Source organism: Armigeres subalbatus, chromosome 2 (assembly GCF_024139115.2).
Source record: "Armigeres subalbatus isolate Guangzhou_Male chromosome 2, GZ_Asu_2, whole genome shotgun sequence".
NCBI lineage: Eukaryota > Metazoa > Arthropoda > Insecta > Diptera > Culicidae > Armigeres > Armigeres subalbatus.
In genome coordinates this window covers 111456533-111739183 of record NC_085140.1, presented here as the reverse complement: position 1 = coordinate 111739183, position 282651 = coordinate 111456533, and the positions used below count along the sequence as shown (strand labels likewise).

General features: G+C 40.2%; 13 protein-coding genes and 2 long non-coding RNA genes across 32 annotated transcripts; 8 read left to right on the top strand and 7 right to left on the bottom strand.

Moving 5' to 3' along the window:
• The first annotated feature begins 11795 nt into the window (after window positions 1–11795).
• Window positions 11796–13212, top strand: LOC134214951 (uncharacterized). The gene is made up of 2 exons (XM_062694225.1): window positions 11796–11951; window positions 12008–13212. The coding sequence occupies exon 2, from the start codon at window positions 12067–12069 to the stop codon at window positions 12964–12966; it is 900 nt and encodes a 299-aa protein (XP_062550209.1). The 5' UTR covers window positions 11796–11951; window positions 12008–12066; the 3' UTR covers window positions 12967–13212.
• Window positions 13213–20787: 7575 nt separating this feature from the next.
• On the bottom strand, window positions 20788–28072 carry LOC134214950 (tax1-binding protein 3 homolog). Its single transcript, XM_062694224.1, has 3 exons — window positions 27815–28072; window positions 21612–21740; window positions 20788–21547 (listed from the first exon to the last, which is right to left on the bottom strand). Exons 1-3 carry the CDS (start codon window positions 27866–27868, stop codon window positions 21359–21361), a joined length of 372 nt encoding a protein of 123 aa, XP_062550208.1. The 5' UTR covers window positions 27869–28072; the 3' UTR covers window positions 20788–21358.
• A 4628-nt stretch (window positions 28073–32700) lies between these two features.
• LOC134210678 (NADH dehydrogenase [ubiquinone] 1 alpha subcomplex subunit 5) lies at window positions 32701–39630 on the top strand. Of its 2 annotated transcripts, none has more exons than XM_062686870.1 (4): window positions 32701–32786; window positions 32848–32889; window positions 32984–33145; window positions 39366–39630. In XM_062686870.1, exons 2-4 carry the CDS (start codon window positions 32869–32871, stop codon window positions 39552–39554), a joined length of 372 nt encoding a protein of 123 aa, XP_062542854.1. In that variant the 5' UTR covers window positions 32701–32786; window positions 32848–32868; the 3' UTR covers window positions 39555–39630. The 2 variants fall into 2 exon arrangements, with proteins under 2 accessions (XP_062542854.1, XP_062542855.1); XM_062686871.1 differs by having other exon boundaries at window positions 32731–32790.
• On the bottom strand, window positions 39469–41380 carry LOC134210679 (uncharacterized). The gene is made up of 3 exons (XM_062686873.1): window positions 41038–41380; window positions 40779–40974; window positions 39469–39709 (listed from the first exon to the last, which is right to left on the bottom strand). Exons 1-3 carry the CDS (start codon window positions 41113–41115, stop codon window positions 39669–39671), a joined length of 315 nt encoding a protein of 104 aa, XP_062542857.1. The 5' UTR covers window positions 41116–41380; the 3' UTR covers window positions 39469–39668.
• Window positions 41381–49543: 8163 nt separating this feature from the next.
• On the bottom strand, window positions 49544–66465 carry LOC134210677 (transcriptional repressor p66-alpha). 6 transcript variants are annotated; one of them, XM_062686866.1, is made up of 10 exons: window positions 66229–66465; window positions 59747–60413; window positions 59461–59665; window positions 59131–59283; window positions 58925–59023; window positions 58289–58523; window positions 57848–58179; window positions 57073–57517; window positions 51456–51563; window positions 49544–50649 (listed from the first exon to the last, which is right to left on the bottom strand). In XM_062686866.1, the coding sequence occupies exons 2-10, from the start codon at window positions 60397–60399 to the stop codon at window positions 50465–50467; spliced, it is 2415 nt and encodes an 804-aa protein (XP_062542850.1). In that variant the 5' UTR covers window positions 60400–60413; window positions 66229–66465; the 3' UTR covers window positions 49544–50464. The 6 variants fall into 6 exon arrangements, with proteins under 6 accessions (XP_062542850.1, XP_062542849.1, XP_062542848.1 ...); XM_062686865.1 differs by lacking the exon at window positions 66229–66465 and adding an exon at window positions 65857–66195 and having other exon boundaries at window positions 58325–58523; XM_062686864.1 differs by lacking the exon at window positions 66229–66465 and adding an exon at window positions 65857–66190.
• A 1109-nt stretch (window positions 66466–67574) lies between these two features.
• LOC134210676 (uncharacterized) lies at window positions 67575–97075 on the top strand. 3 transcript variants are annotated; one of them, XM_062686860.1, is made up of 6 exons: window positions 67577–67775; window positions 75281–75844; window positions 76231–76543; window positions 91398–91921; window positions 95047–95656; window positions 96194–96349. In XM_062686860.1, exons 1-6 carry the CDS (start codon window positions 67725–67727, stop codon window positions 96214–96216), a joined length of 2085 nt encoding a protein of 694 aa, XP_062542844.1. In that variant the 5' UTR covers window positions 67577–67724; the 3' UTR covers window positions 96217–96349. The 3 variants fall into 3 exon arrangements, with proteins under 3 accessions (XP_062542846.1, XP_062542844.1, XP_062542845.1); XM_062686862.1 differs by lacking the exon at window positions 75281–75844 and having other exon boundaries at window positions 67575–67775; XM_062686861.1 differs by lacking the exon at window positions 95047–95656 and having other exon boundaries at window positions 67578–67775; window positions 96194–97075.
• LOC134214949 (uncharacterized) lies at window positions 78502–79427 on the bottom strand. Its single transcript, XR_009979982.1, has 2 exons — window positions 78978–79427; window positions 78502–78911 (listed from the first exon to the last, which is right to left on the bottom strand). It is a non-coding gene; the product is annotated as an uncharacterized LOC134214949 (long non-coding RNA).
• A 4797-nt stretch (window positions 97076–101872) lies between the features above and the next one.
• Window positions 101873–102924, bottom strand: LOC134214948 (acireductone dioxygenase). The gene is made up of 5 exons (XM_062694223.1): window positions 102787–102924; window positions 102592–102715; window positions 102327–102532; window positions 102163–102259; window positions 101873–102096 (listed from the first exon to the last, which is right to left on the bottom strand). Exons 2-5 carry the CDS (start codon window positions 102712–102714, stop codon window positions 101971–101973), a joined length of 552 nt encoding a protein of 183 aa, XP_062550207.1. The 5' UTR covers window position 102715; window positions 102787–102924; the 3' UTR covers window positions 101873–101970.
• A 1630-nt stretch (window positions 102925–104554) lies between these two features.
• Window positions 104555–116821, top strand: LOC134210673 (glycerol kinase). Its single transcript, XM_062686857.1, has 4 exons — window positions 104555–104770; window positions 104868–105429; window positions 115515–116396; window positions 116468–116821. Exons 2-4 carry the CDS (start codon window positions 104938–104940, stop codon window positions 116645–116647), a joined length of 1554 nt encoding a protein of 517 aa, XP_062542841.1. The 5' UTR covers window positions 104555–104770; window positions 104868–104937; the 3' UTR covers window positions 116648–116821.
• On the bottom strand, window positions 116710–146462 carry LOC134210674 (BTB/POZ domain-containing protein 10). 2 transcript variants are annotated; one of them, XM_062686858.1, is made up of 5 exons: window positions 146275–146462; window positions 145851–146219; window positions 131409–131944; window positions 130964–131341; window positions 116710–117395 (listed from the first exon to the last, which is right to left on the bottom strand). In XM_062686858.1, exons 2-5 carry the CDS (start codon window positions 146054–146056, stop codon window positions 117238–117240), a joined length of 1278 nt encoding a protein of 425 aa, XP_062542842.1. In that variant the 5' UTR covers window positions 146057–146219; window positions 146275–146462; the 3' UTR covers window positions 116710–117237. The 2 variants fall into 2 exon arrangements, with proteins under 2 accessions (XP_062542842.1, XP_062542843.1); XM_062686859.1 differs by having other exon boundaries at window positions 145851–146208.
• Window positions 146463–150567: 4105 nt separating this feature from the next.
• Window positions 150568–210331, top strand: LOC134210672 (PHD finger protein rhinoceros). 5 transcript variants are annotated; one of them, XM_062686855.1, is made up of 8 exons: window positions 150568–150769; window positions 150869–151540; window positions 178600–178754; window positions 193192–193732; window positions 193800–193994; window positions 194077–194293; window positions 194364–194553; window positions 194791–210331. In XM_062686855.1, exons 4-8 carry the CDS (start codon window positions 193494–193496, stop codon window positions 204936–204938), a joined length of 10989 nt encoding a protein of 3662 aa, XP_062542839.1. In that variant the 5' UTR covers window positions 150568–150769; window positions 150869–151540; window positions 178600–178754; window positions 193192–193493; the 3' UTR covers window positions 204939–210331. The 5 variants fall into 5 exon arrangements, with proteins under 5 accessions (XP_062542839.1, XP_062542838.1, XP_062542837.1 ...); XM_062686854.1 differs by lacking the exons at window positions 150568–150769; window positions 150869–151540 and adding exons at window positions 159055–159239; window positions 159404–159510; XM_062686853.1 differs by lacking the exons at window positions 150568–150769; window positions 150869–151540 and adding exons at window positions 159055–159327; window positions 159404–159510.
• Window positions 161792–163358, top strand: LOC134214945 (uncharacterized). Of its 3 annotated transcripts, XM_062694221.1 has the most exons (3): window positions 161792–162027; window positions 162092–162590; window positions 162717–163358. In XM_062694221.1, exons 2-3 carry the CDS (start codon window positions 162093–162095, stop codon window positions 163251–163253), a joined length of 1035 nt encoding a protein of 344 aa, XP_062550205.1. In that variant the 5' UTR covers window positions 161792–162027; window position 162092; the 3' UTR covers window positions 163254–163358. The 3 variants fall into 3 exon arrangements, with proteins under 3 accessions (XP_062550205.1, XP_062550203.1, XP_062550204.1); XM_062694219.1 differs by having other exon boundaries at window positions 162092–163358; XM_062694220.1 differs by having other exon boundaries at window positions 162081–163358.
• A 4161-nt stretch (window positions 210332–214492) lies between the features above and the next one.
• Window positions 214493–215077, bottom strand: LOC134209157 (uncharacterized). Its single transcript, XM_062685140.1, has one exon. The coding sequence runs from the start codon at window positions 215075–215077 to the stop codon at window positions 214493–214495; it is 585 nt and encodes a 194-aa protein (XP_062541124.1).
• A 15506-nt stretch (window positions 215078–230583) lies between these two features.
• Window positions 230584–280834, top strand: LOC134210670 (protein nervous wreck). Of its 3 annotated transcripts, none has more exons than XM_062686849.1 (9): window positions 230584–230800; window positions 256618–256847; window positions 266208–267291; window positions 267354–267489; window positions 267559–268103; window positions 273666–273906; window positions 273992–274114; window positions 274197–274216; window positions 276015–280834. In XM_062686849.1, exons 1-9 carry the CDS (start codon window positions 230738–230740, stop codon window positions 276672–276674), a joined length of 3102 nt encoding a protein of 1033 aa, XP_062542833.1. In that variant the 5' UTR covers window positions 230584–230737; the 3' UTR covers window positions 276675–280834. The 3 variants fall into 3 exon arrangements, with proteins under 3 accessions (XP_062542833.1, XP_062542832.1, XP_062542835.1); XM_062686848.1 differs by having other exon boundaries at window positions 274194–274216; XM_062686851.1 differs by lacking the exon at window positions 230584–230800 and adding an exon at window positions 255365–255790 and having other exon boundaries at window positions 274194–274216.
• LOC134210671 (uncharacterized) lies at window positions 248297–248681 on the top strand. The gene is made up of 3 exons (XR_009978847.1): window positions 248297–248378; window positions 248434–248553; window positions 248621–248681. It is a non-coding gene; the product is annotated as an uncharacterized LOC134210671 (long non-coding RNA).
• Window positions 280835–282651: the final 1817 nt, after the last annotated feature.

Sequence of the window (282651 nt, the reverse complement as noted above, 5' to 3'; positions counted from 1 at the left end):
TGCATTATACCGTCTTACCCTATGTCTTCGCTATTGGATGATGTAGTTTTGAAACAAAAATACTTCCCCAATCCAGCTGGAGACTGCTTTTTCTCCTCGGTGGGTGGTTTTATTATTGGGGGGTGGGACGAGCACGTGGCTGTCTTTCTCGTCAATGACTGGATGATGGAAATTTGAGCCTTAAATGTCGGTAATTCATTCATGCCTTGATCTTTCACAAGAACTGTTCTTCTCGTTATTATATAGTATCAAGGTCCGAAATGTACAAAACAAAGGTCAATTTTGGTATGTAGTTTTTGGCGCCGGGGAACATGCCCCCCCTGGAATTTCCTAAAAATCTGGTCCTGTATATAGGATCCAGGGATAATAAGGGTTAACTAACGAACAGTTAGGGTCTGTTCACAAATTACGTAACGCAAACATCCGAGTTTTCGACCCCCTCTCTCCCCCTCGTAACAAAAAGTAGCATTTTTGGAACCCCCACCCTCCGCCATATAACGCGTTACTGAGAAAATTTTAATGTCGTTTTTTTCTTTCTGTGAAGCATGTGAGTTTTGATATTTATTGAACACTGTTATAAGGAACGGCTCATGATTAAAACCAAGGATATCAAGAAAGCAGCTAGTAAAAAAGAAAATAGAATTTGCGACCATGGCCATTCACATTTAAGTTTAGCGGGACTGATCTGTCGAGAAATACAATATTCGCTTGGTGTTTACGCATAACTGTCCCATTGCAATTGACTAAAACGGTAATGACTAAAACGATAACGAAAGACAAATTATTTTCAAATTGAACTGTTTAATGTGGTTGAAGGGGTTGAGCTCTCTGGGTTGCCTTTATTAGCTTTAGCTTGGTTTGGGAGATCTAAACATGAAATACAATACCAATAAAAGCGTCATTCCCCAGGTCGTTCCATTAAATAATAAAGAAATCGTGAATATTTATCATGAGACAAAAATGCCTCGAAGTTTAGCAATTTTCGAACAAAACTCAACTCTGAGATAAAAAGTAAAAAAACTACAACTACTAGCGTGGGACAATTATGGTTGATACATATTCATCGTATTGATCAAGACATATTAGCAATTTAAGTCAATCAGTGATTAAAAAACCATTAAAATTTATTTTTATTCGCGTTATGCGTAACATTTGGTAGTACCCACCACCTCCCCACCTTTTAGTGTAACAAAATATAACGCAAGTTGGACCTCCCCCTCCCCCCAAAAGCGTTACGTAATTTGTGAACAGACCCTTAATCAATCCACGATATTAGGAATTAATTAGGCTAATGAATAGAGTAAGTCGCTTGACTTGAATGTGACCGAAAGTCACTTTTGAATTGAATGTCTCAACACCTCGTTCAACTCACTCGAACGCAAAGAGAGTTGAACATGTTCTCAATTTTGGGCAAGTAAATTGACTGGATTGATCATTTCACTAGTACTTTCAAAACGTAAGCATTATGGTTGAAAGTCGAATTCCATACTCGCGTAAACCGATTTTACTCGCGGTTACAAAATTGTATTGCTCCCACGAAAATTTTACTCAATTTCCGTCAAAAGCAGGATTACTCATAGTTTTGAGTAGAGGCCTGAATAAGAGAAACGCGAATAGGTATGTGCCGCCAATCGAACCGTCAAAAAACTGCAGCCAATCGAGCAGGAGACCTGTCAAGCAGCCAAAATGTTGGCTCAAATACTGAAAACGGCCAAATTCAATTTTATGCCATTTTTAAATAAACAAAATTGAATGTATTTTTCATTAGTTTGCAATAATATATGCAAGTCATTTATAGATTATGAAATGAAATTCCATTGTTTATTGGATTCTATTGTTATGTGATGTGGACACATAAAATCGTGGGTTGTGAGATTTTATCCACATAAACCATTTCTTCCTTTTCATGTGTTGTTCTTTGATGAAGAAAATTGAATGCAGTGTTGGCAGAGTCATATTTTCTATCCGCGTTTCTCTTATTCAGGCCTCTAGTTTTGAGTTAGAGTTAGAGCGTAACTCATTTTGCATCATTACGCAACTATAGTATATATATATATATATATATATAGTGAACTTGACGATGGGAACCAGAATGATGAAACCAATGAAACCAAGGGAAGAAAAAACAGTTTTCGCATGTTTAAAAAAATCTATTCCGAAATAGTAAACTAGAGTTGGACATCTTTTCACTTCTAAATATTTCTGTGATTCAAATTTTTCTAAATGTGGATCATGGATGGAAAAAAATACCCTATTATTTTTTATTTTATTTTTCTGATGTATTTTTTTATACAAATCTGTTATTTATATAGCCGAAAGTTATTATTCTTCATACTGATTCGTACTTGTTGCAAAAAGATATTTTACAAATTTTTTCAATCCCTTTTTTTTAAACTTGTTTGATATTCCGCCTGTTAGAAAGCATTGGCCTAGCATCAAAATATATATTTAGTCTGCATTGTCGCGCTTGAAATAATAAAAATGTTGGTATTCGATGTTTCCAAATTATAAAAATATGAAGAGCCAAAAACAAAACCATCAAATTTTTTATCGTTTGAGGCATAAGTAAGGCGTTGTAATAAGAAAAATACATATGTAAGACAGCAATTGTAGATCACAATTTATAAAGTGAACTTATAATCATTACTGCAGTCACAGTGAAAAATGCCAAACTCCAGACTGGAAACATTTCGCTATCTATCACGAATGGTTAAATATTACGGTTCGTTTTTTATCAGGACGAAAAAATCAATAAAAGGACTATCGCTAAACTCAAACTAATAATTAGAAATAAACCCCAACATATTACCAATACAATAACATTCGCGGAATGGAAGATTTCAGCACTTTGGAGGGGAAGCTTTTAAGCATTGAAAAGGAGAGAAACAAGAAAAAGACCATAAATACCTAGATGTAACAATTGTCATAATAAAAGTAATGATATAGAAAAGTAAAGTTGGCTCTATGTATAAATATATTTTGAACGTTTTATTTGTCGCTGAAACTTATTGTCTACTACCTACCTAGGGGTCCTGTGCTCCCCGAGCGGTGCAAGGGAACGACTTGAAAGATCTCCATCAAAAGATATTTTAGTTACAAGATAAAAGTGCTGTCCAATGAGAGCTTGAAGTAGCTCGATGTTTCTCCCTGTCCTGCTCATGCCCATTTGTTGACAAAAAAGAACGAGCAGGACAGGAACAACTTCGAGCTGCTCATTGTCGCCTTGGTTCCCATTGTTCTGCTGTCCGAAACATGTGTGGTACCCACGGTATACAGAAAACAAGGTAGGCTCGTTAGAAAAATGACACCTCGAATGTGACGCATGTTTTATCGTTATGTTGGAGTACAAAAGTAAGCATGCTGCGACCGTATTAGAGCATCGTCTCGGTCCAGCTTGTGCGAAGATAGCAGTGACGTCACATGTTTACATTCAAACTGAATGTTTACAGACGTGATGAGCCTGCCTTATCTTTTGTATGCCGTGTGTGGTACCGAACTGTCAAATCGTATGTATTTTTCCTACATTGGCATTTAGCACTCTAATATCCTCGACAGCAAAAGATGTTCCAGACAGCGACAACAGCGACAATCTTGTAACTAAAATATCTTCTTCTCCATCCTAAGTTATTGCAATTTATTAGATTTTTTAAAGTTTTATATGGAAGTGAATATGCAATATGTAACTTCAAAGACAGGATGATCTACGATGAATTACATCCCCGCAACATCGGCGTCGTGGCGCTGCAGGAGATTTGCTGGACAGGACAGAAAGTGTGGAAAAGCGGGCATCGAGCGGCTACCTTCTACCAAAGCTGTGGCACCACCAACGAGCTGGGAACCGGCTTCATAGTGCTGGGTAAGATGCGCCAACGTGTGATTGGGTGGCAGCCAATCAACGCAAGGATGTGCAAGCTGAAGATTAAAGGCCGTTTCTTCAACTATAGCATCATCAACGTGCACTGCCCACACGAAGGGAGACCCGACGACGAGAAAGAAGCGTTCTATGCACAGCTGGAGCAGACATACGATGGATGCCCACTGCGGGACGTCAAAATCGTCATCGGTGACATGAACGCACAGGTAGGAAGGGAAGATATGTATAGACCGGTCATCGGACCGGATAGTCTGCACACCGTATCGAATGACAACGGCCAACGATGCATAAACTTCGCAGCCTCCCGCGGAATGGTAGTCCGAAGCACCTTCTTTCCCCGCAAAAATATCCACAAGGCCACATGGAGATCACCTAACCAAGAAACGGAAAACCAAATCGACCACGTTCTAATCGACGGTAAATTCTTCTCCGACATCACAAACCTCCGCACTTACCGCAGTGCGAATATTGAATCCGACCACTGCCTCGTTGCAGTATGCCTGCGCTCAAAACTCTCGACGGTGAACAACACGCGTCGAAGTCGGACGCCGCGGCTTAACATTGGGCGGCTACAAGACGGTGGACTAGCCCAAGAATACGCGCAGCAGCTGGAAGTGGCACTCCCAACGGAAGAGCAGCTAGGTGCAGCGTCTCTTGAAGATGGCTGGAGAGATATTCGATCCGCCATTGGTAGCACCGCAACCGCTGCACTTGGCACGGTGCCCCGGATCAGAGAAACGACTGGTATGACGGCGAATGTGAGCAGTTAGTGGAAGAGAAGAATGCAGCATGGGCGAGATTGCTGCAACATCGCACGAGGGCGAACGAGGCACGATATAAACAGGCGTGGAACAGACAAAACTCGATTTTCCGGAGGAAAAAGCGCCAGCAGGAAGATCGAGACCGTGAAGAGACGGAGCAACTGTACCGCGCTAATAACACACGAAAGTTCTATGAGAAGTTAAACCGTTCACGTAAGGGCCACGTGCCACAGCTTGATATGTGCAAGGACATAAACGGGAACCTTCTTACGAACGAGCGTGAGGTGATCCAAAGGTGGCGGCAGCACTACGAAGAACACCTGAATGGCGATGTGGCAGACGAAGATGGCGGTATGGTGATGGACCTGGGAGAACGCGCGCAGGACATAATTTTACCGGCTTCGGATCTCCAGGAAATCCAGGAGGAGATTGGCCGGCTGAAGAACAACAAAGCCCCTGGGGTTGACCAACTACCAGGAGAGCTATTTGAACACGGTGGTGAGGCACTGGCTAGAGCGCTGCACTGGGTCATTACCAAGATTTGGGAGGAGGAAGTTTTGCCGCAGGAGTGGATGGAAGGTGTCGTGTGTCCAATCTACAAAAGGCGATAAGCTAGATTGTACCAACTACCGCGCAATCACATTGCTGAACGCCGCCTACAAGGTACTCTCCCAAATTTTATGCCGTCGACTAGCACCAACTGCAAGGGAGTTCGTGGGGCAGTACCAGGCGGGTTTTATGGGCGAACGCTCCACCACGGACCAGGTGTTCGCCATTCGCCAAGTACTGCAGAAATGCCGCGAATACAACGTGCCCACACATCATCTATTCATCGACTTCAAAGCCGCATATGATACAATCGATCGGGACCAGCTATGGCAACTAATGCACGAACACGGTTTTCCGGATAAACTGACACGGTTGATCAAAGCGACGATGGATCGGGTGATGTGCGTAGTTCGAGTTTCAGGGGCATTCTCGAGTCCCTTCGAAACCCGCAGAGGGTTACGGCAAGGTGATGGTCTTTCGTGTTTGCTATTCAACATCGCTTTGGAAGGGGTAATACGAAGAGCAGGGATTAACACGAGTGGTACAATTTTCAATAAGTCCGTCCAGCTATTTGGCTTCGCCGACGACATAGATATTATGGCACGTAACTTTGAAAAGATGGAGGAAGCCTGCATCAGGCTGAAGAGGGAAGCTAAGCGGATCGGACTAGTCATCAACACGTCGAAGACAAAGTACGTGATAGGAAGAGGTTCAAGAGACGACAATGTGAGCCACCCACCGCGAGTTTGCATCGGTGGTGACGAAATCGAGGTGGTAGAAGAATTTGTGTACTTGGGCTCACTGGTGACTGCCGAAAATGACACCAGCAGAGAAATTCGGAGACGCATAGTAGCTGGAAATCGTACGTACTTTGGACTCCGCAAGACGCTCCGATCGAATAGAGTTCGCCGCCGTACCAAACTGACAATCTACAAAACGCTCATTAGACCGGTAGTCCTCTACGGACACGAGACCTGGACGATGCTCGTGGAGGACCAACACGCACTTGGAGTTTTCGAAAGGAAAGTGCTGCGTACCATCTATGGTGGGGTGCAGATGGCGGACGGTACGTGGAGGAGGCGAATGAACCACGAGTTGCATCAGCTGCTGGGAGAACCATCCATCGTTCACACCGCGAAAATCGGACGACTGCGGTGGGCCGGGCACGTAGCCAGAATGTCGGACAGTAACCCGGTGAAAATGGTTCTCGACAACGATCCGACGGGCATAAGAAGGCGAGGTGCGCAGCGGGCAAGGTGGATCGATCAGGTGGAAGATGACTTGCGGACCCTCCGTAGACTGCGTGGTTGGCGACGTGTAGCCATGGACCGAGCCGAATGGAGAAGACTCTTATATACCGCACAGGCCACTTCGGCCTTAGTCTGAATAAATAATAATAATAACTTCAAAGACATAAGGTACCCCGGGGCAAGTGAAAATACGGGGTAAGTGGGTACTATGACTGCAGATGAATCGATGAACGTTTTTAATGGCAACAATGTTCTAGGAAGATAAACGAATTCGCCCGACACAAAAATATTTGGAATCAAAGCCATTTAATGACCCAACCCGAGTAACACACCTGTCATAGACGAGTCTCTGTGACTTACGTATGACTAAACTAAGTCATATAGAAGTCACTGCAACGATATCGGTTGGAAGTGTGTTACTAGGGAAGTATCCCAAAATAAACTATTTTTTCATGCGGTGTGAAAATGGGATTTTGGGGGAACAAACCAATACTTCCAATACGAAACTGGGACCAGTCTGGGTGCTGGTATAGCGAATCCGCACCTGCGAAAGCGCAAAATGTTGGCTTTGAGGGGAGTTGATAGTAACCAACAGTGCATCATTGAGACCCATGAGGGCGGCAGCAGTGCGAATCCGCACCTGCGGGAGCGCAAAATGTTGGCTTTGGGGGGGTTGATAGTAACCAACAGTGCATCATTGAGACCCATGAGGGCGGCAAAAGTGCGAATCCGCACCTGCGGGAGCGCAAAATGTTGGCTTTGGGGGGGTTGATAGTAACCAACAGTGCATCATTGAGACCCATGTGGGCGGCAGCAGTGCGAATCCGCACCTGTGGGAGCATTTTAAAGAGACTGTAAAGGTGTTCGGCCGTACGGCACACTATTTTTTGTACACACATACACGGTCACATGCACACATATAGCCTAAAGAGACTAATAGAAATTTTTGGATTTGGGCAAAGCTTCTTAGTTGTCGACCAAGTGTGACTAAGAAGGACGGCAGGGCTGGACCCAATTGGGTTATTAAGTATCTTAAGTATCCCAAAATAAACTATTTTTTCATGCGGTGTGAAAATGGGATTTTGGGGGAACAAACCAATACTTCCAATACGAAACTGGGACCAGTCTGGGTGCTGGTATAGCGAATCCGCACCTGCGAAAGCGCAAAATGTTGGCTTTGAGGGGAGTTGATAGCAACCAACAGTGCATCATTGAGACCCATGAGGGCGGCAGCAGTGCGAATCCGCACCTGCGGGAGCGCAAAATGTTGGCTTTGGGGGGGTTGATAGTGCTGGTATAGCGAATCCGCACCTGCGAAAGCGCAAAATGTTGGCTTTGAGGGGAGTTGATAGCAACCAACAGTGCATCATTGAGACCCATGAGGGCGGCAGCAGTGCGAATCCGCACCTGCGGGAGCGCAAAATGTTGGCTTTGGGGGGGTTGATAGTAACCAACAGTGCATCATTGAGACCCATGTGGGCGGCAGCAGTGCGAATCCGCACCTGCGGGAGCGCAAAATGTTGGCTTTGGGGGGGTCGATAGTAACCAACAGTGCATCATTGAGACCCATGAGGGCGGCAAAAGTGCGAATCCGCACCTGCGGGAGCGCAAAATGTTGGCTTTGGGGGGGTTGATAGTAACCAACAGTGCATCATTGAGACCCATGAGGGCGGCAGCAGTGCGAATCCGCACCTGTGGGAGCATTTTAAAGAGACTGTAAAGGTGTTCGGCCGTACGGCACACTATTTTTTGTACACACATACACGGTCACATGCACACATATAGCCTAAAGAGACTAATAGAAATTTTTGGATTTGGGCAAAGCTTCTTAGTTGTCGACCAAGTGTGACTAAGAAGGACGGCAGGGCTGCATTTGAGGCACCATACTAATGCCACAGTGGGACCCTCCTTAGCCGTGCGGTAAGACGCACGGCTACAAAGCAAGACCATGCTGAGGGTGGCTGGGTTCGATTCCCGGTGCCGGTCTAGGCAATTTTCGGATTTGAAATTGTCTCGACTTCTCTGGGCTTAAAAGTATCATCGTGTTAGCCTCATGATATACGAATGCAAAAATGGTAACTTGGCTTAGAAACCTCGCAGTTAATAACTGTGGAAGTGCTTAACGAACACTAAGCTGCGAGGCGGCTCTGTCCCAGTGTGGGGATGTAATGCCAATAAGAAGAAGAAGACTAATGCCACCTAATGCTATTGCTTGATCATGACTTTAAACTATGTACCGGGAAAATCTATTACTTTTATTTAAATTCAATGGATTTCCAACTAAATAGTCGTTTCTAAATTTATCATTCATGTGGAAAGTGAATATTTTGAGCAACTAAATAATTGTGTGACATCGAGAACGATTTAAAATTTTAAATTAAAGCCAAAATCTGCCATTTTCATTTGCCCTTGAATTTTAACATACATGGGGAAAGTGGGACATATTTGAACAACATTTTCGATAAAGCTATTTTAATTGTTTTTAGATGGCTGTCTAGTGTAAAATAGAGGCCTGAATAAGAGAAACGCGAATAGGTATGTGCCGCCAATCGAACCGTCAAAAAACTGCAGCCAATCGAGCAGGAGACCTGTCAAGCAGCCAAAATGTTGGCTCAAATACTGAAAACGGCCAAATTCAATTTTATGCCATTTTTAAATAAACAAAATTGAATGTATTTTTCATTAGTTTGCAATAATATATGCAAGTCATTTATAGATTATGAAATGAAATTCCATTGTTTATTGGATTCTATTGTTATGTGATGTGGACACATAAAATCGTGGGTTGTGAGATTTTATCCACATAAACCATTTCTTCCTTTTCATGTGTTGTTCTTTGATGAAGAAAATTGAATGCAGTGTTGGCAGAGTCATATTTTCTATCCGCGTTTCTCTTATTCAGGCCTCTATTGTAAAATAATTTCGTCATTTGTATGTCATATGGATCTGAATCAGATGCAGTTTGTTCTCGGTTTTAAAAAAGTATTGTACAGTAGGGTGGTTCAAAAAATTGATTTTGCTCCACAGTGCTCATCTGATTCTTTACCATGTTCTGAGTCTCCTCTGAAAATTTGATCTCATTTGGATTAAAACTGATTTAGCACAAGCCGTTTCAAATTTGCATGCAAATTAGTATGGGGAAATTTATTTTTTCATTGAACTGGTAATGACGCTTCGCCATCAAGCGCAGGTTAAAAGAAAATCTACATAGCTGAAAGGAATACTCAACAGCTTTCGCTCAGTGAAAACCGCATCTCAATTAATCGTTCCAATAAATAGTAATCGAATTTAATCTATACCGTGGTTTTCGGAAGCTAATTGCATAACTCATCAACAGGCAACATTGCTGCTCGTAGCCCGAAAGATAGCACACAAAAATTCAGGCTACTATGTTGCACTGCACATATCAGTGATGCCCTCAAAGAAGTTTAACGATCATGACTAAAGATTCGCAACCTGTCTTAAAATCGATTACTAATTCTTGGGGCGATTAATCAACATGCGGTTTTCGTTGGGTGAAAGCTGTTGAGTATTCCTTTTAGTTATATAGGTTTTCTTTTGACCTGCGCTTGATGGGGAAGCGTCACTACCAGTACAATGAAAAAATAAATTTCCCCATAGTAATTTGCATGCAAACTTCAAATGGCTTGTGCTAAATCAGTTTGAATCCAAATGAGCTCAAATTTTCAGAGGACACTCAGAACTTGGTAAAGAATCAGATGAGCATTGTGGAGCAAAATCGATTTTTTGAACCACTCTATAGACGAATCCAAGTAAAAATAAGAAGAAGACACACGACGGTGTTAACTTTGACAGATCCTACAGCACAGCATAGGAAGATCATTTTAAAATGCTTATAATAAATTGTAATGTAATTAAAATCTGATTGAAGTATGATACGGAAAAAGTTCCGAACTGTATGAAAGATACATTTTTGGAAAATATTCAAAAAATTGAGATAAGCTTCCGAATATGTAATTCAGAACTTTTTCCGTACCCTACATTAATCAGATTTTAATTACAATTTCTCTAGAATTTATTATAAGCATTTTAAAATGATCTTCCTATGCTGTGCTGTAGGATCTGTCAAAGTTAACACCGTCGTGTGTCTTCTTCTTATTTTTACTTGGATTCGTCTATTGTACAGTTATTTATCAAATGTGTATTTTACATTCTGAAAATTATCTCCCGCATGAAGAAGAGCAATGGCTATAGCTCCACTGGCCTATAAAACTATGTGATATTCTTCTGTTCACAGTGCAAATAAACTATTTATTCTATACGATAGGTCAACAGAATTTGTCTTGCGTTTTGTTATTTTCAAACTTCGCATCAGAATTTCTGATAAATAATTTGATTTGACATTTCTGGAGGTCAACTGCACCCACCGTTCGAGCATTTTTGATCAATGATATATGAAGGCTTGAATTCACCTAATCAGTACCTTATACGCCACATAGACTAACGCAAAATGAACTCACCCAAGAAATTATGACGTTTTAGCGGGTCGCATAATGAACGCAAAATGAACTTTTGTTCGAGAAAACGACCCGCTCAAATGTCAAAATCCGTCGGGTGAGTGAATTTGATGAACTCCTGCATAAGTCTATGGTCCAATGCACCGAATGAACACAATGACGTTTGAGACGGGCGCTGTTTACTAAAAATGAACACTTGCATGAACTCGATGAATGAAAAGTATTCATTCTTAGTAAACAGCGCACCGCTCAAACGTCAATGATGAACTCGGTGCATTGGACCATTGGTCAGAATGCTCGGAGCGGTGGGTGCAGTTGAGTGTTGACCTCCAGAAACGTCAAATCAGAGACTAACCCGCAGGCTAGCTGGCGGCCATGGTCCAATGCACCGAGTTCATCATTGACGTTTTAGCGGTGCGCTGTTTACATAGAATGAATACTTTTTCATTCATCGAGTTCATGCAAGTGTTCATTTTTAGTAAACAGCGCCCGTCTCAAACGTCATTGTGTTCATTCGGTGCATGGACCATTACCGCTCGCGGAAAACTGGATAGTGCCAGAAAAGAATAGAGGTAATAAACTATAGAGGACGATTGTCGCTGCGGTTGCGGTTCCCTTTGTTATCGTCCCCTAACATGTTGGGTACCTATCTGTCAAAACGTACTGATTTTTCCTTTGATGACATTTAGTGCTCTATCCTCGCCAGCAAATGATGTTTCGCCAGTGACGACAGCGACAAGCTTCCTCTATACAGTTTATTACCTCAATTCAGAAAAGTCATTTTACTCAAATTTGGGTTATTGACCCAAACCACGGTTTTGAGTGCAAACAACCCACTTTTGGGTAGTTTTGGTTTTCAGTGTATATTTTTTTTTATTTGTTGTGTTCCCGGTCTCTGAGTTGTCAGATTTCCTCCTTCCAACTTCCAACGATTTTCCCGTAATCGTAAACAAAACCGAGATCGGTCAGTGAAAGTTTTCCAAATATCCAAACTTAAGTGCATTCAGAGCTCGAAATTCCGGATATTTCAAAATTTAAGGTACTTTCAAAGTTTAATAAAAACTATAAAAGTGATTTATTGATTATCCGCTTCAGATTATTTCCTGTATCGCAATGATTGACCGATTTGTTTATTGAGGTTACAAATCCGTAAAATGGAGTCCAGTAACGGAAGTGAGAAAGCCGAAATAAATCACCTTGTAAAGAACATCGTAAAAATTCTTCTGTCCACGTCCAAGTATTTTCATTGTCCGTTCTGTGCCGACGAGTATTTGTTCGAGTTTACCCTGAGGCATCATTTGCTTAAAAACCATGAAGAAGACCTGTCTAAGATCGTCCAATCGCCGGACTCTAGCATCAAGTTCTGTGATAGCAACATTTGTCCATATTGTGGGGCCTTATTCTACTACATCTCAGCGCTTCCGAAGCATATCATGAACAGTCACAGTCGCGACTGTCTTATCAAGTGGCAAGCTATCGAACGGGACAATAGTCTGCAGAAACGATTTGCCACCGAGCCGAGCATCCGTTGTGTTCCTTGTTCTCCAGGTTTAAGTGACTTGTTCGAGGAACTGAACACTGATTCCAGCCGGAAGAAAAAAAACCGAAGTCACCGCCGGAAGGCATCTCCACTGTACAAGTCGGCACTCAAGAACGCCAACAGAATCTCCGCCTCGAAGCGTATTTCCGGTGAGTCGTGGGTAAGTTGTGATTTCGAATTTACCACCGGAGATGCCGCCTCGCGTCGTTCCCCGAGCAGTACCGTCCGTAGAGAGCTACAATTCGATGCGGTTGCACCAGAACCGACCTCCCCGCAGGAGATCGACAGCGTTTCTTCCGTGAAGAAACCGAAACGCTCGCGTAAACGTTTCAACCTGAAGTCGCTCAAACCGAGGATCGGTTTACGAAAGTTTGTGCTGTCTAAGTTCACCAAAAAGTATCGCTGCAAAATTGTGACCAGCACACCGAATAATTTTCTGGACGACAGTGATATCGATCTGAACGATACTCGGTTGCACAATCAGGAGCGCTGGAATAAGCTGCATTTAGACTAAGACGAGGTGAGTACATAGATCTTGTTGACAACCTACAGTTTGGTATTTTGTATTTGAGATACATATATAAATTCTCATTTTACGATATTTAGGTATTAAAAAGTATTATGACAGTATGCTTAAGTGTATCTCTTTACCTAATAATCATACGTATTTAAAGGTATTATTTATAACTCGCATTTTGGATGGGATTTTAAGTTAGATATTATGATACATACTGAAGTAATATATGTGGATTATGATGTATCTAAACGACTTGAAATTTAAGTATGTATTGTGAAAGCCACCAGTCAGTCTTAAGAGCAAAGGTGAGGGATTACCAATCTGGATATGTCGGGTTCGATTCTTATTCCGGTCTAGGATGTTTTCGGTTAAGAAAACGTTATCGATTTCCTGGGCAGTGTATCCATTGTGCTTGCCCCACAAGATACGTATTCATTAACTGTATTATTAATCCAATGGCATGCACAGAAAAGCTTTCTATTAATAACTGTGAAAATGGTGAAAATGCTAATAAAACACTAAGTAGAAAAGCAAGTCAAGTTCCAGTTTGGAAGTCTCGCCAATGCCTGCATCATGCACGAACAGCAAAATGAAGCTAACTTCCCCAAACTGGTATGACGAAAGACATATAACGCGGATTTTCTCAAATAAGTAGAAATTTCTCTCGATAAACTATTTAGTACCTACCAGTTATTCCAGTAGCCAATTGGATTTAAATCGTTGGTTTCAAGGATAATATTAACACTACTCTTAAATCCCGATCTCTCGTTGGACTATGATGACTACAAAGATAATTAAAGTGGTCCACACTTATCGAATCAATCCAATCTCATACTTGCGTAGTCCATACTTGAAGGCATCCTGGAAATAACGGTTTCTGCATCCCGTCATTTTTTTTGTCATATAGGCAGGCCAACTACGTAGCATACGTAGTATGTACTTGGAGAGAACAACACTATGAAAATTTGAAGAAAAGAACAAGGTAACCATTTACTTCGGTGGGGTAACGAAACCAGTACGGTAGACAGATGCTTTCCCTACTAAGCTACGAAGGAGCTCCGACGTCCTCCGCAGCTTAGTTAAATCCAGCAAGTAATTCTTCACATAGGCAAGCCGCTTCAACAACTGCAGCAACAGGCATTTCCGCAGGTTCAACCTTGAAAGCAGAATCTGTCCTCAAACTTACCTGGTTTGCTTTCGATAAAGAAAACGGAGTGACGGTCGGACGTTGGTTTGACGGTTATTAAGAACTTTTCGAGAATGATGTCCGCCGGCTGGAAGATGCCGCAAAAGTTCGTCTGCTCCTTTGGAAGCTGATTTTTTTTTGTAATTTTTATAGGGACTTGCAGGACTGGAGACTGGATACTCTTTCGCATTAATTACATCCTGCCGAAGCTTTCAAAAGACGTGATGTGTGAAGATTCTGAAGAAAATCTTTGGAAAACAAGTCTCTATGTTCCGGAAGCTTTTCCAATGTCTCCAGTTGATGAAAAGCAATTCTGAAGATAGTATCAGCTACGGTGGACACGTCAACCGAGTCAGTAAAGATGTTAAATTACTAAACCATACCCTGAGCCGATTCCAAATTCCTCAGTGAACTCAAAGTTTTGAAATACGCCGATATTCGAGCAACACTTCTTTCGATTCTGGATCACGAGAAACCTAAAGCACCAGCCACTCTACAGTCATTAATTAGCTTCAAAGCTTCATCAGCCTGAAGCAAGACCCAAGCATCATCGAGTAGCAATCCATTTCAAAGTCAGCAGTTCACGCCATCAGGGATGTCATCAGTGCAGCGTCTCAGAACAGTTTCAAGAAATCAGAATGCCGAAAACACCTTGTTGGTAATGTGGCCAAATGCGCTTTCAATAACCACCTTCGCAGAGGCTGCAACCGTGTCGGCGTGAAGCAAAAGGCGTCGAACGCATCAGGTGATCCTCTTTCCAAAGTCGGCAATTTCTAATGTGAAGGAGATACGAAGCGAGGCAGCTGTTTCGTTCCATCTGTGCGTAATTGGAATTTAATTGAATGAATAGACTCTAGAGTGATAGATTGAATTGAATGGATAGAGTAATTCAACTTATGACCTATTCTGTTTGAATCCATTTGCAATCAGATCTACCATTTATTCGTAGGCACGGTAAGCATAAATTAAAGTAAGGGTCAGCAATGTTGAGGAGAAAATTCGACCCATGCATTGTTACCTGGGTACATGCTATGCTAGCTAATCGGAAAATCTCCTCTGAGCTTAGCGGTTCATACATCACTGTTAAAGCAACAAAGGGGTGTCCGCAAGGCGGAGTGCTTTCTCCTTTGTTGTGGTCACTGGTGGTGGATGAGCTTCTAGACAGCTTAGAGAGAAGAGGCTTCGAAGTGGTTGGATATGCTGATGACGTTGTCATTATTGTACGAGGCAAATTCGAAAGTGTTATAGTGGAAAGAATGCAATCTGCCTAAATCATACTTTTTCCTGGTGTCAAAAGTATCAACTAGGCATAAATCCTACAAAACTTCCATTATCCCTTTCACCAAACGGAGAAAGGTACAACTGAAACCCCTTTTCTTGAATCAAACACAATTAGTTTATTCAAGTGAAGTAAAATATCTAGGTGTCATACTCGACGCAAAGCTTAATTGGAACTCTCATATCCAATCAGTTGTGCAGAAAGGTCTCAATACACTTTGGGTTTGTTCAAAAACCCTTGGTAAAAGATGGGGCCTAAAACCAAGTATGATCATGTGGATATATAAAACCATTGTCCGTCCCAGGACAACTTACGCTTCCCTTGTCTGGTGGCCTAAAACTAATGAGGCTGCTGCAAGGGCTAAGCTCAACAAAATCCAACGCACCGCTTGCATAGCCATCACTGGTGCAGTTCGTAGTACACCCACTTTGGCCCTAGACGCAATGCTTCACCTGCCCCGGTTAGATCAATTCATAAAGCTGGAAGCGGAAAAAAAGTGCTCTAAGGTTAAAGAGAACAAAAACACTGCTGTCGGGAGACCTTACAGGTCACCTCAGCATATTAAATGAATTTGCCATAAATCCCGCAATAGGAATTTGTAGTGACTGGATGGAAACGGTAGTCAATTATGACTTACCTTACGATGTGTTCATTCCTTCCCGCCAGGAGTGGGAAGGAGATGGACCAACGTTCCAACAGGCTCTATAAATTTCTTCACAGATGGTTCGAAAATGAATAATCTGACAGGATCCGGAATCTATGGCCCTACAACAAAAATTTCTGTCCACTTAGGACAGTGGCCCACTGATATTTCAGGCGGAAATATATGCAATATTAGAATGCGTGTTATTATGCCTGAGGAGAAAGTATAGATTTGCAAAAATATGTATTTTCTCTGACAGCCAAGCAACACTTAAGTCGCTTAATAACTACACTTGTAACTCAAAGCTAGTGTGGGAATGCATTCTGGCTTTGAAAAACTTATCCATACGCAATCGAGTCTACCTATATTGGATCCCAGGACATACTTGTCTACGAGATTGCTGATGAGCTAGCCAGGAATGGATCTAATGAAAGGTTCATTGGCCCTGAGCCCTTCTGCGGGATCTCAGACTGCTCTGTAAAAATGGAACTGAACAAATATATGGTCAGTCAAATCACATCAAACTGGAATGCACTTCCCCATACGAGCCAATCCAAAAGGCTCGTAACGATTAACCCCAAGAAAACCCAACAACTATTAGGTCTCAACAAAAGGGATCTCAACATCTACACCGGTCTAATAACTGGACACTGCCCCTGCAGATACCATCTACAAAAGATCGGAGCAATCCAAACCTCAAATTGCCGCTTCTGTGACGAGGAGAGAGAAACATCAGAACACATCCTCTGCTATTGCAGTGCACTCACCCAACATAGGTTCAAAGTTCTCAGCAAGCCCTTTTTAGGGCCTGCTGACATATGGATCTTATCCCCCAAGGACGTGGTTGGCTTCATAAAGCTAGTCTCGCCAGAATGGGGGAGTCACATACTGTAACTCAGGATCTCTATTCATCAATAATAGATGGTCTTGAGTTCAGTCGATACCAAGGTATCTCAGTGACAAACATGTTACTGAGATAACTTGCGTATTTCACAGCAAAAGGGTATATCACAATAGTCCTAAAATCTGGACGCAGTGATCTTCACCCGACAAACGAGGAGGTAAGCATAAAGCCGCGTCATACCGAGCATTAGGGATCACCTGTAGGATTACCACTGGAACAGACAATCCGTATAGCGTTATTCTGTTCGTGAATAGGAGTTAACATTGGCTTTACGTCCGCTCTCCATGAGGTCGAACGGATCTGCTACTGAAAGTCGAATCACAAAAGGCCGAAGGGCGCAAAAGGTCCACTTTGTTGCTCTGCTGAGCTAGTTCGGCTTATTTTATTTAAAATACAGAATATAAGTTAGATTATTCGGTTTGTTTTGGCTTGGCTTTGACTACCTTCTGGATACTGGGTTCGCCGTAGAACTGGGCGAGCTCGTAGTTTATCCTTCCCGCCACGCACCGTCTTCTTGCACACCGCCAAAGATGGTCCTATGCATCCGTCTCTCGAATACTCCAAGTACTAGCAAGTCCTCCTCGATCATAGTCCAAGTTTCATGTCCGTGGAGAACTACCGGTCTTATGAGCGTTTTGTACATGACACATTTGGTGTGAGTGTGAATCTTTTTTGACCGCAGTTTCTTCTGGAGCCCGTAGTAGGCCCGACTTCTACAGATGGTGCGTCTTCATATTTCACGACTAACATTATTATCAGCCGTTAGCACGGATCTACCTCGAAGCAGTTGGTTCGCTCGTAGGAGTATTCAAGAGAAGGTGTAAAACCTTCTGCTTTATTCACACGCATGTGTAAACGCTCTCGAGTGTGAATCAATACACTTTTCTTTACTTAAAATCTCTGCACATTTCAAGACGAAGTGTGAGAAATTACCAACTCTGCCTCGAAGATATCACCGTTTATCGTAACACTGCTTCCCAGACGCCCACAAGCATGTACTTTGTCTTCGATGCATTCACCACCAGCCCATCTTTTGTTGCTTCACGTTTCAGACGGGTGTGCAGTTCTGCCTTCTTTGCAAATGTTCGGCTGACAAAGTTCATGTCATCCGTGAGACAAATAAATTGACTGAACATGTTGAAAATCGTACCCCGGCTATTACATACGGCTCTCCACATGACACTTCCTAGCGCAACGTTGAACAACAGGCACAAAAGTCCATCACCTTGTCTTAGTTCCCGGTGCGATTCGGATGAACTGGAGTGTTCGCCAGAAATTTTCACACAGTTTTGCACACCATCCACCGTTGCTTTTATCAGTCTGGTAAGCTTCCCAGGGAAGCTTTTCCCGTCCATAATTTTCCATAGCTCTACGCGGTCAATACTGTCGTATGCCGCCTTGAAATCAATTAACAGATGGTGCTTTGAGATCTGGCATTTTTGGAGGATTGCCGTACAGTAAAGATCTGATCTGGCCCGTGGTCGAGTGGCCGTCAACAAAGCCGGCTTGATAACTTCCCACAAGCTCATTCACTGATGGTGACAGACGACGGACTACTGAACGATGCCTTTTTGGCACTACCCGGCTTGTGAAGAAGCCACGTTCAAAACTCCGCACTTTCATTGTACAAAACGAATGCTTTGTATTAGCCTCTTCCCCTGTTCGTGCAGCAAGCAGCACGACATCGAGCAAACATCAAACGGTGCACCGAAATTAAAACTTTACTGTGGGCTAAAAAGGGAGCCTTCGTTCGTTTTTGAACGAATTTTCTAAGGCCTGGTCGGTACCGAATATTGTTGTTGACGGATAGTTTTGGGCGCAATTTAACCATCACTAGATAGTGGTTAGGCTCAGGACCCTCCTTGACCGTGCGGTAAGATGCGCGGCTACAAAGCAAGCCCATGCTGAGGGTGACTGGGTTCGATTTCCGGTGCCGGTCTAGGCAAGTATCATCGTGTTAGGCTCATGATATATACGAATGCAAAAATGGTAACTTGACTTAGAAACCTCGAAGTTAATAACGCTGCGAGGCGGCAAAGTTCCAGTGGGGGATGTAATGCCAATGAAGAAGAAGAAGATAGTGGTCAGAGTCGATGCTAGCGCCACGATATGTCTTGATGCCGGTAATGTCGAAGAAGTGCCGTCTATCAATCAGAACGTGATCGATTTCTGATTCTATCTACTGTTGTGATGTCTAACTGTACCGGTACGGAATGCTGTATTGGAAGTAGGTGCTGCGAATGGCCATATTCTTGGAGGCGGTGAAACCAATTAGTTGTAGGCCGGTGGGCGCTCAACTTTTCAATAGTCGATCTAAACTAAACGTTGATTATGAAGTTGAAGAATCGGCCTTTGGTTCTCAACCTGCAAATTCTCGCATTGATCGGCCACCACGCGCCTTTGCATATCACTATGAAAACTATTCCCAGCTCGTGCGTGTTGCCGCAGCTCTGATAGATGGTATGATTATCTCTCAAAAATCGCATCATTGATCCTTTGCAACAAATCTCCTGCAGAGCTACGATGCCGATTCCGCGGTCCTGAAGCACATCAGTGAGCATGCGTGTGCTCCCGATGAAATCCCTTTTAGTCACAATGGTCTTTGCCGATTGGTCCGGTTCGTATTCTCTCGCTAATTATTCGTTGCATGTTTTTTTTTCAAAGCTGATATTCAGGGCCTGACACCAATCCCCTTCAATTTCTGGAGGACTATCCCACCTAAATTTCCGGTGGATCATGGTGCACAATTTTACTTAGAGTCGTTCGCTGGCACTCGGACGATGATCATCCGCCCCTGACATGGGGAACAGACGCTCGATCAGATTTGCACCACCGGAGAGGAGCCCCTTCCCTGCATACGACCATAGCTCCCACTGGGGTTGGTTACTCGATCTTCCCTAAGATTGCTAGTATCCCGGCCAGCACCACGATAAGGTAGGTATAGGAGTTGCTGGGTAAGAGGCTAAAGACCGCGAGATGGGGTTTATTTTATTTGTATTCCTGGTACGCTTTACCCAGCATTTGCCGTGCAAAGCGTTACACGAGAAACAGCTTTTTTTTCTTTTTTTTTTGAGTATTCTCTGCTTTCTTAGTTGGAAGATTGAATCCTTTGGAATTATTTGGCCTTCTGTAATATTAGATGTTTTGTACAGTATTCGGCCTTTCGTGGTTTGGCCTTTTGCTAGCCCTTTTAGGAATGAATCATCCGCTTTCAGATTGCCTACAGCGACGCAAGGCTAAAGGCATCTATAGTTTAATTTCTCGAAAACACCTTCTTACATAACTGGTGCACAATTATTTTCTAATTGCTACTAATTAATTGCTACTTTGCTACTTTCGTGAAAATCCGCATTAGACATGTTTCGCCATACAAATTTTGTGACGGTTAACTCATGTACGAGTGAAAAACTAACCAATGTTGTGATTCATATAGGTATAAAGACAAAGAACTTCTCTCATTTTCTAATTACTTAAGGCAACTCTATTTACTTTGGCATGCATTTATTCCCATTTGAGGCTATATAATAAAATTAGATAAAGATCTACATCTTACCTTCTACAAATGTTTTGCTTAGGTGAATGATAAACAATTGGACGTTTGATTCTCCATACTTGGTGATTCCAGAACAAGACATCACAGGGTCAATGAATAGAGCACAAAACAACGTGTTTCAGATGTAATTTGGAGTTTTGAAGTACACTGATTCTGTTTTTAAAGGATTTACATTTTCTCAGTTTCGCACTCATCCTGAATGTTTTGATTATCATGTGATTTTTCTTTGATTTATTTAGGATTTTGTGAAACATGTTGCAAAGATTTTGGTGGTTAGTTGAAGTCACACGATCAAACATACGAGCGAAAAAAAATCGTGTAAAAACAGAATCCTGTGTACTTTCTATATTAAATTAAAATACAATTAAGCAAAACATTCGGCGGTACAAACATAAAATAAATTCGAACTGCTGTTTATGATTAAAACTACAATGTAGACGTAGAGATATACAAACCCTGTGTACGTAAATAATGTGTAAATATCCGATAGAAATTTTACTCTGTGCTGTTAAGTAAAATGGAAAGTCAGCGAAGCATCGTCCAAAGGCTTTCTGCCCTCCTATCGGGTTAATGGTCATATATACTCTGCGCTTAAATATAAGAGTCCATTGTTTCACTGAATGCAATGAATAATACAAACGTTATCAAAAAGCTGGTGAAAACCACGTTGCAGCTATCTTAAATTAGACTTCTAACACGGACGAGACCTAATCGGCTATAATGCCTATAACTTTTTTAAGCTAATATACGATCTAATAGTAGAAATTAATACCTAATGTAACAAAATGTCCACGCCTTCGGCACAGCTTAAAAGTGATGTTATTTTATGTTGAGGTAACTCCCTTTCGCGCCACGAGGAGATTTAGCACCGGGTTTTTTCTAATGTAACTGACCGCTTTCTTGTGGGTAACCATGGTGAAGTCATAACCGTTGCATTGCAGAATTTTATCGTGCATTCGAAGACCGGATTTCGCCGCAGGACTGCCTTCATGGACTTCCGTTACATAAATGCCCTAAGAAAAAAGAAAAACGCTCAAATTTTTTTACAAACTGTTAGTTGAATATCTGCAAACTAACATAATCGGTATATCCTTGGGGGCTTTTTTTGAAATCCTGATCTATGCCACCTCCGATTTTAAAACCACATTTGAGCACCTCACGTCCTTCTTCGTCCACATCCTTTTCCTTGTGCAGGGTAATGGGAATCTTCAAAGAAACAAATAAAATAGTCAGATAAAGAACTTTCTTGGAATGGCAAAATGTTGGTAGGTGTGTAAAACTAAATAATCTAAATAAACAGAGTATTATACTGCCAGAGTTGAGCAGCTTAATGAAAATCTTTTAAAGAATCAACAGTGGGCAATGAAATCGTTATTACCATTATTTGTCAAGATAATTATGATGCAGCAGTCTACGGCAATGCTGCTATGATGTGGGTTATGTCACTCCTCGCATTGTTAACTAACCTAAAAATAGTTTAACTTCTCCTAAGGATTTTATCAAGACATTTGGCAACAAAGTGCCAAACAGTGCCTTTCTCTGCTTTGTTCTCTCCGAGGCAGCCAAGATATTAATTAATCCAGAACTAAGTAAATCAGTCATTGAACTGAACGAAACTCAATAGCGTTCAATAATAACATATATTTCGCCTTATGGATGCCTAATTTGGTAAAACTAAACTTGTTCAATACCTTAAAAATGAGCGAGATTTTTATGGTAGTAAATTTCAGAATTTGCACACATACATGCATGCAAGTGATCTATTAGTGTCTCAAAACATGCTCACATTTGCTATCTAGCTTCCACTGAAGAAATTTTTGAAATCCCTTTCAATTTTTACGTTTTTGCTTTTCTGAGAAGATTTTTTTGTACATGCTTCTATATGTTCCTCAATTAAAATCATTTGTTTCTTTGAAACAAATCAGAAAAATAGGCATAATTCCATATCATATCATTTGTTATAATTCTGTTTTCAATGCCAAAAATAATTTGTTTCAAATACCATACATTTTATTTAATAATTCACGAGATTTCTTGATAGATTAATACATAACACACCTGCGTAACGCATATAAAGTGAAATTATAGACACTTCCGAAGGAAGGGCCAAAAACATTCTTCATGCCTGCCGTATCCTAACGGAACTATCAATTCTATACTTTCGCCTCTAATTCTATCATGAACATGTACGTCCAAGTTTGGAAGATGATATTAGCATTTCCATATCATTATAAATTTGTTCGTTTAATTAAGAGGAACTCCTTGTAGTCCGAATAATATATAGAGTTTCATTGGCATCTGCATCGAAAGATTTCGAAGCTCCTAAATATTTCCTTTGTTAAAATTTTTCTTCACCCTTTTGCTTCGAATGGCACTTCGGCAATCGACCAAACCACATCAGAGTTGCATTTTGTGCTCCAATTATATTCTCAATCCAGTTGAAACCCGAAATTGGGGGCTAGCGAAGTTGGATTTTTCTCACAATCCGTACGTTAAACCTAACTTCGGAAGTGGTGCGCTGTTTTCATATCGCAAAGCGCTATTCAGCGCACCACTTCCGAAGTTAGGTTTAACGTACGGATTGTGAGAAAAATCCAACTTCGCTAGCCTCCAATTTCGGGTTTCAACTGGATTGAGTATATGCATGCCTTCAAACTAGCACTGGAAGGACTGACTGGAAGGAATCCTACGGTAATTTCATCCAACAACCAACAAATCCTCTTGATCCGACAGAGTCTAACAGCAATTCCGATTCCAGAATTGGTTTCAATTGACCCAACTAAGTCAGTTGGTTCCATGAAACCACTGACTAAGCCACGCCAGATTTTGATTTATTCATCCGACTAGGTCCGATTGTGGTTCCGATCCTACTTCAGATCTGGATTTCATCGACTCAACTAGATCGCGTGGTATCTCCAAGCCATCCGAACACTTACTCGTGAGTTGAATTTCCGAATAGGTCCTATGGCGATTCCAGCTTTCAACCAACACACTACCAACCAGGTTTTATTTTAATGATTAGACTAAGCCCGATAGCGATTCTGGCAATCGACCTACTACGAGTGGGATTTTATTAATCCAACTAGGTCCAGCAGTGGTTTCAAATCATCGTCAGACCTATTCTGTAGAGGTAAATTTTTCTTAATCCGAATATGTTCGATAGCGATAGCCCTGTTTTTTGGGTTTGTTTAAATTTTGTTCTGGTAAAACTTCCAATTTTTGAAGTTTCTCAAACCCTCCCTTCTTCGTGATCTATTTTAGAGACGGCCATGAAGAACTTTCAGTAATTTTTATGAACTTCGAACCCGGATCTAAAAAGTTCATTACATTATAAGCGCCAAAACCCACCAGGGAAAATAATTTTAAAGAAATCGGGAGTTCTGCAATCTACCTTGCAATCTACACACTTGTATGTATCAGGTTACTGTACACCCCTAGATATTGCAAGTTATTTAAACATTTGTAAAACACTAAGCCTTATTATTTTACTTCTTTTTGATAAGTATCAAATTGTTCTTCAAATATAAATTTTGCGCATTTTATTTCCCTTTACGCCTAATAAAAGTTTCGCTAATGGCGGTGGGAGCTCACGCTACGGCTATATATACAACAAACTTCTCAGCACATTCCAATACAATATATGCCATGATGACCTGGTGTACAAACTACAACGCTACAATCTTCCCAGCTACCTGGTGAAAATAATCAACAATTACCTGTCGGCAAGGACATTCCGGGTCTCAATCAGCGGAGCGAGTTCCAATGCGCACAGCATCGTCGCAGGCGCCCCCAGGGCAATATCCTCGGGCCCCTGCTTTTCAATCTGGAGACCTCACTCCAGATCAGAGTACCTCACCAGCTGGAAGATCTGTATCAACGCGGCGAAGACCCAGGTCATCATTTTCCCCCACTCTAAATTGTTCCGCCTGGAGACTGTAAAAAATCATCATCAATGGCACGACTGTGGAATGGACAAATGAGGCTGACTACCTTAGCTTGACCCTCGACAACAAGCTTATTTTCCGCAAACAGGTTGACAAGACGGTGACCAAGTGTAACGTTTTGTTGAAACTATTGTACCCTTTGATCAACAGTCGGTCGTCATTGTCCCTCAAAAATAAGCTTGCTGTCTACAAGCAAATCATCCTCCCCGCGATCGAATATGGCATGCCGGTCTGGGAGAGCTGCGCAAAAACTCATCATCTGAAATTCCAACGAGTTCAAAACAAGTTCCAGAGGATGATCATGAACACCCCTTCCAGGACACGAACTTCTGAGGTCCACCGTCTGGTCGGGATAAAAACCTTACATGAGCGGTTTGGTGAGTGTGAGGAAAGGTTTAAGGTCCGTTGCTTACAATCGGACCAGGCAACCATTAGAGCGCTAGTTCCAATTTAAGTTATCAAATTATTATTGTAAATATTAGTGTACATAGTAGTTAGGTTATTAAATTTTCTAAATTAATCAATGCCTCCTTAAGGCTATTCTGATACATTAAAAAAAAACTTTATAAATTACATTTAAATCCTAACCATTGCTATTGAACCGAATCAAAGATGAAGGGCCAAGTTGTCAAACACTTGCAATGTTAAAAATAATGTAACAAACGAAAATAAAAAAATTACGAATTCAAGTAAAAATATAAAATAAAAAAGTAAATAAAATAAAAAATATAAAATAAAAAATTACATTCCAATACTGCTTTTGATTTTCTTGAAACCATTGCAATTGTTGTTAGGAAGCCATTGCAATTTTTGAGCGCTCGGAATTTAGCTTCATTTTTTCTTATTAACTTGAATAAAAAAAAACCAGCGATCTAATTCCTTATTGCCTATATATAGAGATTACGCCATTTATTTATTTATTTGTTAATTCAACGGACATCAAATGGTCTAATTGAATAATTAATCTAGGTTTTACATATAACATACACAGAAAATAAACACTATTAACAATTTAAGTTACAATAACACATTTTCTGGCAACACGTAGCAAAAAACAAACAAAAATATAAGACTGTATATTGTAGATCATCATTTTATCCTAGTGGCTCCCAAACAGTATCACGAAATTCTCTGTAGCAGAGTCCAGCTGGCCAAGTAGACGAACGTAGTGCAATCTCTTTAAGACGAACATTTATTCCAATCTTGAACGATACATATGGCATTGATGACACATCCTTCCAAACAGGTACAAGTAGTTTAACTGAAGCATCATCGGTACCCAGAGCATCCGCGACTAGTTTCAATATTTGTCGTTTAGTTACGTTATTTTTCACTCTCGTAAAAAACAACCAAAAACGATCGTTTGGAGATCTCTCTTCTACAATGCTGCTTGCGGTCTTTGTGCCTTGTCGAATTTCTGTTGGAGACAATAGTGATGACTCTGCAAGGGGACGGCTTTCATTGAGATCCAATGTTCCACTTGTTCCGACGTGAGTATTAGTGACATGCACGAGAGATTGGTTAATAGTAGCGATCTGTAGCTTTATTTCAGCTAATGCTTTATCAATACGAGTGATTTCGTTCGCACTCGGTTTTGCGATTGATCTTCCAATACCGCAGGGAATTACAACGATCATTTCGGGACTCGGGAATCGTATTAATGCATGCTGTACATAACCACCAGAAATTTGATTTTTGGCGATATTGGATCAAGTCATCGTGGCTCAAATTTACACACGCAGCGTGAAAAACATCCCTGCAGAATCCTTCACAACCAATACAATCTGAACCACATGCAATATCCTCTGCGCACAGTTTACATGTGGATTGCCGTTTTATAGTTGAATCTGAGCCCATGTTGAACGAATACACAGCAACGGTTTAACTTCAGAACGGAATGCTTTGTCGATTATAGAACCGCTGCAGTACTTTTGGCGGATTTATTATGCTTTTTTCGATGCAAGATCTCAAAGACATAAACTACGACGCGCGAAATATTTTTTTTCGATGATATACACGACGATACTGATAAAATTCACGGCATTAGAATGACTATCAACTTCAAGATTCACAACACAAGTTATGATTATAATACACGATAATTTAAGATAAATGGCGTAATCTGAATAGGGGGAAAGACGGCATTGGCAGATTTTGTTCTATTATTGTCAGGAGGTTTTTGTCGACCAAATTTTATGAAATTTGGCCACAGTGTTCTTCGATATGCAAAGAATGGCTAGGCCAAATTTGAGCATAGTCAGTCATAAAAAAAAACCCTGCCAATAACAGAACAAAACGTGCCAAAGCCGTCATTCCCCCTAGGCTATTAGACTCATGCTGCAAGCGTTTTAATGAAGCTGGTGAATAATGGTGATGAATAGCAAGTCGAGTCAAGTACGAGACACTCAAGACGACCACACAGTTGTGGTCGAAATACGTATCTGCAAAGATATCGAAAATATTTGGTGGAATTAAATGGAGAGTACTTAACTCGTCTTAGACAGTTGAATACATTCCACTAAAAGAGCTTTATATATTTTTCTGATTAGTAAACTATAGTATAAGTGAAACACGTCTTCTTGGCTTGGTGGCGTAATCGATAATGGTTAGATTTGTATAGATTGCTCAGATCCTACATAAACTGCCTGTGTTTCCTATTCATATGGGACAGATATGTGATACAGGCAGTAAAGTAGTTTATGGGAATAGGTTTAAATCAATCTATTTGGCTACCTGGTTAAAAGCTGAAGATATAAATAAATAAAATAAGATGTAAATAAATAAATAAATAGAATTGTGACTTTGAACTGTAATGGTGCTATTATCTCCGAATAATCAGAATAAAGATTATTTCTCGTCATTACAAAAAAATAGCAACCATCCATATTCTTGTTTTCGTTCGAACACTCTTTGATGCCTATTTTTGTTAACGCCAACAAAATCAAATTGGAAAATGATTCGAATGAATCGGATTCGTTGGCAAGCATCTTTCAGACTATGAGTGAATGTACCTCGTTGAAATATTCGTTTTTTAACTCTCGTAGTATTTATCTAATTTGCAAACTAAGTGTGTTAATCACTGTTATTGTTTAATATTCAACATTTAGTTTCATCGAAACATCTGTTTGATTCCTATCGTCTTTTATAAACAAACTATGTATTGCATTATTTTGTACAATAGGTATTTATATGAATGAAAAATATTTCATTCAGATCTTCGTATAGTTTGATTAGCTGTACCAACCTGTTAATTTTCTTCTCCATCAATTTGGCAACATTGGCCCCACTTGGGGGAAGTTAATATCAGTAATATGATGCATCATTCATTGTACTTACGCTGAGGCACTCCATCGCGGTCCCCGCCTGGTGTTGAAACGCCATTTTTGCCATTATGACTTATTTATCAGCACTCGGCTCACTTTCCAGTTGTTTAATCAAACGTTGATAAGCACCAATGTGGTCAACAGATCCCAGATTATAAAACTATTATTATTAATTTTGGATGACAAAAATAAGCAAGATCTAATGCTGACGAATCACACCACACCAATCTTTGCACTCATCTACCAATGCATGCGTATATGTACCGACTGACGATGGGAAAGATGTATTTATTTAAATATAACGCAAACTGGCTCGACATTCATGCTCACATGCAATTCATGCAATAGGCGAACAGAACGCAAAGAGTTTTGAAATAAAATTGTTTAACACAGAGTTATTTAAAACATAAAATTACAACTTGTCCTGGTTGATAACATATAAATATTTTTTTAAAGATGTATTATGGGTAAATATATTACTTTTCTAGTGTAAAAGAAACGAAATTTACTCAGACTTCACCTCAGAGAAATGCAAAAAACTACATAAAGTTCTTCATCGTAAAATTTAATGGTGTCATCTAGTTTTAAATAACTGAATTTTGATTTACTCCATACATTTTCTCATATAAACTTCCAATGAATTAAGCATCGCTCAAAAATTGACCGATTTGGCTAAAACTAGATCAGATGGTTGAAAGTTAATTCATATCTTTTCATGCGTACATTTGTTAAAGGATATCCTCAGTTATAAAGCCAAGCCAAGGGATATCCGATACGATTTGTGATTAATTGAATCTGTTACATGAAAACTTGGGCAAAAAATGCTTAATTTTACGTGGCGCTCGGTGCGATTTGGCAGAACCCTGGACAGATAATTATGGCATCTACTAAAAAGGAACGGAGCCATATAATCCACAAGCAGGTACCACCAAAGCAACCATACGTCGATCAGTGAATAAGCCCAAGTCCTGGTATTGAGTGTGACTCTGACAAGACGGACCTCCGCCCGAAGAGACATGAGGCCAATAATAGGTCGCCAGCTAGCCTTGTGAACAAAGGCGTAGGATTGCCAATCCAGACACCTGGGGCAGACATACGATGGATGCAAACTGCAGGACGTCAAAAACGTCTTCGGTGACTTGAACGCTCAGGTAGGAAGGGCGGAATGTCTGCATAACGTATCAAATGACAAAAGTCAACGATGCATAAACTTTGCATCCTCCCGCGGAATGCTAGTCCGAAGCACTTTGCTCCCCCGCAAGGTCACAATAGGCCACATGGAGACCACCTAACCAAGAAACGGAAAACCAAATCGGCCACGTTCTAACCGATGGTAAATTCTTCTCCGACATTGCGAACGTCCGCACCTTCTGCAGCGTGAATATTGAATCCAACCACTAGCTGCGTTCAAAACTCTCGATGGTGTACAAAACGCGTCGAAGGCGAACGCCGCGGCTTAACATTGAGCGGCTGCATGACGGTAGACTAGTCCAAGACTACGCACAGCAGCTGAAAGTGGCACTACCAACGGAAGAACAGCTTGACGCAGCTTCTCTTGAAGATGGCTGGAAATATTCGATTCGTTATTGGTAGCATCGCAACTTGTGCACTTGACACAGTGACCTAGAATCAGAGTAACGACTTGCATGACGACAAATGTGAGCAGTTGGTGAAGGAGAAGAATGCAGCATAGGCGAGATTGCTGCGACACCGCACGAGGGCAAACGAGGCTCGATTCAAACGGGCGCGGAATAGATAAAACTTCTAAAGAAAAAGCGCCAACCTGAAGATCGAGACCGTGAAGAGACGGAGCAGCTGTACCGCACTAATAATGCACGAAAGTTCTATAAAAATTAAACCGTTCATATAAGGGTCACGTGGCACAGTCTGACATGTGTAAGGACATAAACGGAAAACTTCTTATGAACAAGTGTCCTTCGTCGGCGAATACCAGGCAGGTTGTCTTGAGAGCCGACCAACGACGGATCAGATATTTAGCCTGCAGATCCTTGATAAATTCCGGGAGTACAACTTGCAGAGTCACCATTTGCTCATTGATTTCAAAGCAGCGTACGATCCAGTGAAAGGAAATGAGCTGTGGCAGATAATGTCCAAACATGGTTGTCCGGCGAAACTGGTTAGACTGATACGTGCAGCGTTGATGGCTCGGAATCAAATATTCGGATTGCAGACATGTCAACCTCGTTTGTGACCTTGAATTGAAGCAGGGTGATGTACTTTCGAATTTATTGTTCAATTTTGCACTCGAGGGCGCGATTAGTAGATTTAGCGTGCAGAGGCACACGGTCGCATATGCTCCTGGGCTTTGCGGACGATATCGATCACAGAGCAGTAGCGGATGCTTTTGTCCCACTGAAGAGGGAGACGGCAAGGATAGGCATAACTATTTGCTCTATGTACTATCTAGCGCATGGTTGTGGGTAGTGATAAAAGAAGACCTAATGGTGTTAATGCTGAGGTGATGCTTGATGGGGATGTGATTGAAGTTGTTGAAAAATGACGTTACCCGTGAAGTGAAAATACGAATAGGGCCTTGTACGGATTACGTAACCAGCTTAGGTCGCGCAACACGCTTTTTTTACAAGGGAGAATGCATTTACACACTAACCCAGCACACGTGCATTGTAGTTGCCAAACTACCACATGGAAGTGTACTGGAGTGTCGGACTCGACCGTACCGGTAATACCGACTAAACTCCCTTGGGCTCCGCCATCGTATCCCCCAGGAACTACCTCCCAGTACTACTTCTGGGGGATGGCAGTACTTAACGCGCAACATGCTGACGGAAACAAAATGTGCTCTATATATAATGTGACCAGACGTCCCGCGTTTCGCGGGACGCTGCTTTTTGCCTTTCTCGTACAACTAAGTTGTACCGAAAGGCTATCATTTCACTCCGAAAACGAACTTTTGATAGAAGCCTCTGAGACCCATAGTATTCTATACCAATCGACTCAGCTCGACGAGCTGAGCACATGTCTGTCTGTCCGTGTGTATGTGTGTGTATGTGTGTGCGTATGTGTGTGCACAAAAGCTATAAAAAACATTAGACAACTTTTCGTATAGTAATCCTTAACCGATTTTCTCGCAACAAGTTTCATTCGACAGGGGACAAAGCCTTGTTGATCACTATTGAATTTTATAACGATCGGTCATTGCGTTTGAAAGTTATGGAGAAAATGGTACATCGGACCATATATACTCCATATAAGGTTGGTGTCTCAACTAAATGCGAGAAAGGCACCACCAACGCTAGGTGGATTAATCTGGGTTTTTCAACTTCGTTTTACAGATTTATTACAATTCATACAGCCTTACAAATATTTTTCCAATTTTTTTTGGGCCAAAATCTATGCGAAATGCGTTTTTGGAGGATCCATTCTCAAGCCAGTGACGCAATCCAGATAGGCGTCCCGCGTTTCGCAGGACGCTTGCTGGTCACATTATCTATATAAAACTCTGATTCTACCAGTGGATTTGGATTTTTTGGATTTTTGAGTGAAAGGTACTGCGTACAATACTCGGTAGAAAACTAGAAAATTGTGCGTGTGGCGTAGACGCATGAATCACGAGCTGTATCAAGTATACAGAGATGATAGTATTGTGAAACGTTTAAAATACGTCAGACTTCAGTGGGTTGGTCACTTAGTGTGAATGTCGAAAAAAAGAAAAGCGAAATATTCAATAAAAACTCGGATAGAGACCGGCGACTTCATGGAAGACCACGAACACGCTGGTTCCACGCGGTGGAAGCAGACCTGGGGACCCTAAACGTTCAGGGAAACTGAAGGAACACCGCCCAAGACTAACAATTATGGAGCTTTGCAAAACGCCAGGCATAGGTGTATCGACGCTGTAGCCAACCATGTATCCAAGTAGGTATCTCTAGAAAATCCAGGAAGAAATTGGCCGGCTGAAAAACAATCAGGAGGGTCACTTAAACAAGGTGGTGAAGCTCTGCACTGGTTAATTAAGGGGAGGTTGGGGTATCCAGTTAGCTTTTCTAGCAAAGGCGTAGGATTGCTAATCCGCAGATGATGAGTTCGTTCCCAGTCCGGCCTAGGGTGTTTTCGAGTGGGAAACATTTTCGGCTCCCTGGGCGTAGTGTATCCACACAAAATACATACTCATGCATTTGATGGGCATAGCAAAGCGTTTAATTAATAACTCTGGAAATGCTAATAGAACACTTTCCAGCCCCAGTCCCATTGAAGAAGAAGAGGAAGAAGGGAGGTTGCGGGTTTTGTCGCAGCCCGAGCAGGAGCGAGGACCTTGATAACAGCAGTTGGTACGAACTTGCTGTGGATAAGAAAAAAAATACCAAAAAATAAAATAATAAATCAATGTGCATAACATGCTCAGGTATTTTATATCTGAAGTATTTTGCATATTATTTTTTGGTATTTTACCTCGTATGCACACCGAGTTCACAACAGAATCAATAACATATCTAGGTAGTATTGGTGGTTGGGAGGCAATGTCATATTAGAAATTTAGAGACAGTACTCGTCGATAGAAATGGGGTCTCCAGTAACCTTGCGAGCAAACAAATAAGACGAAATATGGCCCGAATGAAGTCTTGCTTCAAATTAATTGTTTTCAACTATTGATGCTTTCGTTATTTCTTTGGATTCTGAAACAGCTTCGATAGCTAAACATTAGTCTGCAATCAAGCATTGTAATATAATGAATTTCCAAATTATTTCTAATAAAGCTGGGTGCACATGTAACAGATGTCGCTACCGTTTACTGCATCTACGTATTTTCATTTCGCTGCTCGCTTATCAGAAAAGAGTGAGAATGAGAAAAAGTGCTCACTGTTTATATTGTTGTAGCTTATTTTGCCCCATATTCCTTTTATACGATATGTCGACTTTATCGAATATTTTCATTTGTCAAAATAATCTGTCACAAACCTTGATTCAGTTGTGGAGTGTTGATTGGTTTTCAATTTTGTATTTAGGCAAGTAAAAATAATGATTTCCCAAGATTTTGTGCTTTATATAGATTAATTATTTCCGCAGGACTATCTTCAGAGTGAAAGGATGTCGGGGGCTATCAAAAAGGTAAGTTTCATTGGAATTGTGTCGAATCCATGAGTCCTGAATATCCATACTGATGTACTGATTATGTCATAACTGATTTGCTTCCCCGTCACAGGCAACCGGATTGACCGGGCTTAATGTGGCCAAGAACCCGCACCACACATTGACGGCTTTGTATAACAAAATTCTTCGGGCTGTAGCAAAAATGCCACAGGATGCGGCCTACCGGCGCTACACCGAGCAGATTGTTTCGGAACGAGCCAAGATTGTAGCATCGGTAAGTTATTGACACATGTACCTAATATTGTAATTCTGTAATATTTGTATTATTTCTTAATTATATATTTGTGTAAAAAAATATTTGATATTAGAGCTTTGATCGATGTCCATGCTAATTAGGATCAATGTAAAAATTTACATATATTTGAGATTTGTTTAATCTATTTGGAAATTTAAAATGTTGGAAAGGCCTCCAGCTGTTATATTAGAAAGTGTTTGTTACTTAAAACCGTTTCCTTAGATTTAAACCTCTTATTGGTGTATGTCAATTTAATTATCTGGTCGTGACCAACCCTGAAGTAACGGTTCTGTCTGTCTAGCTTATACTAATGACACACTGGTGGAATTCGTATCATAGTACAAACATCTTGAAAAGACTTCCATACCGATTATTGTTTTTACCAAATTATTCTTGCAATAATTTTCTTGTCCTTTTGTACCATGGTACAAGTACCACAGGTGTGTCTGTAGTATTAGGAAGGAAAAAACAAAACAAAAACTACGAACCTTCTATTATGACAATATTGAACCCATTTACAATAAGCCATTTTATGAGACAGATTCCATTCGGAAGTGACGCGTCAACGCGAGTGGACGGATTTTTTTCAAGAAGCGTAAACGTGGAGTTAAATTGGTGATCAAAAACTAGTTTGTGCGGAGTATTTGAAGCGAAATTGCTTAATTCAAGTTACGCAGAAGCATTAAATAAACGATTTTTCGATTGCGAGTTGAGAAGATAAAATATAACTGGAGTAAGGGAGAAAAGAAAAGTGAGGTTAGGGTGACGATGAACGCGGAAGAAGATCCACCAGACGGGGGCGGAAGTACGTCCAGTAGAATTGATTGGGCGCAGGAAATGGAAAAAATGGATGCGGTACGAACAGGAAATAGCATCGGACAAACAAGTAACAATCTGCAAAAACGGGAGGATGTGGTATACACCCACAAGGACGCTGCGCCGTACAGAGTGTACTTCGAGCTGAGGAACGATGAAGACGGAACGAAAAAAATCAACAAATTCGGACTTGGATCAACACTGCGCAGTAACGACACCTACAAACGTCACATCGTCGATATGAAGTACGCTGGTAGGCAGAAAATACTAGTATTTCTGAACAGCTATGTCAAGGCAAACCAGTTGGTGAAACATATCAACGAATCGAGCAAGATCTACAGAGCGTATGTTCCGCAACACCTAGTGTGTATCACAGGCGTCCTTGCAGGAATTCCATCGGAGATTCCGATCGAGCAAATCGCAGAGGACTTGGAATGCGAAGTGCCAATCGTTGCCGTTCGGCGGCTTACAAGATTCAACGACGGAATTAAGATACCAACCAATCGTGTCAGTGTTACATTTCGAACAAGTAGCCTACCAGACAAAGTAAGACTATTCTGCTGTATGAGTCGCGTACAACCCTTCATACAGAAGGTAGTGGTCTGCCTAAACTGTTTACGTACGAATCACCGCACTACAAATTGCAGAAGTGCAAAACGGTGCCAACGGTGCGCGGAGAGACACGAGGACAAACTTGAGTATGCCAACTGCGGCAACAGTAAGAAATGTGCCAATTGCAGAAGCACGGAGCATACCACAACAGACCCTAATTGTCCAGAAATCAAACGGCAGGATAAAATCAAAAAGCTCATGGCAAAAAGAAACCTGACATACGCCGAAGCGAAAGAGCAAGTTCCAACTGAAAATCAAAACTTGTATGAGGCACTCTACGACGCTGAAGAATTTCCAACTCTGTCAGACAGTTTTGCGGATATGGCCAAAGGAAATTTCCGTTGGAAGGATCCGCTACGAGAACAGTGGTTGTTGGCTAACAATGAGAGGAAGAAAATACAAGCCGCAGTCTACTTGGGAAAGCCCGACAAGCAGAACAAGAAGAGGAAAACTACAACTAACGCGGAAATCACCACCGAAAAGCGGAACAACATCGTCAGATCCGACGGATCAGAGAGCGCGAGCGGAGCAGCACTGAACAACAGCCACCGAGTTGATGAAAAGGAACGATGGGAAACGGTATCGAAGCAGGTCATAGCTCGGGTACAAAATGAGCAACAGAATCAGTTGATGACGTTCTACACGGATTTCATCGCCCAGCTAGATAACGACGAAGAAACGAAAGAAATGTTCAAGACATGCACGAGAAGGCATTTCAATTTCGCGAAATCCGTAATCCATCAGACAGACACGAAATAGCCAGGTAAGCACTTCTTCAATACAATAGCTGTAAACCAGAATACGAGATAAATAGAACAGATTAGCTTTTACCATTTCTATTAATCAAAATTCGGGAAGTTAAACAAATCAATAAAATTGATACAGTGTAACGTGCAGAGTTTAGATAAAAACAAGGCAGAGATCCACAGAGTACTGATGGGTGAGAGCTTCGATGTCGCCCTTTTATCAGAGACATGGACTAATCCAGCACTAGAAAGCACAAAAAAATATCACATCGCAGGAACTCATTTAATTCCATGTTCTAGGGATGATGGCTATGGAGGAACTGCAATCCTTTTACGCAACGAACATAGCTTTAGCAAAATAGCACTTCCCGTTCTGTCTAACAAAACGCAAGTGGCTGCAATATCGGTTAAGTCGATGAACTTGGTAATTTTCTCTGTGTACGTGAGCCCATCAATCAGTATAGCAGACTTCAAGGAGGATCTTCAAATTCTGTTCGACAAGTTCCGGCAGTACGACAACGCCATCGTCGGAGGAGATTTTAACGCGCATCACGGAGACTGGGGAGATGAAACAGTGGACAGAAAGGGAGAAATACTAGCGGACCTGATAAACGGTTCGAACTGTATTCTTCTGAATGACGGTTCTATGACGTTTGTCCCATTGAGAGTCGGATGTAGATCTTCAGCTATAGACTTGAGCATGTGTTCAACGAGAATTCTCTCGAATATTCGGTGGCGGACATTAACATATGGCATTGGCAGTCATCATATAGCGATTGAAATGACCATCTGCAATGGGAAAGGCGATCGGACAAAGTACTGCTACGACAACAAGCGAATCAGGGCCACAATAGCATCGTTGGAACCGTCAGAAATATGCAACGTAAACAATCTGACATCTGCAGTGAAGAACATACAGAAGTGCAACAGACGAAAAGATACCAAAACACCCAAGTTTTGGTGGACTGATACCGTGGACCAGGCATGGCGAGAAAAAAGCGAAGCGAGACGGGTTTTCAACAGGGAATCCAGTATACAGAATCTGATAGAGTTTAAGCGTAAGGCGGCTATCTTCCAGAACATGAAACGGACCGAAATGCGGAAGAAGTTTGAGGAGTTCACAGAAGAAATCGGACCACGAAGCAGCTCTAAGGAACTGTGGAACAAAATAGGTAGACTAACCGGGAAGAAAGTGAGAGTTGTTGAAAACAACACCATGCTTGACGATCCAGATGCAGCCAACCTATTTCTAGATAAACACTTTGGACCAAACGATCCAGAACCTTGGATCGATCCAGTGCCAGTTGCAACAAACAAACTACTAGATTTGACCACGTGGAATTCTATAATCGGCAAACGGAAGAAAACATCTGCGCCTGGGGAGGATGCTGTATCATACGAAATGCTACGATTACTAAAGCCAGGAGTATCTGAAAACTTGATAGACGATCTTAATCAAATGTGGTATCGCGGCACCTTAACTGATGAGCTCAAGACAATTAAAGTGGTGGCTATACCTAAGCCAGGCAAAGATCAATCGACACCTGAAGGAAAAAGGCCAATCTCTTTAGTTCCCACCATGACTAAAATTATGAATTCTGCTGTATTGGATATCATAAAAGATCATCTCCGCATCAACAAGATTCTCCCCGAGACATCTTTCGGTTTCAGAGAAGGAACTTCAACAACGACGGCGATTACCTTTGTTATAAATGAAATAAAAAAGAATAAAAGAGAAAACAGACTAACTGCGTTGATATGTGTCGATTTAACGAACGCTTTTAATGCTGTTCGCACTGACATGTTAGTCGATGCGCTTGCAAACATAAGAACACCTGAAAAAGTAATAACATGGATATCATCATTTCTTAGGAATCGGAAAATAGTTCTACACCTACACAACGGACATACGACGAGAAGAGTTTCGAATGGATTACCGCAAGGAGATGTACTTTCGCCGATGTTGTTCAACATATACACCGCTATACTGCACAGAATTCACATAGACGGAGTCACTTTAGTACAATATGCTGATGATTTTGAGATAGTGGTGACGGCTAGCGACTGGGAAACCTTGAATATAAGAGCGCAGGAATACATGGCTAAATTTGTTGAACACTGTGACAACCTAAATTTAGCAATAAATGTCGAAAAATCCAGCGTGATGACAATGAGTGTAGGCAAAAGAGTTCTTGATGTTAAGATCAAAGGTACCACCATGGAATCAGTAATAAAACAAAGGTATCTAGGGGTATGGATAGATAGATCAATGACCTTCGGAGCGCATATACGAATAATACGAGAAAAAATTCAAGATAGACTGTGTATGTTGAAAGTCCTTAATGGTGCCAAAACAGGAGCACATCCAGACACGATGCTCAAGGTTTACCAGTCCCTTATTCGTAGTGTTATGGAATATGGGTGTTCTGTACATAACAACGCTAGCAAAACAACCCGAAGAATCCTAGAAGTGGTAAACAATCAAAGTCTAAGAGCTGTCACTGGAAACACAAAATCAACACCTTTAAATTCCCTATCTGCCATTACTGGACAACCCCCAATACTATTCCGACAAGAAATGGTAATCTGCCGCGAAATAGCACGCTGTCTTACAAAAGAAAATGTTGTTGCTAAACAATTAAAACAGATAACAACATTAAATGACCACGATCAGGAAAAATTTTCATATATGGAGCAGCTATACTGGAAGAACAAGTCTAAATTCGATATACTGATGAAAACTGAACAGATTACAGGCGTTGAAGGAGTTGAAATTAATGAGTATTTAAATGAAGAATCAATAAAAAAGCAAGAAGTTAGTCTATTTAGGTTGAAGCAGTTGACCCTCGGAATGTTACACGGTAAATATAAAGGAAGAGGCAGAATATGGACCGATGCATCGAAGGATGAAGATAATTGCGGAATTGGAATATACTTCGAAGGAAGTCGAAAACGTGTACACTATCGTCTACGGCATGACACCAGTATAACGTCAGCAGAACTCACAGCTATTTGGGTGGCGTTAAAAATAGTTGAGGAAGAGCAGCTTACGTACCACGTTCTGTACACAGACTCAAGATCGTCCTGTCAAATACTTAGAAACGCAATTGACCAAGGAGAAGGAGAAACTATGGTTGCAGAAATACTGCAGATAGCAAACCGCTGGGGAGTTACAATTCAGTGGGTCCCAAGCCATATTCACATCACGGGCAATGATGTTGCGGACATGTTGGCGAGAGCGGGAACAAAAAACACAGCACCGACTATGGAAAACAAAATATTCATAAAAGACATTTTCCTGAAGTTTACCAAAGACCTCGAAACAAGAACCAAAGCATGGTACGAAGAGGAGTCCACCGAAAAAGGAAGAAAATACTATGCAATACAAGCGGAATGGAGCACAAAACCGTGGTTTGCAAAATCACAGCTAAAAGGAAAAGATATACGTCTTCTGAATCGACTTTTGTCAGGACACGATTATTCGAAGTTTTGGTTAGCAAAATGGAAACTGAAAGATAGCCCATACTGCGATATATGTGATGAAAATGAAACTGCCGAGCACGTTATATTACACTGTCCCCGATTTGGTGTGCAACGATACAATTATACATTCGATTGCCATTATGCTAATTTAGAAGAACTGTTCAAAACTGGTAATCAAAAGCTATTTGAAGAAGTCGCAAAATTTGTTCGCGAAATGAAACTGGATCTGTAAATCAGTGACACGGTCATCAAAACAACTGGGCATATAGTCTAGCTACTGGCCCATCCCTGAGCTGTCATACTCGATTGATGGCTACCAAGAAAGAAGAAGAAGAAGATGAGACAGATTCGAACAGCTGATCGAAATTTTGAGTGGACGGCTCGGTCTTTGTTTTGGTAAATTTGCATGTAAACCATCATCATTTCGTCATCATCATCATCATTTCATTTCATTTTCGCAAATGTTCCTTGTAAAATGTAAATATTAGTATTTGGTCTCCTGTCATTTGAGCTTTCTATAAAATGGCTTATATGGTTTGCAGACACCTGTGATTCGTGAAGTCGAGGAGAAGATCAACTGCGGACAAGTGGAAGAACTGGTCATCCAAGCCGAGAATGAACTGATTCTGGCTCGTAAGATGCTGGGCTGGAAGCCTTGGGAACCCCTGGTGAAACAAGCTCCGGCTACCCAGTGGTCTTGGCCACCAGCAAAAATACACGAACTCAAGTAAGGTAGACAACTAAATCGTATTTTATTGCTTGTTAGCTCTGATGACCTGTAAATACAGCTCTGAATAATTTAATTAATGGAAGAGAGTGAAAATTCTCCTGAGAAATCCTTGGAACTAAGTAAACACTACCTTCAGCTTGAGACGATAGTCATGACCTGGGGAACAAACCAAAAACATAGAACAACGTAAGTATTTGTCATTATTGTCAATAACTAGAATACAAATGAGGAAGAGTGGACAAAATGATTGTCGAATACAAGTACATAGGTATGGAGTGCCAATCGCCAGATTTGGAAACAACTCTTCGTATAAGACATTATGTTGCACTTAAGACTTTGATACATCCATAAATTTAGTAACGGATAGTAAAGAGGGGGTAACAGGTAACAGGTTTGTGTTGTCCTATCTTGATATTTCCAACGGTCACATTCCATATTTTAATACTCTCTTACACAAAAAGAAGACTTAATTGTGATCCTTTTAATAGTTCCATAGCAATGGATACAGATAAAGAAATTATTTTCACATTTTTAGAAGGATTGCAGATTTTATCAATTTATTGTATTTTTTTTTATTTCTTAATGTAAAACAAGTTTGGGAAATTCGCCGCAAATTACTCAGGTTGGAGAAAACTGAACAATTTACAATTTATGCAAGGATTTAGGGGAGCAAGAAGTGTCTTGTATTTTATAACGAGCCATTAAACAAAATTGTCGAAAAATTTCTTACGTAATTAATGTACAGCCTAAAGTGGGCACCCACTGCCAATACAAGTATACTGCCTGTAATCGCATAACTGTCCCATATAGTATAGGGTCCTATCAAATATTTTCCGAATCCAGTCAAAAGTCACTTGAACTCAAAGTTGTGTTAAACTGAGTTTATGTGATCGATGGGGCTCATGAGTATACAGGATGGAGAAAGATAATATTGTTGGCTCAGTAGCAAGCTCTGGTTATCGTAAATTGTTTCCTTTGGCTTTCAAGTCCATGACGAGAATATGATTGAACAATATCTGCCATCATGCTATCTAAACTAATTTTTATCGATGCTTTCCTGCTATGGAGTACCTACATCAGTGATCAACGTGTAAAGGAAATTGAGTTCATCAAGGACAAACTCATCTCTATGAATAGTTAGACAACACACTCAACTATAATTCTCAAAATCACATCATCTAATAATTATGTGTAAGTGTCAGCATTCCACTGATCTTAGCTTTACCATCACCATTATATCCGCCAAAGTGTTGATTGTAGCTGGCCGTGCCTTGCACTTCTGTGTTCCCACTTCTGCTGCGCCACAAACGAGCGATCGCTTCAGCGGTGACGTCCGTGCCCTCGTCCTGTTGATGGGTGGCCCCAAAGTTCATGGAAAACTGTCGTTTCACCCGACTAGAATGACTCACTGCTGGTGTCTGCTGAGAAAAATTGAGAACTTGATCGCTCGGTGCTATATTTCGGAAGCTCAAAGTCTCGTATACCGCTGTAGGACCGCATATGGCGGAAGAGAAATGAAACACGATCAGCAGAATCAGAAAATATATTCTGAATCTGATCATTTCGGAATCTTCTAATCGCACCTGTATGTACAATCACAATTAGTGCTGTTATGCAGCGTGATAGCAAGTCACTAAATCGCTAGACTGGTAGAGAATAAAAGCAGACTAGTGATGATAATGTTAGTAGCGTAGTACATTTTATTCATCAAGCGAACTGATAACGGTGAACGGAATAAGAATGGAGCTTTGGGTGTAATATGCTGTGTATTAATTTTTATATGTACCAAACACGTGTTTTATAATCGCATTATGGTGTGAAATAAAGACGAACGCAAGATTAACAAACACATTAGTGTCAAATGATTATTATAGTCATATGTAAGATCAATAATAGTTATTTATTACTGAATCGAAGTAACTGATTCTACTATTGTACCTATAGGGATATGTCGGATCAGAAGTGCTTTATACGGTACATTTACATAACTGCTGTAAACGACACGAAAATCGTGTTTTTACGCATTTTAAGTGGGTTTTGTCAGCTTGGGGCAGCATCGTCATTTCCTCAAAATTGATTGGGCACTGTTGTCCTTCTAACATCAGTTAGAGTGAGAGGATGTGACTGACCTATATGGGACCTGTCTAGGATGTGGTGGGGTTTGATAGTAACCTCTACTGAATTGCTATAAAAAGCAACATGAATCCGTAAGCAGGCTTTATCAAAACGAGCATTTGCCGTTCAAAACGCACTATTGTAGTCCCAGTGTGGAGAGGTACTCTAAACGTATATGGGTACATGATATGACGCCCCCGACAGAACAGGAGATTTGCGAGCGTCTATTCACCGAGGACGTCCGGCTCAAACAGCATCTATACTATCATTCAGTGGCTGAATATTTAGTATTTTTCCAGGAGGCTATAACAAAAATGCCAGGTTCGTAAGGGCGGGTAGAAAGCAACAGAAAAAGTACGCGAACTAATTTAACAGCAAAGACTTTTCACATGAAACTGCGGACACAAATTGGAAAATGGAATCCTTAGCAAGGTACTCATGATGACCATACTAAAAATCAAATCGACCACACCTGCGTAAGCTGAAAATGAAAACGAAGTCTTCTTGATAACCGAAATATATTACATATTTGCCTTTGCAGTACCGTCAAACGGGGTGACTTGCAACACTTGCGTTTTCCACAAGTTTATGTTTTTTTTACAACAAAAATAAACCCAAATATCGTCTTTTATCAACACGCGTCACTATAGTTAACATTTATGTTTTGTCTGGTTGGTAAAATAAAAATATAACTCACTGATGTTTCATTCAATTATTTAGTGCCACTTTGAAAAGAAAAATTTGACTCACGTAGCGGTAGAAGTTAAAAAGATCAAATTTTCATCCGGAAAATTGCTCGGTGGTACGATTTGTGTCCATCAACAATTTCACGTTATCTGAATACAAAAAACAGTAAAACTAAGTCTGAAACTCGATTTGTGCAATTGCACAACATGTGAAAGATTGGTTCGAAAAATGCATTGCAGGGTAGCCACTTCCTTCGGTGGGGTTTGAAACCAGTACGCTAGACAGGTGCTTCCCCTACTAAGCTACGAAGGACCTCCATTGTCCTCCGCAGCTCAGAAGGCTACTGATGAGATCAAATTTCCAACACCAAGCACATAACTTTGATTGTACTGAACTCGGAGTGGCGATCTCTTTCCTCGCTTATGTGGTCGGGATGGGATCTGACGACCAAACTGGTACGATCACACGATCCTACTTCATTGAGCGCATTAGCTGATGAAGCTGTGTGTGGATGCCAGACATAACCAAATACTCATCCTTCTCGGTTGCCATTGCACAAAACAATGCGTTGAAAGAGTTGGTTTTAAAAATAGATTGCGAGAGTTAGGTCATGTGTCTGGTGTTGGAAATTTGATCTCATCGCCTTCTGAGCTGCGGAAGACGATAGAGGTCCTTCGTGGCTTAGTAGGGAAAGCACCTGTCTAGCGTACTGGAGTCTTCAGTAGCATTGCGAGCAAAGGCGTAGGATTGCCAATCCGAAGATGGCGAGTTTAATTCTCGTTCTGGTCTAGGATGTTTTCGGGTTGGAAACATTCTGGACTCCCTGGGCATAGTGTATCCATTATACTTGCCACACAAAAAACATACTCATGCAATGGCGGGCATAAAAAAGCTTTCAATTAATAACTGAGGAAATGCTAAAGAATACTAAGTTGAAAAGCCGGCCAAGTTCCATTTGGAATGTAAAGCTATAGAAGAAGAAGAAGGGTTACCTGGGTGGTTTCGTGGGATCGAACTCCACCGAAGGAACTAGTTACCCTTCAAAACATTTTTCAAACTAGATCTTTCACATGTTGTTCAAATGCACAAATCGAGTTTCTGTAATAGTAATTAATTTCCACTCCGGGTGACTGATACTGAAATATATTTGCGTTTGGTTTCATGCCACTTTTGATTCTGCTTATTTCTCCTTTATTCCGGCCATTTTTGATGATGGTGTCCGCCAAAAAGGTCTTAAAGAAGGTTGATCCGACAATCCGATATGAACTTTCTTCAAATTGTAAAACTCAATCGTAACTAGCAAATTTGATAGCGTGTCGGAGGGAGATGATGCAGTAAATTTGAATGGATGGGATCACTAACAGCAACCAAGCTACCACGCCAAACCTGTTGCCACCGAAACAATTCATTTTCGCAATTAACTCTTTCTTTCATAAAATGTTGGTCCTGAGAAGAACCATTTTTCATTTCCCAATGCGACTTTCCAATAACTAATTGCATCCAAACGCTTGCCGGCACCTGAAACTGTCCGACCGCCACTTGATGATTTTTCGCTAAACCTACAAAATTTGGAATAAATTTTCCGCATTGCTACTGCCACCCACGCCTTCGTGCTGCTGTGTCCGCTCCGCTGCATCGAATGTCGAACTCGAACCGCTCTTCGTGGAATCCCGATAAAAATGGCTCGCGCGCGCCGGAAAGCTGCTTTCTTGTATGTAATAAATTAAGCTCGTTAGCCCCGCCCCTTTGTGATCTGATATGGGTGTAAATATAATGTGCACTCATAACGATTAATGAAGGGGCGGGGCTAATGGAATTACTTCATTAGATATAAGAAAGCTGGTTTTCGGCGCGCGAGCCATTTTGATGGGGATTCCGCAGACAATGTCGGAGAATGTTATTTGCCACTGCCTTGCAAGCGGAAAAATGCAACAAAAATAAATAAAAGATTTTAAAAATTAGGTTTTACCTAAAACAAATCAAAATAAGGCACGTTACATTTTCTAGCGAAGAGTTCTTGTTGGAAAACGCATCATAAGTGAAAAAAAAGTTCATTTTGAACTTTTTTCCCAAGCAATTTCGTCAAACATCCAAAAACCAAATATACAAAAAACACAAAGCATTTTCCATGCTAATCACGCCAGAATCTAATACATGAGATTCAAAATATTTATTACCAATGGGAAAAAGTATATCTTTGTCGTCATTTTTCAACAAATTATAACTGAAAATCCATCTTCTAATCGAAACTTACGATCTGTTCGTAAAAAAACGTTCTCAAATTGACATTTTAATTTTTATGGCTCAAATTCATCTGGGGGATTACTAGGTTGGAAATAATAAGTAGAGCTCTTGTTAATAAACAGAAAAACATATAATTTGTTGGTGGCAATATAGTTGCCACTGCCTTATAAATGGTTAAACCGCTCTTTGCGGAATCCCGATCAAAATAGGTCGCGCGTCGGAAAGCAGCTTTCTTGTATTCAATAGATTAAGCCCGTAAATTTGAATGGATGTAGTCACTACACTCAGGAAAATCGACACATACTTTATGGCAAAAATCCATGTATTTTGAAATATGCATATCATGCGTCGGCACATACTTATTTGCATACAAATTCACACATGGATACTATGAACCACATGGAAAGTATGTGTGAACATACATGCAATGCATGTGTACGCATGGAATATATGTGTTGAAAATATGGAATCCATTTCGCTACCCCCATTGCAAAAATCCATGTGTAAACTCATGAATATAATGCGGAGTTTTTTGTGAGTGTAACAGAAATCAAGCTTCTACGCCAAACGCCGATGCCACCGAAACAGTCCATTTTCGCAATTAAACCTCTCTGTTCAAAAAATGCTAGTCCTGAGAAGAACCAATTTTCTTTCCCCAACGCGCTTTCCCAACAATGTAATAAAAGCATCGCCACTGGCGGCACGGGATCGCAACAGTGCTATTTTTTAATAATCAACCCTTTCTTCATATAAAATGCTGGTTCGTTGAGGTTGAATGATCTACATCAACACACCGAGGACCACCACCAATGCAATAGGTTTCCGTTGAAAATGTTACCAGCGCCTCCTTGATGCTGTGTCCGCTCTGCTGCGATCGCTTTGATGCGTCCGCTCTGCGTGAAATCTTGTTCAAACTGAGGATTAGATCCAAACCCGCAAGTGATTGATTTTTGATGTCTGTGCTAGTGATGCATGTACGTGATTGATTGGTTTACCTATTTCTAAACTATTTATCAATAATAAATAGGCAAATATCAGTATTTTCATATAAATACAAAGAAGCGTTGACTCATCCTTGATCGAATGGTCAAAAAAAAATAAAAATCCATCGAAAACCCAATCGTAAAGTGTACCCCAATATAGAAAAGACAGACGTAGTCCTACGTCCAAAGAACGGTAATTCCGATTCCGTGACTTAACTAAAACTCTTTTTTTGACTTGTTCAAATATACTACGGGGCAAGATAAGCATCCCTACGGGGAAAGAAGGGCACCCTTTTAAAAATCATTTTCTTCATTATCTAACTAAAATGCATTACCTACCTGGATACCTAATTGGCTACAGCGTGGATACAAACCAAACTGCATTAGAGCACCAATAATTATAAAAAATAATAGCTTTTAATACGCATTGGCCATAAAGTACAGTGGGGTAAGTGGGTAAATGGGGTAAGTGAAAAAACCCCAAGTATTTCACTGATGAAGCACAGACTTATTCAATTTCACTTCACAATCATACAAGGCCATTAAAATCAATGCATTGAATAAGTGGAACATGAAATAATGGACCATTTCAACATGAGAGAGTAAAAGTTTGTTAACCTTTCAAGTTTAACTTTTGCACGAGTTGTTTTGCGTGTCAATAAATACAATTTTTTTTTTATGTTGGTTTCCATAACACATTCAATTAGTGCATTGATAAGTTGGTTCTCTTTGTAGTTCTGAATTCCAGCCACAAAAATATTGATATGAACATCAAAAATTTTGAAAAAAATATTTTATTGCTTTGCCTGTTTTTTACCATGGGTGGGGCAAGTGAAAATTTTCCGACACTGAATGCATTTCTCTATTTTCCCAAACACAAATAAGTTCTATTAAGCGTATATAAACAAATGATACCAATTCGAACTCATTCGAAGGCTTTTGGTTATTACAGTGATACGTGGTAATACTAAATCAGGAACCCAAAGTGCCAAGCGTGTCAGTGTTTTAAATAATCCATGTTTGATAAATAATTCGTGAAAAAATGTAATTTATATAGCTTAAATACAATAATCACTACTATTGCAAATATATCAACAATTATGATTTATTTAGTTGAAATTTATTTATTTGTTAATGTAGACTCTTCTACTAAAATCATATGTGGAGTGTTATTGAAACACAATATGATTCCAGGTTTGATGAATATTTCAAAGATAATTTCTCTGCATTATCGCCAAGGTTCATTATCTTACTATAAACCTGAAATAGAAAGTAGTGTTACACACAAAAGGAGATGAGATATTAGATCTCAAAAAAAATCAAGTAAAGAAAACATAACATAAGAATCATTAAATGGAGGCACTCTAGTGCCCTTTGACTTTCATGAAGTGTCAAAAAGCATCACAACAGATCAAAGTTATGCTCTATTCAGTATAATTATCATTTGCATGAAGTATATGAACAGAAAATGTGTTCTTTTATTGAAAAATCTTCTTTTTAAATTGTTTTTTCACTTACCCCACATGAGGGGCAAGTGAAAAATTGAAACCGATTTTTTTGTTTTCCAAATATTTTGTATCCTAAAAGTATTTTTCAAATATCTTATTCGCAGGCATATAAAGATTGGATAGATGATTCGTTATTTCATAAATATGATCAATTTCAATATTATTTTCAACTTTCATGACTTGATGAACATGAAATATATGATTTCTTTTACCCACTTGCCCCACTGTACCTTATACAAATAATGAAACTGTTTTTGGGATCGATAAGTTATTATTTTTCATTGATACCGTCAAATTACCTACTTTGAAAAGCAAAAATCAGTTTAAAATTTCGGTAAATTTGTTAATGTACGTTACTCACGTTAATTGTAGGTTGTGCAAAAGACTTGTAGTATTTTGTGTAGTGGTTCATTGTTTAAAAATGGGATGCTTATCTTGCCCCATTTGAGATAAATTATTCTAATCTAATTAAGCATGGTAAAATATTTCACTGTGAATATTTTAAATTGCCCTAAAACATTCTTTGATGATATATAAGATGTGCAATTGGTCAAGATTTTCATTAAAACAAGTTTTTGTTTTAAAAAACTTTATTTTTTTATGCTGATTCCTTATAAGAAATACCAAGTTTGCACCAACTTTTGATAATTAATCTGTATTTCATCAGATTCGTTTTATTTTTAAAATATGTTTTCAGTGTCAAAGTCTCTTGTTGGACTATAGTTTAACAGTGTGTGGGGTTATTTAAAAAGAAAGAGTCATAATAGCATTAAAATTAGGGGGTGCTCTTCTTGCCCCGTCCTCCCCTATATATTTCTGAGAGAGTGCCAAAACCGCGTAAGTTTATTCATTCTTAGCTGTGATACATCGAAAAGGGGATCAAGTCTCCCCTATCTATTCAAATACAGTTGGTTACCTTAATACGTGAAATGTGATATTTATTAATGTTAGACTTTTTTCATTCGTGTACCTTGCCCAAGGACTTTTATTTCAGCAATGGTGTTGTCATGTGTAATTAATTATCAATAGAAGAAATTATTTCAGGCAATGTAGGTTCCACAAAATTGAGACCTACACATTAAAAACTGCTGCTTTACCACTATTTTAGAAATTAAAAAATCCAAAAAATTTACAGTTTTATCCAAAGGTTTTTTTTAACCTAATGTTGGTAATCCGTGCACAAAATTAGTACTACAATAATTCAATTTCACTCTTTTTCGTCACTCTTTGAAATATATACGTTTAAATGAGACTTCGAATAGTCGATTTTTACGTGTTTCATTTCTCATTGCTGCGTCCTATATGTATATTAATTATCGCTAATTTTTTGAAGTACCATCTAATTTTGTCTTAGTTTTTAGTTAGAATTTTGTTACTTTGCCTCGAAGTCGGTTGTTTTTGTGTTTTGCTTTTATTCCGCATTCCAAATATGATTTTTTGTTGTTCGAAATTTGTTTTTCCTAAACTTTTAAATGTTCGGTTTTGTTTTCATTAAATTGTGTAAGCAATTTGCAATATGATTTATGTTATGTATGTTTACATAAAATATGTTTTAGTTAAAAGATAAAGTTTGTCGCTGTCGTCGCTGTCCGGAACATCTTTTGCCGGCGATGATAGGGGAGCTAAACGTCAAAGAAGGAAAATCCATACGATTTGGCAGCTTGGTACCCAACATGTTCCGGACAGCAGAACAAAGGGAACCGAAGCGATAATCTTTATCTAGTAACTAAAATATCTTTTGTTTACATGTGTTGAATAATCAGTTTACAAATCTAGACCAACATTTGAAAAGGGCGCAACAGCCAAAAGTTATTCCTTCATATTCTTCGTCTACATATAAATAGCTATATATGTGAACGATGAATCATAAGGAATAAATTTCGGCTCTTACGCCCTTTTCAAATGTTGATCTAGAAATATTTTCAAGGACATCACATAACTTTGAGCAATACTCTTTATATGGTAATCAACAAAAAAGTCAACCAGTAGTTGAAAAACCTAATATTCGACTTATTGAACAAGTTGGCAGTACTGACTGCCTACAGCTGAGCGCTGTCAAGTACAGGATTTTAGTTGCAAGTATGTATGTTACTTTCATGAAATTGGCATAAAACACTAAGCTGCACAGCCATACTCCCATCTAAAAACAGGACGATAAGCTGGAATAAAACGTGCACACACATCATCATCTTCAAAGCCGCATATGACATAATTGATCGAGATCAGCTCTAGCAACTAATACGGATTTCCGGATAAACTAATACGGTTGGTCAAGGCGACGATGGATTGGATGATGCAGGTACGTAGTTCGAGTTTTCGGGGCATTCCCGAGTCCCTTTGAAACGCGCAAAGGGGTTACGGAAAGGTGATGGTCTCTCGTACCTGCTGTTCAACCTCGCTTTGGAGGGAGTTAGGTGAGAAAAAAAATTTAATGTATGGGGATTGACATCAAGTTTTTCTTTATCATGATATTTATTATAAATGACGTATTTTCTTAATTTCTGTTAATTTTGAAATTACTGAATGATGTGATCTGAGTAAGCTATTAGACTGAATAAATAAATTATAATAATAAATTTTTCCCAATTTTTTTATATCAAATTACAGAATATTCAAGGATGTTTTTTTTTAAGCTGACAATAATGGAAAGCAAAACCTATTAAAGTCCTCATGTCCCCTTTGTTAGAGTCGAATATTTCCATTAGGTATAATCGATTTGAATTACACGTATGTTACAAAAATGAAATACAAAATAATGATTACCATTTCATAAACCATATCATAAACAACAGAACATTCTCAAAATTGGGCCGAAACAAATATTAGAGTTGTCAAAACTGTGTGGGCTTTGAATTTCCCTTTCTGCATTTCTGATCTTATGATGTTCCGCGTTTTCGAATTCATGTTCAAGGATCTTTCATTGACGTAATTTTTCTTATGATTAGCTTTGAAATTAGGAAAATATTTTTTTTGGTTTGCGTTATGTGAACATAAAGTAATTCCTCAAGCAAAAACACAAAAATCATTCAACCTTTGATAAATTGAATCCATTTTTTTCTAAGAAATTTAATTTGAGCACCTCCAATTTCCGGAGTTTAAGAGTACACATAAGAAAGACAGACTTGTCTGATGTTTAAACCAGATCGAATAACTACGAATTTTAGTGTTTGTTATAAAAAAAATCAAGTCTAAACTATTTGCGCTACTTAATATGAACAAACGTTTTTTAAAAACAAAGAAAAAACAACGGCAAACGCCTGTCTCGCTATATCTACTTTTTTATCAGTAGATGTCACGCAAGGTACAGGCTATTCGCTTTTGATGATAGCGTTATCAAAGACAAAGTAACAATCCTGACTGAGAAAATCGCCTGTTTAGGATTTCCAGTTCTGTTGACGGCTGTTGCTCGGACCGCTCTGGGGCAACATTTCCAGATACTGGCGCTGCAATTCCATCGCCCGTTGCATCTCCGCTATCGAGGCGGCAGTTGCCACTCCAGCAGCATTGTTGCTGTTGCCTCCGCCACCACTGCCGCCTTTGCCGCCTGCTGACAGGGAAGCTGATGGAAGAAAATTACGCATATTTGATTAGAATTTGAACTAATGTGAAGAACAATCTGAAGCTCATAGTACACTGTTTGCCTGAGAACGTGAGAAAAATTTGAAGCTGCAAAATAAAAGTTGGCCAATTTGATTCTTCTCTGTCAAAGTGTGAGGAGACTGGTGATTAGCGGGTAAATAAAGAGCAACCCGGGATACAGATCTACACGAGTTGTACAAACATCACATGCATTTCCGTTACTTATTGGCTGAATGCTGAAATGCATGCCGGTCTTCCGACATCTTTCTATCTTGACGCTCAGATCTTCTTCTTGTTCTTATTGGTATTACATCCCCACTAAGACATTGCCGCCTCGCTGCTTCATTCAGCACTTCCACAGTTATTAACCACGAGGTTTCTAAGCCAAGTTACCATTTTTGCATTCGTATAGCATGAGGCTAGCACGATGATATTTTTATGCCCAGAGAAGCCGAGACAATTTCCAAATCCAAAATTGCCTAGACCGGCACCGGGAATCGAACCTAGCCACCCTAAGCATGGTCTTGCTTTATAGCCGCGCATCTTACGTCCAGATCAACAGTGTACTGAAAATCTATATTCTATGTTATATATCAAGACAAAATTTTCAAAACGACTTATCTGCTTTTGTAAACAAAGATTCAAACGACGATTTGACGAATCTGATGGCTCTCGCACGCAAACTAACACCATCAAATCGTTGTTTGAATCTTTGTTTACAAAATCAGATAAGTCGTTTTGAAAATTTTGTCTTGATATAACAATGATGGTACATTTTATACTTACCAGCGGCTTGTGCCATGGCTAGTTGATAGGAATAGATTAACGGAGAGAATTGCATCATATGTGCCTGTAGATTATTCAAATTTCCGGTGGACAATCCTTGCTGAAGACCTGTGAAACAAATAAAAAAATTATTATTTTATTTTATTATTTTTTTATTTTTATTTTAAAATTCATAGTTCGATCTTTTCATTCAGTTTATGGTGTTGGGATCTCTTTCAATAGAAAAGATAAATATAAGAAAAGGAGGTTATCCCATGATTAACCTTAAGTATGTTCAGTACATTCAAAGTTAATTGCCTATATGCCGGGTATTAAGCCACCCGGAGTGGAAATTAATTACTATGTCTGAAACTCGATTATGCATATGTACAACATGTGATAGATATAATTCGGAAAAGGTATTGGAGGGTAACCGCCCCTTCGGTGGGCTTTGATCCCACGACCCCAGTACGCTAGACAGGTGCTTTCCCTACTAAGCTACGAAGGACCTCCGTCGTCCACCGCAGCTTAGCTTTTCCGAACTAAATCTATCACATGTTGTACATATGCATAATCAAGTTTCAGACATAGTAATTAAGTATGTTGTAAAAGGGTACGGTTGGAAGCGACGTGAGCTACGGATTTTTTTTCTTGAGTAGTAGTTTGTTTAATGTTAAAGATCAGAATAGGATAGGATAACGAGATACAAGACTCGAGCTGGCTAGAAGACCGGCACATAACGCGATGGGGAGGGTCGATCAGAGAGTTGGTTCCGATCCAGACTAAAAAGCAGTTAAGAGTAACAACTCGTTAAGGAAAAGGCCTTTGAAAAGCGGATGAAGCATGGAAGATGCTACTGAGGCAAGAACGGAAGATGCGTGAGCTGGAGCTTGATGTACAACACGATATAGAAAAGCAGCAGTTGCCAGAAAATCAGGAAATGTTGGACGCTTAACTGGCTGATGCGATTCGGAAGAGTGAATGCGTGCAAGGAAGAAGATGTTGCTGTCGGTGGTAGGTCGAAGAGTGAACCGGGCCGAACGGTGGAAGGGTGACTGCAACAGGCAAGGAAGAAACACAGCAGTCGGCCTCGGATACCAGGAGAACTTTGCCGAAAGGTGGGGAGTGGTCAAGGAGCCAAACAAAACGAAGCCGATGAAACCGGTGAAGAAGTGGCTGAAAAGTGAAACCGTTAACAACAAGCATGAGTTCAGCGAACATGACGAAAGTAGATCGCATTATTCAGCGAAAGCAACCGTCACAGTCAAAGCCGGCATAGTAGCGTGCGGAGCTATCAAGATCCTGACGACCTGCCACGCGCGAAATCGGTCGTATCTCAAAACAGCAGCTAGCCGCTCGTCTCAGCACCTTCCATAAATTTCGTCGAGAGATGGGAGCTTCGAGCATACGACAGCGGAGAACTCGATATACGGAAGTCCAGAGAAGTTGCTGAAGACGCTGCTGACAAAAGTGAGGAATGCTGACCACTTTAAAGTTCGAGTGTTCCAAAGTCCTCCGTGGAGAAGAACGTCCCACCAAGCGATGGGTACTCAGCATAGTTATGGCCCAGTCTGATCTGGCCGGATTCCCCGCTCCAGTTACCATGCTGGTGCAAGATTTGTGAACAGGGTGCCAGTGAGATGATGTGGTGGATGACCTGTCAAAAATGTATGCGGTGGACGAGCTTATTGGCGAATGTTCAGGTGTTAAGTTACCGCGCAGCTATTTCGGCACTGTGAGTTTCGATGAAATCCATGACGTGCAGCTGCATGTTTTCGCAGATGCGGTATAGCCGGCAGACGGGGTACGGATGTATGGCATATGTTCGAGCGTAAATCCCATGCTTTCATCCATTGGTTCCCAGTGCAATTGCGATTGTTCTGGTCGATCACGGAGTAGCAACTACGAAATGCACGGTCATCATGCTCATGCTCAATAGACTGCAAATGTCTTGTCGTGTCGAGGCCGATAATTCGTCCAATACCATAGATGATGGCAATCCCAAATTCTTTCTCCTTTCGTTGTTCATTTACGTGACTCCAATCGGATTTTGGATGTGATCGGAGTCTAGATTGAATCCCTGTTCGTATCGTTGATAAGAGCTCTTACTTAAGCGTTTGTATTCTAGTTGAGCCTGACATAGTGTTGTTTGAGCGGGAGTATACGATATTTGGTGAATCTTTTGAGGGCGGCGTTCTTCGTTCTTTTCAGCGTACGTAATTCATTTGTCATCCAAGGAACATGGGAGCCATTGCGAGTGATCTTCTTCGGGACATGCCTATCTATAACATAAGCCAAGGCGTGCGAGAAAGTCTGTGCAGCGAGATTGACGTCGTCTGGATCCAGAATATGCAACCAATCCAAATTAGGCAACACAGCTTCTATACTACGATGATCTGCCTGATCTGCCGAAAATCGTAGGACACTGCCGTTGAAGCTATGGAGGCTTCAAGAGAGCCATAATCCTTGACCGCGATAGCTAGTGGGGGATGATGTGGAACGAACTTTACTAATGGTGCGGGTGTAGTTGAAATGAAAGGAGCAGCATCAAAGCCATTCACAAAGCAAAGATCCAAAAAACGATTTCATTTCATAAGTCACGTTGTTGATCTGGAACATAACTGCAGAACTGTAGCTGTCAAAAGACATGATGGCTCCTGGATGAAAAGTAGAGAGCGCATAATCTGGACAGAGGAAACCACTGTAAATTGGATTCCAAGCCACGCCCGCAAGGTTGGCTTTCGCGCTGTTGTCTGAGTTAAACATAACAGTTTCATAACATTCCACCAAAACTTTTTTTTTTCCACGAAAGAAACAACCAATCACATTTGACGACTATTATAAGAGTACACTGTTTGAAAGAGCTCGGTGTTCTATTGGATTGCAAACTGACATACTCGGATCACCTTGTGATCATATGTTGTTGATAAACCATTCACATCACTTAGATTTGTGATGAAAATAACGAAGAGTTTCAAGAACATCTACTGTTTGAAGGCACTCTATTGCTCACTCGTGCGATTCACGTTGAGATACTGATCCGCAGTCCGAACTATACCAACGGTGTGAATTTTTTCGATACGTACTCCGCGATCTTCCCTGGAGGAACCCGCTACGAGAGACGTTGCCAGAATCTATGAATTTATTTATTTATATATTTTTATTTATTTTGATTTAATTCCAACTGACTTATATAGTCTTATTGAAATACATATTTAAAATATAACGAAACAATACAGGTAACAATATACATTCAAATAAGCGACATCTTATATCAACACACTATAAACACATCAAAGCATTATCCGCCTATTAGCTTACAACAAGAGAAAACAAAACATTCCATTCACCTTCTAAATGCATTATACTATATGGCTATATGAGCTCTATTCGGTGGTATCCAAACTGTAGTTCGATTCTCAAATTTTCGATATTTAAGCCCGACTGGCCAAGTTGTTGATAACATAGCTAACGGTTCTAGCCCCGAATTCAGCACAACTTTAAATGAAAGATAATCTAACTCATCTCTCGTTCGACCCTTTGGTATCAGCTTTCTTATTCGAACCGATTCTCGATCATCAATATCAAGACATTCACAAACAAGCTGATTTACGTCTCTTTCTGTGGCGTGACAGTCAACATTGGTGAGAAACAGACAAAACGTATCTTCACAGTAAGCGCAGTGTGTATTCACGATGGCATTCGTATCCCCGTTACTGTTGATTTTCGTACCATTCAACAAATCAGTGCATAAGTGGGATGATATAGGGGTTGAGTGCAGGTTCTCGCCGGGATTAATTTGAGGTGGAATGATAGTAGCAAGTACATCGACGATCTCTTCAATTTTTAATTTCAAGTCGACAATGTCCGATTCGACTGTATTAATTGTTGTAGCCTTATCTTCATCGTCACCGGTCGTTGCTTCGGCTTCGGCATCACGGTTCAAACAATAATCAGCTAAGCATGCATCACACATCCACAGGATGTTTTTCGTGAACAGCGCGCACACAGTTGCTTCAGACAATCCAACACATGAAGCATGATATCGTTTAGCGCACCTCCCTTCACAAATTGTATAACGCTCACTTTTGCGATCGATGCATTTTAGACATTTATTGCACTCCATTTTGCGCACTAATATCTGCTGATGTCCGTTCAAGTAATTGAAACACTGAATTTTCGGTTATATTGCGGGTATTTACGTTTCAATCCAGTTATTTTTTAACGTGGCGCGAGATCAAAATTTACAATTCGTATTGCGAATGTATTTTTGGCAGTGTCAATTTAGAGAAATACGGCAATTAAACAAGTGCGTTCAAGAAGCACGTCGTTCCACTTGAAAGATCGTTCACTAATGTATTGATCAAGTAAAAATTGGGTGTGCTATTTGCCAGTCGGCCGTCAAGCTCAGGTCCGACCGCATTGCGTAGGCAAAAGCACGCAACTCAAATTCAGTTCAATTAAACTTAATTGCCTATTTTCCACCCGACTTGGACATTAATTTACAATGTTTCGAAAACTCAGATGTGAGCTTGACGACCGATTGGCAAATAGCACACACTACCTCTACTTGATCAGTCCAGTTGTTGATGAAGAATGTGTGTAGTTCAAATGTTTGTGTTCAAATACTCACGCTCACTTGTGTTCAAATACTCACTCACGCTAAAGTGAATGTGTACATTAGACCTCTTCATGTTTTCAAAAAGTATCAAAAATTCAACCGGTCAGCCCAGAATCACAATTCTTATGCTAAAATAAGCCTTCTGTTAAATTTTAAGCTAATTCGGATAAAATTTCGAGGTAGCTCAAGTCGATTTAGTGGTTTTAATCTATTTTTAATTTTGAAAAAAAAAAACTAACAAGAGATATAAACCCCGAAAACTATCGCAACAACCTCTATACGGAAAGCTTCTGGTGTACTCTACAAGTCTTTTGAATATTGCGATTCGTTCCGTTCACATTTTGACCATGTTAAAGTGATTTTCGGGCTTTTAGGTGCATTTAAACACTGTTTCCCCTAAAAGTCGTTGTTCCACAAAATTCTTGTATTTATGACAGAACATTGCTAAATTATTATATTATTGTTCCTCTTTTTTTCCTGGACATTTGAGTAATTTAATGGCCAATGTGCGATTTACCGTTAAATTCTTAAAAATCAGAAGCTGAACATGTGTCATAAATTTGCACGTTAGAATTTTTTCAAACAAGTTGTACACTGTAACACTATAACACTGTACATGTGGAAGTGTTGGCTTGGGAAATTGATTGTAAGTGTTTCGACTATACGTCCGATTTGGGAATCTCGGACTTATTCAGTAGCGCCAAGTTGCGAAAGCCGACGAAGGTCCTTCGTAGTTTATTTTATTAAAAGCACCAGTTTAGCGTACTGAGGGTTGTGGGTTCGAGTTCCATCGAAGGTAAGTGGTTACCTCCAATACATTTTTCAAATCAAAATCTCCCACATAATGAACATATTCACATCTGAGTTTTCAGAACATTGTAAAGAAAATAGGGATTTTTTGATTCCAGTTCCACCAAGACTATTTAAAAAAAAACTTGCTGTGAATATGCGCAGTTTAGTAAATAGACAATGTTTAACTAACTCATTTTAATACAATGCTGGGATAATTGTACGTACCTCTGAACAGCTGCTGTTGGAAGGCCTGCATGGCAGCTGCCGCCGCCGTGGGGTTCAAATTACCCAGGCTGCCCAGATTTCCCAAAGCACCTAACTGACCAAGGCCGCCTAATCCGGCCAGGGCAGTCAACTGAGCTGCAGCAGCTTCGGCTGCTGCATTGGAGGTCGCACTGTGACGGTTGGATCGCGAACTGGATGCTGGTGGTGGAGTTTGCTGTGTCGGTGGGGTCGGTGTCGGTCGCGGTGTTGGCGTTGGAGTTTTCGATTTCGATGGTTGTGAATGAAGATGAGCATGTTGCTGCTGCAGTTGGTGGACACGTTGTTGTTGTTCCTGCTGTTGTTGCAATTGTTGGAGTTGCTGTTGTTGCAGCTGCTGTTGAAGCTGTTGTTGTTGCAACTGCTGAAGTTGCTGCTGGCGTAGTTGCTGTTCTTGTTCTTTCTGGCGCTGTTGAACAAATACAGGAAGGTTTAATTCAGTCTATAATAGTTCTAGGAACTTTTTAAAATGGGCGTAATTGATTCTGACCTTGATTTTTGGAACGTCGATTGTGCTCTTAATTCAAACTATTTTGGTCAACTAATGTACTCAACAGAAAGAATTGATTGGGGACAATCTAGTAGTATCGTCGTCAGTTGATCGAAATTTGCTGAATAGACAGAGTATGAGTCGTTTCAAATTTCAAGGTCAAATACAGTTAGGCCTATTTGAAAAAAGTTCCTAGAGTTCAGCTTAGTCTGTGGTTCAACTTCTACTATTATAAGGCGCCGAACTTACCTGCGCAGCTGCTTGGCGTTCCTGCTGTTGTTGTTGTTGTCGCTCCTGCTGCTGTTGGCGTTCTTGAGCTTGCTGGCGTTCAAGTTGCTGCTGTTGCTCCAATTGTTGTTGCAACTCGCGTTGCTCCCGCATGTTTGGAGTAGATGATGGCGTGGGACGTGTATCCACCGGCGATGGACTACTTTGGCTAGCTAAACGGGCCTCTATCTCTTGTTCCTGCTGCAGTGCTTTCACGAAAGCGGTTTTTAGACGATTAGTATGCTCAGCCTTAAGTGCCTTCTTAACGTTGCTAGTAACGCATTGTTCGCAAATGACCTTCGGATCTTTTCCAACTGTAAGGCAAAAGGAGAAGTGTGAGACCAAAAGATTCCGCCTTCCACCAGTGCACTCAAAGATAATCAATATTGAGTAACAAAGGAATGAACTGAAACAACACAAAACCTGGACTGTTTTGAAAAGTTGGATTTCCTCGTTTACCCTGTTTTTCCCACTTCCAAACTGGGGTGAAGTCGATTTTGCACTGGGCGCAGCGGTACGGTTGCTGCGGTAGACTCGGCTTTTTGTCCTTGGTAAGATAGTCGACAACGTGTTCCAGCCCCAGGAGATACACGAACTCGGTATTGCTGGGATTAGGAATAAAGTGCATCTCCGGTGGTGGAGGTTTGGGCGGCGGGATCTACAATTTAATTTAGAGTGAATTATCTGTTAAAATGTATTTCGCATCCTAGAATTAGATTTTTTTATTTCCCAGAATTTCATACCCGAAACTATTTGAGGGCGGAATTCTAAACTTTATTGGTAAATGATTATCATATTGAAGTTTTGTTCGAAGAAAACAACTTACTCCAATCATTTCCATAATCCGTTATTTTCCAACCAACAATGACCAACCAACAATGAGTAAAATTCATATTTGTTCCAGACTAAGGAATTATTGGAAAATCAGTAAATATAAGTTAACCAGAATGACTACAAATGACTCTTGAATCAGTGAATGCCCCAGGAAGTGTCTCATTCCATGTTAGCTATGGACTGAAAATCACTCGTGAATAACCAAAAGTACTTGGGAACATTTACCTGTAGTAACGTTTTCTCCAGTTGTTTTCTAAGTGCCAGCTTGGCCGCGGCTTGACGTTGAGCTTGGGTTTGCGTATCATCCCTGGTGTCCCGATCGCGCTATATGTTAATGTAAGAAAAATATGTTAGAACCCTCAAGCATTCATACCTAATAGAGTCAAAGAACAACTAGTTCTAACAACAACATTAAAAGATTGGTTGCTTACTTTAAGTGAAACCGGTTCCACCGTTGTGCAACTGATTTGTGCTGGCATAGGAGGTGCTGGAGTGATAGACACCGAGTTGCTAATCTGGCCGGACTGTACCTTCAAATTAGTATCCATTAGATTGTTGATACCGATCATGCTACTAGTCGGTAGCTGTTGTTCGGCGGTTGTTAGTGAAGCGATAAATGAACATTAGTGATGAAATCCGCGATAGTGAGAGAATGGAAATAGAATTCGTGAGTTAGTGGTAAGCGGTGGAATTTCGTGGCGGCCATGATGCTAGAGTTAGGTTATTTAGAAAAAGAAATATTACAGCTTGGTGTGACTCACATTGCGCTGCTTGATGTTGCTGGAGGGAGCATTCGTCGGGGTAATCGTAACCGACGGTGTAATAGTGAGATTGGAACCCGTGCGGGTTAGTCCGATTGGAAGCCGTTGGCCAGGGTTGCTGGGCGTCAAAGTAGCTCCTCCTGGCAGCGAGGGTTGTCTAGCGGGTGGTTTAGTAACCGGGGTGATATTTATAGGAGATCCACGACTACAAAAACAAAAAATTAAACATCAGAATAAAAAAAATAGTTTGAAAAGGCAAGCATGTTATAAAGAGACGTATACTCACTTGACGGGAGGGGCTGTAACGGATTTGGAGGATTTCGAATGAGCCGGCAACGGTAGAGCATTCGTTGGCGTAACACTGAGCGAACCTTTCGTCAAGGCCGTTGGAATCGCGGCCAACGGATTATTCATGTTGGTGTTGGTCGGCGTTACGACGATATTTTCCTTCATCATTACCTGCTGGGACTGCTTCAGCTTTTTCAGTAGCACCAGTTTGGTTTCCTCGCTGCGAAGCTCTTCGCGTAGCTTTCGTAAGCCACGTTCACGTTCCCAAATTTCTGCCGCGGTGAGCTCTTTGATCGGAAACACCGGTGGCATTTCGTCGTCTTCCGATTCGGACAGAGCAGCCGTAGCCGTAGCACCGTTATAGGAACGTCCATTGACTTTCGCCGGTAATAGCACTATGTCTGGGACTTCAGCGTACGATTTTGGTTCCGTACGAGGTCGAAGAACACGCCTCCCAGGAACGGGAGAAGTACTTCCGGATGCGGACGGAGAAGAAGCTGCTGGAGGGGGTGGTGCCGGTGTTATGGTGAGACCAGAATTCTGCGTTAGTGCCCGCAAATCACGCGCTGTGGCCGCAGTAATTGAGAGCGAGTCTCGCCCGGATGCAACGCTTAGGTCCACAACATTGTCGTCCACCTCCATTCGTTCCATTTTAATCAATAATGCTGGAATTACGCAAGTTAAGAAAGACAATGTAACATACATTGAAATCATTCGCCACTGGGATTTAAGAGGTCCAATTTAATTGAATCGGTGCCAGCGAAAGTGGTACATGTCGCATTGAGTAAATTTTACAGGAGACACATTTTCACAAAAACGTCGAATAATAAATTCAAATTTGCAATTTTCTACTACTCAACGGTACCATCAGAAAAATTATGTAAGCTTTTTTAGTGGAATGTCTTCAACTGTCCAAGACGAGTTCAATACTTTCCATTAAATTCCTCCACGTTTTGTTATCTTTGCAGATACTTATTTCGAGCTCAACTGTGAGGCCGTCTTCAGTGTCTCGTACGTGGTGCGCGTGGGGTGCGCGTGGGGTAAGAGTATGTTTTCGATTTTTTCAAGGGATAAATAAAGATAAACTAACAGCACTGCATCAGTTTGACAGGTATTCCGACCAACTATTTAGTTTTCCGCGAGCGAGTTGGTGTTAGAAAGTACTTAGGCCACGCGAAACCTGGTATATCTTTGCCTCTGTAGTTTTTTGTATATGAAAAACAATGGTTTTTCGTATGAAAGTTCACATTTCTAGGACCCCCTCCCCTTTTCAGAGTTACGTAATCTTTGAACATTCCCTAATGTACTTTCAATAAACATTTTAAATTAAATGTTTATAATTCTTATTTGTGTTAATATATAATTAAAGCACATGATTGAAAAAATGGGCTCTCTTACCCCACCCGATGCGCTCTCTTACCCCACCGGTGGGGTAAGAGTGCGTTTTTCATGTGTCTTGCAATAAGGGTTCTACTAAAACAAATTTCAATATTTTTCCGCAGAAGCTTGCTTCATAAGGTCCACATGATCGATTGAAAACTAAATGCGTACTCTTGCCCCACTCTACTCTAATGTTTTGTTACGTATAATAAGTCCACGCGCTTCCCGCAAATGTTTGTCGTTTTAGTTAGTGTTTTAATAAAGTTCAATAATTTATGTGCAACAATGCACTTTAGCAAAAAGTATTGAAAACGTTTTCGCGCGAATGCAGTATTTTCACCGCGAAAAAGGCGAAGAATATCGGAAGACAGCATGTTTTCGCCACCCGGGGATAACCCGTCGGGATCAGTGCCGCCGCTAAATGGACTGCAGCAGACACAGCAAAGCCAATCCAATCATTCGACTAGCGTCATTCCAACCCAATGTTTCCCAAGCCAGTACATACATACCACTGAATTAACAGCAGCAAGTGCAATCAAATGTTTTGTGCATCGATCCGGTGATGCTGCACTTTATATGAATAAGCTGAAAAGCTTGTTCGGCATGTCCGAGTCCGTGATCAGAAGGCGGCATCGCAATTCACAAAGCAAGCTGAGGAGGACTACAAAACGTTCGCATGCCGGGGCAACAAATTATGTGTAGAGTTTGAGTCGGTAAAGCTAACGGAGGATATTTCAAGTGTCTCGTGTTCGTCTGTTGACTGAAGGCGGAAAGTGATGCGGAAATCAGGACGAGGTTGCTCAGCCGCATTGAAGAGCGGAACAATATACCAATGAAGCACATTTCGGACGAATGTCAGCTACTTCTGAACATCTAGCACGATATACAGCGATGATAGAGACAGCGTTTTTGGCTGCAGGAGTGTTGCAAGTGAAGTGAAGAAACAAGGGAATGTCAGGTCGGAAGAGCTTCGCCGGAGTCAAGATGCGGCAGAAGTCAGAAGAGTACCAGAAACATGCAGAAATGGTCACCTAGCTTAGAAACCTCGCAGTTAATAACTGTGGAAGTGCTTAATGATCACTATAAGCTGCGAGGCGGCTCTGTCCCAGTGTGGGAATGTAATGCCAATAAGAAGAAGAAGAAGATTTCGTTCCTGACACCTTAACCGGTGAATTTTGGGTTGATAAAGTTAGAAAAATGGCAAAACCCGGATTTTTTTAATTTGTTAGTAGGCTATAGAGTACTGCATGATGACGTAGTTTGTCAATTCACTGAACTTGTTTACAGGGACTCTGGAGCAACTGCCAGAAAAACTGTTTTGCGTTTTATTAAGAACTAGTCGACCCGGCAGACGTTGTCCTGCATAGTAGGCAAAAATGCGCGTTATTTTTTGCGTTTAATTTTCACATAAGGAAATATCATATAGACCCGTCGGAAGCGATAACGAACATATCCGCAGAAGAAAAGAAGAAATCCATTCAGCCGTTTTCGAATTATGCCGATACGAACACCAACCATTTAATGTTCATTATATTGAAGAAGAAGATATTGATGCCTTCTGTGATTGATTTATGGTAGAGACACAATTATTTAATATAAATATAACAAAACAATATTATAATTCTAAATTGAAATATGGTTCTAGTTTCTAACATCAAACGTTTCAATAACTCATGCTATTGTTGTGGTCAATTAAATCATAATGGTATCAGCCGTCAATGTCAATGTGAGAAATGCTACAAGATAGGTCATTATACGAAATGCTACAAGAATGCCCAGAAAACCGTAAGCATTTAAATAGACTATACGTGCGACTATAACGCTATTACAGAGTTACCAAGCGGTGGTGTGATGATTCAAGTTTTAGTTGACTTAGTTTTAGTTGACTTTTATTCATTGACTCAGGCAGTGCGAAAAATATTATCGATAACACATCTTGGCAGTATATGAATCATCACGGAGTTAAGAGTACTGTTCCATATTATATTCCAAAATCGATTGTAAAAGGATATGACCCTGATGCAAAACTGCTTTAAATAATGCATGTATTCCAGGCACCCATAGCGGTTGAATCAATGAACGACAAACAGGAGGACACGATTAAGTGACTAAAGATGGACAGCAATCTTTAATTGGAAAAGAAACGGCAAAGAATCTGGGAGTACTGAAGATTGGACTAACAGCTTAATAAAACAATTCTGTTAACGCTCTAACAAGTACAGAAAAATGCCTATTTCTAACAATAAAGAATATCCAGGTGAAAATTCCGGTCAATTGCAATGTTACCACAATCGCTCAACGAATCCGTCGACCGCCTATCGCATTGCTCAACAAAATCGAAGAAAAATTTAATCAACTATTGGCCATGTACGTAATCGAACCAGTTTTAGAATCAGCCGAATGGATATCCCCATTAGTGACTATCGGAAAGGATAACGGGGACCTGCGTCTATGTGTGAATATGAGTCGTGCAAATCAGACAATCCAGAGTGGTCGCAATTTGATGATGATTATATTCCTGTAATGGAGTATAAATATGTTTTGATTTACATGCCTTGTGTCTTATTTCCTATGTTTGTTATTTAATCAATTTAGTTTTTGTCCATTTCGACTTACGTCTAGTCCCGTTGTGCAAGAATATTGCGAGTCATCTGATTCACAAAGGTTGTAAGAGGTCTCTCTCAACTTTCGTGCTATTTAGTGTTCTACCTCACTGTTCTAGTCTTCTAACCGTACTGAAACAATCTAGACTTAAGGCTCAAAATACCGTCATCCAGTCATTGACGAGAAAGGCAGCCACGTGCTCGTTCCCACCGCCCCACCCCCCAACCCACCGAGGAGAAAAAGCAGTCTCCAGCTAGATGGGGGAAGTATTTTTGTTTCAAAACTACATCATCCAATAGCGAAGACACGAAGATTTCGGGCGAACACTTCAGTTCGTTCAAATCCCGCCGTCCAGGGACTTTCGTGTCTGCTGTTCAATATTGCGCTAGAAGGTGTCATGACTCATGCGGGGAGCCGGGTGTAACAGCCGGGGTAAGATTTTCAACAGATCCGGTCAATGTATTTGTTTCGCGGATCATATGGACATTGTCGGCCAAACATTTGAAAAGGTGACCGATTTGTACATGTGCCTGAAACGCAATAAAAGTTGAACTGGTGGCGAAGGCTTCAAAAAAGACAAAATACATGCTAGTGGGCGGAACCGAGCGCGACAGGGCCCTTTGAGGAATTCGTCTACCTTTAATCCGTGCTGACGCTGATAATAATGTTAGTTGTGAAGTACGAAGGTGCATCGGGCGCATCATCTGTGGAAGTCGGGCTCGGGCTTACTACGGGCTTTAGAAGAAACTGCGGTCAACAAAAAATTCACACCTGTACCAAATGTATCATGTACATATCGCTAACAAGACCGGTGGTCTTCTACGGACATGGAACATGGACCATGCTCAAGGAGGACTTGCAAGCACTCGGGATATTCGAGATGCGTGCCTTATACGGAGAAGGATGAACCATGAGCTCACCCAGCTCTACGGCGAACGCAGTATGCAGAAGGTAGCTAAAGCCGGAAAGGTATGATGGGCAGGGTATGTTGCAAGAATGCCGGACAGCAACATTGCAAAAATGGAGTTCGTTTACGACCTGACTGGTACACGAAGGCGTGGAGCGTAGCGGTTGAGGTGGGCTGAACAGGTGCATAACGACCTGGCGAGCGTGGGGTGCTACCGAGAATGGAGAGATGTGGCCTCGAGCCGTGTATTGTGACGTCAAAGAATTGATTCAGTGTTATCTATTAGCTAAATAAATTCAATGCAGTACCCTATTGTATGCGTCACAACAAAACGGATATATTTTATTTAAGATACCTACACACTTATTTTTTTTATCGTGATCTCAGCAATTTGTTAAACTTACCGAGATTCCCAGCAAAATTTTTTTTGAAATCAGTAAATTACCGAAAATCATATAACAAACGTCATTTTTGCCAGGATAACAGTTTTTTTTATTTTTCAGGCACACGACTGTACGGATTTTTGTGTGCCGAATTAATACCTCTCTACAAAACCAAAACGGAACAGAAAAAAAATTTAACTACAGTACCAATGCATGGTCAAAAGGTCAAAATCAGTATTTAGTCTATTATATATGCTATGTTTAGACAGTTCAAGTGAGTTGAGCAAATCGCTTGAATTGAACGCAAATTGAACGTATAAACACCTTTATTCAACTCAATTTAATGCAAAAAAAGCTGAACATGTTCAACTTTTGGCAAGTCAAGTGAATTCAACTGAGTTATTCAACTCACTTGCCCTGTTAAAACGCAGCATTTTACGTTGAGAGGTGGTATAACCCATTTAGGGTATAAATAGCGGTACCTCAACCTGAAGAGACCTTATATTAGGTTTAAGATATATCTGAATAAAAAACAATTACTTCACTTCTTCTCAATTGCTTCTATTGAGAAGAAGTGAAGTAATTGTTTTTTATGCATTTATTTTATTGTTATGAAAGACATGCACTATAAAAATGACACGGGTGTAACTACAAAAGTTCAATGAAATGGACGCAGTTGTTCATCTCAAAAAAAATATTGTCAAAGCAGAGATGAAAAAGTTGACCCTTAATATCTTAATAAAAGAAAATATTTAAAAAAATAAAACGCTGCCTAAATCCTCGCATAACATAACAATTTACGTTTTCTCAATGGACATTGCTAGTATTATTTACCTTTTCTGAAATTTCCGAGAAGTCCAAATAACATTACATGACATAATGTCTAACTAATAATTAGTAGGTACCTAATTTCTCCCGAAAAAAAAAATGCACTGCATATTAATTTCCCATCAGCTCATCTTATCAGCCCAGGGCACTGCTGCTGATGTTCTTCTTGTTCCGCGAAACGCACCAACGCAATCGCGAAAAGGGTCGATCTACGCCTCCCATGCTACTTCTCTATCTACTTTCACATACCAGCAGAAACCACCATATCAGACTCTTTTGTAAAACATTCCCAACAGTACAAACGAGAGTGCTCAGCCACCGCCGCGACGAGCCGAAAAAAAATCATTAGGGAGAGAAGATATCCCCATTCATTATTACCTTATAGGAAGTCAATCAGATTCACTTTTTCAAACACACATTTTCGAAGTTTTCCACTCACAAATCTCAGTAAAAACTATGCCAAACTACACAGCACACTTTTCACTTCGCGTTTATGACAAAGTCAGTTTGAATTTGCAACTTTTATTAGCAAAATATTCACAAAAAACACTCGACTTTATATCCGCTTGTTTTCTTTTTTCGCGACGTCGACGACAGATAGACGGCGGTGACCAGACAGGACAGACGACGACGAGCATATACAAAAACTTGACATCAAAGGTATGTAAACGTCTGATGACCAGAACGTCTGAATGCCGACACGATTAAATCAATCTAACCAAAGTTAAATAAGTTCAAACAACTATTTTTTTTTCCTTTTTTCAGAACATCATCAAACTCTTTATTGGGTATAATTTCACTCATTTCAAGGAATAAGTGGATCTATACTCATTTAAAAAGTAAACCTGCTTTTATTCAGAGTCTATCATATTTAGAGTTACGCAAAGAGTGAAGCCAAGTCTACCTATTGAACTCAAGACAAAATTTTCAAAACGACTTATCTGCTTTTGTAAAAAAAGAATCGTCGTTTGGATCTTTGTTTACAAAAGCAGATAAGTCGTTTTGAAAATTTTGTCTTGAACTGTCAAACCGTCTACCTATCGAGCAAAGTAAACAAATGCTTGTTGGTGAGGTGGAAGTATTGTTATCGCCTAATAATTATTACGCATAAATTAAAATTTATTAGTTATAATTTTGTTCTAGAAACAGCTTCAAAAGACTTCAATACATCCCCCAAAAAAGTAGCAACAAGAAACTCACGTGTTTGCACTCTGGGGGTGACTTGGTTATCGAATTAAAATGCTTTAGGCTTTGGTTCGATTCGTGAATCAAAATCGAATTAAACTTAAAAGTGACAGTTCAAAAATTTCCAAATAACCCTGCTCGCTGAGCAAGATTACTTTTGACAGATATTGAATCATTTTTGATAGATGTTTTGTTGTTCTTGCTGGGTAGCACCAGCCATTCTTATGAGCGGGGGATTTCATAATAATTATTTCCGGACTGTCACTTTTAAGTTTAATTCGATTTTAATTCACGAATCGGACCAAAGCCTTAGAAGTGAACTTGCCCGTGAAGTCACTTGAACACGTGGAATATTCACTTTTTTTTTAGAAATGAAATGAAACTCAAAAATGGGTAATAAACTCCCATTTTTAGGAATAACTACTGGGTTGTTTCAGATTAGCGTGTGTCGGATTGTCTGCACTGAAAAACAGATGCCTTGTATGTTTTTTGATTGAGATTTCAGACGTTTCAAGGCGCACCTTTATGTGATTTCTTGATTGAATTATTTATTTTGTTGAAAAATGAAAAAAACGGTTTTCTGGCATTGGTGGCACTGGCAGCTGGGTGGTGCTCGGTGGAAATGCTGTGTTGCGTGGAAAAAGTAAAAAAGAAATAGTTCTTGAAATAAAATAATAGTTAAGTGAAAAATGGCGAGAAAAGAGGACATAAGCAGTTGCATCGATACCGCTCCAAACCAGGTAAAGTAGCATTGAGGTTCACGACAGTACTGAATTTGCGGTCCGCGAGCGCTATTTCCGTCAAAAAATTGATTCTTTAATCTAGGGTAAAATACGGCATTAGCAGTGTGCGACTATTACTAACAATATAATATTTGCATAATTAAACAGAAATACACCACCTTGCAGATAATTTAAATCAGAACACACATTTTTAAGTTTAGGATTGCATTTCCTTGCCCTGAAAATAAGGTCTGTGTGCGCCGGTCATATAATCGGCGGCGGCGGCGTGGTGGTCACTTTTGCCCCGGCGGCGGCGGCGTCACGGCGGCGCGCCGTTGACTTTTATCGGCGGCGGCGGCGGCGGCGTGAACCGGCGTGGATGAAAAAATCAATGGCTGAAATAATCAATTTTACCGTGGATTTTTGGATTAACGCGGCTTGATTCACACAGTAGGAATCGCCCGTATAAAAACCGACTTCAGTGGATTTAAATTGCAATATTCTGCGTTTGCCGATCATCAAACAACACATTCAAAATAGTCAATTGCCGGCGATACTAATTAATACTTGATTTCAAAATGTTATTTGAATTACCACTATATTGATTGATCAAATTTTAACAATAAATCCTGCTTCACTTTTTCGTGACCCCTAAGGCTCTGTCTCATTTGGAGAATTAAACTTAAAAGTGACAGTTCGAAAATTAGCAAATAACCCAGTCATAAGAATGGCTGGTGCTACCGAACAATTTCATTAAGGCATCGATGCAAAATGATTCGATATCTGTCAAAAGTATTCTTGCTCTGCGAACAGGGTTATTCGATAATTATTGAAATGTCACTTTCAAGTTTAATTTCAGTTTAATTCTCCAAATGAGACAGACCCTAAGTGAGACGTCTGTTTCTCTGTGAATTAGATTTCGGTGTCATAGAACAAATAGGTAATAACTTTTTTCAAAAGTTATTTCCAATTTAGGATTTAGATACACTTCAGTCGTTTTGATCTCAAAATAACTAAGTTTTTAAAGGGATTTCGACTGGATTAGTTGCAAATTTTCAGGATTTTCGGCTTTCAGTCACATGAAAATGTTGATAATTTCAAATCATTGCCAACGTTTCGATCCGGGGGTTTGGATCTTCATCAGGGCTCGAGGTTGATTAATCTCGAGCCCTGATGAAGATCCAAACCCCCGGATCGAAACGTTGGCAATGATTTGAAATTATCAACATTTTCATGTGACTGAAAGCCGAAAATCCTGAAAATAAGTTTTTTTAATTCATACATGCATTTCTCAGTAAATTTCATTAGGAATTCCTTCGTAAAATCCTATGACAATGTCTGCAGAATTTTTCTATTTTAGAAAGAATAATCCATTCAGTTTCTCTTTGGGAAATTCCTTTAGTAAAACATAAAATATACCTGCAGGAATTCATTCGGAAATTTATTAAAGAATGAACTATTTTCTGATTTAATTTTTAAGAGAATTTTCTAAAGGACTTTCCGATAAAATTCCTGAAGTAGTGTAGGAAGTGTAGTAGGAAACTTTTAAGAAAATTTTGAGCAAATCCCCACAGACATTTCGAAGGAATTCCTAACAGTATTTTCAAAATGCATCAGCGGCTGCTTCCATCAGAGCCAACGTCCTGTTCCAGGTTCTCTGCAAGTTCTTTTGCTGGTCTCTCTTCCTGCATACGCACTACATGTCCAACCCACTGTAATCTGCCTTATTTTATCAACCTGCCTATGTCTGCATTTTTGTATACTTGATTTAACTCGTGGTTCATTCATTCGTCTGCTCCATTTACCATTTCCACCGAGCTGCCAAGTATTGAGCACAGTATTTTCAACTCAAACACTTTGAGAGTTTGATAATCTGCATCTTTTAACGTCCATGATTCATGGCCGTACAGGACGACTGGACGAATCAACGATGTGTACAGAGCTAGTTTTGTCAGTGTCTGTAGGTAGCTTCATGAAGTTACAAACGAATTTTCTGGAGGAATTTTCAAAGGATTACCCTGAGAAATTCTCTATTAAATTGCTTAAAGTAGTTTTGGAAGAATTCCTATGGGAATTCCAGGAACAATTATTGTCAAGGAACTTGCTAAGGAACTCCTAGAGGAATTACTAAAAAAAATTCCGAAGGAATATCAAATTGATTTTCAAAGAAATTCCAAAGCAAAATTCCGAAGCTGACAGAAATTTCCGAAGTAATCCATTAATAAATCTAGAGATTTTTTTTTTGAATTTTGAAACAATTTCCTAAGGAACTCCTAAGACATTCTCTGTAGATATTTCAAAAAGAAGGATTTTCAGAAGGTATATCCGAATTTCTGAACGAAGTTTTGACGGAATGTCCAAAGGAATTTCCGGAGATATTCAAGACTGTCAGAAGTTTCTTCAGGAGTTATTTTAAAAAAAAAAACATGCAGGGACTTCTACGGATATTTCTTCAGGAACTTGTTCAGGAATTCTTAAGGAAAGTTCGTCCTAGAACTTTTCAAGGAATTCCAAAAGAGTTCTTAGAAGAATTTCTTGAGGAATTTTCGGGAAAACACCTTAACGATTTTCCCAAGGTTTTCTTAAACAAACTTCTGAAGGATTTTTTCCGAACTAATTTCTGAGAGAAATTTCAGAATGGGGCCATCCACAAAGTACGTCACGCTCCTAGGGGGGAGGGGGGTTTCGAGCAGCGTGACGACTCATAAAAAAATTTTAGAGGTTTATTACAAAAAGTGTGACGAAGGGGGGAGGGGGGTTTGAAAATCGCCAAATTTTGCGTGACGTACTTTATGGATCTTCCCAATATAGCTGAGAGAATTTTTGAAAGACTTTCTGGAATTCTTTTCCGGTTGAGTTTTTGAAGAACTTCTCGAGGGAATTCCTGGACGAATCTCCATAAGATTTTTTGGAGAATTGCCAAAGAAATCCTGGAGAAATCTAGGAATCACTTCAGAAACACCAGTAGACATTTCCTCTGAAATTCTATTAGAAATTTCTTCATAAATTCCTTTGAGAATTCCTCCGGAAATTCAGAAATTCAGAAATTCCTTTAGGGGTTGTCCATAAACCACGTAGACTCTTGAGGGGGACGGGGTTCTAAAAAGTCTACGTCAGTCTACGAAGGGGGCGGGGGTAGGGGTAGGGGGGTTGGGAAATGCCCTAGCTAAGCAAACACTACTTTATTGTCTTATTTGTAACGCTATTCATGGGTATTTTTACATTATGCATCAGTTGAACAAATAGCTAAGCTAGTTGATGACATTAAAAAATTTTCAAAAATCTCAACCATATTGATAATATTCACATTTCAAAAAAGTGGTGGTATTCTGTTGCCGGAAAACTCATGAGGCAAAACGCCTTTTAGCTGGCAGCTCCTAGGGAACAAAGCACCACGCGTCGGCGAATCAGCATTCTGGTATGGATAGCGCGTGGAGACGCAAGTACATTGTAGGCTAGTGCCACTAGGGCGTTTTGCCTCGCCAAAATGTTAGATGTTTTTTCAAAATGTGGAAATTTTCGGTTTTTCCGACCTTCCCATACACTATTTTGAAACTTTTTTCGCCTACCCTACATAATTTTAGATCTAGTTTTGTTACGGACATCTTACTGACAGTAAATATGAGTGAAACCACAAAAGGCGTTTTGGGGCCTCCTCCCCTAAACGAAAAGTCTACGTAGACTTTTTTTTTATTTTTTTTTTCGGAAAACATTTCATACAGCAGCTTTGTGCGAAGTTCACTTGTTTGATATTTTTTTTCGATTTTTCCGTTTTTTTGCAAGACTTTACCAAAATAATCTCTCGAATCTCTTATGAATTTCACTGAAGTAATAGACTGAACTACGGCTTAGAAATATCATGATTTCAACAGCAAATTCTTCTGTGTTGAGCAGGAAAATTCTCCAAAGTATTCCATAAAAAAAATCGAAAAAAATTCAAAATTTCCACTTGGATTAAATTGATTACATTGTAGATTCTACTAAAATATTTTTAGATTTTCGGCAGGAACTTCTTTAGAAACTACAAGTGATTCTTTAGAATTTCCACGGGGAATTATGTCGCTCTTCGACGAAAAATTATTTAGAATTTACAAAGAAAGCATTTTGGAATATCCAAGAAGAAGTCTTTGGAAACTTCAAAAGATATTCTTTGGAACTTGGATTCTCAAAAATTTGAAGATTTTCCGGGAAGTCCCCGGGAGATTTTTCTTATTTTCTGAAATTCTTGGAATTTTCGCGAGGAATTCTTTGGACATACATATAAGCGAATTTCTTCGAAATTTAACGGCAATTTCTTCGGCAGTTCTTCGATGGAAAAAGAAATTGTTGAAAACTTTCACGAGAAATTATTTGAATTTCCCACCAAAAACTCTGAATTTTCACAACAAAAAAATTCAATTCTTGTAAGAAAGCATTTGTAATTTTCATGAAAATTTATTCTATTTTTTTAAGATAAATTCACCACAAATTCAACTGAAATCCTCCATAATTTCCACCGAGAATCATCTGGAAAACTCTTTGGAATGTCCGTAGGATTTTTTTTAAATTTCTTCAGGAAATCGCTCCTACTTTGCAAGAGAAATGTCAAAATATCGTAGAAAACCTTTAGCATGGTTTCAATGGGAAATAATTCAAAATTTTCACGGAAAATTACTCGACATTTTAACGGGAAAACTTTTGGAATTTAGAAAAAAATCTTGAGATTTCAAAGGAATGGAAAAAAATCAAGTAAAATATCGGAATTATCACGCAGAGTTCTTTGGCGTATTACCTGGAAACTTTGAAGGTTATCAATCGGGAAATTCTACGGAATTTCTACGACAAACTTTTTGGAATGTAGACTTGACTTGAAAATGTGAAAATTCGGCCTACGTGGTTTGTGGGAAGTTGTTTAGAAATACTTTCAAAATCTCTTAAAGGAGTTCAAACGGGATTTATTTTCGAAAATCCATTCAGGCTCTCTTTTTAAAATGCCTTCGGAAATACATTTAGAAATTTCTGCACAAAACCCTCCAGGAATTTCTTCAAAAACTTCTCCAAAAATTCATTGAAGAGCTCCTCAAAAAATTTCCTTGAATAATCTAAAAAAAACTCCACCAAGAATTCATTTGGATATATCACCAGGGATTTCTTTAAAGGTTTCTTCGAAAAGCCTCCGGGATTCCTTTATAGATGTATTCCAGGAAATCAATTGAAAATTAATTAGATAATTAAATAGTTTTCGGTGGAGTTGCTAATTGAATTTTTGGAAAAATAAAACAAATAAATTAAACAACTAACTCTGAAAAAATCCGAAGGTATTACTGAAAGAATTTCGTAAAGAACCAATGAAATCATTTTCGATGGAATTCCTGCAGGAAGTTCTGGAAGAATTCTCGGAGAATGTTTTAAAAGAATTGCTGGAAGAAGTTCTGAAGGAATTCTTTAGGAAAATTTGGAAGAAATCCCTTATGCAATCTCTGGAAGAATTTATTTGAAGAATTCATAGAATAATTGTCGAAGAAATTCATGAGGAGGTATTCCTTTAAAAATTGAAGAGTTGCTAAACAGTTTTTGAAGAAACTCCAAATGGAATTTCTTGAGAAATTTATTAAGAAATATCCGGAGGAATCGCTAAAGAAACTTCCGAAGAAATTCCTTAACGATTCTCCTAAGGAATTCCTAACAACATTTTCGTAGAAATAGCTGAAACAATTTTTTTGTTTGCATTCCATAAGGAATTTTCTGAAGAAAATCGTAAAGGATTTTCTGAACAAATCCTTAAAAAAAATACTGAAGAAATTTTCGGAGAAATTTCGTAAGATTATGATAAAGTAATTTTCTAAGGTTTTTTATTGAAACTTTTCAGAGGAATATCTGGAGGAATCTACTAGGAAATATACCAAGTGGTTTTGGCGTGGTTTCAAGCCTTCACAAAAGCTTATGTGCCACAACAAACATAATTTGCGAGTCACCTACAGGTAGTGTTGTCTTACACTTTGTGCAAGAAATTCTGCTCTATGATTTTACTCCATCTAAACGATGGACATTTAGAAAATTCAAATAGCCTTCTATTAGTTGCACTTACTTAGTTAAGATTGTAAAATCGTTGGATGGAGTAAAATCAAAGAGCAGAATTTTTTGCACAGAGTGTAGGACAACACTGCCTACAGATTTAGGTGCCCGACTGAATTAGGCTTTGGCTTAGACGAATTCCAAAGACCAGATAAACATTTTTTGTATTATTCTTTTTAGTAGATTAAATCTACTAGATACAGCCTAATTCAAATTCACAACTATTCAACCAACCAATTAATTATCCAATGTTTGTCACCACACTGTCTTGAGGTAAATTTGAAATTGAATTCTGACGAGTTTCACCTCAACAACATTCTAACAACTAACTAACAACAACAATCATAACACGAGTTTAGTACTATTCCAATCAATTCCACCATGCACGTTGTATTGTCTTACAAATACGTATTTCGTCTCTGTAAGGCCATCTCCAGTGTCTTTTATTTTACTCGACTCGACTCAAGTTAATTGATTTTTTTTATTGCGATTAGTCATCGGCGTGGCAAAATTATGATCGGCGGCGCGCCGACCCAAAATCGCCGGCGGCGGCGGCGTGAGTAAAACCACCGGCGGCGGCGGCGCGGCGCGGCGGCGCACAGGTCTAGTCTGTACCTACAGGATCCCGTAATACGCGTAAAACTGAATGAACAAATACAGTGTCGACTCGATTTTGTCACGTTTTCGACCCGATTTTATCACGTCCCGGTTTTGTTTTTGTAAATTATACCGCAGACAACATTGATTTTCATGAAAAAAAAACTTTTACCACCTTTTATCGCCTGTGATCTATTATAAATCATTTCTGAGTACCTGTCAAAGATTTTTAAGCCTTTTCGACAAGAAATAACGGGTGCCAATCACGCATTTTACCTTTCCAAGGCATAAACTGATTCATATTTGCGAAATTGAAAAAATTGAAATTTTTTTCCTATTTTATCACCCCAAAATTCACTAGGGGGATGATAAAATCGAGATATTATTGTACAATTTATTTAATTTGCTCCTAGCAGACCCGACGAACTTCGTTTCGCCTAAAATTGATTTATTCTCTCTTTTCGAGTTTGTTGTTTAACGTCGATTGTTTAACGAATAAAGACGTAGTAGCCAGTGCTTCGTGTTGATGTTCCTTTATTTCGCGTGGTATTCCCTTTTTACAATTACCAATTCCGTGTTGTGTACCTCTGCCTTGTGTTCGGTCAACAATCACATCTATGTAGGGGGAAAGACGGCTTTGGCAGGTTTTGTTCTATTATTGGCAGGGGGGTTTTTGTCGACCAAATTTTATGAAATTTGGCCACAATATTCTTTGATATGCAAAGAATGTTTTGACCAAATTTGAGCCTAGTCAGTCATAAAAAAACCCCTTGCCAATAATAGAACAAAACCTGCCAAAGCCGTCATTCCCCCTATTTGCAAAAATTAGCTTAAAAAATATCCCTTTTTGTAACAAATAATTTATTTTTCAGATTGAACATTGCGATGATTCTTCGAATGACAATGAACCGTCATCGTTCAGGTGGATTGTCAACGGATCGCCTAGGCCCATAACGTCCCCGCAGCCTACGCCCAGTCTCACGCTCACTTCTTCTACAATTTATTTTGACAGTCCAGAGAAATTAAGGCGCTATCAATTGTTATGGGCAACCAAAAGACAGCTTATCGACAGGTTCCTTGAATCCTTTGATGCTGACTGGGAAATACCCACTGCTGTCGGTTTAGAAGAGTGTGTTGACGAGTTAGAGATGCCACGGACCCCCCCAAGCATCGTTCGATACGAACAAAATAATTCAGGTTCACTTGAATTATTTGATGAAACTTTGGTAACCAAATCTTCAAACAAGAATAACCGTGTGACGACGGATATACAGGAATCGTCAGAACAGAAAACTGGAAAAGCAGTGATCTCTGTTACTTCGGATATCTCTGCTGCAGTTTCAGACGAGTCTCAGGTCATAATAAGAGAAACTGTAGGCTGCATCATTCGAACGCTTGACAGCACACAAGAGCTATCACCTGTCTTAAAATCAAAAGTAAGGGAAAGTTCACACGTTCTAAATGCAATGCATGCTAAATGTTCACTATTATTCAGCATAGTAGGCGGAAATGTGCGTTATGAACTGCCCATACGTAATTTCAATATGAATCTCAATTTTAGTTTTTCACGATTTATTGAACTTTACTTTATTTTCGCGTGAGGAAATATATAAACCCATTGGGAATTATAACGAACATATCTGCTGAAGCAATGGTATTCCAGCCATTCCCGAGTTATGCGGATACAAACACAGAGTCACAGACCATTTCATTTTTACATATTTATATATATATATATATATATATATATATATATATATATATATATATATATATTTTTTTTTTTTTTTTCTTACAAATATTATTTTATCATTTTTTATAGACATCGGTGTTCTCGTTCAATGATTCGCTGGAAAACGAACCTCTAACGTGGCACGACTCCAGCACACCTGATACGGTCTTAACACCTACGACTACGACCAAGACCACCAGCGTTACAGTTAATTCAACGGTGGAGAACGGCATTGCGTCAGCTGACGAAGGCCAAAAAAATCCCTTCAAACTACAACCTATAACGAGTTGTATGAGTTTCAACCGCCGTGTTATGCACACATCGACACCTGCTCAAAAATGTCTATCAGCGAAGAAGACAGTTCATTTCGATTCAACGGTTGCGAAGCATCAGAGTAGCACAGGTATGTGTCCTCCTCTGTTTAGGGTGGTTTAGGGCTACTGAATATTATATTTATTTTGATTGTCAATTTACAATACACACGTAAAAAAATAACCTTATATGTTATGGCAAAAAACCATTCGAAAATTCTTATACTCTTCATAATGCCACCTAATGAATGATCCCGTATCAAAAAGCTAATAACATTCATAAGTTAATGAAAAGTATAAGTTTCCGAATGTATGTGACTAATAAGTTTTTTCTTATACATGTCATTAAGCGCCTGCTTTGGCAAAAAAGTATTAGAAATATTAATAATAAACAACATTAAATTTTTTTACGTGCACCCTTCCTTCCATTTCTTCGGTAAGGTACAGTGGGCAAGTGGGTAAATAAATGGGTTAAGTGAAAAAAACGCAAATATGTCGAAGATAAAGCATAGGATAAATCAATTTCACCTCACAATCCTACATGGCCATTCAAATTAATGCGTTTAATAAGTAAAACATGATATACAGTCGCCTCTTCACGTCTCGATATTGAAGGGACCATCGAGATAGGGAGAGATCCGAGCAATGGAAGGAAAATTGAAATGGGTACTAGATTCAAAAAGGCTCGTTGCTATGAAAAACGACAACAAAGCAAATGTCGTTTCCTGTTGTTGATGTGTTTGTTGTTGTCCAAAGATGGTCTAGTAGCCTCAAAATTTGAACACATCGACATAAGGAGAGGGAATCCTGAACATAATATGACCGGACCCATCGAGATAGAGAGATATCGAGATAGAGAGATATCGAGATAGGGAGGATATCGAGCTATAGAAAGCCCAAATGTATGCAGATTAGGGAGAGATATCGAGATATAGAACATCGACTGTAATTACCTATTTCAACAAAAGAGAGAAAAAATGTTTTCACCAGTTTAACTTTTGTACAAGATTTTTTTAAAGTTGTTTTTCGAAAAATGTTCAATTGATAAGTTTGTTTTCTCTATGCTTTTGTATTCCAGCAATAAAAAATATTTATATGAAAAAAAAATTTAAAAAAAAATCATGACTTTGTCTGATTTTTACTACTACAGCAGGTGAACATTTTCTGACACTGAATGAATTTCTTCTATTTTTCAAAGAGAAATAATTTTCATTGGACATAGATAAACAAATAAGTTCAAATTTAAACTCTTTTTTTTTATTAGCTTTATTAAGGAGACTTGCAGCCCCAGGCTGGCTCGCCTCCGAACAATTTAAACTCATTCGAAGGCATTTTATTGTTTGAGTAATAAAGAATCAAGAACCGAATGTGCAAAGCATATCAAAGTATTGGGCAATTCGTAAAAAAAAACAGTTATTTAGGGCCGATGTCCACGTAGCGGTTTTTCAAGCTGCGTTGACGCAGCGTTACTCGGCGTTGAATCAGGCTATGAATGCACACGACAAGTGGTAATTTGCCGCAAAACTTCTAACGTCAAACCAATCTGTCACGCCAAATGTCATCCGCCTGCCAGCTGTTGTCAGTTTGTCATTTTCCATTCTGTTCCAATATGAATCGAGTTATCGATTCACATAAAGACATCAAACGTGAAATATTTAAAGAATTACAAATTTAAAAGTTTGATTTTGATTTGAATGAAGCTCATTGCTCTGAACAAGAATCAATGGGTAATGCTATTAAAAACATGTCATTAGCTTTTACATACCTATCTGATGCAAGACTAGAACAAGTAACTCAGTATTATCCCAAAATAAAAAGTTCCATTGATACTATCTAGTAGAGAGTATAGAAAAATCAATTAACTGTCGATTTAAAAGTCACCCATTATCTACTTCTAAAATGAAAAGTTCGAACTTCCGAAATTAATTGTTGAGCTGTGAAATTGAAATCATGCCAACAATCCGAAAACACGTTTTCAATACAGAGAGGCAAAAATTTGACATTGCTTTGCTTTATCCCAATATATTTTCTACAATTATAATAAATATTATTGTTATAATTTCATAATGTTCTTTATTCTTTATTTCCAACTTAAATTTATTACTTCATAGGGGTAGATTAATCTTGAATAATTGTGGATCCACACATTCAATTATGCTTATCTTGAATCCATCATATGTTGTCTTTGGGGTACGATTCTTTATTAATTTAATTTATCAGCTAAATAGGGACGAATCATTTTGTTCTGGAATAAAAGTTTATTAAACATTTTGGTCAGATACTGCAGCCGATTTTCACTCCACTGCAATACGGTCCGTCGCAATAGCGTTGCCCACAATACTAGAAGAGTCGCACTGATCCCGGAGTCTTACTGTGGCTCGCCACCATCTCATAATGTGGTCCCGCTTCTTTTTGCAATTGCAATCCACATTGTTTGACGACATCCTTACGTCAACATTCCTAAAAACATGTTTATCTATCAGCAATAGAAAAGCTAACATATAGGAATCTCGGTATCGAACTTACATTTATTATTCTTCCCATGGAACTGGTATCGCCTGCCTTGGTTTATACAGGGTCCCGCGGAATACACTTTGTTGGTTGTATTTTGCCTGCTCCGTCATTCAGTCCAAAACTGTCACATCGCCGTCTGTTCGGAAATCAATTTATTCTGATAAAGTTGGTACAATCAACGTCACTATCGCGCACATATTTCAGTTGACTTTAACACTATTCGCCAGCCTGGGATGTTTGCTTGTCACTTCTTTCCCAAGGTGTGTTGATCACGGCTGGTATTAACATAGGAGCGATAGAAACACTTGCTGCTCCGAACTATTACTAGCACTATTATTTAAAGAAGTTAGATTTGAAACGTTTTGTTATTTGCAAACTAATTTGCGAAACCAAAATGAACTGATTTGCGAAGTATTTTTGTTTGTTTTGATTTCGCTCTGACAGATTCTTTCTGCAGATTTTCCCACTAGAAATCTTGTTGGAAAGAAAAGAATAGATAAATGTCAAAAATACTCGCGTGCACGCTGCGTTCCTGTGGGGAAAAGCGGTGACTTTGCGGTAGCTTTCGCCGCAAATGAGACGCGAGTCGATGCCGCGTTAACGCAAGTGCGTGTGCATGATTCTATGTGATGTTGGGTACTTCCTACCGCAAATGCGTGGACGCCGCGTGCACGCAAGTTCAAAACCGCTACGTGGACATCGGCCCTTACCGGCTCACTACATAGAAAACTAAGGCTTTGCACTGTTTGGAAGCCATAGGTTTATGATTGATAATTTAAAAAAAGTATCCCATTTATTTCGCACAATACTCAATATTTTTCAACCATTTATTTCACTCCTAATTGATCCAATTATAGAAAATAAAAATGTAGATTCCGAACATTCGCTCTTCGTTGCTACACCACTGAACCGAAGATTTTCCACTTTTACAAAACGGTATCATCATATAAACACCTACCTACCTGAAAATCATCACAGTTCTCGATACAATCATTGCTTGAAGCTGTTAATCACCACACAATAATTCTAGAATCACGCACTTTCACAATTCTTTCTATTTGTTCGTATATCTAGTACTTATATAAACGTATTAGAATACATTTAAAAATATGCTGGGTCATTAGACCGAAGGCTATTAGGCCGAATGGTCATTAGGACGAACGGTCATTAGGCTGAATAGCCATTAGGCCGAATGAGAACTGGAGAGTGAGAAGTGAGTAGTGCGAAGTGAGGAAAACGTAGAACGAAAGAAAAAGGAGGAATAAGTAAGAATGAAGACGGAAGAAGGAAGAAAGAAGAGGAAGGAGGGAGAAGAAAGAAGGAAGGAGGAAGAAAGAAGAAGAAAGAAGGAAGACGAGAGACAGAAGGAAGGAAACAGAAGAAAGAAGAAATATGGAAGAAGGAAGAGGGAAGAAGAATGATGGAAAAAGTAAGAAGGAAGATAGAAAAGGAAGAATGAAGAAGTAAGAGGAAGAAGGAAGAACGAAGGAAGAATGAGGAAGAAGGAAGAAAACAGAAGGAACCAGGAAGAGAGAAGAAGGAAAAATAAAGAAACAAGAATAAAGAGGAAAGACGGGAGAAAGAACGAAAAAACAGGAAGAAAGAAGAAGGTAGAAGAAAGAAGGAATTATGAAGAAGGAAAAAAAGGGAAGGGAGAAAAAAGAAGGAAAAAGGAAGAAGAAGGTATAGGGAAGAAGAAAGACGGAGAAAGAAGAAGGAAGAAGAAAGAAGGAAAAGGGAGGAAGATAGAAGGAAAAGGAAGAAGTAAGAAAGAAGAAGGTAGAAGGAACAGGGAAGAAGGGAAAAGGAAGAAGAAAGTAAGGAAAAGAAAGAATATAGTAGGAAAAAGAAGAAGGAAGTATAAAGAAGAAAGAAGGAAGATAGAAGAAGGGAAAATGAAGAAGGAAGAAGGAAGACGGAAGAATGAAGAAGGAAGAAGAAAGAAGGAAAAGGAAAAAGGAAGAAGGAAGGAGAGAGAAGGAAGAAGGAGGAAGAAAAGTTGGAAGAAGAATGAAGGAAGAAGGAAGAAAGCAGACAAGAAGGAAGAAGGTAGAGGAAAAGGGAAGAAGAAAGAAGGAAGAAGGAAAAAGAGGGAAGGAAGAAGAAAGAAAACACAGGTCTTGGTCCCCCGATCCCCAACTAGACCTGTGGCAACAAAATGGTTCTATGTCAAGGAGAACCACTCATTAGAATATTGAGCCATCCCAACCCAAGAAGCAAATTTCAGCCTTACGAAACATTAAAATGGAGTGAATTAAAAGTGTACTTACATTTATTCTACCCTACTTAGCCTATTATTCTGTGGGTGTGATGACCGTGTGGATGTGTATCCCTCGGCGTCTGCAGAACGACACATACTGTCCGGACAGATGGGGTTAAAGTCTACCAGCGCCATGCTGGCCACCCCGCTGCTTAGCACGCCCTTGACGTCTAGACCACACCACTGCACCACCAGCCAGACAAACGTATGCACCATTTCAAATCATGCTGGTTTAAAGAAAGGCCTAGAGCCGATATCGAAATAAACCATTAATTGTCATCACCGGACTTTTTCATCATATTGTGTATGGTCTTTCGTTTGAGCCATCTTACCGATCTCAAAATCTCAAAAACAGTTTACACTTGCTGCACCACAAGAGCTTAAAATTTCCTATCAAAACTTCCATCACCGCGCACACTATGTGGAGTAGAAACAGCTGATTAGTGGTTCTTTCTTCTCACTAGAGCAATTATTTGTCTACCCTCAAGCAGGGCACCGTTCACTGTGAGTGAAATTTTTCTTAGGCCAGGAACTGGTTTGAAGTGTGCGGAAAATACAATCGCTATACTGCCGTGAATCGCATAGCTGTCCCATATTTGCTGGGTGTCCTATTCATATGGGACAAACATGTGATTCACGGCAGTATATCTGAAATGAGTGCTGAGTTTATTTAAATCAAATAAAAGCTTTTTCAAACAATGTTAAGCAAAAGAATAGCTATTTTTTAAGCAGAAATGAACCCCATTGCAGTATTGCATGGCCCATAAAATTTAGGAAAAGTTGCTCTCTGTCATAAATATCAATTATATAATACAGTCGTATGCATGTTAGGCCGGGAATGGGGTGAGAAACCCTATCAACAACTATAATTTATTTAGATAAAGTTGATAAGACTGATCAGTCTCGGTAACAGTGACTTTCATTTACTGCCCGGGTCATCCCCACAAAGGATGTACGCCAAAGACGGACGCTTCGATAATTTAATTATTCACAAATTGCCCTCGCATACTTCAACACCTTTCAAACCATTTCACACTTGTCGCAGCCTAACGATAACTTTTGGATTCCGTTCTTCCCCATCTGCTTTCGCACACACGCTGCTCCCTTTCTTTATACGAGTAGCATCGAGACCGATATGCCAATAAAATTGAGTTTCAAAGATACTATCTTTCAATGCACTTGTTTTTAAATGTATTGTAAATGTCAACAATTAGAATATGAAACATCATTTTATCATATATTATCCCCAACGTGGCTCGTAGGTTAAAAAATTACGAAATCCGTCTAAGGTCACAAACGAGGTTGATACTTCGTCTGCAATCCGAATGCATCTACAGGGTGGTCACCGAACCGGGAAAAACGGGAAAAGCGGGAAAAAGACGGGAAATTGAAGTCACCGGGAAAAAAACCGGGAATTCAGGACATGAACCGGGAAAAAATAAATGTTTGGCAACTTACATTCAAAATTCTTCAAAGTTTTTAATGAAGTTGATATAAATGGAAAGATTAACTCTTTAATTTTTATTGTTCAATCGCATTCTAACTGAGTTATTTGATTTTAGTACATAATGCAAGACCATGCTGAAGGTGGCTGGGTTCGATTCCCGGTGCCGGTCTAGGCAATTTTCGGATTGGAAATTGTCTCGACTTCCCTGGGCATAAAAGTATCATCGTGTTAGCCTCATGATATACGAATGCAAAAATGGTAACTTGGCTTAGAAACCTCGCAGGTCATAACTGTGGAAGTGCTTAATGAACACTAAGCTGTGAGGCGGCTCTGTCCCAGTGTGGGGATGTAATGCCAAAAAGAAGAAGACATAATGTGTGAGGCATAAAAAAATAAGTAGTTTTTTTCCAGATCCATTTGATTCCCATTTCGAGTAATCGTATTTTTGACTGACTTGCGATATTTTTGTTGTAGGATATCTTCAGTTATGGGGTTGAGGGATATCTTTTAGTATAGGATCTAAACGATTTGTGATTAATTAAATCTGTTAAACAAAAACTTGGGCAAAAATATGAGTAATTTACCATATTTCATAAATATTATAAGACATTGTGGTGCGCACTACCAACATGAAAGCATTGAATCGAATATCGAAATATTATTTTTTTCAAATGAATGTTTTCATCTTCAAGTTATTCTTTTAATGTCCAAGTTTGCCTTTGTATGTACTTCTCTTATTTGTATGTAATTTCCAATTGCACAGAATTAAAAAAAAAATGAATATTGTAAATAGTATATAAGTTAACACATGTTCAAGAGTTGTTTGGAATTATATTTGAAAATTCCACAAATCATTGAAAATGGTAATTTTTTAATACCTCGTGAATATGTCTGTAATATTCTAAAGATTAAAATATCTTTAGTTTAGTATTTTTTCACAACTAGCATTAGCATTGAGCAATTCGCACAAATTCATAGGTGATACAATCCAAGACTATTGTATGAGAGTAGCATTACTTTCATCCGTTAACACAGATATTGATTTGGGACTAATCACCATCTCTTAGATGAAAGCAATGCACTCTCCAATAGAAGAGATCTGTCCTAGCCACGTCATTGTGAATGATGAAGAGGGGGAAGGATGGCTAGTTGGACACCTACTAAAGAAAGATGCAGAGAACTCTATGACCTCTCATAGGTGCCACGGGAGGTTTTGGAATTGTTAGTGTGGAAGGATTTAACAGTAGGAATCGTTTTGGTAGAACGTAAAACACAGAAAGAACTAAGATAGAAATACAAAATAGGAAAGGGACGAGTCTGGAATTGAACCTACGACCTCCTGCTTATAAGGCGAAGCAGTAGTCACTAGACCACTGAACTCATCATAGTTAGTATATTTTCCCACAACTATCCTAATATAATAAAAGGTTATGATGGTGAAAAAGATACTCTAAGATAGTTTTCTAATTCATTACACGGGAAATAATGAATAGGTTCCATAGCTTAGAACATTTCAATATACTAATATTGAATGGAAACGTTCAAAGTTTTCAATGAAAAAAAATCCAAGATTTACTTTCTAGACATTAATTCTAGAAATTAAAAAAGTAAAATTGAATAAATTACGAATCGATTGTTTTGATTGCCTAAAATATGTATAAATCTTTTTTAGAAAACTGAATCATTATTTGGTCGGAAACGAAGATTGTCTTCGGGTTAAATCTTTGTTCAAATTAGTTAATTAATAATTTAAGTATAAAAGTTATAAAAACTCTTACCTTGATTTCATAAAGAATTTATTACGAACAATTATTACGAGAGAGCTTTCGTTCTAACTGGGATGCAGGGAGAAATTCAACAAAACAAAACTGACAAGCGTCACGCTCTCTTTGCCAGAGAGATGGTGTGGTGTGGTGGCTGGAGTGCTTTGGCTTTGACTTTCATGGAGTATCGAAAAGCATCACAACTGATCACAACTAGGTTCCATCCAATATAGTTATCGTTTGCATTGGATGAACAGAACATGTGTTTCACACGTGGGGCAAGTGAAAACTCAAACAGATTTTTTAGTTTTCCAACTATGTTTTATCCTTAGAAAGTAGGTATTTTTCAAAAATGTTGAAAGAGACGGTTTGCTGTCTCTGTTTCCGTCTATAGCGTTCCACGTTCTTCCGGGTCTCTTGCTGCAGCGCAACGGCCCGCGCTGCGTCCTTATTCTCCAGAATCTGTCTGCACTCTTCGTCGAACCAACCGTTCCGTCGACTTCGTCCCACATACCCACCGTTGCTCTCCGTTGCGTCGAATGACTGATTTAACTGTACTCCAGCGGCCCTCAAGAGGAGCTCCATCGAGCTCATCCTTTTCCGGCAGCGCTGCCTCGAGATGCTGCGCGCGTATGCAGAGACAACATCAGGCTGCTTCAGTCGTAGGTTGTACCGAGGCAGCCGTCGGTACCAAACATTGTTGGAGACGGCTAGTTTTGTGCGCAGTTTAACGGTTTAACCATCACCAGCTAAAAATCAGAGTCGATGTTAGCACCACGATATATCCTGACGTCGATAATATCGAAGAAGTGCCGTCCATCAATCAGAACGTGTTCAAATTGTGATTCTGTTTGCAGTAGTGATCTTCATATGTACCGTTCCCGTCGGATCGTTGTCGAGAACCATTCTTACCGAATTACTGTCCGACATTCTGGCTACATGCCCGGCCCACCGTTTTCCGATTTTTGCGGTTTGAACGATGGATGGTTCTCCCAACAGCTGATGCAACTCGTGTTTCATTCGTCTCCTCCACGTACCGTCCGCCATCTGCAGCCCACCATAGATGGTACGCAGCACTTTCCTTTCGAAAACTCCCAGTGCGCGTTGGTAATCCACGAGCATCGTCCAGGTCTCGTGTCCGTAGAGAACTACCAGTCTAATAATCGTTTTGTTGATAGTAAGTTTGGTACGGCGGTGAACTCTATTCAATCGGAGCGTTTTTCGGAGTCCATAGTACGCACGACTTCCTGCCATGATGCGTCCATTTCGTCACCACCAATACAAGCTCGTGGTGGATGGCTTACGTTGTCCTCTCTTGAGCATCTTCCTATCATTTGTCTTCGACGTGTTGATGACTAGTCCAATCCGTTTAGTTTCGCTTTTCAGTCTGGTGTAGGTTTCCTCCATCCTCTCAAAAATACGTGCCATAATATCTATGTCGTCTATTGTTCTTTAAAAGCACGCATTAGCCCGGAATAAAGCAAAAGAGCAAATTTTCCGTAATATGAAAGTGACATATACACAATTTCCAAAAAAAAATATGCTAACGGGTAGTACTCATTGAGTTCTTTAACAGAAAAATGAAAAACTTGTTTGTTGTAATCTGGCGCATACGCCATTTTATCAGATTAGGGCATATGTGGTTCGCCTTCTTAAGCATAGTTGTTCTCCTTATTGGAATTACATCCCACACTTGGACATTGCCGCCTCGTAGCTTAGAGTTCGTTCAGCACTTCCACAGTTATTAACTGCGAGGTTTCTTAGGGCCAATTTCTTCACCTCTGCTTAACTCTTAAGCGGTGCTTACCCAATACCCATACACTTAAACATGGTTTTAGGCCTAAGCGGGGGTGAAGAAATTGACCCATAGCCATGTTATCATTTTTGAATTCGTATATCATGATGCCAACACGATGATACTTCTATGCCCAGGGAATTCGAGAAAATTTCCAACAAAAAAAATCTAGACCGGAACAGGAATCGAACCCAGAAACCTTCAGCATGGTATTGCTTTGTAGCAGCGCATCTTACTTGCACTTGCCTGGAATAAAACAAAACGACATATGCTGCCTTCTTTTCATGCACGCATTTTTTCGGAATAAAGCAAAAGAACATTTCTTGTTGGTAGATGATCTTAAGTATCTTGAGTTTCTAGCACTCATTATTATATAATGGCTTACGTGAAATAGAATTTGAAACAAATGAGTGTTCAGAACACAGGTATCCACTATAGATAGTGGAATATATAGATGAGCGACGATAGATGCTCTGACTCCAAATTAACTGTCAAACGTGTCTTCAAACGGGCATGCCGTCATGATTTCAATAAAAATATTAAGAGGTGTGATGTCATATGCGCCAGGCACACGGTAAAAAAAACGCATCACGCATCAATTTCTTAGGAGGTTTATTTTAGTGCATATTACATTACGCAAGAGAGGGTTTAAACTCTGCGTTACATGTTGCATGAATTTCCCGATTTGGTACGTTACTACTACACAGTAAAACCAGTTTCGAGGTAGTTAGGATCGTGTTTGGATAACTAAAGTAAACATGATTTATTAAAGCATTTGCACGTAAATTTTAAAGACTAATCTTCTAGTGTACTTTTAAAATACTTTACGAACAACTGAAATGTTCCATTCACATGACAGCTGATTCTTTCAGAAACAAATGTGGTGCTTCAAGTATGTTTCAACTCTTCCAAATTTATAAAATTACGTCAAACCATTTGGATATTACATAAGTGTTTAATATAGACAGGCTTTATTGATGTTTAGGCAAACAATCTGGTTGGGGCACGGCCATTAGCGTAAATAATGGGGGCTAGGGGGCGCTTAGCCATCCCTAGAAAAAATTAGCCCCCCCCCTAGGATTTGATAAAGTTAGTTAGCAGTGATATCAGTTTTCAACATATAGCATAATGAATTACCCAAAAAGTTTGAAGACTAAAGAGTTATCTCTCATATTCACTCTATTATACTTAATGAAATGAGTGGAAGAAAAATTAGCTTGTTTCTGAATTCTGAGAAAGATTCCCATCATCATCCGAGAAGGATTCTCATCAGAATCCGAGAAGAATTCTCACTTCAATCTCTAAAGAAATCTTTTCGGATTCATCGAAGTATTACAATCGTAATCCAGAAGAATTCCTACTGGATTCTTTCCAGTATTGTTACGCAATAGCCTTGAGAATCTGTGAAAAATACCCTTTAAAATCCATGGAGGATTTGCTTTAGAATCTCTCGTTGATTTGCTCCGGAATATCTCCAGATTCGTTTTAAGATTGGTTTAGGAATTGCTTGACAAATCAGAATCCTTCGGCGATTTACTTCGTAATCCTTTGAAGATTGAATTCGGAGTCTCTCGATGTTTTGCAAATGATCTGCGTTGGGATCTTCGGACGATAAGGAATCCAGCTGACGATAAGCTTCGGAATCCCGCGAAGAATTGCTTCAGAATCATTCGACGTTTCGTTTCGGAATACATCGACGGTTTGCTTCAGAATTTCTCATAGATTTGGTTCGGAGTCCCTAAACGAATTTTTTTTGGAACCATTCGACGATTTGCTTCGAAATCCTTTGATGATTTGCATCGGAATCCCTCAACGATTTGCTTCAACATCCTTGGAGGATTCCCTGCGGGATCACTGGAGGATTATTTTCGAAATAACTGAAGGATTAATTCGGAGTCGCTCGACGATTTGCTTCGAAGTCCTTCGACGGATTGCTTCGGAATTCTTCGACGATATGCGTCTTAATCCCTGGAACATTGCTAATGAAATACCTGGAACCATTATATTGGAATTCCTGTAGGGTTTTCGACGAAGTCCTTGGAATATTCCCCTTCAAATTCCTGAAATATTCCCGTCGAAATTCTTGGAGGGTGAAGGATCCCTGGTACGTTCTCGTCGGAATCCTTGAAATTTTTCCGTTGGAATTCCTGAAACATTCCCTCCGAAATCTCTGGTGGATTCCCTTCATGATCCCTGGAGGCTCCCATCGGTATTCTCCTCGAAATATCTAGAGATTCCCGTTGGAGTCCCTGGAACATTCCAGTCAGGATCACTAAAGGATTCTCATCAGAATTCTTGGAAGATTCTCGGCGGAATCCATGGAAAGTTGCTCTATTTTTTTTTTCATTTGAAATAGATAGAATATTTATGAAGTATGCAAATATATCCACTTCCTGACGCTAGTCGAGCGCAATTAAACATAGACTGTGAGTTGTTGCTCACACGTGCACACGTGCTTGAGAAAAGAGAATAATATGACTGAGTGTGATGGATTCGCAATTGCCTTAGGTGGTTGGGCTGCATTTGTCACATTACCGCTGATAACTTGATGAGATGTTAAAATGTTCGAGAATTTTCAAAAAGAGGGTTAATTTCGAGAAAAAATATAAAGGGGCTACAGCCCCCCTAAGCAGGTAGTTGCGCCAATGGGCACGGCATGTATATCCGTCCATCGTCGTAGGGGCTAAAATCAATGAAAGCAACGTCCATTTGCTAAAACTCCACTATGGCAGAACGTTTCCCCTGAACTTACGATTTGGTACGGCGGATGAGTTTGGGAAAACGTGTCTCTTATATTGGTTTTCAAGACTAAAACGACTATAACGAAAAGAAAAAATTCCCCGCCTTAACCCTATACAATAAGACTGTCAAAAAAACTAATAACGATAATAGGCAGGACAAAAGTTTCTACTAGTAATGGGGTCAGTTATGTGACGAGTAATAAGCGATGCGTGGAATTGGAAGTTTTCGAAAAACTGATTTGATTGTATTTTGTTCTAAACGTAATTGTGCCTATTGTGCGTCTCTTACAGGGATTGATTCCTAAAGAGAAAGAGCAAGTCTCTCACTTATCATCTCTGTCTACATATACGATATGTAGCATAGCGCGAGAAACTTTTTTCGCAAGTTGTCATGATAGAGAACTGATTCGGAATGTTATACCCCATGATAAATTTCTTTTAGAAAGCTCCAAATGTGGGGAGCACTGGCTCTGACGATGCTTTTCAACTTGTTCTACACAGCTGTGCAGTAACTAACACGAAAGCAGCAAAAACAAAGCGAAAATCACCATTTTTCTGTGGGGGCTGCCTATCCGATTCTGTTTTTTCGCACTTGTATACAAGTTTGATGAATTTGTTATCATGGCTTGTTATGATTCGGAACAGTTCTTACCTATCGTTGTTCGTTATCTATTGAAAGCGATTTCTGCAAACCCTGGTGTCGTATGAGGTGAGGCGTATCGAATGAAGTGAGAATTATTGTCGATACCTCCGATTTGAATTACACGGTCGTCTCACGTGAGATGTGTCGAAATCGACAATTCTCGAGTCCTACGAGACGCAGAATAAGCACAAATGTATCTCTGGAGCAGTTGTCCAGTGTTTGGAATGTTTTGTTGAGTGGCTTTAATATCAAGAAGATAAGAACGTTATTCGGTCAATTACCAATATTCCGGGGTCATATGGTGGAGGCCCCTTCCTTATTTTTGTTACAGACGACCGGCATTTGAAGAAAATATACATCCATATTAACAAAAAGATGATACTGCCAGCCAACATAGACGGAATTACAGATACCGGTTAACAGAAAGGTGTGGAATCGAACATCTAGGGAGGGCTAGGCCTAGACTAGCTAGGGCTAGCAGCCCTTCGCGGTGCACAATTACCATACTACACCCAGGTTTTTTTTACACGGTTTGGTTTTAGTCGTTTAAGACCTTCAGCGTCAATGAAACAATGAGTTAACCCCATGAAAAAAATCACAAAAAATCAAAGAAAAATCAGGTGGTATTTAAAAAACTCTAAAAGTTCGAGTTGACCGAAAAATTAATGAACACCAACCGCGTAAAAAAAAACCTGGGTGTAATCATAATTCATTTGTCTCGTTTCAGCAAACGCAACTATTCTCCACTAATCTTTCCCTTTCCTGTCAACTTTCTTTTCTTTAATGTAACCGACACAAGTTTTGTCACTTGTCATAAGACGAGTTAATACAATCCCATTGAATTCCACCACTTAATTGTATCTTGACAGATACGTATTTCGACCTCAACAGTAAGGCCGTCTTCAGTGTCTCGTACTTGACTCGACTCGACGATTTGATTTTTAGTATGTTCATCGTTAGCTACCTTGCCAAGCATTCCATATTCTAATTTGTGTCCGTAGTCGAGTCAAGTACGAGACACTGAAGACGGCCTTACTGTTGAGGTCGAAATACGTATCTGTCAAGATACAATTAAGTGGTGGAATTCAATGGGATTGTATTAACTCGTCTTATGACAAGTGAAGACATTCCACTAAAAAGCTCAAAATAATTTTCTTAACAAGTTTTGTGTAATTGGTTGAGCCCAGCGCTTGCTTGTGGTTGGAAACTGGTGTACTATACGGTCTAGCGCATGTTAACGGTGAAGACTTGGTAGGTCTTCACCTAACTTAAGTGTAGATGGGCGCACGGTGTCAAATAAAGCAAAAGAGCATTTCTTAAATACGCATTTGTTCAGAATAAGGCAAAATAGTCCCATTTTATTTGTTTTTTAAGGCTCGCATATACCCAGAACAACACGATGGAGCATATAATTCTTTTGTTCATGTTTAGTATTGATAAAAACTTTTTTTTTTGAATTTAGTCTAATCTAGGGATTGGTGTATTCTGGGACATGGTGTTCTGGGGACTAGGATATTCTGGGAAATGTCTTTTTGGGGATTGTGGCATTCTGGGGAATAGTTATTCTGGGGGTGTAGTCTGCAGTTCTACGCATAACTGTCCCATGTATATAGCAGATCCCAGCAAACATGGGACAAATATGTGTATGACGGCAGTAGTGCTTTCTGGGGAAATAGGTTTCAAGGGTATGACATACAATCGTCTTTACATATAATGTTCTATATAAGAACCTCCGAAAAAATCGAAATAACTTATGTAAGTTATTACAAAATCTATTTCCCAGATCTGCTAATAAAGATGGCGGTGGACTACGCCAGGAAAGAGTTCCAAGCGATGGAAAAGACGAAAAAGAAACAAAAGAAACGCTCTAAACGACCGCCGACTTCGAACGCAGCAGTACAAGCAACGCCAGAAATGGTCGACTTCTGCGAAAATACCCCCAAAAAATGGCCATCGCTTAAGAAACGTGTTAAACAGAAGTCTGTCGCACAGACACAAAAAAATTCTGTTTCCAGAAATACTCGGTCACGATTCAAAGCTAACGATCGATACGCACCTATAGTGAATTTGGAGCCGACCCAGCCGCCCCCCAAAGAAACATTGAAATCCAACGCTATCAGAGCGGTTGAGCAATCCGTCCCACGGATTGATCTGTTATCACAAGAAACTACCAAAACACTGCAAACGGTAAAACAGGGGGACAGGCTGAAGCAGACAACGTTGTCGCCATTTTTCAATGGTGGAATTCGAGCTAAAAAACAAGTCAGCGAGCTGCGGAAAGGACTGACGAGCTCATCGCAAAGAGAGGTAAGTAGCACCTAAGCTTCTTCTTTTTCTTCTTATTATTCTATGGCACTACATTCCAACTGGAACTTGACCTGCTTTTCAACTTATTCTATTAGAATTTCAGTTATGAATTGAAAACTTTTCTATGTCCGCCATTGCATGAGTGTGTATCTTGTGTGGCAAGTACAATGGATACACTATGCCCAGGGAGTCGGGAAAGTTTCCCACCCGAAAACATCCTAGACCGGACCGAGAATCGAACTCGCCATCTCCGGATTGGCAATCCTACGCCTTTTGTCGTAAGGCTAAGTGGAAACTTAATAACCGGGATCGGAAATATAACCCAACCATCTTCAGTAGAGGGGGCACTCCTCAGCCGTGCGGTAAGATGCGCGGCTACAAAGCAAGACCATGCTGAGGGTGGCTGGGTTCGATTCCCGGTGCCGGTCTAGATAATTTTCGGCTTGGAAATTGTCTCGACTTCCCTGGGCATAAAAGTATCATCTTGCTAGCCTCATGATATACTAATGCAGAAATGGTATCTTGGCTTAGAAACCTCGCGGTTAATAACTGTGGAAGTGCTTAATGAACACTAAGCTGCGAGGCGGCAATGTCCCAGTGGGGAATGTAATGCCAACGAAGAGAAGAAAGATCTTCAGTAGAGTGGCTCAAAACACACTTTTTCAAAATTTTCGATTCTGTTTTTAGTAATTCTGCAAGAACTGAATTGGACGCATAAATGTCACATGTTACATTTTAACATTTTTGAGGTTTTGATGTCTAACGTCATAATTTGATACGTATTTTTGAAATATTTTGTCAAAACAGAGGTTTTATTCTAGAAAACTCGAAAAAAATCTGAAGTCAATTTGTCACATTCGAACAAATGGACGCATACTTGTCACACCGGGATAAATGGACGCATATTTGTCACACTAAAAAAATAGATAAAACAATCACACAAAACGACACATAGCACTGCGTGATGTGTCCTGAGGACCGTCAATAAAATATACCATGCTTTTAGGATCATCTACATTTCACGTGGATAGTTTAGAATGGTGGCTGGTAATTATGCAAGGTCTTTCCCTACTTTTAGAATTTATATGGACGGTTGTCCATGAAAGAAGAGGGGAGGTATTATATTGTCTAGAACCTCTCCAAGTATAACGTGAACGGCCTCTTGGGAAAAGGCGATATGAAACTGTGACATAATTAAAATATTCAAGGCCCGTAAAAAAGTGATAAAGAGGAACCCTTTAGCAAATCCTTTTTTTTTGTAAAACTCATAATTATTGTGACATGTTATGACGATAAAATTTATTCAAAGTATGAAACAAGTACAAAGATTAATCAGAAGCTTCTTGCTTCGTCGGAAGATCAATGAAAAACGATTTTTCCTCTTCGGTAACAACAGGTTGAACCATTTTCATTAAAGAAGTTTTCTTTTCTTCTTCAATTCCTTGAGGAGCATTTTGCCAACGTACATTTGTATCAAAAGAGGATGAATCCTTTAAAACCAACTTAAATTGCTTCTTGGAAAACAACTTGCAGTATTTAAGGTCTTTACTGTTGATATTGTTTGCGTATCTAAGTTCATGACGGGCTTTTTCAAACACCACTTTTCGCATGGAATCCACGTACGGGCGTGGCTTGCAGTGGTTTATCCTATACTCCAAAACGGTGAGCTTTGAAGAAGTCATTTGCTTGCATATCAAGTACGTCAACATTGTTCTTTGCATTGCCAACAGCATTGCGTGGAAGCCGTATGACCTAGAAAATAAGTTCATAACTTATAAATAATTGAGAACTTTTTGCAAATCCATAGAAAAAACTGCTTCACCTGGTAGCACTTTGTAACCATCATCTCGATAAGACAGTCGTGATTCCTTTGGACGTTGAAGATGTAGTGCATGTTTTTTTCCCGGGCAAGAAAACTACGCCACTGCCGCTAAGAACCGGTTGGTCAACCTCTGGGACCGGTAATGGAACGTTTGCCGGATCCGCTCATTTTTTAAATCTAACCCGTTCCACTTCTACCGACAGCGAAAAATCACACCAAAGAAATACAATCGTCGCTCGCGAAATGTAAACACAAATTAACAACAACTATCTCTCAGTTCACGGTGTGACAAATATGCGTACATTTTTCGCCTGGCCAGTGAATTTCGCGGCATAAGTGTCACATTCGGGTTTTGATTGAAAAAAAAAACGTGGAAAAAATAGTTGTTTTTGGCAATGTTTGAGTCCGGCCCAACGAATATGAATATTCTTCCATAGTTTATTGCGTTAGAGTCAATAAAAAAGCGAAATTTAGCGATAATAGCATGGATGCATTTTGAAACTTCAAATGCGTTTTTCTCATTTTTCTCGTTTGTAACATGTGACATTTATGCGTCCGACGGCAGCACATAGCATAAAACTTGCAGAACAACTGAACAAAAATAAATGAAATGCTGCTTTGTAAAATGAATTACCTTGGTATTTTATACCGTGAAAAGTTCCTTTGCACTGTCATTATATAATAAAAAAATAAGGCGTTTATTTGATTGAGTTTTAACATAGCTTCAAAGTGCGTCAAATTAGGAACAACTTTGCGTCAAATAAGGAACATGGTAAAATTAGTGCGTCAAGTTGGGCTCCACAAGTACCACATAAAAACAGATTTAAAAACTAAGAAATAAACTTATATTTCGAAGTTTCATTATTTGTACACATTCTATAATAGTAGAAAGCTCGTTATGCAAAATATGAAGCGAATCCATTTTGCAATTATTTTTAAAATAATGATTCTTTTCAAAATTTTCTTAACTGCGTCAAATATGGTGCCTCCACGGTACATTTTTTCCATATAAACTAAAAAACTTTCAATGAGTTTAGCACCGCCAAGATGTAAACCGATTTGAAATATTTCCCGAGCATCAGGGCATCAAATAGAACGGAATAAAAGGGCGGCCCTTATAAAAAATTGAAGTATTTTTTCCACATTAATGCAAACCAGCCTAACCTTCAGCATGGTCTTGCTTTGTAGCTGCGTATCTTACCGCACAGCTAAGGAATGACTCTGCAGACATACCATTGATTTTATTTCGTTTATGCTCTGGAATACAAAAACATGCTATAGTTTTTTTATTGTCACGTTTCAGCATCAGATGACTTGCTATCGTAATAACAAATCCATTACGATTGCATCAAGTGATAACCAGCCAACTTTGTCATCATCATCCATCGAAACGTCCGGAAGTGTTATCATCTTCGAAGATGATCATATTTGCCCCAGAATAGACCAGCTCCTTTTATCCATGGTAAACATTCAGAGCTCAGGCAGTGATGTAGTTCCGTCTAGCCAGTATGTTGACCCAGATAAACGCAGATATCGCAGATACAGCATTTTGGTTTGTGAGCCTTCCTCGCAAAACGTGCATACAGTCACTGATGATCTGGAAGAGCACATACAGCTCATAGAGCGGAGACTAACTTTACATATTCAACAAACCACCATACCGACAATCGAGAGCCTGTATTATGGTCCCACCAAAATTTACACAGATGACATTCAGGATCTCCTAATGGGAGTGCAGTCGGACGAAGAGCTAACCCTACGTTGTGCCAACAATGGATCTGGCTCGGATTCTGGTATGGACGTCACAATAATACCGGCAATATACAATATAGAAAAATGTCGCTGCAGCACCATCAGAGGATCCCAAGAACCAGATGGGTTTTCCCAGGAGTTTTCTCCAATTCGCTTTTCAGGTACGCAGTTTGAATGATAATTATTACACACTGACATATCAAATCCGCTCTCATTGAGTGTTCCCCGTGGTACAGGTACGAAAGGTGGAGAGTTAGGTAACTTAAAGTTATATTTTTATTCCATTATATGAATCATTGATTATATATCTGTAAAAGATATATTTTTTACTTCGCGAAATTGTTATAAGTCTCCTTGTTCTGATTCTTCATTATTATTGTTATTTGTAAAAGTGATGCTGCTGCTGCTTTGTAAAAGTGGACTCTGCTCGGGTTAGCACCGCCAAGATGTAAACCGATTTGAAATATTTCCCGAGCATCAGGGCATCAAATAGAACGGAATAAAAGGGCGACCCATATAAAAAATTGAAGTATTTTTTCCACATTAATGCAAACCAGCCTAACCTTCAGCATGGCCTGGCTTTGTAGCTGCGTATCTTACCGCACAGCTAAGGAATGCCTCTGCAGACATACCATTGATTTTTTTTATGCCCTGGAAAACAAAAACATGCTATAGTTTTTTTTATTGTCACATTTCAGCATCAGATGACTTGCTATCGTAATAACAAATCCATCACGATTGCGTCAAGTGATAACCAGCCAACTTTGTCATCATCATCCATCGAAACGTCCGGAAGTGTTATCATCTTCGAAGATGATCATATTTGCCCCAGAATAGACCAGCTCCTTTTATCCATGGTAAACATTCAGAGCTCAGGCAGTGATGTAGTTCCGTCTAGCCAGTATGTTGACCCAGATAACCGCAGATATCGCAGATACAGCATTTTGGTTTGTGAGCCTTCCTCGCAAAACGTGCATACAGTCACTGGTGATCTGGAAGAGCACCTACAGCTCATAGAGCGGAGGCTCACTTTACATATTCAACAAACCACCATACCGACCATCGAGAGCCTGTATTATGGTCCCACCAAAATTTACACAGATGACATTCAGGATCTTTTAATGGGAGTGCAGTCGGACGAAGAACTAACCCTACGTTGTGCCAACAATGGATCTGGCTCGGATTCTGGTATGGACGTCACAATAATACCGGCAACATACAATATAGAAAAATGTCGCTGCAGCACTATCAGAGGATCCCAAGAACCGGATGGGTTTTCCCAGGAGTTTTCTCCAATTCGCTTTTCAGATACGCAGTTTGAATGATAATTATCACACACTGACATATCCAATCCACTCTCATTGAGTGTTCCCCGTGGTACTGGTACGAAAGGTGGAGAGTTAGGTAACTTAAAGTTATATTTTTATGAATCATTGATTATATATCTGTAAAAGATATATTTTTTACTTCGCGAAATTGTTATAAGTCTCCTTGTTCTGATTCTTCATTATTATTGTTATTTGTAAAAGTGATAAATGATAAATATCCATTTCAATAAAACTGAATGTTAAGTTTGAACACTTCATGTATACTCTATTTGTTATCTTTTTTTATTCGTTTTAAGTTAATGAGTTATTCTAAAAAATATCCAAAAATCTTCAATCAATATTTTATTTTAAGTTGAGTTATGACGTAATCTAAAAAATCTAAACTAAATGGCTTCCATATCTAATTTATACCAACGACCCCTGAACTCCTCATCCTTCCTACATGTTTGCAAACCCGATGTTCATATGCAAAGCCGTGTCCAAGGTCATGGGGGTTGATGGCACTGCTGCAGTATACTAGAAAAATAATATTCCTCTGTGTATCATATTCACATTTTGAGCACTTCAAATCAACGCACTTCCACATGTTTTGCTCATCAAGGCTTAATGGGTCTCTTCGAATCAGTTTCCAAAATGAAAGGGTAGTAATGAAGGTGTATTTTTCCATATGTATATTTTTCTGAAAACCCTTAGAAATTTCAAATCTGATACTCCAGCTTATGCAACAACCGATTAAGCTGAAATTCCTATACACTTACCGCAACATGGTAGTACACGCAAAATAGTATACCGCGAATTGACATCGTACATCGCAAATTGTCACACAATCTCATTGAATCACAATCCTATGTTAGATGTACGTACGAGGCAATGAGGTTGAGTGTATCCTATCGGAACATCCGATTCGCATTAACAGCATGTCTTCTCGCTATTATCCATTAAAGTGGTCCCCAGCATGCTTACTATTGAAAGCCGCATTGCAATTTTTAACTGTTGAAGCGAGCCGCAGTATGTTTGCAATATTCGTTTTTTATTTCAAATTCCCTCCCCTCGGATATGTGATCTTGCCGCGATGGGTGCGCTTACGCCATTAGCACTGATATGGCAACCAAAGACATATCCTGTCGTGGTGGTGTCACATGTTGACTATTTTTGTTTGGTGCCGCGTCACATTTCTGGTATTGGCGCACTGATTTAACGCATGTGCATGGGATCCAACGGACATCGTTTCCTGGAGCCGTGAATGGTAGTGCAGTCAGGCAGAGGCCTTTTTCATCAGTGATAATGATGTGAGTTCTCTTCTTTTCGCAATACTTTTCTGCTGCTTTCCATGTGACGCTGAATCGTAGCCAAGCTTACATTTAGCTAGCTAGGCATTTACTGAAAAACAAAGTATTCAAGACATTCGTAGGGAATCGACTTCTGGATTCACTGAGTAGAAGTTTTTTTCGAAACTAGGAACGTGGCGCCAGTTTTATTTTGTTATGCCTCACTTCGAAGAGCAATAATAAAAAATACCACACATTATAATGATGGTTAGGGGTGATGGAAACACCGACGAACCGACGTGTCACTGGCGCTCTCTGATTGTCTCACGCTTTTTAACGGTCATTCGCTTTTGCGGGCGATCGCTCCTGTCAAATGAGATAAGACACAACTCCGCTGCAATGTTAATACACGTAGGTTGGTAGCTGAGCTATGAAAACTTCGCGAGCCATTATGGGGGTGGCGGTAGTGTTCGATGATTTTTCATCATGGCGTCGTGGGCAGTAAATTTGAATTATTTTCCATTAAGTGACACGTCGGTTCGTCGGTGATGGAAATTCGGAAGCCGCGAAATCCGCAAAATTTCATGTTGGTCGCGAAATTTAAACATTTTTGCGAAAAACCGCGAAATAAACCTTTACCGTCAATAATTTTATTCCATTCTTTTGCCTCAGTCGATTTCTTGACCTAGTCAATACCAACTCGACAAACAACGCATTTTTTGACGTCCCGAAATTTTTTGTGCAAAAATTTAATTGAAGAACAATTTTGTTTTTCTTTCAAATTTTAAAAATAGTTAGAGACGTAAAAAATATGGATTCTTCAGGGAAGTTTATCCTAAATAAGAAAATTAATCGATTGCACCAATAAAATTGTTTGACAGGAAAAGTAAATTTGGCCTTAAAGAATATACATTTATTCGGAATGTGCGCGCCAAACTGCCAACCGAACGCTGTTTGGGCTGTTGGTCGAAGCACACAAAACCAACAACCCGAATGAATAGAAGCTACACACGATGCTCTGCCTAAACCGCTTTCCTCAGCTCTTCAAAATAGCGGTGAAATATCTGTCTATTCCTGGAAACTCGGTAGATGTTGAACGTAGTGTCAGCCAGTACAATTTAATCAACACTTTCCAGCGCCAAAAGTTGACAGAAAAAAAATTGGCCACTTGGCCACTTGGCTTTAGACCAGTAATGTAAAGAAATAATAAAAAACCTAGCGGTGTTAGTGCCTTTCCCGTGCAAAAAAAATACTGAAAAAAAAGAGTGAGCGTTTTTTAGCGTGTTTTGCGCATAGAAAATAGTATTTTGGCCATAACTTCTGATTCCATTGTTCAATCTGGCCAATTTTCAATAGCAAACAATGGGACAGGATTCTCAGTCGAATGGAACTTGTTGTGAGTAATTCGCCCAATGCTAAGTTTCAAAAAGTGTGTCTACAAAATTTTGTACACATACACACATACACACAAACAGACATCACCTCAATTCGTCGAGCTGAGTCGATTGGTATATAACACTATGGGTCTCCGAGCTTTCTATCAAAAGTTTGGTTTTGGAGTGATCATATAGCCTTCACGTATATTTAGTATACGAGAAAGGCAAACATAATATGAAATTAATAAACGCAACAATTTAAAGAAATATAGAATCTTGATTGTCTTTTTTATGTTTTGTACCGAAATATTAATTACCGCGAAATTGCCGCGAATTTTCAGATTTTCTGCCGCGAAATTTTGAAAATTTTGCCGCGAATTTGCACCACCCCTAATGATGGTATATGAACAATTTTATGACGGCTTCATTCTCGATAATTTTTACTAATAAATAGGGAATATGCGCGATGAAGCTTTACTTTTCCACCGAAAAGTGAATCCTATAGCTGACCTTCATTAGAACTTTATAGATAATCACCGTAAATAAACAACGATATAGCTACTTGTTAGAACAGTTTAAAGTTATAGGTAACTTTGACAATAAAATGATAACAGAACAGATTAAACTTAATTCTTTAACAGTTTCCACTTAGACATGATATATATTACATTGAGTTTAAGGTGTCGACACAGCTTAAGAACATTGACGGAACCATGACTTAGGTAAACAAAGTGATTTGACGAACGTATCCCCTACACCCAGAACAAACAAAATTAATTATTTGTCATTCTGTATAAATAAAAGTTATAAAATAGAACACTAATACGCAATATTTTTTTTTATATTTTCAATGTGGTCACACAAATCTAACACACTAAATTACTTATACTTAGAATATATGACTTTTCAAACCACATCAAAATAGCTGCTTCCAAGGCAATTGCGTTGTTATTAGAATTTTTGAAATTATCATTTTAACCTTTGATCATTGATTAGTTGGTATTCAATTATATTTTGCATTAGTGGCAAGTCGATTCCAAATCCGAACCTCACTTCACCCCATCCTTATCCTACCCCATGGCGTTCAAGTGGTCTGCAAGGACTCTTCTGCCATTACCCTCTCTATTATCGGCTTTGGATTGACTTGCGCTCTCATTGCCCCACCAAACGCTGCAAAATGAAAATGAAAATATTTGTTTTTTATTTCAAATTAAATTTTGGATCAACACGATTTTTTATAACTCAAATAAAATTTTAACAAAATATTTTATTCCTGTTAATCTTTTCCTAATCACATACTTGTAAGCACACTTAATTCTGCAGGTCTTATTGCCGTAGTTGACTATAAGTCGATACTACTGTTTCTACTCTTTCATCTTTCCGGTTCAGTTAGCAGAAAATATTCTGAGCTACTTTTTTTGATCATATATATGACCTTATGCATTTATATTTAAGAAATATTGTTCACTATAAGTTGACGCGCAAATAACGACAGCATGTGCCAACAGTGTTTTTGAAACCAGGTGATCATGCCAGCAGTGTTGAATAAAAATCGAAACAATCTGCATTCCGAGCCTTGCTTTCATGCTTTCCTATGAATTGAATTTTCTGTGTAACCTTTTCTTCAACAATATCGAAGTTTGGGAAAAATCTTCATTTCGTTCCGAAGCTTAAAGGACGTTGACATGACAGGTGATAGTCAACGTGTTTTCCGGAGTTTCCAGTAATTTGATTTTTTTTTAATTTCCTGAGTTTCTCCGAACATTAGGCTCGTTAAAATCTGCGAAGAAAATACATACATTAACTATTTTAAAAGCCCAAAGTAATAACATCGATATATGTTTGCTGTTGGGCTTGGCCTACATTATACTTATGAAGTGATGAATTTCATTAATCATCATGATAACAAGATTCATGCTTTATATATCAACAACATAATGGTAATTAATTGCATATTATTCGGCAACTCGGCCGTACGAAAACCATTTTTTTGTTAAATATCTTGGCTGTGCATATGCACAGCCAAGATATTTAACAAAAAAACATAATGGTGTAAACTAGACAGAATCCTCGAATGCAATTTAAAAAATGGCACAATGAAAAGGTTCTCTTGTTATATAACGCCTAACAATGGGCCACATAGTGTATGCTCTGAAATCCTTCGCGGGCCGCACTTTGGGGATCATTGCGATTAAACATATGTTGTCGTACAATAACCCGGTGATAATGGGTCTCGACAACGATCCGACAGGCACAAGAAGACGAGGTGCGCCGCGAGCAAGGTGGATCGATCAAGTAGAAGATGATTTGCGGACCCTCCGCAGACTGTGAGGCTGAATTGCGGACCCTCCGCAGACTGCGAGGCTGAGGCTGAGAAAAATGTTAAATAATAAACATCTTCAATGTTGAAAACAGGTAAAAAATGTGTTTATTTGGAAAGGCACTTCAAAAATATACCAGACGATATTTGCTTGATTCCAACATAACTGTAGCTTGTAGCTATTTATGCAGTGAACCCAATTTCCAGTTTCTGCAGATAATCTTTGCGGCATTGCATATCATCACATGGACGATTGTAGGGCAACCAGACTGGCTCTCCAATAAAGTATCGCTTGGCACGAATATAATTCTAAAAAAAATAATCGTTTTTAGAAATGAGAACTAGAAATGTTTGCCAAATACTCAAAACTATTACCTTGACATCCAAAGTGAATCGATGGTAGATTCCAGCTGGAATGACAATCATGTCACCATACGTAACCTCGATACGAATCCACCGGTCGTCTTTACCACTGGAATAGAATAAAAATGACAAATAAAGTAAAGGGTAACTGGAATGAATTATCGAAGTCAATCTACTTGCGAACATCGAAGTAACCGGAACCATCCAAAACGAAACGAATCTCCTCATCGGTATGAAGATGCTCGGTGAAGAAGCTTTTTAGCTTGTTTTCGTAGTCCGGAAGACACTTCTCCGAGCAGGTTATCTCGTCCTCATAGGTATAACCGCGTTTCTTGCGAATTTCATCCAACACTCCATCCGAGTCGAACGTCGGCACGTTAATCTGTATATATAGGTTTCTATATGTTTGATTAAAATGATGAATTATTTTAATCGCGTGACCTTGAAATGTTCTACTCCAGTGCTGCTGAAGAGCTCCTCCAGAGTCAAAAACTCCGGCGGGGTGAGGTGATGTTCCAATCTTTGATCGGTGGACTCGTTATCCATAAACCAAGCTCGAACCATTCTGGAAGACGTAGAATAATAGTTTTCTTATCAACAAACTGTTCGATGTTGGTATATGTATATAGTTCGTACTTCGCGATATTGGACTAGACGGAACGTAGACGAAAGCGACGAATTGAATGTTTCTGAAACAAGAATTATCAACTAATTGAGATGCTCACCTACAAATGTGTAAGTGTCTCATACATATCTCTATACTTCATACACCAAGGAAGCATTCTACACGGTTAGATTTCATATACAATACTCCCACAATTATGGAACACTTTTGCCGAACAAATTCACTATTTCCAATGGTGAATGAATTTCTATCAGCACAATTAGATAGGTATCTACCTATCAACCCATCAAAATTTTGACTATCTCTAAAACACCCACCACCGAAAGTATATCTAGATTTTCCTCTTTCTCGTAAGTGCATTTTTCAAATGTGCTATCAGGCGTCATTTTCCATACATTTTTGTTAAATCGACTATTATTTGAGATTTCTATGGAGTTTGCATCACAAATAACTCACAAATGATTTGAAAGAGAAGAGCATATACTTTCGCGTGGTGGGTGTTTCAGAGGATTCTATGGCACTGTCCCGAATGTTACTACTCCGAATATCATTACCCCGAACTCCAGTACCCCGAAAGGCCATTGCGAATAACTCATTGCCCCAAATGGTCATTTGCCAAAAAAATTAAAAAAAAAAGCATGTGCTCACTAACTTCTAATATAAAAGAAGAATGAAATTATTTTGATGGGATCAAAAGCTCGGAATTAATTCACATTATCCGGTTTCATATAAGCGGATTCCCTGGATCACGCCGCACCAATCGGCAGGTACGCAAAGTACTAATTGGACGTTATTGCTCAGTAATAGTTAGGTTTTACTTCAGAGAAACCCTGATTTATCCACATACTGGATGTTAAGTACCTTTCTTGTACATTGATATACTAAAAAACTTGAGTGAGAATTTCTTAACATTTTTTTTATAAAATCATATTTAAGCCATAACTTCTGATCAGGGATTGAATCCTAAAGAGAATGAGCAAGTCTCTCACTTATCATCTCTGTATACATATAAGATATGTAGCATCCTGCGAGAGACTTTTTTCGCAAGTTGTCATGATAGAGAACTGATTCGGGAGGCTATACCCCATGATAAATTTCTTTTAGAAAGCTCCAGATGCGGGAAGCACTGGCTCTGATGATACATTTTAACTTGTTCTTCACAGCTATGCAATAACCAACACGAAATGAGCGAAAATAAAGCGAGAATCACAATTTTTTCTTCGATTCTGTTTTTTCGGTTTTTTCGCACTTGTATAAAAGTTTGATAAATTATTTGTTATCATGGCTTGTGAAGATTCGGAACAGTTTTTGCCTCTCTTTTATCTTTGACCGTTTTCTATTGAAAGCGATTTCTGCAAACCCTGCTTCTGATCATATAGTCCAATTTGGCCCATTTTCAATAGGAAACAATGTCGAAAGAAAATCAGCTAAGTGCCAAAAAAAATTAATGAGTTTTTGTGCGCACATACATACACACACAGACACAGACATCATCTCATTTCGTCGAGATGAGTCGATTGGTACATATTATGAGTCTCCAGACCTCCATAAAAAGTTCGATTTTGAAGTGATTATATAGCCTTTACGTACACTTTTGTATAAGAAAGGCATAAAACGTAATTTTGTCTGCATTAAAATGAAACCCCATCTATAATGATTTGGAATAATAATTTGAAATCCAAAATCAAAACCAAGAGAAAATTTCGAATAATGCGTACAATGTAGCACCGCATTACGGTGCTGTTTAGCCAAACGTCGTTATCAACCATCTTTATCATCACAATTCTTTGCTTGTGTCGTTTATGTTCTCCAGTCAGTTTGTATTTGGTGCAATAAGCAAGCAGTCAACAGAGTATACTTCCCTATGTTATATGGCTTGGGGTCTGTGAATTCCAAAACCACGAGTGCCGCGGGTTATTCTAGTAGATTAGATAACCAGGACTTTGATCTAATTGTTTAATACCGCGTCTTGTGCAATTAAAATTATTCATACAGGTAAGTCAAGTTCGTGCAACAAATTGAAAACAATACAACAAAAAAGAGTTTCTATCGCATCTGTGGAAGTAAATATTATCCTTTAATTGTGCCATAGCTGTCTACGTTCTATATATTGTACCTCATCCGCCTTCAACCAACCTCGGCTTTGGTGGACTATCCTTGAGATGGCGCAAATGAAAAAGTTTGGTGATTTGATTGGCTCCATCGACGAGGGAACCAGCTCGGCGCGATTCATACTGTTCCGAGCGGAAACCAGCGACATCGTATGCTTCCACCAGAAGGAACTGAGCCAGATATACCCTCAGGAAGGTTGGGTCGAACAAGATCCGAAGGAAATTCTGTCCGTAGTTGAGGAGTGCATAGAAAAGACAATCGAAAAACTACAGGACCTTGGCGGAAACCCTAAGGACATTGTAGCGATAGGAGTGACCAATCAACGGGAAACGACTATCGTATGGGACAAAACCACTGGGGAACCACTTTATAATGCAATTGTTTGGTTGGATATGCGAACGTCTTCAACCGTCGATCAGCTGCTGGAAACCGTCCCCAATAAAACCAGGAACAAGAATTATCTGAAGCCACTGTGTGGATTGCCGCTGTCGCCATATTTCTCAGCCGTCAAGTTGCGCTGGTTGATCGATAATGTTCCAAAGGTGAGTTTTGATTATGATTTTAATCTTCCTACGTAATTTGTTGTTAAAAATAGAGAGTTATCTTATCGTACATTCCATATCGCTAATGGTTGTTACAATCCCATCCACACCCCCGCCCCACCTCTAAATTAAGTAGGTAACAAATTGCTTTGTCGTACCGTATGTAAATGCTGATGTAAATGAATTTTGTTGCAAATCCAGGCACCAAATATTAGCTCTACCAAATTTATTAGGATTATTCAGATAATTGGACGAGAGTGAGCGCTGTAATGTTTCCTTATTGCAATCAGCAACAAGCAGTGCGTGGACCTGCTATATTTCTATGTTTTGTATGGATCGCTCTTAGAGGCGTGGCATATTTTATGAACTATGGATTTTTTTTAAATTGTGCCTCCCATGTATCTATAATTGAGCAATTATACTAATAGCACCTAATAGTAACAAATCTCATTAGAAATCAATGGATAGCAACACTATGAGAATATAAGTTAATTTCTATCACAAGCAGTTTTTTGGCAGTTCATAGTTGCTGATGTTAAATAGCAACAATCCCATATATGTTAGGTAATTTTGGCGGGAACAAATTTTATTTCTTCTGTGTTACGATTGGTTTTATTTTGTCCGAATATTTGTAAATACTCGATCGAGTCTTTATCGTTTGTGCTATATTGTGTCTGTTTTATTTGTTGATTCTGTGTCTGGACTCAAGCGGAAAGCCTGAAAGTAGGCAATAAAATGTTTAGTTCTGATCCAAGTTCGTTCCAGACACAGACATCGAACCGTTGATGCCAAACGGCATTAATTTATTCGGGGTGCCCAAATAGGATAAGAATCCTAAACAAAAGGTCAGCTATGAATGAAACCTCATCATATCCCGTAATGGGCATCACCTAGCCGTCTCTCAGGGCGCCAAGAGGGAACGTGCATTATTTTAATTTGTTATTTGTTACATGTTGATTGTTTAGCTTTATGTTTGTATAAATTTCTTACATCTGTCTCCGCCCCCTTCGAAATTTTGTTGCCAAATTTAATTATTTGAGGAGGGATTTTAAAATTCATAATCAAATTTAAAACATTCATAGAAAATTCTTTGAGAAAACTGATGAGTTTATCGATTTTATCAATTTATCCATTTATTTTTTCATTTCTCACCCCCTTTATAATTTAAAGACTAACGAGACAAAACAAGTAATTAATTATTTTAATAAGGCCGGAGTTATAAATTTATCTGTTGCCTAAAGTATTAAAGCTGTAAATTTCGCTTAATCGTCGATTTTGAAAAATATTTTCTTTTGTGGATTTACTAATACCTCTAATTGAAAGTAACTGAACACCAAACACCAAAACAGCTAAAAAAAGGTTCTGATTTTGAGTTAATTGATTATGTCCCGCAAGGGGACATAAACCAAATATTCAACATTGTACGTCCTGTCTTTAGCAATTTCGTTCGCTACCTGATATAAAGGTGTGGTGATGCGTAGTTTGTTCCTGTTGATCTGATTAAAATCAAGCTTTGGAAAACGACGCGTTTAATGCCGAGAAAATCTAGGCTTTTTAATATCTGCCGAAAATAAACAACCCAAGGCCCGGGCGAAGCCGCATGGTACAATCGAGTGCACCCTCCATCTTTAGCAGGCTCATTGCCTTCCCCAGTCTCCGCCTCCATTCTCACTCCGCAAGGTGGAAGGATAATTTTGCTTATACTAAACTTGAAACTAATAGCAAATTAGAAAATTAAAAAATTTTTGGAACTTAAAAAAAATTAATTTGATCAGGGAATCAATTTTTCTTGGATGCGCTTGCGAAACAAGCGACAAAAGAGAACTAACGACAAAGCTTTGTTTTTGTCGGAGATAATAATGACAAAGATACGGAATTTTTTGTCAGCAACAAAAAAGAAGACAATTTTGTTGCTAACTTTTCATCCCGTTATTTTGCATTATCTCTACAGCAAATCTCGGTTCTAAGCTATCATATGTCGTTTTCGTTTTTGTGGTGTAGCTACACCGGAAAGTGCATAATTTTGCACCACATAAACAAACATTTTCAGTGCAGTCCCAATAAAATTGCGAAAGTATGTGTGACATCGGTCATCTTCCATGCTTCTGTCATATTTGTTTTTGTTCTTGCTGCCTGCTATGAAATATGTATGTTATTCCAATCTTTCTTGTTGGGAATAAATTGAAATTGTATGAATAGTGTCATTCTTATAGACATTTTACTTTTACTTTCTGTTTAATTGCATCGATTATCTAAAGCTGAACACAGTACTCACTGTCTGACAGATCATGAAAACGATGCATGATATTTCAAAACGAATCAAATATTGCAAAATTTCACGGCCAATGATTCATTAAGAGCTTCTTTGTTCCTGATGGAAGTATTAAAATATCCAAAAGCATATTCCAATTAATCACAATACAAAACTACAAGTAGATTGATTTTTGGGTTTTCATTGGGAATTCTTGGGCCATTTCAGGTTTTTGAGAAGAATGTTGGATTCTTAGGAAAACGTTTGTTTGTATTAATCTTTAATTTGCTATTATATAACAATGTGGCGAACTTCGGTTCGTAAGAGACATATATTTTTCTTAGCACTCACAAATTAAGTGGAAAGTAGAATGTGTTATAAATGAAATCGGTTTCCAAAGTTTTCCAGTTTTATAAAATATTGCTTTGCAAAGATATTTATTAAACGAATTAAAAAAACTCGAATCAGTTTATACATTCTAAGCTCGATTCTAAACTAATCTTGTTATACATGTACATTTTTTTAAAATCTTTATTAAGGTGTTTTTTAATCTACAGACTAAGTTCAACACCGATTATACATGTACATTCGTGATATGCTGATTGAGCTAATAGCCGTTTAAAATTACGCCATTTATTATAATAAATATGATATGATCCGGGGCAGCAGGGACTATGTCCAAGGGCTTGACGATCCCTCCCCAGGCCATCTGCGAGTTGTGGCGCCTGCCTAGGATGTGGTGGGGTTTGACAGTGGGCCCTGTTAAACCTCTATAAAAAGCTGCATGAATCCGCAAGTAGGCTCCGCCAAAGCGACCGTGTGCCGCTCAAAGCGCACAAGCCCAAGTCCTGGTGTTAGGTGGGACGCTAAACAGCCCTGACACGACGGCCCTCCGACGAGACAGGAGGTTTGCGCAGGCCCAATAAGCCGCCTTTAAAAACAACCATTACGAACAACATAGAAGATAATACGACTCGATACAATCGGCAACGACCTGGGCGACGAATAAAGGATCACGATTGGAAGCTTGGAACATGGAACTGCAAGTCGCTTGGCTTCGCAGGTTGCGACAGGATAATCTACGATGAATTACATCCCCGCAACTTCGATGTCGTAGCGCTGCAGGAAATCTGCTGGACAGGACAGAAAGTGTGGAAAAGCGGGCATCGAGCGGCTACCTTCTACCAAAGCTGTGGCACCACCAACGAGCTGGGAACCGGCTTCATAGTGCTGGGAAAGATGCGCCAACGCGTGATTGGGTGGCAGCCAATCAACGCAAGGATGTGCAAGCTGAGGATAAAAGGCCGTTTCTTCAACTATAGCATCATCAACGTGCACTGCCCACACGAAGGGAGATCCGACGACGAGAAAGAAGCGTTCTATGCGCAGCTGGAGCAGACATACGATGGATGCCCACTGCGGGACGTCAAAATCGTTATCGGTGACATGAACGCTCAGGTAGGAAGGGAGGAAATGTATAGACCGGTCATCGGACCGGATAGTCTGCATACCGAATCGAACGACAACGGCCAACGATGCATAAACTTTGCAGCCTCCCGCGGAATGGTAGTCCGAAGCACTTTCTTCCCCCGTAAGAATATCCACAAGGCCACATGGAAATCACCTAATCAAGTAACGGAAAACCAAATCGACCACGTTCTAATCGACGGTAAATTCTTCTCCGACATCACGAACGTACGCACTTACCGCAGTGCGAATATTGAATCCGACCACTACCTCGTCGCAGTATGTCTGCGCTCAAAACTCTCGACGGTGATCAACACGCGTCGGAGTCGTCCGCCGCAGCTAAACATTGGGCGGCTACAAGACGGTAGACTAGCCCAAGACTACGCGCAGCAGCTGGAAGTGGCACTCCCAATGGAAGACCAGCTAGGTACAGCATCTCTTGAAGATGGCGAGATATTCGATCCGCCATTGGAAGCACTGCAACCGCTGCATTAGGCACGGTGGCTCCGGATCAGAGAAACGACTGGTATGATGGCGAATGTGAGCAGTTAGTTGAGGAGAAGAATGCAGCATGGGCGAGATTGCTGCAACACCGCACGAGGGCGAACGAGGCACGATACAAACGGGCGCGGAACAGACAAAACTCGATTTTCCGGAGGAAAAAGCGCCAGCAGGAAGATCGAGACCGTGAAGAGACGGAGGAACTGTACCGCGCTAATAACGCACGAAAGTTTATGAGAAGTTGAACCGTTCACGTAAGGGCCACGTGCCACAGCCCGATATGTAAGGACATAAACGGAACCTTCTTACGAACGAGCGTGAGGTGATCCAAAGGTGGCGGCAGCACTACGAAGAGCACCTGAATGGCGATATGGCAGACAACGGTGGCGGTATGGTAATGAACCTAGGAACACGCGCGCAGGACATGCGACTTCCGGCTCCGAATCTCCAGGAAATCCAGGAGGAGATCGGCCGGCTGAAAAACAACAAAGCCCCTGGAGTTGACCAACTACCAGGAGAGCTGTTTAAACACGGTGGTGAAGCACTGGCTAGAGCGCTGCACTGGGTAATTACCAAGGTTTGGGAGGATGAGGTTCTGCCGCAGGAGTGGATGGAAGGTGTCGTGTGTCCCATCTACAAAAAGGGCGATAAGCTGGATTGTAGCAACTACCGCGCAATCACATTGCTGAACGCCGCCTACAAGGTACTCTCCCAAATTTTATGCCGTCGACTAACACCAATTGCAAGAGAGTTCGTGGGGCAGTACCAGGCGGGATTTATGGGTGAACGCTCTACCACAGACCAGGTGTTCGCCATACGTCAGGTATAGCAGAAATGCCGCGAATACAACGTGCCCACACATCATCTATTTATCGACTTCAAAGCCGCATATGATACAATCGATCGGGACCAGCTATGGCAGCTAATGCACGAAAACGGATTTCCGGATAAACTGATACGGTTGATCAAGGCGACGATGGATCGGGTGATGTGCGTAGTTCGAATTTCAGGGGCATTCTCGAGTCCCTTCGAAACCTGTAGAGGGTTACGGCAAGGTGATGGTCTTTCGTGTCTGCTATTCAACATCGCTTTGGAGGGAGTAATACGAAGGGCAGGGATTGACACGAGTGGTACGATTTTCACGAAGTCCGTCCAGTTATTTGGCTTCGCCGACGACATTGATATCATGGCACGTAACTTTGGGAGGATGGAGGAAGCCTACATCAGACTGAAAAGCGAAGCTAAACGGATTGGACTAGTCATCAACACGTCGAAGACGAAGTACATGATAGGAAGAGGCTCAAGAGAGGTCAATGTGAGCCACCCACCATGAGTTTCTATCGGTGGTGACGAAATCGAGGTGGTTGAAGAATTCGTGTACTTGGGCTCACTGGTGACCGCCGATAACGATACCAGCAGAGAAATTCGGAGACGCATAGTGGCTGGAAATCGTACGTACTTTGGACTCCGCAAGACGCTCCGATCGAATAGAGTACGCCGCCGTACCAAACTGACTATCTACAAAACGCTTATAAGACCGGTAGTTCTCTACGGACACGAGACCTGGACGATGCTCGTGGAGGACCAACGCGCACTGGGAGTTTTCGAAAGGAAAGTGTTGCGTACCATCTATGGTGGGGTGCAGATGGCGGACGGTACGTGGAGGAGGCGAATGAACCACGAGTTGCATCAGCTGTTGGGAGAACCATCCATCGTTCACACCGCAAAAATCGGAAGACTGCGGTGGGCCGGGCACGTAGCCAGAATGTCGGACAGTAATCCGGTGAAAATGGTTCTCGACAACGATCCGACGGGAACAAGAAGGCGAGGTGCACAGCGGGCAAGGTGGATCGATCAGGTGGAGGACGACTTGCGGACCCTCCGCAGACTGCGTGGTTGGCGAAGTGCAGCCTTGAACCGAGCTGAATGGAGAAGTCTTTTATGTGCAGCACAGGCCACTCCGGCCTTAGTCTGATGATAAATAATGATAAAGAGTAACTTGATGCCCATCCACATACATTCAATTTTCAATTCCACTTGTACACGATATTTATTAAGATTAATGGCGTAATCTGAATAGGCTATAACACATCGCCTCATCTATTAAATTTTATTTCTAAGAGGTGACCTGTCAGCCATTTGAACATATGTACTGCGACTCAAACATTACAATTCACAAATTATGTTCAATTATGCTAAATATGCTCAACTACGTTTCCAATTCCATGGATTAACCAGCAAAGGCTCAACTAAAAGGTGGCCCATGTAATAAAATGTGAGCTAGCAAAGCTATACTGCAATTATTGCTATTGAGTCATTAGATTCTATAAGATAATAAAAATTAACAAAATCTCAATAGATCAAAGCTGAATATTCAAAATCTGAAAAAAGTTGTAAAAATCCTTTTGCAAATACCAAAACTTGGAATTCAAAAGAGTTTATGGAATGATTCTTCAACTCAAGCTCGTTGATTTTTCCAAAGATACTTCGAAGAACAAGTTCTGATGTTGGTTCAAAATTTTGGAACTATTTTCAAGTTCCACAAAAAAAAACTTGTTTATTAGAATAATTTCATGACTAATAATATATTCAAACCGATGGTCAAGGTAACGAAAGATAAAATTTAATAGCAGGAACATGAATTAGTATACAATACAACTGGTTGAATGTAAGCAATTTCTTTTACCTTGATTCATCGCCTAACTTTTATAAACTAATCGATTAGTAAATGTCCTTCACTGTTTTTAATTATCCTTCTCTTATGACATACATTTTTATTTATTTTGTATTAGATAAATAGAATTAAAACGCGCAATTACCATTCCCACTTTATTAAAAAAATCTAACTCCAACGCGCACCCGGTACATCAAAACCGAAGCCAAAACAAAACAGAATTTGACAGCAACAAGCACGTGGCATGCGGCTGTATTGGTAACACCACCATTCGAACAAGCTACACTCTCGATTTTATGCGTGCTACACTTTCCGTACGGTGCACGAAAAAGTGGGGTTTGAGTGTAGAGCGAAAACCAAAAACGAACAATTTCAGTGCAGAAAGTGTACACCCGGTGCAGCTACACCGCAAAAACGAAAACGACAATAGTTTCTGCTTTTATGGAAATATTCGAGAATCTAATGTCGTTTTCGTTTTTGAGGTGTAGCGACACCGTTTAGTGCAGCATTTTGCACGGCAAAAACGAACGTTTTGAGTGCAGTTCGGTTTGTTTGTTATGGATACCTGTTGGATACCATAAAAAGAAAACAATAACAACGTGAGAAACTTGACAACAAACTACACTACACGGCACACTCTGATTTTTTCTGGTGCTACACTGCTTGTTTCAGTGCAAGAAAAATGCCACACTGGTGTAGCACGAAAATCAAAAACGAACATTTTCGGTGCAAAAGTGTAGCACGAGTGTAGCTACACCGCAAAAACGAAAACGACATAAGGGAGTGTCCACAAATTACGTAACGCTTAGAGGGGGGAGGGGGGGTTGAGTGAAGTGTGACGGGCAATACAAAATTTTCAGATGTTTCATACAAAAAGTGTGACAAAGGGGGGAGGGGGGGTTGAAAATGCCCAATTTTTGCGTTACGTAATTAATGGATCTTCCCTAACTATGATTACAAAATTAGCATCGTATTCTCGGGAAAATCAAAGCATGCAAGCCAAGTGTTTCTTGTCATATTGTGTTTGGGTTCTGACAAAGGTGAGGTGCGTTTGTCAGTAACAAACTCTGTTGACGACAAAGGGTATATTCAATGAGACTAAATAGAAGGTGAGGAAGAAGACCAAATGCAAGTGTATTAGTGGATGATGGAAAATGTAAACAGTAAATGGTGACGTACATATTTGCACGGCTTCTTATGGGAGCTCGTTCGAATGTAGTAGTGAAGGATTTTTCGCCATACACAAAAGGCACGCACACAATATATGGATTTCCATACCTTAGTATTTATTTACATTGGGGTATATTGTTAGGCGTTGCTCGAATATTGATTCCCTGAATTTGATTAATTCTAGGCAGTCCCACTCTGTATTAAACAGAAGGGAGAAGCGTCGCCAGAAGCAGCTACTTCACTCGCCGACAGCGATCGTCTTGGAACCGTAGGTAGGAGCGCACCACACAATAGCCTTTTCACTACCGAACATAATCCGCTAATCCGCGATGAGACACGGCACACACGTCTGGCTCGTTCGAACTATCGGCACGGAATGCGAGATCACTTGCATTTGGAATAGATCGGATATGGATAAAATTCTATTTGGATTAGATTAGATTTAGATTGGATTGGATTTGAATAGGTTTGGGATAAGATTAGATTGGATTTAGATAAAAATAGTTTGGGATTAGCCGGATTTGGATTAGATTAGATTCAGATTGGATCGGATTTGATTGGAATAAGATTATATTGGATTTGTATTGAATTTGGTTTCAATTTGGATTAGATTGGTTTTGGTTAAAATGGATTGCGATTACAATGAAATTGGATATGATTAGATTTGGATTAGATTGGACTTAGATTAGCTTGGATTTGGATTAGATTGGAGTTAAATTGTATTTTGATTGGATTGGATTTGGATTAGATTCGATTTTGAATAAATTTTATTTGGATTAGGAAAGCGGTTACCTCGAATACATTTTTCAAATCAACATAGGGAAATTGTTCCGTTTTTATCTCACTGAACATATATTCATCTCATCGCGAAACAAAGAAATACAGCACCAATCTTGTCGCTTCTTTTTGCCAACATGCGTGCTAACTGCTGAAAAAATCACAAAAATAAATAGCAAATCAAATACCTTTTCATTGCTTGATTTTTTGTGGGATGGAAATGGGAGCTATGAGATGATGGGCCGAACCGTTCCCCAAGCCAATGTAGTGCACATTGGAGTCGATTTTCACGTGGTTCAAATAAGCAGATTTTGGGATTGTAATAAGTTTTGAATTAGGCGATTTGTAAGTTACGCTTGGATATGGATACTCTGAAGAAGTGCGTAACGGTGTAAATCCGGTCATATCGCCAGGCTCGGTGCAACACTGAAGCTGACAATATGACGTTCCTAACCCCGAATCCCAAGGCGAGCCGTGCCGAGGGGATGAATGGCCTGGTGGGTGAAACAATTCGCCAGGCAATTAACGAAGCCTATCATGCTGGGTAGACACCTTTTCGTGGTGTGGTGCATTACGGAGTAAGATCTACCACACTGTGCTCTAGTTCTTACTATTCTTGTAAATTCTTATGAGTAATGATCGGAAGAGTATGGAACGACTGTAATTTGCTTTTATAATTTGACCCACCTTTGGATGAAGTCAATGGAGTAAATTATAAAAACGTGACTCAATCTTAGGCTGGTTTCGAAGCCGAAGACATGACTCTCCAAGCTCCAGAGCCCTGATTAATTAGGAAAGAAGCTAATACGAAATTGGAGGATCTGCTGAACCCTCCGACTGATTAGAGCTTTGTGTAAAGGTGAGACTCCGAAATGCCAAACGCAATGTAATCAGATCTCTGTACAAAAACGAATTCGGAACTCATAAGAAGAAGCAAAAATATGTTATTTGAATTTCAGTACCGATGCATGGTCAAAATTAGTGTTATCCCACTTTTTGTTGAAGCAGAAACTGATTGAGGGGCGCGCCTTTGAGAGTTGGTAAAAGCCGTTTCTCGAAGGGTATAAATAGCGGTACCTCAATCTAAAGAGGCCTCACATTAAGTTTGAGAAATATCTGAAAAAACGACTACTTCATTTCTCTAGAAATGGAGCAGGAAGACCTCGTTTGATTTCATCGCTGGACAAAACCTTTTTTTTCTGCAGCGCAGATTAATAATGTTATATACTTATATGTCATTTCCAGGTCAAAACGGCCATCAAAAACAATAACTGCCTTTTCGGTACGGTAGACACGTGGCTAATCTGGAATCTCACCGGAGGTGTCGACGGTGGTGCTCACGTCACAGATGTCACCAATGCTTCGCGGACCATGCTGATGAATATTGAAACGCTACATTACGATAAAACGTTGGGTAAGTTCTTCGACGTTCCATTCGAGATTCTCCCGGAAATTCGATCCAGTTCGGAGGTCTACGGTACCATTAGTTTGAAAGCCCTGCAAGGTGTGCCACTGAGTGGATGCCTCGGTGACCAGCAAGCCGCTCTGGTTGGACAGGAATGCCTCACTCGGGGTAAGGCTAAGGCCACTTATGGAACGGGATGTTTTCTGCTTTACAACACTGGGAATGCCTTAATTGACTCCTCGCACGGTTTGATCACCACCGTTGCGTACCAAATGGGACCAGAAGAGCTGCCGACGTACGCATTGGAAGGATCTGTCGCCATAGCGGGGGCAGCACTGGGCTGGTTACGCGACAATATCAACATTCTGAATAGTGCCAAAGAGTCGGAGGAACTTGCTCTGTCGGTGGAGAACAATGGAGATGTTTACTTCGTGCCTGCTTTTAGTGGCCTGTATGCTCCGTATTGGAATCAGGAAGCACGTGGTGTAATCTGCGGGATCACGGAGGACACGCAACGTGGCCACATTGTACGGGCTAGTTTGGAGGCTGTATGTTTCCAAGTGCGAGATATTCTGGATGCCATGAACAAAGATTGTGGATTTCCGCTGGTTAAATTGAAGGTAGATGGTGGAATGACGGCCAACTCGTTACTGACGCAGTGGCAGGCAGATTTGATTGGATTGGAAGTGCAGCGTCCGGCCGTGGTGGAAACGACGGCTCTGGTAAGTGGTATTTTGGTATTTTTATATTCAATGTGCCTACATAAAGAAAAAAAAATCATTCTTCGAAATAGGGTGCAGCAATGGCTGCAGGACGCGCCGTTGGCTATTGGGACGTGGAAAATGTCAGCGTGGAAAGCAATTGTACTTCATTCAAGCCGAAGATCTCCGACGACGAGCGAGATATGAGATATAGCAAATGGAAGATGGCTGTTGAACGATCATTCGGCTGGGAAGGTAATTCTATGGTGTAAACCTATTTATCGGACAATTGGAAATAGGGCTTTGGGTGTAAACAATTTAAGGCGATTGTGCATACTAGCAACATAAATATGTAATTTATTCCAGTTTAATTTGTTTTATTGATAATAGATAAGTATTAAATAATTGTAAGATGGAGGACAATCGAAGAGGATGTAAATTTTATTGTTTTAACTGTTGTCTGTCCATTATATGGTTATTTGTTTAATAAAAAATAATTAAATCCACAAGCAACGGACGAATTTTTAATAATATTACGATCCTAACAATTTTTTTTCGCAATGTTTAAATTTATGATTATTATTTAATGTCTTGAGAAAAATAATGTATAAAAACAGAATTGATTAAACGATATTCAATTATCGAGAAACGATTAAAATAGTATAAGCAAAGATTATTCCACTGCATTCATGACTTCTGCCCTTCGAAACTAAAAATTGATTCTTCTTATTTTTCGAACAGCTATTTCAGCGTGTTTTAGTCCTGTGAACAGCAATTTACCATCGATCAAACTATGTCATTCAAATTATTTGGTTAATTATTCGTCTATAATAATGTGCTGATGCTTCTGCTTGTTTTTCGCCTACGGCTCGTCCGATCCGGCCACGTCCTCCAGATTCACCATCCCGCCAATGGCTCCTTCTTCGCCATCGATGGCGATGGCCGCCGCGATGGGCCGAATCGCATCTACGTCCGGCTCGTTTGAGATGTCGAAATGACGTTGTGATAAAGGATTCCCGGCTGTAAGCAGAAGAAAAACTTATTTATGTGGACAAAGTTTAACAGCATTGCAGAACTCATCCAAATGTGGCTTGATTCTTTGAATATTTAAAGCTTTTTGTGAGAGCTTTTTTTAATGTATACTGAACTACCTCCTCAAGGGTAATAGATTTCGATTAATAATGATTTTTCGAGAAAAAATTAGGGTAACCGTACCTTTAGTGGAGGTAGCACCAATAGTGGAGGTAGTGGGGTTTTAATGAGATTTATCATAATTATACACTTTACGATGATTTCAGTTGATGCGTCGTGCTTTAAATATCCTGTTAAATGTAACTTATCCTAAGATTTCACTTGAAAAACTATTGAAAACAATGAATGTCCCTAATAAAATTGACTCACTTGCACCTAGTGGTACAACTGTAGCAATAGTAGCGAGTCTCATAAGAAATCAATGGATAGCACCACCATAGGAGGAAATAATTCTTGATTCCCTGGGCATAGTGTATCCATTGTTCTAAACAGCTATTATGAACTTCTCTCACATAGGGGAGGTCTATCAAATCGACGTTATTGTTTGTTCAAAATTATGAGTACACCATGTTTTACTACATTAAAATAATGAAAACTATTCTGTTTATTAATGATTTTATGTAAACTATGGCTAAAATGCTTTGGCGATATAACTTTTAAAGTGTAGTATTTAAGCTTTTAAAACAGAAATCGGAAAAACTAGTCCGCATGATCCTCAAGAATCTCACGCTCCTCTAATGTGAACGTGTACTATACACATGTGGAAGGGTTGGCTTGACAAATGGATTGTGAGTGATTTGACTATGTGTCAAATTTGGGAATCTTCGGCTCATTCAGCAGCCGTTGCGAAAAGGCCGACGGAGGTCCTTCGTTGATTAATTGGTTCAAGCGCACTGAGGGTTGTGGGTTCGAGTCCCATCGAAAGGAAAGTGGTTACCTCCAATACATTTTCCAAATCAATATCTTCCACATAACGTACATATTCACATCTGAGTTTTCAGAACATTGTAAATTAATGTCCAAGTCAGGTGATTTAATACCCGGAACATAGGCAATTAACTTTAATTGAACTGAACTTAAAATTGATAAAATAAATGGAGTAGGTGTAGTTCCCCTTAGCATTTGAGACTAGTTACGCCACTTCTTCACAAACACGACCTTTTTTTATATTTTCCATGGGACCATCGTTTTACTTAAACCGAAGGTCAACAAAAATTGTATTCAGACGAACATATTTTAAATATTGCAGTAATTTGAATGTTTTCCTGGGCTTACTGTAAGCGCGGCATGAATTTAGCTTGTAGGGATTGAATTCTTGATTATTTGGAAGATTGGAAGCAGTCCGTGGCTATTTTCAGATGTCCATAAACTCCACAGAGAGTGAATAAGAATCATTACAGCATCCATTCGCTAACTGGGCTAAAACATCAGTCCAGTTAACGAGCGCCGCTTTTTAACTGGGCTGACGAGGGGATTTACGCATCGTAAATTGTTATGATCAATGTTTTACATGGAACAACCACAATATACCATTTAGACTCCCCTCGCAGCCTAGTGTTTGTTTTTGTTTTTTGGCGGATAACTGCTTTTTAACTGGGCTTTGGCCCAGTTAGCGAACGCCCAGTTAAAAAGCGCCCAGTTAGCGAACTGTTGCTGTACTCCGTAAGTATACTTGAGAGCCAATGGAGGTTTCTCGATGTGCACGAAAATACCGAAAATAAAAGGATTTCTAGAAGCTCCCACGATTGTTTGGAGTTGGAGAGTTCGCAAGCCACGTCAAAAGATACAAGATTTTGCACAAATTTCTAGGAAGATAATGAAGGTCTATTGCGACTCCAGGAAGTCCGTGGGAATTCTGAATGGTGGATAAGGCACCAGAAAGTTTATAACATTATTCGGAGCCAATTTTGGAAAGATATGAATTATGATATCTTTTCAAGCGCATTTACTTGATTCTTTGTGAACAACCAGAACTATTTACGATGTTCTTCAAATCCTTAATGTTCTGGTTTTAGAAGTGATTATGCTTCCAGTAAGTAACTCATATGGATTATCCACCACCAGCCACGACTCCACCGGCTCCCCCAACGCTAAGCGAAAGGCTAAGGCCAATAGCTCCGCGGAGTCGATGGATCTCACCGTTTAGATTCAAAAACCAATCGCTGCTCAGTCGCCCTAAAAATCTAAGTGGTTCAAGCAAGTGAACCCATTTTACTCTTCTCTTCACCCCTCCAGAGAAGTTCACCAAGCCAATGGTACAGGAAATGACTGAGCAAGCCACATCTATACCCAGCTCTGCCTTGTTCGGATCCCGACATAAATCCCCCTACCCCGAGCTCCGAAGGGACTACCCACAACATTCCCAGACCGCACCTGAGGAGGAATCCATACCGAAACTGTCGCAATCTTTTGACACCGGCGCCCTCAGCGCCTCCCTTTGCCCCTCTTTCACACGAAGAGACAACGGATGCGAACGTCTACGATGTCCTACACAAAACTCGGTACGGACCAACAGCAGTGATCAAGCCTGGCAAGTCCTAGAGATCCAGTAACCCCAGTACCCCTGGCCGCTGTACCTTCCAAACCCACACTACAACTCAACATTTTTCCCGCAGCTCCTTCACCTCTGCCAGTAGTGGGACCTCCACCAGAGCCTGTGGAGCTCTGTCGGGGTCTGCAACGGTGCGACGTCTCGTACCCAATCAACTTTTGCAATCCAGTGGAACATGAACAGCTTCTTCCACAATATCACGGATCTAGAAATTCTGGTACAGAAATATCAGCCAGCGGTACTCGCCCTTCAAGAGACGCATAGGGCCACACCATCCGCCATGAATAACACCATGGGTCGCAAATTCCGATGGCACAGCATCACCGGAACGAACATTTTCCAGTCCGCTGCCATTGAAATTGCCGCGGAGCTTCCAGCTCAGCCAATCAGCATTAAATCGGACATTCCGGTCATCGCCGTCCGAATCTCATGGCCATTTCCGCTCTCGGTAGTATCATGGTACTTACCCAATGGAAAGTCGGACAACTTCCGAAACCGGATTGAAACAGTGCTGGATCAAATCCCGCAGCCAATGCTAGTCCTTGGTGACGTAAACGGACACCACAAATCTTGGGGCAGCCGACGCTCCAACGCTAGAGGTACCACCATCACCAGCATTGCCAGCGAGAGGGACCTGACGATTATGAACGACGGTTCATCCACTTTCTCTCGTGGCCAAGTCGACACCGCTATTGACGTCTCGCTTTGCGCGATTACCTCCCTATTCGATTAGAACTGGTCAATACCATCACTTCAAAAACTACCAGGCGCCCCCGCTGGCGCTTCGCCAAAGCCAACTGGCCGGAATTCCAGATAGTACTTGAGGAGGAACTTGACCGCCAGCCATCCATCTCGATCGAGGACCTCTCCATGAGGATACAAAACGCTGCGTCGGATACAATCCCGAAGACATCTCCCAATGCGGGTCGTCGAGCCCTGTACTGGTGGAGTGAAAAAACTAGGCAAGTGGTAAAAGCTCGTAGGAAAGCGCTGAGAGCCAACAAAAGGGCCAAAAGAAAAATGCCAGAAGATCCGGGTAAGACACAAATTCTAGAATCCTACCGAGCAGCTCGCAACGCATGCCGCAAAACCATCCAGGATGCTAAGGCCAGTGACTGGACGGAATTTCTGGAAGAGCTGAATCCCAACCTCTCGTCTTCAGAGCTCTGGAGGAGAATAAACTGCATCCAGGGCAAAAGGCGCATGAATGGTATGGCCCTAAAAATAAACGGCGTTACCTGTAGGGACCAAGCCATCATTGCCAACGCGCTAGCTGACCATTTTCAAGATCTCTCATCCTTCAGGCGCTATCCCGCTCGTTTCTTGAGCCGGCACCCTGCACCAGAACAGGCAATCAAGAATTTCGTAGTGCCTCACGACCCAACGAAGGTTTTCAACCGTCCCTTCTCCATGGAAGAGCTGGAATTCGCCCTACAGAACGCGAAAGGGAAATCAACAGGACCAGATGAGGTGGGTTACCCAATGCTTAAAAGGCTCCCCCCAGCGGGAAAACAGCACTCCTGCAAGGGATGAACAAAGAGTGGCTGCAGGCAACACTTCCTGAAGGCTGGAAACACAGTTTCGTGATCCCCATCCCTAAAGGCACCGGTTCCGTCAATGAAGTCGGCAACTACCGTCCAATCGCTTTGACCAGTTGTATGGCAAAGGTGATGGAGAGGATGGTGAACCGCAGACTAATGGACCACCTTGTACAACACAAACGACTGGACTTCAGACAGCATGCTTTCCGACCTGGCCTTGGCACTGGAACGTACCTGGCTTCCCTTGGCCAGATCTTGGACGACTGCTTGAAGAATGGCGAGCATGTTGAGCTTGCATCCCTTGATCTGGCGAAAGCCTACAATCGGGCGTGGACTACGGAGATCCTGGAGAAACTCAAGAAATGGGGCATCCTAGATGGACGAACGAACCAGGTACTGGTGGGAAATCACAAGTCCAAAGTTGTACAGGAAGAAACCGGAGTCTCGCAAGGATCGGTGATCGCAGTTACATTTTTCCTCGTGGCGATGAGCGGCGTCTTCTTGGTGCTTCTAGTATATGCTGATGATATTCTCCTGATCGTCACCGGTAAGCACCCCAGGAGCATTAGGAGGAAACTACAAGCAGCAGTGACAGCAGTCGCCAGTTGGGCCCAAGATGTAGGTTTCGACATTGCAGCAGGTAAATGTGCCAGGCTTCACATCTGTGACTTAAGGCATACACCACCGTGTGAGCCCATCAAAATCGCAGGTAACCCGATCCCTACTAAGAAGACCTTAAAAGTTCTCGGAGTGACACTCGATCGGTACCTAACATTCCGACCTCACTTCGAGAGGATTAGGGAGGCATGTAGGACTCGGATTAATTTACTACGGGCAATCACCAATAAACGAACCAGGAGTGACCGAGACATACGGAGGCATGTGGCGGACGCTATTATCAATAGCCGCCTAATGTATGGATCGGAGGTCACGAGCAGGGCCTTCGTCGAAATGGTGCAAAAACTTTCCCCGACCTATAACGCGGCCATCCGGACCATCCCCTAGCAACACAATTCATGCCGATTTGGTTGAGGTAACTCATATATAACTAAATTTGGTCGTATATGAGTAATATAAACTTGTTTACAACATGTGTGCTGCTCGGGTCTCTGGGCTTCTCCCATCAACTCCAGCCCTTGCAGCCTGCACGGAAACCGGAGTATTACCATTCCGATCCAAACTAGCAGCGACAATCGGATGCAGAGCAGTTGGATTCCTGGAACGTACATGGGGAAATGGACAAGCTTTCTTCCTGCAAACCTTGCCCTAAACGCGGTGGCCAAATCTAAGCTTCCCCCGGTGGCTGAGGTTCACCGAGTAGGACCGGGAAGCTGGAAGGCCAAAGTCTCAACCATCGACTGGGCAATCAAGGCGCAGCTGCGGAAGGGTACCAACCCAACTCGAGCCAAAGCAGTCTTCAGTGAAAGGATCCGAAACAAATACCAAGACGCGGAGATTCGGTACTCTGACGAATCTAAGGCTAATGGTTCGGTGGGGATCGGTGCCTTCGGTTCAGATCTGCAGATACACCTGAGACTTCCCGACCAGTGTACGGTCTACTCAGCCGAAGCAGCGGCCTTATCCAAGGCAGCATCTGATACAAACGCGGCAACCACTTTGATTGTTTCTGACTCAGCGAGCTCTGGAAACACCCAGAACAAAACACCCGTGGATCCAAGCCACACAGGAGCTCGTGCAAGCAGCTGGCAGCAACATCACCTTTCTATAAGCTGGCCAACCTGGGAAGAAGCAGCGCCTACCTCACGCGAGAGGTTCCTGGGCCCGATGCCAGAAACGAAATAAGAAGGACAGTGAAAGATTCATGGGAAACAGAGTGGTGGGGAAACCGCTCCTTGTTCCTGCGGAAAATTAAGGGAGAGACCAGAGCATGGGAGGATCGAGCGGACTGGAGAGAACAACGCGCATTGTCCCGGACATTGTCGGACAGGCCACTCCAGGCTGAGCAAGGACTTCTCCGGCCTGGGTCCGTTCCACCGGATGTGTGACACCTGTAAAGTAAGGAACAGCAGCGAGCATGTACTGTGTGAGTGCCCCCTCTATGAGGCCCCTAGGTCGCGGTACCCGATTGGTAGTAGAGTAGAGTGGGGCAAGAGTACGCACTTAGTTTTCAATCGATCATGTGGCCCTTATGAAGCAAGCTTCTGCATATCAAATCAGTGTCGATGATTCATATACTCTTCCTTTATGTTACCCAGTGGAAAACATATTGAAATTATTGAGATTCGTTTTAGTAGAACCCTTATTGCAAGACAAGTGAAAAACGCACTCTTACCCCACCGGTGGGGTAAAAGTGCGCATCGGGTGGGGTAAGAGTACGCATTTATCCAATCATGTGCTTTAAGTATATATTAACACAAATAAGAGTTAATAACATTTAATCAAGGAATGTAATTGTCGCTGAAAAATGCAAAAAACAAGCGACAAAAGAGAATAGCAATAACTCTTTGTCCCCATCTGCAGAGGATAAAGACATTGTTGCATTCCATTTTATTTGCAACAAACATGGAGAGGTAATTGTTGTGAACTTTTCAAACTGCGATAATTTGTATATATTAGAAGAAAAACGTAAATCATGTCAACAGACGGTTAAGTTTATGTCTAATCCATGATAACTGATACTAATTTAACCAAAAACATCATCGGAAACCGACTACTTCTCAAAATGCGTGGCAGGCGATCATTGTCCTATTCTGTTGCAGTTTGGGACAAACGCTTATTGCGAGTTGAGTTTGTCCCAACATTTACAAGAGAGGATAATGTTGTTGTCATTGGCAATGTTGTTATTTTACATTCCTTGCATTTAATTGATGTTTAATGAGCATATATTAGGGAATGTTTAAAGATTACGTAATTCTTAAAGGGGAATGGAATGGGGTCCTAAAAATGTGCCCTTTCATACGAAAAACCATTGTTTTTTATATATACAAAAAACTACAGAGGTAAAAATATATATCAGGTTTCGCGTGACGTATACAAAGGCATTTTCCTTAAAGAAACTCCACCAATCACGTAACGTAAAATTTGGCTATTTCATCACCCCTCCCCCCCTATCTTACACTATTTGTATGAATCCTCTAAAAATTATATGGATCGTCACACATCTCGCAACCCCTCCCAGCTAAACGTTGCGCAATTTATGAATGTTTCTTTTGATTGAATGAAATTATCATTTAGATGAAATTGTTTTTTCGTACTATGTTTAGGTGTACAACAAGTCCTAATACAATTTCATTATTTCGCTTCAGTGCTTTGTTCGCTAAGTCCTTTCTAACACCGAATTACTTCAACTTATCCCAAAAACTTGTGATAATTTCAAATTCTGTTCCTTTTTTCTTAGTTGTGGATCTTTACGCTTTGGAAGAAGTCTTATTTCGGCCGGAGATACGGGCTTGACATCTTAACTTGAAGATTCATATGCGTACTCTTGCCCCACCGGTTCCTGCGTACTTTTACCCCACAGTCCCAAAAATTATTCAAGTAATGGTTTTGACTACTTGGAAAACCAACCGGATTGGTGTTCTGTACCATAAAGTACTCTATACAATAGGTTATCGAAATGGTATAATGTTCACCTGATTGAACGTATATATGGTAATGAAATACTAGTTGCGGAAATCCAATTATTTTTAGCAAAATGACCAAAAAGTTATCTAACTCCATATCTCCCTTGTTGTTTATTCAAATCGTTTACAATGAATCGCCTGCTTTGAGCGTGCTTACAGCGGCACACTAGGAGTTAACTTTCTGAAATCACTATGGCGAAAGGCATCTAAGGTTCGATTTCTCAAAATTAAGCACTTTCATCAAAAAAATATTTGGTAGGCATGGTAGCGGACACCTTCCTACATAATCGGTACCAAATAGTTTTTCATGAAAAGTTTTTTATTTTGAGAATACCCGCGTTAGATGACTTTCGCCATACAAATTTCTGGCGGTTAACTCTTGCTGGCTATTTTTTTTTTTTTTTTCGAGAGTTGACCAGTTGTAGTCTTAATAGACTGGTATCTCGGCTGGGCTCTCCATGTGATACACAATACTAGCAGACGACTCAAGCTATGTTGCTCACTAGGTCACTGCGGCCTGGGTTTGTATTGTGATCATACCGATACATTATTCTTTCTATCTACAGTCTGTCAATTATAAACCGAACAAATAATGGAAGCTCAACATGTACATAGATGTTTTCTGAATAAGTAGTTAACATGTAAATTTAATTATTAGTTACTTGGAGCCGACATTCAATACCTAATAGTAGTCTATGTTGACAACAGGTGGTACTGTTGGCATTGCCAAGTAACAATTTCGAATAAAGATGTAATGATATCGTTCTGGTGGGGTTGTTTCAAAATAGGTTAATTTAAGTACTATTGTAATAAATGGACACATTGAAGAGCTTCCCTTATTTTAACACGGTTGAGTATCGGATGTTTGTCAATACGTCGTCGAGTTAATTGTATCCTATCACTCACAGTAATGTAAATATGTTAAAGTTTCAGTAGTCTAATAGTGATCATTATACAAAATTTCTGTCCAGTTGTTCCGTAATTGCTTTTTTTGGTCAAGTTCTATTCCCTTTTCTAATATTCAAACCTTTATTATTTATTGAAATAATGAGGTCTAAAATTCAGTTATTCAGATTCAGGGTATACAATATTCAATATAATAGTGGATGAACGCATCATTTGGTCTATCCTCATTTCCGTAAGTGGTCAAGTTATTAGTCCTGTAGCAATAATAGTGGTACTAGTTATTCTCTATCTTGTGAGTGCAATGGTCTCAATTAACTATTCTAAGCAGAACTCTGTCTCTTGTCTTTCTGTCCACCGATGGTCATGTAGGGGGAATGACGGCTTTGGCAGGTTTTGTTCTATTATTGTCAGGGGGGTTTTTTATGACTGATTTTGCTCAAATTTGGCCTAAACATGCTTTGCATATCAAAGAATATTGTGGCTAAGTTTCATAAAATTCGGTCGACAAAAACCCCCCTGCCAATAATAGAACAAAACCTGCCAAAGCCGTCTGTTCCCCTATCTATTTTCGTTGTTTATTATTTATTTGATATCCTTAAATTTCAGTCATTTATTTTACTATCGGTCATTTATTTTATTATAAGGTAAAGGTCAGCGAATTTGTCTTTATACGAGAAACACTAAGTCATGTCCCCTATATATCCGCTAATTTTTCTAACTAACCTAATAGAAGGAAGAGAGAAACAGTTTTTTTGCGTTGATCCATGCAGCTAGAGAGACTAAAATAAAAAGATTATCGAGAAGATATAATAGATACATTCACTATCTCCAATGCCAAATTAGTAAATCTACAAATTCTACTTTTCACTACTAAAATTCTACTTCAGCTATTTATACGGGTACAAAATGAATTATTGTTAGCTACTACTACAAGTATAAATAGATGTATGCTATTTGGATAAGCGTTTGTTTCAGGGTCTTGTTAGTATTAGAGTTATGTTAGTTAGACCCCTACTGAGCCCTGCCGGCACCTCCAAATTTACCAATAGGCAGTTGTTGTTAGATCGTGCGACACTAACCATTAGTTAACTTGGAGGCATGGTACCTCAAGTGTTTGGTATAACTGTTGACCTTATTTAAGTAAGATGTGATAAAAGTTTCTCTACGGAGCTTATTTTCAAACCATTACCATTAAAATAACGATATTCTTGTGAAGGAGATATAAAAAATGGAAAAATATCTCATTTTTTTAATTTAGTGTTGAACTTAACCTTTGTTTGAAAAAAGCACTCTATTAAACAAAAATAAAAATAAAATAAAAATCTTTTTAAGACACTTGAAATATCAACGTCAAGCCCCTTATCCATGGACAGGGAACTCTTGCTGGCTATTTTGCGCATATACTATAGCGCCTGGATGTGACAGCGGCGGATAGAAAATCAGCCACTGCCAATAATTCATTACACATGATAATAGTTGGCAGTGCTGCTAGTTTATCTTTTTTTATTACTTCAAAAAATCGAAAACGTACTCTTACCCCACGCGCACTCTTGCCCCACTCTACTCTATAAGGGATGCACTATCCAACGACCCGGCATACGAGACAGCAACCATCCGCTTCTTGAAAGATGCAGACATCTACAAGGACATCTAACAAGAAACCCGGATCACACACATGACCCACGCTAACGAAAAAAGGACATCGATATACACTGGAAACAACGAAGTTACTACAATTGTACACCGAACAAAGCAAACGAACTAGGACAATGGCACGGAAAAAGATAAACACCTAACATGGACCCACCACGGATTAAAAGATATTGACAAGGCACGAAACCACGGACTAGCTGAAAATGATAGTGACTGACAGCGAAGGTTGAGCCCTTCTGGTCCCTCCTTTTTTTCCTCTCCTTTTTCAGAGGTGAACCAGCCAAGAGCTGAAAGCCTCTTTAATAAAGAAGAAAAAAAACAAGCAATGGGTAATGTTTTCAACATAACCGGAAGTAGACGTATATAAACTTATATAAACTTATAACGACTTATATAAACGTAACGTATTCACATTTAACTTTCAACTTTTGGATTTATGCTGCCGTAATCTGGAAAAGTGACGTAACAGCCATTTTACAAAATGCGTGTTTACCATTTTTCTGTTAAAGAGCTCGATGAGTAGTATTCGTTAACACCATTTATGGAAAATGGCGTATACGTCACTTTTTCAGATTACGGCAGTTTGGAGTTTGATTATAGGTATTGATATTGGAAACGATGACTTCCATGCTGTGTAGAATTATTAATTTCTTTATTCAAAACTTTTGGAAATAAAACTAACAATTGAATAAATAATTAGAATTGCTTTGTTTCTAACTATTGAGTCCCTATTTACTCAAGCAAATGGGCGATGGGCGATCGCATCCATCGCAATCGATACCACTGCATCCGACCATCATCAAGTACAGAATGACAAAAATAAGCGCCCTCTTCTTTCAAGCATTTTTGCAGACCCACCGGCAGCTCTGTCGCTGACGATTGCATGCTGTGTAGGTAAACACAGCGAACGAACGAACGAAACGAAAAATGCGCGAGCAAAAAGCACGTCAGTACGCGCTGCTGTCAAGAATTGTAATGACTCGCACACGGCAGGCACTGCTTCTTTTATACACAAAGAAAATCTTGCGGTGGACCCGAAGGCCCGTGGCATACTGCATTCTGATGTCCGTGTTAGGAATGCACGGGATTGGTTATATATGAAATTTTTATTGGCTTTGACAAGAATTGAAAATTTCAATAACTTATCGTTAATAATCTTAAGTTTCAATGAAATTGACAAATTGCTGGAGAGTGTCCGAGTCGATTGATATATAAATCTTCAAAATCCATCGAAAGATAAAGGCGCTAGTAACGTTTGAAATCTTCCCTCTCAGCGTAACGCTCTTGATTTCCAAAAATCTAAATGACACCCAGTATAGTAAAGAAAGACGTAAGTCCTACGTCAAAAAACAAAAGCAGGGAGGGGTGGACTTTTCTGATACTGTGTATTAAGCGTAACATCACGAAAAAAAATTTAGAAAATTGAAAATGAATATTATACAGCAGAAGAAAAGTCCAACCCCGTACTGCTCACCGTTTTTAATTAAATTGTTTTTGAATTTTTGAGAAGAGTTTTAAAAACTTCTCCGTATGCTTTCCCGTGGAGATTTTTTCAATTATCATCTTTCTGCTTCTTCATGCAACATCAAAGCGCCAATAGATGAATGCGCTAGCTTATATGAAAATTGCAACTACGCATTGTTAGAAGTGCGCGCAAATTATGCACTGGATTCACTACACACAGTATGAAACGAAAACTAATGACACGTGATATGGTTCATATAACACAGAAAAAAAGCGTAATGAATGTTATTAGTTTAAAATTGTCGGTTTTTCAAAAGAAATCAAGACAAAATTTTCAAAACGACTTATCTGCTTTTGTAAACAAAGATTCAAACGACGATTTGACGAATCTGATGGCTCTCCCACGCAAACTAACACCATCAACAGTTAGCGGAAACCTTCACCTACCTATTGGTGGTGTTGGTTTGCGTGGGAGAGCGATCAGATTCGTCAAATCGTCGTTTGAATCTTTGTTTACAAAAGCAGATAAGTCGTTTTGAAAATTTTGTCTTGAAATTATAACCTGACAATAGCTCAACATTTTTTTTAAAGTTAGGCCTGACCCCAAGATAGACCCTAATGAATGACATGAATGTTTCAAAATTTTAAACAATGTTTTAGCTTTAGAGCTGATCTAAGGAGCTGAATCTTTTAAATGAGCTGAACGGATCAGATACGCGCACTGCAATGAACTGTTTTGCCCACCTCTCTGCGTACTTCCCGAAAACACGAACGAGCACTCTTTATTTACTTACAGAACCGGATTTTACGATAATTCTACATCCTAATACGAACGCTTCCAATTACGCGCTAACTAGTAATTTATTTACTCACCGACCGCAAAAGGCACAATCCCGAATTTCGCAATTGCTGGAGTTTGATACCCTTATACGGAGCGAAAATATTGAACTGACCTGTTTGGGGCCGGTTCCCCAGGGGGTCACTTCAAAGAAACCCTGTTGTTCGTATGTGACTAAAAACTAAAGAAAAACGAGGTAATACTAAAACAAACTGCAAATCAATGTGGAAAAAATGCTTATATTATAAAACTTATTGCATACATATATGAAATTAATTGGAATTATCGAAAAAAATGAGATAAGTATTTTAATATTATTTATTAGAAATTGTAACCACCAGAATGAGAATTAGGTCGCTATTTGAGTTCATGCAAATGATAGATTATAACAATATTATTTTTTTTTAAAACCGCAAAAAAATCAACCTAGCGCTAGTATTGTGAATATATGGTGATCAGTCCTTCAATAATCATTTTCTAAATATCTGTGCTTGCTCTGCGTTTCGGGTAACTCCGGTCGACTTCGTTTACGAGACGACCGTGGCACTCAAATGGAAGGTACTTATCCATTTCATCCAATAGTTTGAATAAAATGCTAATTTTTCGATCTCGCGTTTCAGGCAGTGAAAAATGTCACCAACCTTGGGCAATGTTAGCGGAATAATACGACCAGAGTAAACATAAATTAAATCGACGTTTATTTTTTATTATTAATATTTATATTACCGCGAATAATACTGCAGCTGAACTACTGGAAATATCAGCAAGATGCAAATCCGTATGCAAACACAAATGTGTTTGAAATAAAAACACTATTAAAACAATAAAATTATGCTTATATCCTATGGAGGTAATTTATGTTTGAGCTTCCGAAATTTTCAGTCTTTTGAGTTTCCCCGACTAACGAATCAGTCTTATGTGGAAAATCCAAGCACAAAATTTAGTTCAAGAATCATAAGCCATACTTCCGCATTCGCTGTGTAAAATCTAGTGTAATAATTTCCATCGCAAAGCCATACCTGAATCTCGTTCCAGTGCCGGATCAGCCGTGGCTTCAGCCAGATTTGTCACCGATTTTGACTTGACGCACTGGAAGTCCACGTGGCGACTCTTGGCCTCCTCCTTTTCCCACGACATGTGAATGAACGGTCGCTGCAAGTAATTGTAAATCACCTCGACTCGACCGCTGGCCCGTTTCTTGATCTTCTCCTTGTACGTTGGATAGCCCTCGATGCCAAGTCGAATCTTCTTTAAACCTCGATCCTTCAGTACCTGCTTGGCCACGTCACGGTTTTCAATATATTTGAAGAAACGATACATGACAGTGCTGGACACAGTTTGGCAGTACTCTTCGCCCATCTGAGGAGGATATTCTTCATCCCAATCGACAACGTCGTCTATAAATAGAAAAAAAAAACAATGAGATTAAATCATTTCAACCTATCTAGGTACAAAGTTGCATACCATCTGAAAGAACTACTACGTGGCATTCACGATCGCCGCGTTCAGCGGAAGCGACCATCAGTGGCAGGATCAATGATTCCAGGAAAACTTCGAACTGTTCGCGAGCACCCTCGTTGCTTAGCTCGTGCAACAATCCGCGCAGATTCTGGCACCGGATGGTTTCGGCCGTAAACGGGATCAGCAGATAGTCACAGGCCTCGCGCAGCTCCTGCACGGAGACGGTCGGTGGACATCGAATGACACCGTTCCGGTAGTACTCCAGTATGGCCCGGAAGACGGTGTGCGAAATTCCGTCGGCCACTTCGTACTCCCCGCGGTCGTTCGGATGCGTGAAGTCCATACCGGAGCTGAACATCCGGCCCAGCATTGTGTTCGGGTGGGCCGTGAACAGCGATGGATTGATCGAGAACGTTGTGTTGTCGACGACCAGTGTGATGCGATCTTCAGGGTCCAGTTGCTTCTTGATAGTGGATGATGCCTTGGATAGTGCTGCCGAGCTTTGTTGGTGTTGGTGCGCTTGCATTAAGCGGTTGTTTCTGAGTGGTGTATTCAAGGTGGCCATTATTATTTGCTTTGGTTCACTAGTTTGAATGATTCTTAATAATTTAATGAATATGACACGAAGCCTCGTCTATATTTATAGCAAAACACTGTTTGGTTGTAGGTACAAATGCAAACCACGTTGTTACCCACTTATGTCCATACCCAGCCCAGTAGATGATTTTCGCTTAATTTTTCATATAACGAAAAGACCATATGACAATGAAAAATTAAATGGAAGACAGAGAGGGTTTTTTACAATCCTACCCAACCCATCGGTGAAGGACAACCCACGTGGGTGACTTCTTCATGACTTCTAAGAGAGAAAATCACTAAGGGCAAACCACCAAAAGTGATTGCAAAAATAACACTCTCTGTATTTACTAATTTTTGTTCCAAAACTGGTCACATGCCCCAGAGGAACCCGTTCACCATGATTTTCCATGACGTTGATGATTGTGTATTTGAAATTGATTATCAATTGAGGGTTCTATGACACTAACCCGAATGTCACTACCCCGAACGCCCGAATACCCCACTACCCAGAAAGGCCATTACCCCGAACATCATATACATATATTACGCAATAATTTTAGTTATTATTTTTGCATATGCTAACAATTCGACACAGTTGTTTCATAAGGGCGAATGTCGCAAACGTAAACAATGCCTTTTCCTGCAAATTCCTCAACAACTAGGACCGCTCCCAGGCAACAACCACTTGGAACTGGTGGCGCTCCGCGCCTTCTATTGAACGGAAGTGGAAAATACCACCAGAAGTCTCTAATCTTCCTGCAATCAGCAGAAGAAGTCAATGTTTACGTCTGCGACTTTCGCCCTTATGAAACAACAATGTCGAATTATCCTAATATACCCGGGAACGCTCGGGATAATGCGAAAGAGCGAATGCCACAGACGGTGCTTACATAGAGACCAACAAAGATAATGAAAGCAAATCTGGCTTCACGACCTTCACGAGAAATTTTTCATGTGACTTTCAGTATAAGCAATTTATTTATTTTTCTTTAATACATGTCCTGTTTATGGTACAGATATTAATATCGTCAGCAACAATTAATGTTAATGCGCTAAGGGTCGATTTCTTCACCTCCGCTTAGGCCTTAAACCATGTTTAAGCGTATGGGTAAGCACCGCTTAAGAGTTAAGCGGAGGCGAAGAAATTGGCCCTAAGTACTATAAACGCACTTACCCGGGACAAGACTAGAGAGTAAATTACTTTTTTCTTTCAAATATATGCACTTTTGAAACACGTGCTCGCCCAAAATAAAGAGGCCTGCACATAGGATACGTTTGCGTTGCGTTTGGCACATTTCATATGGGAAAACTGTCAAACGCAACGCAAACGAATCCTATGTGCGAGGCTCTTAATGCGAAACAGTGAACGGAGGAGGCTCCTTTTAAAACACGCATTTGCCCGAACTAAATGACACCTTCTTTTAAAGCATCCGCTTTTCCGCAATAATGATTCCTTCTTTAAAACTAATGCTTCCTTTTTTTAACGCACACATCTGCCCGGAATAAAGTGGGGGAGTAAATGACACCTTCTTTTAAAGCACGCACTTGCCCGGAGTAATGCGAAAGAGTGAATGCCTCCTTCTTTTAAAGCACGCATTTGCCCGGAATAAGGTGGGAGAATAAATAAATAACTTCTTTAAAGGAACGTATTTGACCGGGATGCGGCGAAAAAGCAAATGTTTCCTTCTTTTTAACAACGCGGTAGCCCGGAATAAGACGGGCGAGTAAATGACTCATACTTTAATTATTTTAAATATGTTATTTTTGACTGATATGTTATTTTTGACTTACGTAATGATAATTCGGGGTAGGTAGTGACCATTCGGGGTTATGGGTTATTCGGGGCAATAGCCTTTCGGGGTACTGGCGTTCGGGTTAGTGACATTCGAGGCACTCTACTTCCTTTTTAAAATTCCCGCACTTTTCCTGATATTTTTCAAGAAATGTCAGATGATTTGATATAGAAATATAAATTCAAGTTTCGAAAAACAAATCGTGGATGATCATATTTTATCTGGTAAGTATTTTTAATAGTTATTTATTACCACTGCATTACGTTGGAGCCCTCCTTAGCCGTGCAGTAAGACGCGCGGCTACAAAGCAAGACCATGCTGAGGGTGGCTTGGTTCGATTCCCGGTGCCGGTCTAGACAATTTTCGGATTGGAAATTGTCTCGACTTCCCTGGGCATAACAGTATCATCGTGTTATGATATACGAATGCAAAAATGGTAACCTGGCTTAGCAACCTCACAATTAATAACTGTGGAAGTGCTTAATGAACACTAAGCTGCGAGGCGGCTCTGTCCCAGTGTGAGGATGTAATGACAATAAGAAGAAGAAGCATTACGTTGTACTTGTACATGACGAGGCGAATGAACAACGAGTTGCATCAGCTGTTGGGGAAACCATCCATCATGAAAATGGCCACTCCGGCCTGAGTCTGGTAATAAATAAATAAACTGTTAAACCTGTTAAACCTCTATAAAAAGCTGCATGTATCCGCAAGTAGGCCCCACCAAAGCGACCGTGTGCCGCTCAAAGCGCACAAGCCCAAGTCCTGGTGTTAGGTGGGACGCTAAACAGCCCTGACACGACGGCCCTCCGACGAGACAGAAGGTTTGCGCAGGCCCAATAAGCCGCCTGGAAAACCAATCATTACGAACAATATAAGAAATAATGCGACCCGAAAAAATCGGCAACGACCTAGGCGACAAATACAGGATCACGATTGGTAGCTTGGAACATGGAATTGCAAGTCGCTAGGTTTCGCAGGTTGCGAAAGGATGATCTACGATGAATTACATCCCCGCAACTTCGACGTCGTGGCCCTGCACTGCCGTGAATCGCATATTTGTCCCATATGAATAGGAAACCCAGCAAAGATGGGACAGCTATGCGATTCACGGCAGTGCAGGAGATTTGCTGGACAGGACAGAAAGTGTGGAAAAGCGGGCATCGAGCGGCTACCTTCTACCAAAGCTGTGGCACCACCAACGAGCTGGGAACCGGCTTCATAGTGCTGGGTAAGATGCGCCAACGCGTGATTGGGTGGCAGCCAATCAACGCAAGGATGTGCAAGCTGAGGATTAAAGGCCGTTTCTTAAACTATAGCATCATCAACGTGCACTGCCCACACGAAGGGAGACCCGACGACGAGAAAGAAGCGTTCTACGCACAGCTGGAGCAGACATACGATGGATGCCCACTGCGGGACGTCAAAATCGTCATCGGTGACATGAACGCACAGGTAGGAAGGGAGGAAATGTATAGACCGGTCATCGGACCGGATAGTCTGCACACCGTATCGAATGACAACGGCCAACGATGCATAAACTTCGCAGCCTCCCGCGGAATGGTAGTCCGAAGCACCTTCTTTCCCCGCAAAAATATCCACAAGGCCACATGGAGATCACATAACCAAGAAACGGAAAACCAAATCGACCACGTTCTAATCGACGGTAAATTCTTCTCCGACATCACGAACGTCCGCACTTACCGCAGTGCGAATATTAAATCCGATCACTAGCTCGTTGCAGTATGTCTGCGCTCAAAACTCTCGACGGTGTACAACACGCGTTGAAGTCGGACACCGCGGCTTAACATTGGGCGGCTACAAGACGGTAGACTAGCCCAAGAATACGCGCAGCAGCTGGAAGTGGCACTTCCAACGGAAGAGCAGCTAGGCGCAGCGTCTCTTGAAGATGGCTGGAGAGATATTCGATCCGCCATTGGTAGCACCGCAACCGCTGCACTTGGCACGGTGCCCCCGGATCAGAGAAACGAATGATATGACGGCGAATGTGAGCAGTTAGTGGAAGAGAAAAATGCAGCATGGTCGAGATTGCTGCAACACCGCACGAGGGCGAACGAGGCACGATATAAACAGGCGCGGAACAGACAAAACTCGATTTTCCGGAGGAAAAAGCGCCAGCAGGAAGATCGAGACCGTGAAGAGACGGAGCAACAGTACCGCGCTAATAACACACGAAAGTTCTATGAGAAGTTAAACCGTTCACGTAAGGGCCACGTGCCACTGCCTGATATGTGCAAGGACATAAACGGGAACCTTCTTACGAACGAGCGTGAGGTGATCCAAAGGTGGCGGCAGAACTACGAAGAACACCTGAATGGCGATGTGGCAGACGAAGATGGCGGTATAGTGACGAACCTGGGAGAACCGCGCGCAGGACATAATTTTACCAGCTCTGAATCTCCAGGAAATCCAGGAGGAGATTGGCCGGCTGAGAACAACAAAGCCCCTGGGGTTGACCAACTACCAGGAGAGCTATTTAAACACGGTGGTGAGGCACTGGCTAGAGCGCTGCACTGGATCATTACCAAGATTTGGGAGGAGGAAGTTTTGCCGCAGGAGTGGATGGAAGGTGTCGTGTGTCCCATCTACAAAAAGAGCGATAAGCTAGATTGTAGCAACTAACGCGCAATCACATTGCTGAACGCCGCCTACAAGGTACTCTCCCAAATTTTATGCCGTCGACTAGCACCAACTGCAAGGGAGTTCGTGGGGCAGTACCAGGCGGGTTTTATGGGGGAACGCTCCACCACGGACCAGGTGTTCGCCATTCGCCAAGTACTGCAGAAATGCCGCGAATACAACGTGCCCACACATCATCTATTCATCGACTTCAAAGCCGCATATGATAAAATCGATAGGACCAGCTATGGCAGCTAATGCACGAACACGGATTTCCGGATAAACTGATACGGTTGATCAAAGCGACGATGGATCAGGTGATGTGCGTAGTTCGAGTTTCAGGGGCATTCTCGAGTCCCTTCGAAACCCGCAGAGGGTTACGGCAAGGTGATGGTCTTTCGTGTCTGCTATTCAACATCGCTTTGGAAGGGGTAATACGAAGAGCAGGGATTAACACGAGTGGTACAATTTTCAATAAGTCCGTCCAGCTATTTGGCTTCGCCGACGACATAGATATTATGGCACGTAATTTTGAGAAGATGGAGGAAGCCTACATCAGACTGAAGAGGGAAGCTAAGCGGATCGGTGGTGACGAAATCGAGGTGGTAGAAGAATTTGTGTACTTGGGCTCACTGGTGACTGCCGAAAATGACACCAGCAGAGAAATTCGGAGACGCATAGTGGCTGGAAATCGTACGTACTTTGGACTCCGCCTTTGGAGTTTGCCGCCGTACCAAACTGACAATCTACAAAACGCTCATTAGACCGGTAGTCCTCTACGGACCCGAGACCTGGACGATGCTCGTGGAGGACCAACGCGCACTTGGAGTTTTCGAAAGGAAAGTGCTGCGTACCATCTATGGTGGGGTGCAGATGGCGGACGGTACGTGGAGGAGGCGAATGAACCACGAGTTGCATCAGCTGTTGGGAGAACCATCCATCACTCACACCGCGAAAATCGGACGACTGCGGTGGGCCGGGCACGTAGCCAGAATGTCGGACAGTAACGCGGTGAAAATGGTTCTCGACAACGATCCGACGGGCACAAGAAGGCGAGGTGCGCAGCGGGCAAGGTGGATCGATCAGGTGGAAGATGACTTGCGGACCCTCCGTAAACTGCGTGGTTGGCGACGTGTAGCCATGGACCGAGCCAAATGGAGAAGACTCTTATATACCGCACAGGCCACTTCGGCCTTAGTCTGAATAAATAAAAAATAATGATACACAATCGATTTTTTGGAGTGCTGTCAAAAATCGACTTTCAAAGTATTCGGGGGAAATTGATCCCTCTCCTTGCTTTGATAAAATTAGAAAGGTGCCCTCAGATTTTTTAAATATTTTTCCTTCGAAATACGCGGAATTTTTTAATTGCTGTGGGTAGACATGAACGATTTTTGTTATTGAATTCGACGGCATATGCAATTTTGAAATTTGGGGAGACGCAATCTACGCAATAAATATTTTTTCCAGCCAACCTTTCACCAAATCTGTCAAATCTACAAAAAATTAGAAGCCAAATTTTTGTATGGGTGACTAATGGGGGATCAAATGTCCCCAGGGGGGACCCCCACAGGGGGTGATCACGTCTCCCCGGGGATCTCATCTCCCCACCTTCTTCTATTTATCGTGAAAACCCGAAAAAATTCAATTTAATATTTTGGGAAACCTTGTAAGAATTCCCTGGTAAAGTTCATTACCTTTTCCCAGCGATATTAAAAATGTAATGTCTTGAAAACATCCCGAAAATGTGTTTTAAAACAATCGATAGAAACGCAAATCAGTCTAAAAAATAGTGGTCGTTCATTCGTGGACATAGTTTAATCAGTATGTAATTTATTCGCTTTAGGATTAGTAGAAAACAACACCGCACGTTCGATTTTTTACCCTTTTCTCTGTAACGCTTTTGATTTAATCAATCGTTAATATTATAGCGAACGTAATTTTTGCCTTTCTCGTACACCAAAGTGTAACGAAAAGGCTATATATTCACTTCCAAGACGATTTTGTGATCGCTCGAGAATCAAAGCATTTTTTTTTGTTGTAGCCTCGATTTGGACCAAAATGTCACTTACAGCCCTCTGCTTCTAATCCACTTAATTGTAATTTATTAATCATACGGTACCCTGTCGGTTACACTTTATTTCAGGTCAAGAAACTTAACTTAATATGTTAGAACTTAGAAATTGAAAAGCTATGTAGAATACAAATGTTTGAGTATAGTTTGGCATGCGACCTATGAGATAATGTAATTTAATCTAAAATCTTTTCGAATTCGCAGTCAGCAATTCATATGTATTAACCATCCGTTGCATCTGCATCGAACGCATGTTTTAAGCATACAAGCAAATGATATGTTAATTTCTTGTAATTCCCAAGAGCTTTGTAATTGACAGATTTAACACAAGACATTTCTATTGTTCATTAAAACATTCACATTCTACAAGAGAGTGCAAAATCTTCTTAAAGACGAAAAGACGACTATGAATCACTCCCGCACGTCACTAACCTAGCACAACATAATTGAAACGTGAGAAACACCATTTACACTTTTCACGTTTTCCCTGCTGAATAACAAATCTTCGGCATAAACTAAAACCAATTCCACTAATCACAGCCTAAATCGTTATCATTAAATTACTTATCAACTAACATACTATCACTAGGCAGGTTAATCTGAACAGTCGTTTGCCCAGAACTGCAAATACCCTTCACGCCAGCGCCAGCGCCAGCACTAATAGCATACGAGCCCTCCAGCCAGCGCCAGACAACAAATAAAAATGTTGGGGTACACGAGACAAAGAAACTGGGCCAAAACGCGTCCAGCGTCTGGCAACTGGTGTGATAACTAAATACAAACCGTCGCACTCATCTCTATATACCGTTGCGTACATACATGTATCGTGCCACTCACAGGACTCGGCTGCAGGATAGTGAATACATAGCGCTAGTAATATTCTTGTCTGGTGCACCAGAGGTTCACAAGCGAAAGGATATGCCTTGGTAGGCATTTAAAAAACTCCTTAATGCTATCTGGTATCCGGAGCTTATATGCCCAACGGATTCCTGAAATTTTATTCCAGTTCTTGGATGTTTTTAAAATTGACTTAATTCTTTAAAAAAAAATCGAATCTCTGCAGGATCCTTCTGTTAATCTAAGGACTCCATGAAGCGAGAATATTTAAAGAATTTAAATTTTTGATCGGACTCTACATTCCAACTGAAACTTGGCCTGCTTTTTAAATGTTCTGTTAGCAGCAGTTCTAATAGTTCTATTCACATATTTGCAGTTATTGAGGCTTGATTGACCACCTAGCATTAGACATCGAATAGGACCATTCGCACGACACCCAGTGTATCAGTGGAGCATTTTCCGCTTTACGAAAAGTTTTCTTCATACTATAGGGCGGGATCGAACCCCACACTCCACAGCATGACGCCGCTAACCGCGCGATCGTAAAGACCACAAAACTATGCGGTTACAGGCAGTAGAGTCCAATAAAAGACTTGACAAGAAAAAAAATATTATGGGGGCTGGGGGTAATATGGACGGACACTAGACTGACCTAGGATCCGGTGGCAGCAGGGACTATGTCCAAGGGCTTGACGATCCCTCCCCAGGTCATCTGCGAGTTGTGGCGCCTGCCTAGGATATACATAGTGGAGTTTGTCAGTGGGCTCTGTTAAACTTCTATAAAAAGCTGCATGTATCTGCAAGCAGGCTCCGACATAGGGACCATGTGCCGCTTAAAGCGCCCAAGCTCAAGTCCTGGTGTTAGGATGGAAAGCTAAACAGACCTAACATGACGGCCCTCCGACGAGACAGGTGGTTTACGCAGCCGCCTGTAAAAACAACCATTACGAACAACATTGAAGATATTTAATACTTGATACAATCGGCAACGAGCTAGGTGACGAATAAAAGATCACGATTGGAACATGAAACGGCAAGTCGCTAGGCTTCGCAGGTTGCGAAAGAATAATTTATGATGAATTACATCCCCGCAACTTCGACGTCGTAGTGCTGCAGGAAATCTGCTGGACAGGACAGAAAGAGTGGAAACGCGGGCAACGTGCGGCTAACTTCTAGCAAAACTGTAGCACCACCAACGAGCTGGGAACCGGCTTCATAGTTTTGGACAAGGTGTGCCAACGCGTAATTGGGTGGCAAACGTTAACACGCTTCAAAAACAAAACGAGTTTTTGAACAAATTAAGCGTATCAGCCCCAACTCCGCGAGATATTTTGTTGAGTCGTCGTCAAGATGTGCGACACGTCGATTCGCTTCCGAAGAAGGTGTTGGTCAATGAAACTGGATCGTATATCAGTATCATTGATACGCTAAAATTCTTATTCCGATACCCCTACAACAGAAAACTTTTGTTGAAATCGGATGAAGCTGATACTCCATGTGTTACCGAATACAGTTCATTTAAATCTGGTGAGCTGTTCAATAGAAGCGAATTTTTTCGAGAGAATCCTAACTGTGTTCGTCTTAGCCTATACCAAGACGATGTCGAACTGGGAAATGCTTTCAGCTCACGATGTGTTTGTCCGAAGAGGCTTATTTTCAAAAAATCAGTATCTCTAAAACACTCACTACACGAAAGTATAGGTTTTCCTCTTTCACGTAGTTGCATTTTTAAAATGTTCTATCGGGGGTCATTTTTCCATACATTCTTGGGGTGGTTAAATCGGCTATCATTTGAGATTTGTATGGAATTTTTCACCAAAAATAGTGAAAAAAACAAAATTGTTTTAGTTCCCCCGATAGAACATGTTAGTTTACCCACTGTATGAAAGAGGAGAGCATCTACTTTCACGTGGTGGGTGTTTCAGAGATACTGATTTTTGAAAAATAATGTTTCCTCATAGACACACCGTGAGCTCAAGAGCCGGAATCAACAAAGTTTGCAATTTCAGTTTCAAAATACAAAACTTCCCAGACAAATGGAACAGTTCTCCAAAAACTGTATTCCCATTGCTATTCTTTAATTCAATCGACGTAAAAAAACACGGATTCCAGAAAATACTTCAACCACTCATTTCTGATTTGAAAAAACTCGAAGATGGCCTTATACTTTATGGAAGTCAAGAATTTCATCTAAAAGCAGTGGTCACAATGTTCTGTGGTGACACTCTAGCTGTACACGATGTTTTTGGGCTACTTGGACCAAGAGCGAACTACTTCTGTCGGATTTGCCAAATTTCCAGGGACGAATTCCACAGCAACCCGTCGAGTGAGTCTGATCTGCGGAATAGAGAATGGTACGACAAACACCTTGAAGCTGTGCAGAGCAAACTGATAAGTCCAAAAGAATGCGGGTTGAAATTGTCAGGATGCATACTGAACGAGCTGTCTTATTTCCACATAACGGACAATTTCAATCTGGACGGAATGCATGATCTAGCAGAAGGCGTCGTTCCATTAGCTCTACAGTTGGTAATGGCATATTATTATAAGCGAAAAGATTTAAAAATTAATATTCAGTTCATTAACAATCGCATCAAAACTTTCGCCTACGGATACACTGATCGTCATAATAAGCCTTCTGCGAATTTCACTCATGGGATGCTAACTTATCCAAACAAACACAAACTCAAACAAACATCGGCCCAAATACTATTGTTGCTGCGATCATTTCCATTTCTTTTTGGGCATATAGTATTACGCATTGCAAGAAAAATTTGGAATCCTGGAAAATTGAAAGCGCCTCTAATGAATATTTTCCTGGCTAGTGATCAAAGGCAGCGTATGCTAAAATTTGCAATGTTTGGTTTTTATTCACATTTATGACATTTTATGTAAGGTTCTTACTGAAGAATCACTGGATTAGTGGGGATATTAAGACTTGAATTTTGAATAATGAAGAAGGTGAGAAACAATAAATGAATTTATTAATCCGGAAAACTCATCAGAATAAAAGAATAAAATGGCCACCGAATTTCAAGGGAGGGGAAACAGAAGTTGAAATTTAAATTCTCCTCGTTCCTAATCATGGCGGGAGAGTGAATGAAAAGTTTGGAATTGAAAACGTTCCACTGTTGCAGTATGAAAGAAAAGATGCCTTAGCGAACAAAAATACACATTATATGAATTTCAAAGTTTTTGAGTTTTAGGGAGCGGCATGGACTATTTCAAAGAGCTTGCAGACCTTTCACTTAGCTACTGCAAGTTTTGTGGTTTGCTTAGGACGTGATGTGGTTTTACAATGAACACTTTTGAACTTACATAAAAAACTGCATGCATTCGCATGTAGACCCTGCCAAAACTACCGTGTGCCACTCAAATCACACTAGTCCAAATCCTGATGCTGGGGGAACGGGGTTTGCGCATAACCTACAAGCATTATGTAAGACAAATATTTTCGAACAACATAAGAATTTTATGACAGAATTACCAAATTATACGATACACGAGACGGCACATTCCTCTTAATCTAATTATGAAACATTTCCATGTCTATGTCGGTATGTACACGCCATTCAAATTAGTGAACTAGTGACAGTTCATTTGTGTTAATGTTTGAACTCAATTCAACGCACACTATGCATGATTTGTTCTATGCGGGGATCTACCTCTGCGCGTTATTTCCGCGTAGCTATCCAAATTTTTCTTTTTCTCCGTAATACCACCCGATTGTGAAATGATGGTCATGGTAGGTCACCAGTTATAACCAGTACACAATCTTTGAATAGACTAAGGTTGAGATCCCTGAGCATCATATGGAATAATTTTTCATAAATCTGTTTCAAAAACTTAAATACTGGACATCAATAGATTTAAGAGTGCCCTTATTGCCCCTTATGAGTGCTCATCCCGCCTCGTAGCACGTAGTATATTTGAACCAGTGAAACATAGAGTTTAGGTTGAGTCACTTTTATCGGGTTTCCCCTTTTTTTTTAAATTCGCGTTCTAGTCTAGATGTTTGATAAGATATAACAAAAAAGTATTGGAATATCGGGCAGTGTAAGGACGAGGACATGCTGACGCGTCGAGCGATGTGGAACGCGTCCAAGCACTCGTAAAGGAATTCTTTTGTCTTGGATGCGTTCGCGCACGCACATGCATCAGTATACATCATATATATATGTCATCGGCCTAAAGGGGCCCCCACAATGATGAGCGCAGCGGTGCGTTTTGACAGTTAACCCATGTACATTCAAAGTTAATTGCCTATATGCCGGGTATTAAGCCACCCGGAGTGGAAATTAATTACTATGTCTGAAACTTGATTATGCATATGTACAACATGTGATAGATTTAGTTCGGAAAAGGTATTGGAGGGTAACCGCCCCTTCGGTGGAGCGGTTACCCTCCAATACCTTTTCCGAACTAAATCTATCACATGTTGTACATATGCATAATCAAGTTTCAGACATAGTAATTAATTTCCACTCCGGGTGGCTTAATACCCGGCATATAGGCAATTAACTTTGAATGTACTGATCTCGAGTGGCGATCTCTCTTCGCTTGTGTGGTCGTGTTGGGATCTGACGACCAAACTGGCACAACCTCACACAACCCTACTTCATTGAGCGCCGTTGCTGATGAAGCAAGTGTGTAGGAGCCGGACAATACTAAATACTCATCCTACTTGGTTGACATGATGTGTACAAAAATACATTTGAGAGAGTTAGTTCTGAAAATGTATTGCGAGAGATCGGCTGGTACCTGGTGCTGGGAATTTGGTTTCATCAGTACCCGCTAAGCTGCGGTGGACGACGGAGGTCCTTCGTAGCTTAGTAGGGAAAGCACCTGTCATGCTAACTGGGGTCGTGGGATCAAACCCCACCGAAGGGGCGGTTACCCTCCAATACCTTTTCCGAACTAAATCTATCACATGTTGTACATATGCATAATCAAGTTTCAGACATAGTAGTTAACCCATGTATTTTCTGTCGAAACCTGCCGCTCAGCATTGTGGATGGGCCATAAGGGAGCTCTAGGATTTGTTTTCTTTTTAAGAGGGCTCCCTTGTTCCTCATTAAAAAGGAAAACCTTCCCCAATATCCGTGGTACTTATGAGGGTGTCGCTGAGTCGAGGGCTTCTCATTAAGTACTACATCATGCATCATGTGATGTGATATATGAATATAAAAATAAGACATGTGACCCAAAGTTAATTCAAGAATTCCGCGTCGATTACCGCGATCAACAAAAACACTATAGAAGTTCCGTCGAAGTTGGTCCGGGGTCAAATGGAAATGAAAAATTGATGTCACTCTGTTGAATACACGTTGTATCGTGGTTTACGGCACTCCATGATCCATTTAGTACGGCGATGAGATAGTCGTAGCCTTGAATTAGTACGGAAAGGCCGGGTTTGCACGTTTATATTTATTTCCTGCAAGGTTGTTTCACAATCCATCCTTCATATTTGTGAAACAAATTAAAAAATTGAGGATAAAAAAAAATTCCAATTTTGTCACATTTCCTATTTTATCACCCCAAAATTCACCAGTGGGTGATAAAAATGGGATATGTACCGAAAATACCGGTATTTCTTCGTCTCTAATACCGGTATTTTTGGAACTCAAAATTAGCGGTAATAGATGTGTTGCGGCTGAAAGTAGGACTTTCTATACGGTTTGCGTAGTCAGCTATTGAAGTCTCGCTACTTACTACAGATATGGACAAAACTAGCTCTGTAAATAAATATCGTTGATTCGTCCAGTCACCCAGTATGGTCATGAAGCATGAGCGTTCTCGTAGTGTTTGAGCGGAAAATAATGCGCTCATTACATAGCGGGATGGTGGGAAATGGTGAATGCAGATGTACAAAGTGTACAAAAATACGGCAAATTACAATGGGCTGGACATGTAGTGCGTATACCGGTATATAAACTAGCAAAAGTTACGTATAGCAGAGAACCTGGAGGAGGACGTTGGCTCCGGGGTAGACCCCGTACTCGCTGTGTAGGTTTATAATGTGGGTGCTCTTCTTCTTCTTCTTCTTATTGGCATTACATCCCCACACTGGGACAGAGCCGCCTCGCAGCTTAGTGTTCATTAAGCACTTCCACAGTTATTAACTGCGAGGTTTCTAAGCTAGGTTACCATTTTTGCATTCGTATATCATGAGGCTAACACGATGATACTTTTATGCCCAGGGAAGTCGAGACAATTTCCAATCCGAAAATTGCCTAGACCGACAACGGGAATCGAACCCAGCCACCCTCAGCATGGTCTTGCTTTGTAGCCGCGCGTCTTACCGCACGGCTAAGGAGGGCTGGGTGCTCTATTATGTCACTATTATAACACGGTGCCGTTAAGTTTAGAAAATTTTGATTCCGAAAATTGTCAAACAACGTGCGGGTGTGTTTGAAAAATATTTGGGAACCTCTGAATTATTTACCCATGTCATGAAATTGTGGTACATAAATAAAATGCATGGCGCAGGACTTGGGTGACTGTGTCAAAAAGTACACTCACCTCGCACGGTTCTTCATGATCCGACGGCGCCGATCGTCAGTCTCGGTGTTGTAGTCTTCGGTGTTGCTGCTGCTGTGAGAACTGTCGTAGTTGTTGTTGCCAGGGCCACCGCTGGCTCCGACTCCTGCGCTGTTCCCAGCAGGAGACGCACCGGAAGAAGAGGAGGTCGTAGAATTTTGTTTGCGCTGCTGCTGCGATAATTCCATCACCAATCGTTTGATCCAACTGCTGATCTGAACAAAGTAGCCTGACCACAATAACCCGAGCCTATCCACTCTGCTTGTGCTGCTAGGTATTGTGAGGAGCAACGAAGAAGGTCCTGATCTGCGGGGAGGAGTTGGGTGCGTTTTTCTCTTACCTTTGTACGACCTACACAAAAATCAGGACAATGAAAATTTTTGGGGATGCAATTCTACTAACTTACCGCAGTCCGATAACTAGATTTTAAATTCTTTGCTAAATTTGAGAACCAACACCAATTTATGTGCAGCAAAATGTTCTCCAATTACCGAAGAAGAAAATAAAGATTGCAATTTTTCTGCTCTTCAACCTATCACTTTTTTTGTTTGCATTTTTTCCACTGCATCTCAACCATTCTTTTGTCTTTTGAATTTAGATTGTGACCCAAAAACATACGTCACTTTTGGGCATTATTTTAGATTTCAAGCATAATTTTTCATAAGGACGTATGTAACAAAAGTAAACAAAACGAGGTTTTTAATCCAACACCCAAAAAAATCTGCACGTTCTTTCCATCTGAAAAAATACGTAGATTTTTTCCACCTGAAATTCACGTAACTTTTACCTGAATTTCCGATAGAAATTTCATTCTACGTGAAAATCAGGTAAGTTCTACCTGAGTTTTGGATAGAATTCACCGGACACGTAAGTTTCACCTGAATTTTCTGAAGCATTTGCAGCTACGTGTGCACGTAAAATGTACCTGAAAATTCAGGCGGAAACAACGTTTAGATTATTTGGAGTGAACATGACAATCACACGCACCTTTATACACGGAACCGCAAAACAACTCACTTCATGGTTCCTTTCACTCAAATCCGCCCTTGCGTGGAAGAAGCCAAAAATAAGTATAATGCGAAAAAATCCGGTGAGTACTTTGCCTTTACTCCCGTGTTGAATTTTCACCCACTATGAAGTTTCACCAACTCAAATTTATGTTATTTTCACCCACCCGAGACTATGGTGAAAACAACCCAAATTTGGCTTCTTCCACGGAACAGCACACGTTGGGTCGATGCAGCTCTCTTTGTTTATAATAACATTCATGAGAGGAAGTGAGAAAACTACTTACTTTTGAGTTAAAATTTTGAACTCCGTACTCAAAGTTGAGTTCTTTAAACTTTTTTTTAGGTTCTTTATTTTTTCTGTGTATATAAAATATATATAGGTCATTGCGCGCGGCAAACCTAACCTCACTATTTTGACAGGTACTGGTCCTGTTGTTTACGTTTCGGACTTAGAATTTTTTTGATCCAAATTAAATCTGCATATTTCACGACGTTGAAGACATTCCGTACATTCCGCATTGAAATATTGGTAATTATCGATAGGTTTAGGTAATTATCGATCAGAAAATCCAAAGAATGATAGAAGTATCTGAAAATTAAAATAAAGTCGTCTGTAAACAACAGGACCAGTACCTGTCAAAAGTCGTGCGTGACGTCACAGTGCAATGGAGTATATAAAATATATACACTCAGCGAACTGGACTATCGAAATTCATAACTGGCCCCTTATGAATCTTCGACTGATTATTCCACCAACAGTGCTTCTTATACGCAGTTACCTTCCCGAGTAATCAAGCGTCGATGGGCGTGCGGTCTACATACCGGCCTCCCGACCCCGACGTCCATGGTTCGAACCCAGTCTGCCGCACTTCACTTTTTTTCAAATGAGAATCATCATTCATAAGGCAACATATTGAAATTCATACCGATTCCTTGTGGCAAATTTTCATAAGGCGTTTGATTGAAACCCGAATAAAAAATACAGTAGAATAACAATACAATTTATTGTAACACTACTATTAATAACATTAAATTGGCAATAGATTATATTGTAAATGAAACCATAGAAATACATTAGAATGCATTGTTATGAACCATTTACTGAAATGTAAATGAAGTTTTCGCAATAGAATGTACGGGTTGTTAAGTATCGTAACTATACAAAATCTGAGATTTTTCCATACATTTTTTCGTCACACAATAGAGTGTATGGTTAATATATTGTTGAAATATCCGAACAAAACTGTTCAAAATACAATGGATTGTATTGTATTTGTATAGTAAAACAATACGATTTTAAATTTCTCAGTTGTGACAACTTTACTGTTCAACAATGCAATTTAAAGGGAAAAAATGCATATTTGGCGCTATGAGGCAAATATTGTTATATAGTTTATATCCAATGTAAAGAAACGTTTCAAAAACTATCAATGTATGAAACTTATGTACGAAAACGTTCCAAAAACAATTGCAAGTATAGTTACATTAGAGAAATATGTTGATGTATTGTATCCTCAGTGTTGATACAATCTGTGCAACCATCATTGTATACCGTATACCGTATACCGTACATTTTATGGTAATTCAATTGTTTACACTATTGAACCAATAGTACATTTTTATCCGGGAAACCATACGTCCATTTTCCTCGGTGTAAAATACGCATCGATTTTACTGATTTTAGATCCAAAAATTCTTTAATACAATATTTTTACGAATCGACGTATGTACAATTTTCTATTTTTGAAGTCTCCCTGTTTCATACGTCGCTTTAACATATGGGAACTTAGAGCGACCTATGTACCAAAAAAGCAAAACAAAACAAAACTGCAGTTACGTCAATCGTGCACTATGGAAAACCGACCAATGTACAGCGACGTATGTACAGCATACCGGTGTATGTATAATTTTATCGTTTTTCACAGGGAATTTGAATTACCTGATCTATGGCGTGAAGCACGCTTATTACGTGCCATGTATTGATGCATGCCAGCGAAAAAAAAATGTCGAAAAAATATTTAGTTTTTAAACAGTTTTAGAAAAAGTTTTGCCAACTTTCTGCAAAGAATTTCTCGAATCCTCATAATTGTTACATAAGTCGTTATGAAAAAATATGCTTGATTTTATGTTTGATTTTTATTTATATTTATATATATTTTCGACAATTTTGTATGAAAGGAAATATACGCGTATAAATAAGTATTTTTAAAATTTAAAACAAAAATCAAAAAAGTGCTATTTTTTAAAGATTTTTCGGATTTTGTTTTCGATTTTAAAAATAGTTAGAGACTTCAAAAAATATGGTTTCTTTGGGAAAGTTGACCTTAAAGGTAGCCTCACACCTCGGGAATTTGATCCGCGGATTTTTCCCCATGTATTAGTTAAGGCCCAAACTAAATCCAACGGAACGATGACGGAAACCGGAAATATTGGCTAACTGTCAAATCTGCCGTCAATTGACCTTTCCCGTCAAAAACTGTATCTCGTTCTATTGCCTCAGTCGATTCTTTGGCTTATTTAAGGTCAACTTTCCCATCTTCTTCTTCTTCATTAGCATTACATCCTCAACTGGGGCATTGCCGACCAACAGCTTAGTGTTCATTAAACACTTTCACGGCTATTACCTGCGAGGTTTCTAAGCCAGGATACCATTTCTGCATTCGTATATCATGAGGCTAACACGATGATACTTTTATGCCCAGGGTAGTCGAGACAATTTCCAATCCGAAAATTGCCTAGACCGGCACCGGGAATCGAACCCAGCCACCCTCAGCATGGTCTTGCTTTGTAGCCGCGCATCTTACCGCACGGCTAAGGAGGGCCCCCAACTTTCCCATAGAACCCATATTTTTGAGGCCTCTAACTATTTTTAAAATCTAAAACATCATCCGAAAAGTGCTGCACGTGTAAACCGGCCTGAAAAATTCACCCGATGTTCGTTCAAAAGCGGGCCAATCTTAAAAAAACAGCACTTTTTCGATTGACCGATTGGAAAATATGACCTTAAATAAGCCAAAGAATCGATTGAACCAATAAAAAAAATTACGGGAAAGGTCAATTTAATTTTAATTCGTGAATCAGACCGGAGCTGGAAGATATACAGCATTCTAAGCAAATCAATAACAAATTTTTACAAACGACTTATCTGCATTTGTAAACAAAGATTCAAACGTCGATTTGTCGAATCTGATAGCACTCCCACGTAAACCAACACCATCAACAGGTAACCGAAGTCTTCACCTACGCGTTGATGGTGTTGGTTTGCATGGGAGTGCTCTCAGATTCGACAAATCGACGTTTGAATCTTTGTTTACAAAAGCAGTTAAGTCGTTTTGAAAATTTGTTATTGAAATGGTATTTTCGATTTGGTTGTGATCCAATGAAAATAGATACTAAGGTATGGAAATCCATATTTTGTGTGCGTGCCATTCGTGTATGGCGAAAAAGCTTTCACTACTACATTCGAACGGGCTCCCATAAGAAGCCGTGCAAATATCTACGTCACCATTTGCTGTTTACGTTTTCCATCATCCACTTGCATTTGGTCTTCTTCCTCACCTTCTATCTATTCTCATTGGTTGTGGTCCTTTTCAAATGTTACGCCTGAATTTTGGGCATTATTCGCATTCCCGCCTAGTCGGAACCCTGCGCGCTTCACGAAACTTTGACGCTGTTGACGTTTTGCACTTTCACAAAACGTCGCTCGGGCAATTTTTTTTTCGGTGCTGTGAAATATTCGACAGGAAAAAAACTCCCAAGGAGCCATCAGTGTCGAGTAGTGAAGAAAAATTTTACTGCAAGGTTTTTTCCACAACGATGGAGTGAATTCCCGTGAAATTCGTCGAAAAATAGTGCGATTCGGCAGCGGATTAAGTGCTTTCGCGGGTGGAGGTTGAAATTCGATGTGGAAAAGTGTTTACTGCGCTGAATTTTCAACAAAATGCATCAAGCAATAGCGCAGGAAAAATGATGATTGTAATTGTTTTGAAGGGAGCAACAGCATCAGCGAATCGATAGGTGAAAATGATCATCGTCATCGTCGCTAAATTAATAGTGAAGATTGTTTTGTGAAGTAACAATTTGGTGATTGTGAAAGGAAAATACGCTGCAGAGTGTGGAAAAATTTTCATGACGTAGTTTTGTCCCGATAAAAATCACTAAAATGGTTTTCCTCGAAGCTGGAGTTGGCTAATGAGAGTGACAGCAAAATCGGGAAATCCGAATGGAAGATCGTCGAGAAGGGTGGTGAATAATGTCAGAAAAATTGTGTTTCCAAGCCAAAAGTGTTTCGAATACCCCGAGTGGGAATCATTTTTTGACGAAAAATATCGATTAGACCGATGAGCATCCATCGGGAGTGGCGAAACAAAGTTGAAAATCGTATTTTACAAATCTGATGCGTTTCGGTTGGCGACGAAAATCAAGAAAAAAGTATTGGAAAATTTCAGTGCTGAGGTACCTTTACTCACCGAGCGTGAGTGTCTACTTTGAAGCGACAGATTGCGCTAGCGTGCAGCGTTTTGGTGTTTATCTTGACTTAATACATAAACTGGATTATAACAACAGGTGGCATCTGGTGGAGAGCGCAGGAACTGCACCCGTAATGATTATCAGCGTTACGGCTGGTTTATGAGCAATGATCAAAATGTATGATAGGTCCAGGTAAGTAAATTATTTATCAATAAATATCCGTATTGACCTTAGTCAAAAAAAATTATTCGGCAAATCGGTTCTTTAAATTATTTAAGGTGAACTTTCCAAATAAACACATATTTTTGACGACTATTTTTAGAATTTAAAACAAAATATCTTGCTTAGCAATTGATAAGGCCCTACAAATAAAAAATAAAAAATCCAATTTGATACCCTTTGATAGCATTCTCTAAATAGCTACTAATCTAATAGAAATGTTTCGTATCATCGCTTAAATTAGTTATATAGGAAAAAACTATTTTTTATTTAGGCCCATAACGTGTTATTTTCATAATATGTGTACTGCCGTTCTACGCATAATTGTCCCATGTCATCTTTGATGAATAATTTCAAACTCGAGTCAATTTGTCCCACTAAATTTCAGGTTCGATTAGATCTTAAAATTTAACAAATATTTTTGGGATGTTATGAGCGTAGAAAGAACTTTTTCAGGACATGAAATGAATCACTACTTATTAAAACGGTTTTCAGTCCCTATTATCATCAAACAACAACTTAATTTTTTCAGTGGGACAAATGGACTCGAGTTTGAGATTTTTCATCAAAGGTAACATGGGACAATTATGCGTAGAACGGCAGTGTAGGTCCACCCTAAAAAGCGGCCAAGCCACTCGATTTTAGGAATGACTTCAACTTCGGGGCCGATAACGAGATTTTTCCGAACCGTCATCGGCCCGAGCTCCGAGAGAAAAATTCTCTCCCAAAATGTCTTATTCCATGTTTACGTTTGTAAAATGCCATAAACAAAAGGTCTATGAATAACAAGCACAAACAGAATGACTTATTAAGAAGGCCTATCCTGGAAATAAAATGATAATAGACTTAAAATTTTCTTTTATTGATTTCTACACTTTTTTGTTTGTTTATTGTTTTGTTATAAAAGAATAAACCGTGTTTATTATGTGCTTTTGGAATCTCCAGTAGCCTTGCGAGCAAAGACTTAGGATTGCCAATCCGGAGGTGGCGAGTTTGACTCTCGGTCCGATCTAGGATGTTTTCGGGTTGGAAACATTCTTGACTACCTGGACATAGTGTATCCATCCATTGTACTTGCCACACAAGATACATACTCATGTAATGGCGGGCAAAGAAAAGCTTTCAATTAATAACTGAGAAAATGCTAATAGAATACTCCCCCTTGTACATCATGAAAATGAAAATGAGAAAATGCTAATAGAATACAGTGTATAAAACTAGCCAAACGATGTCACAGACAAACAGACGTAACTCGTAGTGAAAAGTAGTTTTAAAAATATCGTCATTGAAACACTAACGTTATCTGTTGAACAATTCACTCGAATGGATGTGCGTTTGACGCTCCTCTTCTGAAAGCGATGCGATGCTCAATCGTGGCTTATCAGGCTTCTATTGTGACGCTGTTTATGTTTATTATATCAGATCCATGATGGCTATCAAGTTGAAATGAATAAAAACCCAAAATTATTATTTATTAACAGCGATTTGTCTGTTATAAGACGAGTTCAGTTCTATTTCTTTAATTCCACCTCGCAATCTTTACATATACGTAACTCGACAACTGTAAGGCCTTTAAAACAACTCAATAATACTTCATTCTGTTATTGATATCTTACACTGGTATGAACTAGGTGTGTATAAGAGGTAAAATGCCAAAGCAATAATGGCAAAAATTAATAGGCAAAATAATTACAAATACAAAATACATACTATGTTATTAGTATATTACGAAACGCATAACAAATTATTACTCGTTGGGTATTAAAATACCTGAGCATGTTATGCCTAAAGTAGCTCCTGCTCGAGCAGTGTCTCCTAACTGACTAGACTTTGAACTACCGGGAAATAATTTATGCATTGATATAAATAAATAAACATCAACTAAAAAATGTTATATAGCCGTATCTTCATCATTCAAGATACACACAGAGTTGAAGACAACAAGTGTTTTATTTTGAGAGGAGATGGGGAGAGCAAGATTGTGTGCCAGTGCATACACTTCGTATATTTAAAACAGGACAAAGGAAGGAAGGGGATTTAAAAGTCTCAAACAGTATTACTACTGTTTGAGACTTTTAAATCCCCGTCATGGGCGTCATATTTGAATCATTCATTACGAAAGGGGCGGCGCTTGTGCTAAAGTTGTTTTACTGTAGATAATGACGAAATCATGTCTCGCACGGGACCAGGTAATAAACCTTTGAAGATCATTCAGCAACAATCATCGCTGAAACATCGGTGGACCGTCGCATCGCTCTATCTGTGGGTGCTTTGCAGTTTGGTGCTGCAGCGCTGCGCTAGTCAGTTGAGCCGAAGCAAAATCTTATCTTCCGATTGACATTCGTCATGAGAAGATTCCTGCGTTTTAAGTTCACAATTTTAGCATAAACTAATTGTGTACGTGCTGAGATTTTCACTGATATTTACTTTGGAGCGTAACGCATTGTAACGGTTGCTGACTTGAACAAACTGAATGCATTAAACTTTCAATATTGATACTAAACAAACAAATGCATTTTTTCCGGAGACACTGAGGAAGTTAGTTGTGAATGGATTTTAATTCAGAAATCAAGAAAATATTAAGGGAGGAGTGTCCAAAATGTGTAGCAGTCCGAATCAAGTTACTTACTTTAATTATTATTTACTGATGCATTACACTCTAACTGTCATCTACTCTCTTGCCGTCTCTTTTCTTCCCTTCGGAAATTTTACTTAATTTCTTTTAAAAGCTGGAGTACTAATTGTTTTGAGTAGCTCGGTTTTGACGTAAATTGAGTAAAATTTCCGTGGGAAGAAGTGAGAGTAATACAATTTTACTCAGTCACTGAGAAGGTGAAAGTTAGCGTGTATTGTACACTCAATATGTTTTACATGGTTGGTATTCTTTAATTTCCCGATTAACCTGATCTTTCACAGGTTTTTTAATACCACCTGAATTTTCTTTGTTTTTTTTGTGAATTTTTTCATGGGGTTAACTCATAGCTTCCTTAACGCTAAAGGTGTTAATAGACTAAAACCCACCCGTGTAAAAAAGGAACTGGGTGTATACAGCGTATTGCACGGACGAGCCTCATCTATTTTTCAGTACATAGAAACTAGAAAGCAACATAGCCAACAACTGTCGAAAATGACACTTTACTGGCCTTGTTGTTTTCGAACTTTTATGAAGATCAAAAGAGAAAAAGTTTTGTTCGAGAATATGTTGGAGGCGATTCAAATATGACGTCCACTACTTTTTGAGATTTCTAGACCCGCTTCCCCCTCTGCCACGCTTTTTTCTATACCTAGTATACTGCCGCGAATCGCAAGTCAGTCCCATCTGTATATGGGATCCATATACAGATGGGACTGACTTGCGACTCACGGCAGACATTTGAAAGTTAATATTTAATTTAATCTAAGCTCAGGGTCAATCCGGGAGTTATTGAATGACGGAACGAACTTCCCACGTTTATGCACCGATCAAACACTAATTCAATTCAAAAGATGGTGGAATAGGGATAATATGGTCTAAGAAAATAATAAATAATAAATAGTGAAATGCAATTTTATTCTAATTTAAACAATTCTAGGAATGGGAATGGGGAGAAGATATAACACACCTTTTTACTCGGGTAGCGGTCATCCACGGCGTATGTAGTGCAGTGAGCAGACTCCAGTTGCTGCAATTTCTGCTGGCATTCATCGGGGTGTTGAAGCGGGGTGGGGAGAAGAAAACACGGTGACGTCCCTAAGCTCGTTAGCGGGGTGACAACTCATCGGATATTGAGCGTCCTGCAAGCGGGGTAATCCGCCGGACCTTACAGGGCTCTCACCTCCAAGACGGCCGTTGTCACGCTCTCGCCACGTGTGATGCGACGATAATGACGGGAGTCGTCGATCACCAACAGGACTCGCCACCAACCACAATCCGGTCGAAGTTGACGTCGCTCGCTCGATGAACAGGCCCCTCGTCCCAACGTTCGGTGGATGAATGGTTTGGTCGACGAGATGGTATGGCGTCTCTCTATTGCTTCGGTAAGCTTCACTCGCTGCGTTCACCACCTACGCTCCGGTCGATGTAAGCCTACGTGGCACAGTTGGCAGGCACTCGGTTCACTGCAGATACCAGGATGGTAGAATCGCGCACGGAATCTTCTACACCTTAGCACTCCGACTGGCTTATCGCTACGGCAAGATGCTGATTTTCTGTCACTGCAAAGTGGTAATTAATTTACTTTTAAAAACGCGAACTGTGGTTTGAAACTTTAGCTTTTCTGTTACCGAATAAGATCCTGAACCTGGTTTTAGGTGGTTTTTATATCCACTGGACCGCAGTTTACAAAACCGTCATGGCATAATGGTTATTGTTATCGACATGGTAGCATGGAAGCGGGGGACGGTCGTTGTTACAAATGTTCGTTTGTTGTCAGCGGTTGTTTGGTGTCAGGGGGTAAGGTATAATTCAAATTTAAATTTATAATAGGGTTGTAAAGAGCATCTGACACCGAAGGAAAGGAACTAGGATGGGATAACAAAACTTTAAATGTATAACATTATAATTTAATCTATTAATTTAATTCTAGGACCATAAGTTATATATATATATTTTTTTATGTACATTTTTTTTTTAATTGTTGATCGATGCTACGATAGGATTGTAACTGAGAGGTTACACATTTTCAACATATTAATTCCGCGTGATATCTAATATCAAGCTCTGCATCTCCCCTGCACGATACATACATAAAACACTCAAATGCACAACGTTATTCGTTGAAATAACCATTTCAAAGTCTGACTGATTTTGCCCTTTAGTAGACCCCCTGGGGGCCTAAAATAGGAAATTGCTTCCCTATAGTAGACACTTCGTCTGATTTTTATGTACCGTTTCGGAATGTTCTTCTTTATTACGGACCCAAAAAAAAATTTCCGATTAAGGACACTCTGGTGTTTGTTTTTTTTTTAATTGTAAAAAATCATCTATTTTTATTTTCTACACCCAAAAAACAAATCTGACAATGAATTATTGGCAGTGGCTGATTTTCTACCCGCCGCATCCACATCCAGGCGCTATCGTATATGCGCATATAGCCAGCAAGAGTTAACCCCCAGAAATTTGTATGGCGAAAGACATCTAACGCGGGTTTTCTCAAAATGAGGAACTTTTCATGAAAAACTATTTGGTACCGGTTATGAAGAATGGTGTCCGCTACTACGCCTACCAAATATTTTATCGATGAAGCTGCTTAATTTTGAGAAATCGAGCCTTAGATGCCTTTCGCCATACTGATTTCAGAAAGTTAACTCCTAGTGTGCCGCTGTAAGCACGCTCAAAGCGGGCGATTCATTATTGTATAAAATCTGGGCATATACAATTCTGTAAGCTTTTTATCCAGTTTTCCGCGAGCGGTAATGGCCGCCAGCTTGCTTGCGGGTTAGTCTCTGATTTGACGTTTCTGGAGGTCAACTGCACCCACCATTCAAGAATTTTGATCAATGTGGTACATAAGAAGGCTTGAATTCACTTAATCAGAACCTTTTTATATTCCACATTGGTCAGAATGCACGGAGCGGTAGGTGCAGTTGACCTCCACAAATGTCAAATCAGAGACTAACTGGCAGGCAAGCTGGCGGCCTTTACCGCTCGCGGAAAACTGGATACAAATATTGTATTAAAATAATACAAATCTGTATTATTTCAATACAACAATTGTATTAAAATCTTCTGAAATTGTATATGCCCAATTATTATACAGTTTCTGTAAGGTTATTATGCAGAACTGCATTAAAATCTGCCATCCGCTGGTTGGGTGTACTAGCAAACCCGACAAACTTCGTTTTGCCTAAAATTGATTTATTCTCTGATTAGTTCTCGAGTTATGCAGAAATTCCTGTTTCATTTGTATGGGAGAATTGTTCAACTGTTCAAAAACCATAATAGCAACGATAACCATTATAATATTCTGCAATGTTAATATTTTACCTTACAGACTTACCTGGACTTTACACATATCATACTGTTAATACGTAACCATTTCTCGTATGTTCATATTACATTTTAAACTGTATTACATAGGATAATTTTCTATGCGGAATGCTGGTTTTACGGTTTTCGTCACACTGCAACAGGCTTAAAAAAACCTGGGTGTTGCGAATAGAATCGATTTGGTAGTCAAACTGAAGCCAAAATTTTCTATTGTGCCGGAGCCAAACAATGAAGATTGTGGTTATGTTCGTTTCAGATCCTATATTGAGAAGTATTGTTATTATTTGGGAAAGAAAATAAAAATAATCTTAGTTTGAGTTTTGTATTCTTTGTCAGTACTGATAGTTTTCGTGATCGTCATGTGAAAGCGAAAACAATTGCATTTTCATTTTCAAGAGACCAAATGAAAATGTAGCGGGTTCCCGTTCACCTGTCACATTACAAGCAGTCATGATGGGAATGTTGCTTTGTTTTGAAATCTTAATTTCTAAATAGTTTTAATAGATCTGTGCAAATAACGATGACTAGTCGATAAAATAATTATTGTCGATGCAGATAAAATCAAGAACATGTATGAACTTGTCTCAACTACGTCGCTCGACTGAAACGTCGCTGGTCGCTGGCGACCCTTTCCAGTAAGTGCTCCAGCGACGCAGGCAAATTCAATGCGTCGCTACAGCACCAAACTGGGAAGCGCTCGCTGGTTGAGCGACGCGACGGTCCAGCGACGTTCCAGCGATGACCCGCATAGACAATATATTGTTTCTGGTTTTTGAGTTAGAAGTAACATTAATGAAGTAAAAACTGCTTGTTTACAATAGTTTGCTTTCATGAAATAAAAATCCTTGAAAATTTAGCGGAATTCCTTTCATTGTTTTTGTTTTCTATGAAAGCGATAGAGAATAAAATGTAAATGTCGCGTGACCTCTCTCAATGTAAATGAAAATCTCAGTACTGTTCTTTGTAACAAATATTTGTACATTATATTTCGAGTGGAAAATTAGTAGGAATGCAATTAAAAAGCATTAGTTACGAAATTTTATCAGGTTCAACAGTTGATTGGAGCATGAATGTATGTAAACCAACGTAAAGTCATGTAGAGTATCGCGCATTTGTGCGCCCTCATGCAGCATGGAAAAAGAAATTCGAAGAGCGGGAAATGTTTGACAGCCAAGTAAATGCAAAATAATTTTGCTTATAGGATTGATTTCATATATGAAATCAATCCTAAAAGCAAAATTATTTTGCAGTTACTTGGCTGTCAACATTTCATTTTTTTATAATATTCCTCTACTCGCTTGAGAAAAAATGCGGCTCTATCCGCAGCACCCAGGAAAAAACGGTTGATTTGAATGCACCTGCGACAACCACATATACCTTGATCCGCGTTACCGTCGCTTTTCGAATATCGAAAAACAATCTTCGAAGTTGGAAACGCAAAAGCGAAAATGAAGGAGCAAAGAGAGAGCGCAAGAAGAGAATGTGTGAGAGAGTATCGACGGAGGAGGAGGAGGACACCAATCATCGCGCACACACATACACATCAAGAAAAAGATGGAAAATTATAATGGCGGCGCTGTCTCGTCGTGTCGATTATTTTCGTTAAATTAAACGCATTAAATTCGGTTCGGGACGGTAATGATACGCGCCTACGAGTGAAGGAAGTGACCGTGGACCCCCGGAAGGATAGTGTTCGCGTCCAGTGTGGGTTTCCGGTGAAATAATTTGCGAAAACAATGGCGGGTTGCAATTGTTGTTTACTCTTCTTGTGAGGAACTTTTTCACTCTTCTGGTAAAGTCTTCGCAACAGCAGATCCAATCATCGCCAGCAGAACGCAGCAGCGAAAAATATTTTTAATTTCATATAGGAACGGAAGAAAGAAGAGCTTCATCATCCAGCAACGACGATGAATGTTGCTAAAATCGAAACTGGATTACTGTTTCCCTGCTGGACATTACACAATTGGAGGAAAAAGTGAGTGAATCGCAATATGTGTGTTGGTCGCAAAAAGAAGTGCATTTTGCAAAAAATGGGGATCGCGGGAATCGATTAGCAAAGATGTCCCCTCGTTGTCGCCTAAGCATATTCTGGATTAAACGGGGCAAATAGGCAAACGAGTGTGACTAAGAAGGAGGGGCACGATTAGCTTGACGACAAAAAGTGATATGAAGCGAACATCCTTCTGGCCTCCAGAGGTTCTCACATTCTGGTGTCCTTTCAGCCACTCTGAGCTATGGATTGTTCCAAAATAGTGTTACTTGGACCTCTCCCCACACAGCTTTGCCGTTACTTACACCCACTCATATCGCTACACCACTTGATGTGTCTACAACAGTAAATAAGGTGATAGCATCCATTATGGGCTGACGATATACAAACTAAATGGCAAAGCTAGAATTCAGCGTAGTGTATATATAAATAAACAAAATCTTCCTTACAAAATGTGTTACAAGGAGGCGGATAGCACACAGAATCGAAGGTTTTCAATGATACATACCTATTAAACTTGGCTCGCTTTTTACGCGGATTTTGGGATTTACGTGGAACGTATTCTCCGCGTATAAACCGACGAATCATTGTACACATTTTATTATGATTACAACATGATTAGGGTAAACGCATTGGCATAAATACGAGGGGGCTTAACTCCGCCTAGAAAAAAATTAGTCCTCTTACCCTTAATAGACAGCGATAGGGTAAGACACCCAGAAATCGCCCTCCCCCCAGTTTTCGCCCACCTATTTTAAAATCTTGAGTTCTCTTAAACGAGTTGTTGAAAACAGTTACAGTTAAAGTTTTTCCATACAAGCATCAATCAATTATGAAAAAACCTGAACTTCAACTGTTTCCAACAACTGAACAACTTTGAATTACACTGCATTGAAACCGAACCATTCCTTAACCTCAAATTATCTGTTCAATAAATTCATATTTGCGACATGTTTGCACGTAAATGCATATTAAATGTGGATTTTATTTAGCGTTATCGACTTTGAAACTTAATTTCTGATTTGAGCTGACGAAATATGGAATTTTACATTTCTTGTGTCGTTGAATAGGTATGAAACCAGTATAAATGAAGCTTCAATGCTACTGTAGATGGAAATAGTGAAGAATAATGCGATGCTGCGCTATGCAAAACCATAAACAGTAATTGAGTTAATCAATGGCAAAAATCTCTCAAATAAAGATATATAAAAAAAAAATTATCAGTATATGTGAATAAACACTTAACAGATTTCCGTGAATATTTCTTCAATTCAACGAAATCTCAACAACAGGTTTGTTCGGTAATTATTTCACCGATTGTCTGCGATATTTTCCTTTGTTCAACTGTCAACCACAGAAAATCTGTAAAATGTTTTACCGAACAGTTCTGCTGGTGAGATTTTGGTGAAATTTCACAGAAATCTGCGATTTATTTTAAGTGTGGAGACACTAAGTATTCTAATGCACTATCTTTCACCTTCCTCGTTTCACACATCTGTTGGTGAATTTATGATACAGTTTGTAAGGAACACTACTCCCTCGGCATTCCAAACGGATTACAAATGCTCCAAATGAGGCATTCTTGAAACCAGTGAGGGAATTAGCAGCGGCAACGATTTGAGTTCAGAAATCAAGCAACTGTGATGTGACTTACTAAAGGTTAGAATTATGCACAGCGCGTCATATGTGGAACTTTTTTGTAACACAAAAAGCGCAAAAGGTGGAGTCTATTTGCAATATCTTGCGGCTACAATATACACACTTAATTTTATTCACCGAGGCCGGCAAAATAAATTGCCGTGAATCCAACAGCTGAGATTTCGGCAAAAATCGGTACCGTTCGGTAGTACATTGCCGGAATGATCGGTAAAGTGCTTTGCCGGGATTCAGTAAATGGTTATTGGTTTTATTTGTTTTCAGTTAATTCAAAATAAAAATGAGATTTCCAATCAATATAAATTTAGAATATATTTAAGTGATTTATTTGCAATTGTACATTAGATAATACATACTAAAGATAAACTTATGGAGTTCGTGGTAACACCAAACTGTCGATACGATCTTTACACTCCGGCAGCCATCCAATGTTCTGCGATTTCTTATATTTATCTGTTCTCATATATGATTTTGAAAAAAAATATAGATTGGCCTCAGGGAAGGCGATTTCCGTCGACATTACTGCGTCTGTAACGTGGTGTGAAAATTGAATCGCTCCATTTGTATACGTTATAGCGAATCCGCTGAAATTAATTACGTATAGAAATTTATTGCGCAGATTCCTCCTTCTTAGACACCTGCGCGAGAATTATTCGCGTGGTTTTTTTCCCCGTGTCACACACACATATGCATGGGCACTTTTTGACGTTTCTATGTTTGTAACCATTCTAAACTGACTGTGCACTCTGTAAACAAAAACAACCTGCTGTGTTGGAAATCTCTTCAAGCAATTTTGTGTAAAAACAAACTGTGATTCATAATTTCCCGTTTCCGTGAATAACTACCGTAAGTTGCGAGTTTTAATTCGGCATTTTTTCAATCGCCCAGTATCATTATAGTATGTTTTCAGAATGACGAGCTCCAAAAAACTGCGGTTAGACTTGGAGGAAAGCGGTGAACCAGCTGTACACAGTCCTGAAAGTGGTGCTCTTTTCTTAAATGAAGAATATTTGGAGCAGCTCGAAGGAACATCCAGTGATCCTCTGAGTGCTCATATAGATTACGATCCAAATTTATCTGAATCCCAATTTTCGGATGCTGAACAGGAAAAGAACTTGAACGAAGGTTTTTCGCGAGATAAGCTGCCTGCTGGTCTTTATGGGTGCTGGTTGCTGGTAGCCGTTCGGAATTTTAAGGGACACAGCTCCGGAAAAGAAGTAGGCAGATGGGGCGTCGCTGGAAATTCCGTGGATGAATTTATGAACAGTTGCTGGAAGCTATCACATACATTTTTGAAGCGGGAGGTGGTATTCACTTGCGACGAAAGTGGTGTAGCAAAACCATCATGGAGTGAGAAAGTTTCTCCAGAGGAAGACGACTTTGTGAGATTTGCACTTTTCAACGATAAGGTAAGCCACAGGACTCTTCGTCCGGATCAAGTAACTGAGACAATTCTCCAAAACTGGAGAACTAAGGAAATACACCTTCTACTTCATGTGTACTCAACTGCTGTGAACAACAAAGCTGTTTTTCAGTCTGTGCGAGATACGTTGATGGGACCCGGCACATTAGACAAATCCGGAGCTGCTTCTAACGCAACAATAGATGAACTAAGCGCAAAACTTCGAGGTGAGCATGGCCTACATTGGGAAGCACATAATGTTGCATGGATGATGTGGGCAAATGTGATTGCAGTATCAGAGCCCCATGTTCAAGAAGGAATGATATACGATGCTCCTCCTGCCCATTTGGCTAAATTATTCCGGGCCAAAGAGCAACCACGAGTGCAATCTATTTCCCGAAATTTCTCCATGGCCCACAGTGTTAATGACGGTTACCAAGACGATATCTCGGCTATCAAACGCAGTTTTAATCAGCTGGAGGAGATGCTTCGTGGCGTTAATAAGGGAATGCAACTTTTGAAGAAACATATTGAGTCACTGGAATCAAGAGCAGTTTTGGGGGATTCATTTTTGTCAGCAGCGGAGCAAGCAGTGCTTGTTGAGGAAACGGGTTTTAGTTCTTCATTGGCTCGGAATGTTACTGATGCAGAAGATGTTGATCACATGTGATTAATTACGCTACATTGAACGCATTATAAATCGGACACGAAATGATTTTAAGTTGTTTGGTAAAACTTACCATTTATCGATTTTATTTCTGATGAACTGTTAAAAAATAAACGATAATTTTACTGCTATTTATTTATTGTTAAGTTTTATTTATTCATTCAAAAGAAAAGTTTACAAAGTACATCTTTTCTCTACGTTATCTTCAAATCCTAGTCGAATCAAATCAATCTCGAGACTTACACTTGGATCGAATCTACCTCCACGGATATAACCACATTTCCGAAATAGATTTTGCATATCACGGTTTGAGTACTTCTGAAATGTTTCAGCGATGCTCAGATTAAAATCTTGTTTTCCATTTTCCGGGTGGTCTCTCTTCATGGCTCGTTTTACGTTCCCAAATACGATTTCAATAGGATTAAAAAAAGGGCAATAGGCTGGTAAAAATATAGTGTATATTCCCAGAGATCTCAGGTACGAAATGATCATCGCATCGCAATGAATTCGTGCTCCATCGAGAATCCATATAGAGTGGTATCCAGGATATTGGTAAACATCTTTTGAATCAACGCAAAACTTTCGACAGCAGTCGAAGAACTTTGCCCTGTTGAAAGTTCCTTCTGTGCTGAAAACCTCTTTTACTCCATGTACTCCAATAAAACAGAGCAAGGACATTCGTGGCTTTCGCACATATTCACCTCTGCATATTAGACGTTTACCTCGAACTCCATATCCACGAGATCGAAGCATAGACCGATTATCAAAACTTACCTCATCCAAAAAGACAAGATTATGATAATCCCATCTGATGTTATTAAGCTCATTGCAAAATCTGATGATATCATCGGAACGGATTTGGATAGCACTACGTTCCAAAACCTTGTATGTCAAACCCGCCTGGTGTAGAATGCGGCAAATTGAAGAAGCGGAAATCGACACTCCATAGTGCGCTTGGAAGAGCTTTTTTGACTCATCAAGATATAAGGTTGGTTGGGAATGATATAGCTGCACTAACCAGTTTCGTTTTTCAATTCCGAATTTCCTTGCATCAGCTTCGTATTCCTTCCGGGAAAAGTATCCATTTCGCTGGAATGTGATAATCCAATTGGAAATAGTTGATGTGTGTTTCCTATAGGTCATAGCTAGTTTGGATTTGGACAGACCGAGGAAAAAGTATCCATAGAGGACATGGTAGATTGTATTTACGGAAGCGCGCTTTCCGGAAACATTCTGTATAATGTTATCCATGGTTAAAAGAAACTATTGCAAATCTTGTGTTTATTTATTTATAGTGGATAAAAACACATATGTACGATAAACAATAACAAAGAGCAGTTATACTGCAAATGACAAGTCAGCTTGAATGTGTTGGTATACACGCAAAAAATTCATGCCTCTACGAAATTGCGCCAAAGTCTGAAAATTGGTGCAACAGGCAATAAATACATGTTCAATTATCTTCAAGTCAACGTAAAATTGAATTAAAAAAGATTAGAATAAGCAAAAAAATGAAATCAGAATAAATACTCACCGAGAAAAAATAAAGATAAGGATTTTTCCTTTTTTTTAGTTTCCGCGTGTTTTTTTTTCAATTGCGAGGTTGAACGTTTGACAAACAAGTTTGCTGAAACTCGGGTAAATTTCATATTACCGATTATTGTGGCAAACTTGATTGCCGAGTTTCAGTAACCTGTGTAAACGTCATATCTTTTAACGAGATATCAGTTAAAATTAACTTTAACGATCATGCTCGTCAATATGTTTTACCGAGAAGAAAATTGTCGATTAAGTGTGTAAATCAAAACGCGATAACCAACTGGGAATCGAGCCACGGAACTTCAGATTTGCAACCTTTGGAGATTCTGCCGATTCTGCCTACAAGTGCACCATATAAATAACAAAGTTATTTGTATCTTTATAGTACCTCTAAGGGAACATACGGGACAGATAAAAATAAAAGGAAGCTGCAGCTTTAGAGACATTCAAATTTCAGAATGTTTTCAATTGGGAGTGGAGAACTTTTTAGACTTATCAGGTTGGAGAATTCAAAATAGTAATGTCGATGAAATTAAATTAATAGAAAACAGCTTAATGATAGGAATCTGAATTTATGTTTCTTCATAACAATGAATAATTCTTACATAAAACTTTGCATTGGTTCTGATGATAAGTCTTAACTTCATATCAAACCAGAAATCAGCCAAGAAAAAAACGTGGGATTAAAAAAAATAGATTGACCATGAAATGAAATAATAATATTGAACATTTTAGATTTAGATATTTTAGATTTTTTTTATTTTTTGTTTTTCTCGTACACCAAGGTGTAACGAAAAGGCTGTATATTCACTTCCAAGACGATTTTGAGATAGAAGGCCCGGAGACCCATAGTGTTATATACCAGTCGACTCAGCTCGACGAATTGAGATGCTGTCTGTCTGTGTGTATGTATGTGCGTGTGTGTATGTATGTGCGCAAAATAAAACTCACTCATCTTTTAGGCACTTATCTTAATCCGATTTATTTGCAAAAGCAAATTTACATTCGATGGGGAATCCTGTCCCATTGTTTTCTATTGGAAATAGGCCAGATCGGACTATGGAATCAAAAGTTATGGCCAAAATACGATTTATATATTAAAAAACACGCTAAGAAATTCTCATTCAATTTTTTTTAGTATATCTAATGTACGAGAAAGGCACAAACACCGCTAGGTGGATCAATCAGGGTTTTGCCTTTCTCGTACAACAAAGTTGTACCGAAAGGCTATCATTTCACTCCGAAAATAAACTTTTTATAGAAGCTTCGGAGACCCAGAGTGGGGCGTCATTGTCATTTTTTCAAAACAATGGTTTTTCGAAACAATTCTAGGTCCCAAACAACTTTGCAAAACTTGGGCCCGATTGGTTGCTTCCTCGCTTTCCGCATCGCGATTGAAGTTTGTATGGGGATTAGTATGAGAAAACGCATATTTTGGAATTTTTAGTCTTAGAGGTTTCAGTTTATCGTTATCCAAGTGACACATTGCGTTAAAGTATACCCCAAAAGATGCCGAAAAACTTTGCTGAAGACCGTTCGTTGCTGGAACGCGCAAGAAAAAAGTTACAATGCTTCGAAGATTGGTTGTTCAAACCACATGTAAAATATCGTTTATTCTGCCAGCACTGCCGAACTACGTGAACCAATAATTTACCTGAATGTTATTTAAAAATTTTTGATCTTATAGGACTTTGGAGCTATTGGGAGTTATGTGGAATCGTTTCACAAAGTAAAAATTTCGTCAAGACGGAAGATGGCTTTTGCCCTCTGACAACCATAGGTTGTCTGGTAGTGCTGGTAGAAACATTGATTTCTTGCATATGGTTTGAACAATCATTTTTCGAATCGTAATAACATTTTTTGTAGACCTTCCAGCTATATATCTTCTTTAACAAAGTGTTTCGGCATCTTTCGGACTATAATATAGCATATTATGCTTATGATCTCACTTGATTGGGTGAAGTTTGCATTTCTCCATACAACTGCGCTATACTCTAATGTGTATGTGTGTGTATAAAAGCTAAGAAAAACATTAGACAACTTTTCATATACCGTGGACCCCCGATAATTTGAACGTTACCTCATTCAAATTAACGAGGTTAATTTTTAATTTGAACTACTGGTTACTCTATTTGCATCAGAAAAACTGGTTTCTGGCTGCTCTCGTTGCTGGTTTGTTTTGGTTCTGCGTTCCGTTTCACGATGTACCATTTTTCTTTTCTCGATTCCACGTGCTAAATGACGTTTGACCCATTTTTAATTAATTTGAACGATGTTCAAACGAAGGGGGTTCAAATTGAAAAGTGTTCAGATTAAAAACGGTCATATTACCGGGGGTCCACGGTAGTAATCCTTAGCCGATTTTCTCGCAACAATTTTCATTCGACAGGGGACAAATGCTAGTTGATCAATATTTAATTTGATAACGATCGACCGTTGCGTTTCAAAGTTATAGAGGAAATGGTTCATCGAACTATATTAGCACAATATAAGGTTGGTGTTTTGGCTCAATGCGAGAAAGCCAGTATCACTACTCGGTGAATTAAGTTGGTTTTTTTTTATTTGTGTTCGAGAAATTGTTTAGAGACCTCGCCTAAGCATTTCATGTAAAACGTGATTATTCTCAATAAACTAAACTAAAAGGCAGATATTGGGCTATACAAGAGAAAAAAGAGCTTGATAAAAGGAGAAAGCAGATATTGATAGATAGAGGACAGGATTTGTAAGGCAATACTTAAAAATTCTTTTGCAATTCTTAAAAATTCTTTTATACATATTGTTACTAACAATGACTAAAACACTAATAAAACCAATTTATGTAAGACCTTTATGTTGACAACCGACAAAAACACAGTGACAATAACAGATCTTAAATATAAAAGACAAGTTGTGTTTTACATTAATTATACAACTCACAATTATAGAAATTACTCAATAAATAATCAACGCCTAACGTACATACAAACAATACTGACATATTCATTGACATTGTCCTATGTTACTGACTTGACTGACCAAACCACATTCCTGAAAATTTTCAAGAGGATTATGTTAGCTGATTTCCACAGTCCGGTATTCATTTGGTCAAAGTAGACTGGTTCTTCCGGCATAATGACTTGTCAACTTTAAAAAACCCACCCCGATCATAGCAATCCTAAGGAGCAAAAAAAATTATCAATTATAAACAAGGTTATTTTACCATTTGGGCAGCACCCCTTGAGGTGATTGATTATACAACAAAGTCACAAATCGACCATCTTGGAAACCACGTGATTTTTGCCGAAATTTTGTGGGGTGAAACAATGGTAGATCATTTGTTCACTTATTCTGAGCAAACATTATGATAATATCAATTCAGAATGCTGGTGAGACCTGTTCGCAACTTAACTGATTAATCATCTTAGCAGTGGTTATGTCTTTCTCGTGCATTATTGAACAACATAATTAATTAATCAAATACATTATTGAGGAATTAGTTGAAATGCTGAATTGTTCACAAAATGTATTTACAAAAATACTTAGTAAAATAATATTAGCGTGCGCGTTTTATTTGAACTTTTTTATACCTGTGAAAGCGCGACTGCGTTATGCGTCTTAACTTGCATGCTTGGGTTCCATTTGCTGTATTGAAGTCGTGTGCTGAATCGAGTAGAAAACCTTGCATGGGTTGATTCTACGGCCTTTTATGGCATGTATTGACTCAATCACTATATTTCATAACTATTTTAACATCTAGAATTTTCGTAATCGTTATGAAACTCAATAGTGTTTAACTATGCCTTACTAGTTTGTTTGCGGACGCAGTAGCGCCCGTGGCAAGGTTTTTTTTAATATAAATGGTTCATTATTTCATGCATTAAAAAATCAAAATTTTCAACGTCTGTTGTCTGTGATTTTTTCCATCAAATGCTGTGTCTGGTTATCTAAGGTTGTCGCTGGTTTTGTTTTCTGCATCTGATGGTGAAAAAAGAATTGATGGTTCAAATATTTTATTTTTTTTTGGAGAATTTCCCCGCGTGCTGCGTCTGGTTGGCTAGTCACCGGACAGACAAACAGGGCTATTATATATATTATTCTATGTCGAATGCAACTTGTTGTGAAAGAATCGGTTGAAATTGGCAAATGGCTGCATAGAAAATGGCAATTGTGCACACACCTATATACATACACACGGACAGACAAATATTAGCTCGATTCGTCGAGCTGAGTCGATTGATATATCACACCATGGGTTTCTGAGCCTTCTATAAAAATTTCGTTTTTAGAGTGAAATAATAGCCCTTCTGTACGACTTTGTTGTACGAGAAAGGCAAATAGTCTTCACTTGTCTGCATTTTTCTGTATTAAAAAAAACTTCAATGAATTAGATCGGTACAGGTACGATCACCTTAGCACAGTTTCTCTTGCATCGCTCTGGACTGGTGTGCACATTGAATGGTTGGATAGTTTGCTGGATTCGTCCGCTCTTCTGCCGATGTTTCATTCGGACGGCACCTCTCGGTCCGGCGGCCCCATTGCACAATGTCAGGATGCGATGCGAATGTTATCAGTATTGCCAGTTTGCTGGGGAACATTGGTGATTGTGCCATAATTAGGTTATTGATAGGGATAATCGATTCAATGTTGCGCGATATTGAAATTGTTCTGGTTGTGAAGTTGAAAGTTTGTGTTGCGCATAATGATGCGTTTTAATTTGGACGTAATGCAAACTGATAAACTTGTTTTTTTTAATTTAACTGGTAAAAAATGTGTTGATTTTTTTAAAACATGGGAGAGAAAATTTATCATTTGGCCAAGTTTCGGAAAAACTTTCGATTTCAATCACAACATAGTTGAAGACAAAAATAAGGTGTACCTAATGTTTTAAAAATAATTAAGCAAAAAGATTTACTTGTAATTTCACGAGTTTTTCAACAGCAGGTTCAATACATATTTTACAAATGTTCCCAGATAAAACATCATGTGCTAGATGTGTTCTTTAAAACTGCTATAAAGCATATCAACACTTACTGATGTTACTAGGTGGTATCCTAACGCTCGATTCGCCGAATAAATCGTCAGCACTTGCAATCAATTACCAGCTGGCAACACGCCCGCCCATACTGCCTCGAAGTGTAAACTCTTCTCTCTTGTTATAATATCAGCACAACAACAGCCAGGAGTACCGCTGCTCGTCTGCTTGCTGCCTGCCACCACCGAGAGCTGGTGGAGTGTTGGTGATGGTGGCGTGTGGCCCGTTACTAAATACACCGCACACACCCTCCGCGCACTTGACACCCGTCACGAACCGGCCGACCGCTATTGTTAGCCCAACTACACTCTTCGTTGCTGCTGAATCGGATTTGAGCGCACTCCATCCATCCGTCCATTCCATTTCATTCCATTCATCATCACTTTTCTCAGCTTGGCAGCCAGCCGCACTGGCTGAGAAACAGTCTGCTTACCTTGTAGCACGCATCGTCATCACCGCCGCCGTCGTCGTCGTCCCCGTCTTCGTTGGGATCCTCTTTGGCCACCGTTCGTTCCTCGCGGAAACGGAACGGCACAACAAAATTTTGTGTTTGTGTATTTTGTGTTGGCTCTTGATCTGTGGGCTGACTGGCTTCTGCTTGCAATGGCTTGCGCTGTCTCTATTCTACAATAATAATATGGTTTTCGATAGAGTCGGTGGAGAATCCTCTGCTCTAGAAACGCGTACCTACCTACTGCTCGGCGAGTCTTGTGCTCGATGGGTGGGTGGATGGGTTGATGCAAGAGCAACATTAACAGTACCTCCTCAGAAGCAAAAAAAATAATGCACTTGATCTCTTGACGTTGCATATTTTGATGGTGCTTATTGATTGCGTTGGATTTTAAAGTGAATTAGAGTGAGACTATAACACCTTATAATTTATATTCTTTTATAGTTTTTTTTGTGAGAACAAGGAATATATAAGGTAATCAGAAAAATGTTAAACCGCTAAAATCTTTGCCTATTGTTCAAAAATAGCCAAAAATTTTACCCGTTCAACGATTTTTTATAGTTAGACGTGGGTACACTTATGAAAATCTTGAAGCTTTATGTGGATTTGGCGCGTGTCTTGTTTTAGATGACGATTGAAGAAATGAAATGATAAATACAAAAAGGGGTTATAATTCATTAACTGATTATTGCTAAGAATGATTTGGATCATAAGATTTAAAAACAATGCCGTTTGAATGAGTTGTTTCATGACTTTTTTTTATAGGATTTTTTTATTAGGAAGATAAATTTGTTCTAAATATTTTGACTATGCTCAAATAACTAAATTTTAATATTTCTAAAATTTCATAATTACAATTCCTGAATTATTTTGGACAAATTATACAATTGAAAATTGCAAGATATTTTTCTATTAAGTGAAGTTTTTTGGATTTCCACTATCCCCCCGCCATTTTTTAAATTTTTAATAATAAAAATCTGGTTTAGAAGCTGTTGTATTTCTTAGATTCTTAATGAAATTCAGAACTCAACAAAATTCAATTAATCTGCACAATTTCCAATGAAAAGATTGTTAGGATCTATGTGTTCTTTTATCCTTTTGCCTGTGCTGTGGGGTCAATAATGACCCAGGCCATTTTTCTATTTTTCAGCATTTTTAGTAGTTTGGTTAAAGTCGCCGAGATCTATCCTCCAGGTACTAAATCGCTTGAAAAAATCGTGGAAACAATCGCTACAGTCTAATTTTATCAAATAACTTACGTTGTATGTGTTCTGGGGTCATATTGACCCCAAATTTAAATTGTTATAACTTTTTTAATGTTTGAGTATTTTTTGACTTTTTTTGGGTGATTTGATGAAGGATAAATTAAACATCTTTCAGGACGTTACCTCAGATTGACCATTGGTGGGCGGGTATCTTGCGGGGAGGGTTGTTCGTTAAAGAGGGTATAAAATCAGTGATTTTTTATTCTTATGTTACTTATATCTGGAAATCTTGACCATTGCTCCTTTTCGAATGAATTGTGCAGGATGGCGTGTGTTTTGACATGAGGCATAAATTGTTATGGTAAGTTAAATAATGTAAATATTGTTATGGCAAAGTTAATATATGTATTATTGTTTGTAAGTAAGTTAAATAATGTAAATATTGTTATAGCGAAAACAGGAACTTGTAAAGATGATGTCTTCAACAAAGCTTCTCAGGTGGGAATGGAGTGTCTTTAAACGGAGAAAAACACTGATTTTATACCTTCTTTTACAGCTGAGCTCGTTGTATTCAAAGACCACAACTTTCATAAGACATACGCAATATTTTAAATATAAAACATAGTGGGCTTCGTGGCCGTGAAGTTAGCGATGTCAATCGTCAAGACGCATGTGCTAGGGAGTGTGGGTTCGATTCCCGCCCCGGTAAGGAGGAAACTTTTCGTGATCGAAAAAGTCTCCATTGGTCCACTGGGTGTTATGTGTCCTATCCGTTGTCTCATGCTAGGTGTTAAGTGTTCAGTCTGTACGACCTCTTGTCGAAGACGGTGTTCCTGTCTTTTATTTTTTTTTAAACCACAGAGAAAAGATAATTAAATCAGCCCAGATTTGAATAACATACCATTGCTTGAAAGTCTTTCGTCTTACCATGGCGCCACCTCACACTTCGAAATATCTCTTGAATAAAGCAGAACAGATGAAACGAACTGTCATCTATTTTTAGAACTACACCAATATTGCTCCTTTATCGAATCAATAGCCTTGCACTTGTGTAGACATTATTGGTGCTGATCGAAGCGCTAATTATTTCAACTTCCCGTGAGGAGCACTTTGATCAACAGTAGAGTGATTCAAATTTTGACTTTTTTGCTCCCCTGTGCTTAAATGATTGTTTTTGCAACTTTAATAGTCCTAAATTTTTAGCTGATTCTGATGTAATTTAATTGTGCACGAGCCATTTGAAGGTTGTAAGAAAATTACTATGAGAATTCCCACTTATGTAATAGATCGTTTTGTGAAACAGGCCAGGATCTATTTGAATATATTTACGGCATCGCCATCACAGAATAGATCCTAAGTTGAAAGCCAGTTGTTGCGAAGCAGTCAGACTTTTGTTGATATTGATGTTATTCTTTCTCGTGTTAAATTGAAGTTCCCACAATTCAGTATTTCCCTAATAATTTTTGTTGCTAGCATCAAATCGTTTAGCAACAACGACAGTATTTTTCCTTGTTAAATTTCCTATGTTGCTAACGTATTCATACATTTTTAAATCTTAATGGGCAATGATGCGGAACGATTTTTCACAAAAGTTACTGTTTTCATAGTCATTTTTATACAAGCTTCAAACTGCTTGTGCTCAGCTAAATTACATCCAAATTAGCTAAAAAATTAGGACCATTATTAAAATAGCAAGAGCCATCGTTTAAGGGGGAGCAAAAAAGTCAAAATTTCAATCACTAATCAACAGTGTCGATCTTCATTCTTTTTCGATGGCTCTACATTTCAACTGGAACTTGGCTTGCTTTTCAACTTATTATTCTATTAGCATTTCACCAGTTATTAATTGGAAGCTTTTCTATGCCCGCCATTGCATGAGTAGAGTGTGTATCTTGTGTGGCAAGTACAATGGATACACTATGCCCAGGGTGTCGAGAAAGTTTCCAACCCAGCTATCCTAGGCCGGACCGAGAATTAAACTTGCCATCTCCGGATTGGCAATCCTACGCCTTTGCTCGCAAGGCTATTGGAGACCCCAGTGTCGATGTTATGGAATTTTCTGCATTCAACTAACTTGTGAAAGGTGTGATAGCACTCCATAATCAAAAGAATCTCAATATTGGCTGTAAAGTTAAAAATTCTATAGATATTACAGTTGAATTGAGTCTTTTTTGTCGTGTATAGTACAATCAAGTGAGAGATGTTCAATAAGCGAATTTATTAAATTTTTCGAAATTGATTTAAAATAGGTCCATCAAAATTAATAAAATTTTGGATTTAGGCTCAGATTTTAATAGACTTAAAATATGTTATATTCTCAATAACTCTGACAAAAAACTCAAAAATACAAAAACTGATTTGTGAAAATACAAAAACTGATTGAAATAATTATTGATAAGAATGAATAACGGAGATAAACTACTCTCTAATTGAACCGTTTGTTTGAGAAACTGCATATGTAACATTTTTGGCCAAAATGAGATTTTTATATATTCAGAATCCCGTCAAAAAAATATGTATTCTGGCAAAAAATACGAAAAAAAAATTATTTTATGTTGTACGGAATGTATGATTTTTTTTTCGTTTGTTTGAGAAACTGCTTATGTGCATGCACTTTGAAGAGCAATTATGGAGTACTGCTTACAGTTTTCACTGCCGTTATACGCACTTTTTTACTGCTGTTATACGCATAACTGTTCCATGAACATAGGAAAGCCCAGCAAACATGGGACAAATATGTGTAGTGTGTACAAGTTTGACAGTATATACAAGTTCGATAATAAAAATAATAAAAATCTTTAGAAGCTGTTATATTTCTTAGATTCTTAATGAAATTCAGAACTCAACAAAATTCAATTAATCTGCACAATTTCCAATGAAAAGATTGTTAGGATCTATGTGTTCTTTTATCCTTTTGCCTGTGCTGTGGGGTCAATAATGACCCAGGCCATTTTTCTATTTTTCAGCATTTTTAGTAGTTTGGTTAAAGTCGCCGAGATCTATCCTCCAGGTACTAAATCGCTTGAAAAAATCGTGGAAACAATCGCTACAGTCTAATTTTATCAAATAACTTACGTTGTATGTGTTCTGGGATCATATTGACCCCAAATTTAAATTGTTATAACTTTTTTAATGTTTGAGTATTTTTTGACTTTTTTTTGGTGATTTGATGAAGGATAAATTAAATATCTTTCAGGACGTTACCTCAGATTGACCATTGGTGGGCGGGTATCTTGCGGGGAGGGTTGTTCGTTAAAGAGGGTATAAAATCAGTGATTTTTTATTCTTATGTTACTTATATCTGGAAATCTTGACCATTGCTCCTTTTCGAATGAATTGTGCAGGATGGCGTGTGTTTTGACATGAGGCATAAATTGTTATGGTAAGTTAAATAATGTAAATATTGTTATGGCAAAGTTAATATATGTATTATTGTTTGTAAGTAAGTTAAATAATGTAAATATTGTTATAGCGAAAACAGGAACTTGTAAAGATGATGTCTTCAACAAAGCTTCTCAGGTGGGAATGGAGTGTCTTTAAACGGAGAAAAACACTGATTTTATACCTTCTTTTACAGCTGAGCTCGTTGTATTCAAAGACCACAACTTTCATAAGACATACGCAATATTTTAAATATAAAACATAGTGGGCTTCGTGGCCGTGAAGTTAGCGATGTCAATCGTCAAGACGCATGTGCTAGGGAGTGTGGGTTCGATTCCCGCCCCGGTAAGGAGGAAACTTTTCGTGATCGAAAGAGTCTCCATTGGTCCACTGGGTGTTATGTGTCCTATCCGTTGTCTCATGCTAGGTGTTAAGTGTTCAGTCTGTACGACCTCTTGTCGAAGACGGTGTTCCTGTCTTTTATTTTTTTTAAACCACAGAGAAAAGATAATTAAATCAGCCCAGATTTGAATAACATACCATTGCTTGAAAGTCTTTCGTCTTACCATGGCGCCACCTCACACTTCGAAATATCTCTTGAATAAAGCAGAACAGATGAAACGAACTGTCATCTATTTTTAGAACTACACCAATATTGCTCCTTTATCGAATCAATAGCCTTGCACTTGTGTAGACATTATTGGTGCTGATCGAAGCGCTAATTATTTCAACTTCCCGTGAGGAGCACTTTGATCAACAGTAGAGTGATTCAAATTTTGACTTTTTTGCTCCCCTGTGCTTAAATGATTGTTTTTGCAACTTTAATAGTCCTAAATTTTTAGCTGATTCTGATGTAATTTAATTGTGCACGAGCCATTTGAAGGTTGTAAGAAAATTACTATGAGAATTCCCACTTATGTAATAGATCGTTTTGTGAAACAGGCCAGGATCTATTTGAATATATTTACGGCATCGCCATCACAGAATAGATCCTAAGTTGAAAGTCAGTTGTTGCGAAGCAGTCAGAATTTTTTTGATATTGATGTTATTCTTTCTCGTGTTAAATTGAAGTTCCCACAATTCAGTATTTGTTGCTAGCATCAAATCGTTTAGCAACAACGACAGTATTTTTCCTTGTTAAATTTCCTATGTTGCTAACGTATTCATACATTTTTAAATCTTAATGGGCAATGATGCGGAACGATTTTTCACAAAAGTTACTGTTTTCATAGTCATTTTTATACAAGCTTCAAACTGCTTGTGCTCAGCTAAATTACATCCAAATTAGCTAAAAAATTAGGACCATTATTAAAATAGCAAGAGCCATCGTTTAAGGGGGAGCAAAAAAGTCAAAATTTCAATCACTAATCAACAGTGTCGATCTTCATTCTTCTACGATGGCTCTACATTTCAACTGGAACTTGGCTTGCTTTTCAACTTATTATTCTATTAGCATTTCACCAGTTATTAATTGGAAGCTTTTCTATGCCCGCCATTGCATGAGTAGAGTGTGTATCTTGTGTGGCAAGTACAATGGATACACTATGCCCAGGGTGTCGAGAAAGTTTCCAACCCGAAAACATCCTAGACCGGACCGAGAATTAAACTTGCCATCTCCGGATTGGCAATCCTACGCCTTTGCTCGCAAGGCTATTGGAGACCCCAGTGTCGATGTTATGGAATTTTCTGCATTCAACTAACTTGTGAAAGGTGTGATAGCACTCCATAATCAAAAGAATCTCAATATTGGCTGTAAAGTTAAAAATTCTATAGATATTACAGTTGAATTGAGTCTTTTTTGTCGTGTATAGTACAATCAAGTGAGAGATGTTCAATAAGCGAATTTATTAAATTTTTCGAAATTGATTTAAAATAGGTCCATCAAAATTAATAAAATTTTGGATTTAGGCTCAGATTTTAATAGACTTAAAATATGTTATATTCTCAATAACTCTGACAAAAAACTCAAAAATACAAAAACTGATTTGTGAAAATACAAAAACTGATTGAAATAATTATTGATAAGAATGAATAACGGAGATAAACTACTCTCTAATTGAACCGTTTGTTTGAGAAACTGCTTATGTAACATTTTGGTCAAAATGAGATTTTTATATATTCTGAATCATCGTCAAAAAATACGAAAAAAAAATTATTTTATGTTATACGGAATGTATGATTTTTTTTTTCGTTTATTTGAGAAACTGCTTATGTGCATGCACTTTGAAGAGCAATTATGGAGTACTGCTTACAGTTTTCACTGCCGTTATACGCACTTTTTTACTGCTGTTATACGCATAACTGTTCCATGAACATAGGAAAGCCCAGCAAACATGGGACAAATATGTGTAGTGTGTACAAGTTTGACAGTATATACAAGTTCGATAAATTTGTTTTCATGGCTTTCTTATGGCACGGTTAAGGAAGATCACAATGAATATCAATAGATATTGTGTACGGAAACATCAACATTCTCAACGTTCTCAAAATTATCAGATTGTTTAAATGGTTTAACTATCTTACATCTTAGATAAAAACAAAGCCTGTTTGATGAAGCGCGTATGTTTACATAAATCAATCTGTTAGAGATACTTAGTTGATACTTGATGCGCTAGCGCTTCAGTTCCTGCTCCATTAGTCCACGTCGACAAGTTCTCTACTGAATATTATCTTCACTTGTCGCTCTTTCGGCATACCAACAAAGTGTCCAGCCCACCGTAGTCTGCCATGTTTTATAAGCTTAACATCATTCATTCCTTTTCACACTTGGTATAACTTGTAATTCTTGCAACCCCGACAGATACCATTCTCCTATTTTTCGCCGAGGATTGTCCACAGCACCTTAGCTGGTTACGAAGTCCGTAGTATGTCCTGTTCGCAACTGAAACACGCTTTTCATCTCGAGGGTAACATCATTATTGCACATCACTAGAGTTCCAACGTACACAAATTGTTATTCAACATCAAAATCATTCAACACCACCACCAACGATCCCATGTTGATTGCCAGTGACAATATCGATATTGTCCGCAAAGTCCAGGATCGTATGCGTATCATACGGTATTGCCTTTCTTGATCAACAAAGTAGTATCGAAAGACTATCATTTCACTCCAAAGGCTTTAAAAATGGCCAATTTTTGCGTTACGTAATTAATGGATCTTCCCAAAGGTACGAGCCTGGAACACACGATCTCCTGCTTGTAAGGCACACGCGATATAGCCACAAGGCCACCGAGCTCGTTCTAAATTTGTGAGAGATCTACTTCCACGATTATTAGGCTTGTTGACATTTCAAATCTGATTTTTATTACATAGGGGTAATGACGGCTTTGGCAGGTTTTGTTCTATTATTGGCAGGGGGGTTTTTTATGACTGATTATGCTCAAATTTGGCCCAAACATTCTTTGCATATCAAAGAATATTGTGGCCAAATTTCATAAAATTCGGTCGACAAAAACCCCCTGCCAATAATAGAACAAAACCTGCCAAAGCCGTCTGTTCCCCTATATAATTTATAGTTTTCAAAGAAAATTCAGGGGGTATTGAAAAAGCTTTAACAGCTTCAGGTTAACCGAGAAATTAATGAATGCCAACCGCGTAAAAAAAACCTGGTTGTATTTCACCGTTTCACATGGGCCAACACCAGTGTGGGCCGCTTGCAGAATTGCCTCGCCTGTCCAGCCGATCCCCTTTGATAATAGATATAACTTCAAAGTTCTTACTCTAATCATATTTATCTCTCCTTCTTCTCCTCCAACCAGGAATACAAGGATTTGCATAGATGTCACGCATCATCAACACCCCACTACGACAAGCAGCTACGACAGGAGTTTTGAGTTTCGCGGAGATACATAAATCGATTGATTGTCGTCGTCGTCATCGTCGAAGCTGGGGGAAGGAACGGGGAATTAAAAACGTAAGTATTTGTGATAGATTTCTCTTTTTGCGCGCTGACAGGCCGCAGACAGCACTGGCACTCGCTGAAGGTACCTATAGGACGACTGCTCGGTAGTACGTCGCGGCGGTAGTCTTTCTCGGGAATTTATAGCGATGCTGCTGCTGCAGCAGCAACAACAGCGAAAGTGAAGTGACGTTTCATTATTGTTGTTACTCATCAAGATCTCTGAGCTGTAGGTTTAGGTTTTTTTTAATTCTATTTTTTTTAATAATCGTGGGTACAAATGGTATTTTTCGGGAGGATACTGGTGTAGTTGGTATAAAGAGAGTGCATTCATATGAAAAAGAGAGCATTACTGCTTATATTGTTTACATCTGGACTGATGCTTCAACAATAAATTCTAATTCCGGAAATATTGCTTATAAGCAAATCTAAGTGTAAGTGTTTTGTGATTATTCTAGTAGCAACGATCGATCATATCTAAAAGAACGATATGAAAGGACTGTAGAAAACAGTTTGTTAAGATACGCCGTTTAACACCTCCAGTGTTTCCCAACATGTAAACTTTGAGATATACCTACCTGTCATAGCCTTTCTTCAAGTGAGAGTTATTGATCGATTATGCTCATGAGCAACTTTACGCTTTACTGTGTCCACGGCTTGTGCACGTTATGTATAGTGTCTCGCGAAGATAGCATCACTGGCCAGTAGTTTACCTACACTTTTGCGCTGTAATGCTACTAATAGTGAATCGAGTGAACAAACGGTGCATGAAAAAAACACGAAAAGCAAGAGACGATCATTGCGGGGTCAGTATAATAAATATAAATACAGAAATGGTGCTCAAGATGATAGACGAGGATGATGACGTCTACTGTAAGATATCGAAAAAAGTGTACAATAATTGTGTGATAGAGAGTGTGCTTATGAAGAAATAGAAGCTGCCTTTATTTGTTTTAATCGTGGCTGCTCTCGTGCTCTTGTTAGTAAAAGTAACTGCTCGCGTACGAAGTAAACCCGCATGCAATCAATGCAAGTCGTGATAAAAAGAGATACCTAGATGAAGAAGAGAAATCTGCATATGTGAGAATATCGGTACACCGCTACTGATATGCACGTACTCACAAAATACCTCGCGGACGTGGAAAAGAAAGGAGAGCAAGTAGTGTTATCCGAAGAAGAATAAAAAATATCCAATTGAAAGCAACAACAGCAGCAATAATAATGCCTTGTGATATGTAGTAGTGCGATGGCATTGATTACCAGTATGTGTGTTGGTGTAGTACTTCAAAACATGGCATACACTGAAAAGTGTGAATCGTAATGTCGTCATGATTAATTGTGATTTGTTTATTTGCTCTAATGGAAATCGAAGAAGCTCAATTCTCTGGCCTCCATTGCATTTGAGTGTTTTACAAGTGCAACTCAACGACACGGAATTAACTGACTATGGATTAACACAATGTCGCCAACGAGTTGTTATCGCGTCGGGAGCATGATGGAATTAAAAGTGATGCACATTCTCGCGTTTTATTGATTAATCGGATGATAAGCAGCGGAGCATCACCAGCGCAGACAGAACTAAAACTGTAGTACTGGTGTGGAAATATGTGACCTCAGGCACGGTTGTTGAGTGCAACTACCACCAATGGTGCGTGTGACGACTTCGTGCAAGGTATGCGGACTAACGACTGCCCTGCCTTGGTGTCGGGAGATAAGGAACGATATTTGAATACTATCTACAACAGGTGCAAATCATGCAATTGTGGGTGCTATATGTGTGTTGTTCTGCAATAACGGAGCGGAGCGAGGCAAAACATTTTTGAACACAGGTTCTGTTGGTTGGATAAGTAGACGATGGAGCTTTGAACGTTTAGTAAACAAAAACAGTGTGTGTTGTTAGACAGTAATGGAAATATTGCAATACAGTGTTGACCCGATTTTGTCACTCCCCGATTTTGTCTACCCCCGATTTAATCACGTTTTCGACCCGATTTTATCACGTCCCGATTTTGTCACGTTTTCGACCCGATTTTGTCACCCCAAAAAAAATTGTCATTCTTTTTATTTTCGTAAATAATACCAAAAACAACATTGATTTTCATGAAATAACTTTCACCGCCTGTAGTTTATTACGAACGACTTCTGAGTACCTGGGAAATATTCTGTAAGCAATTTCGACAAGAAATAACGGGTACCGTTCACGCATTTGGCCTTTCCAAGGCATAAAATGATTCATATTTGTGGAATGAATTGAAAAAAATTAAAATATTTTTTTTCCAATTTTGTCACATACCCTGATTTATCACCCCAAAATTCACCAGGGGGGTGATAAAATCGGGATATTACTGTAATGTTTTTTGATGGATGCTGTGGATTGTAACTTGGTATACTAGATCCTATGTATTCCATTGATGTTCTACATATCTCTGATCTGGATTAAGAAGCACATGAATTACGGATTGTTGAGCCCAATATTCTGACCAAGATGAATACACCACTAGGTGTTCCAATCTGCCAAATTCATGATTCAGCCATCTTGGATTTTAGTATGGGAGAGCCAGCCGGTTTGTTTATGTTTTGCACCGAAAATGAATTTTTCACCACCGCCTTCTTCTCGTCCATAAATTGGGCAGACTGCAACACCTAGCTGTGTATTCATCTTGATTCTGACTGCTCAGCCCACAGCTGTTAGTTCTATTTTCGCGGTATGCACGATTTTTTTAAACTTTATTAAGGTATTTGCCTTTCTCGTATACTAAATATACGTAAAGGCTATATGATCACTGCAAAACCAAACTATTGATAGAAGGCTCGGAGACCCATAGTGTTATATATCAATCGACTCAGCTCGACGAATTAAGGTGATGTCTGTTTGTGTGTATGTATGTATGTGTGTATGTGTACAAACATTGTAGACACACTTTTTGGAACTTAGCATTTGCCGGATTACTCGCAACAAGTTCCATTCGACTGAGAATCCTGTCCCATTGTTTGCTACTTAAAATTGGCCAGATTTGACAATGGGATAAGAAATTATGCCCAAAATACTATTATCTATGCTCAAAACACACTAAAAAGCACTTACTAATATTTTTTTGGTATTTTTTGTGCACGAGAAAGGCACCAACACCGCTAGGCAGATTAATCAGGGTTTTTTTTATTAAGATTAAGTTCAACAACGCGATATGGACGATTAATGAATCTCGCAGAAGATGATTCAATTTATTGTTTTGTTCAATGAGAACTCGGAGTAGAATGCATTCGCTTTCGAGTGAATTTTTTGTAGTTCATTCAACCATTCTAAACTATTTCGAGTCGGTTTGAGGTTGTCTCTTTAAACTACACAGATACGGGGAAAATTCAATTACAACCTAATCAGGGTTTACGTACCGACAAACGATAAATCTGACGACGTGAAGGACACGTTTTAAGAATGTCTTGATAAAGCCTATGGAGAGTGCCCAAAGCATGACGTGAAAATTGTTATCGGAGACGCCTTCGCTCAGATCGGTAGAGGGGACTTTTTCCGTCCCATAATTGGTAGGGACAGCCTTCACTCCGCTAAAAATTACAACGGCCTACGGCTAGTAAATTTCGCTGCTGCCAGAGGTATAGCCATCAGTAGCACCTACTTTGCACACTTGGAGACATCCAAATGGTGAAACTTGCTACCAGATAGACCATGTTCTGGTAGTTGGGCGCCATTTCTCGGATGTCATCGATGTGCGGACATTCAGAGGTTCAAACATTGACTCTGATCACTACCTCGTTGTCAGTAAAATTCGATCACGGTTGTCAACTGTATCGAACGAAAGATCACTGCGAACGATGCGTTACAATATCCAGCGATTGTCGGCGGAAGGAGTATCGGCTGAGTACCAGCAGAAGCTCGACGAACGGATAAGTGTAATCAACGTTAGCGACAACATCAACGATCTATGGGAGTCGATCCATGGAGCGGTGAGCACAACAGCACGAGAAGTGGTAGGCACTGCATAGATGCGACCCAGGACGGGTTGGTTCTATGTGGAGTGTCAGAGAGTGACAGACGAGAAGAACGTTGCCAGAAGCCGGATGTTGGTGTCGGGTACCCGATCGAATAGGGATCGGTACAAGGAAGTAAGATCAGCCGAAAAACGATCCCACCGCAGGAAGAAGAAAGAATATAAAGAACAAGTGATTAGCGAGGCGCAGGAAAAAATTGAGCAGAACTATATGCGGAGATTCTATGAGTCTGACAGACAGACAGCGCCATCTCCCGTCATGTGCAACGACCAACAAGGGAATTTGCTGACAGATAAAACCGAAGTGGCTGCCAGGTGAAGGCAACACTTCGAGACTCTGTTGAATAGTGGAAGTGACGGTGCATCGGTGAGCAGAATAAATATTAGCGACGATGAACCAGCTATGGAGTCGCCTACACTAGATGAGGTTAAAAAAGCTGTTAAAGAGCTGAAAAACAATAAGGCTGCGGGGCTCCCGGCTGAACTTCTCAAACATGGCAGTGAGCAGCTTTATGAAGTTCTGCACCATATTATGTCGAAAATATGGGAAGACGAGGAAATGCCTGCTAGCTGGTGAAACGGAATGAATTATGACAAATTATGCTTGAACATGGTTTTCCGGCGAAACTGATACGGCTGATTAGTATAACGTTGGACGGATCGAAATCAAGTGTAAGAGTTGCGGATGAAATATCGGCGTCATTTGTTATCTTAGATGGATTAAAGCAGGATGATGCACTCTCGAATCTACTGTTCAATATAGCGCTCGAGGGAGCGATTAGGAGAGCTGGTGTGCAAAGAAGCGGTACCATTATCATCAGATCGCATATAGAGATGAGTGACGTTTAGCGCTCGCACACTAATGTGCAATTCGTCATGTGTAAAAACATGTTTGTTTTCCTTCTGCTCATAACCTCAAAAATGATCGGGTCATCACAATGATTTCAAAAGAGTCAAAAAATATATGAAAATATACTCATTTTTACCCAATCTTTGCTGAGTTGCACCATCTAGGAGTGTTTGTTTTCCTTTTGTCGCCACTCACACATTCGAACGTGAGAATCTCAATGCTTCTGGGATTTGCGGACGATATTGATGTCGATATTATCGGGATTGATCGCCGTGCCGTCCAAAAGGCTTTTGGGCCTTTTAAGAGGGAGACAGCAAGGATTGGACTCACGATCAATACCAGCAAAACGAAGTATATGGTGGCTGGCAATCAACGTGGGTTCATTAGTGGTGGTGGTAGCGAAATGGTGCTGGATGGTGAAACATTTGAAGCGGTAGAAGAATTTGTGTATCTTGGAACATTAGTGACGTGCGATAATAATGTTACCCGCGAGGTGAAAAGGCGTATTGCAGTCTGCAAACGAAAACAAAACTCGCGCTGTATACTACTCTGATTCTTCCGGTGGCTTTATACGGCCATGAAACATGGACGTTGAAGGAGGCTGATCGGAGAGCTTTCGGAGTGTTTGAGCGTAAGGTGCTGCGGACAATACTCGGCGGTAAACAGAAGAACGGTATCTGGAGGCGTCGCATGAATCATGAATTGTACCAGGTGTATAAAGGGCTGGATATTATTAAGCTTATTCAACATGACATACTACGGTGGGCTGGTCACGTTGTTCGTATGCCGGAAGGAAGTCAAGCTAAGATAATATTTAGTAGAGAACCCGGAAGAGATCGCAGGCTTCGTGGAAGGCCGCGTACACGATGGCTTTTTGCAGTTGAAGAGGACCTGAGGAGACAGATAAATAGTTGAATAAGTTGCCAGTTTTAGAGAAAAATTAAACATTTTGGCGTCCATTAATTTATTAAACTTAGAAGTGACAGTTAATTAAACTTAGAAGTGACAGTTCAATATTTGATATCTCCCGTAAAAAAATACGCCGAATCGATTATTTCATTTATTTAAGGTCAGCTTTTTCAAAGGACCCATGTTTTTTTTTCAAATTAGCAAAGGCAAAGGGAAAGTATTAGAGTGAATTCTAATTGGATCGTATTTTTACAATTAAAAATGCCATTGGATTTCTATACCAGGCACACATTTACTACAACACTGCTATCTGTAAAACAACGTCCATGCTGAAGGTGTCTGGGTTCGATTCCCGGTGCCGGTCTAGACAATTTTCGGATTGGAAATTGTCTCGACTTCCCTGGGCATAAAAGTATCATCGTGTTAGCCAAATGACATACGAATGCTAAAATGGTAACATGGCTTAGAAACATCGCAGGTAATAACTGTGGAAGTGCTAAATGAACACTAAGCTGAGAGGCGGGGCAGCAGGGACTATGTCCAAGGGCTTGACGATCCCTCCCCAGGCCATCTGCGAGTTGTGGCGCCTGCCTAGGATGTGGTGGGGTTTGACAGTGGGCCCTGTTAAACCTCTATAAAAAGCTGCATGAATCCGCAAGTAGGCTCCGCCAAAGCGACCGTGTGCCGCTCAAAGCGCACAAGCCCAAGTCCTGGTGTTAGGTGGGACGCTAAACAGCCCTGACACGACTTTAAAAACAACTATTACGAACGACATAGAAGATAATACGACTCGATACAATCGGCAACGACCTAGGCGACGAATAAAGGATCACGATTGGAAGCTTGGAACATAGAACTGCAAGTCGCTAGGCTTCGCAGGTTGCGACAGGATAATCTACGATGAATTACATCCCCGCAACTTTGATGTCGTAGCGCTGCAGGAAATCTGCTGGACAGGACAGAAAGTGTGGAAAAGCGGGCATCGAGCGGCTACCTTATACCAAAGCTGTGGCACCACCAACGAGCTGGGAACCGGCTTCATAGTGCTGGGAAAGATGCGCCAACGCGTGATTGGGTGGCAGCCAATCAACGCAAGGATGTGCAAGCTGAGGATAAAAGGCCGTTTCTTCAACTATAGCATCATCAACGTGCACTGCCCACACGAAGGGAGATCCGACGACGAGAAAGAAGCGTTCTATGCGCAGCTGGAGCAGACATACGATGGATGCCCACTGCGGGACGTTAAAATCGTCATCGGTGACATGAACGCTCAGGTAGGAAATGTATAAAGAAATGTAGGAGGAAATGTATAGACCGGTCATCGGACCGGATAGTCTGCATACCGTATCGAACGACAACGGCCAACGATGCATAAACTTTGCAGCCTCCCGCGGAATGGTAGTCCGAAGCACTTTCTTCCCCCGCAAAAATATCCACAAGGCCACATGGAAATCACCTAATCAAGTAACAGAAAACCAAATCGACCACGTTCTAATCGACGGTAAATTCTTCTCCGACATCACGAACGTACGCACTTACCGCAGTGCGAATATTGAATCCGACCACTACCTCGTTGCAGTATGCCTGCGCTCAAAACTCTCGACGGTGATCAACACGCGCCGGAGTCGTCCGCCGCGGCTAAACATTGGGCGGCTACAAGACGGTAGGCTAGCCCAAGAATACGCGCAGCAGCTGGAAGTGGCACTCCCAACGGAAGAGCAGCTAGGCGCAGCATCTCTTGAAGATGGCTGGAGAGATATTCGATCCGCCATTGGAAGCACCGCAACCGCTGCACTAGGCACGGTGGCTCCGGATCAGAGAGACGACTGGTATGACGGCGAATGTGAGCAGTTAGTTGAGGAGAAGAATGCAGCATGGGCGAGATTGCTGCAACACCGCACGAGGGCGAACGAGGCACGATACAAACGAGCGCGGAACAGACAAAACTCGATTTTCCGGAGGAAAAAGCGCCAGCAGGAAGATCGAGACCGTGAAGAGACGGAAGAACTGTACCGCGCTAATAACGCACGAAAGTTCTATGAGAAGTTGAACCATTCACGTAAGGGCCACGTGCCACGGCCCGATATGTGTAGGGACGGGAACCTTCTTACAAACGAGCGTGAGGTGATCCAAAGGTGGCGGCAGCACTACGAAGAACACCTGAATGGCGATATGGCAGACAACGGTGGCGGTATGGTAATGAACCTAGGAGCACGCGCGCAGGACATGCGACTTCCGGCTCCGAATCTCCAGGAAATCCAGGAGGAGATCAGCCGGCTGAAAAACAACAAAGCCCCTGGAGTTGACCAACTACCAGGAGAGCTGTTTAAATACGGTGGTGAGGCACTGGCTAGAGCGCTGCACTGGGTGATTACCAAGGTTTGGGAGGATGAGGTTCTGCCGCAGGAGTGGATGGAAGGTGTCGTGTGTCCCATCTACAAAAAGGGCGATAAGCTGGATTGTAGCAACTACCGCGCAATCACATTGCTGAACGCCGCCTACAAGGTACTCTTCCAAATTTTATGCCGCCAACTAACACCAATTGCAAGAGAGTTCGTGGGGCAGTACCAGGCGGGATTTATGGGTGAACGCTCTACCACAGACCAGGTGTTCGCCATACGTCAGGTATTGCAGAAATGCCGCGAATACAACGTGCCCACACATCATCTATTTATCGACTTCAAAGCCGCATATGATACAATCGATCAAGACCAGCTATGGCAGCTAATGCACGAAAACGGATTTCCGGATAAACTGATACGGTTGATCAAGGCGACGATGGATCGGGTGATGTGCGTAGTTCGAGTTTCAGGGGCATTCTCGAGTCCCTTCGAAACGCGTAGAGGGTTACGGCAAGGTGATGGTCTCTCGTGTCTCCTATTCAACATCGCTTTGGAGGAGTAATACGAAAGGGCAGGGATTGACACGAGTGGTACGATTTTCACGAAGTTCGTCCAGTTATTTGGTTTCGCCGACGACATTGATATCATGGCACGTAACTTTGAGAGGATGGAGGAAGCCTACATCAGACTGAAAAGCGAAGCTAAACGGATTGGACTAGTCACCAATACGTCGAAGACGAAGTACATGATAGGAAGAGGCTCAAGAGAGGTCAATGTAAGCCACCCACCACGAGTTTCTATCGGTGGTGACGAAATCGAGGTGGTTGAAGAATTCGTGTACTTGGGCTCACTGGTGACCGCCTTATCGGCCAGCAGAGAAATTCGGAGGCGCATAGTGGCTGGAAATCGTACGTACTTTGGACTCCGTAAGACGCTCCGATCGAATAGAGTTCGCCGCCGTACCAAACTGACTATCTACAAAACGCTTATAAGACCGGTAGTTCTCTACGGGCACGAGACCTGGACGATGCTCGTGGAGGACCAACGCGCACTGGGAGTTTTTGAAAGGAAAGTGTTGCGTACCATCTATGGTGGGGTGCAGATGGCGGACGGTACGTGGAGGAGGCGAATGAACCACGAGTTGCATCAGCTGTTGGGAGAACCATCCATCGTTCACACCGCGAAAATCGGAAGACTGCGGTGGGCCGGGCACGTAGCCAGAATGTCGGACAGTAATCCGGTGAAAATGGTTCTCGACAACGATCCGACGGGAACAAGAAGGCGAGGTGCACAGCGGGCAAGGTGGATCGATCAGGTGGAGGACGACTTGCGGACCCTTCGCAGACTGCGTGGTTGGCAAAGTGCAGCCATGGACCGAGCTGAATGGAGAAGACTTTTATGTGCAGCACAGGCCACTCCGGCCTTAGTCTGGTAATAAATAAATAAATAAATAAATAAGCTGAGAGGCGGCTCTGTCCCAGTGTGGGGATGTAATGCCAATAAGAAGAAGAAGAACATAGTATCCGTATACGGGTACATATGAATGCCAATCTAATTTTACATTTATTTACTGCTACTGAATAACAGACAGCTTTAGCAATTCTATATTTAGAACCCTACTTGCTAGCAGTGATAATTTGGTTTAGAGAATTAGATTATGATTAAAGAAATTATCTAATTAAAAATGGGCTAGGAATCGAACCCTTGATCTCCTGCTTATGAGGCAGAAGTAGTGGGGCAAGTTAAAGGCGTTTTTCCCATATCCTTATTTTTTTTTTTAAATACCGAAAAAGTGCTGGTTTTCCAAGCTTGGCCCAACATCCGATCGATTTTGAACCAACATCAGGACAATTCTTAAGGCCAGTTTACACTTGCAGAATTTTTGCCTTTCTTGTATACTGCCGTCATACGCATATTTGTCCCATGTTTGCTGGGATTTCCTATGTACATGGGACAGTTATGCATATAACGGCAGTATACCAAGTAAAAGAATTTGCAAAATAGCATACCTAACTTAAAGTATTGACCAGATTTTGTCACTCCCAGATTTTGTCTACCCCCGATTTTATCACGTTTTCAATCCGATTTTATCACATCCAGATGGTTATGGTTTGTATTTTTTCGATTTTGTCACATTTCCTATTTAATCACTCAAAAAAAAAACGCTACGTGAGCATCGGCCCAAAGGTGATAACTGTGTGTGCGCAAACAAATCGCAGTCATTTTTAGGTACTTATTCTTCACTTCGCAACAAGTTGCGTTCGACGCAGAAGCCTATTCCATTGTTTCCAATTGAAAATTGGCCTGATCGTACTATGGGCTCAGAAGTTATGGTCAAAATATATTTCGTTCAAATTTTATATAAAATGTGGTATGCATTGAATAGTCTCACTCATTTTTTGGCACTTTTCCATAACCGACTTGCTTGCAACAGATTGGACGCGGAATCCTGTCCCATTGTTTCTATTTTAAAAATTGTCCGGATCTGAATATGGGTTCAGAAAAAATTCATACGAAAATCGCGTGAAAATTCCTCATTGTTTTTTGGTACTTATCCTTAACCAATTTGCTCGCAACAGGTTGCATTCAACGCTGAATTCCGGCCCATTGTTTCTTATTTGAAAATGGTTGGATCGGACGAAGGCCTCAGAAGTTATTGCACGAGAATGGCAACATCAGGATTTTCTGTTGTTTCAATTTTTAAAATAGTTAGAGGCTTACAAATTTTGTTTTTTTTTTTCGGGAAATTGAAAAACCTTCCACAATAACATTTCCAAAAAATACCTCCCGTGGCACCTATGAGAGGTCGTAGAGTTCTCTGCATCTTTCTTAAGTAGGTGTCCAACTAACTATCCTTTCCCTTCCCCAGTATTCGCAAGGACGTGGCCAGGGCAGATCTCGGCTATTGGAGAGATTATTGCTTCCATCTAAGAGATAGTGATTAGTCCCAAATCAATATCTGTGGTAACGGATGAAAGTCATACTACTCTCATACAATAGTCTTGGCTTGTACCACCTACGAATTTGTGCGAATTGCTCAATGCTAATGCTCAGGGTTTCGACTTTTCGTTTCAATGAGACCAAAGCAAGCGTTTTTCGGGCCAAGGGAAACTCTTTTTTCGTTGTTTGTGTTGAGAATCATCTTTCACACATCAATCTTTTCTCTAGACTTAGCCTTGGAAGATAAACGAAAATCTTGCGCATATTAAATGAAAATCCTTTTTCGTTTCATCACTTTTCACCTCTCACTCACTTTTCGCGAGAATTATCGCAGAACAATTACAAAATTGTTTGGCCGCGCCGGGATTCGAACCCAGAATAGTAACAATAATAGCTGTGGGGATGCGCTTACTCTAGCCACACCACCACGCTATCTGTATAAAAGCGTTAAGTTATTTGTTCTACATAAGCTACTACCATTTGCATTCATGATGCCACGAAAAGACTCGAATGTGAAAGAAAAAGAGCAAACCAACGTTTGGCGGCAATCCAAGTGAGCGAAAAATGGTTATCATTCTCCAGGCTGTTTTTCTTTCCCGAAAAGCGATTTCTCCCAGAAAATGTTCGTGAGGGAGCATCATGTGCTCCTGAGATTGAGTGAGCATTACGAACCCTGCTAATGCTAAATTGAAAAAGGTCAATTCTTGCGTAAAAAGTAAACAAATCCGATTTTGATACCCTCTGATAGGATCCTCTAAAGTTACTAATCGTATAAAAATTTTCCGTATCTTCGATGAAATAAGTTAGGAAGAAAATATTTTCGATTAGGCCTATAACGTGTTATTTCCAAAATACGTGTAGGTCCACCCTAAAAAACGGCCAAGCCACTCGATTTTTCTTTCAGGAATAAGCCTTCTCCAACTTCAGGGCCGATAACGAAATTTTTTCCAAACCGTCATCGACCTGAGCTCGGAGGGAAAAATGTTCTCTACCAAATTCCATGTTCATGTTTGAAAAATGCCAAAAACATAGAGGCTATGAATGACAAGCAAACACAGAATGTCTTATCAAGAAGGCCAATTCCGGAGAAAAAATTAAAATAGGCTTAAAATTTTCTTTTATCGATTTGTTTACTTTTTTTTGATAATTTTCTATGCAATTAAAGTTGTGGATAAATAAACAGTGCTTTTAGAAGTTTTTGCTGCTCGAAATATCAATATCCTGCAAAATGGGAATTAAATTTGTAATACATTTTTTCGAAGGGCATTTTCTCAATGTTCACGTTATGGATGTAGGCCGTTTTCACATGTTAAGCGAGAATTATTGAATAATTTTTGATAGGTGTCTTATTGGTAAATAGCGCCAGCCATTCTTATTTACATTTGGAAAATACCATAAACAATGTAATGGGTCTGTGGCGATTTCTTAACATCAAACAACCTATATCTGAAACTCGATTTAACATATGCACAACATGTGATAGATTTAGTTCGGAAAAGGTATTGGAGGGTAACCACTCCCTTGATCCCACGAAACCAGTACGCTAGACAGGTGCTTTCCCAACTAAGCTACGAAGGACCTCCCCAAAGAGGGAGGTGTCCCGAACCATCTGAGGAACCTTCCCCAGCCCCAAAAACTTCTGCATACAAATTTTCACGCCGATCGGTTCAGTAGTTTCCGCGTCTATAAGGGTCAGACAGACAGAAATTCATTTTTATGTATGGGGCGATTCAAATATGACGTCCACTACTTTTTGGGATTTCTAGACCCCCTCCCCCCTGAAATCTGTGACATCATTTTGAACGACCCCTATACCACCGTCTATGAATGAAAAGTAAACACAAAATGACTTATCAAGAAGGCCTATTCCGATGAAAAAATACAATCAGGTTTATCGATTCCGACAAAATTTTGGATATTATTTTTGGATGCATAATTTAGGTTGTGGATGAATATACAGTGTTGATTATGTGCTTTTTTTTGTGCTGCCTTAAAATATAATAAACATGCGAAATGGGAATTAAAAGTGTGATGCTTTTTTTTCCGAACGCGATTTTCTCAGCATTTACGTTTTGGATATAGGCCTTCCCATATGTTACGCGAGAATTCGGGAAAGAACCTAAGAACGTGCATCTTACCGCACTGCTAAGGAAGGCCCCACGTTCACGTTCATCGACGATAAATTCATCGTTGATGACATCAGGAACGTCCACACTAACATACGATCACTACCTTGTTGCAGTATGCCTGCACTCAAAGCTCGATGTACAATGTCGAAGTGGAAAGCCGCGGCTAAACACTGCACGGCTACAAGACTATAGACTAAAATCTTGGTGGCCCGGATCAGAAATACGACGTGTTTGAGGGCGAATGTGAGCAGTAAGTGATGAAAAAGAATGGAGCTTGGGGAAGATTGCTGCAACACTCCATGAGGGCGAACGAAGTACGGTACAAACGGACGCGTAACAGATTTCCGTAAAAAAAGAGCTTACAAGAAGATCTGTACCTGAACTGTATCACGTTAATAATGTACGAAAGTTCTATGAGAAACTAAACTGTCCACGTAAGGGCTATGTGCCATGGCCTGAGATATGTAGGACCATAAACGGGGACCTTCGAACGCACTACGAAGAGCACCTGAATGGCAATGTCACAGACAACGAAGTCGGTATGGTGACGAATCTGGGAGCACCCGCGCAGGATAGGGGTCGTACACTGATTACGTGAGCACTTAGGTGTGAAGGGGAGGGGATGTGTGGTTTGATATTTTCGCTCCGTACAAACAAAAAATAATTTGTATGGGAAAAATCTTACATGGGGGAGGGGGAGGGGTGTCGAAAAACCCGAAAAAATGCTTACGAAATTAGTGTACGACCCCATTTACGTAGTCAGCTGCGTATATAAAAAAAACTGATGGGAGGAGATTGGCCGGCTGAAAAACAAGCCTAAGTCAGACTGAAGAGGAAAGCACAGCGGATCGTCGAAGACGAAGTACATGATAGGAATAGGCTCAAGAGAGGAGAAACTAGGCCGCTCACCACGAGTTTGTATCGGTGATGAAGAAATCGGGTTGGTTGAAGAATTTGTGTACTTGGGCTTACTGGTGACCGCTGATTATGATTACGCAACTCTACCAATGGCATAGACCACACAAAATCTGGTCCTGACTACTAACATGTCATACAACAGAGCAGTATCCCAAACATAAACGAATAGGTAGAAGCACGTTTTTTCTTTAATACTTGTCGCAATTCCTCTCATCGTGTTGGTATTCGTTATCTAATAATTTTTATTTTTATTTTTACATCCGAGAGATTTATGAGTAACAATATTGACTTAGTATATTTCCCAGCCTATCAATCAATACAATTTATTTATCAAATTTTATTTTCATTTTACTGTTTCAGATTGTCCAATGTAACTACACTTATCCACATACAATTAACAATATTTAAACACAAACATTATCCGTACATACATCAAGCAAGACATACTACATAAAGCTACCGAATAACAAGTCGCCCTCACTAGTGAGTGCTCCACAATTGAGGGACCGTTTTACAGGACGTGTCCCTAAAAAACTCTACTCTCGGAGACCTGTAGCAGAAGGTCCCCAACAAACCACCAACAACCTATTTCTACTGTTCGATCGTTCCAACTGCACCCTGCACGGTGGCAAACGACAACGACTGCTCGTCGTTGGCTAAGTATGTCGCAGAAGGGCCAGAAACGATCGAATCGTGCCGAAAATGATGGACCACCACCAACCAAGAAGCGCAAGGGTGGCCGCCCCGCGGTCTCGTCAATGGAGGAGGACAACTCACTCACGTCGAACACCGGTGGTCCGACGACGCCGACCAAGAACTGGCAACCGCGGGCGGTTATCGACATCAAAATGTCCAGTATTTACAACCGTACTGCACCGGAAGCACCGGCTGAACTGTTTAGGTAAGAGTATGATCAATGTGAAGAAAATTCTGGCATTTTACACAATATTCCATTAATCCACCAACAGAAAAGATCTTATCAGTGCCATGAAGCTGCCTGACTCGGAACCACTTGCCGCCGATGAGTACTGGGTCATCAATGATCAGTGGAAGCAGGAATGGGAACGTGGTGTGCAAGTCCCAGTAAATCCGGACTCGTTACCCGAACCCTCCGTATCTATCATCCAAGAGAACTTCTACAAGAAACGACAGGACTTCAAACTGTAAGCATAAGCATTTTAGTCTCTTCTGTAGGTTACTTACCGAGTATTCAAATTGTAATACATTTTTCTAATAAATATATAGTCCCAAAAAGAAGTACATACGGATCACCAAGGATGAATCATTTTCCCACGATCAACATTACTTATCGAACACGCCAGCTATCTCGGAGCAGGTGTGTTACTACGACCTCGACCAGTGCGACCAGGCCTGGTTGAAGGTCTTCAACGGAGAACGGAATCTAACCGGACTGGTGCCAGTGACTGATGAGCAATTCGAAAGGGTCGTTGAAGAACTTGAAGTAAGAGTCGAAGGTCAAAGGTAAAACAACAGTTCTTAAAATAAATTTTTCGCTTCTCACCCGTGAACAGGTTCGATGTTGGGATAAAATCCAGGCAATCATGAAAAGCGAAGAAGGTCTTGGCATCGAGTACGATGAAAACGTTATCTGCGACGTGTGCCGTTCGCCGGACTCGGAGGAAGCTAACGAGATGGTGTTCTGTGATAATTGCAATATTTGCGTACATCAGGCCTGCTACGGTATAACGAATATCCCCTCTGGTAAGTGTTTTTTGTTTATTTTCTTAAGCAGATATCGAGTATCGTAGACCGAATATCATTTGTTCAGCGAAGTAAAATTCAGTTGAACTCAAATTGCACATTCGGACATAAACTCTGCCTGTTGTCTTTTTCATAGTGAAGCTCCTGGCTATGCAATATTGCCATCTTTCCTCATGCTCAGGGTTTCTTTACTCGAACCATTTCCTAATTTAGGCTTCTTTTTTCCTCATTCAATAGGCCAGTGGATGTGTCGGACGTGTTCCATGGGCCAGAAGCCGGACTGTGTACTATGTCCGAATAAGGGTGGCGCCATGAAGTCGACTCGATCCGGGCAAAAGTGGGCCCATGTGTCCTGTGCTCTGTGGATACCGGAGGTTAGCATTGGTTCCGTGGACCGGATGGAACCTATTACGAAAATTTCCAGCATCCCGGCGAGTCGGTGGGCCCTGATATGCGTTCTCTGTCGAGAACGTGTGGGAGCATGCATCCAGTGTTCGGTGAAGACTTGCAAGACGGCGTATCACGTAACGTGCGCCTTCCAGCACGGTCTAGAGATGCGTGCTATCATCGAGGACGAGAACGCAGAGGACGGCGTGAAGTTACGATCGTACTGTCAGAAGCACGGTGTGCACAAAGGTAAACGCGATAATAAAAATTCCAACAATAACGCGGGTTCCGGTAGCGAGGATGAGTCGAGCAGCGTCGGGGAGGTAAAACGTAAGAAGCGTAAGGACATGACATCGGAGGAACGAAATCAGGCTAGGGCTCAACGCATGCAAGAGATCGAAGCCGAGTTCGATAAGCATGTCAGTGTTAAAGATATTAGTTGTCATTTGTTAGATGTTGATCAGGAAGCTATTCATTACATTTATAACTACTGGATTCTGAAGCGTAAGTCTGGCCATAATCGTCCACTCTTGCCTCCCAAATCAGACGATGTAGACATGGTTGCCCAGAATAAGGAGCAGGCAGACGATCTGGAGAAAATGAAAATGTTTGTTCACCTACGGCAAGATCTCGAACGGGTCCGTAACCTGTGCTACATGGTAAGCAGGCGAGAGAAGTTGTCCAGGTCTTTCTTCCGTATGCGAGAACAAACGTTTCATAAACAGATTGCCGCTCTCAATCGGGGGCCCAACGACCAGAAACCTTTAGACGAATCTACGATCGATGTTATCATGCAAGCCAACCACGGTCCTACGATATATGATAGACTATATTCAAGTGATTCCGTTAGTAATAGGGCAGTAATGAGTTTAGAAGATATGTTAGAACGAATAAATGGTGTACATAGTAGTATCGGTTCTGGAAGCAGCAGTAAGATAAATAACCGTAAACAGCAGCAACAGCAAAATGAGAAAACAAAGGAGGGAAGTGTGGGAACTGGCGGTAAGAAGCCTATTGATGTAAATGGTATGAATAAAGGTACTTCTCAACGATCAGCGGCTAATAAGCAAGATAATCCCTACAAACGGACCTACATCAACGGTGCAGCACGGCGCAGTGTTAGTGATATATCTAGTGAAAGTGACAACCATTCTCGGCGCAATTTGAGTACTAGTGCAAGTTCGGCCGAGGAGGAAGATGTCAAGAAGGGTTCACCACCAACGTCGAAGAAGAAGGCACGTCAAACCAAGGCAGCTGACAGGAAACGAAGAAAAGTTAGTTCATCGGCCGAGAAACCCCGCCCGAATTCGATAGAAAGCTCCAGCGAAGATGAAGCTAATGAACGGCTCAAGGCACCAGCTATTGCTGCGTCGGAAGGGCAACCACCCAACAAAGGAAACCAATCTCGAAATCAGTCTCTCCGTCAAATGGAACGTGAGCTGGTTAATGACAGTATGCATTTGTCCGATTCTAACGACAGTGATGAAATTGTTCCAATAGTATCTCGAACGGGTCGTCAAACGGTCGGATCAACTACATACGCGAACAATAAAATGTCCAACATCTACTCTGACTCGGATAGCACCGATAAGGATAAGACTGATAACACGGCAAGCGACTCGCAGCAGCATCCGTTCCGTACCAAAGCAGCAATGAAAGAATTCAACCTGGCAGAAGCTGATCGGCTTAAACAAAAATCCGTGTCACCAGCCAAGTCGACGAAAACTGCGGCTACGGTGGTAACGCCGATTACAGCTCACGCATCCGTGGCTCCTCCCACAAAGGCTGAAACCAAGAAACTGGTTGAAGAACCAGCTGCTACAATGGCAACCTGCGGCAGCAGTACAAGCAGTGGTTACGCCTCCTCAAATAAACCTGTCAAGGAACCCACTACTGCTGGCAGTGGGAGAAAGAAGCAAGAAAAAGATACTGCCACTAGCAAACAGCAGAGCAAACGAGAATTCATGGCTGATTTTCTTGTTGTGCCTCAACGTGAGGCTGCCAAGAAAGCCTCCGAGAATTTGATGAAAACAAACGTTGTTCTACCAGTGCAATCAACCTCGCAGACCCAACCGGCCAGCGTTAGTCAACCACCAGCAGCAACTAATAGTAGCAGTAGTAGGAAAGATATGAAAGAAGCTCGAGAACCTGCAATTATTAGTAGCGGCAGCAGCAGTAGTAGTTCAAGCAGCAGTAGTAGCAGCAGCAGTGGAGGAAGTACTAGTTCTGTGGCAAGCAATAGCAGTAGCAGCAGCAGCAGTAGTAGTAGTAGCAGTAGCAGCGGTATCAGCACCGGAAGTGGAACAAAAGATACTGAAACGAAGCCTCCGGTTAAAGCTGGCAAAGAAAGCATATCTGATGCACCTCAGAAAGCGGCGGCAGCTGCGAAACGAAGCAATAGCAAAGCTGCGAAACAAACACAACCCCCAGCGGAAATAACACCCAACCTTCTGCCCGATAAAGATCGGCCAGTTGAAAAAGATAGCAGGCGAGAAAAGTTGCCCGCCAGGGAACGTGCTGTGCCGAAAGAATCCGATGAACCCGAAAAGGATAAAGATTCTGCTGAAAAGCTTCGAGAAAGCTCAAAAGAAGCGTCACTGTTGGAAATGTTGGCGTATGTGCCGCAGCGGCAAGCAGCAAAAAAGGCCGCCGAGCATATCAAAAGCGGCATGGGCAAACCAGCCGAAGGGAATGCCACCCAACCGCAAGTTGCACCACCTGTTACCGCAGAAGAACGTCCAACCAAAGCGGCAACCAAAGCACCCGTATCGACAATGGCAAGTCGGAAGGAAGAAAAGAAATTGGCCACTCCTTCCAGCAGCTCCAGTTCGGAGACCAGTTCGTCTTCGTGTTCGAGTTCGAGCAGCTCAGGTTCGGATAGCGATGAAGAGGAGGAAGAACCAGGCAGCAAAAAGACATCGGCAGCCGCAGTGCCAACCAAGGCCGCTGCAAAAGGTGCGCCGGCGTCTCTGGCAGGAAAAACCAGTGCAGCCGCAAAGAAGACAGATCGGCAGATGCCCTTTCTTGACAAGAGTAAATCTTCCGAGTCTGGTTCCAGTTCTTCCTCGTCTGATAGCGACTCCGACTCCAGTAGCAGTCAAAGTGATGACTCGACGCGATTACAAGCAAAAGACAGCCGAAGAAAATCAGTATCAACAAAGCGAGAAGCTAGTCCTAAGAAACAAGTCGGTCGAAAGGAACTCGAGTCCGGAAAGAAAGGCGCACCTGCTGTCATCGTTCCTGCAGGAGCAACGACGACACCAACAAGCAAGTCGGCCGCAACCACACGTGCAAATGATAAGGCTTCAGCAGCCACTAAAAGAGAACAATCACCATCATCACTTGCGACCAAATCTGCAGCTTCCGCAACAGCCAAACAACAGCAGAGCAAGGCCGTACCCGTACCAGTCGAACCTCAGTCGTCAAATAGCAGCAGTTCTACGACCACAAAGTCTACCATACCCGCAAAGGATAAAGTGTCTAACGATCGCTCCCGAGCTTCTGACCTGCTCAAATCGGGAGATCATCCTAAGGGTACCGCTGGTGGCAAAATGATCCCAAACCGGCGGAACTCCTGTCTCATCACGCCGAACGAGATCAAGCCACCACCACCAGCAGTAGAAGCAAGCGGCAGCAAACTGGCGACCATCCGTGGTCGAAGAAAATCTGTTTTCGTAGACTTCGAGTGGGAAAAGAAAGAAAAAGAAAGACTGGCAGCTGAGGCCGAAAAGATGGTCAAAGAGGCACAGCAGAAGAGGAAGGCGGAGAAAGCTGCGGCTGAAAAGGCAGCAGAAGAGAAGCGGTTAGCAGCAGCGAAAGCAGCAGAAGAGAAACGCCTAGCTATTGAAAAAGCAGCAGAACAGAAAAGATTAGCGGCAGAGGAAAAACGATTGGCAGAAGAGAAGCGTCTGGCAGCCGCGAAAGCAGCAGAAGAAAAGCGATTGGCCGAAGAGCGGCGGTTAGCCGAAGAAAAGCGATTGGCAGAAGAGAGGCGGTTAGCCGAAGAAAAGCGATTGGCTGAAGAGAGACGGTTAGCCGAAGAAAAACGTCTGGCAGAGGAGGAGAAGCGGTTAGCCGAGGAAAAGCGTTTGGCCGAAGAAAAACGATTAGCCGAGGAAAAGCGGTTGGCCGAGGAAAAACGTTTGGCAGAGGAAAAACGGTTGGCCGAAGAAAAGCGAATAGCTGAAGAAAGGCGGCTGGCGGAAGAAACGAGGTTGGCCGAAGAAAGGCGGTTAGCTGAAGAAAGGCGGTTAGCTGAAGAGAGGCGGTTAGCTGAAGAGAGGCGACTGGCTGAAGAGAGGCGGTTGGCTGAAGAAAAGCGATTGGCTGAAGAAAGACGCTTAGCTGAAGAAGAAAGGCGGTTAGCAGAAGAAAAGCGATTGGCGGAGGAAATTCGATTGGCAGAGGAAAAACGAATTGCATCCATAAAGGCGGCCGAAGAGAAACGATTAGCTGCCGAAAGGGCTATGGAAGAAAAGCGGTTAGCAGCTGAGAAGGTAGCAGAAGAGAAGCGATTGGCCGCAGCACGGAAAGTCGCCGAAATAGAAGCCGAAGAGAGGAGGATAGTTGCCGAGAAGGCTGCGCTTATTGAAAGGGTAATGTCGGAGGAACTTAAGGTTGGTGGAAGGCATAGATCTAGTCGGAAAGAAGCCCAAGCGGCGGCATTAGTCGAATCTGATAAACGAAGACGGGACAGAAGTGGGAGTCAGGGTAGGCCTGCTTCAAGTATTGCTGCTCGTAAGGAGAAGGAAGATATAATACTCATAGATGATTCGTCGTCCCGAAGCAGTAGTGACAAGAAGGAGGCTGACTCTAGTAGAATAGATGAAAGGTATGCTGCATCAGTAGAAGTTGCATCTATTAGAGATGGGAAAAGCGATAAATACTCAAAGAGTTCTATTATTAGTGATGCAAATGAATTTGTTCCAAAAGAAGATGCTTTATCTAGTAGAAATGATATTATCGAACCAGTCGGAAAAACCAAAACTGAAAAGAAACTGGCGAAACTGAAGCAAGAAGAGCATCAACAGATAGAAAAAGCGAAGCAGAAGTCTAAGGATCGGCTGGCCGATGATAAAAAAGACATCGAGATTATTTCGCTGGTTGATGACTCGCGATCCAACGATGGCCGAGATGTGGTTATTGTGGAAGATGGTTCAAATGACACTCCCAAGGTCGAAAAGACCGAAGATGTAATTAAGAAGGTTAAGAATGCTTTGGTTGAACCGTCGTTAATATCCTCAGATGTTCATGCGATTCCAGTAAACATGGCCGAATCCGTCGACGACAAAAAACAGTTTGAACTTGAATCTTTGGCGATGGCCGTCGTACCGCAGAAGACAACTGCTGTTCCGACTACGAGTGCATCGTTCCAACAACCTTCCAACATGGAAAACATTCCAACAACCGCCAACAGTATGAGCAACGTTATGAACAATTTCAATAATAGTAGTAGTAGTAGTAATACCAATAGCAATAATTCAGCGGCTAACAAAGATGCTGGATTGAACACAACCGGAGGAGGTTTGTGTGCGTCGATATTCGACTTGCTGTCGTTGCCACAGGAGGGAGAATCGGTGACAGACGACACGTTCGGTTTGAATCCGCCTTTGAACTTCCCATTCATGGAGGATTGTAAGGAAGATACTCAGCGAGAAACGTTGAATTTGGTGGAGAAGTTGCGACAGAAGTACAAGAAAGGATCGAGCAGTGGACAGGAGGGCAAACATGATGATATCAAAGATACACGTTCTGATATCATCTCCCTGGACGATGATGCCAAACTGTTCGAGACAGGCAACCAACACGCTGGACTCGACTTCAACACAACCGGTAAGGACATTCCTGCCATTGCCCAAGCGCTTGAAAAGAGTAAATCGTTGTCTAACAATGACATGGAGTACTTCAACAAGTTCAACACTAGCGACGATGTGGAGAGTTCGTTGCATCACAATAAGAAGAATCTTAAGGACGATCATCTGGATCATCTCACAAGCAGACCGTCCGACGAAAGGTGGGTACCACCTTCAATGTTGCAAGATCACAACCAACAGCAGCAACCGGCGTCCACTACTATGAATGATAATCGCTCAATGTTACATCAGCAGCAGCAACAGCCACCTCCGAGTTGCATGGAAGCGGCGGCGGCTTTGCTCAACAATCAATCTTCTACCGGAAATCCGAAGCAACCATCACACCTAGGTTCACAAATTTCCGGTCTCTTCGATGCTATGGTGCAACAGCAGTCTAATCATCACCAGCACTCGCATCTAGACGACATAAATCAGCTACAAGGGCTTGATTTCATGCAGACTATCAAAAGTGTTGCGAATCAAAACGAAGCTACCTCACTACTATTCGAGAATCTTCAGCAACAAGCCCAGCAGCAGCAGCATCCGCAGCGTCGATGGAATGACATGGTGCCGAATCAGAAAAAGCATGAATGTTCCGTTATGCAGGAAAAAGAGAATATGCTTCTCAAACAACAACAGCAGCAGCATCACGATTTAAATGCTAACAATCATCGAAATAAGCTCAACGATCTCAACAATTTCATGGACATACAGAATCAACTCTCACAAGCTCAACCTCAACAACAACAGCAACAACAACCACCAAACAATGCCATCAATCCGTTGGAGCAGTTCAACTTTAACGAAACCTCACAGTATCCCGGTGCGGTGGCGCTGTTTCCTCCGGCCAATGTACAAGTTCCTTTTCCGTCTCCCGGGACGGCCATGTTCCCACCAAACTATGCTTCCAACTTCCAATCCGGGAAACAACAGCAACAACCTCATCATCCTATGTTGCCAACGGCGGCTGCTGGCGGCCAACCACAACAGCAGCAACAACAACAGTCCCAAAACGCTCCTCAACAGACCCAACAATCGCAATCAGTGCTTGGTGGTGGTGGAAAACCAGATGAAATGGTTGTTCCGAACAGTTTATGTGGCGCCACCTTCACCTCAACTTCGCACAATATCGCACTAACGGAGGCAATCGTATCGCCACCAACGCCTCAGCAGAAACAACCCATGACGCCCCAGATGGCAGCAGCGTCTCCACTGGCGAACATGGTTTCCCCTGCCAACCAACAGCAGCCAACTCCCGAGCACAATTTCATGATGAACCATTCGCCTGGCATGATGGGACCACATACACCGCAGATGCAACAACAACGAACGCCTCAACAAGAGAGCGCCGGTATTCTGCAATCTTTGGACCAAAACAGTGCTTCTAAAAAATCTCCAACCAAATCATCTCGTTCTTCCTCGCGGTTACAGCAGAATCAAAGTCACGAAGCATCGGCGATAGGCCATATGAAGTCACCGGCCAACATTAGTCCTGGAAAAAGCCCAAAAACTCTCGATTCGAAGCATCAGCAGCAGCAGCATAGCCAACAATCACAACCGACTTCGGTAGTAAGTGGAAAGGGTACTGGTAAGAATGAAGGTGGTGCTAAACGTGGCCCTCGCGGACCTAGAACAAACAGTCAAAGTCAACGAGGTGGTGCAGCCAGTAAAGGCAAAAATGGTCGGCAGTCCAGAGGCGGTCGACAGCAAATCAGCTTTATCCCACAGCTGCCCCATAATGATTACGACTTCATGGGAGGTACGATCCACAACAAGCTTATTGGTACTGTCTACGATCCGGACTTTGATGACGATCTCACTGGCAATAGCATGGAGAAGTTGCGGGATATGCGCGACAGGCGACGTTCGATTGATTGCCGCATGCCGGATTCTTTCCGGACATCTCGTGAACCATCTAAATCGCCCAAATTCCCAAGTCTGAATCTGTATTCATCGCAGAATAATGCTCTTGCTGGTACAAAACAGAGCAGATCTTCTTACACGCCAACTTCCTTGCAGTCAAGTTTAGGTTCTGGAATGGTCACTGGAACAGACATCAGTGTGTCACAGCCAAGTGTCTCTACGAGATTGCAAGATATGGTGCAAACCGTACTACCCGGACCAGTCGATATGCGAACGTACAACAGTGGTTTCGACTCATCCGCTAATACAGACGCGTTCAACAATCATTTACTTGGAGCGTTCGCCAGCGGTACGGCTGATCAAACGTTGGTCGATATTGATGAAGATATGGAAAACGAGCTGCAATCAGCGCTAAAAGCTAGTAACAACAAAGTAGACAAAACACCAGCTTCATTATCGGCTGCGTTATCAGCGGTATCGACGGATTCTTCAAGCACGACGACAACCCTAACTAACTCGGCTGCATCCGCTGCGGCAGTGGTATTGACTGTGGGATCCACTTTGCTAGAACCAGTTGAACAGCCTCAAGAAGAAACAAACGATTCAGACAGCATCATAACCAAAGTGTCACTATTCGACTCCAGGAGCATCATGAAGTTGAAGATCAAGGGACCGCTAGCACAACTAGATAATAGTTCATCGTCATCTACGGCTACGCTTCAGCAGTCCAGCGTGATGGATCCTAGTTTGACCGCACCCATCATGTCGACGCCGATGGCCGGTGCTGGTTCATCCAATCTAAGACGAATGCGAAAGAAGGAATTGCTTCGTCAGTACTGGAATCAGGACATGAATCATGACGACCAAACCGGTCTGCAAGTGGTAGACCAAATTCCGACCATGTCTATTGCTTCAACCAGGACTGTTGGCATACCGAAGGCAGTAGACTCTTTGAGTACAATTCCCACTAAAGACGATTACAAGGATTATGGCGGAGTCGACTTCAAAAAGCGAAAGAAGCTATCGTCCAATATGTCACGAGAACTGCGTGGTATCGGACCTACGGAACACGAAATTCTCGAGAGGCGAAGAAGCGTTGGATCGACGGGAAGCAACGGTTCGAATAGTAATCTGGCGGCGGACGTTTCACCGGTAGTGAAACGAAGATCCAGGCCCAACCGAACAACTACAGTCACAGCTGTAAATCAGCCGCAGGCGGCTCCAAAACTCAAAATCAAATTCGGTTCGGACGTGGTGGAAGCTTCAGGATCAAATAACGATCGCCGACGTCCGCCCAAAAAGAGACTGGCAATCGCGATAGCCATGCCCACTTTAGAAGATCTCCGGCGTGACGCTATGATGTTTGCTGAGCAAATGAGGTTCGACGACGAAGAGGGTCGAAAGTCCAAGAAGCACAAAAACAAAGACAAAGAGCGTGATCGAGAGCACAAAAAGCGCAAAAAGGAAAAGAAGCACAAGAAGGAAAAGGGCGAAAAAGTGGAGAAAGTGGAAATAATAAATAAGTCGGACGATGCCACACGGATTGTGATAAGGCTTGGGAAGAAACCGCAAGTGCCAGATGAAGTGATGAATGCTCCTTTGCTAGGGCATGGACTCAACTCTCCGGAGGTGGATCCGCTAGCGTTAGATCATATGGAGCTTGATAACTCCAACGATAACAGCAATAGCAGCGGTGGAAGCAGCAAACCACCACCAATCACCCCAATCCGGTTGAAAATCGCTCGCAATTCTGCCGGCGGAGGATACGTAATGTCTTCGAAGAACAAGGACAACGTTAAGGCAATGCATTCGTCGGTTGTACCAACATGCGAGGAAACAAAAACCCTCAACATCGTCCTTCCGAAGTTGGACCTTCCACTGAACAAAGAAATGATCGACTTAACGGCTGTCCCAAGTGCGGACAAACCGAATTCAGACACAATCTCCACCCCTCCCGAAGATCAACCCTTGCTCGGATCGGTTGCTTCCGTTGATCCCACACCATCCGAGGCGGCTGCCAGTCTTTGCAAGGAGAGTCATCCTACGTCCGATCTAGGTTCAATGGCTCCGTCATATTCCTCTTCCACATCCACAACTGCCACGTCTTTCAACAGTCTTGCTAGTAAGAGTGCAGCCGGGGGTGCGTTCAATGCATTCGGGTCGTCAACCCTGGAAGCGCGACCACAGACAAAACCATCAGAACAGCCGCAGCAAGAACAGCAAGCGCAACAACCGCATAGCGAACTCAATGCCGCCGGTGGAAAGGACTGTGAAGTCAGATGACGTTTTGTGTAAATAGTCGTGTAAATGTTTCATTGTTGTGCGCGTCATCAGTCACCACCAGTCGAAGAATTGTGCATATTGTTTTTTTTTTGTTTGTCTTCAAAGCTTCCTGTTGGTACTATACATATATATATATTTTTGAGAATATTTTGTTTTACCGTATTAATCGTGTGTAGGGTCTTCAAAAGAGACGTCCTGGCGACAAATGGCTTAACAGATATTGTGAGAACAAGGGAAATATTTTCCCGCTCACTTTAAAGTGTATTTTCATAGCTTTTCGAACACTCAACTACTTCCTGTTTTCTGTGAGAGTGAGAGGTGATCATGGTACATAAAGTTTATTCTGTTTAGAAGTTTATTATTTTTATAGATTATAAAAGAAACCATTTGTTCAAATGCAAATATACAACTTACCCGTTAAGAACTACAGCTAAGTTATACACTCATTCTTTTCTACCGATACTACGTTGGATAAGTTCATGTTTTCGGACACTTTAAGATCAAAAGTATGCTTTCGGTTTCATATAGGATCACAGATTATAAAACGAGCCCAACCATAAAATTCTACGAGTGCCGAAACAACCGAGATTAATAGAGCGGAGTGCATAATAGTTGAGTTACAGGTAGAACGAATTGTGTATGTTTATCCTGTTGCTTTGGGTTTGTCAAACTGTGGGTAATATTTGCTTTTAATTTCTTTACAACAACGGACTCATACTTTTTTGTTCATTTGATGTTGTGACTTGGATCTATCTGGTATTCGATACTGGTTCTTTCAGTAGAAGGAAATAGTTCAAAAGGTCAGGAACCAACAATTTTTTTGATATTTTGAATTTTTAAATTTTTAAATAATTTGCATGGAACGGAAAATTTTGAAAAACATTTGGTATAAGACCGTTTGGCATAATGAGTTAAATGTTTAAGGGCTATTTGGCATAATGTATTGGGCATTTAAGGCCATTTGGCATAATCGTTAGAAAGATGCGTCAAATACAGTGGGCCATTTGACACAGCGACTATTTGATATAATGTCCACAACAAAAAACATATGCCTGTGAATATGATTCCATCTTTAGAATATGTATTTTCGTGGTATAAATCAAAGGAGAAGATGTCCCCTTCTTTAAAAGTATTCATTTGCCCGTAACAAGGCAAATAATGAATCCTTCTAAAGTACACATTTAGCTAGAATAAGGCAGAAGAGTAAATCATACCTTCTCCAAAAGTACGCTTTTGCCCGGAATTAAGCTAAAGAATAGATGACCCCTTCTTCAAAAGTACGCATTTGCCCGGAATAATGCAGAGAAGTAGATTACATCTTCTTTAAAAGTACGCATTTGCTGGGAATAAGGCAGAGGAGTAGATGACCCGTTCTTCAAAAGTACGTATTTTCCAGGAATAAGATAAAGGAGTAGATGATTCCTTCTTTAAATGTATTCATTTGTCCGGAATTAAGCGAAGAATATATGATTCCTTTTTTTGAAGCGGGCCTTTGACCGCAATAAGGTACCGGTGTAAATGATGTTTTTTTTAAAAATAAGTTTTTTCCTGGAAAAAGGCAGAAGAGTAAATGACATCTTCTTCAAAAATATGCATTTGTCCAAAATAAGTAAAAGCGTATATTATTCCTTTTCTACAAGTACGTGTGCTTTTAATAATACTAATAAACGAATTATTCCATCTTTTAAGGCTCAAGGAAAGTTGGGCAAAGATAACAGCTTTCTGAATGAACCCGCGGTGTGTCGTCTGTCTCTTTCCGTCCATTTGGAAAGTTGTGATTGTGTTAGTGCAACACCGGGCAATATCACAAACACTCATTCAAAAAATACTGATTTATGTAGTGGCATGTTTCCAACCTTCATTCCCCCTTAAAGCACACATTTTTCCCGTATAAAGGGAAAGATTGAATAAACTCATTCTTCAATCGCGCGCATTTGCATGGCTTAACATGGCAAAACATGACTAACAAAAACACGCATTTGTCAGAAATAATTCTTCATTTAAATCAAAAATTTGCCGAAATTTAGGCGAAAGAGTAAGTTACTCCTTAAAACCACGCATGTGCCCAGAATAGGACGAAAACAGAAATTACTCTTGTGAAGCACGTGGAGATTTTATAATTCATTTAATTTTTATGCGTTATGCCAAATGGCTCCTGGCTGCTCAGCTCGTTAATGCCAAATGGCATTATGCCGAAATATAGCCTTATACAAAATTTGAGCTCAATCGGTCATGCTTTATATAAGACCCATGATTAAAGTAGGTATTTAGGTAACCAGATAAATTTCCTGCCAGCACGCACGAAACAAGAACAACATGGAGTTGCCCTTTTTGAATATATTTAGAAACCGCGCTGAAGGAAAACTTATTCGTCTTGAAAGGTTTATTTTATTAACTCTGAAAGATTTTTTTTTGTTTTATGAAATGAGGCAACCTGTACCTACTTGAAGTCATTTCAACTAACCCGAGATTTTTTGTCTTCAAAAAAAAAACTACTTTAACCTATTTCAAGTTGCTTTTCTCACGCACTTGAGACAAATCGGATATTTGGGTAAAATTTCACTGATTTAGCAGCAGTAGAACTGAACAGTAAGTAATTTAACGCATATTCGTTGATTTAGAGCAATGATCTGTTAGACAAAGTTTTGGTATCCGTTACGTGTTATGGGATCCAAAGTGTTAGGTGTTAATAAAAATCTAGAATTGTAAATAACTTTTGAAAAAGGTTATTGGGAAATTAGTCCCATGAAATTCGAATTATCGAAAAATAAGGATTCGGTTTTGCTTATGCTACAATCGTTGGCAACATTAATTAGCTTTGTCAGTGAGCGAAACATGAAGATAGAACCTCAGATCATTTTTTTTACTGGAAAACGGCGGACATTTTTTTTGTCTTGTTTTTAATGTTAAACAGGGAGGCTTTTTATTTTGATTAATTTTGATTTCTATCAATATGATGATAGATTCTTGAACTACTTACAAATATGCTAAATTTTGTTTTGTTTCTTTCATTACCATGCGTATGTTTAATCTAGAAGGAAAAATTTCGATAATGTGAAACAGAAGAAATATGCTCCAATGGAGCTTGAAGTATGAAATGCGCGACAGAAATCCTTTTGTTGTGTTTTGCACAGGACAAAGAGTATGATTTTTTGATTATTTAAGTCATCAATATTGTTCGATATCCGCTCTGATTAAAATCGACAAGCCAAGCACAAGTTCTAACAAAGTACGTAGATCCATAGTAGGGTCTCTTTTTTCTTTTTTGCCAATAAGTTTGTACAGCGAAGGTTATAAAGCCAGCCTAACAAGCCTCCCGTTTGGATTAACGACCTATGTAAAAAGTTAAGCTTTGCTTGTGTGATGATCGACTAGACTAGTATAGATATCGGATCGAGCAATTTGTGTTTAAGAAAATCGAATTAATTAACTTCTGTCCTGCTTGAAACACAATAGAATGATTACTGATCCTGGATTTCATCCACCATTTCATACAACTACGTACTATGTGAAGTTGAGTTATGTAAAGGTCGAAGGGCTGGATTTTAAAATAGTCCGAAAACATGAAATTGTCTGGTGCACAACACCCAAGCTGTAAATAGTCGATCAGGCAAGTTTTAATTGTAGCATAACTGCAAAAAATATTTAAGCCTCAACAATAGGAGTAGCAAACTTTGAAAGGTTAATAAAACAAAAATTAGTTAAACAAATAACAATATACCTTATAAAAATTTAAAGAAACAAAAAAAAAAGAAAAAAAATCAAAAATGAACATAAAAACAGGAATGCAAAACAAAAAAAAACACATTGACAACAATAAATAAAAAGCCGTTTCATTTTTTTTACACAACAACCAAGCAGAACAATCTTGTTTAAAACTTGTTGAAAACTTGAGGGACGTCATGTCCAAAACTACCCAAGGAAAGTGCATCAAATATATAGGTGAAAGGAAAGTAGTATAGCAAAAAAAGAACAAAAACTAGAATTGAACGATAAATAGGAACAAATGTAAAAAAAGCAAAAAACAGATAAAGAAAAAATGTGTATGAATAACCAATCGATCTCGAATGAAGACGTTGCCGTTTAACTAATGATACGCGGGTGTTTGTAAAAGTGTGTGTTTGCAATGTATGCATGAGTAGTGGTGCTCCAGTTGAGCGTGTTATGTAAGTATAGGTGTGAAAAACAACAACAAAAGAAACACAAAAAACAATGAGATTGTACTTGACTTCCTCCCATCACACATGCACTGTAAATAGTTTCCACAAAAAAAAGTAATACTTAAGAGGGCGCTAGTAGCGAATCCGACCTCCGGTGTACCGCCCCTCCCCCTCACCACCCCTCTCCACTTCTGCAGACTAAGGTTGGGAATCCACTGTGTAAATATACCATCGATTAAAAGAGGGTGTAAAGCTGCTATAGTTTGTAAGGAACTTGTTTTTATATACATGTGAAACAGAAGATACGCGAGGCGGGAATTCATTCATCAGTTGAATGTTTGAATGATGTGTACAGTTTAGTAGCGAAAGGAATGAGAAGAGATAGGGGTGTACAAATTACCCGAAAACAGTAGCTAAAATGAATTATGAGAAGGAATCCTCTTGTAATACAATTATATGGAGTATACATAAAAAATTGTGACAATGAAGCTAGCGAATGGAAGTAGATACTTTTAGTTGCTATTAGTATTAATTTTTGTGTCGTACCGATTACTATTTTTCGTGTCCAATAAGCTATTTAATTTATTTATGAAAAATCCCCTCCTTTGCATATAGGGTTAGGTATGTAAACACTGGAAACAGCTATGTAATTGATAGTTGTGGTTTGGAAAGAACCACTTAAGCAAAGGTTCTCCTTTCAAAAAAAGGAGAAACCACCAAGTTGACTATTTTAAAGAGTACAGCGACGACAAAATGAATCGTAACTATATATGTATTATATAACTCTAAATAACAGGAACACGTTTAGATGATAATGATGTCGCAAGGCATGTTGATGAAACAGTAGATGAATTAAGAAATACCACGATTTAAAACAAAAGATAACATTATCTTCGAGCACGCCGCAAATGGCACAGAAGAGAAAACACAAGTAATATAAATAATGATGAAAGGTAATTTGTGAATATGAGTAAAAATTCTCTCTTAGTTTCTTAGAACACGTAAATGTCAGATATCATGTAAACAGAACATTATTATTAAAAACCTGGAGAATTCAACATAGAGCGAACAGAGCGAGAGAAAAATCCATTAAGAAAAAACGCAATATATTTTTATTTTTATTTTATATTTAATTTCATTTAAATCTCTGTAAATTATGGAAAATTTACGACAAAAATCAATATAAATAAATTATTCTTAAAAATACATAATTGAAAATAATAATTAAACCATGTTTGTTTTTTTTTCTACGCCTTGCAAGGTGCATCCAATTAGCCTTAGTATCACAGTATCCACAACGCGGCCCAAAATAGGTAAGTAGCAAACGTATGTAGAATAAGGTTCCCTGTCTTGTAGTGCGCTTTTCGAAATTCCTTTTTGGTGGTTGTAGCATCAGTAAAATATGGTAGAGGAAAGTGGGGCAAGATGGCCACCCTAAGCGGTAACCTTTGTAAAATAGTGACACTATTTCAAAATCTGCTGATTTGTCCATGATTTCACACATTCATGATGACCCTTCTTTGACATAAGTATCAATATACACTGATTAATGACGTTTCAGTATCTTATAAATTGGTTTTAAAAAAGGTGTTTTTATGATGCATATATTTACCATATGGGGCGATATGACCACCCCCTCGGGGCAAGACGAGCAAGGCCTAAAAATTATATAAAAAAATTGCTAAATTTATTTAGAACAGGGGACTCTTTTCCTGCACTTCTATGGATTATGTACAAATGATGTTCCGCTTGAAAATGTCGAATTCCATGTTGATTTGTTGACCACTGGCTCTACGACAATATCAAAATTAGCCAAAAGCTGATTTTTACGATTAAAACTTCGTTATTATAAATCATCTCTAATTCAGGCAGAAACTCTTGATCATTTTTAAAATGCATTTAAGGGCTAGGCGACTCTTAATCCTGGAGATGACCTTGTTTCTAAATACAGTTGGCAATACCGCCCCAAGCCGACATATATATAAAGATTTATATTGTGGGGGTCTGATCCGGTAAAACGATAAATAACCGCGGCGAGTACTTGGGAATAAAATATCTTTATTATCGAACGTGTGCTTACACTGTTGTCTTATATAAAACTGACATGACATATATACAGACACGGCAATACTCAACTTATAATAGGGTGGATCAGAATGATACCACTATATACGCCCCCCCAGTTACACCATGAATCGAACACGCTGCCCTGCTGGTGTAATGACTGTGTGACGATCATCTTGGGGATAACTTGACAAATTCTGATCATAAACAAATGCAGGCTTAATTCTATCGATCGAAACTATCTGATTCTTTCCGAACACCAGAATTTCAAAGTATTTATCACTTCGCTTAACAACTTCATAAGGTCCCTCATATGGTTGTTGAAGTGGTCGCCTAACTGAATCAACCCGAACGAACACATGACTACAATCCTTCAACCTTTGGTTTACGAAGACTCGTTGCCTGGAATGACGCGTTCCTACGGGTGCCTTTACGTCCAGGAATGCTTGATGTAGGATTTTTGCAAACTCCGTGCGGTCCACGTCTGTAATAGGTGGATCGTAAAATTCTCCCGGAATTCTCAGCCGCTGACCGAAAACGAGCTCTGCAGCTGAACATTTAGAATCTTCACGAAATGCGCTTCTTAGCCCAAGCAGAACCAAAGGAAGACGTTCATGCCAATTATTTGAAGCGGTGCACATTAATGCCGCCTTCATCGTTCGATGGAAACGCTCAACCATTCCATTCGATTGTGGATGATATGCGGTGGTGTGGATATGATGAACTCCAAGTAGCTGCGTCAATTCCTGGAATACTTCCGATTCGAACTGACGACCCTGATCAGTGGTGATTGTTTCGGGTGTACCGTAACGTGTAATCCACTCGGTATATATAGCCATTGCTACCGTTCGCGCTGTTATGTCTTGGAGTGGTATTGCTTCTGGCCAACGCGAAAAACGATCAATCATTGTAAGTAGATGACGGAATTCTCTTGAGGGGGGCAGTGGCCCAACCAAATCTACATGTACGTGTCGGAATCGTGCTTTCGGCGCCTCAAAAGTCGAAAGTGGTGCGACGGTATGACGTGAGATTTTCGATTTTTGACACTGCAGGCATGACTTCACAAACTTGAGTATGTCCTTGTTCATCGATGTCCAAACAAATCTATCGGCGATAAGTTTTTTTGTGGCCCGTATCCCAGGATGCGCCAGTCCATGTAATTGTTTCATGACTGACACTCGGTGTTTTTCTGGAAGATAAGGCCGAATACAATTATTAACGGACACATCACAATATATCGGAGAAGACAATGATGGAATTCGTCTCAGCTGGAGATTAAGCGATGTTTTATTCGAATTCACTAGATCTTGTAGTTGACGGTCATTTACTTGATCCCTGGCAATGGAGTTGAAATCAATTTCGGCAACAACTGCATTTACTCTGGACATAGCGTCAGCAACAATGTTGTTTTTACCACTGATATGGCGAATGTCAGTGGTAAACTCTGCAATATATTGCAGATATCTTTCCTCATGAGGTAATCGACTGCTTGGATCGGTAGTCATGGCATAAGTCAGCGGAAAATGGTCGGTAAAAATCGTGAACTCTCGTCCCTCAATCAAATGTCTAAAATACTTTACAGCTAATTTCGTTGCCGTTAGCTCTCGACCAAACGTGGAGTACTTTTGTTGACTAGGAAATAACTTGACGGAAAAAGTCCTAACGGGTTCCAAATACCCCTTTCAAGTTGCTGCAGAACTGCGCCAGCCACAAAGTTGGAAACATCCACCATAAGTCCAAGTGGCTTTGACGCATTTGGGTAGTGTAGCAAAGTAGCCTCTGCTAGCGACTTTTTACAAAACTCGAAACAACGAGCAGATTGCTCATTCCAAGAAATTGGTCTGGAATCCTCCGGTTGTCTGGAATTAGCATCCTCAAGTCATCCTGGATTTCAACAGCATGCGGTACAAAACGTTTGTAGACGTTCAGCAGCGCAAGGAAACGGCGTAAATCCTTGACCGTTTTTGGGACTTCATAGTCCAACACTGCTTGAACTCTAGTAGGAAGCGGCCGTACTCCTTTTTCACATACCACGTAACCCAGAAAGTCAACTTCAGGGAGCGAAAACTTGCATTTCTCAATATTAATAGTTAGACCATTTTCCTTCAGGCGGTCCAAAACTATTCTCACATGCTCCTTATGCTCCACGTCATTCGATGAAGCTATGCATATATCGTCAATAAAAACAATGACGAAATCAAGGTCCGCGAATAATTTGTTCATAAACCTTTGAAAGGTTTGGCTTGCATTGCAGAGGCCGAAAGGCATTCGAGTAAATTCAAAAAGCCCGAAAGGAGTTATAACGGCGGTTTTCGGTATATCGGCCGCCTCCACCGGAATGTTGTAGTAGGCTCTCACAAGATCCAACGTAGTGAATATGCTTTTACCTTCAAAACGATTCAAAAGATCGTGTACATGCGGAACGGGATATCGGTCCGGGACTGTTGCCTTATTAAGAAGCCGATAATCTCCTACAAACCTCCACTCACCATTCTTTTTTGGAACGCAATGTAATGCGCTGGCCAATTGCTACTTGACGGTCTACAAATGCCTACTTCGCACATAATCCGAAACTCATCCTTCGCCGCTTTCAATTTTTCCGGGTGCATTCGACGAGCTTTACACGCCGGTGGACCGGTGGACCACGCGTGACGATGTGATGTGTGACATCGTGCAAAACCTTCTGATGCGCAAACGATTGCGAAAGAATTTCTCGATAATCAGATAGAACTTCGTGAAAAGGATGGGTAGCGTTGATGACAGTTATGCCATGTATGGTTGTAGTTCTCAAACATCCGGAACTGCGAAGGTTGGTGGTGCCATCAATCTGTTGATGGCGCTGCAAATCAACAAGTAAACCGAAATGCGCCAATAGATCTGCACCGATGATTGCGCAGCTAACGTCCGCCATCACAAATCGCCACGTAACACGTCGTCGTAAACCAAGGTCCAAAGAAAGAAACTTGCTCCCATAAGTACTAATTTTCGTACCGTTTGCAGCATGTAATGAAAACAGACCTGTACTGTTCCGTTTATCAGATTTAGATGCCGAAATGATGGACACATCTGAACCGGTGTCCACAAGAAATTTGCATCGAGAAATGGTATCCAGTATCACTAGACGACGACTTTCGAATCCATCACCCACCCGCGCCGACTCTAGGGGTGAGAATCTAGTTTTTTGTACGGTCATATGAGCATGGTTCGCGGCAATGTTCTGCGTTTGCTCCATATTTACGATGATACCAACAAATCGAATCGTTTACTGCCCTAGGTCTGCAAGCGGATCGACCACGTCTCATGTTCTGTCCATTTTTCAATCGGTGAATTTCAGTTGTGAGCACCTCTATTTCCTTCCTCAATGATGCATATTCGGTCGACGGTCGAAACGGAAACCGCCGAAACGCAGCTGTTGGAGGAGTCAATCATTTTGTCGGCCATTTCGGCAAGCTTTGCCAAACTTCCATCGCTGATTGCCAAAACGGTCCTGATGTTGGCGGGCATTCGTTGCAAGAAGAGCATTTTCATTAGGTTGTCGTCGACATTCAGGCCAGTTGCGATTTCACTCATCCGGGCAAGGAGATGAGTCGGACGAAAATCTCCTAGATCGCACGAACTGAGAAGCTGCTCCAACCGAGCTTGCGGAGATAATGCAAAGCGGGCAATCAGTCGGTCCTTAATTGCTTTGTATTTACTGTCTGCCGGCGGGGTAGAAACAAGATCCGCTACATGACAGATGACGCTTTGATCAATTTTAGCGATAATATGCCAAAATTTGGTCTCATCTTTGGTGACTTGCGCCAGGCTAAATTGGGCTTCAGCCTGGGCAAACCACATATGTGGATCGGTTTTCCAAAACTCGGGCAACTTCACCGAAACCGATGATGTTGCTGCCGCGACGTCCGGATCAGTCATATTTGAGGTTACGTGTACCTCTCGAAATGCTTCCTCACTTTTCTGGATACAGGTCGAAATTCATTAAATTTTTAGTGAATTCTTCGCGAACTACGGAAACTGCGCGCGTCGGGGTCATCAATTGTGGGGGTCTGATCCGGTAAAACGATAAATAACCGCGGCGAGTACTTGGGAATAAAATATCTTTATTATCGAACGTGTGCTTACACTGTTGTCTTATATAAAACTGACATGACATATATACAGACACGGCAATACTCAACTTATAATAGGGTGGATCAGAATGATACCACTATAATATCCTATCAATCATTATGACTGTGAATCTCCTCAAATTATTATTGTAGATAGGCTACACTGCCGTGTCAAGCATATCTGTCCCATGTCGAAAAATATGCAACTGAGAAAAATGCGATTGAAGTTGGAAACGTATTTTTCAGTTTGTAGCTAAATTTCCCCATGAAATTTTGATTAATAAACGCATATCGATAAAAATAGTGTATTTCTAATGGCTCAGTATGTTTCAAAGGATAAACACTGTTTTTTTTAGTGAAATTGCTTCAGTGGGACATTTATGCTGCGAAATTGAAGACAAAATTGATAATTCCAAGCATATTTGTCCCAGTGCTAGAGTATCATCAGATTGCTTTGCGCTTAGCAAAAGTTTAGTTAATTCTGGATAATAACCTGATTCAAATTAGATGCATTAGGTCTTTTCAAAGCGTCTTGTTGTAAGGGGCTGTACACTAATAACGTAAGCTTTTGGGAGAGGGGGCTCTTACGCTCCATCGAAAAAAAATGTGTATGAAAAAGCTGACATGGGGACGAGTGTGTCTGAAAAACCCCAGAGATATTATACCTTACATAAGGGTAAGGACAGTGAGAATTGATTCCTATACATAATTTGATCCTGAAATAAATTCAGGATAATTATGTTTCAGCGCAGCGCTATGGAATTTATTTCAGATTAGGATCTGATTTGTCTAGTGGATGTTTCACCTGTGTGGGGTGCGTGTATGAACATTTGTAAACACATATTTAGGACCTTTTTTTTTCGTAAATAGTTGCACTCGACGGGAAATTCGGCCCCATTGTTTGGTATTGAAAATCGATTAGTCACTTCGTTCCGAAGCTATTGCAAAAATCTTCTATATATGTAAATGAATTGGGCCTACCTTATAGCCAAGCGCTTAGAAGTTAGAAGCACGACTACAAAGCGATGATGCTTAGGTGGCTTGGTTGGACTCACGGTCAAAGGAATTTTCGGGTGCATTTAGCCATAAAAGTGTTATCGTGTTAGCCTCATCATATACGAATGCAAAAATGATAATGCCAATGAGGAAAGGAGAAAAAGTGTAAATAGATACATAGAATGCCAATAAAAATGAGAGACCATTCTCATTTCTATTGTTTGATTTAATCACCGCGGGATTTTATTTAATTTTTCCGCTATATTGGCTTTTCTCGGTGATAATGAACAGAAACAGCATTATTTTCCGTAACGCGTTTCGGCTTACTGACCTTTAGCCATCATCAGACGTAACGTGCTGGATGTAACCAGTCAGCTTGGCCAGTCAAATTACATTAAATATTCTCACTTAAGTTTTAATATAAATCATCTAAACATGCTTCAATTATTACTTTTCAATTTTCATGATGCACAAGAATGGCGTTAACAATGTTAGGTGGATTCACCTTTTTTTACCCATTGAAACTGTACCACAACCCATATTCTTTCTCTGAATGATTTGATAATCTCTGAATGATTTGGCCTCTTCGAAGTAATTTAATACATGTTGTATGAAATTTGTTTCAGTGGGACAGTTATGCTTGGAAACTCTACAATGGGACAAAATGACCCGATATTTTTTCGCCAAGTTTTCGAACAAACTATATGTATTTATTTGTTCGCAATAAAATATACATTAATTAAGAACGTTTGGTGCATAAAACTCAAAAATGATAAAAATCGACATGGGACAGATATGCTTGGGACGGCAGTATAGTTATATAAATGCCTTGGTAAATATCAATTTGTGCTAAAAAATCAGTAATTTAGGCTTCAATCCTTAAATAATGTAACCACAAAATTATAAGAAAAATCGAATTTCAATTAAACCATCTTCAAATCAATATTACAAGAACAAGTGAGGTTGTCAAAGCGCGTTTTTCAGTTGTATAGCCCTTTTACATTATTGTTAATCATCCCTCGTAATAGTAATGTGAATATAATGCTCACTTAAGTCATACTTAACGTTGGCTGTCTTGCCCCATATGGCGATCTTACCCCACTTTCCCCTACGGTGTCTCCACAGTCATGGGAAGCACTCAGATATGGGACACTTTTGTATTTCAAGCTGGAAAACTAACCGAAAAGAAATTGTTTGTCTTTACATACTGTAATATTTTTGTAATAATATTTCATCATTATTCTATCATCTCTTGCAGTCAGTTTAGTTTTTGACGGAAATCAAATGCTGTTTTTGGGCAAATGAAGAATTTTTATTTTGCAGCTGTCAAATTGTTATCGTTTTTTGGCAGAAGCGTAAGAAGTGCTTTCGATGATCATAAGCTTAAAAAGTGATAAAATTATTTACCTCCAATCGAAAAAATGGTACGGACGGCATCATCAATGCTCGTTTTTTTACTTTTCCGTCGAGATTTACTCAGATTTCGTGATAAATTACTAAAAAAAATCTAATTTGAAAACTGTTCTATAGAGTAGAGTGAGGCAAGAGTTCCCACTTAGTTTTCAATCGAATGTGTGGCCCTTATGAAGCAAAATTCTGCATATCTAATCAATGTCGACGATTTGTATACTTTTCCTGTTTTTTTTTAATCTTTCGTTTATTTGGAAGGCTCATTTGCCGTGAAGCGTTACGGTGCCGAAATCAAGTTTTACAATACTTTTCTTGATTCTTATACATAGTGTTAGTTTTGGGGAACCGAAAGACTCGTGGTTTGGTCGAGGTTAGGGTATACAATAATACAGTAGGAAAGGAAAGGATTTTAGGGTACTTAAGTAACTACGATGCTAATTAGGAAGAGTGGAATCGCCAACTTCCTATTGTTAACATTTCGTGGATAAAGGGCGGGCTCTTCTCCCCATCTATTGGGTCAATCTGGGAAACGAGGGCGTGTTTGTATTGTTATTTGTACGAACTTTCTTCTGGAAGGAGATTCTCTATTCATCCCGTGGATTTCGCATAAGTGTATCTGCTTATGGAACCACCCCACCCATTTTTGGCCCTTCATACAGGAGTTTGATGAAATGCAAACAATAATATAAACATGATCAAATCGTTCGTCAGATATGGCCAGTGCTATCGGCAGGTGCCTTGCTACAATAGATGGTAGTATAATCATCATCATCATCTTAAGTAACTACGATGCTAATGCTCACAAAGTTGACATTCTTCGCGATGTTTCGCATCTGTAACGGGATAAAAAAAACTTTTTTTAGACGACAGACATTGAAATGGACAACAAGAGGAAGACATTCGTAATGGGGAACAACAGACAAGAGGAAGGGCAGACTAAGGTTACAGTCTTACATCAGCAACTTTCAATAATTTGTGGACCAGGGACATGTACTCGAAATCAAGGCCCGACAACACTTCCCTAATAGGCTTTGGTTGTTTTCCTCGGACCCGGAGATGTTCAGTTAGCGCAGATCTGGGGCCACGATGCTCCTCGCACGCCCACACGACATGATCGATGTCCTGATAATCCTCGCTGCAAACACAGAGATTTCCTTCCGAGAGCCCCACTCTGAAAAGATGTGCATTTAAAGTGTAGTGATTGGACATTAGACGACACATGGTTCGAATGAAGTCTCGTCCCATATTCAATTTTTTGAACCATGGACGCTTCGACACCTCCGGGGAATTGAATACAGCCATCTACCCAACTCCCCATTTGTCCATTTCTGTTGCCAGCTGTTCAAGGTTTCCTGACGAACTAATGTGAAAAATTCATCGAAGGTGATTTTCCGATCGTGAATATCACCTTCCATAGCGCCCACCTTAGCCAAAGAGTCCGCTTTCTCATTTCCCGGGATCGAGCAATGAGAAGGGACCCAAGCCATGGTGATTGTGAATGACCGTTTCGATAGAGCACTCAAAGCTTTCCTTATCCCCTTTCTTGAAATAAAACACGATGCGTTCTGTAACACTGTCAAACAACTAATGAAAAAAAGTTTATTCTCGAATTCAAAAGGAAATACATTTTTGGCGCGAGACAAGAAGTCTGGTATTCCATGAACCTCCTGTTTCATGGACAGATCAAAAATTACAGAGGAACTGAAGGAGTTCAAGAAGTTAGCACGATTGGTATCTACCGAAGAAGGGCTTACCTCTAGCGTTATGTACCAGTGGTAAATACTCATGAATCGAGATTGAGGGTTTTGTTCGAGCAGCTTCTCGAAGTTGTCAATGACCAATGGATTGAGAACCTCACAGCGGATGAGGAACCGGAACGATAATTCCGCGAAACGATCTGTCAGAGGCAGTACTCCCGCAAGTACTTCCAGGCTCATCGTATGAGTCGAATTCATACAACCTAACGCGATACGGACACAGCGGTACTGAATCCGTTGAAGCTTCAGCATGCGTGTTTTAGCCGCGGACTGGAAGCAAAAACTGCCGTATTCGAGGACTGACAGAATGGTTGTTCGATACAACGTTATAAGATGTTCCGGTTATTGTTCGCATGAAGTTGATCCGTTTATGGCATTTTTGTGTCAGATCAGGGTTGTAAATATTCGGCAGCACTGGATGAAGGTGATGTTTTTTTATATCATTTTTTTTTATTTTCTTCCTGCTTTGAAATCAACCTCACATTCCCGGAGAGGCAGAAAAGTAAACAACAGAACTCACATCACCACAGCAAAATGTACACATTCACCCAGCAAATTGAAAAAATTCACCACGCGTTTAAATGGGCCACTCACAGTCATACGGTAAGGCGCGAACTGAGCAGCATGTCAGAGCGACTCGTGAGTGGCTGAATGCGAAATTGAATAGTCGGTGTTGGAAATGATTTTTCGGCTGTACCCAGTCGCACTCACCACGGCGGCGATGAAGGCGACAGCAGATTTTACTGAGATCCATGTTTTTCACTACATTGACTGTGAAATATTTCTACCCTGTGTCAGATACACAATGTGCTTCCCGACGGTGCATTTTGAGTCGAACCAGACCCCGAGATATTTAGAAGACATGCTATGAGTAATTGTCTTACCCATCAGTTGGAGCGGGAACTTTGCCGGCTTATGTTTTTTTTGAAGAGACAACCATCTCAGTTTTCTCCGGAGAGAATTCGATACCCAGCATAGTAGCCCAAGTGGACAAATTGTCCAGAGTATCTTGCAATGGTCCTTGCAGATCAACTGAGGTTGGCCCCGAAACGGATACAACGCAGTCATCTGCAAGCTGTCTCACTACTAAAAATCCACACATATTTATTGGCAAAAATCCATAGATTTAACTTATGATGTATATCAGCGCACACATAACCATTCTCCACGCGAACTACTTATGAAATATATATCCAAATAAACTTTGTGTGGTCTCGAATTAGCAATTATGTGTGGTTCTATATCGATTATATTAGGGTGGAGCTATTGCAAAAATTTATAACGGCGACACATATATCTTATATAGATATTTTTGGCAGTGCTTAACGAGCAATTTGGCATGAGACATTCATCAATGTCTCTGGCGTAAAAATTGTAAAGAAGGGGGCTCAAACTTGAGCCCTGGGGTTGCCGTGAAGCCGTTGCCGTTGCCGTTGCCGTGAACCAAATTGTGTATCTGACAAAAAACTATTCGATTCAACCCATTTGTCTAGCCGGAAGAGAATCATCTTCTCCAACAACTTCCGAAGACAGGACAGCATCGCGATGGGGCGATACGAATTATAATCCGACGCGAGTTTTCCGGGCTTCTGAATGGCTATCACCCTCACATGCCTCCAATCATCCGGAACAATGTTGCACTCCAGTAACTGGTTGAACAGGCTCAATAAGCGCCTCTTCGCGACGTCTGGGAGGTTTTTAAGCAAATTGAACCTTATTCTATCCATCCCTGGAGCGGAGTTGTTACATGAAAGGAGAGCAAGTGAGAATTCAATCATCGAAAAGGGACGATCCATATCATCCCTGTCAGCAAAAGCATCACGTAGCTTTTGCCTCACCGGTACCGAATCCGGACAAACTTTCTTTGCGAAGTCGAGTATCCACCGCGACGAGCTTTCACGATCTTCGTTTACGGACGACGCGTTGCGCATTCTTATCCCGACGGTCCACAGAGTTTTCATTGAGGTCTCGCGCGATAAACCTTCAACAAAAGTGCGCCAATATCCGCGCTTCTTCACTTTGACCAGCTTCTTGAACTGGATCTCGATCGCGATATACCGTTTATGAAGAACGATCGAACCGTGTTTCCGAAATTCTTTGAACGCGGCGGATTTCTTGCGATAGAGTTGTGTACACTCGACATCCCACCACGGACTGTGTGGTTTCCTACGAACCGAAGCTCCTGGCACCGGTCGGCGTTGTGCCTGAAGAGCGCTGTCAAGGATCAACTGTGATAGAAACTCGTACTCTTCCCGCGATGGAAGTGTTTCTATCGACTGTATGCCATTAATGATGGCCTCCGCATATTTTCCCCAATCGATGTGCTTTCCCAAGTAACATTTTTAGTTTCATAACGCTCTTGAAGACCATATTTTACTCTATAAGAGTGTTGTAAAACCAGAATAAAACCAAAATGTTACTAGGGTTGTGAGGTCATATGAGAGGTCGATAGACACAGATGGATTACGTCCATTGGAAATCGAGACTTCGATCGGCAAATGATCACTACCATGGGGATCTTGGACCACCTTCCAAGTACAGTCCAACGATAATGAGCTCGCACAAATGGAAAGATCTAGACGGCTATCTCTTGCTGGAGGAGCCACTCGTGTAACTTCTCCTGTATTCAAAATTGACATATTAAAGTCGTCGCAGAGGTCGTATATCATTGATGAACGGTTGTCGTCGTACAGTTCCCCCCAGCCTGTTCCGTGGGAGTTAAAATCTCCCAGGAGCAACCGTGGCTCGGGCATAACCGAGCAGATGTGCGAGAGATCTCTACGAGATATCGCGGTGTTTGGAGGAAGATATATAGAGGCGATACTGAGGTCTTTTCCTCGAATAGTCACCTGACATGCGACAGCTTCGGTGCCTGACATCGGAGCAAGATCGACTCTATAGAAGGAGTGCTGTTTTTTGATCCCTAAAAGCACCCCTCCATATCGATTTGCCCGATCGCGGCGGATTATGTTGCAATCAGGAAAATGAAGGTTCACATCTGGTGTTAGCCATGTTTCACATAAAGCAAAAGCATCGCATTGTAATTTGTTAACTAAAAATTTAAAAATATCTAATTTTGGAAGAATACTTCGACAGTTCCACTGTAGAATCGAAATCATGTTACCCTTATTGACTAAGTTAGCCATCGAAGGATACAAATGACTCGAGGAGGGGCATTTTCGAAGCCAGGAGAGGAGTCAGAATAGGAAGAACATTTTTGACCATGTTCACTTTTCCTGTACCCAGCGGAAAAAATATTGAAAATTGTTTTTTGTAGAACCCTTATTGCAAGACACGTGAAAAACGTACTCTCACTCTACCGGTAAGTATATATTAATACAAATAAAGAACTAATAACATTTAATTGATGTTCATTGATAGTATATGGAATGTTTAAAGTTTACGTAACTCTGAAAGGGGAAGGGGGTGCTAGAAAACAGAAAAAAAAACGTTGTTTTTGTTATACAGATATGTTCCGATTTTATCACGTTCCGATTTTATCTATTATTTATCGACTAACCATCCTTCCCCTTCCCCAGCATTCGCAAGGACGTGGCCAGGACAAATCTGCACTATTGGAGAGTGTATTGCTTCCATCTAAGAGACAGTGATTAGTCCCAAATCAATATCTGTGGTAACGGATGAAAGTGATGCTACTCCCATACAATAGTCCAGGCTTGTACCACCTACGAATTTGTGCGAATTGCTCAATGCTAATGCAATGCTAATTGCGCATTTAAGGGTTAAACGAGGCTTCCGGGCCTTTTGGAAGGAGGCTTTCGGGTTTCTTGAAAGGAAGCATTCGGACCTCTCAAAACGAGGCTACTGGGCCTCTTGAAAGGAGGCTTTCGGGAAGGAAGTTTTAGAGCGTCTTGAAAAGAGGCTTGCGGACCTCTTGAAAGGAGGCTCTTAGAAGTAGGCTCACGAGCCTCTAAAGGGAGCCCTTCGAGCCTTTTGAAAGGAACCTTTCGAGTTTCTTGAAATGAGGTCCCGGGCCTTTTAAAACGATACTTCCAGACCTCTTGTAAGGAGTCCTCCAGGCATCTTGAAAGGAGTCGTCCAAGCCTCTTGAAAGGCTTTCGAGTAGCTTGGAAGAACACTTCCGAGAAGCGTAGAAAAATGCAGCTAATCATCTTGTAATGAAAAAAAAAACCTTCATGCCCCTCAAACGAAGGCTTCCGAACCCTTACATCCTAGATTTTAGTTAAGAAGTCTTAACATATTCTCCAACATTTTGTTTTGATTTCGAGGTAGGCTGCATAGAAGATTTTTTTTAATTTGATCATTCGTTCAAGCTTTTGTAACCGTAGCCCTTGGTTGTGGAGGTCAGGATTCAATCGGCTTCGCTATGCATATTATGTACAAGACAAAGTTTTGAAATAAAAAAATACACAATTATCAGAACATTATCAATATTTTTGAGTGGAATTGTACTAAGTCCGCCATTACGCATTTTTGTCCGAGGTACCCCCTGGGGCTAGCAAAGGTACCCCCAGGGGTACATGTACCCCAGGTTGAGAACCGCTGCTTTAAAATAAACTAACATGTGTTAGTTTTTGGTCAAATGTTGTATTTATAATATTCAAGCACTAACAGTAATAAGGTCGAAATGAAAGTGACAATATGCGGGTTTGTTTGCCCAAAAGATATTTTAGTTACCAGATAAAGATTGTCGCTTCGGTTCCCTTTGTTCTGCTGTCCGAAAAGATGTTCCGAACAGCGACGATAGCGACATTCAAACAAAGAAGCATTGGTTTTTGATGATATTTGATGCTTACAACATACGACCAAATTTGGTTCATTGAATCATATGTCTGTAATGCTTTTACCGTCGAGTACATCGTAATAACAGATGAAATCAATGCATCTTTGTTCGAACAACTTGTTTGAAGAAATCCTAAGGTGTAAATTCAATGAAAATAAATTCTAAGGTATGGAAATCCATCGTGTATGGTGAAAAAGCTTTCACTACTACATTCGAACGAGCTCCCATAAGAAGCCGTGCAAATATGTACGTCACCATTTGCTGTTTACATTTTCTATCATTCACTAATACACTTGCATTTGGTCTTCTTCCTCACCTTCTATCTATTCTAAATTGGTGTAAGTTTATGAGAAATGTTCAGCTTCTGATTTTTAAGGAATTAACGGTAATTCGCATATTAGCAATTATATTACTCATAATTATGTCCAGGGGAAAAAGAGGAATAATATTATAATAAATAAACAATGATTTGTAATAAATTCGAGAAAGAAGCGTTCTACGCACATCGGAAACAGGCATACGACGGATGCCCACTGCGGGACGTCAAAATCGTCATCGGCAACATGAACGCACAGGTAGGAAGGGAGGGAATGTATAGACCGGTCATCGGACCGGATAGTCTGCATACCGTATCGAATGACAACGGCCAGCGATGCATAAACTTTTCACCCTCCCGCGGAATGGTAGTCCGCGGCATCTTCTTTCCTCGCAAAAATATCCATAAGGCCACATGGATATCACCTAACCAAGAAACGGAAAACCAAATCGACCACGTTCTGATCGACGGTAAATTTTTCTCCGACATTACGAACGTCGAGCAGCTAGGCGCAGATTCTCTTGAAGATGGCTGGAGAGATATTCGATCCGCCATTGGTAGCACCGCAACCGCTGCACTTGGCATGGTGCCCGCGGTTCAGAGAAACGACTATGGTATGACGGCAAATGTGAGCAGTTAGTGGAAGAGAAGAATGCAGCGTGGACGAGATTGCTGCAACACCGCACGAGGTACGATATAAACAGGCGCGAAACAGACAAAACTCTATCTTCCTGAGGAAAAAGCGCAGGAAGGAAGAACGAGGCCGTGAAGATACGGAGCAACTATACCGCGCTTATAACACATGAAAGTTCTATAAAAAGTTGAACAGTTCACGCAAGGGCCACAACCACAGCCTGATATATATGTGTAAGGACATAAACGGGAACCTTCTTACGAAAGAGCGTGAGGTGATCCAAAGGTGGCGGCAATACTACAAAGAACACATGAATGGCGATGTGGCAGACGAAGATGTCGGTATTATGATGAACATTGGAGAACGAGCGCAGGACATTATTTTACCGGCTCCGGATATCCAGGATATCCAGGAGGAGATTGGCCGGCTGATGAACAACAAAGCCCCTGGGGTTGATCAATTACCAGGAGAACGATTTAAACACAACGGTAAGCCACTGGCTAGAGCGCTGCACTGGGTCCATATCAAGATACCGCCTACAAGGTACTCTACAGAAATGTCGCGAATGCCCACACATAATCTATTCATCGACTTCAAAGTCGCATATGATACAATCGATCGGGACCATAGCTATGGCAGCTAATGCACGAAAACGGATTTCCGGATAAACTGACACGGTTGATTAAGGCGACGATGGATAGGGTTATGTGCGTAGTTCGAGTTTCAGGGGCATTCTCGAGTTCCTTTGAGATGCGCAGAGGGTTACGGCAAGGTGATGGTCTTTCGTGTCTGCTATTCAACATCACTTTGGAAGGAGCAATACGAAGAGCAGGGATTGACACGAGTACACTATGGGGAAAAGGGTGGCCATTAATCGAAAAATTTACTATCTCCAATTTGTCTAATTAATATATCATTTGAAAGTATATACCCTAGATAAAGGAATCGGAAAATATTGAAACGCTATTTTTTGTCAGTCAAAAGATATGGACTGGCGAAGTGAAAAAAGCTGATGAAAATAAAAAAATCATTCCTTACTGTGATTTGCATGTTATGAAGTCAATTTTTTTCCAAATATAAGATTTTGTTATAAACGCTGGAATCAAAGTTTTCTTGAAAATTGTGGTTTTTATTATCTATACCTCATAATCATTAGAAAATAAACAATATTATTACTAGAAATATGGTTGTTTGCTATTTTATGCATGCTGTATAAGAAACAGACAAAAAAAATGCCCAAAAAATTTGAAAAAAAAATTTTTTTTTTCGCCTATGACATTTTTGACAGTCTTAAATATTTCTTCACATAATATATGTTGCATAGAAAAAGTTTTAATTGAAAACATATTTCTGGCCGCCTATTTGTATGAGAATTAGTGGAGTGGTACGATTTTCACTAAGTCCGTCCAGCAATTTGCCTTCGCCGACGACATAGATATTATGGCACGTAACTTTGAGAAGATGGAGGAAGCCTACATCAGACTGAAGAGGGAAGCTAAGCGGATCGGACTAGTCATCAACAGGTCGAAAACGAATTACATGATAGGAAGAGGTTCATGAGAAGACAATGTGAGCCACCCACCGCGAATTTGCATCGATGGTGACGAAATCGAGGTGGTAGAAGAATTAGTGTACTTAGGCTCAGTGGTGACTGCCGAAAATGATACCAGCAGAGAAATTCGAGACGCATAGTGGCTGGAAATCGTACGTACTTCGGACTCCGCATGACGCTCCAATCGAATAGAGTTCGCGGCTTTACCAAACTGACTATCTACAAAACGGACATTGGACCGGTAGGCCTCTATGGACACGAGACCTGGACGATGCTCGTGGAGGACCGCACGCGCATTGGGAGTTTTCAAAAGGAAAGTGCTGCGTATCATCTATGGTGGGGTGCAGATGCGGACGGTACGTGGAGGAGGCGAATGAATTACGAGTTGCATGAGCTGCTGGAAGAACCATTCATCGTTCATACCGCGAAAATCGGACGAATGAGGTGGGCCGGGCACGTGACCAAAATATCGGAAAGTAACCCGGTGAAAATGGTTTTCGACAACGATCCGGTGGAAGATGACTAGCGGTCAGCGGACGGGTTGTAGCCATGGACCGAGCCGAATGAAACAGACTCTCATGTACTGCAGAGGCCACTTCGGCCTTAGTATGAATAAATAAATGTTTATTTATTTATTCATACTAAGGCTGAAGTGGCCTGTGCAGTAAAATGTGAAAAAAACAAAAGTTTTGAGGATTACTCTGCGATTACACTTCATGGTTTAATTTTGGGCGAGACGAAGCTCGACAGGTCAGCTAGATTTAGTGAAAGAAATAAACGCAAAGGGAGTTTTGAGATTCTATTTAGCTATCAAAAGAAATCAAACAAAAAATAAGAAAACTTCATATCCTTGTACATATTACGAGCATATTCATAATTTATATAAGCATTTTGGAATATAACAAAAGAAAATTTCTGAGATTATAATAAAAAAACAGGGCGTTCAACAGCTAAAGACCAATAAAGCAGCTGGTAAGGATGGTACCGGAGCTGAGCTCATCAAGATGGCCCCGGAAAAGCTGGCTACCTGCCTGCGCAAACTGATAGTCAGAATTTGGGAAACAGAACAACTACCGGAGGAGTGGAAGGAAGGGGTTATTTGCCCCATCTACAAGAAAGGCGACAAGCTGGAGTGTGAGAACTTTCGAGCGATCACCATCCTTAATGCCACCTACAAAGTGATATCCCAGATCATCTTCCGTCGTCTGTCACCATTAGTGAACGAGTGTGTGGGAAGTTATCAAGCCGGCTTCGTTGACGGCCGCTCGACAACGGACCAGATCTTTACTGTACGGCAAATCCTTCAAAAATGCCGTGAATACCAGGTCCCAACGCACCATCTGTTCGTTGATTTCAAGGCGGCATACGACAGTATAGACCGCGTAGAACTATGGAAAATTATGGACGAGAACAGCTTCCCTAGGAAGCTTACCAGACTGATCAAAGCAACGGTGGATGGTGTGCAAAACTGTGTGAAGATTTCGGGCGAACACTCCAGTTCGTTCGAATCGCGCCGGGGACTAAGACAAGGTGATGGACTTTCGTGCCTGTTGTTCAACATTGCGCTAGAAGGTGTTATGCGGAGAGCCGGGTGTAACAGCCGGGGTACGATTTTCAACAGATCCAGTCAATTTATTTGCTTCGCGGATGACATGGACATTGTCGGCCGAACATTTGCAAAGGTGGCAGAACTGTACACCCGCCTGAAACGTGAAGCAACAAAAGTTGGACTGGTGGTCAATGCGTCAAAGACAAAGTACATGCTTGTGGGCGGAACCGAGCGCGACAAGGCCCGCCTGGGAAGCAGTGTTACGATAGACGGGGATACCTTCGAGGTGGTCGAGGAATTCGTCTACCTCGGATCCTTGCTAACGGCTGACAACAACGTTAGTCGTGAAATACGAAGGCGCATCATCTGTGGAAGTCGGGCCTACTACGGGCTCCAGAAGAAACTGCGGTCGAAAAAGATTCGCCACCGCACCAAATGTGTCATGTACAAGACGTTAATAAGACCGGTTGTCCTCTACGGACATGAAACATGGACAATGCTCGAGGAGGACTTGCAAGCACTCGGAGTATTCGAGAGACGGGTGCTTAGGACCATCTTTGGCGGTGTGCAAGAAGACGGTGTGTGGTGGCGAAGAATGAACCATGAGCTCGCCCAACTCTACGGCGAACCCAGTATCCAGAAGGTAGCTAAAGCCGGAAGGGTACGATGGGCAGGACATGTTGCAAGAATGCTGGACAGCAACCCTGCAAAGATGGTGTTCGCTTCCGATCCGGCAGGTACGAGACGGCGTGGAGCGCAGCGAGGGAGATGGGCAGACCAGGTGCAGAACGACTTGGCGAGCGTGGGGCGTATCCGAGGATGGAGAGATGCGGCCTCGAACCGTGCATTATTGTGGCGTCAAATTGTTGATTCAGTGTTATCTGTTTAGATGTTAACTAAATAAATGAAGGGCGTACGGGATCCGCCTCCGATAGTTTTTGGTATTCCCCCACCGACGTTATTTTGGTCGAATTAACTAGGATAAACTTTCATGTATTTTATCCGAAAAATGTAAATGGTTAGTTACGAATTTTGAGAAACAATGTTAATTTGAAAAAAAAAACAAATATTTGATGAGCGCTATTATTTTTAACTAGGACAATTTAAGCCACACTCTTTCATTTTTCCAGCGGTATGCTAACAAAAAAATTGATTAGAAAATGTTCGTTTTAATATGTCGTTTTTACTGAATCAAGAATTTAAAAGTGAAAATGATTCCATAAATAACTAAGGAGGGGTCCAACTATTTGCAGATCTCAAATCGGTTTCAATATTCGGCCGCGTGTAAAAAGTAGCTCGGTCTCTACAAGAATTATAAATGGGTAATTAGCTGGAAGGCAATTTAATGCAACATCAACCGCTTGAAACTCACAAAGTTGCTAATAGTTGCAGCTGTAATGCACATGATTTCATAGGGTCCACCGAAAACAACGATTCTGTTGATGTTTTAGGGTGGAAATCGTTTTTGAGCTCCAAATTACTAAGCTCAAGAATGTTTATCGATTCATATTTCAAAGAATGTAACATTTCTGATTCTCGCATACAAATTTTAACTTAACTGATTTTTTGTTCGTAATACAATATTTTTTGCTTGATATTAGATATTTCATTTACGAATTGTGGCTTCATGCAGTAGAAAATCCGTAGGAACGTTTCTATGGACCTTGTCATTTGAGGGAAATTTCTGATTGATTTATGTCTAAACATTCAGATAAGTTTTTAAGCAATTCATGGTAGGTGTGACTGTTCTCTATGCTTCAAACACTCGTTCACATTACAGTGACTATAAACAAATACTTTTCTGTGCAGAATATGATGGAACACGATTTTTCAAAAATTAATTTTTGTCTATGAAGCAACGCACTGTGGCTGTAGCCAACCAGGTATCCAGGAATCCAGGTTCCGGAGATGTTTTGAAAGTAGCATGGAGAATTCTTCCAAAAAAAAACCTTGAAAATTGGAAAGAATTTCCATCGAAAATTCTACTGCTAATTCTTCGGAATTTCTTTCCAAATTTTTCGGAATTTCTTCGTGGAAAATTTTTGATCTCTAGAATAATATTTTCTTTTGTGGGTATATCTAATAATGGTACCGTTACCTTAAAAGCAACCCTATTGAGCGTTTGTAAAATCAAATAAAACATAGATACATCTCGCATGCCTTTAGTCTTGGTAGCACATGCAATCGATGATTGCGCAAACAATACCAACAAAATTTACCCGCCCCTCAGACACCTCTTATCAATTCGGATAGTCCCATGGTCGGTCTATTGATAAAGAAGCAATTATTATTGTGCGAAGGCTTTCGCGCACGTTGACCAGGGCAGTAACGAATCAGATTTCATCCCCTTGCATAGCTATCAATCCGCGTGTCATCGTTCATGTTCGACTGAAGTACTGCAATTGTGCCAAAAATTCACACCGAATGGGACGGTATTTATACCGGTGACTGTTATTTTTATTTGATTGATCGTTTGGTCACTCGGCCATGGAACCGGAGAAAGTGTTGTACTTGAAGCAACGCCGAGCACGGATTCGGTTTAGAAGAACTGTAAGTACGTATGAAGGATACTAGGCCTTGGTATAGAATAAGCCTGTCTTTTGCAATCTGATTGCAGTCCAACCTACTCGACTCAACATGACCGAACAAAAGATCAGATTAAAAAAAATCAAATCTGACAGGTTTGGCTTTCTTCGGAAAATTTATTGATCAGCCGTTAAACGCAAGTAGATATCTACACAAAACATTGGTCATAACAATAAGTCACTATGTAGATATGAAAATAGATAACTTGTCTTGAAAAAATATATTTGACTTAATGTTGGTCACAGTATGGGTTTCACGCTTGCGTTTGCCTAGTGCCAATTCAATCAATTTTGATTTAGTTTTTCATATATTGTGGATCAAACTTAGCTTTTTTTATGCTTTGCAATGCCAATTTTAATCTGTTCCAAATGTTTCCAAATTCCAAATTCATGTAAACATGCCTTCTCAATGCTGAGACGATTCAGCATTATCCGCTTGTTCTTAACGTGATGGATACAATCATAAGGACCATCACAAGTATCCTCCTTCGCCAGGGCTTTGGATTTGGACGTATATTCGTGGTTCTCAATACACAGGATTTTGTTTTTACACGATTTTTTTTCGCTCGTATTTTTTATCGTGTGACTTCAATTTGCCACCAAACTCTTCGCAACATGTTTCAAAAAATCCAGAATAAATCAAAGAAAAATCACATGATAATTAATATACGTTAAACATTTAGGATGAGTGGAAAATTGAGAAAATGTAAATCGTGTAAAAACAAAATCCAGTGTAGTTTTGAATTCTTATGTTTGTGGGAACATGCTACCACATAACAGCCTAAATGAAAAAAAAACTATAATTTGGGAAATAGCATTCAAACGTTTAGTTGTTTAGTGCGATCTTCAATTCGTTTTGCGAGTAAAATCCGGAGAAGATGAATTCTCCGTCTCTTGTTGTCGAGTGGAAAGGCTGGCCAAATTCCTATAGAAGAGTAGAGCAATTGAAAAAGAAGAAGAAACTTTGTCGTCACTCTTCCAAATGATTCAATATTTTATATAATAAATCGATCGAAAAGTTCAATTGTAGGAGAGAGGGATCTCACACCTGCATAGTCTCGATAATGCAATAGTAATGCCTGAATATCAAACCTTGGACATACGAAGACCATGTGCTCCGACTTCCCTTGGACGTTCTTACATTCCGGACACAACGGTGAATTAGCGTGCCAGAATCGATGTACTTCGGGGTCGCGTTTTATGCTTATTGGTTTTGCTTGTTTCTGGACTTAGGATTTATTAAAATATTAAGATAACCTCACGAAAAATTCACAAACAACTCGAAGAAAAATCAGGGTATATTTAAAAAGTAGTATATTCGCCACTCTCACATCTGCTTCGGTGTAATTTGTACTGATGTTCATATATGATGTTCCTCCCAGGATTCCTTTCAGTATTACTCATGAAAGTAGGCAGTACTTAACGTACTCCTTCCAAAAACGAAACAGACGGGGAGCTCCCCGGCGGCAGAAGCTCCCCCGATATCCACGGACCGCATTCGTGGAAGACTATCACGTTACCAACATTACTCTTTCACCTGTACAGCATTCCAAGTAACCTAAAGTTCCTTTGAGTACGTTTTTCGCTTAATCAGCTTCACTGAGCTGCTTAAGCGAAAAACGTACTCTTAAAGGAATTTTTGGTTACTTGGGATATTTATAGATCAGCTCAAGTCCTAAGCACTTTGTCACTTCAACGAGAGACCAGACGAATGCCGAGGTCGGTCCAAAGATTCCGAGAAGATATAGCTTCCGGTTCAATGGTGCCCGACGGTCGACGGATCTATCCTATTCCTAGACTAGACTAGAAATTTTCCGACAGCGGGAGCTCCCCCATAACCAGCCGTGACGCCACGTGATGCGGCTACGTGCTCGTCGCAAGATGACAACAGTTTGCTTCCCGTTCATTATCGACATGCGCCAACCTCGTTGTAGGATGTCGGCTCTCCTGGTGATCACTCTTGCGACAGCACTCCACTGTTCTGTATTCTGGCACATCCTTCCGACAAGGGTTGTCTATAAACCACATAGATCCTTTTTTACATTCTCCAATCCACCTCTTCCCAACAGATGGACCAATCTTCAAAAGGTCAAGTAATGTCATGTCAAGTCGCAATGGACAATTTTTCGAGAGGATTTTGTTTTATCCCTTATTTCTAATTTTCCAAACTCACTCTGTAAAAATAATCATGATTTTTTCATATAAACCATAATATCAAATCGCGATTTACGCATCTATGGCTTTACTTTGATTAGCAACGAAACAAAACCCATTACATATGTTTACAATTTCCAATAATAGAATACATTTTTCGTTAGCACTGCAGTAATCGGTAATTAAAGCTAGCAGTTAATATCTTTGGAATTGCTCATAGATTTCTACACAGGCGTCGCCAGCCATTGATAGTTGATGGCGCACAACTTGGTGCAAGCACGTAGCCTTTGAGAACTATAGCGTGCTTGCGACGACTGGTGCCACACTTCTGGCTTACGAGTTGGTGAAGTCCCACTTTGAGATGTAATGCCGAGAAGATGAACCATATATTCAATGAAATACCCTAATGTATGGCCCGTTAGGCCGTTTTGTTCACTTCTAACATTTTTGACCGTCTTTTTTAAGTTGGTCCCACTGTGCGTTTGAAATCTGTTACTGACCTACATATAATCTACGCAGGGTTACTGGAAATCGCATCAAGTATCTCGCATACACTCATACTTTGCGAACGGAATCGGAAAAGAACGATAAATGATGCATCCCGAATGAACCGCACAAAATATATCTTCCCAAAGCTGACGAGTGAATCCTGCATGAATATGTTTCGTATTTATTCGTACTGCATTAGCTTCGGGTTTGATTCATCACCATGTGGTGAGTGACTCCGGTGTGTGCAAAAGTGTTGTACTGTTCGTACTGCTTTTGCATCGGCCTCGATTTATCTCCAGCAGAATTTGGAGATTTGCGATCGGATGCGATGATGAATGGCGATGAGTGGTGATGATGATAGAAAAATTGAATCATCGCAGTCCGCCGGCAAACATTGCAACGGACAGCAAGCGATGCCGGTGGAGAATAATATAGGGTAAGACGGTATAATGCGCCCCACCTGGCCAAAACGCCCCCCTTTGATTTCTAGACAACTATAACTAATTAAGGGTCAAAATCAGTTGGTACCTTTAAATATTTGTAAACCCATCACACTATGTGAATGTGGAAGTATTTTTGTATTACACAATGAAAATAATAGCAAAATACAAAAAGTTACAGTTTTGATGTAACTTTTTATGTTTGTTAGCTCAACATTCTGGAGCGACTCTGGCATACTGTCCACAAAACTTGCACTGGAACACTCAGTTGGGCAAAAAATAACTTTTCTCAGTGGTTAATATGATATAAAATTGCTTCCATCTTCAAAAATGTAACGATTTTCGAAAACATGTTTCACTGGCCAAAACGCCCCAGTGTAGGCAGGACGATATGCCCTTACCAACTGGACACAAGCGCAGCGAGCCTGCAGCAGTTGCTTCCAAATTGTATGGAAAATATTGAAATGTAATTAACACCTGCTCAAATGGACCTATGTTGGTTTTTTAATGTCAAGCGCATAAGGATTTGCAACCTTTTTATTATGGGATTGATAAAATACTAATGAAGGGCTATGGAACGTCTTTGGCTAAGGTGGGGCGTATTGCCCAGGCACTTGTTGAAATCCATTTTTTCGCGACTTTTCAAAAAAGCTTTATTACGTGTTATCTGTAATATTTTTATATGACTACTCACGGGCAATGCATTTGCGACTTCCTGGACTACCAAATAACACCAAGTTTGCATAAATTGCGTTGAAAAGTAAAAAGTTATCAAGGAGTTGCCTTAGGGGGGGCATATTATACCGTCTTACCCTACCTACCTAGGTATGGGAGGTATGAAGCGAGGTTCAAATGATATCGCTGCTCGTCATAGTTTACCATAGATTACTGATAGCATGACAAATTGAACATTATTTAATTATTGCTATATGCCTACGTGTTTATGTAAGTTTCTATTGAGATTGTTATGCGGATATATTTAATACTGGTTAAGGCCACCTTACACCTCGGGAAAATTTTCCGCCGGATTTTTACTCCCGTGCATTTTAAATGGGGCCGGGATTTTGATTTTCCGTGCCCAAATCCCGAAAACATCGCATATGTAAAAATGCATGGGGAAAAATTCCGCGGACCAAATTCCCGAGGTGTGAGGCTACCTTTAACATGGCTTAGCATTTCTTATTAAAAACAAAAACAGAGTGTGCTATGCATCATCCTACCACATTGGTTTATGTGATTAGCACTGTTCAAAGAATTTATTCATTATAATGCATTGAAGAAGTTATGAATTGGGGTAAAACATTACCCAAGATTTCAACGTGATAGCAAACATTCATTTTCCAATAGGTTTTCGATATGTTGGCATCAAACGGAAATCTTAGATTTCTAAAATAGGGCGCGTAGTGCTTCTTCCAATTTGTCTTCAGGGAACCTGTACTAAAACGGTGGTGCTGTTTGAAAGAGTTGGCGCCACAACATTTAAAGTATAATTAATTTGCTTGTTTGGACAAATCACCCATTCTCACCATGCGTAGTTCTCACCAACTACGCATCTCATCGATATAAAATACGGATAAAAAATGCTTGGAATATTTAATAGGTTTCAGTTCAAAACAATAAAAAAGCTTTCATTATGTCTCCATACTAAACTCTAGTTATTTACTTTAAATTTCTTCAAGGCTGTTCTCCACCTCGTGTGTGGAAGGAACATAGAAAATCTACTATATTGAACAGCAGATACAGCTAGTGTTTATACTGAAGCTGACAAATACGCAACAACATAACACCATCTGTCACCTGGTAATGTATATTTGCAGTTATACCATCATGTGTAGTAGGCCTCAGCAGAATTTTTACTAGAATGCAACTGACGACGTTCTATAGTGACAGTCTTATGAGACATTCAAAGACCTCAAAGACTTTTTTACTCAAGTCAAATATCGGTAGCGAACCAACATGTCTTCCTCAAATAACTTAACCTGCATTTAAAAAAATGATTTCCGCTCATTTTTGAGGCGGAACAGGACAATTTTTTGAGGCAGCCTTCACAAAACCAAAAATCTATTTGGTTTGTAAGAACAGATAAAAACCATTATTATTTTGGAAGTATGTTTAGTCTGCAATTCAATAATTTAACGGCGCTAGCGTATAGGCTTTGATGGAGCTAGGGCATGATGGGACACGTGACTCACCAAATTGAATGTTTATTCTGAAATTTGATTATATACGCCAATTTTGATAATATTTCCGAAGGAATGTCTTAAAAAAATTGTAAAAAAAATCTCCAAATTATTTTCTGAAGAAATTCCTGTAATTTCCAAGAAATTTCTGGAACAATTGATCAAGAAGTTTTCTGGAATTTCACCAATTACAAATAATAAATTAATTGAAAGAATCCAAAAGCATTTATAAAGAAATTTCAGAAAGGATTCCTAAATAAATTTTCATCGAAACTCCTATACTGCCCCACTCACATAATAGTAAAATTTCACTTTTCATCACTTTTGAGTTAACCCAACCCGGGCAGAAGCCATGAACAGAATAATAAAACATGATGTGGACTTAATTGATATAAGAGATAAAAGAACAGGCAAATATATGAAAAATTACACCGAAATATCATTAAAATATCAAGATATGCTATGAATAAGAACCTAGAAGAACTAATGGCACATGATATTGATCACTTATTACAAATAGCATAACTTGGTCTTCTCATGATATTTTAGTGCAAAATATTGATATTATCGTCTGATCTTTTATCTCTTATATCAATCATGTCCATATCTTATTGTGCTATCCTATCAACATTTGATATTATTAAACTATTATCGTCTACTCGGGAATGGATGATCTTGTATGTCCAAAAATACAAAGTCATGTGCATTCAATATTGAAAGTACTCGCATAATAGTTACATTAAGAATTTGCACAAGCTGACTGCACAGAACCAAACACTGTTTAACCCTAATTAAATTGTTTCACGGTAATCTATCGAATGATGAACTACTCAGCAAAATTTTAATAACATCTAATGTAAAACATCATTATTAGATTTTTTGTAAGTTTATATGAAACATGCGATTTGAAACATCAATGGCTATTACATATATCTGTATGCGACAATATATGGCATATATGCGAATGGGGGAAGTATATTAATTTCATAGGAATTTATTATCGAATTGCAAAATTTAACAAAGATATTTCAGAATTTTTTGAACGATTTTTCAAAGAAATTCCCAAAAGAAGTTCCAAAGAAATTCGTAAGGAAATTTCTAAAGTAAATTCCGGAATTTCCAAAGTTATCGTAGACATCACGGAGGGCTTTCCCTGTAGGCGTTTTTATAGAATTCTTGGAGAAAATTAAAAATGTCGAGAAATCCTTCGTCGAAAACATTCAATATTTGTGCAGCCACTTAGTTTCGGACGGCGGAACTAAGCATGGCATAAGAGCACGGATCAAGAAGGCTAGGGCTGTTTTTGCGAGTTTACGGAACATATAAAAATCCAATCAGATTAGACAACGCACTAAATTTCAAATATTTCCGAATCTAAAGTGAAATCTGTGTTTTTATACGCCAGTGAGACTTGATGTGTATTGAAGTTACTGGTGCCCCACCATTACCATTACCAGAACTCTGGCTCCGCCAATGTGTATAGGGTAAATGGGGTAAATGATGTATAGAGCAAATGATGTACAATCAATCAATAGTATCATTAGCAATCCAGAAATTTTGTTCGAGCCTCCATGTCTGTTCTCTGTGTTTTAATGTACCGTCTTCGAGGGAAACAGTGGTTCAAATGGTGATGAGAATGGGTCACTGTTTCAGCTACATAAAATTGAAGATTAGATTTAGTGTATCTGAGAACAAGAAAACTGAATTATAAGAGACCTTTTTGAACGGTTTTTTCCGACCTCCAGACTGTCGGCGAGGACGCTGGCTCATTCTCACCCCAGACCCATTGTCACCCCCGACGACGGTATGCAATAATCCAATTTTTCCATGATACTTATCCTCGGAGTCGAGTGAGTAAGTTTAAAAAAATAAAAAATCACAAATATGAAATTCGGAACAAAAAATTCACACGTGTACTATCAGTGATGAACTTTATAATTATTTAAAAATCACTTTAATAAAGAATAAATAAAATCTAGTAGCTATATTTCATATCTAGTAACACTCCAGATGAATTTAAGCCATAAAAATTGAAATGTCAATATCATTTTTTTTACAATTAGGTCGTAAGATTCGAGTGAAATAAGGGTTTTCAGTTGTAATTCGTTAAAAAAACGACAAAGATATACTTTTTCCCATTGGTAATAATTATTTTGTATCTCCTGTGTTAGATTATAAAGTGTTTAGCGGGAAAAATGCATTGATTTTCTTGTATATTTAATTTTTGAGTTTTCGACGAAATTTAGTTTTGTATTCTTTGTGACAAATATTTTCACATTATATTTCGAGTGGAAAATTAGTAGGAATGCAACTAAAAGCACTCGTTACGAAATTTCACGAGATTCAGCAGCTAAATGGAGCAAGAATGTATGTAAACAATCGTAAAGTCTTGTGGAGTCTAGCGCATTTGTGCGCTTTCATGCAGCATGGAAAGCGAAATTCTAAGAGCGAGAAATGTTTAACAACCAAGTAACTGCAAAATAATTTTGTTTATTTTATTTTGTTTATTTTGTTATATTTTATTTATTTTTGTTGTTGCTGAAATTGCGCTTGCAAGGCAGTGGCAAATATATTGCCACAAATTTTCCAATGTTTCTGAACTGTATAATGTATAACAAACATTCATTCGAGTTTAATACCATGTAAACATTGCGTCTTATTGTTGTTATTGTTAATTTATTGTTTAGATTCGTCTGCCTTTCAAAGAGTAAAATCGTATAAGTTTCGACCCCATTACGTCGTCGCACATACGCTACCGCTGTCAAGCGGATGCATCCCTGAACTCATCTTCAACTAAAAGCCCTAGATCTCCCAAATAACTTTAATGAAGACTGTAAGCGTCTATCTTTTAAGTTTGAAGCGATATAACAATAATTAACGTCTGAATGTACTAAATACAAAGCTCGTGGGCTCGCGCTTCAAATGTTCCGAAAGGCTAAAGCAGAACCTCTAGGTTTATATCCATAAGAGAATCCTGTGTAACGCTCCCTACAACTTCCAATCATACCCAATCATCATCACTCGCGATGCGTTTTGGCGATCCATCGCTCGTGATGCAATCAACAAGGAATCCGATGAACACTTTATACGCAAAGCAAGAATCCGTGCAGATACGAATAACTGGTGAGTGCCGTTTGCTTCCAATTTGCAGATACTGGTAACTCAGTGATTGGCAAAAGCACGGATGAAAAGGGAAGCCCAAAATTTATGGTTTGGTTCATTGCGTATCGTGTTCTCACGCGTGACGAAGACACACGAACAAAAGCTGTGGTATTCATAACTGAGCGGCATCTCAGGCGAAAGATGATGCAATGTAGGAATCAGTAACCCTGAATCTACGCTGGTTTAAATTTGTAGAAGTCCAAAGAAATTTAGGGCAAATTTCGAAGAATTTTACGTATGAATATCCAGTCAAAAATTCAAAAAAAAAATCCTTGAAAATTTCTTACAATTTCTTGAATGAGAAATCTGATCTGGCCATGATTTCATACAAGGTTAAAATACTTCAAATTTCCATTTACTTCCGCTATATTCGAATATAGCGGAAGTAAATGGAAATTTGAAGTATTTTAACCTTGTAACATTTTCCCCTAAGATTAATTTTTTCATGATTTCATAGTTGACGTATCAATCATTCGAATTTTCAGCAAATTTGACTTGTTGCGCCTTTACTAGGGTAATTAAACCGCTGCAACATCAATATGTTACTGGTTGCAAACCTCATTTAAGTGTATATGGGGTGAAATGTTTTAAATTTGCGATGTTTGTCTCTAAATTATTCGAAATATTAAATTACAATATTTGTTACGTCAACTATGAAATCATGGGCAGTCAGATACTCTATAGAACTCTCCGAGAAAATTCCGATCTTTTCTTTGAGAATTTCGTGCAAAAATCACATTAAAATTCGTTTAAAATCTTGAGAATTCCAAAGTATTTCCAATTAAACATCCGTGTAAAATCTGTTTCTATTTCCAGTGGAAATTTTGATGAATTTCTCCTGAAAATTTGGGATAGTTTCCATGAAGACTATGGTATAAAGCTTTTACGTGGAAATTGGGTTGTTTAGCAAAGAAAAATATGAGGTTTTTTATAGTTTAACATAAAGAGCAAGCTTTGCTGATCTCCAACATATTTTTATTTAGTTTGAAAACCTTTTATTTACATTTTCATACAGCAAACAATAAGCCATTTCAATCGATAGAATGACACTACCATTCATAGAATGACATTTGGCCCCTGACGCATAAGAACAAACTTTTAGTCCCATGTAAATTTAAAATGCAAATTAAAAATATTTCCGGGGCTCCAAAAATTCTGAAAAATTGGGGTTAGGTTTAGTTTTTTATGCAGATTTAGAATATGTAAAACATATATACCCCCAAAAAACCCAATTGCAAAGGATTTTTCATGGAAACTCGAAGAAATTTAAGAAATTTAAAATAGTTTTCTTTGGAAACCGGGAATATTTTGTTTTGATAATTCCACAAAAAAATCATTGGCAATCCCGAAGAAACCGCTTCCAAAGTGGATATCCGAACAGTTTCCGCGAAAATTCCGGAAAAAAATCCTTACAAAGTCCGAAGAGCCCGTGGAGGTTCCAAAGAATTTCCTTTGAATATTCCAGAAACTTGGAAATTTCAAAAAGCGCTGCACGTTGCAAACCACGCAGTCTACGGAAGGTCCGCAAGTCGTCTTACACCTGATCGATTCGCCTTCTTGTGCCCGTTGGATCGCTGTCGAGAACCATTTTCACCGAACTATTGTCTACTGTCGACATTTTGGCTACGTGCCCGGCCCACCGCAGTCGTCCGATATTCGTGGTGTGAACGATGGATGGTTTTCCCAACAGCTGATGCAACTCTTGGTTCATTCGCTTCCTCCACGTACCGTCCTCTATCCGCACCCCACCATATATGGTACGCAGCTTTTTCCTTTCGAAAACTCCAAGTGCATATTGGTTCTCCACGAGCATAGTCCAGGTCTCGTGTCCGTAGAGCTACCGGTCTAATGAGCGTTTTGTAGTCAGTTTGGTACAGTGGAGAACTCAATTCTATCGAAGCGTATTGCGGAGTCCAAAGTAAGGTAAGATTTCCTGCCAGGATGCGTTTCCGAATTTCTCTGCTGGTATCGTTTTCGGAGGTCACCAGTGAGCCCAAGTACACGAATTCTTCAAGCGCCTCTATTCTGTCAACACCGATACAAACTCGTGGTGTATGACTAACATTGCCCTCTCTTGAGCCTTTTTATATCATGCACTTTATCTTCGACGTTCACACCGTATCGAATGACAACGGCCAACGATGCATAAACTTCGCAGGCTCCCGCGGAATGGTAGTCCGAAGCACCTTCTTTCCCCGCAAAAATATCCACAAGGCCACATGGAGATCTCCTAATCAAGAAACGGAAAACCAAATCGACCACGTTCTAATCGACGGTAAATTCTTCTCCGACATCACGAACGTCCGCACTTACCGCAGTGCGAATATTGAATCCGACCACTACCTCGTTGCAGTATGCCTGCGCTCAAAACTCTCGACGGTGTACAACACGCGTCGAAGTCGGACGCCGCGGCTTAACATTGGGCGGCTACAGAACGGTAGACTAGCCCAAGAATACGCCATTGGTAGCACCGCAACTGCTGCACTTGGCACGATGCCCCCGGATCAGAGAAACGACTGGTATGACGGCGAATGTGAGCAGTTAGTGGAAGAGAAGAATGCAGCATGGGCGAGATTGCTGCAACACCGCGCTAATAACACACGAAAGTTCTATGAGAAGTTAAACCGTTCACGTAAGGGCCACGTGCCACAGCCTGATATCTGTAAGGACATAAACGGGAACCTTCTTACGAACGAGCGTGAGGTGATCCAAAGATGGCGGCAGCACTACGGAGAACACCTGAATGGCGATGTGGCAGACGAAGATGGCGATATGGTGATGGACCTGGGAGAACGCGCGCAGGACATAATTCTACCCGCTCAGGATCTCCAGGAAATCCAGGAGGAGATTGGCCGGCTGAAGAACAACAAAGCCCCTGCGGTTGACCAACTACCAGGAGAGCTATTTAAACACGGTGGTGAGGCACTGGCTAGAGCGCTGCACTGGGTCATTACCAAGATTTGGGAGGAGGAAGTTTTGCAGCAGGAGTGGATGGAAGGTGTCGTGTGTCCCATCTACAAAAAAGGCGATAAGCTGGATTGTAGCAACTACCGCGCAATCACATTGCTGAACGCCGCCTACAAGGTACTCTCCCAAATTTTATGTCGTCGACTAGCACCAACTGCAAGCGAGTTCGTGGGGCAGTACCAGGCAGGTTTTATGGGCGAACGCTCCACCACGGACCAGGTGTTCGCCATTCGCCAAGTACTGCAGAAATGCCGCGAATACAACGTGCCCACACATCATCTATTCATCGACTTCAAAGCCGCATATGATACAATCGATCGGGACCAGCTATGGCAGCTAATGCACGAACACGGTTTTCCGGATAAACTGACACGGTTGATCAAAGCGACGATGGATCGGGTGATGTGCGTATTTCGAGTTTCAGGGGCATTCTCGAGTCCCTTCGAAACCCGCAGAGGGTTACGGCAAGGTGATGGTCTTTCGTGTTTGCTATTCAACATCGCTTTGGAAGGGGTAATACGAAGAGCAGGGATTAACACGAGTGGTACAATTTTCAATAAGTCCGTCCAGCTATTTGGTTTCGCCGACGACATAGATATTATGGCACGTACTTTGAGAAGATGGAGGAAGCCTACATCAGACTGAAGAGGGAAGCTAAGCGGATCGGACTAGTCATCAACACGTCGAAGACGAAGTACATGATAGGAAGAGGTTCAAGAGAAGACAATGTGAGTCACCCACCGCGAGTTTGCATCGGTGGTGTCGAAATCAAGGTGGTAGAAGAATTTGTGTACTTGGGCTCACTGGTGACTGCCGAAAATGACACCAGCAGAGAAATTCGGAGACGCATAGTGGCTGGAAATCGTACGTACTTTGGACTCCGCAAGACGCTCCGATCGAATAGAGTTCGCCGCCGTACCAAACTGACAATCTACAAAACGCTCATTAGACCGGTAGTCCTCTACGGACACGAGACCTGGACGATGCTCGTGGAGGACCAACGCGCACTTGGAGTTTTCGAAAGGAAAGTGCTGCGTACCATCTATGGTGGGGTGCAGATGGCGGACGGTACGTGGAGGAGGCGAATGAATCACGAATTGCATCAGCTGTTGGGAGAACCATCCATCGTTCACACCGCGAAAATCGGACGACTGCGATGGGCCGGGCACGTAGCCAGTAACCCGTTGCTGTTGTTGCTGTTGAACACTTTGTTCCCGCATCCCTGCCGTGTGAAGCACCTTTGGTACCTGCCCTGGCACCAGGTGTGTAATTTTAACCGACTTTCTGCCTTCTTCGGTAAAGATTTCCGTAAATTGTTGTATGTAACGATGTGCATGTGCCCTGGTTCCCAAAGTAAATTGGCATGCCTCTCCATTTCGTTCATTTTCGCGGTAATCTCTATCTACGTACAGCTCGCCCAAATATTCTGAATTAGAGGGACGTTGGAAAATAGACAATTTTATATGATACGTTCGAGTATCTCCTCGGCTAACCACACGATCAGTTTCAAGGATGTACTCTTCGATAAGTTGAGGAATACAGTCCCGGCTCTCCTTCGGCCCGTCATATTTTCGGACAGTAACCCGGTGAAAATGGTTCTCGACAACGATCCGACGGGCACAAGAAGGCGAGGTGCGCAGCGGGCAAGGTGGATCGATCAGGTGGAAGATGACTTGCGGACCCTCCGTAGGCTGCGTGGTTGGCGACGTGTAGCCATGGACCGAGCCGAATGGAGAAGACTCTTATATACCGCACAGGCCACTTCGGCCTTAGTCTGAATAAATAAATAATATTTATCTTCGACGTATTGATGACTAGTCTGGACCGTTTTGCTACCCTTGTAAGTGTTTGGTTTTATTATTTGTGTGTATTTTTTGTCGCTGTCGCCCACACATTGAAGTCTCCTGCATTGACTACTGGCTTGCAACCCATCATATGTCAGCCGAATGACAATCTGAGTGAATTGTCTTATCGGCCATCTTTGTGGGACACACTAGCTGAAGTAGTGCACTCCATTTAACTTCGCTATAACTGCACCCTCCGCTTCCTGCCGGTAACCTTTCAATATCGAGATGTAGAGAGTCGGATGTACATAACTTCACAATGACCTTTCGAATGTGATTCCTTCCAGATTGTTTATTATTCAACTAGCCCTTTTTTGCCGGCTTTAGAAGTCCTTTGTATGTCCTTTTTTTTTGGCACCCGTCCCATGCGAGACTGACTTGGGTGCTCGCACACCATTCACACCATTTGAGTCTTACTTGGATGCTCTCCCAGGCGCTCCGCTGCCATGCCTCGAGGTGTCAATAGCGGTAACTGCCTGGGCCTACAGATATTACGCTACGACACTCCTGCCTCAGCACGAGCAGATCAATCACACCACTGCCGAAGCAGACCACACGCTACCCTGCCGAAGCAGGGACACTCCCCATGCACCACATGTGCACAACTGTAGGTGTGTGGGTACAACCCACAGCTACCCTGCCGCCAAAGCTACTTCTCCAAAGACCATTCGCTCCATGTGACCCTTATTCGGGTGCTCACTCTAACACTCCACTGCCATGCCTCGAGGTGTCGATAGCGGTATGTAGGGACCAATCAACGATACTACGCTACGACACTCCTACCTCAGCATGTGCAGTCCATACTCAGACTTCTGCTGCGCTTCGAGGTGACAATAGCGGCGACACGCTATGACACCCCTGCCTCAGCACAAACAGATGACTCACTCCCTGCCGAAGCAGCTCACGCGCTACCCTACCGAAGTAGGGACAATCCCCAACACACTCTAACACTCCACTGCCATGCCTCGAGGTGTCGATAGCGGTATGTAGGGACCAATCAACGATACTACGCTACGACACTCCTACCTCAGCATGTGCAGTCCATATTCAGACTTCTGCTGCGCTTCGAGGTGACAATAGCGGCGACGCGCTATGACACTCCTGCCTCAGCACAAACAGATCACTCACTCCCTGCCGAAGCAGCTCACGCGCTACCCTACCGAAGTAGGGACACTCCCCATGCCAATTGGCACTCCCTGGGGTTGTGCTTTTGAAGCGGCACACAGTCGCTTTGATAGAGTCTGATTACGGGCACTTGTGGTTTTTTGGGAGGGATTTTAGCAGAGCCCACTGCTAAATCCCACCACGCCCTAGGCAGTTCTCCCTGACTCACAGACAGCTGGGGAGGGGTCGTCAAGCCCTTGGACATGGTCCTTTTGTATATCCTTTGGTAGTCCTATTTGTAGTATACATGTTGGGTTGGAAATAAATCATTATGTAGGGGAGGTGGTTCGGTTGTGGGCACCCCCACGTATCTTTTAATAGAAAGCAGGAACTGTTATTCTGACATCTTTCATTCATTTGCTATCGAAACACGATGCAGAATACCAAACTAGATAGACACCTCTACTTTGAACTATGAACAAAATGGTGTGATTGAATTGTCATAAAATGGTGTGATTGAATTAAAAAAATGAGTTAATACGGTAAATTTAGTCTATTATGTGGTTCAATAACGATTGCTATATAAATTTCAGCTCAAAAATGTTTTTCATCACTTTCCTTTATTGGTTCGGTTGCATCGTTCAATATCACTGAGGTTATCAACAAACATGTCTACAATTTTTTTTTCTGTTTTTATGCATTTTCTTCAAATTATTCAGTCATTATTATTTATTGTAATAATAAGTTTTATTATTTATTTGTTTTGTAGGCGCATCTAACCATTATATCTCGCTTAACTTTTCAAAAGGTCCTAAGTAACATTTTTTTCATGAATTAATTTGAATAGCGCAATTAACAGACCAATATGAAAGCTTTTGATTGCACTACTCATTTACACGAAACAAGTTGCATTCGACGGGGAATTCAGTCCTATAATTTGCCATTCAAAATTGGACCTTTTACACATTGCTTTCCAAAGCTGTTGACAAATTATCATTTATTTTCATAGGGACCCCTCATTGAGAAGAAAAACGCGAAACTAAAAAAAATTTGTTGACGTTAACTACGTCTAAGGGGAAGACTCGGATACAGGGTGTAAAATGAAAATTTCAAAATTGGGGACCGTCACGAAATCATGTAAGATTTGTAACATTAATAGGTCCTTTATCTTTCAATGGATTTTAAAGTTTTACATATCAATCGATTCGCAAACTTTCCACCAATTTGCCAGTAGTATTGAAACTTTTGAATATCAACGCTAAACTATTGAAAGATTTAGTTCTTTCATGCATCATGCATCCTCTATACAGCGCGTTCCAATTGCCTACTTTTAGGGGTATTATCAATTGTTGAACTGGGGTGTATGAATGGGGAGGCCCAGCTGCTAGACAGTGGGGTTCCTACTCCCTCACAGAGTGGGAGATGCTGAAAAAGCTGGGAAGTAGTATCTTTGGAATAGTTCCATCTCTTCTATATAGAGCAGAATAATTGGTTCAGTGGAAGCTGGGAAGTAGTATCTTTGGAATAGTTCCTTCTCTTCTATATAGAGCAGAATAATTGGTTCAGTGTAATATATTTGTTTTACGTAGTTTACATCGAGCGGTCTTGTCTTGTATACAACCTCAATTTTTTTTGCCTGCGATGTATATAAATGAATGCAATATATGTAAATTGATGGAAAAAGTTAAATCCAACTTCCTAAAGTGCTGTTTTTGACCTTTCTTAAGTGATTGTTTTCGTTACCTTTTTCAATTCATGAGAAAGGCAAAATCACTGCTATGTGGATTAATCTGTTTTTTTTTTGTTTCAAAATAATTTAAACTAATAAAATACAGAGTCTAATATATATAGACGAATCAAGTAAAAAAATAAGAAGACACACGACAGTGTTAACTTTGGCAGATCCTACAGCACAGCATTAGAAGATCATTTTAAAATGCTTATAATAAATTCTAGACAAAATGTAATTAAAATCTGATTGAAGTATGATACGGAAAAAGTTCCGAACTGTATGATAGATATATTTTTGGAAAATATTCAAAAAATTGAGATAAGCTTCCGAATATGTAATTCAGAACTTTTTCCATATCGTACAACAATCAGATTTTAATTACATTTTGTCTAGAATTTATTATAAGCATTTTAAAATGATCTTCCTATGCTGTGCTGTAGGATCTGTCAAAGTTAACACCGTCGTGTGTCTTCTTCTTATTTTTACTTGGATTCGTCTATAGAGTTACGCAAAGAGTGAAGCCAAATCTACCTATTGAACTGTCAAACCGTCTACCTATCGAGCAAAGTAAACAAATGCTTGTTGGTAAGGCGGAAGTATTGTTATCGCCTAATGATTATCATGACGAATTAAAACGCATGAATTGAAATGTATTAGATTTGATCTAGAAACAGCTTCAAAAAACATCAATACATTCCCCAATAAAGTACACGGACAGAAAACTGTTAACATTGAACCAAAAATTATGATTGTTATTTTCATAGTATTTTATTAAAAATACTATGAAATTTATTGTTTCAACAAGATTTGTCAACATAACAACAATTACAAAGTATTATTATTTCAACAATACTATCAAAAAAGCTCGTTTACATTTGAAAATAACCTCAATAGGTTTTTGTGGACAATATTTGTTTTCGATTTTATATTAAGGCTTTGTTCCGTTTTGCAAATTGAAATCAAATTAAACTTAATAGTGACAGTTCAAAAATGTTCAAATAACCATGCTTGCAGAGCAAGATTACTTTTGACAGATATCGAAGAATTATTGATATGGCGAGTTCGATTCTGTATCCGGTCTAGGATGCTTTCGGGTTGGAAACTTTCTCGACACCCTAGATATAGTGCGTCCATTGTACTTGTCACACAAGATATATACGAGGAAATGCTGAAAGAATATGTTGAAAACCGGGCCATGTTCCAGTTGGAGCCATTGAAGAAGAAGATGCTACCTGCTTATACAAGACAATTTCTTCGGGGACTTTATTTTGCCTTGGTCCATAATTATATTTATTTGCACACGCCCGGTAATTTTTTAAAATCAAATAGGGCATTTGTGATTGTTTAGCTTGATTTTCGCAATCAAATCAAGCAATCTGATGGTCGACTGGAAAACATTTTTTTGTCAAGTGGAAGTGGCCAGAAATGGATCGCTGTGAAATACGCGAGAATGCTATTGCCAATTAGTAAGGTTTGTTCATTAATATATTTTAATAACCATTGATAAGTGACAATTCAATTTTCAGAACATATTATTTGGTTCTGAAACGAAGCATTCCAACGACCGCAACCTTCCCGGTAGGAAAGGAGTAGTAGAAGTCGGAAAGACGGAATTTCCCGAGATAAATCCACGGAGATGTAACCAGGTAAGTGCCATATATTTCCATTAAAAACAAAAAGTATAGCCAGGTAAATATTGTTGTCGTATTTCAGATGAATATCAACATAAAACCTGCCTGAATTCAAAAACAAAACGGCAGTTACAGGAGGACGAATCAAATAAAAAAAGTAATGAAATGTATTTAAAACAAAGAGAACAAAACTCGGAAAAAATATAAAAATATTTTAGATGATAAAACAATAATGTATTTTCCTATTTATATTAAACCAAATAATCGATTGAAGCAAACATACAACTCTTTTTGAATCAACAGTGAATCTCTTTTAAAGTCAAAAATATTCTTTTTGTTTTGATATAGAACGTTGAAAACTTATGAAAGCTTTCTGAAATCATAGCTTTCAAAGTTTTTGCCCAAACAATAATACTGGATTGTTGAAACAACAATAATTATTATTACCGCCAAAACAATGCGAGATTCTTGTTGAATTTATGTTACATATTATTGTTTTTAAAATAGTTTTTTCTGCGTGTAGCAACAAGAAACTCACGTGTTTGCACTCTGTGGGTGACTAGGTTATCGAATTAAAAAGCTTTAGAAGTGAATGCTCCAGTGAAGCCACTTGAAGGGTTGAACAAATGTGAAAGTTGGCAACAAAATAACAAGAGCATCATTCAGAATAAGTGTAAGAAGTGTTGAGAATCTTTCTTCCAAATAATACTCGGATTGTTCTCAGGTTTGAAGATAATTTATTGAGCTTTCAATACGTCAAGTGGTTTATATCAAACATGGTTATTTATCGATACAATCATTCTAGTTTCATATTCTGTATAAGCTTGTCTATGTAATCTACAGTGTCTATATTGTATACAACTAATTCTAACTTCTAAGTTCCATGCAACTCGTAAAGCTTCTTGTTTGCCACAAGAAGCTCTTCGTACATTATTGCATACAATGTCTGATTGGATACAAGTTCTTCCTTCCATAGTCGACATTGGATTGACAGTCGACATTTCGTTTGTCAGTAGTGAGATGTCAGAATGACATCTTGTTTATCAGTATTAGAATGAATGGCAAATTGTTATTGTTTATGTTTCATAGTGCAATCAATCGGATCGAAACATTTTTCTCAACACTTCCCCACAATTTGCACATTCAACATACTAAACAGTTTTCTATGCGTGTTTTTAGGTAACCCCTTTGTAAACGCGTCCGCTGGTTGGTCTACGCTTGGGATGAATTGCAGCTTGAGTTTCCTCCTTTGATAAGTTCCCGAATGAAAAGGTATTTGATGTCCAAGTGCTTCATTCGCTGGTGTGATCTCGGCTCCTCCGCTATACTGATGCACGGGATGCTGTCTTCCATGATGATGAATGGTGTTGTGATGATATTCAATTCATTGAGAAGTGATGTTAGCCACACCTTCTTTTGCAGCAGCGCACAGTGCAATCAATTTCGCTTCACTCGTTGATAAACTGATGGTTGGTTGCCGTTTCGTTGACCACGAAATTAGATTCCCATATAATAGATATGCATATCCTGATAATGATTTTCTATCATCTGGATCGTTTGCAAAATCTGCATCACCAAATCCTACTAATGGGGCTTGTCTTCATGTTTTGAGTATACAATTTTGTGTCGGTCGTTCCCCGTAGGTATCGCAATATTCGTTTTAATCCTGACCAGTGCCAGTCCGTGGCACAGTTCGTATATTTGCTCAAAATGCTGACTGCAGTACAAATATCTGGTCTTGATGTTATCGAAAGGTATTGTAGGCATCCAAGCAATTCTCTGTAAGGCTGTTCGGTGAGTTTTTCCTCAGACTTCGACCATTTGGTGTTGTAATCCAATGGTGTCCCCACTGGTTTGCACTCGGCCATTCCAAATCTTTTGAGAAGCTTCTCTATGTATTGTGGTTGAGAAATTTCTATCGTCTGATTTTCAAAATCACGTACGATTTCCATTCCCAGAAAATGCTTTACCTCCAACATATCTTTCATTTGGAATAACCTTCCTAACTTTTCCTTAACCCAGGATATATCTTCGTTATTCTTTCCAATTACCAGAATGTCATCTACATATAAGATGAGTATTATTCCTTTGGATTTTGACTTGTATATACAACAGTCATTTTTCAATGGAATGAAACCAAGTTTTCGTATAGCATCATCAAAGCGTTTATTCCATGATCGGCTGGCTTGCTTCAAGCCGTATAAACACTTATGAAGTTGAACAATGTGACCTTGATCATTTCCATTTCTTGGGAGTTTCATATAGATTTTCTCGTCTAATTCTCCATTTAGAAATGCAGTCTTGACATCCATTTGATGTACATGCAAATTATGTTCGTTGGCCAGTGCTAGGGCTAACCGAACGCTCTCTAGTTTAGCAACTGGTGCATAGGTTGCAGCGAAATCAAACCCAGGACGCTGAGAACACCCTTTGCCACCAATCTAGCTTTATACCTTCCATCTTCTTTCATCGAAAAACCCATTTCGATTGAATTGGTTTTACACCTTTTGGTAGACAGTTAACAACTGTCCAAGTGTCATTTTGATGTAATGCGTCGAGTTCGTCTTGAATTGCCAGTTTCCATTCTTCCCAGTCTTGAGTTCTTCTATGTTTTGTGGAATAACTTCGTTACATATCCCGGCGACATGTGCTTTATAATCTGAATACCAAGTTGGTATTTTCTTTCTCGTTTACTTCGCCGTAACCCTTGTTGTTCGTCGTCTTCATCTTCTTCGTCTGCGTGACTTTCGTATGTACTTTCATAGTCAGTTTCTTCAACTGATTCTTCGAGTGATTGTTGATCTTCTTGATCTATCTCGACTATAGTACGATCACCGTCTATCGAATCTTCCGCTGACAACTGTTCCGTTCCATTTTCTGTGCCTTCTGACAACATGCTTTGATCAAATCGTGCGTTTAAAATCACGTCTTGATCCGACGAGAAATTATGTTCTTTTGATTCGGTTGACCTAAAATCATCATTGATGATATTAGACTCGTTGAATATCACGTTTCTACCAATCTCGACAGATCGTGTATTTTATTCCACAGTCTATATCCATTGTTTGCGTATCCCACAAATATCAATGATATCGTTCTTGGATCTAATTTTCGTCGTTTTTCTTTCGGAACTTGTTTGTGTGCTTCGCAGCCAAACACTCTTAAATTTTTCAAATTTGGTCGTCTTCCAAACCACATCTCATATGGTGTTTTGTTTTCATCTACCCCATTTGTTGGGGATCTATTTATCAGATATGTTGCTGCATATAATGCTTCTCCCCACATATCCTTGGATAGCTGACTATCATACAGCATTGCTCTAACCTTTTCCATCAAAGTTCGATTCATGCGTTCACTAACGCCATTTTGTTGTGGAGTGTATGGAACTGTAAATATCATTTGAATTCCATTTTTCTTGCAATAAGTTTGAAATTCGGTATTGGCATATTCTCCACCATTATCACACCTTAGCATAGAAATTCGTGTACCAAAATACGATGAAGACATGGCTTCAAACTCCTTGAATTTCTCAAAAACTTCTGATTTATTTTTCAAAGATAAACTACCAGAAAGTGTGTGTAGTCATCTATAAAGGTCACAAAGTAGCGGTATCCGTCATACGTTTCCTTTTCCATGCTCCCGCATACGTCTGAATGAATTAATTCAAGCAGCCGTTTCGATCTTGGGTGTTTCATATGTATGAACTTGTTAGCGGTCTGTTTCCTGCTAAACATCCTTCACACATGTCTGCTTTACTCCAGTCTTCCGAATGTATATTGATACCCTCAACCATTCCTTTCTTTATTAGCTTTTCTATCCCCGAAATACTCAAGTGTCCCATTCGCTTATGCACAGTCTCTAAACTCAATTGATTTCCAATATATGCTGAACCTTCAGCATATTCAATAGACTTTGCTTCCCAAACGAAATCAAGGTGGAACAAACCTTCAATGAAGCTTCCCGAAGCAATCACTTCGCCCTCATTTTCAAAAATGACCTCTTCATCAATGAAAGTAACCCTATTTCCGCTTTTACTAGCTTTTCTTACAGAAAGGAGATTTTCTTCAAGTTCAGGGATGAAAAGACATTGTACAATTCAACATTCTTTATTAAATTTTTCCCGACAATGCTTTTCAACTTAATCTTCCCCATCTTCGTAGCCCGAAGCTTTTCTCCAGACTTTGCTGTGGAAATCAACACAGGTTTCTCCAAATCTTGGATATCCTCCAGAAGATTTCTGTCGTTGACCATGTGGTCGCTCGCTCCCGAATCTACAACGAATCTTACCCGCTTCCTCTCAAACTTTCTGGCTTTCTCCGCGTTGGTTTTAGTCATCATGGCGATTGTTCTTTTTGGGTTCTTCTTCTTTTCTTTCAAGTACTTCTCCTTCTCCTTGGCAATGAACTTCTTCATTAAAGGACATTTGTTCTTGAAGTGACCGATCTCGTTGCATCCAAAGCATCGGGTTGTCGCCTTCTTCGATGCTAGCGCTATGTTTCGGGGTTCCTTCTGAAAGTCTTCCCGGATTCGGCGTCGAAAAACATCCGCTTGATGTCAGTCACGGACTTCTGGCACAACTCTTCATTGGACAGAACAAGCAATGCTCCTTTCACATGTTTGTAATGGTCTGGAATAGCGCTGAGTAGGGCATGGACCTTCTCTTCCTGAGTTATTCCAGAACGCATTCTCTCAATTCTCTGATTATCAGATCGTATTCGTCGAAGGTTTCCCTCAACGAGTTATGTTTGCGGTATTTGATGGAGAATAACCTCTCTCATGCTGACCATGGCAGCGGTTCCCGCCTTCTCGTATGTTTTTACCAAAACATCCATGGCGTCTTTCGCGTATTCCAGTCCGATGAGTTTGTTGAGGATGTCGTTGTTCACGAGCATGACGATCTCGTCCAGAGCCTCAACGTCTTCTTCTTTTCGTTTGTTCAAACGCTCCATCCTCTCCTTCTTCCTCTCTTCCGATTCGCCAGGAACTGGGGCATAGTATTCTTCTTCAATCGGTGTCCTGACCAGCGTATGAGCTAATTTAAGTTTAGCCAACCTGTGCTCAATACGCCACTTCCAGGCTGGAAAATTGGCCTCCGTGCCATCAAAAACATTGGCGCGGTCCCCGCTGAGCAGGACGCCGGTGATCGGCATGGTGCGCTCGAGAGTTCCCCTCTCGTAGCCACCGCTCCTGCGTCCACTGCTGCTCGCCGAAGTCATTCCTTCTGGTTGCTCTCCAGAAGCGTCTACCAGGCCAGAATCGTCCACCAGTCCAGAATCGTCCACCAGTCCAGAATCGTCCACCGGTTCAGAATCGTCCACCGGTTCAAAGTCTTCCACCAGTCCAAGATCGTCCACCAGTCCAGAATCGTCCACCAGTCCAGAGTCGTCCACCAGTCCAGAATCGTCCACCAGTCCAGAAGGAAGTCTGTGTCCAACGGTATAGTACGACCGTTACTGCCAGTTAACCACTGGGCCCATAACCATTTGTTGAGAATCTTTCTTCCAAATAATACTCGGATTGTTCTCAGGTTTGAAGATAATTTATTGAGCTTTCAATACGTCAAGTGGTTTATATCAAACATGGTTATTTATCGATACAATCATTCTAGTTTCATATTCTGTATAAGCTTGTCTATGTAATCTACAGTGTCTATATTGTATACAACTAATTCTAACTTCTAAGTTCCATGCAACTCGTAAAGCTTCTTGTTTGCCACAAGAAGCTCTTCGTACATTATTGCATACAATGTCTGATTGGATACAAGTTCTTCCTTCCATAGTCGACATTGGATTGACAGTCGACATTTCGTTTGTCAGTAGTGAGATGTCAGAATGACATCTTGTTTATCAGTATTAGAATGAATGGCAAATTGTTATTGTTTATGTTTCATAGTGCAATCAATCGGATCGAAACATTTTTCTCAACAAGAAGATCCTCTTTGCGTAACTCTATATAATAGACTCTGATAAAATACTCTTTTTCTTTGGAACTGGGTAGATTTTATTTGTTATTCTTCATTATTACCCGGATTTTCAAGGGTGCCCACAACCGAACCACAAAACTGAAATGTCCAAAAATTCCAAATATGCAAACCAATTTCTTCTCTAGCAGTAAGGTTGTACGTCTAGCTTTCCATTGGTATAAAAATGTAGACATAATACCAACTAGAACCAAAGTTATGGACAAAATTCGAAAGGGTGCCTACAATTGAACATCCTCCCCCCTACATATGTATTGATTGCTCTAAAATATCATAGCTCTTCAGAATTTGTTGTCGGTTTATTATCATTTGGTTTATTATATTTCTCATGGACAAACCCAAGGGTTGGCGCAAATGGCGGGGCCACTGCGTTTTATAGCATGGATCTCACAAGTTCCTGCGTTCAATCACGCGACGCCAAAGTAATACATTTATTAACGTTAAATGACATTTCATTCACCCCTGCGTCAACAATCTTCGGTCAATTGAGTGGAAAACACGGAAAACACCTACACGAATGCATTTTCCTTGCTCTCTCCAGTCAGCACAAAATTGTCATCATCGTTATCCTTCAGACATTGCTTCACACATCGCGTGATCCATGCAGAGAGAGACTCGAATATGATAACAAACAGAGCTTTACCACCCCATCAGTGCTTGCCTCACGCGATTTGCTGTGAGCTTTTCCACTGATGCTTTCCCATCAATATGTTCCTCTCGCTCCAACGAGAGAACCAACGTAGGATGCAAGAGAGCAAGAAGTGGTCGAGGAAAACTTAATGATTTTCATTCACTTCAGGAAAACTGGAGAATCGATATGCGTGTAACACACGGTCGTCGGTTAGGGTGTTCTCCGTTCAGGAATTTTTCACTGCGCTTAAATTAGGTTCAAATGGGTGAAATAATGTGAAAATGAGACAGCTTTTCCGTAATTCGGTTTGAATAATCTGTGGCGAAAGTGTTCGGGTGAAATCTGTGTCGGTTTTCGTCAGACAAACGTGTGCTTTCCCTCGACTTAGTGCGGAGTAGACGGGAATCGGGTCGCGAAAAGGGCAAAGAAAATTTCCATCTAGTAGGCGACTTATCGATTTGGGTGATTTTCGGAGCACTAGATCGGTTGCATAGAAAGGAAAATTAGGATTTGTCGTCGTATCTGTGCGATTGCAAACTTTGTGGAATACGCATAGAATCTCCATTCAGAGCTGGGAAAATCATTTCATAATTCGGAGCTAGTTACAAAGTGGGTTGAAAATGCAGCCACCACCGCGAAAAGTAAGCAGTTTCCTTTAAGTGCCCTTTTCTTTTTTCTGTGAGAACGACGGATTATACACCTCTGGACATAAGTTTGGGACTATCTCATGGGAATGCTGTGTGTGTTGATGTCTTTTGGGTTCTTATTTGAAAGATGAAAAGTGGAATTGGCGAATTAAAAAACAAAAAGCAAAGCATGTTGTTTCAGAAAAACATTTCCTTCTCTTCATACATAAATGATAATAACTTAAACAAGAGGGGAAGCTTTGACTGAAATAATCAGTCAAAATGTTCACGATATTAGCAAGCCTTATGCAAATGTTCATTGATATTTTATAAAAATACTTCTGTTAATTCTGTTGAAATTTTTTTTTCGTTTTGGCCTCCATGTTAAAAATTATAATTTTATGTTATCACCCGTTATTTGGATTTTTAATTGGTATTATTATATTTATTTTAAATTTATTTTGTTTTCTGAATTTTTATGTTGGCTTATACATATTTCTAAAAATACACATAAAAAGTTCTAGAATGAACCGCTATTCGTACGTAGCCACATTTCAATCGTGGTTAAAAGCCAAGAAACTCAGCACTGAAGGTTGGAATTTTATTTAAAATACGCTTCGACAGTGTCGGGATTTTATTTTTAATCAAATGCGCTTTCAAATGAACTAAGAATTAAAAAAATATACATAAGGTAACCGAACTCATGACCAAGAGTGTACATACAAATGTAGCGACACTAATTGGTATCTGATGAATGAAATCCATCCAAAGGAAGATAAAAACGTCGCACATTGCATCTTCGTATAGGTACTGCAATCTCTCCGTGTTCTCCTCTATTGTAGGGCAATTATACAAAATTCCTAAAGAATCTCCACTCGGAGCAGTTGGCGAAGCTTGCTCTGAAGAATCAAAATGAGTGCGAGCTGCTGGAGGACATCCGGCAATTTACCCTCAAACGCTCGGCCATTGAAAAGTCGTACAGCGAGGCGCTACTCAAAATATCGTCGGCATATCTCAACAAAAAGCAGGCCTGCATTCCTGAGATAAAAATGGATGGAGCAGAGGAAAAATGGTAAGTAATTGTTAGAGCTACATTTCAATTAAAATCATGGAAAAATCAATATAAGAAAGCAGAAAACGTTTCTACAAGCTATGGTTTAAACATTGAGACATAACACATTTAGATGGCGTAAAAATAAAAGTTTGAATCCCACTTCTTGTCTACGCAGTTGGTGAACGAGTAAAAAATGACAGTTGAGCTCTTTTTAATTGATAACCCGCGTCCAGCAGCACGTGTAATGATTACGCATAAAGGTTGACATGGCATGTGCTTAGTGGGAAGATATACTCGTTCCTGGGGGAAATATTTATTGTTCCACTTGGAAGCAGTTTTTTAAATTTCATTTAATTTTTCGGTAAACTCACAGTAGGTATAGATTGGTGCTTTAATTGCTTTGTTTTGGTAGCTCTACTGAAAACGGCAATTTCCCAGTTTAAACTTTGTTAAGTACTTCACAGTTATTAACTGTAAGTGATGAAGTTACACTTTACTTCCTGTTTAGTAATTAAGAAAAATAGTTATCAACTGCAAGATCACTATGCCAAGATACCATGTTGTCATTGGTATAAAATGTAAATAACTCCGAACTGTACGGTATTTTTTGACATACCTCAAATTATTCAAGTACCGAACAGATTACCGTACGTTCAGCTGTTGAAAGTTCGGTAAAATATCACCGTATACTGTAAAAATTTCTAAGTGTGTAGAGAATTTAAAAAAATCGGAATCTCCCTAGACTGGACCCCGAACTCGCCACCTTTAGCACGCTCCTGCTCAGTAACCGTTCATAGAGAAATTTTGGCGTACATATTCAAATTTCAGGGTAAATGTTCCCTATCGTGCCCCAGATTAGCTTCGCCAGTTGTTGCTGGGCTAAGGAAGTCCCTACCCAAGTAACAAGTTTCATGCTTGTTAGATTTATTTAATTCTTATAGCGGATTTATGACAGCAGTCACCATTATTGGGATGGCTAGTTGCTCAGATTTATTGGCGATCTTATTGCTATCAATAAACCTCTAATAAATCTGCTCGAAAAGCTTGACTTGATCTTTCGGGGGAGGCGGGGGGTGTTGGTTAGATTACTCCCCATATTATGAAAAAAAGTTTTTATCTGTAGATGCTACAGTATTGTACGGTTCAACCCTAATGCGTGATGAAGGGAGGCGAAGCAAAGCATAAGTTTCTTCGGTCGTTTATTTATTTAGAAGGCCCAATCACCGGGCATTACGAAGTAGAAATAAAAATCTAGTATTTGATGAAATTTCTCAATAGCAAGAACGTTATTTAATTGTGCAGATATTTAAGCAAGGGCACTGACTGCTTTGGTAGGTTTATTGTCAGAGGTTTATTTTTAATACTTTCAATACTTTTTGATTCCAACCCCGGTACGTGTTCCAAACAGACTCATGTTCCGAGCACTCGTTATTGTTTTGAGATATGTCTTTCTTTTTCTAAATTATCATGAACTATTGAGAATTCACTGTCTGGATATGTCAGAGTACAAAAGTTAACATATTTTAGATCTTTGCTATAAGGTCATGACAACAGTCTAATAACAAAAATTCGCCAAACTTATGAAATTTTATGCGTTTCTGGTGCTGCTCGGAATTTCAAACAAAGTTAGACAGAAAAAATCATTTAATAGGTATTGATAGTTAGGATTTGTAAGGAACGACCATAAAACTCTCGCCTGAAAGTATTTTTTCGCTTTTGAAAAAAAAAAACATTCGATGCTTACATACTTCAAATTTAAAGGCGAAATGTGCTCCAGTGTTCGTATCAAGGTTCGTATTATAAATCAAATTTGACCAGAATATTGTTTGCATTAAGAAAATATACGGACGATTACCAGAATGGTTGATGTTAGAAATCTTCCGGCAATAACAGAACAAATCTTGGCAAAGCCGTCTTCTCCGTCTATTAAGGAAGAATCAAGGAATCATCTGGACACAGCAGATCTAACGAGAGCAGATGCTGAAACTTCGTCATCTGATGCTCATGATATAGCGAACATTTTGCAGACAAAGGTAACGCCTAACAGAGAAAAAAATTCAGACTTTTCAACAACTCTTTAATCATTTTCGCACAATGTAGCAAGTATCAATCCCTTGAGGTCGAGAGTATATTTATATCCTAAGTTATTGTTTCACGTTACGATTTTGAGTTTCGCATAATTGTTTTATTTCCCGGGATCCCGGGAAATCCCGGGAAGTTAACATTTTATTTCCCGTTTCCCGGGAAGTTGATTCCCGGGAAAATGGAACCCCTAGGTGCGAAATCGACACCCGAAAAACGCTTTCAGTATGTCATGGCTTGCTTTGATCGCCGCTTCACTTTGCTTTGCTCATCTCCAACCTCTTCGCTTCGTTTTACTTCGCTCCCAGTATGTCATCAGCCTAACTGTGTGATCGTGGTTTTCTTCCGTCTTCAATCCCCCATTTGTAAGATTGACATTGGCTCCGCTGCCACGTGCGTCTCGTTGATGCGCATGGACATGCGGGAGAAATTACGCTGCAGTGCCAACATTTCTCCTTTCAGCGGGTTGATGGTGGTTATGGTTTGTGGCTCCAGATAATAGCCATCGTACGCGAGCCCAGAAACCGCGCTTGGGCTCATGCCCCAGTGGAGGGAGACAGAGTCTGAGCGTTAACGCTTTGTGATCCGTGAAACAGCAGACGTGCGTGTAGGCAGACTGCAATTTGTCGCGAAGACCACGGCTCACGTAAATCCGATCGAGGCGAGATCGCGCGTTTCGACAGACATACGTGAAACCGGCATCACGTGGACATAGCTTCTCCCACACATCATGTAGCTGCAGTTGCTGTACAGCGGTTTTAAGAGACGGACTGGTGTTCGGGCTGGACGAATCGCACGCACGCAGCACGCAATAAATTATTGGCAGTGGCTGATTTTCTACCCGCCGCAGCCACATCCAGGCGCTATAGTATATGCACAAAATAGCCAGCAAGAGTTAACCGCCAGAAATTTGTATGGCGAAAGACATCTAACGCTGGTTTTCTCAAAATTAGGAACATTTCATGGAAAACTATTTGGTACCGGTTAAGAGGGATGGTGTCCGCTACAACGCCTACCAAATATTTTTTCGATTAAAGTGCTTAATTTTGAGAAATCAAACCTTAGATGCCTTTCGCCATACTGATTTTAGAAAGTTAACTGCTAGTGTGCCGCTGTAAGCACGCTCAAAGCAGTCGATTCATTGAAATCGCCAGCTACGATGACGTTCTCGGTGTGGTGGCGAAGATAATAGGCAAGCGTACCATTGAAGAACTCTTCTCTAGCAGCGCGCTGTGCACTGCCGGAGGGAGCGTAGACGATGCAGATCGTTGTGTCGTGCACTCGCAGCGCGATTAGTCGGCTGTCCAGGTTCTTCTCCACGTGAGTGACATGGATGTGCTCCTTCACCGCTACAGCTGTGCCTCTCCTTGTGTGGTCCACATTTGCGAAAACGACAAAGCCAGGCAAGGAAAGCTGTTCGTTCTCGACTTCCTGCAGACACACGATATCGAGGTTTTGGTTGCTTATGAAGGTTTAGAGTGCGTTCAGTTTTGTGGGGTTCGTGATCGTGCCGATGTTGATGGATGCGAGATTGTATGACGTGAGAGCACATAACATAAGTGGATCTTAGAACAAAATCCAACCCAAAAGTTGACCCCCTTTTGATGAGCCAAAACTGTTATAATTGGGAACGGGAACATCGTTCTGTCATTTTCAAGTGTAAACAAATACCATATGATCAGAAAATTATAACACTTTTTTCCAAGACTACAAAGAGCAAGATCTGTAGCCAAAGTATAATGATATTTATTTTTCTATCATCAATTTTTTACATTGTTTTTAAAAATGACGGTTTGCATCCAAAAGAAGGTCTCTCCTATGCTGTTACTAACCAATTTATATTTGATGAAATCTAATATTATTTATTTGTGTGGTAAACTTCTATTTTCAGGCGATTTTTGATGAAATGTTCGTCTTTTATCCATTTTAACTTATTTATCATACGAAAATAAAATTCCTCTAAAATTGATATAATATTTTCGAGTCAGCATGGTAAAAATCTAGATTTTATTCAGCATGTGTAGAAAAGTATATTCCTTAGAACTGTTCTACATTGGGAACGAATCTTTATATACGCAGTCTTCGTTTTTTCGAAAGGATGACGAGGGATACACCAATGTTTATCTACGATGCGCAACAATCACAAAATAGATAGATTAGAAGCAACATTATAAATTATCAATCGTACGAAAGCTAACTCGCTTATCATAATGCAGGAGAGCATCGCAACTGTGAGGTGTTTCCAATTTGGATATAATATTAAATGAAAATGTGATGATTCAACATTGAAATCAAGATAATCTTTATCATGCCATGAAGCACGTAGTCTGAATAGGTTATTCCGATGTACGATATTAATGTTATCTCTTTTCATGGCATGCTTTTCATTATTAGAACATAGCTTTTAGGTTGATAGTACTTTGAATACTCTTTACCAAAAGTAGAGCAATTTCACGACATGTGAAAAGGAAACAGAAAACACCAAAACTGTGCATTGAACATTTAACTGAGGGTAAATCCAGGTGAGGCATCACCTTTTTAAAAATCGATATTTCTTCAAAATAAACCGATAAAGGAAACTCTACTTGTTGTTATTGATAGTTTAAGGAAACATAGTGTAGAAGACTTTTGAAACACAAAAAGTCGATTACATACATGTTAGAAAAAAAAGTCAAATTCGGGTGCGATGTCACACCACTGGGAGAGACGCCACACATGGGAAATGTTTGAGAAATGCGATTAATAAATATGCTCATAGCAATAAATGAGCGTTTGATATGCTTTTCGAATAAAAACATAATATTTCAACCAAACACCAAAAAAATTCATCGTTTACTGGTTAAGAGCCCGTGCGCGGCGTACGAATGGATTTTGTTCGGGTTTGTCGAATCAATATAAATACAATATTTAATCAGTTACATACCTTAAACTCCTTTCTTTTCTACTTTAATATTGCTTACCCCAATCTCCAATTAATTATAGAAAATAAAAACAAATTCAAAATCTTATGTATAATTCCAAAACTCAGCTTATAATTTTCCCACATAAGCCGAGAGCTTCTTATTTGAAACCTTCTAGCAGACATATTGTAACTATGAATGGGGTTCCAATTAATTGGTCTAGCGAAGCTAAATATTTAGGACTTCTGCTTGATCAAAAATTAACTTTTAAAAGTCACATTGAAGGCATTCAAGCCAAATGTAACAAATATATTAAGGTTCTATATCCACTTATAAACAGAAAATCAAAACTTTGTCTTAAGAACAAACTTTTGATTTACAAACAAATTTTTAGATCTGCCATGTTGTATGCTGTGTCAATATGGACAAGTCGAGTCAAGTACGAGACACTGAAGACGACCACACAGTTGTGGTCGAAATACGTATCTGCAAAGATAACGAAAATTAACTGGTGGAATTAAATGGACAGTACTTAATTCGTCTTAGACGGTTGAATACATTCCACTAAAAGAGCTTAATATATTTTTCTGAATATGGACTAGTTGCTGCAATACCAGAAAGAAGGCACTCCAGAGGATTCAAAATATTTTTTTATGTCTTTATTAAGAGACTTTCAGCCCGAGGCGGATCAAAATAAAATTTTGAAAATGATTCTGTTGCCTCCGTGGTATAGTACCAATGAACTTCATAGAATTTCTAATATTGAGACATTGCAACAAATTTTTAACAAAATAATTTCCAATTTTAGACAAAAATCGTTGCAATCTTCTGTGGAACGAATAACTCCTTGTACCCTTAGTATAAAATAGGTTAAGTTTTAAGTTTTTTTATGTATAATTCCAACGCGAATCGTATTCAGATATTCAATATAAGTCGCGTGACCCCTTGTTAGATCAAATACTGTTATACTATCTTCTGACGTTTCGATGTTCCGTATAACAAATAAAAAGTGTTATAAGGGTACAACTTTTGCTACCCGAGTTACACATATGTTATGTGGTGAGAGCCATTTATGGAAGGAATTCCATATCCTGCTCGTCGTCACCGTCGTGGCATCGCTGTTTCTTGCCGGGCGGGTGTCCTCGGCTTCGACTACTTCTCGTCGATGTGGACGAATCGTCCGTATCGTTGCCGGCGGTTCGATCTTTCGATCGCATCGCGTTTCTTGGCTTTTGGTCAACCAAGCCCACTTCAGCGGTCTGTGGTTGTGTGCGCAACGACGACGAGGAGTTGCGCGCGGTTTGTGTTTGCAACGAACTGGGAGACACCGTTCGTGCAATTAGAGCAGCAGATTGGCTAGCAGTTGGGTTTTTTGAGCCGGACAGTTCGGTCGGACTCGACGGCTGTGGCAGCTCGGGGAAACCCTCCAGCGATGGTGGTGGTGGAGCGACAGAACGCTAACCTACCGGTCTGGCGCTCGGGGGTTTTGCAACGTTCGCCTTCTTCGGTGGTTGTCGTGGCCCTGTTTGCTTCGCCACGTTCGCATAGCTCTTCTGGACTAGCAGCTTTTTGTTCTGGACACACGATATGCCAGTATGCGCTTGCTCTTTGCAGTATTTACAAGAGACGATCTGTCCCTTGTAAACGATGTAGCCGAGTACCGTGCGGCAAAAGCCGTGAACCTTTTCGAATGACGGCTTCACCGGGAAACTCGAATAGTCAATACAAAAAGTATTTTCTCGCCTCATCGCGGATCACAAAAACGCGCGACGCGGCACAGACGGAATCGATCTTTAACCACTGTAATCGATCACTTGAGCCAGGGCTGTCAGATGATTTTTTCGTAAATCTGTATTGACTTGCGTAAAAAATCTGTATTGTCTGTATTTGAGGGGAAAATAGATTTTTTTTTTCTAAGAGCAAGATTACCGGTGGTGAATATAATGCAACGTACACACCAGTCAAGCAGTTTGACGAACATTGACTCCGCCCCCAAGAAAACGCTTCGGTTGCTGCTTTGTTTGAACGTGTGTGAAGTTGTTCGAAGAACCATTTGACAGTTGGCGGCTAGGTTGGAAAAAATTAAAACGGTTTGATTTTGGTTTGAGTTGTCGGGGGTGGAGTCAAGGTTCGCCGAACATGTTTGAGCATTTGTAGTGAAGTTGCACAAATCACCATATATTTTTTGATGGTTGGTGCTCAAGTTGGCGCTTCGGTCGTTCGTGTGTTATATTGTTGGTCGAATAAATTGATTGTTCGTGCCGCTGTTGGTAAAACTTGATGGATGTTTCAATAAACGAGAGGTGGAGTCAATGTTGGTCAAACTGCTTGACCGTGTGTACGTTCCATAAGCCGTTTGGCAGCGCAGTATCATCACTTGACACTTTACCGGTCGCTACTAAACGCGCTGTTAAACCAGTAGCGCGACTGACAGGTGAACAAATTTGGTAGCGCGGTAAGAGCGCTGCTATTTGATAAACTGTCAACTGTCAAACGTCACCGGTACGGAATACAGCAACCAAATTGAGAGCCGAAAATAGTGACCGATATGGAAACGAGTGACGAAACTAATCTTCTCTTCTCTAATATTCTACCGAATTCGGAAACATTTTTTTTGTCATTGCTTAAATAATGGTTACTAAATTCGATTACACAACATATTTCTTACCAATAAAGCTGTGGTTGTTTTCTGTTTGTTGGTTAATTTAATCCCTCTTCATAAACCGCTTTTTGCAATAATTGTTAAATCACTTGGGAAATAGTTCATTGCTGGTATTCGCATCATGTTACAAACATTTTGAAATGAATGCTACACCAATTATTGTCTTTTTCTACATGGGTGATATGAATGCTACACCAATTATTGTCTCATTATGTTCTTATCATCTTGTACCACGGTACGAATAGCACAGGGCTGTATTTATTGTAAATCAAGATTGAGAACAAAAATCGGATTCTCATAAATTACTTATGTGATAGATAAATATATTTTAAACCTTTACTTTAACTAATTGCATAAAGTTATGAACATCACAAGGCAATCACATTTTCCAGTGTGACTGTAAAACATCTGAATTTGTTTTATACGGGGGTCTGACGTTCTGGTTGTGTTTTCGTAGTATGGATGCAGTCTCTTTTCATCTGCTTTTCGCTTATGGAACTGTCAGTGTGGATCGCACCTATCTCTTTTCTTCCCGTGATTACGCTTATGGCTGTCAGTGCGGAATTTTCAATGTTGGTTACGAAACAAACTGTGGTGGAGGTATACAAGTGTCACTCCCGTGGTTTTATAATTCTATAATTATTATTTATAGAAATTAATGATAGATACCAAGCAGTCAATTCTATACACATGGACTGATCTGATAACAGAATGTACTCAGGAAACAAACTTATTCACACTTACGAAACTTCTTTAAAATGCATTTGGAATTCTTTTTTAAAGATCCAATTAGTTTCATTAAAAATACCATTGCTCTATTTGAAACTCAACTGAGTTTGCCAAGTACCCAGAAATCAGTCACAACTCATTTTATTAATATTTCTTAAATATGGTTCAAGCTGTGCTTTAGACTATAATATTTTATTAACATTTAAAATAACAAAAAATCTGTACAAATCTGTATTCTGTTTGAAAAATCTGTATAAAATCTGTAATCTGTATCAAGTCTGTATTGACGTTTAAAAATCTGTAAAATACAGATAAATCTGTATATATGGCAGCCCTGCACTTGACTTTCCAAGAGCGTTACGTCTCAGAAGCTGAGCGTCTGCACGTCTCAGAAGCTGAGCAGTAACTGTTATTTGCATTTACCTAAACGTAGAGATATTATTAAATTAGTATCGAACGAAAATAATTTCTAGCCGTTGTCTGTCTCACTGCATTATTGAGTTTGATATTTTTGCTGAAATGAGACATAATGTTTTGATTTCTCGTCCGGAATAAACTATTTAATTAGTACCTTCTGAATTTCTCTGCATTATTTAGTTTAGACACAGCTATTCGTTTGGTATTGAAATACCTAAGCATGTTATGCCTAAAGTATTTTGCATATTATTTTTGGTATTATTTTTTGGTATTTTACCTTTTAAGCTAATGAATTTTAATAGTGTGTACTCGTGGTTTAATGTGACTAAAAAATTAATAGATCGAGAGTTTTGAAAACCACACGCAGCTCCACATAACATAACATGCTACCAACTGTTCGTGAGAAATAATGTATCAATATTTAGAAAAATTAGGAATCCAACTGATGATGAAATAGCAGAAATAGAGCTGCAATACATATGACCAGGAATTAAAAATAGTCCTCAATGTTTGTTTTGAAGCTAAATTCATATCGATTATGTTTTACACTACTAACATTGATCAATTTTATGAATGTCTTTCATATAGGAACATGTGGAGCGTCTGGCAGACTGTACTAGAGGAAAACGAAAAGCTTGCACGTGCTCGTCTAGCAGCGGTCGAAGTATTCCAACAGCAAATAGCAGACGAAGCCAAACTACTCAGGAATTCAAAGTTAAATACCAGCAAGAAATCCATCGAACATCTCGGAGTAGTTCAGAAGGAACTGCAGCTCTCCGTGCAGGATGTTGACAAAACAAAAAAGTGTTACTTCGATGAAGAACATTGCGCTCATGATGTTCGCGACAAGGCACGGGATATCGAAGAAAAGCTAAAAAAGAAAAAGGGTTCATTCTTCCAATCGATAACGTCTCTTCAGAAAAATAGCGCACGAGTAACCTCACGTAAGGAACAACTCGAAGAGAAATCAACGGGAGCTAGAAACGATTACATTCTCAGTCTGGCCTCAGCTAACGCACATCAAAATCATTACTTCACCATTGACCTTCAGACAACGATGGCCACTATGGAGAATTACGTTTACGAACGAGTGGCAGACTACTTAGCGTTGATCGGCCGCACCGAGCTGCTCACTTGCTCAGCCACTCAGAACTCGTTCGGTAAGATCCGTGACCAGGCTCAACAGTTGACGCGTGAGTACAATCTACAGTGCTGCTATCTGTACTATCCGGTGCTCAAGCAGCATATTCAATACGAGTTTGAACCATGCGATAATGATCCAATCCGGAAGATTACGGCAGACCACGAGTCCGCTGCAGAGACTTTAAATAGGGAAGGTAAGCGTTGGGCTGGGCGTGTTGCTCGCGAGAGCAACGTAGTTCGCGAGAACGCTCGCAAGCTAGCCATCTGTACAGCACTCCGCGAGGCTGGCCACCGTACGGACCCCAACGATCAGAACGGTCCCGATCTGGAAACGAAGATCGACGACTTCCGCGAGAATATCCGTAAGGCAGAGACCGCCAAGTGTAAGGCCGAATCGCGGCTGGAGTGTTTGAGAATCGGTGGCATCAATGTGGATGAGTGGATACAAGAGGCAGAAACGTTAAGCGTGCAGGAAATGCCACGATCAGCTAGTTCATTGTCCATGCGTACCGACGCATCTGGTCAAGGGGTTGGTAGATAATAATGTTTATTAGACTTAATAACCTAATTTATTTTTATTTGATTATTCAGGAAAATCCTAGCTCCGATTCCTTCTACGATAGCGATAATGCCGAACAAGATCAGCCTATGTCAGAGTCTTCGCCTGCTCCGAAGCAACCTGAACCTCCTGGTGATGAATTCGTACCAGACAGCGATGAAGATGAAGGTTTGTAAAGTCATAACTATTGCATACTTATTGGTATTAATGTCGAGCTTCATGTCCCAATGATTCTAGACTTCGAGGTTGAACAGGAGCGTCAAAAGATCGAACAGATCTCTCACACGTGGGACGATCCGATTCAAACGGATTGGGGTGCGGAGGAGTCCACAGTTGTCGAAGCCAGCATGCCACCACAACAATCCACAGGGCAGACATTCAAGTGCACAGCATTGTACTCGTACACCGCACAGAACCCGGATGAGCTAACCATAGTCGAGAGTGAGCAGCTGGAGGTAGTCGGCGAAGGCGATGGAGACGGATGGTTGAGGGCGCGGAACTATCGCGGTGAAGAAGGTTTTGTGCCGCACAACTATTTGGACGTCGAGAGGGATACTCCGGTGGATACCCATACTCCGGCCCAGCTATCGACGCAGATTTCCTTCTCCTCTGTCGATTACACGGTGGACAATGAAGATCAGGACCATATGCAGGACTCTGGTCAATCGCCCGATCAAATCTCAGTTATCTCTGCACCGCGAAAGGCACACCAAATGTACTGCATTGCATTGTACGATTATGATGCTACGGCGGAGGATGAGCTCACATTCGAGGAAGGACAGGTACTTTTTTTCCGAAACAGAAAACTTCAAACTAATTATCAGATAGATATATTTATCTAAATGGATTCAATATTGAATAATGTGATGTGGGTTACATATTGTCAAGATATTAGATATAGAGCAATATTAAATCTGAATACTACCGGAAAAATAGTTGCTGATTCAAAATACGATCTTTAGACTCTTTAGAAATTCCCAGGGAATTTTAAAGGAATCATATGAGATTCAAATGAATTTTCTGGAATTTTTCACCAACATTCGTTCAGATACCTATCAAAAATTCAATAGTAAACTTGTTTGCCGTTTTATTCACGATGATTTTTATGATCGCATAAAAAGCTAACATCAGTAAGTAACCACTTCTTTTGGTGGGGTTTGTTTGATCCTACGAAGCAAGTACGCTGCGCAAGTGCTTTTCATATAAGAAGGACCTCCGTCTTCCTCCAGGTCGAGCTGGGATCTGACGATCAACTGGCACAACCCTACTCCATCGGGCGTAGTTGCTGATGAAGCAAGTGTGTAGGAGCCAGACTACTCTACTCATTATAGATAGTAGAATCTATTCCACTATCTATAGTACTCATCCTACTTGGTTGGCATTGTACAAACAATACATGAGAGAGAGTTTAGTTCTGAAAATATGTAGATTGCGAGAGTTCGGCTATGTGCCTGGTGCTGAGAATTTATTTATTTATTTATTCATCATCATCTGCCAGCGATGCCAGATCAGTACCCGCCAGCGATGCCAGATCTACGGAAATTTCCGTAGATCTACGGAATTCAATGAAAATCTACGGATTTTTTTACTAGCACACTTTTAGTTTCAATTGATCTGATTCCAAATTTAGTTCAAATTGAGTAAACAATATATGGGTTTCTATTTAGAGAGAAAGACCGTTACAAATATTTATTGAAAGTTATGTCCTATTGGTCTCGAAGGAGGTAAGCCTTTGGTCCTTTGAACCGTATAGTTTCCCAATAATCCGACTCGAAGGACCATTATATTGAATAACCGGACTCTCTTCAACATAAAGAGGGATAATTAGAGTGCGCTGCCTTAAACGTAATTAATTTCAAGGCCCAAGCAAACCCAGTCGTCTGGATTCCTGACTGCACAATTTATAACACACCTCAAACATTTATTAAATATTTTGTTAAACATCTGTTACTTCATTGCTTAAAAATTTATACTTGCGGAGTTCAACAGGGACACAATGTTGCACGCGACCCACTAAACTGAATATTTTCCCTCAAATTGGTTTGTTTGTGCCAAAATTACTCTTAAAAATGATTTTTCGCCAATTTTTATAAATCCTGGAGAAAATCTCGAAAAAAAATCCTTGGGAAATCTAGAAATTCCTTTAGGAATACTTTTCAAAAATACACTCAAGTTCTCCTTTGGAAAATCCTTCAATAATTCATTTGTAAATACTTTCAGAGCTCCTCCAGGAGTTCCGAATAATTTTCAAAAATCTGCCGGTAATTCCATTGCACATTCTTCCAGTCCTTGTAAATTTCTCCAGAAGTTTCTTCGCAAGTTTAAACGGGAAATCCTCTGACAACTCTTCTTAAGACTTTTGAATGTCGAACATTATGTTACAAAACATTGGAAATTCCCTTTGTAATTCGTTCGTTCCTCTGAACAATTCGACTCCTAGAGCTTCGTCCTAAAATTGTTTAGAGGAAATTCCAAATGAACTACTGGATATATTTCTGAATGGATAAATGGAATTTTTCGTGTAGCGATTTCCATAAAAAATATTAAAATAATTTCTAAATTAATTCCTGTAGATATTTCTAAAAATATTACTTAAGGAATTTTTGGAGGAATTCCTTTATTAATCCTTAGAATAATTTCTGAACAAATTCCGGAAGAACTCTTTACGGAACCTACTAAGGTTGTACATATAAATTTCCAAATGAATCTGTGAGAAGTTAGTGAAATTCGAAAGTAACTCCCTTAAGGGGTTCCGAAAAAGTTTCATTCGCGAAGGATTTTTCAAATGAAATCCTTTTGGATTTTTAAAATGAATTCCTAGAATAGTTTTGATGGAATATCTGGAGGATTTCTGAAGAAATTCCAAAAAATGAAGGTATGCCTGAAGAATGTTTTGGATGACTTAATAAATTAATTCCTGGAGGTTTTTCCAATAGAATTGTTCAAAGTATTTACCGAAAAATGTCTATGGGGAACATCCATAAATTACGAAACGCTTAGAGGAGGAGGGGGGGGGGGGGTTGAGTGAAGGGCGAGAGTCCATACAAAAAGTTTTGATGATTCATACAAAAAGTGTGATATAGGGGGAGGGGGGGATGAAAATGTTCGATTTTTGCGTTATGTAATTAATGGATCTTCCCTAGAGGGCATCAGGATGATTACTTCAAGATTTTTTTCGATGAATTTCTGGAGGAACTCCTGGATTAAACGAGGGATTAAATATAAGTTTGATAATGGATGGATTGTAATCTCGATATTTTGAGAGTTTTCTTCGTTTGCAAACATAATTTCATTTTTTCCTTTATTAATGTAAATTTTGATATATTTCAGTGTAACAATAGGGTTTTGTTTTGCTTCTGTACTGGCTTAGTTCTGACCTTATAGTTCTTACTGCTGACGCCAAATTATGGATGAATTAATTACGTCAAAATTTTTGGTGTACCAACATTACCACAACTATGGTACCACCAGCTAAATTAATGTAATTATTTCTGAAAATATTAGGGGAGGAGGTTCGGTTGTGGGCACCCCTACGTATCTTTTGACAGATAACAGATACTGTCATTCTGACAACCGTTATTAGTTTGCTATTGTAACATGATGTTTTGTGCTCAATATCAAACCGGATGGAGATCTCTACTTTAAACAAAGAACAAATCAATTATTTTTACAAAAAAAACAACACGAAACTTTTTTTTGGCCTTCTGACACTTTACATAAATTGAAGTGATTTAATTCAAAAAGTGAGTTCCAATGCATATTTAAACAGTAAATTTAATCTATTTTGAGACTCAATGACGATTGCCATTAAAATTTTAGCGTAAATTTTTTTTCTTCATTTTCCAAAAAGTCTGCTATATTCGGTTGCGGGCACCATTATTGGTTCGGTTATGGGCACCCTTATTTTGTTGACAAATCATTCAATATCGTTTTAGTTGTCCCCTAACTTATTTCAAATGACGTTTTTATGCAGTTTTTATAATTATTTAGACATAATTGATTGAAGGAATTTAAAAAAATTGATAGAAACTCTTTAAGGAGTTTTCGAAGAAACTTCTGAATTCATTTGCGAGGGATTTAAAAAAAAAGTCTTGTTGGAATTTTGAAATGACCCCATTTTGAAACAATCAAATAATACACAAAATACTAATTTTTTTTTTAAACAACCTGCAATTCAAGACAAAATTTTCAAAACGACTTATTTCCTTTTGTAAACAAAAATTAGAACGTCGATTTGACGAATTTGATAGCTTCTTCTTCTTCGTTGGCATTACATCCCCCATTGGGACATTGCCGCCTCGCAGCTTAGTGTTTATTAAGCACTTCCACAGTTATTAAATTATCATGAGGCTAACACGATGATATGTTTATGCCCAGGGAAGTCGAGACAATTTCCAATCCGAAAATTGTCTAGACCGGCACCGGGAATCGAACCCAGCCACCCTCAGCTTGGTCTTGCTTTGTAGCCGCGCATCTTACCGCACGGCTAAGGAGGGCCCCGAATTTGATAGCACTCATACGCAAACCAACGGTATCAGTAGGTAGGTGAAGGTTTCGGCTACCTGTTAATGGCGTTGGTTTGCGTCGAAGTGCAGTCAGATTCGTCAAATCGACGTTTGAATCTTTGTTTACAAAAGCAGATAAGTTGTTTTGAAAATTTTGTCTTGAATTATGATTTACTATGCGCTGAATCTGTTGAGTAAGGTAAATTATCAATTTTTCTAAAATTTTAAACTGATTTTTGTTATTTAATGTGATTTACCAGAGTTTTATTGTTTTATATGGCCAATGCGCATTAAAAGCTATTATCAAAGCATCTTGCCCCGTAGTATATTTGAACTCGTCAAAAACATAATTTTTGTTAAGTCACATTTACCGTGATGACCGTTGCATTGAAATTCGCGCTCTAGTCTAGATGTTAGATGAGATGCAAAAGAAAGGAACTGCTGTATTGTAATATAGAAAAGCGTGCCTGCTGAGAAAGTATTAGGCATCATTCAGGGTGCTCATCTTGCATCGTCATACCCTATATTGTTAGGCGTTGCTCGAATATTGATTCCCTGGTCAAAAGTAATCTTGCTTTGCGAAAAAAATGAGACAGACTCTCATGTTGTACCGCTTATAAAAAAATCTACTCATTCGCTAATTATTTGTCGCAACTAAAATAAGCGCCAGATTTTCGCCAAAGAGAAACAAAACTCCAGAGAAAACGCTTTGACATCAAAAAAATTGCCGCCATGTGGTGGATTGTGGCGATGAATGCTTTGATAGCACGTGCTGTTTGTACTGCGGATAATTTTTACACATCTACGAGAGCCTTGGAAAGAGATTACGAAAGTTGTCATAAGTGTCCTTATTGAACGATTTAGTTGTTCGACCTACACACTTTTGATGAGAGCGACGGTACACTCCTCCCACTCTCGGCACCGAGTTCGCCACATTGTCACCTCCTTCGACAGTATCTGAAGATGTGGGCATTAAACTTTTTCAAATCTTACAGTATTTACGACTCTGTCGCAGATACAAATAATTATTAAGTAATCTGTACAATATACGTCACGAATAAAGAAAATTATACACGGATCAACAATTTCCAATTTTAATGTTACGTAATTAATGGATCTTTATATGAATCTCATTCAACTTACAGGATTTTATGAATCACCCATAATATAATTATCATTTCGTTAATGTCGAACTCAATTTTCAGGATTCTTGTAGGATTTACAGTTTTTTTTTAGATATTCAGACTTTCCTTGACATTTTCAGGATTCCTGTAAAGTTCCCTGTGGCATTCGAAGGATTTCCGAGATTACTAAAGAATTTTTATAGAACATATACTCACTCCGGGTACGATTCGTACAGTGCACATAAGGGTGATAATAAAGTATAAAAAAATCATTTAAACAATAAAAGAAACTTTCGTGAGACATGGGACAGTTATGCTTATAACGACGAATACTTGTGTTCAAAATTTAGTGAATATATCAAATATGATTAAATTTGAATTGGATTTACCTGATTTAATAGATGCTAAAAGACATGAATATATGGATAATATTCAAACAAATAATTTTTTCAATTTAATTTGAATTTAGAATTTACAATTTCTGAAAGTGTTCATACGAATTGGATCTAATAATTATGTTAATTGTCACTCTTATGTACACGTTGTAGGCGATAGAAATATAATTTAGAGTAGGAGACATCGAATGATTCACTCACATTTATTTAGAATCTTATCCAACTTGCGTGATATGTCCGTAAATTATTACATTCAATAGATGGAATTGGACTAGACCTGTATGACGTGATTGTACTAATATTTCTATTCTATTATTCAGATAATCAAATTAATCACCAAGAGCCCCCATGGAGTGGACGACGGCTGGTGGGAAGGTGACCTGAACGGCAAGATCGGAAATTTCCCTTCGCTGGTGGTGGAAGAATGTGATGAAAATGGAGAACCACTGACCGATGCCGAGGACGAATCTCCTCCACCGTCGGCACCGCCTTCGTTCGCGGCGCCGGCACCACCGCCCATGGTCCTGCAAGAGGCCACACCTCCCGAAGGACAGAGTCCAAGTATGTACCTTGTCATATTGGAGATTCAGTCACATGCGTTTCACAGAACAAAAATATGTTACGGATGTACTTTTTTTCTATTTAGCCGAGTTCGATAGCCGAAGTTCTGAGCCAGCGGTGGATCGGTTCGAGTTTGAACTGAACGACGATCAACACGACAAGTATGGGTCGCAGTTTTCGGCGCCTCCTCCTTCGCAGCCACCTCCAGGTGTGTACACTTAACAAATTTAAATACTTACTCTATACATTTGTCTACGATTTATGTTTCTCTCCATCATGCTGCGTAGTAGTGATTTGTGAGGAGCCTGAGGTAATATACACTTTGAATATTCTTGATATTAATAAGATTCCACTATTTTTTGTATCAACTCAACGCTTAACCCTTAAAATGCCGGGACGGCAGTCAGCTCCTTCAAAGTGCTCATTCTCAGTGAAGCGTTCACCAAATTTCACGATCCCGGACTTTTCTCAAAGGCGATTAGTAGCGCTTTCTTAGAATGGGTTTTGACAGCTACCGAAAACATTTTGGAGGTCGTTGTTGCGTAGGTCTTACGAGCCGAACTTCAGAACATTTCACGCATTCTAGAATGTCATTATGGGACACGCAGAAAAATTTCCAATAAGTCATTTGATTTCTTTGAACTGAGCAGGAAGACCTGAGCTTGATTTGAAACAAGAATTGTGCTTCTTCTTGATTGTGGCTCTGATGACCTGAACTCAAGAACGTTTTGGATGTCCTTCAGTGTATTGAAATGCAGAAAGATCGGTAACGTTTCTTGGCAGGTATCCAAGGATCTGTTGGGAAGGGTTTTTACAGCTGCCGAAAACATTTCGGATTCGTTATTGCGTAGGTCTTACGAGCCGAACTTCAGAACATTTCGCGCATTCTAGAACGTCATTATGGGGCATGCAGAAAATTTCGCATGAGTCATTTGATATCTTTGAACTGAGTATTTTTATGTGCAAATTACCTTTCGCTTCTATGGTAGAATTCAAGACCTGAACTCGCGGATATTTTGGATGAACTGGAATGTCTCAAAATAGTATCTTCAACACAAAAAAATTGATTACATACACATTTTTCCCTCCTGTCTGGCATAATTTGGTTTATTTCGTTATCAGATTTTCAGAAAAATGACCATAACTCTTAGATCAGGGATATGGCTTTAAATATCGGTAATTACATTAATCAGATAACTTGGAAACGTTAAAAATCACTTTGTGTCTCCACTTTTCCCTATGGAATTTGATATTTTCTTCACTGGCAAAAGGAAGGTGGTTTGATTTGCTCATATACCATCGCGTGCGGAAAGGGTTCCTATCGACGAGTATTGGCTCTAAATTTCTAATATGACAAATTGCCCTTGCTCGCTTTCAAATCCACTTCAATATATATTCTTCATGCAGCTGCCTGATGACGACTGACAAATGGTCGGAGTTCTGCCAAATCACACCAAGCGCCAATGCAAAATTTCCATATTTTGTCCAAAGTTTTCGTGTAACAAATTTAATTAATCACAAATCACATCGGACATCGTTCAACGCCATAACTGAGGATATCCTACAACAAATGTACGCATGAATTGACATAAAATACATTCTGTTTTCCTTTTGCGAACAAAATATCACAAGTCATTCAAAAAGCCGCTTGGTGCGGTTTGGCTGAACCCCGACCAAATCTGTTCTTCTCGGAGGCATTCCTCCAACGTTCTTCGATTAATGGCATCCGAACAAAACAACAATCAGTGGATTCATCACATGGACAAATGAACACAATGGACTCACGATAATATAGACGGACTAGGTTTGCTAGGTTTCAGGGAACGTAGGTTGTTGGCCAAAGGTTCCTATCCAACGTGAAAGGACTGCCATTTTGCATTGTAACTTCCGGGAAAAACATTCCGAGTTAGGTACGCAACCCTTAATTGGCAGTCGATTGTCATCGGCAGACCCGTGGCAGAGTGAGTTTATAAACTTGTATGGATCAAAGCTATGCTGGACGCTCTTTCCCTGATGTCAACTCACCACTATGTTCTGTTCCTTACAAAGCTTAATTTGTCGTTATGTGTTACAGGTTTAAATTCAATTTTCTTTTATCCAATCCACAGGCCGAGGAGGAAGAATCTCGCAAAGATATAGAGGACGCTACTCCAGCTACTACTAGTGACGATCCTAACCAGCTGAATTTTGCCCAGATCATTGTGACCGCTGCCACGCCGATGCACGATGAGCCTGACAAGAAGTTTCTGGAAGAAGATCTAGATGAGGAACAAGCCGAAGAACAACCATCAGAGATAATTGAAAAACAAGAGCAGGAAACGCAGGAGGTCAGTGCTAAGGAAAAATCCAAGGCAGAGTCTCCGCCCAAGGAGGAACCCCAAGTGCAGCAGCAGCAGCAGCAGCCTACTAAGCCACCAACTCCGCCGAAGCCAGCCAAACCGCCGTCACCTCCGAAGCCGGCGAAGCCAGCGTCACCTCCCAAAGAGCAACCGAAGGCAGCATCTCCACCAAGTGTGGAGCCTACTCCAGCCGAGGAACCGGAACCAGCACCGCTAGAAGAACCGGCGGCTCCCTTTGAATCCACCGGCTTCGAAGCTAACTTCGAGGCCAACTTCGAGGGTGGCTTCGCCGCCAACTTTGATGATGCGTTTGGAGCCAGTCAAGCGGAAATGCCAAAACAGGTGGTCGGTGGCAGGGCTAGCATACCGGAGGAACTCGAGCCACATCAGCTGGCGCGCTTGCAAAACCTGAAGGAATCCAACGCATAATGAAAAGGTAGATCGGGATTGGCTGATCTATTGTAGTCAGTCCACTCACAAAAGTTTTATTGTACACTGAACAAACGAAACCCTAAGGTACTGCACCTAAAGTGGAGATGGTTCTGTCTTACAACGCGTATGCAATATGTTTCCTTAGCGTCATCAATCAGCCGTGGATTCTTTTAGTACCGTCGTATAAAATGGTTAAACAGTATCATGTAAAAGCAGACATTTAGTGTCGCTGACCCGACTGACTGTAAATCGTAGACCTTTTTCCTGAAATACGACTAGCAATCTACGAACTAACAGTTCCGCTAGAGCGGTACTGGCGATGTACTTTTCGCGAACTAGTCGTTTAATGACCCTGATCGAACAGTTTCATTCTGCTAAACTTCTTGCACGTTAATGATTCTGAGTCAAATCTACTAATCGCTTGTCACTTGATTTTCTGTTCGTTTCACAATATTCATCGATCCAAATAAGATCCAAAACATTCTCATACATGTTTTCCGGCATCTTCGGTATTGCTCTACTTGTAAAACATTTTAAACTTTAAAGCTTTAAACAATGCTTGTGGGCTTGCCTCAATCAGATTTAAAAGTTTTATCAAATGGGTTGCCTTTCGTTTTTTTTTGAGTGGCACTCAAGGATTCTGTTTACCATGAATACATCGGTAAATATCAGCGATCCGTAAATCCTAACAAATTAGTATTGATAAATAACTAATCATCAACTAATTACCTAGAATATAACTGCTGAGTTCTTCGTACCACCTGTTTTCGATAAATCGCGATAAGAAAATGCCCAGATTTCAGTTAATTACCACCGAGACTGTGTTTGGGCTGAACAGACGATGCTGATGTTCAGAGGAGTAGCAAATCATATTTCTACAATGAAAAGATTATTTAGTTTGCTATTGGAAATGATAGAACAGTGGTGTTAGTATAGTGTGTCAATATTTATCGATCGATAGGAATAGTGTATAATAGAGCTAGAATGGTTACGACAGGATTTGTTAGCAGCTGACAATGCGACCATGGTAGACTTTACCCCGTAGCATACCGCACTCAGTACTGGATAAAAATATGCAACCAAACACCAACGGACTCATTGTCGAACCGGGCTGTAGCTGGCCGACTAAAATCACCATCTTATAAGCCGTTCGCCTCCCTGGTACAGCCTTTCTAATTTACTTTGGGGAGAGACTGGCGCGGCTATAGTAGTTGCTCACTTGTAGTTGCTGCTGTTTATACGTTGTAGCTCTCGGGCAACTCGAGTCGTAACCGACAAAGCCGCAAACCATTTACCAGAGTCTGCAGGGTTTGTATTAGCACTATGGCAAATGATGTCAAAGCACGCTCGATCGTGGCCTCATCTGTATGGGTTCTTTGCATCCTTATTTTTGCCCAAAGGCAAGTTGCCCAAAAGCTTACGATCTTCGCATTCCACCAGTAGGTTGATGGCCTACCGTTTCTTGATGCTCCTTTCCTCGGCATTTCCACTTCGTAAACACGTGGCAGAACAACGGTTAGTTCGTCCCCATTTAAGCCGGTGCGGTGAGGAATTCATCCTCAAAACCCGAGACCTTCCACTTGCGGGCTTGATATTGATCTATCTAACGCTGTGCACGCAATGGCTAACCTCGTAGTGGACGTCCACTCTCCAGTTCATGTCACTGATTGACCCAGGACGTGACGTCAATAATCGACTTTCCATCGTTGATATTGGCGCTTCATCTTCGTTCATTAGCGGCTGTTCAGCGGTGGCAATGTACAAGGCTTGGCTTGCTTCCAATCTATAGTGTGGTTCTGGTCACTAGTGTGTGCTGCCACGCTCGAGTCATGGAACCTGTCGTTGTCAACTGCGTTCTTATGTTCTTTTAAACGAACCTTCAGTTTTCGGCGTGTTTGACCAATATACACTGCAGGGCAGTCTTGGCATGGGTTTTCGTATATGCCAGACATTTCTTCCCTCGGAATCGTATTTTTTAAAGCACATAAACGTGTTCAATAAAGTGTACTTTTATACACTGCCTGGAAACCATGCTGTTTTAGGGTAGCCTGAACAGCGTTTGTCGTTTGTCAGCGTTTGTTGCTGACACTTTGTGTGCCTTTGGTTGGTTCACTTTCTTCGCTTTGCACTTCCAACTCCACCTTATTTGGTGGAGTCCTCATCAGTCCTTTCTGCCTACTATGTTGATCCCGCTTGAATTGGCAAGGACAAGCCATGTACGCAGCATAAAAACCGCTACGTGGACATCGACCCCAATACTCATATCTAATGAGCCCCCCCTTACCCCGGCTTTCGAACTCTGCTGGAGTAGTAACGCTTGTGATCTCATGGTGATTTGAACATGCAAGCTTGACACTTGGCTGCTTTGACAGCCTATTACTATAGAGCACCTAAACGAATTCAAATTTGCTGATTGGCTTCGAATTGGCAGTACCAAGATAGGCGCACGGAACAAGAAAGGCAAATAAGTGAACGCACCAAAATCCAAATTCTCAACTCTAACGTGACATCTGTGCTGTTATACGCTAGTGAAACATGGTGTGTACCAGTAGAGAACACACAACGGCCGCAGGTATTCAACAACAGATACTTGCGGTACATATTTTGTGCCTGGTGGCCTCACAACTGGATCTCAAACAACGAGCAGCATCCCCAGCAGAATAATTCTGACCGATTTGGTTACTGCAACACAAATGTGAACAAATTCAGTTGCATATAGGCAGCAGAAACCTCTATACAACATGTGTGCTGCTCGGGACCATTGTTGTCACCAGAGATCGATAGCAACAGAAGTTCGGGATCGGAAGAAGAACTGGGTTGGCCACACCTTATGCAAGGGCGGAAACGAAATCTGTAAACAAGCATTGGTCTGGAACTAAGCAGCAGATCCAGAGACTTACGGTGGCACAGCCTCAATAAAGAAATAAAAGAACCGAAATGTATCTAACCTGACATCGCTCAGGATGGAGATCTTCCAAGTCTTTGCACCACTGGGGGTGTACATTACCCATAAATAAAGCTTGATACTCATCTGCCAGCTTGCAAGAACCATAATTGGGACCTTACACTGTAAATTACTCAGCCGCTAGACAACCCCTCTGCACTGGCTGGCTACCGTTACCAGTTGGTACTACCGGGAGGCGAACTGTGCTGCCTATCAAGTCATTGATTGCATAAATCGCCAAAAATGTAGATTAAAGCACATTTCCCTGCGATATGTATGACTCACGAAGTAACGAAAAAGTTCACGGCCAAAGAATTCGTAACCCTGAATTACAAAACTTTTGGGACAATGAATATTGTAAAACGGTTTAGAAGTTGTGACTCGTAATTACATATAACAATAGAGGTAATAAACTATAGAGGACGCTTGTCGCTGTCGTCACTGGCGAAACATCTTTTGCTGGCGAGGATAGGGCACTAAATGTCAACAAAGGAAAAATCAGTACGTTTTGACAGATAGGTACCCAACATGTTTGGGGACGATAACAAAGGGAACCGCAGCGACAATCGTCCTCTATAGTTTATTACCTCTATTCATATAACGTTTTTATCCAGAATGATTGACTTGGAACTATTGGAAAAAGCTATTATAGATCAATATGCATTTTATGTACTATGAAACACTGAATAATTCAATTGGAGTTGCTGATGCAATTCGGGACTGATGTATCTAGAACGAGAAAAGGTATAAAACAACCTGATAGAACTTTTCGATTTCTCACCGTTCAAACCGCTAGAGAATATTTTATCAATGAATGTGAAAAAGTAGGACCAGTGAATGTGTAGTAAAATCACGATGTTCCTTTATGCCTTTTATAAAAGAGGTCCGTTCCAATGATTCCGAATGCATGTATTTCCTGATAATACCTGATGTGCTATTTCTTCTTGATACCATTGTGATACAATATATTGAATGTTGAAGAATAGTTGTCCAATGGAATAACAATATAATGACGAATTTCGCGCCAACTCGACCAGCGGTTGGCAGCACCATCTCAGAATCGAATAAAACTTGGTGGGCATAAAGATATGGTATTTCTAAGTCACTCTGCATACTTAGTTTTTCAAAAATTGTCAAGAGTAACATTTGATGCGGGCCTAATTTTTTTTCATGGATTTTTTATAAATCGATGTAACTCTAAAATGACAAGACCTACAAAAAAGTGTTGTATGGCGGACTGTCGTGAAATTCCGAGAAGTTTTTTGGAAAAATATCCAAAAAATAAAAAACCGATTTCTACACTGAAAAAAATAGTTTTGAAAATTAAAATCGATATTACAAAAAAACTTCATCTCAGAAATCGATGAATTTTTTTCTGAAGATAGGTATTTCAGTTATCTAACATTTCTGGGAATAATGTTCCTGTGACATATTTAAGGAAAAAAGTTTTTTCATGTCCATATTGAGTGAAAACTTATCAGCGTGTTTTATGCCTACAGCGCCAATAATATAGGTTCAGCAGCCTATCATCAACCAACGACACATTTTGGACGTATAAAATGTATTTAGGAAGCAATTTAGCATAATCTAACATTAATGTGGACCAACATTTGAAAAGGACGTATATTTTCCTAGATTGTTTATATCAATGTTACACACAAATGACCAGATTTACAAAATTGTGATGTTTGATGGACTATTGTAAATTTGTCTGAACTATGAAGTCTGAAACATAAAAGAGCGTTTCGTTCACCGAGAAAATAAATCAATGGATGTAAAGATTAAAATTGGTCTACCAAAAACAAATTGGAGGTCGATTTTTTTTTATCAGATAAACATTTTGATTCCAAACGATGAAACTCGGTAGGTAATTTCATTAGGGGGATCTCCGGTAAACGCACATTTAAAGAATAATAAATTTTCCGCATTTTTTTAATTTTTTCTTCAATTTTATTTGTTACTACATTTAATTCTCATTTCTACTTGAATACTCATTAATTTGTAAACTTGGTCAAAGACTTTTGGGTCTTCATCTGAGTTGGAATATTTTTAGCCAGGATTTTATTATGAGCGATTGGTATAAAAGAATGAAGCTTTTGTGTGCCAACTATAGTTTTTGCTTTTTTGAAAAGTTCATCAAACTCTTGTTGAGTACCGTCGTCGGGGGTGACAATGGGTCAAATTGGGGTGAGAATGGGTCACTGTTTCAACTACTTAGAATGCTTGTAGAATGGATGTATCTGAGGACAAGAAGACAAAAATATAAGAGACCTTTTTGAACGATTTTGCTCTACGCCCTCCATGCTCGCGGTGAGAGCGATGTGTCATTCTCACCCCACCCCTGATGGCGGTATTGCTCATTCGTGATATAACAGAAACGTAATAAAGAGTTATTTTTGTTTGATTGAAAACGTGCCCATTCGCCCATTCGTACAACTCCCGAGGAGTATTGATAGTATTTCCATAATCTTTGGCAAGAGTTGCTCGTTTTGCCATTCGTTTGAGAGTGCCATGAATAGCTTCGCAAGGGCCTTTTCCGTGCGATGTTGTAAAAAAGTGCCATTCTGCTTCTAAGCCATGTTTTGAATTTAAATTACACAGACTTGCACAGTTCTTTTTATTTTTATAATGTGTTGCAGCTCATCCAGACACAAAAGTAATTTTTGTAAAACCGATCGACTGTTTCAAAAAGTCAATTAATTTTGAAATGAATAAGTGAACAGCTTTTGTGTCATGGGTCATTACTTCTGATTAATAAAGCTAACGTTTTCTAATTAACCGTATCTTTAAAAGTAAACTTCGAATGGATGTATTGTTGCCTGGGAATCATTCCAACCTTGAGCAGCATTTTGGATAATGAATGAATAATTTTCAGCGTAATCTAACAGTACAAGTGTATTGCTGTTTGCAAATAATGTCATAAGTTAAAAGTTTATCATTTTTTTCAATAAAATTCGATACAAATTCATCTACTCTACAGGCTTTATAACGGTTTCTAAATTACACCGTTCAGTGGTTAGCCTTTGCTGA

Coding starts and splice junctions, on each gene's coding strand:
- LOC134214945 (XM_062694219.1), top strand. CDS start 162,093: ATGACGAGCTCCAAAAAACTGCGGTTAGACTTGGAGGAAAGCGGTGAA.
- LOC134214950 (XM_062694224.1), bottom strand. CDS start 27,868: ATGGCAAAAATGGCGTTTCAACACCAGGCGGGGACCGCGATGGAGTGC. Junction 21,741..27,814: donor CCGCGATGGAGTGCCTCAGC/GTAAGTACAATG, acceptor GTTTCTTTGAAG/ATTCCCATTACCCTGCACAA. Junction 21,548..21,611: donor CCCAAGGATATACCGATTAT/GTTAGTTTGCAG, acceptor CTTTTTTCTTAG/GGCATTTATGTAACGGAAGT.
- LOC134210676 (XM_062686860.1), top strand. CDS start 67,725: ATGGCGAGAAAAGAGGACATAAGCAGTTGCATCGATACCGCTCCAAAC. Junction 67,776..75,280: donor TCGATACCGCTCCAAACCAG/GTAAAGTAGCAT, acceptor TTTATTTTTCAG/ATTGAACATTGCGATGATTC. Junction 95,657..96,193: donor TTCTCCAATTCGCTTTTCAG/GTACGCAGTTTG, acceptor GTCACATTTCAG/CATCAGATGACTTGCTATCG.
- LOC134214951 (XM_062694225.1), top strand. CDS start 12,067: ATGGAGTCCAGTAACGGAAGTGAGAAAGCCGAAATAAATCACCTTGTA.
- LOC134210673 (XM_062686857.1), top strand. CDS start 104,938: ATGGCGCAAATGAAAAAGTTTGGTGATTTGATTGGCTCCATCGACGAG. Junction 105,430..115,514: donor TGATCGATAATGTTCCAAAG/GTGAGTTTTGAT, acceptor TGTCATTTCCAG/GTCAAAACGGCCATCAAAAA. Junction 116,397..116,467: donor TGGTGGAAACGACGGCTCTG/GTAAGTGGTATT, acceptor TCTTCGAAATAG/GGTGCAGCAATGGCTGCAGG.
- LOC134210674 (XM_062686858.1), bottom strand. CDS start 146,056: ATGGAATTATCGCAGCAGCAGCGCAAACAAAATTCTACGACCTCCTCT. Junction 131,342..131,408: donor CGTAGTAGTTCTTTCAGATG/GTATGCAACTTT, acceptor TTCTATTTATAG/ACGACGTTGTCGATTGGGAT. Junction 117,396..130,963: donor GGCACTGGAACGAGATTCAG/GTATGGCTTTGC, acceptor TTCTGCTTACAG/CCGGGAATCCTTTATCACAA.
- LOC134210672 (XM_062686855.1), top strand. CDS start 193,494: ATGTCGCAGAAGGGCCAGAAACGATCGAATCGTGCCGAAAATGATGGA. Junction 193,995..194,076: donor AAACGACAGGACTTCAAACT/GTAAGCATAAGC, acceptor ATAAATATATAG/TCCCAAAAAGAAGTACATAC. Junction 194,294..194,363: donor GGGTCGTTGAAGAACTTGAA/GTAAGAGTCGAA, acceptor ACCCGTGAACAG/GTTCGATGTTGGGATAAAAT.
- LOC134210679 (XM_062686873.1), bottom strand. CDS start 41,115: ATGATCAGATTCAGAATATATTTTCTGATTCTGCTGATCGTGTTTCAT. Junction 40,975..41,037: donor CCATATGCGGTCCTACAGCG/GTATACGAGACT, acceptor AATTTTTCTCAG/CAGACACCAGCAGTGAGTCA. Junction 39,710..40,778: donor TGGCGGATATAATGGTGATG/GTAAAGCTAAGA, acceptor TTTGTTCCCCAG/GTCATGACTATCGTCTCAAG.
- LOC134210677 (XM_062686864.1), bottom strand. CDS start 65,890: ATGTTATTTGGACTTCTCGGAAATTTCAGAAAAG. Junction 58,524..58,924: donor TGGAGAAAACGTTACTACAG/GTAAATGTTCCC, acceptor ATTAAATTGTAG/ATCCCGCCGCCCAAACCTCC. Junction 50,650..51,455: donor AGCCATGGCACAAGCCGCTG/GTAAGTATAAAA, acceptor TTCTTCCATCAG/CTTCCCTGTCAGCAGGCGGC.
- LOC134214948 (XM_062694223.1), bottom strand. CDS start 102,714: ATGGTTCGAGCTTGGTTTATGGATAACGAGTCCACCGATCAAAGATTG. Junction 102,533..102,591: donor CTGGAGTAGAACATTTCAAG/GTCACGCGATTA, acceptor CTATATATACAG/ATTAACGTGCCGACGTTCGA. Junction 102,260..102,326: donor GGTTACTTCGATGTTCGCAA/GTAGATTGACTT, acceptor ATTCTATTCCAG/TGGTAAAGACGACCGGTGGA.
- LOC134210678 (XM_062686870.1), top strand. CDS start 32,869: ATGTCGGGGGCTATCAAAAAG. Junction 32,890..32,983: donor TGTCGGGGGCTATCAAAAAG/GTAAGTTTCATT, acceptor TCCCCGTCACAG/GCAACCGGATTGACCGGGCT. Junction 33,146..39,365: donor GAGCCAAGATTGTAGCATCG/GTAAGTTATTGA, acceptor TATGGTTTGCAG/ACACCTGTGATTCGTGAAGT.
- LOC134210670 (XM_062686848.1), top strand. CDS start 230,738: ATGGAACCGGAGAAAGTGTTGTACTTGAAGCAACGCCGAGCACGGATT. Junction 230,801..256,617: donor GGATTCGGTTTAGAAGAACT/GTAAGTACGTAT, acceptor CCTCTATTGTAG/GGCAATTATACAAAATTCCT. Junction 274,115..274,193: donor TCCTTCGCAGCCACCTCCAG/GTGTGTACACTT, acceptor CATGCTGCGTAG/TAGTGATTTGTGAGGAGCCT.
- LOC134209157 (XM_062685140.1), bottom strand. CDS start 215,077: ATGACTGATCCGGACGTCGCGGCAGCAACATCATCGGTTTCGGTGAAG.